Raw genomic sequence first — 288,358 nt, forward strand, 5'->3', positions numbered from 1 at the left:
TTGAGTCTCTGGGTTATATGTAATTTTATGTACCAATGAAATATTTAGGATAAATCAGTAAGATATGTTCATAGCAGTGGCGTAGCCAAGGGTGGGCTGGGGTACTGTATTACAATTTTAATTGGCTTGGTAAATAATAAAGACTATTTATAAAGTTACACACTGCTGTGGACCTAAAAGTTACATTTTAAATAATTGAAATCACTTTAAATTATTGGACTAGAGTCATTTCCTCATGTCCCCATTGCTGCACGTCAAACATCTTTTGACAAAAATAAGGGCTATGTATGTATATATATATATATATATATATATATATACAATTAAGAGTTTAGTATTACTTTCTTTCACTAACATGTATTCATTTGTGGTAAATGTTTCATTTTAACACTGATAGTGGAGGTATTTTCTGTGTCCCTTGACTTATTGTCCACCCTGTGACCTTTGAATTGAATATCTATGTTATGAAATGACATCACACACACTGGAGGTCACATCAGCCATTCAGCTAAATTATTTTTAGTTTACTTGTTATATTTATATTTTCCTTTATTTTGTGATGTTGGTCATATGTGGTCAAGTATAACATATGTGAAGAAATAGGGAAAATTAATGTCATTTTAATGATGAAACATGAAGATACTTATAAATGTTCCAAGCCGCAATGTCACCAAACTGTAGGAATGACCCATTTTTTCTTGCTTGTCACTCAATACGCTATGTGTCCACATCGTTAGACACACACAAAAAATGTGTACTGTCCTGTCAAATATTGACAAATCAAGTATTCATTAACTTTAATTAATAATGATTTTCAACCTACTTGTCAGCACTTGTCAGACAGAAAATCTCACGGTTGTTGACAAAATAGCCATATATTGTCTATCACGTATGTATTAAGATGTATGGCAAGGGAGGACATTTAAGAAGAAAGTATTGCCTGGTTTATAAACATTTTTGTAAATATCTGACGGTGTTGTAAAAAAGTATATATAGTATAGAAATATATAACACAGTAAATGGTACCAATGAGTTAAAAAGTAAAAGAACATTTGAAAGTTTATAGACATTATGTCAAAACTAGTAAATTATTGCCGCTGAACGTCCTGATGTCTAATTCTGCAGTAAATGGTCTTCAGGCGAGAACGTTTGGCATCTGGACTCTTCTGTCCTCCATCATCCGCTGCGCCTGTGCAATAGACATTCAGAACAGAACGTAAGATTTCACCTCTTACAGAATAATAAAGATGTCTATAGCAACATCATGCATCTGTCTGACTGACATTTTTTTTGTCTGATTTCAGGCTTTATCACATCACCTTGTGGACGTTTGTTCTGGCGCTCGGTCACTTCCTGTCAGAAGCGTTCATCTATAAAACGGCTCCTCTGACCATTGGAGTCATGGCCCCTCTGATTGTAGCAAGTAAGCGAAGAGCATTTTTAAAGGGCCTGATTACACAAAAATTAATATTTCTCATCCTCGTGTTGTTTTAACCCTTTATTATTTTTCTTTGATTTTATTGAAATGTCAGGCAGAATCTCTGAGCTGCTTATTTCCATACAATGAATGTCCAATTGCGCATGTGTGTTTTCTCTCGCAGAGCTTTGGTATGATGGTTTTAACCACTTTAACGCATTTTTTGTCTGCCGCCTGCAATTTTTCTCTCACAAATTTAAAAGCTCACCTTACACACATACAATGGACTAATAGCATAAAATTGGTCTAATTTTACAGATTCCAATCATTCATAAATAATATTGTATATGTTTGCAATCTTATGATGAACATAATTTTTATTAACATAAACATTAACATAAATTTTTAATTTTTGTTTTTTAAATATTGTTTTGAAATTCATAAGCATGTGATTCTGGTTCTTTTTGCTCTATCTCCCTGCAAAAAGTCTTATGTTATTCCACTAAATGGCAGCAAGTACTAGGAAAAAGAAATGTTCATCTATCACCTTCCATCACAATACACAGATCTGAATTGTAGGTGGCGCTCTTACGCAGTTGAGCACTCGCACCATAGACATTCAGTCAATTTTGGATTGCATGCATGCATGTTTCCCAGTGTTTCATCAAATATCTCAGCTTCTGAATGGACTAGAAGCTCAATCTAGGGGTCATTGTAAACCTGAGATCCTTAGCTCAGTGGAAAATATATAACATTTTATTATCAATAGTTGATAACATATTTTGCCAATGATTTGTTATATCATAACATTGATCATCTCCTAACAAGACCACATGTAAAGGTCTGGGAAGATTAGATATAAAGTGAACAATCAGTTCTCGTAGTCAACGTGTTGAATGAAGGAGAAATGGGCAGGAGTAAAGACCTGAACGACTTTGACAAGGGCCAAATTGTTATGGCCAGTTGACTGGGTCAGAGCATCTCTGAAATGGCAAGACTTGTGGGGTGCTCCCGGTCAGCGGTGGTGAGTACCTACTGACAGTGGTCCAAGGAGGGACAAACCACAAACCAGCGACAGCCCTGCTGCGTATGGGGCTGTGTATCCACAGACTGGTCAGAGTGCCCATGATGACCTCTGTTCACCGTCGAAAGCACCTACAATGGGCACACGAGCGTCGTACTGGACCTTGGAGCAGTGGAAGAAGATTGCCTGGCCTGATGAGTCCCATTTTCTTTTACATCACGTGGACAGCCGTGTACATGTGTGGCGTTTACCTGGGGAAGTGATGGCACCAGGATGCACTGTGGGAAGACAACAAGCCGGTTGAGGGAGTGTGATGCTTTGGGCAATGTTCTGCTGGGAAACCCTGGGTCCGGCCATTCATGTTGATGTCAGTTTGACACGTGCCACCTACCTAAACATTGTAGAATACCAGGTACACCCCTTCATGGCACTGGTGTTCCCGGATGGCAGTGGCCTCTTTCAGCAGGATAATGCGCCCCGCCACACTGCACACATTGTCCGGGAATGGTTTGAGGAACATGATAAAGAGTTCAAGGTGTTGCCCTGGCCTCCAAACTCCCCAGATCTCAATCCGATTGAACATCTGTGGGATGTGCTGGACCAACAAGTCAGATCCACGGCGGCTCCACCTCACAACTTACAGGACTTGAATGGATCTGCTGCTAATGTCTTGGTGCCAGATACCACAGGACACCTTCAGAGGTATTGTAGAGTCCATGCCTAGGTCGGTCGGCTCTGTTATGGCGGCACACGGAGGACCAACAGCATATTAGGCAGGTGGTCATAATAGTTTGGCTAATCAGTGTATGTGTGACTTATGTATCCGGGGACTTTTACAACTTAAGCGTAAATTTATTGTATGCGCTTGGCCCCGCCCACGGTCCACGGAGTTCAAGGGTACAGGTAGTTTGAAACCCTCTTAAATTAGAACTGTTTTTGTGAAAATGTTACCCTCCAAATAAATCTTCACTATCATAATATTTGTGTTATAACTCTTGGATAACCTTATAACATTAAGGTGAGGTTTAACTATATTATGAAGGCACATACTTACTGAAATGTTTAAATGAGTTCTGAGGACAGAATTAATTTTCATGAAAGTCAGGTCGGGGCATGTTGTCACGTGTTTAAAATATAACAATATTTGTTGGCCAAAACAATAATTTGATATTTTTTTACATTTGCCGTTAACATTTTTTATGTTTCATGAATCGTTTTGTGCTTAAAATGTTTAATGCTGGTGTAGATTTAAAGAGAGGTGTATATTTTATTTTGGTGGTTGTTATGGTAAGGACACATTCCCCCTTCACCCCACAATGTTCATAAAACCTTCATCACTGGTTTAATGGCAGGTTCCATTGTGACAACCCGCTATTGAGGGCAAGTTGTTGAAAAAGGTCAACATGTGTTTAATGAACTGTCTGCATTAATTGTTAATCTTTTTTTGCGGCCAAGACTTGTAGCCTACCCTGACAAATATTAATTGGAGTAAAATGTATGACAACTAGCCCCGGTCTTCCCTGCTTACCAGTGTATGTATTTTACACATCTGCAGTGTTTATAATCGACAGCACGGTGTCACAGTGTTTAAAGAGTAATGTTATCTCTCTACAGGCCTGTAACAGTCTCTTTGTGTCTATAGGTTTCTCTGTTGTGGGCATGTTAATTGGGTTCCAGTGTATCTCTGAGATGCAGGAAGTGAGTGGAGCTCGTCAGAAGAAGAGGAACTGACCGTCCAGTGACATTCACAGCATTGCTGGTGATGCTTCAGCGCTGAAGCTTTTGGGCACTGATAAGGGTACAGGCTATAATCGGTGTGTCCTGACAGCAGAACATGATTCTGATTGGTCCGTTGTTTGTTATGAGTCTCTGCTGCCATCAACTGCTTGCCAGTCCAAATATATGAGGCCCAAACTACAGACAGTTTTCAACGTAATGATATTTAAATACATTTTTACAACAAACAGTGAAATCGAATACGAATCATATTTTTATGTGAATATTTGGAGTTAATGGCACGCTCTGGGCATTCGCTCTGAGTTCCCATGTATGCTGGACACATGTCTGCTCCAATTCATCACTTTTTTATTTTTTTGTTATAAAATGTTTGGTTTATTAAATAAAAATGAACATTTTAGTATGGATTACTTGTCTACAAAATGTATTTGAAGCAGTTAATTCAAATGGTTGTGAAGAACATGAGAAACATAAATTCAGTTAAGTTTTCCAAACTTTTAGCTGGTATATATAAATAATATATAGCTTTTTTAATATAGAAAATCATAGATCTTAAGTGACTCATACTGTATAATATTATAATAAAATAAATATAGCATTAGCTATACCTTGAATGTATGGGTGTTTCTTCAACTTTGCAATTTCATGTCCCTGGTTTGATTTTTATAAAAACAAATAGATGTAATCTTTTTTTCTTTTAGTTTGTTTATGAAGGTCACATTTAAACTGACTTAAAATTTTACCAGGCCTACATCATTTATTTTTGCTACTTTTCGGATGTCTTTTATGTACAGATTTGACTGTTTTATCATTGTCTCAGACCCAGACTATCAATTATAAACAATGAAAATGTAATATATATTTTGCTGCTTGTTGAACATTTTGTCACAGCTAGAAGGTTCCTGTAGCTCAACAGGTAGAACATGTTGCTCGTAACACCAAGCTCATGGGTTCAATTCCCAGTAAACACACAAACATATCAGATGTATACACTGCACTCACTGTAAGTCACTTTGGATAAAACCACCTGCAAAACACATAAATATAACTTGATTTCATTCTATCCATTTAAATTTGTCTAATGGAAGTTTACTTAATCCATTTGATTTGGGACTACATGAATACTTTTTGTGGTGTTAATGTAGCATTGATGAAACTGGGGATTTCCATTTCCCACCATGCTTTGCATGGGACATGATACAGTAAATGCTACCATTAATTGTTATTTTATGTGCTTTTCTGCAAGATAAATATATAAAAGGGGATACTTGTTAGTGTTTAATATTTTGTTATGTTAGAGTTTCTGTTATGTTGGAGTTTTGGAGGTTACCATTACGGTGGAGCTTGAGCTAATGATGAGGACAGGTAGATGTCACACATGAAATTATGAGAAAGTGGCATAAATTTGAGGCAGATTGCTGCCATCTGGTGAACAAAATATAACTAACATGACTTGAAAACCATGTCATGCCAGTAATAGCCAGTAGATAGCTGTAGCCACTGTGTAATCTGATATCTTGTTGTAACCTTATTTTATATTTTATCAGAAGATATATATGATATATTATAAAACTATTATTTGTCCAAATTTGGCATTTTAAAGATGATTTGAGGTGTCAGTTTTTGCAGTTAATGTTATTATGGTTACAATCAAACCTGACCATGGTGTTACAAAGAGAAGACACAAAATAAGCATTTTTCTACCAATAATTTATTTCAAACATAAAAATGTAATAATTCAAAGTAAATACATAATAATATCAAGAAAATGAACATAAAGAAACAGAAATGAAATGTACAACTCTGATTCTTTTGTTTTATACTCTAATTGAATTTTCAGAGTAAATATTTTGCAATTTCAAACTTTCTATAGTAAAAAAAGAAAATATGTGTGTGTGTATATGTGAGAGTGTCTTAGATTGCTGTCATCAGCTGAACAACAGATGACTTGTAATGCCTACAATGACCAAAAGATGGCAGTAGAGCTCCACTTATTGATGTACTGGTAATGCGTGTGTGTGTTTTGCATTGTGACTAATATATATATATATATATATATATATATATATATTACACAAATGTAAAAAAAAACCTCTGTGGTATAATCTCACCAGTTAATTTGTGTGTTTGTGTGTGAGTTGGTGTATGTGTTTTGCACTGAGGATGTTTTAGAGTCTCACCGTGTAATTTCTGTCTGTTTTTTTTTTTTTTTTTTTTGCATTATGGCTGATTTATTGATTGTATTAAAAAATCTGTTTTTTGGTCAATTTTGACCAGGAACACCAAAGGTGTCCCTTTTTAAAAAAAAACATAACTTAGACTTATCTAATTAAGCCTAATTGTTTTATGGTCAGATGGCAAATGGAGGAAAAGTCACCAAGTCTTGTAATGCTCAGATAAAAAAAAAAAAAACAATTGAGGAAAATGTATTTCAAGCAAAAATGGCCGAATACTGTAGGAGGGTTAAACTAGGTTCTTTCCACACAAAGTGTTTGTTTTGAGATTACATAGTTATTTTAAGATAAGAAAACTCATTTCAAACATGTGGAACCACTGTCCACAATTTGAATCAAGTTCAGCCAAAGAGCTATTTTTTTGAGTGTATGATCATCTAAACAAACAAAACATTTCAATATTTCTGTGAAAATTATTTCTAACAATTTCTTTCAAAAAAAATAAAAATAAAAATTCAAAAATGTATGACTGTCCCACAGTTGCATCATTTCTTGAATATTTGTATTGGGGGTCATTTCCAATTAAGCTGAAATTTTGCCAAATTATACAAAAAGGTTGAAAATATAATTTAACTGTGTGTATTTAGGATTGCACTCTCAGTTCAAGCTTTTGCCCCTTGGGAGACGTCTACGTGGTGTAAGGTGCCTTACAAATCGAGATAAATTTACATTTGTGCCTGTGGCTATTCGACTATGTAATGGGTGATATCAAAGTTTCTTATCATTATTATTGTATTTTTATGTATTTATTTATTTATTTTTAATATTTATTCACAATGTGTGATCTTGTATGCTGTATTCTTGTTTAGTTATTGTGTTGTTGTGTGAAGCACAGCTGTAGCCTTATATTAATTGCCCCGCGGGGATTAATAAAGTTCTAATAATAATAAAATGTTAGACAGTAATTTTATTTGAGAAAAACTTTAAAATGTAATTTCCATCAGCATCATTTCCAGCACAGAATACTATTAACCTTGTGTGACCCCTTGTCCACATGTGTGGACATTGTATTTTGGCTTCGCTATACGCAACACAACATTTTATTTCATTTAAACTGACTGATCTCAGTTCAGGAGACTCTGTGCTGTCAGTAAAGGGGTAAACTTTCAATGCACGGAGTCATATGACAAAACAACATGGTGTTGATCACAGCAGAGTTTGTGTTTGGTGGAAATGGCAACAAATCTGGTAAGAAACCTCATTAAGTTTTTACATTGAAACCTGTTTGAGTCAAAAGATTAGAGTCTCTAGTTTCATTCGATATGCTATTTTTGAAATTTGAGCGATTTATCGCGAAATGGTACACAATGAACACTTTTGTGGACTGTATGCTCATTTTCATTTAAAATATCCTATATTTACTGTGCATTTTCACATTGACAATAAATGTATTCATGCAAAAGCTGAAAAATGTTGCTTTCAGAGGCTTTATATGGAATTAGGATGAAAATAAGGTGCATTTCAAACTGTTCTGAGACCAGTGCAGACAGACAGCACACTGGAGGTTAAGTCATTCACTAAATAGGGAGCAAGAGAGCATCCTATAGCTCTCTATGCAGTTAAGTGCATTCACTCCTAAAATCTGATCAAAAGTTCAGTTTCAGGCTGCAGATGATGTTTGGATCATTCAACATGTTTGACAGACATGTGACAATGATAATCAGTACATAGATTCAGAATTTATAATGTATCATTTTATTTTAACATGGTTGACAGTGATTGGATGATGCTGGACATTACTTTGAATCTGAATTAATTATGCTAATTTATGATGTAATGTCTGTAACATCTCAAAAACATGAATAATCAACACTCCTGGAAACATAATACACAATTTGATGAAAAAGAAAAATCAATTTCTATAGCATGGTATTATTTAAAATTTCACAAATTAGTCTCACTGTCCACATATGAGGACATACATTTTTAGGAAAACTATTTGTTTAAAAAAAAAAAAAAATAATAATAATAATATATATATATATATATATATATATATATATATATATATATATATATATATATATATATATATATATATATATATATATATATATATATATATATATATATATTTGTGCATGTTTCTTAGGTGCTACTAGTTACAAATCAAAGGGGGAATGAAAAATACACAGCAGTCACACTCAGATCTCAGGACATTGAGATGTGCTGGAAATGACACTGTGGTGGGAATTTTCATGACAAAAATTATACAAATCTCTTGTGATGCATGAACATACAGAACTGTGCAAAAGTTTTAGGCACTTGTGAAAAATGTTGCATAGTGAGGATGTCTTCAAAAATAATGCCATAAATAGTTTTCATTGATCAATTAATGTCATACAAAGTTAGTAAACAGAAAAAGAGCTAAATCAATATTTGGTGTGAACACTTTTGCCTTTAAAACAGCACCAATTCTCCTACTTACACCTGGACACAGTTTTTCTTGGTTGTTGGCAGATAGGATGTTCCAAACTTCTTGGAGAATTATCCACAGTTCTTTTATTTATTTAGGCTGTCTCAATTACTTCTCTCTTCGTGTAATCCCAGTCTGACCCGATGTTCAGTGGGGGGTGTAGCAGCCAATAATGTAATTACTACCATTAATGTAATAATAACTACCGTTAATGTAATAACTTACCAATAATGTAATAAAGTTATTACGTTATTGGTTCTGACATTTTGTTACATTAAGAATAGAAAATGTATTACGTTATTGGCAGTTATTACATGAACGGTAGTTATTACATTATTGGCTGCTACAGGGGGCAATGCCATCTGTTGCAGGGCTCCCTGTTCTTCTATTCTAATCTTTTCTATTTGCAAAAGTAACGTTTGTGAGTATAAAATGTATTTTTCCTATTGACACACTAAAGTAGCAGATATAAATAACCATCTTAAGACAAATGTTTTTGGGAAACATCTTATGTGCCTAAGACTTCTGCACAGTATTGTACACCGTTAGTAGACACATTTAAGAGTATTAAAAAAAAAGCTGTTTTAAGGAAAACGTAGTTTCTCGGAACCCACAGAGCTAAAAGTGCCTGAAATTTAAGAAATATATTACTGGAATAACCATTAATGCATGTTATTAATGATGTTTACATCACTCATTTGCAAGTTAAACGCCAACCTGACCTGCTAACAAACATGTTTCAGGGAAAATACAAGACATTCGTACAAATGACATGTTCACCAAGTAGCGTTTTTAAAAAACTAGTTATCACTCTTTATTACTGAATAAGTTATTCATTTTACAACACTATAGGCCTATAGATTTGAGATCATAAACAAAATGATTCTTCACAAATACTGTAAGATGTGAACTACAACACAGAGGAATTACACAGTGTAATACAAAGCATTTCTAACAACATGACACGCATCACATTGGAGAACACACCAGTTCTGAATATTTAAAGCCATAACAAACCAAAAAAGTGAATTATCTTTAATGTCACTGTGTATAAAGCGTCTTGTTGAAATGAGACAAAAGTGCCAGCGCAGTCCGATCTGTAACTACATAACACACTACAGCATACTGTATATAAACCCTTGTAGATATGCTTGTTTGTTTTCAAATGTATTTTTTATATCGCACTCACATTAACTTTTCCGAACTCAACCAGTTCAGTACATGAATTCATCAATAAACATCAGTGAGTTTCAGTTGTTTGAATGTAGTAAACACGTCAGTTTCTTCATGGTTTTGTTGAAGGACATTGATTGACCCTCCATGATAATATTGTGATGCACAGCATCAATAGTTGTCATTTCAAGTTCCTCAGGTAACTCAGACCTTCTCCTGAATGCAGCCCTATCAGATTTTAAAACACAATCAGTCACATCCCTCAATCCCTAAATATGTTTTGAAAGCAGACGCATAAATTAATACAGCAATAAAAAGATTTGGTGCTCTGTACATGAAGTTAAGGGGAGATCTAAGGAACAATAATGTGAACAATTTACACACAACATTGCACTGAAAATAGAAAACAGACACGTAAGACCTGTTCGGACAGGACTAGTTTTCCCTGCGGAGGCTACTTATATTCACGTCTGAAACAAAAACAGCTCTATTTTATGTTTTTTGGAGTTTCTGGCATCGTCTGAGAAATCTGTGATCGAAATAGGATAGGATTGTCTGTGATCATGTATATAGTAGCATATTTCAACAATGCTTCTCATTTATTTCAATTTGTAAAAAAATAGTATTTGTTTTATTAACTGCCTTTTTTATTAAATTTAGTAACTGCTGTAACTAAAGCTAATTTTCTCATTGTGCATGGAATTTAAGCTTGACATTAGCATATGACTGTAGCATTTTGCCCCAAGTGGCAGTAGTGATAAACTTTCAAATAGCTCGCAATGCAAGTAGTATAAAGCTGCAGGCAGAGCTCCAAAAAGGGGCAGTAGCTCCAAATCGCCATTACAGATAGACAATTGAAGTCAGAAGTGTACATACACCTTAGTCAAATACATTTAAACTCAGTTTTTCACAATTCCTGACATTTAATCGTAGAAAACATTCCCTGTCTTCGGTCAGTTAGGATCACTACTTTATTTTAAGAATGTGAAATGTCAGAATAATAGTAGAGAGAATGATTTATTTCAGCTTTTATTTCTTTCATCACATTCCCAGTGGATCAGAAGTTTATATACACTTTGTTAGTATTTGGCAGCATTGCTTTAACTTAGGTCAAACTTTTTGGGTAGCCTTCCACAAGCTTCTCACAATAAGTTGCTGGAATTTTGGCCCATTCCTCCAGACAGAACTGGTGTAACTGAGTCAGGTTTGTAGGCCTCCTTGCTCGCACACGCTTTATCAGTTCTGCACACAAATTTTCTATCATATTGAGGTCAGGGTTTTGTGATGGCCACTCCAATACCATAATATATTATAATATAAAATAATAATTTTCCTTCCTCATGATGCCATCTATTTTGTAAAGTGCACCAGTCCCTCCTGCAGCAAAGCACCCCCACAACATGATGCTGCCACCCCCATGCTTGATGGTGTTCTTCGGCTTGCAAGCCTCACCCTTTTTCCTCCAAACATAATGATGGTCATTATGGTCAAACAGTTCAATTTTTGTTTCATCAGACCAGAGGACATTTCTCCAAAAAGTAAGATCTTTGTCCCCATGTGCACTTGCAAACTGTAGTCTGGCTTTTTTATGGCAGTCTTGGAGCAGTGGCTTCTTCCTTGCTGAGCATCCTTTCAGGTTGTGTCGATATAGGACTCGTTTTACTGTGGATATAGATACTTGTCTACCTGTTTCCTCCAGCATCTTCACAAGGTCCTTTGCTGTTGTTCTGGGATTGATTTGCACTTTTTGCACCAAACTACATTCATCTCTAGGAGACAGGATGGCAGCATCATGTTGTGGGGGTGCTTTGCTGCAGGAGGGACTGGTGCACTTCACAAAATATATGACATCATGAGGAAGGACAATTATGTGGATATATTGAAGCAACAGCTCAAGACATCAGCCATGAAGTTAAAGCTCGGTTGCAAATGGGTCTTCCAAATGGACAATGACCCCAAGCATACCTCCAAAGTTGTGGCAAAATGGCTTAAGGACAACAAAGTCAAGGTATTGGAGTGGCCGTCACAAAGCCCTGACCTCAATCTGATAGAAAATTTGTGGGCAGAACTGAAAAAGCGTGTGCGAGGAAGGAGGCCTACAAACCTGACTTGGTTACACCAGTTCTGTCTGGAGGAATGGGCCAAAATTCCAGCAACTTATTGTGAGAAGCTTGTGGAAGGCTACCCAAAATGACTGACCCAATTTAAAGGCAATGCTACCAAATACTGTGTATGTAAACTTCTGACCCACTGGGAATGTGATGAAAGAAATAAAAGCTGAAATAAATCATTCTTTCAACTATTATTCTGACATTTCACATTCTTAAAATAAAATAGTGATCCTAACTGACCTAAAACAGGGAATGTTTTCTACAATTAAATGTCAGGAATTGTGAAAAACTGAGTTTAAATGTATTTGGCTAAGATGTATGTAAACTTCTGACTTCAACTGTATATATATATATATGTGTGTGTGTGTTCTTTCACTTGTGCCTATAGTCAGTTAACACTGATTTCCAGAAGTAATTTCTGGATATTAGCTGTGTAAAGAAATGCATCATCCTCACTGATGGTGGGCACAGAACTTCAAAACCACTTCACTTCTACAAAAATTCCAATTAATAAAGCTTTTGAAAATAAAGTCTTTAAGCAGCTCATATTTGTAATGTATTTTATGGAGTGTAGCACATGGGAGTCTGTGTGTTTAAAAACATATTGAAGAGTGTGTTATTCTAAAGGTTTTCCATCACATCTTGATCTCTTTCACTGGTGATGGTTTTGCATCTTCGGGATGCTCGGATGATTTCTGAACAGAAGAAGAAACAGAGTGAATTTAAACATCCATTCAAATTTGTTTCAAAAACTGTTGACAATGACAAATGTACAAATGAACAATGGACATTAAGACAGTTATGTACTTAATTGATTCATGCTGTGGTGCATTGATACAGATACCACACCTTGCTCAAAAATATATCCAACAAACACAGGAAAAAAAACTGAGGCTATTTGACATTTTGGAGTGCTTACTGTTTAATCTAGCTTACAGTTTGAAACTAACTTATCTGGAAATATTTGCTTTTTAAGAGATCAGTGTATATATTTACAGTGGCAAGAAAAAGTATGTGAACCCTTTGGAATTAGCTGGTTTTCTGCATTAATTGCACATAAAATGTGATCATCTTCATTAAAGTCACAAGTATAGACAAACACAATGTGATTAATATAACAATTATAATTACTACACTCGGTGACCCATATGAGAGTGGAGTGTTGAGATCTTTTGAAAATTTGTTTCAACATTATAGGATTCCTAGGTCTCAGTTCTTTAGATATTTACAGCTGTGTCACCTGCTCTGTACTATTTTTGGGAGTAGCATACACACCCTTAAATTGGCAGATACTCTGGGAGTGGTGATTACTGCTTTTGGAAAAGGTCGTGAGGCATCAGTGTATTACTCCCTGCTAATTCAGAGTCTGGGGGATGGAAATTTAACTTCTATCAAGAGATTATGGGAGAAAGATTTAAACTTGGTATTGGAGGAGGGAGTGTGGGCTAGGATTCTAAAAAATGTCAAGTCTGTATCTAGAGATGCAAGGGTTGAATTATGCAATTCAAGATTTTACACAGATTCTATTGGACCCCCTCTAGATTGTATAGGCTTGGTCTTAAAGACACATCAGAAGATGGAGACACAACCCATGTTTTTTGGGGGTGTGTTAAGATCCAAGAATTTTGGTTGAAGGTTCAGAGTTTTATGTGTGACGTTTTGGGCATTCAAATTATACTTTGCCCCAGACTTTGTATTTTGGGTGATGGGTTGGTCATAAATTTGGGGGATAAATACATAACAAATTGGGTTCTGACCAGTATCATTTTTGGCAGGCAAATAATTTTAAGGGGATGGAAGTCGGATGGAGCGCCCTCATTTCCGGAGTGGTGTGCGGAGATGGGGAGGGTGGCTGCTTTCGAGGAGGTGGCAAGTAGAAGTCTGGCTTTTTGGGACTTGTTTGATAGGAAATGGGGCATTTATTTAGCGTTTTTGGGGGACTCTCGGGAGGGGCTGTGGAGAGAGAAGTTTAGTTTAATTATGTATGTTTATTATATTTTCTTTTTGTGTGTGTGTGTGTGTGTGTTATATGTGACCACAGCGGTGTTTGTTGGGGATCAGGGTGGGGTTGGTGATTGGGGAGTGGTATTAGTGTGGGTTAAATGTTAAATGTTGATTCGATGTATATGTGTTGTGTTTTTCTTTATTGTGTATTTATGAATCAATAAAAAAATTTAATTGGAAGATAACAATTATAATCTTTCACATCTTTACTGAACACATCCCATTAAACATTAACAGTGTTGTGGAAAAAGTAAATTAATCCAGCAATAATAAAAAAAAAAAAAAGTAAGTGAATCCATGCTAAATATGACAAAAAAGCTAATTAGAGTCAGGAGTTGGCAAACCTGGCATCCAAGTAATGAAATGAGATTGGAGGTGTGGGTTAAATGTGGACCATGCCTCACAAAAAAGAGATTTCAGAAGACCTACGATTGAGAATTGTTGCTTTGCATAAAGCTGGAAAGGGTTACAAGTTATCTCGAAGAGCTTATTTATTCATCTGTCCACAGTTAGACAAACTGTCTATAAATGGAGATGATTTAGTACTGTGGCTACTCTCACTAGAAGTGGCTGCCCTGGCAAGATGACTCAAAGGGCACACTGCAGAATGCCAAATGAGTTAAAAAAGATCCCTAGATTGACAGCTAAAGACTTGAAGGAATCACTGGAACTGGTTAACATCTCTGTTCATGAGTCTACCATACAGAAAATATTAAACAGGCATGTGTTCATGGCAGGACACCACAAAGAAAGCCGCTGTTTTCCAACAAAACATTGCTGCACACCTGAAGTTTGACACTCCACAACTCTATTGGGAAAATGTTTTGTGGACTGATGAAACTATGATTTAATTGTATGGGAAGAACATACATATGTAGTATATGGGCAGCACTACATACCAACATGAAAACATCATCCCAACGGTGAAGTACGGTGAAGGGAGCATCATGATTTGGGGCTGCTTTGCTGCTTCGGGGCCTGGACAACTTGCCATCATCGAGGGAAAATTAATACCCAAGTTTATCAAGATATCCTACAGGATAATGTCAGGGTGGCTGTGCGCCAGCTGAAGCTCAGTAGAAGTTGGGTGATGCAGCAGGACAATGACCCTAAACATCGAAGTAAATCCACTACAGAATGGCTTAAAAACAAAAGATGCAGTAGAATGACCTGAAGAGAGCCGTTCACACCAGACATCCTAAGAATATGTCTGAGCTGAAGCAGTTCTGTAAGGAAGAATGGTCCAAAATTCCTTCTGAACGTTGTTCAGGTCTAATCCACAGCTACCGGAAACACTTGGTTGAGGTTATTGCTGCCGAAGGAGGATCGACCAATTATTAAATCAAAGGGTTCACTTACATTTTCCACAGCATTGTGAATGTTTAATGGGATGTGTTCAATAAAGACATGAACTATTTTAATAGTTTATGTGTTGTAATCTTAATCACATCGTGTTTGTCTACACTGTGACTTTGATGAGGATAAGATCACATTTTATGAGCAATTAATGAAGAAAACTAGCTAATTCCAAAGGGTTCACATACTTTTTCTTGCCACTGTATTACTGAATGTTGGCTTGAATTTGTATTTAGTTCTGCTGTAATTGTTGTTTTACTGTGAATCTGTTGCATTAAATGAACATTTATGGGTGTTTCTCCAATTTCAGATTCCAGGTTTTTTTTTTTGTTTTTTTTTGGCTATATGTCACATTAATACTAACTTGAAAACTGTTTACCAGGCCTTTAGGATTTATTTCTTGTACTTTTCAAATTACTTTTATGTTAGATTTGACTGTTCTAGCCTTGTCTCAGACCCAGGCTTTCAATAATAAACTATAACACATTATAAAAATACAAATTATTACATTATAACACTATGATCATCTAAACAAAGATTGAAATAAACATAAAATATTTGAATGTTTATTGTCTGAAAATTATTTCTATCAGTTGTGGTGTCATTTCCACCACACCAAACAATTTTGCCCCTAATAAAGTTTTTTCAAAAGTCAGTGTACATGTTAACCAAGTGGACAAAAGTGTCAGTGAAGAGCATACTTAATTTGAAATATGACACAAAACAAAGAAAATCAAGAGAAATATAATATTGGACATTGTAAGTAGAGAAGTTCACAATGCTAAAAGTGACCAAAGTTGAAGAAACACCCATATACACATAGTTGTCTCTTTAAAAAAAAAAAAAAAACCCTGTTTGTAATGGTTTTAAAGATGTCTTTATGTTATGCCAATTTTTACACCAATGGGGCCCCACATATTGCCGACCTTGGTTCCGAGCACCCTTTCAGAGTCTAAATGGACTACTGGAATCTAGACTACATGCAGGAGACAAGACTTGGACACAAACTTAACACAAATCTACCCAATGTTTCAGGTTCACCCTCTATGAAACAGCAGCAGAATAAAGATGTTGTCTCAGATGTGACCTGCAGCTCTTTCTGCTGAACTGTCAGATCTAATCACACATCATCAGGGTCAGACAGACCACTGTCTCCTCCACTTCCACTGGACTGAAAGACGTCTGCAATGACTGCAGGACTGAGACAGTCATGAAACAGAGGTATGACCATGGGCCCTGGCCTACTCCACAAGTTTAATTGGAATATCAGGAGCCATTTCCAGGAGCGGGAGCCAGTAGGTACAGTTGTTTTCTCTGTATTAGTCAGTCATTAGACATTTAGCAGACACTTATATCTGAAGGGACAATCCTGCTCAAGTAACCTGAGGTAAAGGGTCTTGATCAAGGTCACAATGATGATGGCTCATGGACATTGAACCAGCAACCTTCTTGTCACAATCTCTGAGCTTCAAGGAATATAGCACTTCACCGAAATATGAGAATTCTGTTATTATTTGCTTAACATAATGTTGTTCCAAACCTGTATGACTTATTGAGTCTGTTCCAAAACCTAATGAACTGCCTTCCGGACAAGTTCTTCTTCGTTCTTCGTGCATATATTATATATATATATATATATATATATGAGAAACTTCATGATATTCTTAACTAAAAAATGCATAATATTTGTAAAAAAAAAAATATTTTTTACCTTGAAAAATGTGTTTGAAAACTTTTTTGAAATTTATAATTAATATAACTTGTGTACACTCATGTATTCAAAGTGCAAGAAAAGTATTTTAGTATCTTTTACTTAATGGTTACACCACATGACATTTTTAAAGGGGTCATGAAATGGAGAATCACATTTTCCTTGATATTTAGACACATAACTGGTAACTGTACTACATAAACATACTGTAAATTTCAGAACTCAAAACTTAATCCCCAGTCTAAAAAGAGCATTTATAGTTACCCTGCTGAAACGTCTCATTTTGAAATCTGTCTGTTTGTGATGTCACGAGACATTGCTCATTTGTATTTGCACAGTTAGCCTTCCGTGGCTATCTATTCTTACATAACACCTCCCGTCTGGACTATTTTAAATTATTTTGTATATAAACATGAACTACACAGACTCTGACCGCTGCCATGTATCTTGCCGCTTTTATAGATGCCGTGTCAAGTTACAACTCTGAAAGGGAGTAGCAATTCTCTCATTCAGCAGCTGCCTCTTGTTGTTTTGAGCACAAACGCGTCATGGATGCGTTCTTTCGCCCATCTGCGCAAATTTTAACTGTTGGTGTATGTAAACACAGCACGTCTTTTGTGGTGGACGTCTTTGACCGTTCCGGTGTGTTTCCGGTGATGTGCACCTCAGTGCGTCTACAGTATATGTGTGCATCATTTCACCGTGCTTTGGACTATGATGTGTTTGTTTGTTTTTTTGGCTCATGTCAGCATGGATTGCTTGTGAACAGACAAAATACGTTTTAAGCTTTGCAAAGGAACTGTTATTGAAGGAGGGGGCAGTTAAAAACACTTCCAAAACACAAGTAAACCATTTCACTCATGAATATTTCCAATGGCATGACTGTTTGATAGTTTATGGTGCTAAGTGTTAACAGTTGTGCTTGAGATGAACAGTTGAATATATTCAGATGCAATGTGGTGGATGTGCGTTATGTGTAAACCCTGAAATTTTGTTTTATAATGTTGTGGAGCTTGTTCATTCTCTTCCGATTTAGTTTGCTGAATTTGAGGGGCTGCGCAATGTTAGCCAATCATAACAGTGGGCGTTTACATTGAAGTTTTAAGAAGGCGCTTATGCCAAAACCGAGAGTTTCAGACAGAGGGCCAAAAGCAGGGTGAAAAATTATCATAGATTACTAAATTGTGACTGTTTTGGTGCAAAAAATACTTTCCTAACATTAGTGAACCTCAGGGAAGATAATACAATTATTAAAAAAAATAGCACTTCATGACCCCTTTAAAGTCAGTAAATCCATTTTTTGTCGAAAATGCTAAATGTTTTTCAAAAGGTATGAAACCAAATTATTCACAAAGATTACATTTCTACGAACTTGACACGTTTTTTAAACTAGATTATTTTTATTTTTTTTAGATTTCTTATTTTTATCATCTAGGACAGGGGTCGGCAACCTACAGCACGCGTAGGTTGCCAAGTGGAAGGGTAATCACTGGCATGCCAGCAACAGCAAAAGAGAAGTAGACTATTTTATTTATATAAATTGCACATGCAGCGCGAGTCTCGTCACACTTTAAACATTTTTAGTCTCCCATTCAGCTGATGAAAACACGCTGTGTGATCATGCGGAACGATTACATCAAGATGTAGATTGGAATGCAGGTGCGAAAAATATTCATATAAATAAAATAGCCTGCTCCTCTCTCGCTGTTGCTTGTGTGCTAGTGATTATCCCTCTGTGTGATTTTGAAAAATGTATGACATTATATAAGAAATATATAAGATTCCACACAATTTTGTGATCAGTAATCAAATGAGCAAATTTGTGAAATTAACTTTGTTAAATCATTTTGTACAAAAGGACAGGTTTTCTTTCATTAAAGTGCTTTCACAAGATGCTCTGTGAAAGTTCACATGCAGGATCATGATTATATCATAATCATCAGGTTTAGCACAAATTTTTCACTCGAACTGTTATGCTGATAATATAATTTGTAATGAAAAATTAACGATCGGCACCAGGAAAATAAAAAAAATGGCACTTCATGTAAAAAAAGGTTGCCGACCCCTGACCTAGGACAACCTTACAGTTAAAGGTAATTGTATGCATATTTCTGTTTGATATGGCATATTGTTACCTGGCACGCTTTTTTTTTTCTCCCCAATTTGGAATGCCCAATTCCCAATGTGCTCTAAGTCCTCGTGATGTCGTAATGACTCGCCATCAGTCCGGGTGGCGGAGGATGAATCTCAGTTGCCTCCGCGTCTGAGACCGTCAATCCACGCATCTTATCACGTGGCTTTTTGAGTGCGTTACCACAGACACGTCGCGCATGTGGAGGCTTCACGCTTTTCTCCACGGTACCCACGCACAACTCACCACGCGGCCCACCGAGAGCGAACCACATTATAGCAACCACGAGGAGGTTACCCCATGTGACTCTACCCTCCCTAGCAACCGGGCCAATTTGGTTTACTTAGGAGACCTGGCTGGAGTCACTCAGCACGCCCTGGATTCAAACTCGTGACTCCAGGGGTGGTAGTCAGCGTCTTTACTTGCTGAGCTACCCAGGCCACTCGCTATTTTTGTTCTTAAACATTTTGCAACATAATATAGAGATTCATTAATGTAGTGTTTAATATTATGCTGTTTGTTATATTTGGCATTATGGGTGTTGTCATAGAAACTAATAACTTCCGAGGTCCAAGGATGTGAACGAGTAGAACCTCCGAGTTGCCATCTCATAATTACAGTAATTCAGACACGATGTGAACACAGCATTAATTATGCTGTCTACTGAGATAACTAGTTTGATCTCGTTGTATCCTTCCCCGGGTCAGTGATTCCAGAGTGCATCATGATGAGCTCGATGGAAAAAGAAAATCAAGATTATGGACAAAGCGAAAGAATTTGCATTATAAAAATACTTGTAATCCAAACAATACTATTTACTACTATTTTACCCAAAATGTGTGTGTGCATTGCGTATTTATGCTCATTGGAGTATCATGTCATTCCTGTCACCTGTATTGAAATCAGGTGAAAGTCTAGTCTGCCGTGTGCTGCGCGTGAGGAGCGCTATTTTAATGACGCATGGAGTTGTCGCCTATGCAGAGCATTCTTAATCAGTCTCTTACGAAGCTCCATTTCAGTTAGTATGTAGACAGGCACTAGATTTTGAAACAGACCACTGTCACATGATATGCAAGAACCAATGGAGTTTTAATGGCATCAGTCCAGCATTATGGTGTTAGTAAATACTGAAAATTGTTTTGTGTGAACAATCCCCTTTAAACAACCTCAACCCTTGATATAACCTCTTAGGTGTGTTGCACCTTTCCTTCTTCATATTACCAGGTGATATATGCATCCATTGTGGTACAGAGAGAGAATAACTGACTGTATTGCAGCCATACCTAGACCGCTGAGGCTCTGGTGGGTACTGATGGTGGGTTAATGTAGAAACTCCTCCTGTATGGGGCTGTAGGGTATTGTAGCCCCATAATGCTGCACTGAAGACCAACTGCTTGAACACTAGAACAATAACTAGCCATCAAACACATGGCCCAAAGTTCTCCAGAGTCCAGAAAAAAACATCTCACACTCCTGAACCACCACACCTTGACCCAACTGAGAACTGAGAGGATCACCACAACAAACCCACATCCATTCGTTTAAAGAACTGTCTTGCAACCATGAGAAACACACCAAAAGAGAAGAGGACAGCTGAAGAACGAATCGCAGAAGTGGCCTGAGATTGGAAGCATGAAGGGGTCACAGGGGACACAGCAATTGTCAATTTACCAGAAGTTAAAGGAATAAGTTACCTAAACATGAAAATTCTGTCGTCAATACTCTCTCTCAAAGTCATAATTCAATAAGCATGTTTACATGCAAGGTCTTACACCGATTATGATAAATAAGCCGGCAACGTGTGTGGTTATGTAAATGCATTATATATTTTTTCCTTTATCGGTGTAATGTAATAAACGGTGTAATAATAAACCGATCGACACGGGTAGATTTTTTCCCATTACGATGATTTCGCATTGCATGTAAACACCTTAACTGCCGTTCTTACCGGCTTATCCTATGTGCGCACATGTTGTGTGCACGCCTCTTCATGGTTTGATGTCAAAAGTAGAGAATTACACGATTATTTCAGATCTCATATAAACGCGATTTTCTTCCTTTGTCAGATTTTTTTAAATAAGATGATTTTGTGGGAGTTATCAGCGTATTGGTGTGCATTTAAACCCTCCACTGCAGCTCTCAAATCACTTTAGACATGTCTAGCCAGGTTTGATGTTTCTGATGCCAAAAGTGATTGGTTCTTGCATATCATATGACCAATCAAAACAAGTTTTAAAAAGTGCAACCACAAATAACATTTGAGAGCTAAAGTGGAAGGGAATATTATCAGAATATAGTGGATGAGCCATTTAGATTACTTTTATGAAACTTTTATGCAGTTTTTTGCTTATTTTTTTATTTAATTTTTTTTGAGTTTGACAACAGAAATCACCATTCACTTTCATTGTAGGAAAAAGAGGAATTCAGACATTCCGCAAAACATGTCATTTTGTGTTTTGCAGAAAATACCACAGGGTCTAAACGACATGACAGTGAGTAAGTGATGACATTTTTGGTTGAACTACCCCCTTTAAAGAACTCTTACACATTTAAGCAAAGCTGCTGAAAGAATATAGGACAGAAAACCGCCACCTTTAATTCATTCTGTATGTATCCAAACACTTGTTCGTGAATAAAGTCTGTATATGCTGATCCAAAAGGCAGCTGGATATAAATCTATACCTGGATTAAGAGCATTATTTTTTATCTCAAATGTAACAGAGCAATATTTAATCACATCATAACTGAAGCAAAAAGTTCTAAATGATAAACAAAGACTTGCTAAATCTTGAAACCAGCATACAACAGTGTTCAGAGCTGTGGGAAGAGCATTCCGGTTAAACCAAGAAAGTCCTAAAGGTCAAGGTTTAGTAGTGTTGAGACGACAGACTGTGACCCCAAGAGGTCAAACTAAAAGATACTTACAGTGCTGGTCTCTGAATGAGACTGCTGATTGGCCTTCTGCCGTCGCAGGTCAGATTTTATAAATGCTGTGAAGAGAGAGAGAGAAATTTGAAGGATGTAGTGCACATTGATGCGAAATTATTAGAGAACATCTGTTTCTTACTCCTCTTTCATTGTGAATAAATCATTATTCTGGACTGACCATGAAAGGAAACTTTCCTTGTTGTAATTATTTATATGTTTACTTAAAATTACCATATTTTGGGACATGCAAGGTTAATCAGAAAATTAGTCAAACAAGCAAGGTGGTCAGTGGGGGACAAATAACACTGTGTTACAACTGTACCCACTGTAAAAAAAAACAAAACATGGTGGCAAATGCACCTTCTGGAGTTTTGTTAGCTTGTATTCAGTCAGAAAGCTTAGATAAGTAGGAAAACAAATAAATGAATGAATTATTTGTATAAAGCCAGATAGACAGACATACAGGTACATTATACACAGGGCTACATATTTAGATAGATTTACTGGATTTAGATATTTAGGTAGATTTAGTCCAAAAATATGATTGTAAATGTGTATTATTGTTTGTTTGCATGTCACAGGATTCCTCGTATGAGGGTGAGGAAAACCAAGTGAGGAGTTCCAGCTGATGTGTGAGAACTGATACATATGCAAGCATTAGAAATATTTGAAAATAATCAGATAGTATAAAATCTATCAGTATATTTCACTTAAGTTAGGGCTAATTTCCATATATAGCACACTACAAATGAGTGTTACAACTGTCCCAAGGTAGTATTACAACAATACCAGGCATGAGGACAGATGTAACAACTGTGTTCCTTGTCTTCACACACTAATAGTGGAAAACAGGAACTCTGTACATGGAAAAGGCATGATTATTCTGTTTAGTAATTGCAAAGTATAGAAAAAGCAAAAAGTGTTACAACAGTACTCGGTCTACCCTACTATAAGTGTTTTTATGTAAGCATGCCACCATACATACTGCGGTTGTCTCATGGTACAATGATGGTATCAGATGGTATTACCAGGAAGTACTTTGATATATACAATGGCAGCAGATGAGTGCAGCCATACTCAAGTGGTCATGTTAGGAGTGTTGTTATTTACTTAGTGGTCACGTGATGGGTGTGGTGTTTTATCTAGCGGTGCTGTGACGAGTATGGTGTTTACTGGTCATGTAATGACAGTGTTGTGTTTTATCTAGCAATCATTTGATGACTGTGGTGTTTAGTGGTCATGTGATAAGTGTGGTGTTTAGTGGTCATGTGATAAGTGTGGTGTTTTATCTAGCGGTCACGTAATGTGTGTAGCTTTAACTGGTCATGTGATATGTGTGGTGTTTTATCAAGCGGTCATGTGACGAGTGTGGTGTTTAGTGGTTGTGTGATAAGTGTGGTGTTTAATCTAGCGGTCACGTAATGAGTGTGGCTTTAACTGGTCATGTGAGATGTGTGGTGTTTTATCTAGCGGTCATGTGACGAGTGTGGTGTTTAGTGGTTATGTGATAAGTGTGGTGTTTTATCTAGCAGTCATGTGACGAGTGTGGTGTTTAGTGGTTGTGTGATAAGTGTGGTGTTTTATCTAGCAGTCATGTGACGAGTGTGGTGTTTAGTGGTTATGTGATAAGTGCGGTGTTTTATCTAGCTGTCATGTAATGAGTGTGGTGTTTAGTGGTTGTGTGATAAGTGTGGTGTTTTATCTAGCTGTCATGTAATGAGTGTGGTGTTTAGTGGTTGTGTGATAAGTGTGGTGTTTTATCTAGCAGTCATGTGACGAGTGTGGTGTTTAGTGGTTATGTGATAAGTGCGGTGTTTTATCTAGCTGTCATGTAACGAGTGTGGTGTTTAGTGGTTGTGTGATAAGTGTGGTGTTTTATCTAGCGGTCATGTAAAGAGTGTGGTGTTTAGTGGTTGTGTGATAAGTGTGGTGTTTTATCTAGCAGTCATGTGACAAGTGTGGTGTTTAGTGGTTATGTGATAAGTGCGGTGTTTTATCTAGCTGTCATGTAATGAGTGTGGTGTTTAGTGGTTATGTGATAAGTGTGGTGTTTTATCTAGCTGTCATGTAATGAGTGTGGTGTTTAGTGGTTGTGTGATAAGTGTGGTGTTTTATCTAGCAGTCATGTGACGAGTGTGGTGTTTAGTGGTTATGTGATAAGTGCGGTGTTTTATCTAGCTGTCATGTAATGAGTGTGGTGTTTAGTGGTTGTGTGATAAGTGTGGTGTTTTATCTAGCTGTCATGTAATGAGTGTGGTGTTTAGTGGTTGTGTGATAAGTGTGGTGTTTTATCTAGCGGTCATGTGACGAGTGTGGTGTTTAGTGGTTATGTGATAAGTGTGAAGTTTAGTTGTCATGAGATGAGTGTGCTGTTTAGTGGTCATGTGATGAGTGTGGAATTTACTGGTCATGTAATGGCTGTGGTGTTAAGTGGTCACATGATGAGTGTAGTGTTTAGTTGTCATGAGATGAGTGTGATGTTTAGTGGCCATGTGAGTCTGGTGTTTTATCTAACAGCCATCTGATGAGTGTCTGGTGTTTAGTGGTCATATGATGACTGTGGTTTTTAGTTATCATGTGATTAGTCTGGTGTTTTAGCTAGCAGTCATGTGATGAGTGTGGTGTTTAGTGGTCATGTGATGAGTGTGGTGTTTTATCTAGTGGTCATGTGATGAGTGTGATGTTTATTTTAGCAGTCATGTGCTGAATGTGGTGGTTTATCAAGTTGTCGTGATGCATGTGGTGGTTTATCTAGTGGTCATGTGATGAGTGTGGTGTTTATTTTAGCAGTCATGTGCTGAGTGTGGTGGTTTATCAAGTTGTCGTGATGCATGTGGTGGTTTATCTAGTGGTCATGTGATGAGTGTGGTGTTTTATAAAGTGGTCATGTGGTGTGTCTGGGGTTTTATCTAGCGGCCATGTGATCAGTGTGGTGTTCAATGGTCATGTGTTGAGTGTGGTGTTTTATATCTAGGGGTCATGTAATGTGTGTGGTGTTTTATCTAGTGGTCAGGTGATGAGTGTGGTGTTTTATCTAGCATCATGTGATTGGTGTTCAGTCCAGTGGTCATGTGATGAGTATGGTGTTTTAAAGGATGGTCATGGGATGAGTGGTTTTTTTATCTAGCGGTCATGTAATGAGTGTGGTATTTTATCTAGCGGTCATGTAATGAGTGTGGTATTTTATCTAGTGGTCATGTGATGAGTGTCATGTTTTTCTAGTGGTCATGTGATGAGTGTGTTGTTTTATCTAGTAGTCATCTGATAAGTGGGGTATTTTAACTAGTGGTCACAGGTGAGGTGTTTTATCTCTAGCAGTCATGTGATGAGAGTGGTGTTTAGTATTCATGTGTTGTTAAGTGGTCATGTGATGAGAATGGTTTAGTATTCATGTGGTGTTAAGTGGTCATGTGTTGAGTTTGGTGTTTAGTGTGCATGTGGTGAGTGTTGTGTTTGTACCTGTCATGATGGAGCCGATGAGAAGGAAGACACAGAGGAACATGTTGCCAGCCAGTGTGCTAAAGTGATCAATGATTTTGCCTTGAATGATGGTGAATGCGATTCCAAACATCTGCACACAAAACAAGATCTAAACACAATCACTCTTTTGTTAATCTTGCACTTGTTGCTTGTGTAAACGTGCAGTTAACTTAATACACCTTCACATCTTCCTCAAAACTGTAAGCAGGTCCACATAAAGTTGGCTGAGGTTTTGGTCAGAATTAGTGATAGACCGATATATCTGGCAGGCTGATTAATTGGCTGATATTTGACCTTTTTTGATTATTAACACAGTTGATAATGGTTCCTGCTTGTAGAGATAATTGGTTTGAAGGATATTTGTTCAGATATTCACAATTTTCTTCTTAACAAGGGGGGCCCACACAATATTAAGCAGGTGGTTTTAATGTTCTGGCTGATCGGTGTATACTGTATAAAGGAACAGAACAAATGTTTGACCTGTGCTGAGCAATTGAGCAGTCCTGATGAAGTGCCCTCTGATTCTGGGTAAGTGAGCTCCACTGCAAACTCAAAACCCAGTGGCAGATAACCCGTCATGAAGAACCTTCAGACAGAAGACATCAGAAACACCAGAAATGTATATGTCTTTTAAGTACATTTTTTGAATATTTCTTCACTACATTTTGAAGAGAAAATTAATACTTTTGATTCGATTCTTTTCTCCAGACCCTTTTGGTAGTTTTTGGGACTGAACAAAGCAAAACATAACAGCTGTAAATGTAAACTGTATGCGACTCTGATACTGATGTTTGATTTACGAACGAGGCGAGGTGAGTTGCTTCTTCTGATCAATTGTATTCTTTTGAATCTGAAAATCAGTTTGAAAAACAGTCTAAATGAATCATTTAGCAAATCGATTTGAATCTAAATCAGCCGGAACCCTGGATAGCATGTGTTGTGTGAAATAATGTTCAACTTATGTACCTTGACATTTGTTCAAGTCTCCCGCCTTTCCTGGAGCACTGTTCATATGTGTAATATTTAGCAGTTCGTAAGTGAATAAAATGTGGCTACCATTTACATTTCACCAAGGTCCCATGTGTATGAATCTACAATGACCAGCTGTGCCATTATTTATACCATTTACTTATACTTTTGATACTTATGTACATTTAATATCAGTTACATTGATATTTATTTATTTTTTTACATTAACTATGTTTTATTGATTCCATACACATATTTAAACAAACAGCACAAGAATACACAGAATCAACTTTTATCAGTTATGTGCCAAAAAACATGGACTATGTCCCCATCCTCCAACTGGCATCGCCAGCAAGTAGGTATGTCTTTAAGGCCAAGCCTATACAATCTAGAGGGAGTCCAATAAAAACTATGCAGAATCTTAAATTAAATGAGGCGCACCCTTGCATCCCTAGACATAGACTTGACATGTTTTTAAATCCTACCCCATTGTCCATCTTCCAGGACTAAATTCAAGTCTCTCTCCATAACTTCTTAAGAGATGTTAAAACCCTGTCCTCTAGACTCTGAATTAGCCAGGTATAGTACGCTGAAGCTTCATGACCTTTTCTAAAACCAGCAAGTACCATCTCAAGAGTGTCTGCTGCTTTAGGGGGCTGCGTACTACACCCAAAGGTGGTACAGAGTAGATGGCGCAGCTGTAAGTACCTCAAGAATTGAGATCCCAAACCACTGTATTATATTTTCAAAGGATCTCAACGCTCCATTTTCATACAGGTCACCCAGCGTAGCAACACCCTTCTCAATCCATTCTGTCCAGCAGAAAGGGGACTTATTAATGCATAATTTAGGGTTCAACCAAATACTTGCGGCAACGTTCAGGTAAATGTCCAAATTGAACACACGGGAAACTTTTGTCCAAGCTAAATGCATGTGCGAGATAACGGGATGTGTCTTTACTTCTCCGGGCAGCAATGGCAAGATAGGGGCAAGGACCTCCTGTTCAATAAAGAGCCAGGGAGGGGCTCTCTCAGGTGGAAGCGACCAATGTGCCAAATGACTGAGACCAAAAGCATAATAGTAAAACAAAATCTTGGGGAGACCTAACCCACCTTTGTCAACTGACCTGTGTAACTTGTTCAAATGCATCCGAGGGCGTTTACCATTCCAAATAAAGCATTTAGCTATACTATCAAATTGTTTAAAATAAGAGGGGAACTTCAATGGGGAGAGACTGTAGTAGGTACTTGAATTTTGGAATACAATTCATTTTTATAACATTAACCTTCCCAGTCATAGATAAATGTAATGAAGCCCACCTGTCCACATCACTTGAAACCCTTTTTATTAAAGGGTCAAAATTAACTCTAACTAAATCACTCAAATTTGCTGGAAATAAAATGCCCAAATACTTAATACCCTGTTTTGAAAAGCCGTTACCAGGCAGTACACTGTTAGAGTCAAAGCTTCGGATTTAGACCAACTAACTCTGTTTCCTGAGAACTTAGAAAGGAATTAATAATCCTGTGGAGGTAAAGCATAGATCTAGTGGAGTCGGAGATGAATAATAAAATATAATCTGCATAAAGCAAAAGCTTATGTGCCACACCTCCTGCCATCACCCCTGGAAAATCATCTTCCTTTCTTATCACGGCTGCTAATAGTTCCAGGGCAAGACAGAACAATAATGGGGAAAGAGGGCAACCCTGCCGGGTGCCCCTATCCACAGTAAAATAATATGAAATTAATCCATTTGTTTGTACCACCGCTACCGGGTGTCTATAAAGTAACTTAATCCATCCAATAAAAGTATTCCCAAACCCGTATATTTCAAAATCTTAAAAAGATAATCCCATTCTACCATATCAAACGCTTTTTCAGCATCAAGTGAGATGGCAGCGACCGGAGTCTGATCGTTTGCCACTGCCCACATGATATTGATGAAATGCCTAATGTTATCAGAAGAGCTGCTAAACCCCACCTGATCTATATGTATAAGAGATGTCATAACTTTACTTAATCATTTAGCCAAAATTTTTGACAATATTTTAACGTCTAGTTGGATCAGGGAAATTGACGCTAACTCTTACACTCGCTTGGATCTTTGTCCTTTTTAAGAATCAGACTGATTTGGGCTTGTGTCATGGTTGGCGAAAGCTTTCTATTCTTTAATGATTCTGTATAAACTTCTAACAAAAGTGGAGCCAGTTCTGTAGCTTAAGACCTAAAAAATTAAATGGCAAAGCCGTCTGGCCCCAGAGCCTTGCATGTAGGCAAGGCCTTAATTACCTCCCCAAGCTCCTCCAAGATTATCTCAGAATCAAGAGAATTTTTTTTGCTCAGTCATCAATTTAGGGAGTTCTAATGGTTCCACAAAGTTTCTAATATCCTCATCAGTAGATGAAAACGTGGAACTATAGAGATCAAGATAGAATTCTTTAAAGGCATTATTAATATCAATGGCTGAGGTAAATATTTCACCACCCGCAGATTTCACTGAGGGAATGGTAGAAAAAGACTCTCTCTGCTTTATATATCTAGCCAAAAGCTTCCCTGCTTTGTCTCCTGACTCAAAATATGACTGTCTTGCCCTGAATAACTAAAACTCCACTTTCTGCAACAAAATAGTATTATATCTATATTTCAGTCGGGTCAATTCTCTGAGGCCATCAGACGACTTTGGCACTTCAGCTCTGCCTCGGCACTTTTAATATTCTCTTCCAACTCCATGAGTTCTTGTGCTTTGGATTTTTTGGTGAATGAGACATACTGTATGATCCGACCCCTAAGAATCGCCTTAAGTACCTCCTAAGCCCACAGAGGATACTGAGGACCAGTTGGTCTCTATATAAACACTGATTTCAGCCTTTAACATTTGTTTGGATTCAGGATTTTGCAAAAGGGATACATTAAAGCGGCAACTACATGATTTATTTTTCTCCGTATGTGGCAACACCTCTAAACTCACTAGGGCATGATCCGAGACTAAAATGTTTCCAACTGAACAATCAACAATAGATGAAAAGAGGGACTTAGATATATATATAAAAAAAAAACTATTCTAGAATAAATCTTATGGACTGATGAAAAAAATATATAGTCCTTACCAGATGGTTTCAAAAGTCTCCAAATATCCATAAAACCAAGATTTTTACACATCCTGTGAAGAGTCAATGTTGCTCTAGGGGTCTTACACACTTTTTCTTCACTATGATCAAAGACTGAGTCCATCAAAAGATTAAAGTCTCCTCCCAATATTATATCATGAGGGGTGCCAGCGGCTTGCAACATCCCTTCAAGATCTATAAAAAAGCCCTGATCATCAACATTAGGTGTGTAAATATTTGCCAAAATAAGACTTTGCCCCTGAATTTCTGGTAAAACAATAATGACTTCCTAATTTATCTTTAATCTGTTTGAGACATTTGAATTGTAGATGATTATTTATCAATGTAATGACTCCCCTGCTCTTACTTGAGCCGGCACTAAAGAAAACATGTCCACCCCATATCTTCCCAAAAGATATGTGGGGGAAGATGTGTTTCTTGAAGAAACACTATATCATATTTCTTACGCTTAAGAAGAGATATAACCTTCCTTCTTTTTATGGGGTGCCCCAACCCATTCACATTCCACATGGAGAGAGATAATCCGCTCATATTAACATTTGACATATTAGAAAAAATAGACTGTGTGTCAAAAACACAATTATAATAACCACATTCCAACATTAGTGCAACAATCAAACCCCGAACAAAAAAACACAGAAAAAAGAAAAACATGCGCATTAACCCCGTGCATGACAGTGCCAATCGGCGCCCATCCTTCTAAACTCAAATAGTCCATGTATGCCTACGAGAGCCCCCGTGACAATTTTGCTGTGGGATTGCTCAAGTCTGCTGCTTCTATACAAACTTTGTGAGACAGAATTACACAACAGAAAATAATCTATAAAACAAACTCCAGCCAATAGGAGGCATAAGCACAAAGAATGTGTAGATTCATCCACATAACTGTCCTGAAGGAGTGTTATTTCACAAAACAAACTCCAGCAGCTAGGCAGAACCAGCACAAAAAGAAACAAAAGAGGCGCCCAGTTTCCTCGGACAGACAAGTGAATGTTCAGTGAGTCATGCTCACTTGGCTGTTACATGAGTGGAAGAGATGCCCTAATCACTCCAATGTTTTGCAAGAAATATTCCACAGAACAAACTCCAACCAATAGGAGGCATAAGCACAAAGTCCGAATCACCACACTACCAACTCAGGGTGTGAATTAGTGAAAAAACAAAAAATAATAATAATCATTGGTCCGACCGTCATCGTTGTCTAAAGTTTATAACTCAAATGTTTTTGTGGTTAACACAACAGCAATGTTGGAATGGAAAAATCGTGTTTGTATTATATCAATACTTAAACTATTTTGTCGGAGCAAAGCAGTGGTGACAGCAGATGAGCAGAGAAAGTACGTGACAGGGATTTGTCCATGACACTTAACGTTGTTTCACAATGCGTGGCCGCCTGCAGTGACAAAACGATATGAATTTGTGTATTTGACTCCTATTCTGAGTCCCGATCGTTACCATGTTTTTGTGCATGTAACCTTGTTAGCAACACAGTCAAACAGTTCTAATATACTAAAATATTTGCCAGGACAAATAATTATTTTCTAGGACATTTAGGTAATTTTATAATTTTCCATGACTGGAAAACTGCATTGCAAAATACCAGGTTTTCCAGGACACATGGGAACCCTGTCTAGTCTAGTGAGTTTATTTGGTGGATTAGACGATTTGAATCCAGGTGCTATGTGTGTGAATTTGAGAAAACTAGAATTTAACCAAGATTTAATTAAACTATTCAGTATATATTCTATTAGTCCATCTGACCAGTGCACTATGTTCAATTGTATATACTTAATATTATTTTCAGTGTGTGTGAGATGTCAAATAAAGGTGGAGTTCACAGGAAATATCAGATGTACACTGTCACCTTGAATGACACATGCCATATCCTTATTCCAGAGAATTTATCAAACATATCTTTAACAGTTCTACACCATTTTGGGTGATTAGATCATGTTTTCAGCTACAGAAAAGAAACACATTTTACCATGTTTAAATGCATTCCAAAGACTTTCCTCCAAAATCAGCACAGAAAATGTGGAAAAATTCACAGATTCAATCTGGATCAGGTTATCCCCCTGAAATCTGGAATCAGGGTCTTATTAGATCCATTTATAAGAGTGGTGACAAACTGGACCCTAACAACGACCAAGGCATCTGTGCGAACAGTAACTTAGGTTACTAACCTCAGGTTTTCTACAGTATTTTAAACATCAGACTTTTAGACTTCCTAATGAAGCACAATGCCTTGAGTAAATGTCTAAGTGGATTCATCCCACATGTACAAATAGTAAATATTTCAATAAAAGTAAAAGCCCAGTTTTTGCCTGCCCTGTAGATTTGATTCAATCTTCATATTAACCATGAAGGATTGTACCTAAAAAAATAATGACAGCAGGGTAGGGGAAAATCTGTATTTGATCATTTAAATTGGAAACAAGTAAACAGCACTTTTCTTTCAGCAGCATTGAGAGAAAAAGTGTTGCATCCTATTCAACATATCCTGGATAGTATATGTAAATGTTATGGTCTTTAAAATAAATGTTGCTTACATTGATATTATGCTATCTGTTTCTCTGCAATGACATTCAGACAATTTTAAATGTCCAAATACTTCTTGTGGTCATTTTAGGTTACAGTATTACGGTTGTACTCTTACCCCATTGCTCCTGACGTGAGAAACACGACCCACAGATGACCCAAGTCCAAGGTGAATGTGTAGACCACCATCCCAACAAAAGACAGCAGATAAACTGAGAGTGTCGTCTGTCTGGGAAAAGACAAAGAGAAATAACACATATGACTGTTGACAAAGTATATGTGATAAAACGTCTGAAGATGTCAAAATACAATCATCAAACTAACTGTCAGTTACTCTGATTTATTAACACTATCAGATATAACAATAATGTGTTCAATCACATCAAATATTTATCAGACATTTTGGCAAATCTTGCATTCACATTGATAAATAAATGAATTGAGACTACAGGAGGGTTTCAAGAACATCTGCTGACAAAATAACCATCACACATCTATTCAATCCAGTAACAAATGTTTTTCTGATGTTGCAAGATGTTGTTCTACTCATAGAACCTACTTAAAATGAGAACAATTCTTTATAATTTGTGTGATGCTGTTGATTTATAATGGTTTCATGAAACACATGAAAATAAAAGCACAAGTCCCTAATTATATAGCACTATTTTATTTCTTTTAAAGATATACATTATATATTTCTGTTTTTCCTGTGTATAAATATGAATTATTGAGTAACGTTCTGAGGACAGGTGGTTTTAGGAGTAGTGAGTGATAATGAAACTGTCAAAATATTGATCAATAAAGAACACAACTACGAATAAACAAAATGCAATGGCACATCTGTGTTAAGAACATGCTAATGATCATCTATGAAGTGTAAATGTTGCTATTTTCAAAACTGACGGCAGGTAAAGTTGTGGGGAATGTTTTGTCGCATGAGTCACAGCTTATGTCAATCATAACCAGTCTCGTTAGAAAAACAGGGTTCCTGTACATGCAAGAAGGTATTTTTTGGCCGTAGCTCTCTTTAAACAAACAGTGTATTAAGAAGAAGCACCGTTCTGTACAACCACGCGTAAGATAATGCCCCACTTTACTGCTGCTGTTGGGACCCGCCTGGGGCAAATCTGACTGGCGCGAGAGGAAACTCTGGGCCGATTACAAGTGCCAGGATGATTTGTGCTCATTGAAAGGGCAGTTTTTAAACCAGAGCTTCACGATAGATAAGAGAGACCATTACAGTGAAGAGTCTTTATAACGGATATGGAAATATTTGATAGATTAGAGTGTAATGCAAAATAACTTTTCAAATAAATGCTATTTTTAAATGTTTGTTTTTCATTGGAATAGCAGCCAATTTTCATGCCCCAATTCAACACCATTACAATTTAATGAGTTATATAGAATGTATAAAGTATAATTTTACCTAAATTTTGCTTTTATTGAAATTAAATATCGTGCTTTCACTGTCTTTGTAATTTTTTCTAAAATGCTTAACCCTTGTGTTCTGTTCATGCTGGAGCAACACTCACAAAAATCTTTCTTTGTGTAACCCATCTTTGCCAAAATACACAATACTGTTTTCATAGTTATTAACACAATTTTTCAATTTTTGCATTTTTGGGGGGACTTTATGGATTTAGAACTCAATTAGCTCAAATTACACCATTACATTATATATATATATATATATATATATATATATATATATATATAAAATTGTTTAATTCAGTAAAAAGCAAAGTTGAATATTTATGAAAACACTGGAGTGCCATCTGCTGAAAAAGAAAATGTAAAAAAAATTTTGACAATACCATAACAATGTCAAGTATAGCCTATAGGTGGCCTCAGAGTTCCCCTTATTGTGGAATAATGTCTGTAACCTAATGCTGTAACTTAATTTATAGATATTATCACAAGTTATATATTTGGATATATACTGATATATATATATATATATATATATATATATATATATATATATATATATATATATATTAGAGCTATCAGAATTAAAGTGTTAACGCATGTGATTAATTAAAAAAACATTTAATGCGCTAATTTTTCTAAATTGCAATTAACGCGTTACAGTTAATACACCATAAGCCAGCAGAAACACTTGTTGGGAGAGCGGAAACTTTGCGATGTGTCCGCCCAGTGTCATTACACTGATGCATACACCACAAACACACACACAACAGCGCTTCCCTGTCAGTGATAACATGATGGAGAAAGGAGCTCTTAGCACTATTTGATGTACAAAACAAGCACAGATGGGACTTGAAAGAAATCAAGTATTTTAAGCCTACATAAGGTGCATTTTAATTACCACAGAAGCACACCAAATCTTAACTATCACCAAAACGCAGAATGGACGTTTTTGTTTGTAAGCGCTTTTCATGTGGAGTTTAAAGCGACTCTGACATTGACGCTCTGACGCGAATCATGAATGGATTAACAGATTAATATTGTGGATGATGAGAGTTTAAGAGATTTAATGCCCATTGCAATGAATATGCAACCTATGTGGAGACTAGTTCTTTCAATTAGTCAAACTTCCACTTAGACTTTGGGAAACATTTAATGTTACTTGAATTGGTGCAATTTAGTGCATTTCTATCTTTATACTGTGGAAAGCTTTGTTTGAAAATGTTAATAAAGCATTATATTGATACATTTTGTTTTCTTTTCTTTCCTAAGATGGAAATAAATGCATTTTGATAGGAAAAGTGGTAGTATATATCGTGTCAAATTTCAGCATTTTCAAAATCTGTGATTAATCACAATTAACTACAAATAATACATGAGTTTTAACAGAAGAATTAATGTAAGTGCTTTTATAAAATTATAAACTTCATATTTCTGTGTTTAAACCCTCAAAAAATGGACCCCATTGACTTCCATTGTGTGCCTGACTATAACCTTCATTTTTGCTTTTTTTTTTTTTTTAAGATTTTATTTTGTGTGGTAATAAACATTATGCCACAAACACTGTTGATTGAGCTGAATTTGTATTGAACCCGGAATATTCCTTTTATTACATACTGGCCAGGAAATATTTATAGTGGTGATATCATAAGAAATCAAATACTTTTGAGATAAGAGAGTTCACTATAATACGAAAAAATACTGTAACTTTCAGAACTCAAAACTCCTCAATGATTATTAAAACAAAGCTGATGAATGACAATGACTCGTTCTGAAATCACTGGATTTCTGATGTTACACTGATAAAAATTAACACACAACTGTCCACATTTACATGTCTAAGACATCCTTTTGATGAAATACTTGCCCTGTCCAATGATGGTGAGGTATTTAGGAGGAACTAGAATAGATATTATTATTCCTAAACACCAAAAGAACACATGTGGTAAATTGTGTGAAATCTGGTGTTGTTTGTGTGTGTGCGTGAAGCACCTGTTGCTCTGCAGCTCCTTCTGAAGAATCCTAATGTTTATTTTGAACAAGATCTCTTATCATTTCAGTCTGATCTGAACAGTTTAAGCGGCACGTTTCAGCAATGATTGTTTTATAAATCTAACACAGGCTCAATGTCACAGTATAATAAAGGCTTTGCAAAGGAGCTGTTATAAAATATATTGAACCTGACTGCAAACACGCAGCCTGTGTGTAAATGCAGCAAAGCACAAAACATTTCATTTCACATACAGGGGCAATTTTTCAAGACATAGCAGGAAACCTGTTCCTGTTCATTTCTTAGGCACATAGAGAGGGTGGAAAATGATCATGAAAAACTGTACGATATTTTTTTTATTATTATTATTTATTTATTTATTTATTTATTTTTTGCTGCAAGAAAGCTTTCCTAACATTATGAACTACAGTGGCAAGAAAAAGTATGTGAACCCTCTGGAATTAGCACAGCCACACTGACATTATCATGTAGGATATCTTGAAGGATTTGGGAATTCATTTTTCCCTCGATGATGGCAAGCGGTCCAGGCCCCGAAGCAGCAAAGCAGCCCCAAATCATGACGCTCCCTCCACCATACTTCACCACTGGCATGATGTTTTCATGTTGGTATGCAGTACCCTTTTTATGCCATACGTAGTGCTGCGTGTTCTTCCCAAACAATTCAACCTTACTTTCATCAGTCCACAAAACATTTTCCCAGTAGCGTTGTGGCGTGTCAAGGTGGTCTTTGGCAAACTTCAAGCATGCAGCAATGTTTTTGTTAGAAAGCAGTGGCTTACTTCGTGGTGTCCTGCCATGAACACATGCCTGTTTAATGTTTTCCGTATAGTAGACTCATGAACATAGATGTTAACCAGTTCCAGTGATTCCTTCAAGTCTTTATCTGTCACTCTAGTGTTATTTTTTACCTCATTGAGCATTCTGCAGTGTGCCCTTTGAGTCATCTTGCCAGGATGGCCACTTCTAGTGAGAGTAGTCACTGTACTAAATCATCTCCATTTATAGACAGTTTGTCTAACTGTGGACAGATGAATAAATAAGCTCTTCGAGATAACTTTGTAACCCTTTCCAGCTTTATGCAAAGCAACAATTCTTGATTGTAGGAAATCTCTTTTTTGTGAGGCATGGTTCACGTCAACAGATGCTTCTTGTGAATAGCAAACTCAAAATGTTTGAGTGCTTTTTATAAGTCAAAGTAGCTCTAACCCACACCTCCAATCTCGTTTCATTAATTGGATGCCAGGTTTGCCAACTCCTGACTTTAATTAAAAAAATTTCACTTTTTCCACGGCACTGTGAATGTTTAATGGGATGTGTTCAATAAAGACATGAAAGATTATAATTGTTTGTGTGTTTTTAGCACATCGTGTTTGTCTATGCATGTGACTTTGAAGAAGATGAGATCACATTTTATGACCAATTAATGCAGAAAACCAGCTAATTTACATTTACATTTATTATTTTGGCAGACGCTTTTATCCAAAGCAACTTACAAAAGAGGAATACACTGTAAGCAATTCATCTTAAGAAGACAGTGGTATGAAAAGTGCGGTATTACAAAGTTTCACTAGCATTAGAATAGTAGTATTCAAGACAGATTAATGTGCAACAATAATTTTTTAATTTTTTATTTAGTGACTGGTTAAGTGCTCATGGAAAAGATGTGTTTTTAGTTGTTTTTTGAAGACAGAGAGTGAGTCAGCTTCACGGATGGAGTTGGTAAGGTCATTCCACCAACGTGGTACGATGAAGCTGAAAGTCTGTGAAAGTGTTTTGGTGCCTCTTTGTGTTGGTACAACAAGGCGACGTACCTTAGCCGACTGCAGGCTTCTAGTGGGTGCGCAGCTCTGCATAAATGATTTTAGGTATGCTGGAGCAGACCCAGTGACTGTTCTCTATGGCAGCATCAGAGCCTTGAATTTGATACGTGCATCAACCGGCAGCCAGTGGAGAGAGATGAGGAGTGGTGTAACATGCGCTCTCATTAATCAGCTAATTCCAAAAGGATCACATACTTTTTCTTGCCACTGTATATTACTAACAGTGGAGCTCTGGAAAAAATATATACTGTATATATAAAAATTGTTGGAAATTACCCCTTAAAACTGTACATCTGTAATGTGTGTATATTGTAAAAATGTATAGCTCACTTGTAAGTCTTGGTTTTGTCCAGCCAGATACCACAGATGAGAGAGCCGAACATCCCAGCAACAACAATAGTCAAACCAATCCTCCCAGCATTCACCTCTTCACCCTGTGAGTGAGAAAATAAATATTATAAAATTCATGTATCATGGTACTCCAAGGCTCTTTAAATAATACTTATTTTTGTTAATGCAAGCACCATTCAGAAGTGTCATATAGCTAACAGTAGGGTGTTAAACCCTGAGATCACGTAATGTGACTTGTGGATGTTGACAGCGAGACTCACAGGGTAATGTTCCATGATCATTCTGTTCAACAGTGTGGAAACGCCATAGAAACAGCCCACATTCAGTCCTGTGAAGCACAAAGACACTGAGAAATGTGCTGTCATAGAAATATAAAGGACAAAATTCAGTTTGGGTGAAATTATAATTTGATGATTAAATGTAAAGTTGAAGTGTGTCATTTCTGCGCCACTAACAGAGTTGCAAAAATAGTCATGTTTTCAAACAGGTTTTCCGAGGGCGAAATATAGTCATTTCAATGGGAATCCGCGTGATCGTGAATGTTGCACAATGCATTTTCGGTGGCGAAGAATTTCTCCTCGCGGATTTCGTGTGGAGTTAGAGATTGCTGAACTTTGACAGATGAATTTGCCACGTTAACCAGCAGGAAATTGCTTGGTTTGGCAGTTACCTCAATTACACTGAATATGCACAATGGACAAGGATATCATTTTAGCATCATCACAGTGTATAAACTACAGCATTGAAAAGAGGCTGCTTAGAAATTCGTTTTTTGCTGGTTTTACATGCTCTCAATGTCCGTCCATGCCTTCATTGCTGAATTTTGCTATGCAAAGGTAAACGTGACCGTGCCTTAACCACTTCGTTTAACGTGTTTTACCATCTTTAAAATGCATTCTGCAGATTATCAACAAAAATCAGCGCAGTAAATGCGAGCGTAGTCTGCAGATTCCAACAGCACTACATAAACAGTGATGACAGCTGGATGTATTCTGGGGCAATGTTCAGAAAAGCAGAGTTAAAGCCAAGTTCTTTCAAAGTTATAACAATTGTTGCTCAGGCTTTATGTACTTTGCAAAGTAGGTGGTGCTATCACCAAAATAGCTCAGGTACCCCAAGTAGGTATAGCTGCAGACTACCAAATGGCAAAATTGTCTGTCTTACATGTGACATGCTCACTGACAGCCGATTAATAGCCCTTGCGATGATCTTTTGCCTCTGACGAAGTTTGACACTGTCAGAAATTTTGGGTCGAAGTCTTGCTGTGTGACTAGTCCTACGATGCTGATTAATAAAGAACTAATAGAAGAAACACAGCATCTGATGACTGATACTAGCTTGTCTATGTGATATGTCAACACAAATATAGCTTGTTAATTATGTGTTATCTTCACATTATGATCATACTATCTCTTTTATCAAGTAGGAATAGCTGCAGGCCAGAGAGCTTCAAATGGGGGCGGGATCTCTAAAAGAGGGCGGGTTAGCTCCAGAAGGGGGTGTGGCCAGCTTCACTTCCACACACAGTTAGGGAAAGGGTTAGGTTAGGGGCTCCCTACATCTTTTCTGGTGGTTTGGAGCTCACGTCCCTTTTTGGGGCTCTGCCTGCATTTATGTCCTTCTGTCTTTTATACCCAGCCATGACTTATTCCGGACACTCTGTGTTTTTCTTTTCTTTTTTTGTTTTCCAGGCAAAATATGGAAAAAAATGAGGGCTATAGATTGTTTTTGCTTGTGCGACACCATTTTAATTTCACGCTTTTATGCGGATGAGGCCATGTGATGTGGACTGATGACTTCAAATGCCCAGTCAACGCTGTCGATCGTCAGTAAAATCTGAAAAGATGTATATCGTGCAGTCTGACATAGAAGACAGTTGATGTTGCACAGTCTGTCTTGGCATCTCTACTGGGGTCATATCGTACAGACTGACATGCAGCAATCGTAAAGGACAGAAAAAAATCGTACAGTGTGAACCAGTTTAAAACATAACACAGGAGTCTCAGCATGCTTTTTTGAAACTTGGAAGTTCCTTTAACCTTGACACGGTGTCTAAAAAATGTGGCGGGCCTGTTGCTTTTTCATTGATTACAAACCCGAACCTGAAGTCATAATAAAATTGACCCAAACTCAACAGTTTCTCTGGGCCTTTTGGATCCAACTGCTATTCAGATTTTTATTTTTTTACACAAAATTTGATTAAAAATGCAAAACAAACGTTAACTAAGATGATAACTAGACATCGCTCGCAGCACTAAATTAAACATGCACTAAATAAAGTTGTATGACAGCAATGTAGCATACAACTGTTCAAATATATATCATTGCATAATGCATTCTGTTTCACATACTCTTTTTAAATATATACATTAAATAAAAATAAATGCACAGCATTCTATAAGTAGCAAGATAGTATTCCATTGTGAACATAGGGTGAATCTCAATTCAAAGAACGCGGAGAATGGACTTGCGTTCTTATTAAGACCGGTCTTGCCAAGCTACCTTGGAAGAACTAACTCGGAAGGGAAGGAGAACGTAGAACGCATCTATAAAAGTATAGGTCTCTGCAGAACAGTAATGGGTGTTTTCACATCTGTGGGCGTTTTCAAACCGGGATGGGCGTTTCTAAACTATCCAATAAAAGTAGGGAATCTCAATGGTTTGAAAACACCCACTGATTGGGAAAAGCCCATTTTTGTTCTGCAGAAATACAAGTCTCCATCTATTGGGAGCTTTGAGATGTGCTGCTATCTTTCTGTTGTGCAATTAACCATCACAGCACATTTTAATCCAGTGACAGAACTACTGGCATTATCACACCAGTGACAGCATTAATATCATCACACCAGTGAGGTTTTACAGGACTAGTGACACGTTAAAAGAATAAATTCTGTAAACACTCGTTCTCTCCATGTTTATTACTGTATTAAAATGATGCCCAAAACAACAACAACTGGTGATGGAGTAAAATGACTCTCATGAGCCATCAGACTTTCACGAGCTTATGCAGGAAACTCTTCAGGAAAAACAAAAAGATAAATGTCCTTTGTCTGCCACTGTAGTACCGAGTTCTTGCCTCCACGTCACCATCCAATGCATCCTCGATTTCAAGACACATCCAGGTAATTTCCTGCGCTCTTGGTACTTGCGTTCTTGAGGATTGTAATCGAACTTCGGCAGTAGATGATGACGTAGAACGAGTCCACAAGAATGTAAGAACACAAAAGAATGCACCTTGAGAAACAGTCATACAGCTGGGTTAATCAGAAGCTAAACTCTCATGACCTTTGACCCCAGTTATATGATCTGGCTAACACATTCACTAGCAGAACAGTTAGTCTGCAAATGTGTGCACCACTCAATGTCTTTGCAATTGTTGACCTTTTTTATTGGATTGAATTCTTTTAATATACAATACTTTTCCATTTTGAATTATTTATATTTATAATCAACATTTGATAACAGCAACAACTGATGATAGAATAAGAACATCATTCCACAGAGCTACCATCTAAACATGGCATTGACCTGATGTAGACACACTGTTTAGACCGATATTACATCACAGTGAATCGCTGATAACGGTCTGAATCATCTGATCTGCATGAGATTTCAATTATCTCCTTATCTTATCTGTCTTGTGTTATCAGTGCAGACCTATTAAGTAAAATATGTGTAGAATGTGTTTTAAGTTGATGTTTACCATAACTGATGATGAGTAGGATGAAGGGTTTGTTGCGGAGCAGTCTTCCGATCGATGCCGTGTACGAGTACTGTCCCGCGGGAGCGTTTCTGAGCCTAGCTTGAGCTGCAGACGGCGGGATTTCTGGTTTATCCTGAAACACTGAAGCACACAGTCAGTCTAATCAGCACTGTGAATAATTAACCACAGATGTAAATCAGACTTCAAAAAGCACTTTTCACTAGATCACAATCAAGTATATCACAATAACACTTATCAGCACTGAAAACAATAAAAAGCCCTTAGATCATACAGTGGAAAGTCATTTCAATTCATTTACATTTTATTTGTATATCGGCATTTCACAATATATGTTGTTCCAAAACAGCTTTAATGTATGCAGGCACACGCAAAAATCTGCAGATTTCATAGAACTGAAACACAAACATTTACAAAGTTCTACGCATCTGCCCTCTTGCGTGTTCGTTTATTAATTGTTATAGATAACTTGATTATGAATTCAGCTACCAATGAAAGTAGTATCACATCCCTGTTTAAATTCATTCTAATGAATTCATTCATATTTCCTCCCTAATGCTGATGTTTTTGGGGTTTGAATTATATAGATGAGTACTACAGAGCAGTGTGAGACAATTATACAGAAGACCTTAGCAGAAATGTAATTTCTTTATGTTTAATCCTCCTTTTGTCTAAGGGTCATTTTTGACCCGGGACAGGTAAAGAATACGTTATAAATACTGTATATTATTTAGTATTGGAACCAAACGTTGTGACTGTCAAGACCATCAAAACACACAAAACTGAAAAGAAAATGTATTTTTGTCTATAACTGTTTAAGAGAAATAACAATTTAAAACAAATTGTTCCTTCCTTTGTCTGAACGGGTCAATTTTGACCCGTATGGGAAGAACTAGTTATGACTTTCACCTTTGGACTTTCTGGATGTTACACAGCTTTAGATAGTTTTTTGTCTAGAATCAAATTTGACATAAAAATATTTCAAATATTCTCAGATTTATCTCCTAGCCACATATTGTTCTCTGGCTCCCCCACCTGCTCCACTGGGTTCTGCATCTTTTACACAAATTGCATACTTTCCCCTCAAGCGGGGTTTGTGCACATATGCACGTCCATACACATTCAGAGCCCCTTAGAGGACAGGGCGGGAATTAAAATAAATAAATAGTTTTGCGTGCCCTCGCATAAATTTACCATGGTTTTACTACAGTAACCATATTTTAACCATGATATTCGTAGTGAAAACATAGTTTTTATACAGGAAAATGAAAACAATGGTAATACAAATCATAATTTTGTTGGTATCATGGTTTTACTATGCAAATACCATAGATTAACAATGGTTTTACTATAGTAATATTGTGGTAACGCTTTAAAATAAGTTTCCATTTGTTAACATATACAACATTAGTTAACATGAACTAACAATGAATAATACTTTTACAGCATTTATTCATCTGTCATATGTTAATTTCAAAATATGATTTTTAAAATCAAACGTTGGATATGTTTACATTAGTTAATGTAGCTTACTATGAACTAACATTAAAAATGACAAATGTTATTTTTATTAACTATCATTAACAAAGATTAATAAATACTGTAAAAAAATATTTAGTTCATTGTTAATGATACCTAATGCATTTACTATTGTTAAGAAATGTAATCTTATAATAAAGTGCTACCAATAGACTGTAGTAACCATAGTTTTTGGCGGAAAACATGTTTTTTCTATAGTAATATTGTACCATGATTGTTTTAGGCTAACCATTTTTTATTATTATTATTTTATTGTAATTTATGTATTTATTTTATTTTTTAATGGAAACCATGGTTTTACTACAGTAATATTGTATCCATATAGTAACCATGTTCAGGGGTGCAACTACCCTTTTTCGAGCAAGTATGTGAAATTTTCACACCCCTTACTAGCATTGAGGGTTGGGGGAGTCCGATTTCTCCCCCTTTAGAGTCGCCAGTGCCCCCCTTTATATGGCACCCGTATGCGTTGCATACATTGCATATATGGTAGTTGCACCTCTGATCATGGTCTTACTACAGATTAATCATGGTTAATCTTGTGTTTACTATAGTTTTATTACAAATACCATGGCCATTGTAAACTAATAAAGAATTTATGCATTTTTTATGATTTTCAATACGGGTCAAAAATGGCCCAAAGGACAAAAGGAGTGTGCAGTTTCTTAAGACAATAGGAGGGTTAAGAGCAGAGTAGGTTTTATTCATGAGTTTTATATACCAAATAATAAAAAACATTCATTTAGATTTTAATTTAATTTTAATTTTTAATTTTAATTTAGCGTGAAGCGATCATCTTTGTTGTGCAAATGCTATCGTGTCCTTGAAAAAATATTTAACGTGCGAGAAAGGGCAGCTGGTAGAGTTTTTGATGCCCCCCTAGGGTATTGGTGCCCTACGCAGAATGCATAATAAACATATAGGAAGCAGCGGTACGGTGCGTAAACTCCAAGTTATGATTGGAAGGACAGTACAAATGTACTTCACTAAATTCTGAGCGTTTCTCCACATTATTCATGAGAAGGAACGCTTCCATCCAATCACAGCTCTGCCTCATGCATGAGCTCACATTACTTCAACTAATTCAAACTAATGGACGTAACCGCTGTTCCGCAAGCGTGAGACTTCAACAGTACTCGCGGAACAGAAATGAGAGCTGACTTTTACACTAAACCCCGTGATCTGATCGGAATCACTAGACAGAATGGACCACAGTCCATAACTGGAACAGAGTGAGCGTTTCTTGGCTGCAGTTCTGCTACTCACGCTCCAAACATGATGTTTAAGAGGGGAGGCTGTTAGAGGAAGCACTGATTTCATCCCTTATTCTCCGTGTGTCTAAAAATGTACTGGAAGTCATGTCGGCTCTCTTTTTTTGTATCCTTTACACTGTGTGAAAGTTTTCGTGATTTACGTCTACATGGTTTACCAGCATTACGTTGTCATGTCAATGGAGTTGAAATACTATTTTAACATGCATTATGCTTAAGCCAGGGTTCCCACTCTTTTCAAGGCACAATTTTCCAGGACATTTTATGTGCCCAACAAGTGTAATATTTAAGCAAAAACGCGTCTATATAAATCAAGCTTTTATTTTGGCGTATCTGTGTTTTTTTTATGTTAGTTTCTCACCTCCAGATAAGCAGTTTGCTCCATGGCCCAGTGCGATTATTAATCCTTCTTAAAACTGTGATTTAATTAAATAAATACATAGTCTGTATGTGCTGTGCACTTCAGAGTGCTCTCTGTCTCTGTCATCTCACACAGAGTGTACGTGATGATCATGATGAGGTGTTTTCAGTGTATGAGCGGCCGTCTCTACACATTCATGTTGAAGCGCACATCTCTTGCAGATTATATATTTACTTAATTAAATCACAGACTTTTGCATTTTAATTATCACACTAAGACATATCACAATTTTAATTTAATTCATTGTACATTCAAATGTTCATTTTCGTCCAGATATGTCATATTCCACGACATTCTGCATTTTATTGCTGATGCCATTTTTATGACTACATTCTACATGTGGTAACCGCAGAATAAACTGACTCCGATCACTGAATTATTGAACATTAATTCACATCCCGAGGTATTAAGGCAGAATCAACATGCTATCATTTTGAGATGTTCACCACCGAAATCTGCCAAGAGACTTTATAGTATGTTAGCATTATAAGAAGAAAGCAGTTTATCTATAGTTTCCATTAAGTTTGTGAACCGCTAAGACTTTTCATCCAAAAAGACAACAATAACAGTATAATAGTAATAATGAGTATCAATAATGTCCTTCCCTTCTCCTTTATTAAAATTTGCATGTCAAATCTACTGACTTCAGTAGAATGTTTAAGCATTATAAGAACAAAGCTGTATAATTTTCCTACAGTATTAAAACTGCTGAGCATGACTTTTATCAGAAAAGACAACAGTAATAGCCTAATAATAATTTAATGTCCTCACGTCATTGAAAAGCACATATCACATGAGTTGAGTCGAGGCTTCAATGCTCCACTCAAGAGGCACTTTGCCCGTCACATGACAAGCGTTGCAGAAAGCGTCACGGAAGGGCAAATTTACGAGCTTGCCACACAAGAAAGCGGGAGGTGTGCACAATATACAGTGAAAACGTGTATTTGGTAGAGAGAAAAAAAACCTGCCAATTGCTTTGATTGCAGAAAGTAAAAAGAGTTGGCTGTTGAGGTCTTAGCGCTGTTGTTGTTGTTGTTTTTTTTGTTTTTTTTGGTGAATGTAATTACTGTAGTTCAATAACTGGGGTCTCTGGATACTCAGAAACGATAAGGTAATAATGAATTTAAATAAATTATGAGACATTCAATATCTCTTCATAAATTTGGACAGTTTTAAAATATTTATTGTAGCTTTGTACTCTCAAAGACATCATTTGTGAGGCAAAAACATGTGTGAAAAACACTTTGGTGTGAAGTTGGAGCCGAGGTTGCACTGACACCTCACTTCATAGACTTCAATGTATTTGGCAGCGCTGACGCGAATCCTGTGAACACCCATCAACATGTATAAACATCAGTCACTTTTACACATTAATAGCTCTTCCGCCCTTTTCTCTCCGTGATGAACAAGATAGACTCACTTGCCGATGCTAAAGTAAATGAACAACATGCCCCTCTCATTCAGTCGGTCGGTAAATGTACCAGGTCATTCAGTTTGTTTATGAATGAGAAGTTTCATAAGTGCCGCTTCTCACCATGCACACGCTGCTGTAGCCAAGCACACGATTGGCTGTAGCTGTAACCAATCAAGCGATCTGCTTCAGTTGGACCACGACTGCCAAGCACATGATTGGCTGCAGCTGTAATCAATCATGAGGGTGTAAGCACCCTTAACCGCTGACATTGTTTCACAATGCACAGTCGGCGGCAGCGATAAAACGATACGAATTTGTGTATTTGACTCCTATTCCGAGTCCCGATCGTTATCATGTTTTTGTACATGTAACGAAAACCTTGTTAGTAAACTGTCAAACCGTATTATTATTCTAAAATATTTTCCAGGACATTTATGTATTTTTCTAATTTTCCATTACTTTTCCTTTACTGGAAAACTGCACTGCAAAATTCCAGGTTTTCCAGGATGTGTGGGAGCCCTGTTAAGCATTGAGGCTATACTTTTGAAAAACCGTGTGTTTTTAATCTTTTGTGATTGGACCCATTTATTTTCATTGTATGTGCATTACTGCATGTGATTTGTTTCTTTAGAAAAAGGGTAGAAACTATTTTCAGTGGTTATTAACATGCCACAAATGCTGTCAATAGAGTTTAACTTGTATTAAACCTGAAACACGCCTTGTAAGAATAAATATCTATGAAGTAATGTAAAGTCTCAAAGCAGTGCTGGTTTTGATGGTAATATCTGCTCTGAGTGCTGTTCTTCATTACTTTTGGAAAAACATCCAAATCTTTTTGCAGATTTGCAAACTGTTCTATCATATTCATATTTCACACTTTTGTCCCATGACTAATATACAGAAAATGCCCCAAAACTCTTTTGTTTTCATCTCCACTCATAATGTGTTGTTCAGTTGACCCCTCCTGTCCTCCCACTTCCCTCCCCCGTAATGCCTCCATTTCTACATATGTTCACAACTATTCCGTGAGACTTTTTTCAGTCTGAGGCGTGAACAATTGGTGCTGAACTAGGGGGGTTTTATTACACTTTAAAGGTGCACACCCTAATAATCTTTTAGGGAGTTTTGTTAGTAATTTTCCCTCATTAAAATGTTTTACACATAAATAAATGTTTAGAATCATGTACACTCACAAAACCAGCTAAATAATACTTATTTTACCTTGGTAACCCCACTGGTATTGGCATGGGGGAGCATTACCCCCCTAGATTTTCCTTGTGATGCATGCATGTCACTAAGTGTCAGTATAAGTTCAAGTTGCCTGTCTTATCAGCCAGCACAACATAAACAAAAATGACTGACTGCACCTTTAAACAAACCATCAAAAACGGAGTGGATGGTCTTACCAAACACGACCAGCAGAAAGATGACGGTCGCCACTCCAGCTGTGATGTAGAACATGATGCTGATGCGTTGAGCCATTTCATTGATGTCATCAACATTGGGCACAAGAACGGGTGGCACTAAGAAGCCGATAGCAATACCAAGCTGCAGGGGAAGAAAATAAAGAGTTCACTGCACAGTTTGTGTCCGCCTCAGATGTGCCACAGTCCGTTCACTGACCGCCTGATGCATATGGACTGCTTTCACTGCCTCTGAGCACATGTTTATGCCTTTTTTAGCAGTGAACACATTTCCTGCTATAATTAGAATTTTTGTTTTCACAGTAGTCTATTATTGTTGTATAATCTATTTCAGATAAAACCACCTCCACCTGACAGGTACCAACAAAACGAATTGTATGTTGGTTGCCTTACATGTCAATCAAATAGTCTCTTCCTGTCTAAGTTGGTGATTCTTTGCCAGAAAAAGCAGCAAAATGGAACAGCTTTATGCAGCTATGTGAGACAACAGCACTGCACAACTCTTCATGTCAGTTCAATACAGCTACAGGTCAAAAGGTGAATAGCACTCAGGGTGATGATGAGAAATATTGTTCCCTATCTGTCACTCACTCAACGTTGTGTCGATGCAGTGACACTAGGGGTCACTCTTGGGAGCTCGAGACACCTCTGGTCTTTGATAAAAGGCCAATGAAAATTGGCGAGTGGTATTTGCATGCCACTCCCCCGGACATATGGGTATAAAAGGAGCTGGTATGCAACCACTCATTCAGATTTTCTCTTCGGAGCCGAACGGTCATGCTCATTGAGCTGAATTCTACTGTTCATTCACCTCTGCTGGATCTGACGGCGCATTTCAGCGGCTTCTCCCTCCTCTGCACTGGTGCACTGCAGAGAACGCCCCTGCGACAAAGGTAATGGTTCTACAACCTCCGGGTGGAGCCGGTTTCGTCCCAAGTAGTGGCACGCAACACAAGCGGATAAGCCCGGGATAGCTGGCCGGGTGTATCGCTTGCACATAGCGCCTTCCACCTCCTTTTGAGCTGAAGACGTGCACCATTAATTCCCAGTAGTGTTCACAAACTTTGTTCCCTAGTTGACTTCCTCCAAGCCCTGTGGCAGTCGAGTTTTCGGAGAGACTCGCTGCCGGCCCTAACGTGCTAACTAAGAGTCCTGTTCTGGGGTAGGTGCTCCGCATGTGGTGGTTCCCTGTAAGGCTAACCCCATGCGATATATATCTTCCGCTAGTTTGTTTCCCTGTTGGCAAACTGCGTCTTCCTAGGGCAGAGCCCCTCTGCCCCAGTCTCCATGTTTGTAGTAACTCCTCCCCCGTTGGGTAGGATCTACCTTGAAGACTCTCCACATGGTCGGAAAGACCATGTGATGTATTTTTCCACTTAAATATCCCCCACTCTCTTTGGGCGAGGTGTGGTCTCCGCGGTGTCTTCCCCTTGGGACCTGGCAGCCCAGTCGGATAATCCAACTTCTTTTTCAGGGAGTGGAAAAACAGAAGGTGAAAAGAGGCCACGACTGGGTTAAGCCTGTCTCTATCTTTTGGGTAGTCGACTTGTCCCCAAGGGGCTGTTCGACACTCATAACTATGGTGGGGGAGGTTACGTGTCGACCTGGTGTGCTGGCTATGAGGCACACAGTAGTCTGCCCACCACACACCGCCAGTTCACGTAACACAGTTCAGCCAGTTGTGGCGTTTCGTATAGGGACCCCTAGTGTCACTATATCGACACAACGTCGAGTGAGTGACAGATAGGGAACGTCATGGTTACTTGTGTAACCTCCGTTCCCTGATGGAGGGAACGAGACGTTGTGTCCCTCCTGCCACAACGCTGAACTACCCGCTGAAATTGCCGGACCTTATATCGGCTCCTCAGCATAAAACCTGAATGAGTGGTTGCATACCAGCTCCTTTTATACCTGTATGTCCGGGGGAGTGGCATGCAAATACCACTCGCCAATTTTCATTGGCCTTTTATCAAAGACCAGAGGTGTCTCGGGCTCCCAAGAGTGACCCCTAGTGTCATTACATCAACACAACGTCTCACAAGTAACCATGACGTTTTTGTAATTTACTTGTGCGCTACACATCAGAGCCTTACCAAACAGTCCAGACATGAGGTCACCTGGGTCATATTTAATTTCAGAGCTGCTTGTCATATGTTATAACATCTCATGCCTGTAATACAACTTCAGTGAACCTTATATCCACCCATCTAAAAGATCAAATGGGCGCTGATGTATTTCAGCTGTTTGATTAATATGAAATCATCATCCGCCCCTTATCAAACTCCAAACACACACACCCTGTGTAATGTTATAGACTCAATCTCTTCATATCTCAATCTCTTATTGGTGAAAGAGTCATAAATGTCATATTGTGACCTAGCATGAAATGAAAGCTGTCTGAATAACAACAAGAACAGTTTAGCAGAAGATCTTATAAGACTGCATGACTTTGTAAGAAATGACTTGAACAAAATGCACTACTCAACAGATTGTCAAACTGTAAAGGCAAATTTATTAATGTCAGATTGAAAGTTGTTATTCACTGATTATCTTTCCCTCTGCTAAAGCTCGTAAATCTCATTTGCAATGTCACTGACACCAAAACGGCATCGGTTCTTGCATGTGCATCTTAAGCGAACGCATCACGCCAGTTTGAATATGCAAGATGGACAATAGAATTTTAAAGCTACAAGGGGAGGATTTTCATTTAATAATGACTTAAATTTCATTATGTTCTACCATAGCTATTGAATGACTTGAAACAACAAATGAGTATGGAACGACATGAGGGTGAGTAAATAATGACACAACTTTCAATTTTGGGTTAAATATCCATTCAGGATACGTTTACGGTTTCTATTTAGCAGTTGTAAGAAGTCAAATCTTTTTTACTTGCAAACTCACTATTCAATGAAGCAGGTAACTGGGAGTGAATATGCATATGGCATGAGGTACATTGAACACTACGGTTTTATGAAGCTATCCTTGTACTTCCTATTACTGTGTTGTAATTTGCTGTTCTAGTCACTCCATCCTTTGACCAGAACTAGAATTTTCTTTATAAATTCATCAGGCATTGCACATTATTTATGTATGTCTTCGGTTGACAAGCACAGAATGACACTCAGGAGGTATTCCCTAACACGTGGCATCACAAAAGAAATGTTGGATTAAATGTTGTCTCCAAGCACTCTTATTTATACCTCGTTCTACATTTGCTCTTGCTAAATATCCATTTTCAACAGGAAATAAATCACATTTAAGAAGTTAAATGGCTTGTGAAATGTGTCTCAAATGCAGAAAGTTTTCTATAATGACACATTGATCAGAGTTGTTAGGACAGCACTCTGACAAAACATGTTTTCTTTTTTTTGTGTGTGTTTTGAAGGAGAAGAAAGGAAGTGACATAACAGAGAATGATTGTATTCTAGAAGCAACCTTATTAAACAGCCTGCCAGCTGCAGACTGTACACTAAACTGTGCTAAAGCCAATAAATGATGGGAGCTTGACAATATATAAACCATAAATAGTAAAGATTACAATTAGGAATGCACCATGGTGGTCGTCCAACAACTCATACTGTATTTATTAGCCCATACACTGCAAAAATCATTTTCTTAATGAGGATTTTTGTCTTGTTCTCCAGTAAAAATATCTAACCATTCTTAAAAGAATGAATGAAAGAATAAAAAATACAAAATAAAAAAACTAAATTTAGTGAGAAAAACTATATGCCAATGGGGTAAGAAAAATAAACTTTTAGAGTTTAATAAAGTTTATTTTTCTTACCTCATTGGCAGATTGTTTTCTTATTATTATTATTTTAGGCATACTTTACAGATTTCTTAATATCTTATGTTTTTAATGGAAAACACGAAAAATACTTGAATTTTTGCAGAGTATGACTGTTTATTTTATAATGTTTCAGTTTCTATTGTAATACATTGTAGATAATTGTAAGAGTGCATGTTTTGTTTCCCTTTTGTGTTTGTGTGAGCTGGGCTGCGTTCCACTTCACTTTAAACATCCGCTCGCTAACTTCCCAAAGCATTTCCCCTCTGGGGAATTCCTGCCGCCATTTTGGAAGTCCATTCGACTTCGTTAACTGGGTGAGGGAAGTTTCTGCTGACAGACCCTCAACCCCTTGATTTTTACTGAGGGAGTGAGCCTACAAAGATGTACGCTTCAGGCAGCTCCATATCCCACAATGCAACTCAACTGTAACATCACAGCACAGATCGCGCTTAACCTACCCCACCACACAACTCTAATGTATGATGGAAGTAAAGTTAGGCCAATTAAGCAGTTTAGAAAAGTAACATTGAGATTACAGCATAATGCCTGAAGCCACCTTAAACTGACTGTTTGTTACACAGCCATAGCCTAAATGTTAATTGTTATATTACCATTTTTGTTTTTGTAAAACTTGATTAAACAATGAATTCTAATAAAAGCAATTTTTTTCTTAACAGACAAGATTTATACATAAGCCACTAAAATTATAACTAAACTTTACCTGAATCTGTAATTGCATCAATCTCCAAATATGTTGTCTTCTCAGGTGCAAAAATCACTAAATAATTCCATACATTTACATTAGCTGTCAACGAGCTCCAAGTGATTAAACCCATTGCACAGGTTCCACCAATAGTTGGCACTCGCGCAATGTAAGCAATGGCGTACATCCGAGTCCATGAGATGGAAGTTAGCAAGGAAAGAGCATAAAGCTTTTAAGTGGAACGCAGCCCTGGAAGCACAGACATCTCAGAATAAGAGTCCCAGTGTATTTCGGGCTTCTTTATAGGTAAAAGTCCTGCGTTATGCACCAAATATTCATTTTTTTATATTTTTGTTTGCACAATTTTACTCATGTTGGACTCTTGTAGCCCTTATGTCTGTGCCAGTCACAGTAAGGAAAGAGTAAATGTGTGTCCCAAACCGCAAACTTCTGCAATATTCTATGTCATTTTGTAGTGCAAGTAGTGCGAGTAGTAAGTTAACATTGAAAATGCAATAAAATGAAGAGTGCTACGAATACTCGGATCATGCACTACTTCAACCGTCAAAACGGATCAAAATGGATCCAAATCATTCTGTCTCAGCCCAGTTATTACAGAAGACTTCACCAAATACGATCCAGCGAAGCTTCAATGCTTTCACAAGGAACTTGCCTCGATAGCATCTGTGGTATCTGAACATCACAAGCAGACCTCACTCACAGAGGAACTCATGTAGTCTTCCAACTACTTCTAATACCACTTAAACCCCAACTCCTCCACCCACGGCCGTACCTGTTTTCACATTTCCCACTGGAAATCCATGACTAGCATTTCCAGAGAAATTTGATGGCAATCCAGATAAATGCAAGGGGTTTTTGATGCAATGTACCATCTTCCACTTCCTTCCTGATTGGCAGAGCACTGGATTGTGCCACCACCATATGGGGAGAGAGAGTGACCTTCATTACTCTATCGAACATTTTAAAGCACAATTCAAGAAGGTCTTCAAACATCCAACGGGCTGAAAGGAGACTGGAGAACATCTACTCTTAATAAAACAATTAAGGAGTACAGTCACAGATTGTGCACTAACTTTATGCACTTTGGCCGCTCAGAGTGGTTGGGCAGATGGTCCCTTAAAGACTCTTTATCACAATGTCACGCATGTTGGGATGAGAATCTTAACTTGGATCAGTATATTAATCTATCCATTAAGTTCGATAACCTTCTATGAGCTCATCAGCCCAGCCACGAACACTATCCATTCTCTGATTCCTCAACTGACAACACCCAAACAAGAGCCATGCAGATCGGTCGCACTCACTTGACCCCCGAGGAGAGATTACGGTGCAGGTGACAAGGATCATGTCTATATATTGTGGTCAAACTGGACATTTGCTATCTACCTGCCCCTCTCAGCCCAATACCTCTAACTCTGCTTCGTTGAGTGAATTTTCTCCCATTGATCTAGTAAACTGTCAACTTCTAGTACTCACCACTATTATATACAAATCCAATATGATCGAACTTAATGCTCTGAATGACTCTGATGCTGCTGATCATTTTATGGATTCTGATCTCAGCGTTAGATGGACGGCCTCTTGGCACCGGTACCACATGCCACACTACCGAAGCTGTTACCCTACAAACTGGGAAACTCTCTAGTTTTGGGTCTCCCTTGGCTAGACAAATGCAATCCAGAGATTTCGTGGAGTAGGGGGAAGATTCAGAGGTAGAGTCAACCATGTCATTTGCGATTTCTTCATGCCATTACCCCAATTTCTTGTCAAGTCACCTATGTGGAAAAATCCCCAATGGACCACAAAAAGGGGCATTCCCAAGGTCAAAGCTACTCAGTTACCCCCTCACCAACCTCAGGACTGTGCCAACGAGCTCCTATCAGGTACAGCTCCTGCCAAGAGTAGTGATGGACAACAGAAAGGTCAGAGCAGTCCTGAACTGACCACAGCCCAAATTTGTAAAGGAGCTGCAATGCTTTTTGGGCTTTTCAAACTTCTACAGATGTTTTATTCACAACTTCAGCACCATTGCTGCACCTCTCACCACTTTTTTAAGGGCCAACCCAAAAGACTGCAATGGAAGGGCAATGCAGTGCAATCATTTGAGGACCTAAAGGCCAGTTTCATGAGCGCTTCTATTCTCCATCACACTGATCCCACTTTACCATTCGTGGTTGAGTTCGATGCATCTGAGTGCATCAAAATCACGGAACACCGCTTAAACTGTACCCATGAGCTTTCATCGCACACAAGCTCACACCTGCTGAACATAATTACAACGTGGGCAATCGCAATTAAAGCAACTTTTGAAGAATGTCAGCATTGGCTAGAAGGAGCACAGCATCCATTTAAAGTTCTCACTGATCACAGGAATTTGAAATATATTCGGGCAGCGAAGCGACTGAACCCCTGACAAGCGGGCTGGTCTTTGTTCTTTACCCAATTCAACTTTACCATCACTTAAAGACATGATTCAAATAACACCAAAGCAGATGCGCTACCATTTTTACACGATGCCCCATGTACTAGGGAAAAACAAGACACTATTCTCCCACCAGCACAACTAATTACTCCAGTGAGGTGGGAAATTTAGGATGAATTCCAGTATGCCCAAAACACTGATTCTCTGCCCAATAACTGTCCGCCAGAAAGGGTAGATGTTCCTAAGTCTGTGTGAACACATGTTATTCAATGAGTGCACACCTCTACCAGCTCTGGGCACCCGGGAATACAAGGCACCATCTATTACTGTAGATACAGAACAATTTTTGGTGGCCAACACTTCTTGCTGATGTCTACACTTATGTTAAGAACTGTGATAACTGTGCCCAGTCCAAGTCTTTCAAACTACCGCCACTGGCTTATTACAACTGCTACCTATGCCTCAACACCCATGGTCCCATATTGCTCTAGACTTCATCATGGATTTACCCACTTCACAAGGTAAAACCACCATCCTTGTAGTGATTGAATGGTTTTCTAAAGCATGTCATCTTATCCATCTCAAGAAACTTCCAACAGCCTTAGAAACAACTGAAACTATTTTCTATTATTAAGAATTCTGCCAACAATTAAACATAAATATCAGTCTCACTTCTGGGTACCACCCTCAGTCTAATGGACAAATGGAGCAACTGAACCAAGAAATCAAACACTTCCTTTACTCATATTGTCATGACAATCAACATGAATGAAATCGCTTCTTTCCTTGGGCTGAATATGCACAAAATTCCTTGTTGAAGACTTCTACTTCTACTTTCCTGGGCTTCCAGCCTCCACTCTTCCCCTGGTCAGGCGAACCCTCCGATGTGCCAGCCATGGAAGACTGAATGAGGAGTAGTGAATGGACATGGAATGCAGCACATGTCCATCTGTAGCAAGCCATAAGATGGCAAAAGCATCAAGCCGATTGCCACCACTGATCAGATCCCCAACTGAGACCCAGTCAACCAGTATGGCTGTCCACCCAGGACCTACTGCTTACGATCCCCTCAAAGAAATTAAGTCTGAGGTATCATTATCAAGATCATTAAACAATTTACCCCACTGTCTTACAGACTTCAATTGCTGTCTCATTATCGTATCTCTTTCACCTTCCATGTATTCCTGCTCAAACTGGGAAGATCAGCAAACAACTCCATGGGTCACGAAACCCTGGGCACTTTTTGTGATTGATGGAGAGGAGGCTTATCGCATCAGAACCCTCCTGGATTCTCGGCACCGGGGTCGGCAATTACAATATCTGGTAGACTGATACCAGAGGTCACAATCACCTGAGTACTGACACAGACTCTGACTCACCCCACCTGATGGTCATTCTACGAATCAGTCACCTGTATACACTGTATAAATGATGGGTGTTCTCTGATCTTTGCGAAGTCTAGTTATTCTTTGGAGTGCATTACTGAGCATTATTATTCCTGTCTTTGCTACTCATCATTATTGGATTGACTGCCTGTTCTTGGATTACTGTCTCTGCCTGCTGTTTTGGACTTGTTTGCCTGTTCTGTTGTATGCCTTTGGATTATCAACCCTTTGCCTGCCCTCTGGTTTATGAGTTTGAGCCTGTCCTTTTGTATATGTCTAATAAAGCCTCCAAACTCATCAGCCTTAACCCAATCATTACTCTCAATACATGTTCTTGGTCTTACTGTGAACAATTCAACAGTGTAAATTCCACATGAAAAAAAGTTAATCTTTATAATATTTTACCTCTAAAACGACTTTCTCCTTTATCTGATGTAAAAATCCCTTAGACTTTTAAACACTTTGAGATTTTTTTTGCACCCACCCACTTGGCTCCATTCTGGTATGTAAATACTGTTCACCATCCAATGAATCCCTGATGGGTAAAGTCAAGTACCTAAAAAATTTTCTCATTGAATATCCTGTTTCAGTCAGAAATACATCAGATTTTGGGAGTAAAATGTTTTCCAAACACATGCGCACTAGGCATGTCATAAAATATCAATATACCGATTATTGATCAGCACATTATTTTATCGATATATTTTTGAGGCATCAATATATTAACATTAGCCGACTGTGACGAGGAGGAGGGCGTGGCCGGGCTGTGATGGTGCACGACCGGCGCTGAATCAGCGGGAGAGCAAGATAAAGGGGAGCCGGAGGCACCAGTTTGAGAGAGAGAGAGACGCAAGCAGCCACGTTGCACGTGTGTCTGTGTTTGTTTGTTTTAAGTTAAGTTTTGCATTAAAACTTTATGTTGACTGTTCTGCCGGTTCCCGCCTCCTCCTTGCCTGACCTTGAACTGTTACAGCGACATTTAAATTAGAAGACTATTTCGCGTGCTTCCAATTCACTCAGTTTCCCTTCTGGCATAATAGCATTGGGAGTCCACAAGAGGGTTATATAACATTTAGTGAAGCGGGTCACGGGTAGGACAAGGCACAGGATCACAACACAGGATGCATTAATGCGGTGCAGGTGGTAGTTGTGAATCTAGTCACGATACACACAAAAGTTACAAAAGGTTTTTGTACTTCTTCAGGAATGAACAAAGGGACATTGATGAGTTTCCAGGTCAGTCTATGAAACTAGTTCAACTGCGCAAACTGAATGATTACCTATTATTATGCAATTTCTCTGTGTGTAGCCTTGAAGAGGTTTCATTCAAGCTGTCAGACCACAAAAAGACATACTTGTAACTGAAAATACATTGTTTAGGCTATATGAAATATACATACACCCAATGTATCATCCAGTGATGGCTAGATTAAATAATCTTTGTCCTTAGATATTGATTTGGGTCGAATTGAAAACTATGTGAGTTGATCTCCGTTGCACTACAGAATTTTGAGCAACCTCAAGAGGCAGCGTGCGGTGGTGGGAGTGAGTGTACCTATGTAGAAACTAATTGTTTTTAATTTTAGAAGGCACCATGTCGTCCGCCAGATGCGTACAGTGTGCAGCCCACTTTAAATACCCTGCCACTCATACTTTGGTAAAGTTGTATTGAGAAAAATGTCTGAAGAGATGAAGACCATTGTGCAACGAGCAGCCCTATTTATATCTGAAAAAAACCCAGTATATAATGATAATTGTCAGGAACATTTTCTAATTATCCGTGCGTGAAACAGGCATCGACCCGGGCCTAATGTGCACAAATCACTTTTTTTTTGTATTCAATAAACTGGCAAGTACAAAACTCATTACTCATAAAGCATTTCCTAACAATATTGTTCTCACTGATGACATTTAGCTATTTTGTCAGTAAGCTTAATGTCTCTCATGATTTGAAAGCACAACAGTGGCAAACTCTACACACTCCGGCTAACCCAGTCTGTAGCTTGAGCTGAACTACGTGTATTTAGCGTTTGCATGACACTGAAGTTCTCAAGGAAGGGACAACATGTTTACTTATGGTGTGTCTATTCCTTTGAAACCACTTGAGCATGTGCAAATGTTTGCTATGGTTTCCTTCACTGTTGCCAGCAGTATTTTCTCTCTTCAATTAGCGGCATGCTTTGGTTCAAAATATGATTAATTTACAGATAATCTGCAATTGCCATGTAAATATGGAATAAGCAACTATTGGTCCTATTCAGAAGCTAAACAACAGAGCAACAATCACCAAGACACATCTTACATTCCTTTTACTCAATAAAACACTGAATGCATTTTAAGTTTAACCTAGAAAAGTGCTGAGTGCAAAGCTGATAGTTCATGGATAAACCATTGCAGGTTGTGAAGCTGCTATGTTTTGGTCAACAGTAAATCTTGTGTTAGCCACATTTTCCTAATTCTTTTCAATGTGATTTCCACAGATACTCCATTATGAAAGGTGTACATTACTGTAATGATGACATTTGTGAACTACATGCATGAGAAGAGAAAATTATTTACTTTTGCATGCTGCAGTATTTAAAAGTGCAATGAATGAAACCAGCTCAATTTAAATTGTAACTCTTTTCACTTATATGGCACAAATATGTTACATATAAAATGACTAATGTAAAATACAGGTGACTCAAAGTGCTGTGTGAGCATTTTTAACCAGAGATCAAATTAGACATTCATTTACCTGCACATTTAAACACAAATGTATGTTCAAAAGGGCCATATTAGCGGTCGACAGAGATGGGTTTTTCAATGGCCATTACCGATACCAGGATGCTGGATGAGCAGGATGGCCGATATAAATGCAGATACATAATACAAAGTGAAAAGAACACTTATTTTATGCAATATATCCTCAAATTCACTTAAAATTGTTTATCGTTGATTGACAAATTTTAATAGGTTCTGGAACTGACACAAGGGAAAGTTAACACTTCTGTTTATCTGCAAACAAACACAGTTATCAGTCAATGCCAATAATCACATAAGATATCAGCCAATTAACTGGCCTTGGCAGCATTTCCCAAAAGCATCGTAAGCTTAAGTTGATCATAGAGGCCATCGGGGCCAATGGTTTCTACGATCTACTTAGGCTTATGATGCTTTTGGAAACGCTGCCCTGGCCGATATATCGGTCTATTACTAGGCTATCCTCATCTAAACCCTAAAAATAATTATTGTGGTAATGATATTTTGTGACAAATAAGGTTGTCTGTGATAAAAAAATCTAGTTTAAAACACATGAAGAAAATTTATATTTGTGTGCATGTTGGTTTTACACATTTTTATACAAAAACGGTATTTTATCATGAATTGTTTAGTCGAGAATATCAAGAAGTTTTCTCAGGGTTACTCCGTAGCTATGACCAGGGTTGGGAGGGTTACTTTTAAAAAGTATTCTGCTACAAATGACAGAATACAAGTTGTAAAATGTAATTTGTAACATATTCCATTAGATTACTCAAGATCAGTGACGTAATCTAAATATGTTGGATTACTTATTCAGTGCTGGTTGATTTTTTCACTTTACATTTTTATTAAGAATACAATTTTTGCGGTACATCTTTGCTCTAATATCAAAGGTCTTGCCCTAATGTGAATTTTATTCATAGAATTCATCATAAAATATAATCGTGCCTGGTAAGAGATGCATGTAAAGGCAAGAAATAGCATTTTAGTTTAGCATTAAGCTAAATGTTCACATGACAATTTACACGTGGTTAACTATTTGTGCCACTCCAAACTTACTTCAGAACCCCACAGTTTGTACAACAACATCCTTTTCTGATTGTATGTGGATTCTGTTCAAGGAATGTGGCATAAAATATGGCATAAAATATAATATTTGTAGCTTTCTATACAATGTATTGGTTAGCTACATTGGTTAGCATTTCTTGTAAAAAATACCCTAACCACATAAAAAACATTGATATGGCATGTAATCGTGTATTTATTTCATTTATGTTTAATCTGTCAAAGCATTTCTAACTGTTTTTTGTTAAGCTGTAGAAACATTATGTAGCTCCTCTCTTAAGCTTCCTCAATGACACCATATCCACTTTTTCACTCACAACAGTGTGAAAGCGCTTGCATAAATAAAGCAAATCATAAGGAAGTGTTTCACCTCTGTTCAAATGCACTTTGGATCGCATCATTTATATGTATAAATGTTTTCCATCTGAAAGGATTAAATATTAAATGAAACAAATGACAATAAAATGCAAAGTAATCTCTTCAGTAATCAAAATACTTTTTGAATGTAACTGTATTGTAATTACCAATGATTTAAATTGTAACTGTAGTGGAATACAGTTACTTATATTTAGTATTTTAACAAAATGTCCCTTTGATATTAATATGTACATTTATGCATTTGGCAGATGCTTTTATCCAAAGTGACTTACAGTGCACTTATTATAGGGACAAATCCCCCTGGAGCAACCTGCCTTGCTCAAGGACACAATGGTGGTGGCTGTGGGGATTGAACCAGCAACCTTCTGCTTACCAGTTCAGTGCTTTAGCCCACTACGCCACCACCACTCCGTTGTTAATACTCCATATTAACTCTTTGAGGGTCTAAAGCATCCTCTCTGTATTATGTTTTTCTGTCACATGACAACAAAATGGCTACCTACATATTGGTTACACCACCTGACTTTGAATTGGTGGACAAATGTTTTCAAAATTAAACATATTTTTAAATAAAATTGTTTCAATTTGTTAGTTTTTTTTTTTTAAGAAATACTAATAAACATTATTCTGCACTACTCATGAATTTTTCAAGAATTTCAGCTTTTCTCGAGACTTTCTTTTTTTTTTTTTTTTTTTTTTCCTGTCTCTGAACCAGATGGTTCATGACATTTTTATTTTTTTAACCTTTTGTCATTTCTTCTTTTGATGACAAAGGTGGATAATACCAAGTTACCACAATTGTACAGTAGTAACAACTGTCATGTGGGATCTTTGAAAGAAACTATGGTACCGTGGTAGATTTCTGTAGGGGAACCCTTCTTTCAGGTGCTCGTTTATTGGCAGGAAATCGATATGAAGTTGTATAGAGCCTTGAAACACAGCTTTGATGTAAATAACTAAGTGTCTGTTGGTGCCGTGCGCTTTTACGCACCTGGTTTCCAAACACTCCGATGGCGCAAGCGGTGGACACCTCATCCGAACCGAACCACACGGACGCGACCTGAGACGGCATTCCCAGGATGAACACCTGCGCGAATGAACAGACGAACTGTCCGAGCATCGTGACCCAGAACAGGCTGGGCTGAACGCTGACCACTTTGATCCACGTCCCGACGCAGTTGATGGACGTGGCGACCAGCGCGATCACCCGCAGCCCCTTCCGATCCAACAGCCATGTCACTGGAAAGATGAAGGGGATGTAAGTCAACATATAGATCATTGAGAGCCAGTCGATGGCGAAGGAAGTCACGTTGTAAAACTTCATGAAGATGTTGTTGATGATTCCATACTGGATCCACTGGAACGCGTTGCACAGCGAGTACGAGCTGAAGAGGAACACTATGAGCCATCTCCTCCGGTATAAACGAGTGGGAACTGTGCCGGTGTCTTTGCATTCGGTGATTTCAGTGTGATCAGAGTTCAGATTAGAGCTTCTCGTCTGGTCTGTGTGAATCACTCCGTCCTTTCCAGCGTCATTGTCGCCTCTTTCGCACATGTTGTGCCTCTGAAATCTGGTTAAACCCGCAAGTCAGTGTTTATGAACTCAAAAGCGCGTCGGTCTATAGACTCCTGACGCGTTAATCCAGCTGTAAGTGAGCTGAAGAATCACATTCCGACTGACTCAATAACAGCGATCCAGTGCAAAGGTGGATTCAGAAGTCACGCTCTTCACTCCAGGAAACAATTGTGCGTCTGATATCACTGTGATTCACTCATACGTGGTTCAAACTTCACTTCGTTCATCATCATTTCTCCAAATGACATGAGAGTGAAACTCTAGCACGTGATCTGGGCTCAACCCAACACATCCTGTTAGTGCTATTGTGTATTGCATATTGGATGTATTAAATATATAGTGTATTGCATATAGTACTGTATTTAACACCGTGGCTGTGTAAAGCACCACGCAAATGTTTCGGGGGCCCCACAGTTTTGGGGGCCCCTGCTGGCCAGAAGTGATCTGAACATCTTTTTACACTATCAGCTAATCAGGACTGACAATAAATCATGTAAAAACCCCCTTGTCTATTTATAATCCATGTTGGGCCATATTAGGATGCAGCATTTGTTCTGTGAAAGAGAAATATTTAGTCTGACTGACTTTTTTTAAAACAGATATTCACACTTTTCTTAATCAGCCATTTGGTGAGATTCTAAAGAAAAGCACCCTATCATACCATTAGGAATCAACAGTTTCAGAGATAAAGTGAACACAAATTCAAACTTTGATTGGGGCCCCAGAAATGAGCAGTGTTGGGTAGCAAAGTTCAACCTAGTTTCATAGAATGAACGTTACAAAAATGTTTGCCAACCGAGTTCTACGAGCCGCTTTCTACGTTTTGCTGCAGTACCTGATGAAATTAATATTAGAGGCGCTACAACAACTGTATGTTTTATTCACTTTCACACAAATCAGGAGTACAACAGCTGATTATGACTTTATAAAAACGTATTTTTCACACTATTACTCGCACACTGCTGTTTTGATATCGAAACGCTGTTACTCTTAACGCATCATTTGAAAAACGATACATTTTAATACACTTGTGTTACAAACTCAGCTACATTTACACACTTAATCCAATGTGATTAGCTTGCATGGTAGCTTACCTGATAACGTCGTGGATTTTGGACTTGGAAGACCATTGTTCGAGATCAGTCAAGCACACAAGCTGACACGAGATGACGTGTTTGCTTCAGAAAATTTGCATTTTTATATCACATTTGCTTTTACAACACTATGGGTTGGGTTTTTGTGTTGCTTTAGGGTAAGGATATCTATTTTGTTCACCTCTCATTTAATTTTAGATCAGCATTGATTAGGTGTAGGCTAACGTTTTAGGTTTTGGAGGTGTGATTTACTGTCATTAAATGTAATTAAAACCTCCATCTAATATTCAACTCTGTGACCCGCCAACGTTTACGCTTAAAATGTTCAAGTCTCCAAATACATAACTCAGGCATATGTGGTATCGTTTGAAAGCTTAGAATCAGAACTTTTCATAGGTAACCATCACTTATGGATTTATGTTACATAAAATAACAAAATAAGGCCTGAAATAATTCGCGTCGCAAATCAACACCACCTAGAGGTCATGTGGTAGAAATATTTATATGAATATAAAAGTCTTTCAAATAGCACTTGTAACATGGTTCAAGGATGGGAAAGGAGGCGGGAACCAGCTGAGCAATCAACGTAAACTTTAATGATACAAAGGAACAGGGGCCTGGGTAGCTCAGCAAGTAAATACACTGACTGCCACCCCTGGAGTTCACAAGTTCGAATCCAGGGTGTGCTGAGTGACTCCAGCCAGGTCTCCTAAGCAACCAAATTGGCCCGGTTGCTAGGGAGGGTAGAGTCACATGGGGTAACCTCCTCGTGGCCACTATAATGTGGTTCTCGCTCTCTGTGGGGCGTGTGGTGAGTTGTGCGTGGATGCCGCAGAGAACAGCGTGAAGCCTCCACACGCGCTATTTCTCTGCAGTAACGTGCTCAACAAGCCACGTGATAAGATGCACAGATTGACAATCTCAGATGCAGAGGCAACTGAGATTGTAAATTGGGGAGAAAATAACTATAAAAAAAAAATAAATAAAAAAATAAAGGAACTTAAACATAACATAAAACACACAGACAGACACACACACACACACAGCAGCCATGTGCATCTCTCTCTCTTTCTATCCCTCCAGCATCCCCGGATCCTCTCTTATTTCTCTCCTGCTGATTGGGCAATTCAGTGCCGGGCGTGCATCCTCACGACCCGGCCACGGCCTCCTCCTCGTCACACTCCTTCACTGCCAGATTCAGGACAGGGCGGGCCCCCCCCCCCAGTCTCTGGAGGGGAGACGCTGCCCTTCCGGCCGTTCTGCCACACAATGGTCCTCCCCACCTCCTGAGAATTTGAGAGAGACGAGGGGAGGGAGAGGGGAGAGAGAAAGAGCAAGCGGGAGAGACAGAGAGAGAGAGAGAGAGAGAGAAAAGGGAAGAAAACACTCTTCTTCAGCTCCCGTGGGCATGCCGCCCACTCGGTCCTCAGCCGCTCCTCTGCCCCCTGGAAGATGGCAACGGCTCCTCCGCCTCCTGGCGGACGGCAGCAGCGAGTTCTCCCGGACAACGCGCCCCACCTCATTTCCCAGGTCTCGGCACCAATGTAATGTGATTCAAGAATGGGAAAGGAGGAGGTGGGAACTGGCTGAGCAGTCAATGTAAACTTTAATGATACAAAGGATGTTAAACATAACATAAAACACACAGACATGCACACACACAGCAGCCGCGTGCGTCTCTCTCTCTCCCTCCGGCGTCCCCAGCTCCTCCCTTATCTCTCTCCTGTTGGGCAACTCATTGCCGGGCGTGCATCCTCACGACCCAGCCACGGCCTCCTCCTCATCACAGCACTTTAATAGACAAATAATATATCCAATAAAAGCTCTGTCTGTGAAGTTTATTTTGTTGCTCTAACACCACAGTTCGAAAGATTTTCCAAAGTGAAATATGATTTCTGTGAGTCATCAAATACAAACATCTCTTTTATGCTCTGATAACTGCTGCTGTAAGCCCTAAATAGCCCAAAAAATATTATCTGCTTTTACCTTAAGCAATTTTCTAAAAAAAATGAGTAATTTTTTACTTCTCTGTGAGCTTGCTTAAGTGAATAATCCAATGTTATATCTTAGATGTCCAGAGCAAAATATGAGGTCCAGTAGGAAAAGTATGCAAAACAAATCATCAGAAAAATATGTTATCGACTATAGATGATAAAATGTCTGAAACAATTAGACCAATTTTTGGCAATTAGTCCCCAGTATGTGTAAATGGTGAGCTTTTAAATTTGACAGTGAAAAGTTGCAGAGAGCAGCCCAAAAATGCTCCAGAGTTGAAGAGGTAACCTCGTCTGATTACTGACACCTTTGCACTCGCTTTTGGTGCCCTGAACATTTCACTGGGAAACTGCAGCCAAATGTATAATAAGGCACGTAATTTCATGAGACAAGGCTGCTAAATTTCACAAAAAAGTAATCCACTACAAATGACTAATTATTTCTATAAAAAGTGTAATCAGATTACCCGATAATATTAATCACATTACTGATTACTTTTAAGTTACTTTTTTAAACACTTCACAAAAAAGCTTTTGTTTTTCCCCCTCAACCTTGTTCATTGTCGCACGCAAATCAAACACTCAATGACTTAAAATTACTATTACACTCTTTAAAAAATTTAGCCTATTTTTAAGAGTTACGCATTTAGTGGAGCAGAGCATGTGGGGCAGAGAATCTACGGCCCTCTCGAACTCCACAGCGCCCCTCATTTTTCCCAATGGAGATCTATGGTCAAATATGGTACTGCAACAAGCCCACATTGAGATACTTGGGTCAGAAATGAATCTGTCCATAACGTAGTGCCAAACCATGGTTTGAACCATGTGGTCAAAAAAGATCAAAACATTCTTTTTAAAGGGGTCTTATTTTTTTGTGACCAACACAGTTATAATTAAGTTTTTTTATTACCATTTTTTACCCATTCTCTGAAAATGAACTGTACGTTTTGCAACACTGAAAGAAAGGAAATTTTACATGTAAATGACAACAATATGTACCACTCAAAAAATAGCTATTGCAAAATAATATTATGAATCACTTGTTTAATAATTGTAAAACAAATTAAGTCACAGAAATAGAGGTTATGAAATTGTTGCATAAAATGTATCACATCTAGTGATAAGTCCATGTAACATACAAGGAAGTATAAAAATCATATACTGTATATAGTAGATAACTATAATAAATTGGCAAGATGTAAACAGTTCATACATATGTGCATACATGACGCCTGCGTCAGAAAAAGAAATTCAACTGAAGGCAGCAAATGGTGAAGAAACATTGTGGAGACAGTCCATGAAAACTAGTCCAGTTAACATGATGCCACAACATGGGTGTTTAACCTTTTTTTCATGAATTCCTAACTAGTGGTTGACCGATATGGGTTTTACAATGGCTGATATTGATATATCTAGAGAGCAGAATGGCCAATATAAATGCTGATAAACTTAATACAATTAAACAACAGCAAATCAGTTTTACACAATTTTTTTTGTGAAACTTTACGCAATATTTACTAAAATTTGCAAAAACCTTGGAAACAGAAAGTGTTGACTATCCATTGACAAATCTATTGATGGATTTTGGAACTGACTCAAGGGAAAATTAACACTTCTGTTTATTGGCCAAGTGAACACAGTTATTGGCTGATGCCGATAATGGCCAAATATCGGCTGATATATCGGTCTATCACTATTCTTAACAACCTGTTGACAATTCGTTTGGAACTAAATGGACTTAAACAAACAAATAAGGCACTTTATGACCACAAATGAAAAAAGGTTTTGTAAGTGCCAACGTGCGCCCAATCTAAAGAGGGCATCGGCGTGTTTTTCTTTGCTTTGATTAAGTCTCAATTCTCCAACATCACAGGCCAGAAAAGCCACTCTCTCTCTTTTCCCTAAAACGTCCAAGTGCTTCAAGCAAGTGCTTCAGTTAGCCGGAGAGGAGCAGCCTGTAAACAGTAACATGGAAATGTGTCGTTCTTCTCCGATTCTTCTCATTTGGACTTCAGCTGCTCCAGGAGGGGGTTGGGCTCTTTCTCTGGGGTCTTGATGGTGTCTGTACTCACGATGCAGGTGGGCCGATGGCGATTGAGCATCAGTATGAGCTGCTGTCGCTCGTGTTTGAGCTCCTCGATTTGTGCTTTGAGCTCAGAGTTCATCATCTCCAGACGTTCAGACTCCTTTAACATAAGAGAGTAACTTTAAAGATGACACATGCTCATGCTGTATGTTAACAAAGTACTGTAGCTTACACAGAGCAATGGTTCTCAACTGGTGGGTTGCAGGTCGGTTTCGATAGGGTCGCAGACAACAGTGTCATTAACAGCTAGTTGTTCAGTTTGATCCTGCACACACTACGTGGAATTTTCGGGAGTTAATTCTGTTGTGCAATGCAGTTGTCCCTCTCATAAATTACCGAACTGTGTGTGAACAGAACGGTATTAAGCACTCAAAGACCCCGTTTACACCTAGTATTAAGTTTTGGGTGATTCGATTACAATTGGTTATCGTTAAATACAGGTATAAAACGTTTTGTGATCAGATCATATCTATCATATCGCTTATGAAGACATGGATTAAACATCAGGAGTTAAATGATGAGAGAATGTTCATTTTGGGGTGAACTATCAAAATCAGTGACTGTAATATGATAACTAGAATTTAAATATGTGTAAATGTTTAAATGTGTTAAACTACTTTGTGACATTAAGTAATTACATTAAAGTAACTAATTACTTTGCAATCCGATTACACCCAACACTGGTTGAGAACCACTGATAGTATAAGTTAATATCATATCTACCCTTTGTAGATACTCAGTTCTTTCTTTCTTTTTGTTTCGACATCTTGCTGCTGCTACTTTGTTTTTCTCTCGCCTTCTTTTCCTGCGCTCTTCCTCTTCATCTCTCTGTGCAAGGGAAAAGAGCAAAAATAAGTATAAAAAAACTTTGCAATTCTGTTTGGTGACATAAATTGCCATAAATTACACACTTCACCTTTAAGGAAGTTAAATGCAGTGATTAAAAATAAATAAGGATGAAATAAAGAGTAAAAATGTCTTTCCAAACAGCCGTTACGGGCCGAGCACCTTGGGCGGTGAATTAAGGAGAAGGAGATTTTTATTGTTTACAGCTTAATAACTTTTGATCAGCTGGTGCTGCTGCAACCAGATTTCCACATTGAGCACAGAAGCATGAATTTTAGAAGTTATTCCAAAGTTTTCCCACAATGTTTGGCCAGGTTTAATGTACTTTGGGCAATAGGTGGTGATGTCACCACTTGTGATAGGAGAAACAGAGCTTTCCGAAGCCTTAAATCAAGTAAACCAATAGCTTTGCAAAATGAAACACTGCACACTGAGGACATCTGCTGGTCACAGGCGTGTAAATGCAACAGGAAGAGTCGAATCAGAAGCAGCTACAATGAACATAATGATGTGGAAATTAACTTCCATATATTATTAATTTAAGTAAAATATCCTTGAAAACATAGACCTGAATCTTCTCAGAATATATATAAATCTTCAGGGCCCTTTTTATAATTATAGTGTTTTAATTCATTTGAAATTATGTTTGTCTTCACACTAAACCAATACTTGTTTTTCTGTGTATCATCAAATCATTTTTTCAGTATAGAGTATAAACTGTATTCTGTTGGTAAGCTAGTATTTCATTCCAAATACAGTCCTTGTGTTCCCATAACAGAAGTTTTTCACTGGCAAATTAGCAACATTTTATTGTACATCTTACATTCTGTTCTAATTGTTCCCCACATTTATTTATATTTGACTCTATGTATTAAGTATAAAAATTCAGCTCTGCCTCAATTCTGTTATGATTTCAACCTTGTTTCTTGTGACAGAAATGTCCTGTGTCTACCCGTTATGGTGTGCTGTGTTTGTTGGGTCAGATAGCAATGCTTTTGCTTTACTGTTGGATTTCATGTTTTATTTATGCCAGTGATGTTCTAATTCAGAGCTTAATTGTGTAGGGAGTTTAAGAGATCATACCGCCAATGGAACAATTAAAATACAGCTGTTTATTGATAAAGTTCCTCTCTATCCACTAGATGGAGACACTGCAGTTTAGTAAGTACAGGTGCATCTCAATAAATTAGAATGTCGTGGAAAAGTTCATTTATTTCAGTAATTCAACTCAAATTGTGAAACTTGTGTATTAAATAAATTCAATGCACACAGACTGAAGTAGTTTAAGTCTTTGGTTCTTTTAATTGTGATGATTTTGGCTCACATTTAACAAAAACCCACCAATTCACTATCTCAAAAAATTAGAATACATCATAAGACCAATAAAAAAACATTTTTAGTGAAATGTTGGCCTTCTGGAAAGTATGTTCATTTACTGTATATGTACTCAATACTTGGTAGGGGCTCCTGTTGCTTTAATTACTGCCTCAATTCGGCGTGGCATGGAGGTGATCAGTTTGTGGCACTGCTGAGGTGGTATGGAAGCCCAGGTTTCTTTGACAGTGGCCTTCAGCTCATCTGCATTTTTTGGTCTCTTGTTTCTCATTTTCCTCTTGACAATACCCCATAGATTGTCTATGGGGTTCAGGTCTGGTGAGTTTGCTGGCCAGTCAAGCACACCAACACCATGGTCATTTAACCAACTTTTGGTGCTTTTGGCAGTGTGGGCAGGTGCCAAATCCTGCTGGAAAATGAAATCAGCATCTTTAAAAAGCTGGTCAGCAGAAGGAAGCATGAAGTGCTCCAAAATTTCTTGGTAAACGGGTGCAGTGACTTTGGTTTTCAAAAAACACAATGGACCAACACCAGCAGATGACATTGCACCCCAAATCATCACAGACTGTGGAAACTTAACACTGGACTTCAAGCAACTTGGGCTATGAGCTTCTCCACCCTTCCTCCAGACTCTAGGACCTTGGTTTCCAAATGAAATACAAAACTTGCTCTCATCTGAAAAGAGGACTTTGGACCACTGGGCAACAGTCCAGTTCTTCTTCTCCTTAGCCCAGGTAAGATGCCTCTGACGTTGTCTGTGGTTCAGGAGTGCCTTAACAAGAGGAATACGACAACTGTAGTCAAATTCCTTGACATGTCTGTGTGTGGTGGCTCTTGATGCCTTGACCCCAGCCTCAGTCCATTCCTTGTGAAGTTCACCCAAATTCTTGAATCGATTTTGCTTGACAATCATAAGGCTGCGGTTCTCTCGGTTGGTTGTGCATCTTTTTCTTCCACACTTTTTCCTTCCACTCAACTTTCTGTTAACATGCTTGGATACAGCACTCTGTGAACAGCCAGCTTCTTTGGCAATGAATGTTTGTGGCTTACCCTCCTTGTGAAGGGTGTCAATGATTGTCTTCTGGACAACTGTCAGATCAGCAGTCTTCCCCATGATTGTGTAGCCTAGTGAACCAAACTGAGAGACCATTTTGAAGGCTCAGGAAACCTTTGCAGGTGTTTTGAGTTGATTAGCTGATTGGCATGTCACCATATTCTAATTTTTTGAGATAGTGAATTGGTGGGTTTTTGTTAAATGTGAGCCAAAATCATCACAATTAAAAGAACCAAAGACTTAAACTACTTCAGTCTGTGTGCATTAAATTTATTTAATACACGAGTTTCACAATTTGAGTTGAATTACTGAAATAAATGAACTTTTCCACGACATTCTAATGTATTGAGATGCACCTGTATGTTACAGAGTCTAGTGCTGTCACAGAGACAGGTGTGTTTTCTCAAGCAAATAATACAAAAGTGCTTTTTGTATTACAGTTGCCCCAAAATTTCTTCCAAACATCCCCAAACTAAAGCCTAAAGACACTCACCTCAGTTTTAATCTGGACTGGGCGCTTGCCCAGCTTTCCTAGTAGATGTAAAGGGGACAGCATGACCCCGAGGTTGCAGAGGTCAGCGTATTTCAGCTGGTCAGTTAGTGTGGTGGCAGAGATGCCCGCCAGTGGGCCGAGACTGGGCAGGGAGCCTGCCGTCACCGAGGGGTCCGGGATCTGTCCGGGCATCATGTCACAAACGCCTGTGACCACAGCTACACAACACAGCAGAGGCAGCAGTGAGTTTCAAAACACATCTCAAGGTAAAACATATATATACAGCATATATATATACAGCATATATATATATACAGCATATATATATATATATATATATGATCAGGCATGATTATTAAAGAAAAAAATCTGACACCTAAAGCAGAATGTGTGTTAGTTTTTCATTGTTAAAACACTTTCTCCTATCCTAGCTTAATATGCATAGACAACTATAAGTAAGCCATTTATAGGTTAGTTTTGATGAAAACTGTAAACACTGTCTTTGTGGCACTATAAAAATTCCCATTTGTTTTTAGCAATGCCCACTAGCCAACAGGGTAGTGTAAAAGCATTGATATAACCTCTCCTTCGTATTGAAAAATAGGAAGGAATAGGGAGAACAAATAAACCATTCATGGTAATAGTATAAAAATGACACTAGCCATTCCAGGAAGTGAAACACTGTTCAGAAAATTCTTCTTCGCACGCTAAGAAGGGAAGTGACAGAACGGTAATAGACCTGGAACGTAATACAGAGACACTAGCCGACGGGGTAATGAAACATGCCTGCAGTCAGACTGATGTCCTCAAAGGACAAGTCCTTCACTCACGCCCAGGAGGAGGCCATGCTCCTAGTGTATTGAGCCTTAACACCAATGGAACACGGTATGTCTTGCAAATCGTAAGTGACTGCAATGGCATCCACAACTCAGTGAGAAAGTCTCTGTTTGCAGATGGACAAAACCCTTTGAACGCAAAGCAAACAAAGACCTGTTCAGACAGCCTGAATTTACTAGTTCGGTCAATGTACATGCATAGTGCCCTCACAGGATAGAGCATGCGCAGCCTCTTAGCCTCGTCCGACTCAAAGGGAGGAGGAGATAATGCTTGCATGGTGACAACCTGAACCCTAAAGGGGGTCGCCAAAACTTTGGGCACATAACCCTGTTCCTCAGATTGAGCTAAAAGCAACCGATCCTCGATGTACTTCAATACACGGACACTGATCAGCCTTAATGAAGCGAGAGTGGCACTGACTCATTTCAATAATGTGCGGGGAGCCAGGGACAAGCTGAAGGGCAGGACTTTGAACTGATTTACTCTCTCCTGGAAGGTGAATCTCAAGAACGGCCTGTGGCGAGGGTCTATTTGCACATGAAAAAATGCGTCTTTCAGATCGATTGACAAGAATCAGTCCCATGGACAGACATGAGACCAAATCTCTGATTAACTTCCTGAGTGACTGATTCAAGCGTCTTAAGTTCATTATAGGACACAGCCAACCACCCTTCTTGGTGACCAGAAAATAGCGGCTGTGGAAGCCTTTCTGTGCATTGAACACCGGTACGCTCTCTATCACATCTTTGGCGAAGAGACATTGCACCTTTGAGTGCAAAATCGGTATGTCACGCACCATGACAGTGGAAGAGAGTAAGTTGTTGAAGAAGACAGCCTCCAAGCTAACTGAAGCATATAGCCATCTACAAATGTTTAGTACCCAGCTGGAGATTGCCAGAAGACCGCTACACGTGACCGTGTAGTGGGCAAGAGGGCACAGGTGCTCGCCCTTGATCACGAGGGTCGATCAGTACAACCGTGTCAGTTAAAGCTGTAAATTCACTCATTTTTGTGTGTATTTTTGTGCCTCTTGCAACCCCAATGGGTTCGAAAACTTTATTGGAATGTGACAAACATCTGGCACAGAGCCAACAGCAACATAAACAGAACACACACTATAAATATGTTGTTGTTCCTGGAATGGCAAAATTTTGCCAGGGGTGTCACTCCACAGACACAGGCCTGCCCATAGACCTGCCAATTTCTTGGACAGGGTTGATTTCCTAAGTTGATTACGGTATTCGTTTCACCTGAGCGCATACATGTCTCACTTAATGAAAGCCTAGCGACACAATATCCCTGACATCATCACCACTACCACTTTGCGAGCCGCAAATCACCACAGGCGCACTAAACAGGTGAAGCCACTTGAGATGGAGAAGAGATGAATGAATGAATGAATGTGTCATTTATATAGCGCTTTTCTGACACTACACTCATATTCAAATCTGCAAGCTCTCGAGTTTTGCAACAGATTTCATAAGCGAGTGCTTTGTCAACGTGGACAGTGCTCATGCCTGACAGGGATAATCGGCAGCAATATCACATCCCTCTCATCATAACCTCCACCGAACGTGATCGTATCATGAGCACCAATAGTGGGGCACAGGCACAGCCGTTTGAGATGGAGAAGAGGAGAGATGCAAGGCTAAAACCGGTGACAAATCATCCTCTAGCCTAACTCACAATGCTCAGTATCCCGTCCTCACTGGATATAGGGAGGAGGGGGGACCATCCTCAGCTTTTCGAAAAAAGCAAGCAGAGAGTGAAGCACTTTGAGTTTCATGCGCTCATGGTAAACGCAATCCGTTTTAGCGAATGCTTTGTCAGCTTATGCTGAATAGGCGAAGCCGCAAGATATGAAGGAGAGGAGGCACGCAAGGCTGTGCCTGTGAAAAATCCTCCTAAAATCTCTGCACTCTATTTCCTGTCCTTGGGTGCCTCCCTTGTGTGGTCCCTCGGGAGCCGCAGATGGAGTATAGCGGGAGGAGAGTGGAGCGGCTTCAGCTGTCAGAACGAAAGCGAGCCGAGAGCAAACCGTCTTGAGTTTCATGCGCTCATGGTTAATGCAATCAGTTTTTTCATGTGCTTGTGGAAACATTTTGGAAACACTTAAGCAAAAGGCTCTTTTAGTTTCTTTACACTGAAAGAAAACACACAATGCAAAACAATTCAATCTATATAGAACACGGAAGTGTACAAGGGACACACTGTTCATCAGAGCGCAAAGCAATCTTCTCGCTGTTAAAGGGGTGCAATTTCAAACGACAAAACCATAAGTCAGGCTTCCAGATGACGAGAGATGTCAATCGGGCCCTGAAGAGAAAAAAATCAGATGAAATGGTGCTGTGCTTTATATGTCTGCGATGACACGAGCACTGGGGAAGAGAGCCAAGCACCATCTGGCAATGAGATTGATGTGTTTGTAAAGGGTTTCAGAGAGCGAAACTCCTGCAAGGAGTTCCCATAGCCATAACTTAGATTAATAAGTGCTGTAAAAGAATTGTTCAATGTTAGTTCATGTTAACCAGTGTTGGATAAGTTACTCTAAAAAAATAATTAATTACTAACTACTAATTACATCTTCTACAGTGTAATTAGATTACTGTACTAATTACTCTGTCTGAAAATTAATTGCATTACTAATTACTAATTACTTTCTAAAACCTCGACCAGATGAAAAATACAAGGATAAACATGAATTGTTTTTTAATTCTTTCAAATAAATCATATAAAATAAAATAAATTATTCATGAACTGGCCAAAGAATTTAAGGGGTAGCGTTAAATTATAAAACATATATTTTGGTGGCCTGGGTAGCTCAGCGAGCATTGACGCTGACTATCACCCCTGGAGTCGCGAGTTCGAATCCCAGGGTGTGCTGAGTGACTCCAGCCAGGTCTCTTCAGCAACCAAATTGGCCCGGTTGCTAGGGAGGGTAGAGTCACATGGGGTAACCTCCTTATGGTCATGATTAGTGGTTCTCGCTCTCAATGGGGCATGTGGTAAGTTGTGCGTGGATCGTGGAGAGTAGCATGAGCCTCCACATGCTGTGAGTCTCCGCGGGGTCATGCACAACAAGTCACATGATAAGATGCACGGATTGACGGTCTCAGAAGCAGAGGCAACTGAGACTCGTCCTCCGCCACCTGGATTGAGGTGAGTAACCGCGCCACCATGAGGACCTACTAAGTAGTGGGAATTGGGCATTCCAAATTGGGAGAAAAGGGGATAAAAACAAGAAAGAAGAAAAGAAAAAAGAAAACATAAATCTTAACATTAGACGTTAAATTTCGATTTTAAATTCACTATTGTTTTATATAGAATTGTTCTATAGTCTATACAGTATTTAACACAATTACATCAGAAGTAACTGTAATTAAAATTACGAAAAATTAAGAGTAATCACATACTTTTTTTCAATGAAAAAGTTATTTAATTACAGTAATTAATTACTTAATAATGCATTACACCCAACACTGATGTTAACTAATATTAACAAATACAACTTTACTGTTAAGTGTACCTTTTTTTCTAATCAGAGGAATGATCATTTCAACCAAACAGCCACTGTAGCCAAATTGATTCAAAATGTTCAATCAAAGAAGTAAGGTACAGAAAAATAAAATCTAGTTACAAATAATCATGGCATTTTGTCTTTGCCATTTTTTCTCTAAATAAACACAAAGAAGAATTATATTAAATCAGTGTCGTATCCAACCAATATTACAATACATAGTAATAACTGTGCCAGCATCAACTAACATCTTAAATAGTAGGCTATAGAGCATTACAAGCTACACACAGGTGAATGTCAAGAAGTATATTATATAAAGTATCATATAAATTTGAGCTTTTTTTTTTCCTGTTGTTGTAAATGTTACATGTACACTTTTTTGTCAGCAGTCCAAGAAAGATTTCCTCAAGGGAACAATAAAGTTAATAACTAATAAACTTAACCAAACCAAATAAACAGCAATATTATGTACATACTGTATATTTTTAGTAAAACATTTTAATGTATGAAAAATGTTATGTGGGGACATTTTTGAGTGATGACGCAAATAAACGTTTTAATCAGAGTTATGAATCGATTCATTGAAATGGGCAGTTCAAACTGATTCACAAAAATGAATCAAACTTTCCATAAATAAATTAAAACGCCATTATTACTGCTGAAGTTTTAATCCGAGACGCTGAAAAATAATCTCTAATAATCAGTATATAATCAATATTCTGACAGTTGCTGAACACGCAAATTTAATTAGCAAAACAAAGCCTATAACATGTAAATAGCTCAAATTGAAAGACTCTATGACAGTTCTGTATTACATACACAATTAAAAAGCAGATTTGTGCAAATAATTCCTTCCTATCAACAGGTACTAGTCTAAACAACAGAAACAACTTATTAAGCGCACACTTACAGACTACAGCAGACTCCTGGTGATTATTTAATGCATTTAATTGTGCACCCCTACCTTCTATCCATTCATGCAATGCATTTCACTGTCCAAGCTGCACACAAGAGATCTTTCTGATATCTTTCTCCACTTTCTATATCTGATGAATGCATAGTATATCAACATACAGTATAGACTCCTCGACAAGTAAAGACTCTCTTTTCCACTGAATTTAATGAAAGGCACAAAACTAGACGCAGACACATTTCCCTTAAAGCCGTGGAGACTCAAGTACGTCAGCCAAGATCCGCCCACTGCCCATGTTCCTCTCGTCCAAATCTGTGCACTGTTTTCTGTGTCAGCCCAGAGGAATGCAGCCGCAGAGGAACAGGACAATGTCATTGGCGACATAACTCCCTCAGTGTGCTTCATCAAAACACTGATTCAAGAACTATGACACAATATATCACTGCCATATGTGTACTGTTGTATGGAAGTGCACAACAGTTATGACTCTGAGGAAGTTTCATTATCTAATGCAAACCTCATTTTACTGTTGAATACTGATCTGAACAAATCTCTAATCCTAAAAATGTAACTTCTGCACATATGTGGGCATCTGTGTCTTCTGTCGATGCACGTATTCCAATCCAGTGCATTTCGTTAGGGTTAGGGGCGATACAATTGTAACGTATGCTTCACTTGTGCTTGGGGGAGCATATGTATAATTTGGGGAGGGCGGGAAAGCCCACACCACCAGCCCCCAAAATCCGGCCCTGGTACAGTATATGACTCTTATCTTAATCAGGTATGTTTTTAAATGTGATCAAACGTGTTTCGTGCCAGTATTGCATGTATGGGTTTTCAGAAAACATTGAGGCGTAATGCAAACATGCCCCATCTTACTAAAAGCCCCAATGAAAAATGATTTCCATAGTAAAAAATCACCATCTTTGAAACTTTTAGCACACTTCCAAATAAAACTTCATACAAACCAGTCGAAACAAGCATGTATTGAGGGAATGACAGCATGAAGAATTTGGAAAAATAAACAGAATACAACAGTGTTCTCTTTGTTTAGATTTTCCCTGGAAAGCTCTATAGAACACTGGAGTGTGCTGTCCTGACTAACGCTCTTTCCGCTGTGACCATTACCACATGTTATATTAATATTGTGCTTCATTATCACAGACTGTGTTACTCTAATCGATTGATAGCTCCATTATTGTGGACAGCAATTCTGTAAATGTCTAATGGGGAATAATGTCTAACACAAAGCTAAAGCCTGCAAAGAAAATGATGTAACATACCACAAATGTGATTACACTGTTCGTCCAAATGAAAAAAAAAAATAAAAAAAAATAAAAAAAGGCAATCAAGAACTGAAATTGGTCTAATTTGTTTTCCTCTATCACCTTCCATCACAAAATGCTGATCTGAAATATACAGGTGCATCTCAATAAATTAGAATGTCGTGGAAAAGTTCATTTATTTCAGTAATTCAACTCAAATTGTGAAACTCGTGTATTAAATAAATTCAGTGCACACAGACTGAAGTAATTTAAGTCTTTGGTTCTTTTAATTGTGATGATTTTGGCTCACATTTAACAAAAACCCACCAATTCACTATCTCAAAAAATTAGAATATGGTGACATGCCAATCAGCTAATCAACTCAAAACACCTGCAAAGGTTTCCTGAGCCTTCAAAATGGTCTCTCAGTTTGGTTCACTAGGCTACACAATCATGGGGAAGACTGCTGATCTGACAGTTGTCCAGAAGACAATCATTGAAACCCTTCACAAGGAGGGTAAGCCACAAACATTCATTGCCAAAGAAGCTGGCTGTTCACAGAGTGCTGTATCCAAGCATGTTAACAGAAAGTTGAGTGGAAGGAAAAAGTGTGGAAGAAAAAGATGCACAACCAACCGAGAGAACCGCAGCCTTATGATTGTCAAGCAAAATCGATTCAAGAATTTGGGTGAACTTCACAAGGAATGGACTGAGGCTGGGGTCAAGGCATCAAGAGCCACCACACACAGACATGTCAAGGAATTTGGCTACAGTTGTCGTATTCCTCTTGTTAAGCCACTCCTGAACCACAGACAACGTCAGAGGCGTCTTACCTGGGCTAAGGAGAAGAAGAACTGGACTGTTGCCCAGTGGTCCAAAGTCCTCTTTTCAGATGAGAGCAAGTTTTGTATTTCATTTGGAAACCAAGGTCCTAGAGTCTGGAGGAAGGGTGGAGAAGCTCATAGCCCAAGTTGCTTGAAGTCCAGTGTTAAGTTTCCACAGTCTGTGATGATTTGGGGTGCAATGTCATCTGCTGGTGTTGGTCCATTGTGTTTTTTGAAAACCAAAGTCACTGCACCCATTTACCAAGAAATTTTGGAGCACTTCATGCTTCCTTCTGCTGACCAGCTTTTTAAAGATGCTGATTTAATTTTCCAGCAGGATTTGGCACCTGCCCACTCTGCCAAAAGCACCACAAGTTGGTTAAATGACCATGGTGTTGGTGTGCTTGACTGGCCAGCAAACTCACCAGACCTGAACCCCATAGAGAATCTATGGGGTATTGTCAAGAGGAAAATGAGAAACAAGAGACCAAAAAATGCAGATGAGCTGAAGGCCACTGTCAAAGAAACCTGGGCTTCCATACCACCTCAGCAGTGCGACAAACTGATCACCTCCATGCCACACCAAATTGAGGCAGTAATTAAAGCAAAAGGAGCCCCTACCAAGTATTGAGTACATATACAGTAAATTAACATACTTTCCAGAAGGCCAACAATTCACTAAAAATGTTTTTTTTATTGGTCTTATGATGTATTCAAATTTTTTGAGATAGTGAATTGGTGGGTTTTTGTTAAATGTGAGCCAAAATCATCACAATTAAAAGAACCAAAGACTTAAACTACTTCAGTCTGTGTGCACTGAATTTATTTAATACACAAGTTTCACAATTTGAGTTGAATTACTGAAATAAATGAACTTTTCCACGACATTCTAATTTATTGAGATGCACCTGTATGTGGCGCTATAACACATTTTAGCCCCCTTCGCAGATATGCTTGTTCATAGACATTCAATCTAATTTTCAGTTCATGCACCATCCCAATATTTTTCATTGAATATCTCAGCAGCTGAGTGGACTAGAAACTCAATCTAGGTGTCATTAGAAAGCTGACATTCTCCCCTTTGCAATGATGTATATCATGTTATCAATAGCATATATTTCTGATGATTTGTTTAGCATGCTTTTCCTGCTGGATTGTATATTTTGTTCTGGACATCTAAGATAGTCTGTGCAAAAGCCTTAGGCACATAAGGTGTTTCACAAAAACATTTATCTTAAGATAGTTACATATCTTCAGCTTTAGTGTGTCAATAGGAAATATAATTTTTAGACTCCCAAACATTACTTTTGTAAATAGAAAAGATTAGAATAGGAGAACAGGGAGCCCTGCAACAGATGTCATGGTCCCCACAAAACCCCCCACTGAACATCGAGTCAGTCTGGGATTAATTGAAGAGATAGAAGCAATTGAGACAGCCCAAACAGATTCTCCATATTCCCCAAGAAGCTTGGAGCATCCTATCTGCCAACAACCAAGAAAAACTGTGTTCAGGTGTACCTAGGAGAATTGGGGCTGTTTTAAAGGTAAAGGTAGTCACACTGAATATTGATTTAGCTTTTTTATGATTACTGGACTTTGTATGATGTTAATTGATAAATGAAAACTATTTATGGCATTATTTTTGAAGACATCCTCACTATGCAACATTTTTCACAAGTGCCTAAAACTTTTGCACAGTTCTGTATAACATTGGATTATTCACACAAGCAAGCTCACAGACAAGTAAACAGCGGCTCATTTTTTAGAGAACTTCCTAAGGTAAAAGCAGATTGCGGCAGTTATCGGTGCGTAAAAGAGACGTTGTATTTGATGTCTTACAAATATCATATTTCACGTTGTGAACTGTGGTATTAGTGCAAAAAAATTAATAAATAAATACATAAATAAATGTACAGTCACATTCCTGAGAATGAGAGTATTCATTTGATATTTCACTTTTATATTCATATTAATATTTCTACCACATAAGGTGGCGCATATTTGCAACGCAGATGTTTTAAGGCCGCATTTTGTTATTTTAAGTAACATACATGCAGAAATTATTATCTATGAAAAGTTCCGATTCTAAGCTTTCAAATGATACTACATATGCCTTATGTAATGAAATTTGTTTACTGTTAAACCGGTTCCCGCCTCCTCCTTGCCCGTCCTTTATCTGTTACAGTAAATGTAAAGTTTAATAAGAAACTCAACATAAAACAATCATAAACAAACACAGACACACATGCAATGCGGCCGCGCGTGTCTCTCTCGAACTGGCGCCTCCGGCTCGTCTTTATCCCCCTCCCGGCTGATTAGCCCGATTCAGTCCTCCTCGTCACACATACCAATGTCTCAGAGGTCAATGCTTGCAGGTTTTAAAGAGTTTTAGATGGTTTTCCCTCAAAATGTAGCCTACTGTATGTGCTGCTTTTACAATTGCCACAATGGTTTTTCCACATTAATGTTAAAATGACAATTAATGAAAAATGTATATTACATGTTCTTAGGTGAGCCAACCCTTCTACATTACATGGCTTTTATTATTGCTGGATTGTGCATTTAAATTGAGAGTGGTCTCCTAAAAGCTCATGTCCATTTTTATCATATTTGTAACCCAAGTTCATTTCCAGATCTAAATGGGGGAAAAAATTGTCTAGACTGAACATTTTCTAATGTCTGGACTGTATCTGCAGGGTTTTATGATTATGTATACAAATGGTTAAAAATACTGGCAATGAGTACAAAACATTATGACCATTTACAGGTGAAGCAAATAACATTGATCATCTCCTAACAAGGCCACATGTCAAGGTCTGGGTAGATTAGATATAAAGTGAACAATCAGTTCTCATATTCAACATGTTGAATGCAGTAGAAATGGGCAGGAGTAAAGACCTGAGCGACTTTGACAAGGGCCAAATTGTTATGGCCAGACGACTGGATCAGAGCATCTCTGAAATGGCAAGACTTGTGGGGTGCTCCCGGTCAGCAGTGGTGAGTACCTACTGAGAGTGGTCAGAGGAGGGACAAACCGGCGACAGGGTGTTGGGTGCCCAAGGCTCATCGATGCACGAGGGCAATGAAGGCTATCCCGTCTGGTCCAAACCGACAGAAGGTGTACTGTGGCACAAGTCACAGAAAAGTTTAATGATGGTAACGAGAGGAATGTGTCACAACACACAGTGCATCGCACTCTGTTGCATATGGAGCTGCGTAACCGCAGACCGGTCAGAGTGCCCATGATGACCCCTGTCCACAGTTGAAACCACCTACAATGGGCATGCAAGGACCTTGGAGCAGTGGAAGAAGGTCGCCTGGTCCGATGAGTCCCGTTTTCTTTTACATCGTGTGGATGGCCGTGTATGTGTGTGCCGTTTACTTGAGGAAGTGATGGCACCAGGATGCACTGTGGGAAGACGACAAGCGGAGGGAGTGTGATGCTCTGGACAATGTTCTGTTGGGAAATCCTGGGTCTGGCCATTCATGTGGATGTCAATTTGACACGTGCCACCTACCTAAACATCGGTGCAGACCAGGTACGCCTCTTCATGGCAATGGTATACCCTGATGGAAGTGGCCTCTTTCAGCATGATAATGCGCCCCGCCACACTGCACACATTGTTCGGAAATGATTTGAGGAACACGATGAAGAGTTCAAGGTGTTGCCCTGGCCTCCAAACTCCCCAGATCTCAATCCGATTGAGCATATGTGGGATGTGCTGGACCAACAAGTCCGATCCACGGCAGCTCCACTTGCAACTTACAGGACTTGATGGATATGCTGCTAATGTCTTGGTGCCAGATACCACAGGACACCTTCTGGGATCTTGTGGAGTCCATGCCTCGGCAGGTCGGTGCTGTTTTGGCGGCACGCGGAGGACCAACAGCATATTAGGCAGGTGGTCATAATGTTTTGGCTCATCTGTGAAGTTAAATTTCACGATTTTACTGCCAATATCACATCAGTAACGTTGGAATTTCCACTTAACAATAGCTATTTTTAACCTGTCAGCAACTGTGGCAACAGTTCAAACCCATTTTATCTCCAACTACTTTATTTCTCTTGATGAATTAAAGTAAACCTGTCTTATGAATGGATTAAGTCCTAACAGTGAAAATCAGTAACCTCTGTCTAGTGTGTTCTCAACAAAGTATGTGCATGACGCAAAAGCAGCAGTGACGTTTGAGTAAGTGAAGTTGTTCCGAGAGAAGTTTGAAGTGGAAAATGCTTATCGAGAACGCACCGGACAGGACATGAGATATTAACCCTCAATGAAATATTAACCGCTGACACCAACCGATTTCGTGTTGCATGTAAACACCTTTACTGTCGTTCTTTCCGACTTATCCAATGTGCGCACGTGTTTTGTGTATGCCTCTTCCTGGTTTGAGGTCAAAAGCAGAGAATAACTCGGTTATTTTAAATCTCATTTAAATGTGGTTTTCTTGCTTTATCAGATTTTTTAAATAAACAAATTTTTGGGAGTTATCAGCGTATTGCTGTGAATGTAAATGGTCTAAATGTTGAGTACCATGGAGGAAAGAGAATCAATAAGAGCTGCCTCTGGCTAAAACAAGAGTTTTAAACTGTGCCAGAATATATGCAGCTTTAAAAGGAAATCATCCGATCAGAAAATTTGGACAAGCACGTACATATACAGCACAAGACTTCACGGAACGTCTTCAGTGTGTCTGATATCAACATACAGAGACACAGACTTCTCTTTAAATGTATTTGTTAATATGCCAGATAGATACAGATACCAGGTGTAAACAGGCCATACCAGTGGTTGATTATTTAAGTTCCGTATCTGAATTCGTCAGTGCATCTACTTACAGTGGGGGCCAAAAATGTAGACACTTGACATCTAGTGAAAATGCTTCTATTTTGCATTACATTCAGATTTTATATAATCTTTTATTATAAATTCTGTTATCAGCATAACAATTTTAGTGAATAAATGAATTGAAAATTGACATGAAATTGAGAATGTCTTAGTATTTGCTTTAATGACGGCATGCACTGGAGCTGACATAAACAAAACCTGATGATCATGTAATCCAGCATGATTTGAAAATGTTCCAAAGAGCATCTTGTGTGCTTCAATGGAAACAAGTAAATCTGACCGTATGTACAAAGAGGTCACATGATCAATGTCACAATTTTTGACATTTTATTATTGACCTAAAAACTGTACAGAATTTTAAATATTCGTTCTATATTATGGCTGTCAATTTAATGTGTTAATTCAGTGCAATTAATGATTTAAAAAAATAATACATCCAAAAAATGAACACAATTATTCATGTCCCTGGACTGTAAAGCCTTCTTCATACAGAACTTTCACCCGGCATCACAGCACGTCTTGCGTGCACAGCTCTCGATGGCAGGAGGCATTTATACTTGACGGGCACTCCAGTTGCACTGTTCTCCAAATGATAGACGGCAGTGCAGAGAAAATATCAGCTAATCCAGCAGGAAAAAGAAGAGCTTTGCTTAACTTTACATTTACTTAACCAGGTATGATAATAAATAGTTAATGTTCGCTGGTCATATGCAAGAGTTGAACAAAACAAAAACACTGATGACCAATGATACGCTTATGTTCAATGAAATGGAATCATACATGATTATTTATAATAATTTAATCATTATATATTGAATTATTTTTATTTAGGGACCTTTCTCTGCAAATATTTATATATGTGCTAAATTATGATTAATTGCGATTAATTAGTTGGTATATCATGTAATTAGTTTCATCAGAGGAGTGGTGATTGTGTAGTGGGCTAAAGCACATAACTGGTAATCAGCTGGTTCAATCCCCACAGCCACCACCATTGTGTCCTTGAGTAAGGCACTTAACTCCAGGTTGCTCCAGGGGAATTGTCCCTGTAATAAGTGCGATGTAAGTCGCTTTGGATAAAAGCGTCTGCCAAATGCATAAATGTAATGTAAATGTAAATTAATTTGATTAAAAGTTGTAATCGACTGACATAACCTCTCTTTGTTTTTTGTGTCTTTATTTTTTTAAATCCTAAGACTTTCTGTTTATGTCCAGCTTTAAATGAAAAAAGAAAAATCCCAGATTTTCAGTGTGGTCTTTTGGACCCCACTGTGTAACTATACATAAGACAGTTTCAAGCAATTTGAAGGGGCTAAGGTGATGATTTCCCACAAAGTCCTTGAGTGCACTCTTTGAGCAGTTTTACAGTATGTAGTTTGCATGTGGCAGCTGGATATCAAGCAGAATATGATGCGGGTATCTAACCAAGACTAAGTCTTTCTAAGACTTCAGTGCTGCAATCTTTCACAAGTTAATGAACCATATGCCCTTTGTAGATAAACAATGCCCAGCAAGCATTTCCACTTGTTCAGAACTGGGTTTCAGTTCCACTCAAATAGAAGTGGGTGATAAAATCTGGAAGCAATATGTGAAACTGGTTCTCATTGCATAACAGTGCTATTATAACTAAATGCATAATGCAACAAAATGAAAGTGACCTTTTCGGTGCTGACGCCTTTAGCAATGTTATTATGACACATCATCTATGCAGTGTTGTGATCACAAGTAATTCCACACAGTTAACTTCAGTGCACTATGACTCTCACAGCCATATTATAAACACATCTGTTTTACACAATATAATCCTAAATACGCTATAGTAAGTCATGAAACTAAAAGTGCTTGACCCTTGTAGGCTAGCTGACATGACATGATATCTAAACAGTTTTTAACAACATTTCACTTCATTAAACAAGAAAACTGTTTAAGAGCTTGTATAACTGAGAGACCCCATGAAATATTTGAACTTACACACCACGGGACTATTTAAGGGCGTACTCACACTAGGCCCGGTTGCCTTGTACCATGCCCAAGCACGATTGTCCCCCCTCCCCACTCCCCCGCTGGCCTGCACTCACATTGCACTTAACGTTCTGGGCCTGAGCACACTTACGTCATTATGATGTGACTTTTTGTTTTGAAGAAAACAGGAAGAAAAACGCTCTTGCACAGCACAATGGAGTCCATCATTGTAACGATACTTACTTTGTGGCTTATTTTGAGTCATTTGGGGCACGGTGACACACAGCCCTCTCACATGCCTAATTGTCGACTGCATCGTTACCACTGGAATTTATCCTTTTCGTCCAACGAGCTGACAGATTTACGGAGTGCATCCCATACCTTCAGCTACTGAACCTGCAGTTTTTTAGCATGTCATGTCATTGCTCAATGGTTCTTTGGTATCCACAAGCACGAAGATAGTCGGGAATTTTACCAAATATCTCGGAGTTCTTGTGTGTTGTATCCAGTTGTTCCTGTATACTCTCGTCTGCCCACATTTCCAGTAAACACTGCACCTATGCCATAGACCAAAGTGATCCCTTTGCCCAGTCGCATCATTGACATCATGTTTCGAGTTCCGTGCTCGGTCACGGTTAGTGATCACACTAGATGTGTGCCGTGCCTGAACCAACTGAACCATGCCCGAGCCCACCTCTTCAAGCGGGCTAAGGCACGGTTCAGCGTACCGTGCCCGGGCACGGTATAGAGTGATCACACTAGTCAAAAGAACTGGACTTTGGGGGTCAAACATGCTCGGGCACGGTACAGATTGCCTAGTGTGAGTACACCCTAAGTGAACTGCAGAAGGCTAAAAGTTCAATAACAATGGTAAAACCTTAAAAGTGACCAGTGCATTTTCTCTTATATTCCCCTTTGGTCAAGTTGGATCCTGTTAACACTATCTCAGCTCTCATTGTGCATGTGCAACTAAAGAACAGGCATATATGCATTTCTGTGGATAAATACGTTTATTTAATAATTGAACTAGAATAAGTTTTAATCTTTGTAATTTAAACTGTGTTCTTGTATGAGTCAATTCAAATTAAGTAAAAACAACAACTGTGAAATAGCAAATCTGAGTTAAGTCTACTTACATCTAGTTACCTTAACTTAGATAGTTAAGTTCATTCTATAAGTTAAGTCAACATTATTACAAACGTTTTGGAGACACCATTACTTTAATCAATTTAGAGAACAAGTTTACTCAATCAGTTGGGTAAAGTCAACTTGTTAGGGTTTTCAGTGCATCTAATCCACATTTTTTTAGTCTTTAAAGCATGATGTTTATAAGATCATGAGAAACTATTTTTAACCTAAAATCATTTATCCTTTCCCATGTTATTTCTCAACTATCCTTTAGAATCTAAGTAGCTGACTTCAAAGAAAGACATTCGGCTTCATTGATGCACAATGCCACAGAACAATACACAAACAATAAGAAAATAAAGATAATAATAAAGGAATGTTAATGTGGGAATGCACCACGCCCAATATAGTGACTCAATGATTTCAAAGCGGAAGTTCCTCTTATGTAACATGAACTTGAGCTTACAGCAGTGTAGAGCCTATCTGTCCCATCACTATCATCATCACTGGATATTAATCAATTACAAATACAAAACAAGACATGGACATGGCAGAGTGAAATGTGTTCAAATCTGTAAATATAGAGCTATTTAAATTTATATGCAACTGCAGCAATTGAAAAAAAAAAAAAAAAAAAAAAAAAACACAGGACATGGGGTGTGCTCCAATATCCAATGCTATTATTCAAATAAGATAATATTTTGTGCTTGCATACACTCGGGATGTGTCTCAAAACCTAGTGAGTTTCCTACAAAAGACGGCATTTTTGCGCATCATCAGCGCGTGGAAATGCTGCCGCGCGCTTCTAAGGCGCAAAATTTCGGTCTGCTTTGGCAGCTCACTCGCTTTTGTGGCACATCCTGAGAGAAATGCAGAGTCTGGACGCGAAACCCTGCAGAAGTTCGTCAAAGTTGCGCTCTTACCTGACTTTGGTCCCGCGGTGAGCGCGTGGAATCCCTTTCTGACGTCAGCTGTCGGTCGCGAGTAGATCTTGAAGAGCGGGAATCGTTGCATCAGCTCGTTTCTCGAGCGCTGATCCCTGATCGGGAAGAGCGAGGAATGCGGAAGTCAGACGTCAGCAGGGAGGACGAGAAACGAGCTGCACATGGAGAAGAAGTGGAGAATTGTGGAGAAGCCTCGCTCCACCCCTTAGAAACCAGAAAACAAACATTTCGTTGACCGTCGGCGGTTTGCGTGGTCCGAGCTGGAGACCAACACACAAGTGCAGCTGAGAAGGTCTCTTAAAAAGTCTTGTGATGGTATAACATTGGAATGCCATGGTACGGAATGATTACCGTAGTCTTACACCATAATGTTTACATATTACCTCAAGGTACATCAGATCATTCTGGATGGTACTACTACTACTATGGTGCATGCCTGAAAAACATGGCAGTAGGAGCCTACTTGAAAACGTTCAGATCTATCTCAGCAGAGCAGGTCACTCAGATAGTCATAATACATTGGTACTTTGATATATTCCATGGTTCTAAATTACAATATTTATAGTATTTGTATGTTACCAAAAAAGAACCAAAATACTTAAAAGAATACCATGGTACTACCACGATACGTGTCCAAACAACATGGATAGCACCATTACCTAATGATGCTTTCTCCACTTAGCAAGTCTCTTACAAAAAGTGCTGTGGTGGTACCATGTTAAAGTGATGGTTTTACTTGGCAATAACATACTTTTGGACTTTATACTGTGGGATTCACTTGGTACTCCACCAAATTATCCAAAAACACATGGTACATAATACCATCATAATGGATCTTGTTAGTGGTAATATTATACTGCTCTCAAATGCACATGCAAGATGCTTTATTGCCATTTTGAAAAGCACTGACTGTACCAAAGCATTCATAAACAATAGACAGACACCCTGCAAAAAATGGTAACCTGCAATTGTTACCATAAAGAAATATTTCGGGTTCAAAACAAGTTAAGCTCAATCGAAAGCATTTGTGGCATAATGTTGATTACCACAAAAACTGATTTCGACTCGTTCCTCCTTTAATAAAAGCACAAATGTGTGTTCCAGTGAGACACTTACAATAGAAGTCAATGGGACCAATCTGTAAACATTAAAATACTCACTGTGTTTCAAAAGTATAGACACAAGACATAAACAATATGTGTGTTAACATGATTTTACTGTCAAAAAATCACTTACTAACCTTCCTAACGATGTAACACAGTAAAACCTAAAATGACCGTATAAACGATGATTTAAACAACTCTGCAGCTCAAATAGTTTTAACAGAAGAATTAATGTTAGTGCTTTTATAAAAATTGTAAGCTTCACATTTCTGTCTTTAAAGGATTAGTTCACCCAAAAATCAGTATCAGAATGAGCTTTATTGCCAAGTATGCTTACACATACAAGGAATTTGTCTTGGTGACAGAAGCTTCCAGTACACAACAATACAAAACAGCAACAAGACTTTTAAAAAATAATTACAAATTGAATAATAAGATAAAATATTGAAAAGAAAATAAAGTATAAATAGAATACACAATAGACAATATATATATATATATATATATATATATATATATATATATAGATAGATAGATATACACACACACACACACACACACGCATATATACATACATACATATATATACACTACCGGTCAAAAGTTTTGAAACACTTGACTGAAATGTTTCTCATGATCTTAAAAATCTTTTGATCTGAAGGCGTATGCTTAAATGTTTGAAATTAGTTTTGTAGACAAAAATATAATTGTGCCACCATATTAATTTATTTCATTATAAAACTATAATTTAATAAAAATAAAAAAAAGTTTTTGAAATTGATGACTTAGACCAAATAATAAAGAAAAGCAGCCAATAAGTGCCCAACATAGATGGGAACTCCTTCAATACTGTTTAAAAAGCATCCCAGGGTGATACCTCAAGAAGTTGTTTGAGAAAATGTCAAGAGTACATGTCTGCAAATTCTAGACAAAGGGTGACTACTTTGATGATGCTAAAATATAACACAGTTTTGATTTATTTTGGATTTTGTTTAGTCACAACATAATTCCCATAGTTCCATTTATGTTATTCCATAATTTTAATGACTTTACTATTATTCTAAAATGTGAAGAAAAAAAAAATTATAATAAAGAATGAGTAAGTGTTTCAGAACTTTTGACAGGTAGTGTATATATACACATACATACATATACATATATATACATATACATACATACATACATACACACACACACACACACACAGACACACACATACACATATGTAGTGCAAACCTAAATACAAATCGGTTATATACAGTGCAAGGGAATGTAATGGCAGAAGAGGTTGGATGTGTTGGATAATATAAAAAGACTAAGCTGAGTATTGCACATTAATTATTGCTCAATGGGGCAGTTTTAACTGTTCATGAGATGGATAGCCTGAGGGAAAAAACTGTTCCTGTGCCTGACGGGTCTGGTGCTCAGTGCTCTGAAGCGTCGGCCAGAAGGCAAGTTAGTGGGCTAGATGAGTGGGGTCCAGAGTGATTTTTCCCACCTTTTTCCTCACTCTGGAAGTGTATAGTTCTGGAAGGGAGGGCAGGGGGCAACCAATAATCCTCTCAGCAGTCCGAACTGTCCTTTATAGTCTTCTGATATCCGATTTCATAGCTGAACCAAACCAGACAGTTATTGAAGTGCAGAGGACAGAGTCAATGACTGCTGAGTAGAACTGTATCAGCAGCGCCTGTGGCAGGTTGAATTTCCTCAGCTGGTGAAGGAAGTACAACCTCTGCTGGGCCTTTTTCACAATGAAGTCAATGTGGGTCTCCCACTTCAGGTCCTGTGAGATTGTAGTGCCCAGGAACCTGAATGACTCCACTGCTGCCACAGTGCTGTTTAGAATGGTGAGGGGGACAGTGTTGGGGGGTTCCTCCTAAAGTCCACAATCATCTCCACCGTTTTGAGCGTGTTCAGCTCAAGGTTGTTTTGACTGCACCAGACAGCCAGCTGTTCAACCTCCCTTCTGTATGCAGACTCATCGTCATCTCGGATGAGGCCGATGACAGTGGTGTCATCTGCAAACTTCAGGAGCTTGACAGAGGGGTTCTTGGCGATACAGTCAATGGTGTAGAGGGAGAAAAGTAGTGGGGAGAGCACACATCCCTGGGGGCACCAGTGCTGATTGTACAGGTGCTGGAAATTAATTTCCCCTGTCTCCCAAGCTGCTGCCTGTCTGTCAGAAAGCTGGTAATCCACTGACAGATAGACATGGGAACAGAGAGTTGGTGTAATTTAGTCCGGAGAATAGCTGGGATGATGGTGTTGAAAGTCAAACTGAAGTCCACAAAAAGGATCCTTGCATATGTCCCTGGTCTGTCCAGATGTTGCAGGATATGATGCAATCCCATGTTGACTGCATCATCCACAGACCTGTTTGCTCGATAAGCAAATTGAAGGGGATCTAGAAAGGGTCCAGTGATGTTCTTCAGGTGGGCCAACACCAGTCTCTCAAATGATTTCATGACCACAGACGTCAGGGCGACAGGTCTGTAGTCATTAAGTCCTGTGATTTTTGGTTTCTTTGGGACAGGAATAATGATTGAGTGTTTGAAGCAGCATTGGAATTCACACTGCTCCAGTGATCTATTGAAGATCTGTGTGAAGATGGGGGCCAGCTGGTTAGCACAGGATCTAAGACATGCAGGTGAAATGCCATCTGGGCCCTGTGCTTTCCTTATCTTTTGTTTTCGAAATACATGGCACACATCATCTTCACAGATCTTAAGTGCAGGTTGAGTAGCAGGAGGGGGGAGGAGGGGGGTTGCAGGAGGTGTTGGTGTTTGTGTGAAGTGAAGGTCAGAGTGGGTGTGGGGTGTGAGATTGGGCCTTTCAAATCTACAGTAGAACACATTCAGGTCATCAGCCAGTTATTGGTCCACCACAGGGGACACAAATAAAAATTCTCTCATGATTTACTCACCTTTAAGTCATCCCAGATGTGTGCCTTTCCTTCTTCAGCAGAACCGAAGTGAAGATTTTTATAAGCACATTTCAGCTCTGTTTGTCTATACAATGCAAGATAATGGGTGCCATTAGACTGTTGGCTGTTTGACGGTCCAAAAGTTATATTTAGGCAGCATAAAAGTAATCCACACGACTCCAGTCGATCAATGAATGTCTTCTGAAGCAAATCGATAGATTTGTGTAAAAAAATAAATTGATAATTAAAACTTTATTAACTTTAAAAAACGCTTCCTGCTACCAATCAACCCATCACGGAGCTGTCGCGTGACTTAAGTGCAGTGGTGCATTCAGCGCGCGCTTTGTATACAACACAGGAACGAATGTCATGTGAGAGTTAGGTCATTTCAAACAGAAATACAGCAAATATCTTTACATCAGCAAATAATTTATTTATTTTGAAACAAAGAACACAAGCACGCCAGTGCGTGTTTATCGTGAATATTTATTCAGCAATCAATGCTTATTTTGCTCTTTTCATTTGACAAAGAAGTCAAATTTAAAATGTAGAAAAATAAATTATCATAAAATACATCTCCATCAATATAGCACTGATGTTTTCATGGAAAACTCTAAACATTGAAGAACGATGTGAAAACACAGTAGAATGATAGCACTGAGGTATGCGATAACTGTGATATGACTTTATATAAAGCACAACAGAGTCGATTAACTATTGCCATAAAAAACAAACACAAAACTCGGTCAATTCCACAGGACACAACTTAGCACCAGATCAAACAAATATGGAACTGATACATATATACTCTTTCTATATATATATATATATATATATATATATATATATATATATATATATATATATATATATATATATACGTATTTTATATGTATTTAGATATACTCTTGATATCTCTGTGCATGCTTTTCAAACCAGAACATAGTTCATATCTGCTCAAAAGATAATTGTACATGCTCTTGTATTTGGGCTACATCAAATGTATCTGGAAGAAGGGAACACCCCACCTTACACATCACACTTTTCATGGATGCAGCCATTAAACAGCTGGCTTCACATTGACATAACACATCTGGACATCATAACATGGCGATATCCAATAGTTAAGAACAACATCATGACATTACATCATCTACGCTTGCTTTTATAAGGCAAGAAGGGTTGGAGAGTTGAGGATATCGACACTAGATTCTGCTTTGGTCACTCCACCTTTGCAACCGTCAAGTCCCTCGGCCAGTGAGTCCAGCTCTGGGCAAGTGAAGGTAAAGATGGACAGGTAGTTGCTGCAGGTTGGCGTGGAAGTGCTCACCACCGGGGTGCTTAGAGGTTCGAGATCATTGGCCACCGACTTGTACAGTGTCTCCCAGTCTGTGATGCCCAGCGAGCCGGTCAAGTCAATGTCAGGGACGGAGCGGGCCGTTTCCACACATACGTGGTCCTCGTCGACGGTTGCGAAGAGCTCGTCCCTGATGTCGAGAGAAGGCTCGAGATCGCACAAACTGACCTCCGCGCTTGAACACAACAGGAGGTTGGAGTTCCCAGAAATAGCGGTGGATGGAACCATTGGGATCTCCAATTCCTGAAGAGAAGTGGAATCTTGAGGACTGTTCTCCGGGAGTTTGGTGGCCGCTTCTGGCATTGGAAGAGGCTGAGGAGATTCTGGGAACATGCAGTCCAGCTCTTCAGGCAGTTGGCAAAGGGGTTTATGAGTGGCAAGAACATACTCAAGCCTCTCCTTTTCCTTCAGGAGATTCTCAATTTCAGCCTGTAGAGCTGCTTTGTCCTCTTCTAGCTTGTCGGTTTCCTGGAAAAATCGAAAATCTCATTATTCCACAGACAGACAGATTTGAAGGAATAGTTCGCCCAGAAAATTTACTCTAAACCCATGTGACTTTCTTCCGTGGAACACAAATAGTAAATTTTTGAAGAATATCCATTTGCTTTTTTCCAATAGACCTTTTTGTTAGACTGTGATGACACGTTTCCGCATTTTAGCAGCGTAAATTTTGAAACCTTTTATATTTAACATTTTTAGATGATTTAGTGTAAATGTATAACATTATGCTTTGTGTTATATTACCCAGGAAAAAACTAGTTACCACAGCTGTGATGGGGATTTTGCTGCTGAGGGAGTGACAGTAAATTGGGCATTTTCTCTCTTCTAATGGTCGTAATCCACCGCTTTTTTTTCCTCTTGTGGAATGTTGTGAAAACGTAATAGTGGAATTTATTTTTTGCTGTTGGAGCAAATATTTGTTGTGGGCCCCCCTTCACCGCTATAGAAGTTTTCCCTATTGTTTACTTCTGTGTTCCAAAAACTGGAAATGTGAAAAAGGTCTATTGTGCGGAATATTCCAAGTCTTCTTAAATCATACAATATGCTTTTTTTTTTCTAAATTACTAAAATTTGACAACAATTTAAGTCGTTATTCACTGCAAATGTCCTCTCAAATCAAATATGGCACATTCAATGACGTTTGTGTCAAGAGACACTAAAGAAACAATACCATTTGATTTGAATTGCATTTATTTGAAAATCGGACTATCGCAAAAACAATTTGCGAATAAAGCAGCGTTTCCATCCCATTTGTTTAAGAGAACAAAATTGTCACTTCCGGCCTGGGAAATTTGCATAATATACTGTATAAATGGAAATGGAGGTTGAAGCCATCGTGGCTCTTTTATTAAATGTAATGAGCGTACAGACAAAATGCTCAGAGATCTTTATGTTTGCTAGCATTCAGCGGCAGATGCCTAATGTTTTGGAGCAAAAGAGAATTTAACAATAACCAGAGCAACATTTCAGATGCTATGAGATAATATTTATGAGACTGTATATTTACATTGATTGCTGAGGCAAGGTCACATGGTTTTCAATGTGCATCCTGATCTATTCCTGATAAAAATTCTATAAATGTGTTTCCATCGTAGTTTATCTGCATATCTTCTTATCAAATAAAAAATGTATCCACATCAAGCAAGCATTTTTTATGTGCATTTTTAAGATTTCACTCGCATCTTGGTGTTTCCATCCAGCATTTATTACGAGATACCCCAAAATACACGTAAAAATATGTGAATGGATACTGGTATCCATTGGTGCCGACGTGCCTTTTTTGACAACCATTCAACTTTTGCCAATTTCAAAGCTTCGGTGGAGGAGAAGATTATCAGAGATAATCAGATATAGGTCTGTTCCCTTACACTAAAATATTACTTCGGAAGACTTGTAATATTGAATAATCATGTACTATGTAACATGCAAAAGTCTTCCAAAGGGAAGCTTAATGCATTCTATTTTACAAAATACAGAGCTGCACAAGCAGACCAAAACAATTTGCTCAAATCAAGAGATAATTTGTTTTGATGATGAATGGGTAATTTTGAGTAGAAAATGAACTTCAGACTTCACAAAACAATAAGTTACCAAACGTAACAAAACTTGCAAAGAGTGAACCCAAGAAAGCTCATTAATTATTCAAGCCTAGTGCATGCTGGGAACATCACTTTCGAAAAGTGAAGTAAAATGTACTTATTTTATTTACCAGTGAAATTTACTCAAATTAGCAAATAAATACAACAAGGTTTTTTACTCCAGGATAGATACATGATGCATTGTAAAGATAAAAAACAATTATAAATAATATTTACTTGTGAGGTAGACCATTCTTTTTTACATTCATGAATTAAGTGCAAATGTAGAATTTATTTAATATATTCAAGTTCACGCTTAAACAGACGTATTCAATGTAGAAAGTAGCTACTTGTGATCTTTTCTGCTATATTTACTTATCTTTTTTTTTTTTTTCAGTGGACTACTTTTAGGTTACATTTATGGTGTTTATCTGTAATTTTGGAGCATTTTGCAGACCCAGTCTACATTTACTTTGCATTATTTCAAAATTACCTCTTGTGTTCCACAGAAAAAAGAAAGTTATATGGATTTGGAACAACAGCAGGGTGAGTAAAATACAGAATTCTTATTTTTAGCTATTTATTTTTACATTTACTATTCAAATCCTCATGTTTTTAATGTATGTAACTCACTGCCTGGAGGGTGTCTGTGAGTTCTCGTCGTCTGTTGCGACACTTTGCTGCAGCCATCTTATTCCTCTCCCTCCTGATCTTCTTCTTCTCCTCTTCCTCTGGTGAGAGCTAGTCAAAGCCAACATTACACTTATTAACTTACACACTCAATGCACAAATCCTTGACTTCTGTTGCCAATTCAATCCAATGGCAAAAGCATCCCTCTCTGCAATGCGTCTAAAAATAGCCTATTGTTGCAGACTCGCTGTGACCTGAATATAAAGTGGATGCTGGTCTAGGCAACACGCCAGAACCAGAGCTGCATCCCCATCAATCTCATCCGGCACATGCTTCACAGATGAGCATGCATGCCTATTGCAAAACAAACATGTACCTGCTCGCTCTTGCCCTTTCTGGCAGCGCATTTCCCCTTGTTCCCAGCTGTCTTGGTCTTTGCCGGTTCGTTGCTTTCAGCTCTACCCAGCGACGGAGATACAGACGTGATGATGGTTGGCTGGACCATCCACTGCAGATCCGGGGTGCTGGTGATCGCCGTGACAGTCGGAACAAACGAGCCTGAAGACTCGGCATCCACGCACGAACCCTGGACAAATAAACTGCGCTGTCATAAATGCATCGTAACGCATTGTTTTTATCTCATACTTTTAATGCTTTATTGCTAAGGTACTTTACCTCTATGACTGGTTCTTAAAATACTCTCAAGCATCTAAAAATAGGCTGGCCCTGATCAATATTTAACTTTTGCATAGTCTCTGACGTCAATGCCTACGCAGAGCTGCTGTGGGCTCTCCTCAATGGATTTATTTTTCTCAATGAACAGCTGCATTTGTACAATGCTTTACCATGTTGCGATGTCTTGCAAAGGATGCGCAATTAAGCATCACATGCAACATCACAGACTGAAGGATGAGGCGTCACGAGGCTTTAATGATGACAACACCATGCAGGCTAATATTTTTAAGCAGAAACACGGTCTCCAAATGAACATTATACATGTTAAATGTTATATGAAGGGTCTAAATGAATATGCACCAAATAGATCTGGTTTAATGATCACATTGCAGCTTATGATGACATGAGCTGTACCTGCGTGCTGTCCATCAGCGCATCGGTGCGGGGTTTGAGGGTGTCCCCGCCGGGAGAGGATGAGGAGTCCGCTTCAGTCTTCGCTTTGCTCAGGAACATTTCTTCAGCGCACACGGGCAAAAATGTGTATTAGATCCCAGGTTATAAAATCCAAATCGCTCGAGTCGTTCTCTCCAGTTTTATTAACCTGGTCAATGATACACAGCGCGCCGAGCTCCTCCTATTTATAGTCCGCCTGAACTTTATGAATGAAACGGGATGTACCATTCCAGCTGTGGGGAGCGACTCGGACAAAAACACGATGCATGTTCCAGGGAAACAGCCTTTTTTATGAGCACATTGTTGTATTTGAATCCGTTTTAACTAATGTGTCGATCGGAATGCATGCTTCTGAGGTAAATTTGGGCGCAGGGAGTTGAGCACCCCTGTGAGGGGAGAAATGTGGTACGTGCTATAAACTCATTCATAAAATTCTGATGGACACACAGAAAGCACATAGTCTCCATGAACAATGTATGGCATGTGCATTACTTCATGCAAACTGCACACGTGTCATGTCATCATTAGGTGAATCGACACTATAAATGTATTTGAGCTGATATTGTCTTCTGTTGTCATTTCATATAATCCAACTCAGATAGGTTTTGTAAACAGAATCATTTCTGAAAGACAATGAGAAAATGGGACCGTCGACTAAAATGTAATGCATTTTTTTAGCGACCAAATGAATAATAATTAAAGATTTTGCTATGATTAAATGTATATTTAATGTGCTATCTCTTTCTTCTGACCCCTCCGGTCTCAGCATCAGCACCTGCTCCTACGTCACACAGTGACGTAACAGAGTCAAACAGGAAGATGTCCATATATGGATACCTACGTATTGGGATTCCAATGGGCTGAACCTAATGCTGCTTCTTTGTGTTTTGTGGAATGTGCAAAACGCTTATTTATATGCCGGCCGGCAATAGAATGAGCATATAACAATTTAAAAATGCACCCAGTGTCTATCATTGCTGATGTCATAATGTCAAGAGATTCACAGATCTGAAGATACTCGTGTGTGAGAGGGTGCAGTTGTGTGATGCTTACGAAAACTGAACGTGAGCTAACAGCACATTTTCTTTTCAAAACGAATTTTAAAAAAATAATTCAAAACGTTGTTGAGCACTGAAAAAATGCTTTGACATAATGGAATAAAGTTATTTTAAAATGACCCAATTAAGTAGGCTTAAAGTGATTTTAAATGTGTCCATACTATGATTCATTTCTTTAGTTTTACATAATATTTTGGATCACATTACAGATTTATATTATAAACTAAATTTTAGTTAGCAATAGCATTAACATGTTAAATACTAAGTAGTAATTGCTCCTTAAAGCAACATATAGCATGTTGTTTGTGTACCCATCCTCAAACTAAGCAAAAGCTCCACTCTTCGCCACAGTGGTAAACCAGCATAACAGAATCTGTTCTAAATCCTAAAATAAGAACATTAAACACTTTTAAGTCTCCCCCTTTTCTCATCTTGCTCAAAAATACTAAATATAACATTTAATTTCAACATTTGTACTCCCTGCATCAAGTACAAAAAGTATTCATGTAGTTCTAACACAAATGGTTTAAGGAAACTTCCAAAAGTGGATTAAATGCAATGAAATTAAGTTGTGAAATTTTTTTTTTTTTTTTTTTTAAGAATTGCTTTGCATGGGGGCCTGGGTAGCTCAGCAAGTAAAGACGCTGACCCTAACCCTGTTCGAAATCAGGGCGTGCTGAGTGACTCCAGTCAGGCTTCCAAAGCAACCAAATTGGCCCGGTTGCTAGGGAGGGTAGAGTCACGTTGGGTTAACCTCCTCGTGGTCGCTATAATGTGGTTCTCGCTCTCGGTGGGGTGCATGGTGAGCTCTGTGCATGGATGCCGTGGAGAATAGCGTGAAGCCTCCACAGGCGCTAGGTTTCTGTGGTAACGCGCTCAACAAGCCACGTGATAAAATGCGCGGATTGATGGTCTCAGACGCGGAGGCAACTGAGAATCGTCCTCCACCACCCGGATTGAGTCATTACGCCACCACGAGGTCTTAGAGCGCATTGGGAATTGGGCATTCCAAATTGGGGAGAAAGGGGGAGAAAATCCCAAAAATTGCATTAGCTCATTTTAATAAAGTAAATTTAACAAGCAAAAATTATTTTTGTGCTATTGTTGAACTGGTTCACATTTACTCTACATAATGTAATCTAGTAGAGTGCATGTTTTCAAGAATTACATTAATCGAAAGCAAAGAAAACAAGTTTTGAAAATAAACAATTTTGTTGTGTAGATCACAAATAATATGATTCAGTAAATCAGACAACTTGCGTTTTCACTTTTTTTCAGTGAGGAAACATAAAGAAAAGAAATTAGATCAAAGATAGGCTTTATTTATTTAAATATTTGTATTGAGTGACTACAAAACTGAGTGTAAATATAAACTGAGTGACTGTACAATTTGCTGATGTCAGAATCCTAAAATATTAAAAAATACCAAAGGACAATGCATTTAAACAACTGTATTAAACACTAGACTTAATACACTATTTCAAGGATGCAAACAATAAAGGAATTAGAAGAACGCTACTGTGCATTTCTGGTAGCGGCAACCTAGAACTGTCAAAATGAAATGACTAGTGCATACTTTTAGAGTCTAGCTAAACAGAACAAATTAGATATTTTCAAAAACTGAAAATAAACTATGAGGTGGTCCACATTTTAATAATGGTATTTTATGACAATCGTATTAACGTTAATCATGTTAAAGTCACTATGAATGAAGCGCCTCTCGCTGTTGTTTTGAATAAGGGTGCATTCCATTCAGAAGTGAGCATCCCTATGCCCTATTCCATTCGAAGACTTCATCATCCACTGTGAGAGCTTTGAAAGGCTAAAGGTGTGGGGCTGAAAAATAAGTGTCATTCAGAACAACACTGCCTGGCCAAAAAGAAGGTCACCGTTTGTATTTTAATAAGCAGATATTTAAGAGCCTATGATTGGATCATTATTGAAGTGATTAATATGTTTCAGCTGGCAACAATTCTTTTAACCCTAACTGATGCAGTGTGTAGCTTCTCATTTCAAAAAAAAAAAAACATGTTGAAAGACTTATCCCATGGTTGTGGAAAAGATGTCACTGTGTTTCAGAAGGGGCAAATTATTGGCCTGCATCAAGCAAATAAAACAACTAAGGAGATTGCTGAAATCACTGGAATTGGGTTAAGAACTGTCCAACGCTTTATTAAAACCTGTAAGGTAGTGTTGAACCGTCAGCTTCACTGAAGAAATGTGGTTGGAAAAAAAATCTTGAATGAGCTTGATCAGAGGTCACTAAAACGCTTGGTGAAGTCACATCATTAAAAATCAACAGTAGAACTCATGGCTATGTTTAATAGTGAAAGTAAGAGCATTTCCACACACACACAGTGTGACGAGAACTTACAGGATTGGGACTAAACAGCTGTGTGGCTACAAGAAAGCCACGTGTTAGTGAGGTTAATCTGAAAAAACAACTTCAGTTTGCTAGGGAGCATAAAGATTGGACTGTGGAGTAATGGAAAAAGGTCATGTGGTCTGATGAGTCCAGATTTACCCTATTCCAAAGCGATGGGCACGTCAGGGTAAGAAGGGAAGCGCATGAAGCGATGCACCCGTCATGCATAGTGCCCACTGTACAAGCCTCTGGATTCAGTGTTATGATCTGGGGTTGCTTCAGTTGGTCATGTCTAGGCTCAGCAACATTATGTGGCATTAAAATGAAGTCAGCTTATTACCTGAATGTACTGTATGACCAGGTTATCCCATCAATGGATTTTTTCTTCCCTGACGGCACGGGCATATTCCAGGACGACAATGCCAAGATTCATAGGGCTCAAATTGTGAAAGACTGGTTCAGGGAGCATGAGGAATCATTTTCACACATGAATTGGCCAACACAGAATCCTGACCTTAACCCCATTGAAAGTCTTTGGGATGTGCTGGAGAAGACTTTACAGAGTGGTTTGAAATAAGTGTTTAAAAGCGAGCATAAAACCAAGGTTACATAAAAAAAAAATAAAAAAAATAAAAAGTCTAAAAACTAGACTTGTTTTAGGTACTAAAAGCCTGTACCTACTCCCCTCCCTAAACATTAGAGGCCAGAGTTTTGTTGCACTCAAGCTGTGCTAGCAACCTTGTCCCATGTGCTCCAAATGCTTGTCATCCATCTTGTTTTCCCTCTGTAATGGCGGCTGGTTTAAATACATAATTTTCTCACCATTTCCAATTGGACCATACCATTATTTTAAATAAAATTAACCCTCAACTCCCCATTCTTAAACACAATATAATTGAATAAATACATAAGAACAAGAGATAAATGAGAATTAAAACACCAATAAATACATTCAACAGGATGAATAAACCATTTGCTCAATAAAACCCTGATAAATATTGAAAATGGAACAAGAAACAAGTCCTTTAGACACATACAAATCCTGTGAATGAGACTAACTCGCAGGCTCTCCATCACATTCTGATTTCCACAACTAGCAGCAAATGTTCAGGAAACAAAAATAAGTCACTTCCTTAAACCGTCTTGAAATGGTCTATTAATAGACTCACTGCTTCAAGACAGAATCTAATAGGATTTGATTTTAGCTGAACTTTTTAACCTTCATTTCACAATGTTCATAATAAAAAGGTTGATACTTTAATAATGGACATACAAAAACAAAATCTAAACAAAAATCATAATATACAGTATAATCTATGCAATATTTTCTATAGTGGCTGCATGTGTGACACCACTGCACAGGTGCTTAGACTTATTCCACTGTCACACAATCTTGCTGCTAGGCTACAAACACATTTAAGCAAATTCTCATAACAAACAAATAATATGACTGTAAATGTATAAAAATAACGTTTACTCACTAACAAATGAGAATAGTTTCTGATGGTGAAAACTGCTCGTCTGAGGGCAGTTCTGTGTCCTCCAAAGGTCCTATCCAACAGCATACTGAACTTAATCACATTATTTGATAGGAATTTTCTGTCATGATTTACTCACCCTCATGTCACTCCTAACCCATATAACTTCCTTTCTTACTATATTGGACTTGTGCTCTGTTTACATTAATTTGGTTTGATTTGATCTGAGAATAAAAAAAACTGAAATTTCAGCCTGTTTATCATACAAGGTGATTGTATGACTTCAAAAGACAGAGCTGGAAAATGGGCATGTAAGGGGAGCTCTGTAGCACCCCCATTTTCACCTACAGTCACCAAAATTGGTACATATATAGTTCTCACTAAGCCAGACAACTTTCATAATCATAGTCATTAGCTCTGCCCAACAGGAAGTCTGACATTTTGGATTTTCATAAAATCACAAGCTTTGAACATTTAAATACTCCTCCTAGGGGATTCATGTGACTGGCACCAAATTTGTGCAACTTCATGCCAAGACATTGTAAATGCTAAATTGGGAATGGATTTTTGATATTTTGAACTGTGTCGCCATAGTGAAGCAATACATTTATGGTGAAAAATGGTAAATAGGAATGGCCTTATATCTTCTGTGTGCATTGTGATTTTGATGAAAATAAAGCTGTGTGTTTGGTAATGGAGGCTGTTCACACTGATGTGGCTATTATGGGTCACGGTCATATTGCCACCAACTGGAAGCAGGAAGTATGTCACTTTTAACAGACTTTGAAATAGCCCTCTTATGTTTACATGAATTGCTTCAAAATTCTTTAGAATAATGTCAAGACACAGCTGATGTAAAATTGTAAAGGAATATTTGATATCTTAAATACTGTTGCCATGGCAATGCATTAATTGTTATTATTCTTTTCTTCCTATATTTGGGTGATTTTGAGGCACTTGGCATGCTTAAAATTTCATGAAATCTTTCACACACATCAGAGTCCTCGGCCATTAGGGCTGGGCGATTTTATTTTATTTTTATTTTTTTTGTGATTTTCTCCCCAATTTTCAATGCTCAATTCCCAATGCGCTCTAAGTCCTCATGGTGGCGTAGTGACTCGCCTCAGTCCGGGTGGCAGAGGATGAAACTCAGTTGCCTCCAGGTCTGAGACCGTCAATCCGCGCATCTTATCACATGGCTTGTTGAGCGCATTACTGCGGAGACGTAGCGCGTGTGGAGGCTTCATGCTATTCTCCACAGCATCCACGCACAACTCACCACGCACCCCACCAAAAAATGTATGTCTAAAGATATGAAACAGGAAGTTCCTTATATCTTCTGTGTGCAATGTGTGATTTAGATCAAAATTGAGATGTATGTTTAGTCTTGGAGGCTGATCACATAGATTTGACTATTTTGGGTCACGGTCATAGCGTCACCACCTGACACGTCCCCCGCACTCTTTAAAAAGGTGATTTTTGTCCCCCGCACTCTTCCAAACTAAACCCATACCAAGTCCAAATGGGGGATTTGTATACAGTATTCTTTGCTTTTTTTGTTTGTTTTTTTTTGTGTTTTTTTTTTTACTTTGGGCTGATTGAGCAATGCTCCAGCCAATCACAGGTGAGTTTCATGAGCTGAAACAACACTTACGTAACAGGCCGTCAGTCAGACAGTCTAATCAACACGGCTTTGTTCATTTCTACAAAGCTGCTTTCAGCAATGCTCATTTAGCCTTGTTTTTTATCGGCAGTGATGTTGATCTAAATGAATAATCTAGAGATGAGGAACACGCAAACGAGAGTTATTTATCGGTATATCGTTCTTGATTGGCAGCATTACGTGAAATGCACTGCAGAAAAAAAACAAAGGACAATCCTTCTTTTAAGCACACATTGTAAGTGGAGTTTATAACAGCGCATGAGTCTTCTTTAAGTTATGCTTTTTACATTATGTTTGTGAGGTAATAGTTTGATCAGTTGTTTTTGCCAATTTAAGTTGATCTGTGTTAAATATGTAAAGCTATTTTTAATATCAGCTCCTGTTTTTTACCTCTATGTTGGTGTGCAGTCGACAAACTGTAGGAATAAAGACAGATCTGCTGTGTTCTTAGAACACTTATGCATTTTACTGAAGTCAATAGATATGTAGACATGTTTTTTATACATGAAAACGTACGGACATTATTCAAACTTATTATAATTGTTATAACACTATTATTGTTGTCTTTTGATAAAAGTCATGCTCAGCAGCTCACAAACTGTAGGGAAATGATAGATTTCATTGTTCTTATAAAGCTTAAAACCTCTACTAAAGTCTCTTTGTAGATCTGTAGACATATACATTTTAAAGGATTCAAATTTTCTTTTGATCGTTGATTCAGTGACTAACTAATTTCACACAAGATACTAATTTGTCACCACCTTCTGGCATCACCAGAAACAGTCACTGAATCATTAAATGGATCTGAACGAATTTTGGTGAACGTAGTCAAAACACTCAGACACTTGGATACATTTAAATCCCACAATGAAAAAATAAATTGCTCATGCACAATTTTCATTATTGTAATTGATTAAATAATTTATTCAAGGACCAGCTTGTGCTCAGTCTTTTATTGTCAAGTGCTCCACAAGATGCCCTTTATTTTTGCAGCTAATTATGTGAAATTTTGCAATTATTTTGCAATACCTGAATCTTTAAAATACTACAAATATTAAAAGTAAATAATATGTATATATTAATATAATACTTATATATTAATATATAGTGTAGTATATTAATACTGCACTGTAAGTGTAAGGTCTGTGCGAGCCACCTACTGACAGCTGTGACCCCCCCCCCCCGCCCCCCATCCACCCAACACACACACACTTTTAAAATGATTGCTACATCCCTGTCTATAGAGTTTGACATTTGCATGCTTCCAAACTAATAGTAAGACACTTCAGTAAGCAATTAGAGTATACGTAGTATACACAAATATTTGCTATAACAGCCTATTTTAATAAGATAAAATTTCTTTATCAATATATTTGGGTATTGAATTGTACGTATATTCATAATTTTGACTCATCCGCCATCTTGAATAAATATTTTCACTGAGTATAATGCCTTCCTTTTGAAAAATGATTTTGCTGCTTGTTCAGTTTACTTAATTACAATAATCACAATTCTAGAACATTTTGTCACAACTTGCCACATCGTAAATTTCATTGTGTTACATCCATTTAAATTTGTGAAATGGAAGTTTATTTAATCCATTTGAGTTGGGACTACATGAATATTTTTTTTGTGGGGTTAATGTAGCATTGATAAAACTGGGGGATTTCCATTTTCCAGCATGCTTTGGGACTCGATAGGGAGAGAAAAGTGTTATTTTATGTGTTTTTGTGCAAGATGAATATAAAGGGGGGTTCTTGTTAGTGTTTAATGTTTTGTATGTTGTGATTTAGAAGTTTAGGGGGTTACCATTACGGTGAAGAGTGGAGCTTGAGCTAATGATGAGGATAGGTAGATGGCACACATGAGATTGATTGCTCGTTTCGTTGAGCAAATGCTGAGCTAACCATATCATAGTTACTAAACTACACTGTGTAGTGCTTCAAACCAGCAGGTATTTAGCATGTTAGCATTCACTTTCACTAGTTAGTTCATAAAGAAATCAAAGAGATTTATTTGAGTTACACTGACACGTCTAATTTTGTTGGGTTTACCCAAATTAACTAGGTTCTTTCTACACAAAGTGTTTATGTTGAGATTAAGAAAACTCTTTTCAAACACTTGGAACCACTGTCCACAACTGAACCAATTTCAGCCAAAGAGCTATTTTTTTAGTGTAGATTTTAGAAAAGAACTGGATTCTGCTCAAACCAGAAAGTTGTGTCCATAATATTGTGATCCATGCCTTCACAAAGGACATGTTTTTGTAATTTCATTCGTACTATTTTTTTATCACATGGTCTCACAGTTGGTGCATGGATCCATATGGATGGTTGGGCCTTAAAAAAGCTCCTGTCGAAGGTAAGCAGCTGAGCTAGGCATTTGGAATGAAGCAGGGGGTTGGATCTCAAATTTCTTGGAATGTTTGGCTCCCTCACAATACGTCCATTCATTCTGGAGTCTTGGTGTTGGGAGAACACCAGGCGAACTGGTCAATACAGACATGAAACATGGCATAAAATGGTGTAGCAAAGAATTATGGAGAAGTATGTTTTTTTGGACAGCATGCAACATCATCATGTTCCTCCAGCCAAAATGTGAATTACATTTCCTCTAGAGGGGAAACATACTAACCTCAAGTGACAGGCTTAGTTTTGTTGTCACAATAAAATAATATTTGAGGTTTAATACAAGTTAAGCTCAATCGACAGCATTTGTGGCGTTAAGTTGATTTCCACAAAAAGACTCATCCCTCCATTTATTTAAAATAAAAGTGTTTACAGTCGCACTGTGTAAAAATTGGGGCCAATTTTTGGAGGGTTTAAAGACAGAAATATGAAGTTTATAATTTATAAAAGCACATTAATTCTTCTGTTAAAACGTGTGTATTATTTGAGCTGAAATTTGTTTAAATTGTCATTTTTATGGTCAATTTAGGGTTTCAGGGTTTACCATTTTTACATCGCTATGGCAACAAAGTTGTAAAATTTGATATAACTTTACACAGAAAAGGTTAGTAAGTGATTTTATCAAACTAACATTATGTTAACACACATAACCTTTATGTCTTGTGTCTGTATTTTTGAAACAGTGAGTATTTTAACGTTTACGGATTGGCCCAATTCACTTCCATTGTGTATCTCACCGTAACCCAGATTTTTCCTTTTTTTTTTTTTTAAAGAAAAGGAGGGATAAGCGGATTTTAGTGGTATTCGATATTATGCCACAGATGCTGTCGATTGAGCTGAACTTGTATTGAACATGGAATGTTCCTTTAGAGAATTTTAGTTACATCTACTTATTCATGAGATTATCTAATCAGCCAATCGTGTGGCAGCAGTGTAATGTATAAAATAATGCAGATATGGGTCAGGAACTTCAGTTAATGTTCACATTAACTGAACATTAACATATCAGAATGGGGAAAATTTTTTATCACAGTGATTTTAACCGTGGCATTACATTTACATTTAGTCATTTAGCAGACGCTTTATCCAAAGCGACTTACAAATGAGTAACATAGCAAGCAATTTGTCATACAAAGTTCAACAACATCTACAGTGTTGTACTGCCAAGCCCTGAAGGTGGCTGTAGTATAGGTGCTAGCGCAGAAGAAAGAGACTGAAGTATTATTATTATTATTTTGTGTGTGTGTACAGTAAGTGCAGGTTAAGTTCAATAGTAAGTGTAATTAGTGTGGATTGGTTAAGTGCTCGCGGAACAGATGTGTTTTCAGATGGTTCTTGAATGTTGAGATGGTATCTGCAGATCGTGTGGATGTTGGAAGTTCATTCCACCACAGTGGAACAGAGAACATGAAAGATTGTGAAATAGACTTTGAGCCTCTTTGTGATGTGACCACCAGGCGCTGCTCGTTCATAGATCACAGAGAGCAAGTTGGAGCATAGACATAGAGAAGTGAATAGACGTAAGAGGGTGTGGTTCTATTGGCTGTCCTGAAGGCCAGATTCAAAGTCTTGAATTTGATACGGGCAGTTACAGGTAGCCAGTGAAGTGAAATCAAGAGTGGGGTGACATCAGCCCTTTTTGGCTGATTGAAACCAGATGCGCTGCTGCATTCTGTACCATCTGCAGTGGCTTAATTATGTTAACTGGGAGGCCAGCAAACAGAGCATTACAGTAGTCCAGTCTTGAAATGACCAGAGCTTGGACCAGAAGCTGTGAAGCATTTTCAGACAGAAAAGGTCTGATTTCCCTGATGTTGTAGAGCACGAATCTGCACAGCCATTGACCAGGAAAATAAAAAATTGCACTTCATGTCAAAAAGGTTGACGACCCATGCTCTAGAGTGTAAAGAGAATGGAGTAAAAAACATCCAGTGAGCGGCAGTTCCGTGGACCGAAATGCCTTGTTAATGAGAGAGGTCAACGGAGAATGGCCAGACTGGTTCGAGCTGACAGAAAGGCTACGGTAACTCAGATAACCGCTCTGTACAATTGTAGTGAGCAGAATAGCTAATAGTGGATGGGCTACAACAGCAGATGACCACGTTGGGTTCCACTTCTGTCGGTCAAGAACAGAAAACTGAGGCTGCAGTGGGCCTACCATTTGTGTACATCAGCAAAAATCCAGATTTGTCAGACCAGGTGATGTTTTTCCAATCGTCTACTGTCCAGTTTTGGTGAGCCCCACTGCAGCCTCAGTTTCCTGTTCTATGCTAACAGTAGTGGTACACGGAGGGGTCTTCTGCTGCTGTAGTCATCCACCTCAATGTTCGACGTGTTGTACGTTCAGAAATGCTTTTCTGCATAGCACTGTTGTAACGCATGTTTATCTGGTTTACGGTCACCTTCCTGTCAGCTTGGACCAGTCTGGCCATTCTCCTCTGACCTCTCTAATTAACAAGCCGTTTGCACACACAGAACTGCTCGCTGGATGTTTATTAATTTTCACACCATTCTGAGTAAACTCTAGAGCAGGGGTTGGCAACCTATGGCATGCGTGCCAGCATTGGCATGCAGAGGGGTAATCACAGGCACGCCAGTAATGGCGAGAGAGGAGCAGGCTATTTTATTTATGTAAATTCCACACCTGCATTCCAATCTACGTCTTGATGTAATTCTTCCTCATGATCACACAGCGTGTTTTCATGAGCTGAATGGGAGACTAAACAAATAGTAAAAATGTGACAAGACTGCAGTATACACAACAGACTCGTGCAGCGCGGGCAAGCCATTCGTGCATCACGAGCCGGCAGCGCTTCACTTTCAGTTAATCGCGCGAGTAAACACCCGCTTTGCATTCGGTCAGGCTGTGTGGATGACAGCCTACATTCCGTGTTTCATTTGTTTCTATTTGCTTTCAGAACAACATGTGATGTAATAAGTAAAACACCACTATTAACCCTTGAGATTTACAACCCAGCATACAGGTACACCCTCCTTAAACCACAATCACACTTAAAATTACATTAAACAATTAAAAGAGAAAACATGAACCCACACCATGGGGTTCAAAAATCTGAGTCTATTCAAAATATAAATTAAACCTGGAAATAAAGTTTTAGGATTTTGCAGGTGCGATTCACTGAAAAGGGCTAAATAGTTGATTGGGTTGCGATGCGCGTATGTCTTGCACGTGCAGCGCGAGTCTCGTCACACTTTAATAGTGTTTAGCCTCCCATTCAGCTGATGAAAACATGTTACGTGATCATGAGGAAGGATTACATCAATATAAGATTACATGTAGATTGGAATGTAGGTGCAATAATGATTATCCCTCTGTGTGATTTTGAAAAATGTATGACATTTTATAAGAAATATTTAAGATTACACACAATTTCGTGATCAGTAATCAAATGAGCAAATTAACTGTTAACTCTTTTTGTACAAAAGTACAAGCTTTTTTTCATTAAAGCACTTTCACAAGATGCTCTGTGAAAATTCACATGCAAGATTTTTCACATGCGGGGTTTGCAAAGAAATTTCACTAAAACTGTTATTTCACTAGAGATTGTTGTGTGAAAATCCCAGGAGATCAGCAGTTACAGAAATACTCAAACCAGCCCATCTGGCACCAACAAACATGCCACGGTCCAAATCACTGAGATCACATTTTTTCCCCCATTCTGATAGTTGATGTGAACATTAACTGAAGCTCCTGACCCATATCTGCATGATTTTATACATTACACTCCTGCCACACGATTGGCTGATTATATAATCGCATGAATAAGTAGATGTACAGGTGTAAAGTGGGCGGTGAGTGTACAGTATAATGTGTTGATTTATCACTGAATGTGAAGGCATCGTTTCTTACATTTTTCACACTTATTCTCATCTATGAAGTATTCTAATGAATACATGTAGCATTTATACTGTAAGTAGTGTTGACAATCTCAGTTCTTTTGTTATGTGTTGTGTTTGTTGTGTCTTTGCTTATGTTTGGTTTTTAAAAAAAAATTTTTTATTTTTTTTTAAATCATTTTCCACAATTCAATATCACAAAACTGGAAAAAATCAAAGCAGCTGAGCTGAAGAAACTACAGGACTTGTGTTGTCACTTATTACGTCCATTAATCATGCACATATATATATATTTAGGCCTTTTAAATTAAAAAAATTGGTTTTCATTTATGTATTAAAAATTGCTCAGTTCTTACAATTTAAATGTCACCATGGTAACGTTATCTAACTGGCTAACAGAGGAGTCATGCCCATTCAAACTGAGGGGGCACGTACCACCTCAAATTTTTAGCTGAGTGGATTTTTAATGGATTACTTTGAACTTCCAAACATATTTGTTCTCTCAATTATTAAACTGAATGTTGACTGCATGTAAAAAAATAAAAAGAAGCCTGTTTCAGAAATCTTTATTCACATATCTAAATTTGGTCAGTCCAATCGAGTCACAAGTTTCGATAATAATATCAGTAACAGATAAGTCGGAAAGAAGTATAATAATAAATATATCTATTGAAATAAATACTAATTGATTTGTTATTTTCATTAACGAACTACTTTGAAATCCTTAAAATCCAGTTTGTCAACAGTACGCTCGTTCTTGAATTCGGCTTTGGCAATTCGTGACTGCGGGCTGCCGGTGGTTTGAAGCCACTGCTGCATCTGTTGGACTTTAGAGACGGGACCCTGGAGCTGCCCCTGAACCGTCCCAGCATCAGTGTTCTGCACCCAGCCCACCAGACCCAGCTTCTTCCCCTCTGACTGCAAATACAACACACACACACACACACACACCTGGAGTAATGAACTAGACATAGTCCTGGTAAACTACTGATGCTCAAAAAGTGTTCCCATGTAGGTAGAGGAGACTGGGGCTAGTTGTCACATTGGTTGTATCTCAGTAACTGTTCAGTCAAACGTACAATTTCACAAATGCATGTTTTCTCTAGTAGTGGTTATGTTGGCACCACACATCTAGTTCAAAAACTCCAATTTAATCTTTTTATTAATAGTTGTTGGGGAATTAAGAGGCCCAATAAAACCACATTTTCAATCCGGCTCATGGCATCAATAAACTACATAACAAATGCAAATTTTAACCTTAAAGTTGAACTGTGTTCTTAGGAGGCAGGTATATGTCAGGTGTGTTTAATGTTGTAATTTTATTACATTTGTTCATTACCATTTCTGTTGGCCAAAACAATGGTTACCTTTTATATCTTGTTGTTTCATAAATTGCTTAGTGTTTCATCATCATTTTACCACTTTAATTTAGCTAGAAGCCATATGTTTTATACAGTATATAAATATGTTGTGGAAGATTGCTTTTATTTATTTTTTAACTCTGGGTAGTAATTCATATTTCACATAATAAATCTTCTCAAACCAGTGTCAATAAACAGCAGGTTCCCATTTATTGACAATATCTGTATTTTTGTTCTATAAAGAAATTCACTTTTGAAAATAAATCTACCCTAAGAATATTCAGTTGAGTAAAAAGTGTGACAACTAACCCCTACACATGATGTAGTGTACATTACCTGTGTGTATTTTCGAAAGAACACCCCCTGCACCCTCCCATACACCTCATAATCTACAGACAACAGTTCTTCAGCAGACATGATCACCTGAAACACAAAAATATCACACAGCAGTCATTATCATCCTTTTATTATTATTAATGATGACATATTACAATAATTACAATTATCGTTCAAAGACAGCATACAATAACATAAAAACAAATACAAAAAAAGAATATAAATGCAAGCAGCAATTAATGGGGTTCAAGCTATTAAGTTACTTTAAGAACATATGCAACCGATATTAAGTATTAATTAGACAGGCCTTTAGCACTTAAAACAATGATAAAGTGCATTAATTATCAGAACCATCAGACTAGGAAGCACAGAAATATGGCATTTTTTACATTCCTGGCTGTTATAATGCCACCAAAAGGCAGAGGTGCAAAATTATTTGTGAGTGTCGTCAGAATGATCCCATACATAAGTGTCCCAAATTTGGTGATGATATCTAATTCCGTTCAAGAGTTATAACCAATTTTGTTAAAGTGGCCATGCCCACTATGTATGTTTTGGCATACCTTTGAGATGATGAATTGAAAGTTCAAACTTTTCTTTATAATTATTTATATTGAGACGCCAGAGAATCTCTCTTCACTGGATTGGTTCCTATCTGGCAAACGGTATAGGACTAGTTTGAAAAAGTAGTTTTTTTTTAAATAATCTCAAATATTTAATGAATGATTTGATTCAAACCAATGGTACAAAGTTGTTCAGAATGAGGAGATCTACCATATGGTATGAATAACGTTTGTCTGAGTGAAACACAACAGTATATACATCGATTTAGATGCATGAAAAACACGATAGTGCCTACCGGTGACCAAATTTTTCACATTTTGCACACACCTCTTGGACCAAGAAAAAATAGGCCTACCAAGTTTCGTTCCGATCGGCCTTTTCTAACCCTATCAAATAGCTGCTAAAAGTTGATTGGTCAAAGGCGGCCATGTTTTTCAAGATATGAGACTGTCCTCATAGACCTTGATGGCACCTTGGACAAAGATACTGCATGCAAACTTTCAAGTTGATTGGATCAACGGTTCCATTGTCAGAGCCATTTTTAGATTTTTAATTATTATAGCACCACCAAGAGGCAGAGGCGTGCAATTTTCTGTGTCTTCAGAATGACCCCATACATATGTGTACCAAATTTGGTGTTAATATCTCATTCCATTCATGAGTTATATTAAAAAATACGTTTTAGTGAAAGTGGCCACGCCCACTATATATGTTTTGGCGTACCTTTGATGAATTGAAAGTTCACAATTCCTTTGATAACTTTTCATAAAGGACACTGGTGAATCTTTTTGCACTGGTTTGGTTCCAATTGGGTGAACAGCCTAGAACTAGTTCGTTTTTAATCTTTTCAAACAATCCAAAATAGTGGTAAAAATGAAAGGGCGGAGCGGACATTTGATGGTATTCCAAAAGATTCGCCATGACGCAAGGAATCTCAGGGAAAAAGAATTTTGTTTCTAGAGTCAAGGACCAAAATGTGTTTTTTTTTTTTTCAATACAGCGCCACCTATGGGCCGATCGGGGCGAGTCCATGCGTATGGAGTACTACCATTACCCAAAGTTTCAAGTCTCTAAGGCTTACAGTTTGGTCTGCACGATCAGTTTTAGGGCAGAATAATAATAATAATAATAATAATAATAATAATTTCAATAGGGTTTAAAAAACAGAAACAAACAAACAAACAAAAAAAAAACAAAACAAAACAGGGGCATATAAATCAAAAGATCAAGAATTAAGTACTTTTGCATGTTTCAACTTTTTGGATTTTAATAGGCCCCAGAGGTTAAATATAAGAGTACTGTTTTCACAGCTTTGGGGGTTTTAGAGCAGTGGATAACTGACGTGCTCATCAAGTTCACTCTTTTGAATAATCAAACACTCCACAAAACAAAACAAAACAAAACAAAAAAGTAATGAATAAAATATTGAATAAATAGCCTATACAATTTTCTGTGTGGGCACAAAGTCATTATCATCTTCATTGAGTCAACACATGAGCGCATGAAAACCGGAACATCATCGTTTTTTATCATAAGTTTTTCCGTGACCATAAGAACCATGATATCATTATAAAGCATACTGTATCACGTACCGACAGATAGGTGATAATAAATCTGTTCTCGTTTCTGAAATCCGATTAATTAAATGCGCTTTTTCGGCTTCGATTTTTCGCTCATCGACTGGCACATGCGCGCCGACCGGTGACATCATCGCAGCGCGTCATTCTCCCGGGTTACGGCATGACGTCAGACGGAAGCAGCCAATAGTAAACATGCAGTAAGTTTGCGTGGTCTAGTTTCTAGGCAACGAGTGTAAACACAACTGGAGAGATATTCATTTCACACTCACAGAAAACACTCATATCTGGTGAGTTTGATGCTCAATTCACATTACATATTTTATTCGAGCAGGGGTTGTCAAACTTTTCAGAGTCAGGAAATTGATTTGAAAGTGTTGCATAAATACTCTCACTGCTGCAAGGAGGACATCTCACCTCATGCTCTTTTATAATCCTGATTTTGAAATCGTTATACATTTATTTTGCACCTGTTATGACTGTAAAGACTTCTGGAATCAGCTCTCTTTTGTATATTTGATGCATTTCGTAAAATAATTGCCATGAATGACAATATGATCCTGTTTTTTAGACAGTAATTAATGACACGTTCACTTACACAAAGCTATCGTAATGTCTATTAAACCCTGTCTTGAGTTGTTTTGAATAGATTTTTAAATGTTTTAGAGATTACTTTGACCATTAATAAGAAATCCACTAAAACTATTCTATTAGAATAAAGTCAAATTAATTTTGATATTGTGCGACTCTAAGAATATACATATTTGCTTTGCTTATGAATAATTATTATCGTGTTTAGTTTATAATTTTATTTATGGACAATGTGAAGAATTGTTTTGAATCCCCCTGTATGCCTCTAATGTGTTCGTATGTTTTTTCCATAAAAAATAATAACAATAATAATAATAACAGCTGAGAAAGACACCTCCTAATGTAAAAATGATATTAACACTTTATAATCATTTTTATTATGACAACCATTACATTTTGTAAACTAGTGTTGACCTAGTTTATCAGTTAACCACCATGTCCTGGATTCATCGCAGAGATTTACGTTTTTTAATACTTTTACACTCAAACAGGTTGTTTCTTTTGGCTAAAAATGTATATAAAATTAATGCTATAGAAAAATAATCATCATATTTTGAAACAAAATTTAAAATATATCTTGATTAAATATTTGTACTATATTTTTAAAAGAGATTTTATAAAAAAATATTTTACACTTATCAAACAGGTTGTTTCTTTTGTCTATAAATAAATATAAAATAAATACTACAGAAAAATAATCATCACATTTAGAAACAAAATTTTACATTTATATTTACATTTTGTTTGTTTTGTTTTTTTTTAAAGAGATTTGATTACAAAAAATATTTTACACTTCTCAAACAAAAGTTGTTTCTTTTGGCTATGAATAAATATAAAATAAATTCTATAGATATAAAATATCACATTTTGAAACATTGTAAAATCTATATTGATATATATATTTAAGGAGATTTTATGAAAAATATATTTTACACACATAAAACAAATTGTTTCTTCTGGGCATAAATAAATATAAAATATATGCCATTGATAAAATAATCACATTTTGAAACTAAGTTTTAAAGGGGTCATGGCATACTCTTTTTTTTTTTTATACATTTTTTTTTTACTAATTTTATTAACTGATAATGTTAGTAATGTGTTTTTTTGTTTGTTTTTTTTTTTGCATTAAAACAGTAATAATTTAGTATTATATGATTATTTTCCACCCTTTCTCTTTCCCTCTCAAACTGTCTCTTTAAAACGTCAGCGTAAACGCCCACTGTTATGATTGGCTTATATCGTGCAACCTCTCGAATATAGCCATATTTGAAACTCAATTGGAAGAAAATGAACCAATTTTGCAATAAAACAAATCTTATTATCAGGATTCACACATAACGCACACCCAACACATTTCATCGAAATGTATTAAACTGTTCACTCAAGCACAGCAGCGCCTTGAACTATTGAACTGTAATGGTATTTGAAATATTCATGAATGAAACTGTTTACTTACATTTTTAATCTAGTCCAAGTGTTTTTAACTGCCCCATCCTTCAATAACAGTTCCTTTGCAAAGCTTGAATCGTATTATGACTGTTTCACAAGTAATCCATGCTAATTTGGGCCGAAAACACATACAATCCACACTGAAATGTTATGAACACACAAACATAATACAATGAACTGTGAAACTGCACTGACGCAGTCAGAAACTTTTAGCTGTCATTTACTCTTTTCCTGATGTTGGGGTGCTTCAGCAGGCCAAAGCAGAAATGCTGGTCTTCACAGGCAAGACATCTCACATCTCCCATGTCTGTTTACATACAGGAGGGCATACAGTTCTCTCAGCCAGCGGATGAGTAGTTGAATAGAGCAGAACAGATGTGTCTTTAAAATCTGTTCCGCTTTTAAAACTTGGCGCACTTTGCTGTAAACTCATAAAAACAATCAAAGATGTCCATCTAGTGCATTTTTACATAGATCAACATTTAGATGGGAGCAAAAACGCATGCCTGATGCGTTTATACTCAAAACAGCAAGACGCAGAATGGGGTCTCTTTTTAAGAGTTATTACTTGACATTGCATCTTTTAAAAGCCGTGCGAGATACATGATAATGGTCAAAGAAGTTTGTCTAGTGCACGTTTATATAGAAAAACATTTAGGAAGGTGTCACGTGTAAATCCCCTTTGGTATAGATGAATCTCCCATGACAGGCTCATCTCTCTCCTCTTCACCTGTGTGACAGTGGGCGGAGCCAAGGGTGCAACATTGTAAAAGTGGGTGTTGATGTCTTTCTGTAGAGGTTGTCTTTTGCTAATGTAATGGTCCTTGTGACGTCACAAAAAATTTTGCAGCTTAGTTTAAATAAATGCTCTTTTTTTTTTTTTATTGAGGAGGACATTTTGAGTTCTCAAACTTACAGTATGTTTTATAGTAGAATGGCCTCTTATATGTTAAAAGATCAAGGAAAACTTGATTCCTCACTTCTTGACCCCTTTAAATATATACTGATTAAATATTTTTTTAATCTATTTTTTTAAAATGTTATGTCTTACATATTGGTCCACAGACCCCCTAAACCCTCTAAACTTCTACGGACCTCCAGTTAAAAACACTTGCATTAGACTTTAAACTCTTGCTGGAGCTGAGATCTATTTACTGCATAAACACGCAAATGGTGCCACACCATCATCTCACACATCATTTTTGGGAAAAAGAGACTCTATCTTCAAAACTTCCATTCTAGCGCAGAGAGGACATGAGTCGACAGCGCAATCCCTCAGGAACTCACTGCAACTCCAAGCCGGATATGCCAGAAGACCAGGAGAAACAGATGAGCTCCATGAGAGAGAGGCAACATCCCTGGCAACATCCAGACAACATGTTCCCTGAGGAGCTGAATGAATATGTTCCTTCACGACGAGCTTCTGAAGTGGAGAAAGTGTTTCCTCTGAAGCCAGTCCTCCACAAGAGAGCATACAGCCTGAGCAATGTCACAAATTCAGAATATCAAGAGAGATTTTACACAGGTTTGCCCAGACTGAATGTTAGACAACAAGAGAAGTTTGTAAGGAAACCAGATGCTTTTAATTCAAGATATCATCAACCATCAATAAGGAGAACTGATTTCGACAATGAGCACCAGGAACCAAGATTTTCTGAGAAACACGTGTGGTTGTCCAAAGAAATCCACTCAAAGGAGATGATGCTGCAACAGAAGATTTTCAAAGCGGAAGAGACTGTGAGGAGACTCCAGAGAGAGCGGTCGAGCCGTCAGGACAGTGCGATGAGAGACGAAAGAAATACAAGATGTTTAGAGAAGGAAAAGCAGGCAAACAGATGTTATAGTGAAGGATATGGTGACTGGGAGGAGAAATCTGTGGAGCAGGACAGATATGGGAATGAAAAGAGGGAAATCAGAGATGATATGGAAAGATGGGCGAAATGGGAGCGAGAGAATGGTGGCCAGGTGGAGAGCAGAGGCAGGAGACGACCTCTGCCCTCCTCAGAGATGGCCAATCTGAAGACGGTCAGAGAGAGAGCGATGGGGTGGGATACACGGGACAAGAGGGAATGGGGGAATGTGGAAGGAGTAAAGGAGACATATGACAGAAGACGGGACATGCAGGACCTGTGGGACGTGAGGAAACCAGCTTCATCCAACTCAAGGAGACTGGACAGACCTCACCTCAAGCAAGAGCATTTCACAAACGAGCTTAAATCCGAGAGGAGGGATAATAAAGAGGGTTTATATCAAACTACATCAAAAGATGCCACTGGAAGCAGAAAAAAGAGCGCCATCCCGGAAAGAAAGCCGAGCCAAAGAGACAGAAACAGACTTCAGCAGGTGGAACTCAGTCTGGACGAGAGTCAAGATGCTCCTCACCATCTCGTCGCGTGCGGCGTGTGCCAGCGACACTTCTCACGGGACAGATTGGAGACACACATGAGGGTGTGTGAGAGAAAACGCCCTCAACGCAAGATCTTTGACATGTCACAGCACAGAGCAAAAGGAACAGAGCTGGAGGAGTTCATGAAGACCAACAGAAGGAGCAAGAGCCCAGAAGTAAGAACTTGTGAAGTATTATATTCATTTTTGGGGGGGGGGGCAAAACTCTTGAACGACGGTTGATCTTCTGTATGAATTCATGAGTCTGCACGTGAGCTTTAGAGCTCCTTGCACTGGAGCAACAGTAGTTATGCTACCGCTCGCGAGGTGGGGTGTTCATGCGAAAACTCATTTTGTTTCGCTTCAACAGGACCACCAGCGATATTAACAACAGATAACACAACATAGCTGCACACAAACCAGTAAACAGAACTTACAAAACATGTCTGATGAGTTTGTAGTCGAAAAATAGATGCATTTCAATGTCCAACCTTATTTGTTTGAAAAGGAGTCCTCAAACAAAGTGTGATGGAGGAGGCTGAAGGTAGCTACCAGTACCGCTGCTCCCTATACGCATATTACGCAGTCTGCGTAGGGCACCAACTCCCTATGATGGCACCATCTTACCCTAGGGGGGCACCAGAAACTCCACTGGTTGCCCTTACTCGCACCTTGTATGTTATTCAAGGACCTGAACGCAGTTGCAAAACACAGATGATTGCCTCATGCTCGCACCATGCATCGCATTTTGGACTGATGTCAGTTCATAGCGGACAGGGTTACCGGGCACAACGGCAAATATAGAAACCAAGCAATTGATAGAATGTCCCATTGCTCGTTGCAGCTGCTTAGGACAAAAAACTCGAACTCGCGACTTCAGGGGTGGTAGTCAGCGTCGATACTCACTGAGCTGCCCAGGCCGTGTTTTCTGTTGTTAATATCGCTGGTGGTCCTGTCGAAGCGAAACATAACGAGTTTTCGCTTTAACGCCCCATGTGCTGCGTAACTACTGTTGATCTCATGCAAGGAGCTCTAAAGCTCGCGTGCAGACTCATGAACGCACCAGAAGATCAACCGTCGGTCAAGAGTTTCGCTTAATAATACGTTACATTTCGGTTTGTTTCTCACCAAACCTTATCGTATTCCTTTAGAACAAGACATGAGTCGCATTCAATAAATTATTAGACTTTTTAATTATATTTTGTGTCCTTTTGAAGCTTGAAGAAGTGGTGCCATAAACTGCCACTGTATGACATCACTGAGCACAATTTTTTTTTCACAATTTCTCCCTTTGTGTTAAGAAAAAGAAAATCATATGTGGGTTATAACAACACAGGGGTGAGAAAACACTGACTGAAGTTTCTTTTTTGGGTGAACTGTCCCTTTAAATAATGCATGTTGTACCGAAGATCCAATGGTAAATAAAATTATTTATTTGACATTTCAAACATCACTATTTGTATAATAACCTGGTATCCATTAAGCCGTTTTTCTGTACTGCAGCACTTTTAGGCTGCCTTTTCGAAAAACAAAATGTATGTGATTTTTTTCTTTTTTTGCTAACTTTTTTGTAGTTGAGCCTGTATGACTTGCAACTCACTTTATCATTACAGTAATTATAAAATATCTGTTTCTCAGTATTTTAACGTACTGTATATTTGTCTGTTTAGTTCTAATATGAATGCATTATTAATTAATAATGTAATATATTGTTAACTAGGTTGAAAAAAGAGAGCTGCGTCTGGAATTATGCATAAACAAAATGTATGAAAAGGAATATGTATTAACATCCATGCACACTTTAAACTGAGTGTCATTTCGATTAAGTGAATGGTGTATCATGAGCTTTTTTATGCCTTTTACCAATATAATATAATATATGGTCATTTCAGTATGGCCAAATATCAACAGATTAGCAGACTTGGTAGATCGTTCTATCACTAAATTTAAGTATTTTAATATTATTGTGTGTGAGAGGTTGTTATATGAATTATATCTATCAGAGAAAGGTGTAGCTATAGTCTTTAATTGTTTTTGAGTTGGTTTTTACTATAAATTATAAATAATTCTCAATACCACAACTAGGTTTTCATTACTGAAACATGAACCAATATCTTATTTAGACATACTAGAACATTTTAACAATTATTACAGTAAATGCCAAATCTGATGATTTAACCTTAGATCAATGATAGACAAAATATTTATCTGAAACATATATAATAAAAATACAGGGTTGGTGTGTTTTGGTAATGAGATAAATTGTTTATTTTTAAACAAATTTGGTGATTAATGATTATTTTTTTAGTGCCTCTGCTAAATGTTGTCATGTAAAGTTCAAATAAATTTGAAATATTTTTTTTTTTTTTCTTTTTTTGTATTTATTTAAAACGTCCTAATTATACTGTTTACAATGATTTCAGACTTCCCTTTTCATGTTGCAAAAGAAAAGACACAAAATTATTAGCTTAAAAAAGATCTGAATAAAATTAGCATTTTGTGAGAATTACCAACTTATGCAACTACAGTATAATGTTTAGCCATTCTAACTCATGCTTTCAAAACTACCTCAAATCATTCTAAAAAAAAAAAAAAAAAAAAACTAAATTTATATTAGCCAGCTACATTATTTTACAAAGGTGACATCAGCAGAATTCACAACATTGTTCAAAATATCACAGGAAATGAAATCTTTTTGTTTGCAGGATATTAAAACACATGTATTTGATCAACAGACGTATGATGTGACAATGCATCACTGGCTCGATATGGCACGTTCTGTCAGTGAGCCATCAGGCAATAATTATTGCTGGACTATTTAAGTGAACTGCAGTAAATCAAAGAAAGGTGATTAAAGCTGGTGGAAAAGCCTAAAAGAACAGTGACAAGCTTAAGCATCTAAAAATATACACGTTTTTACATTCATAGAAATTGTAACCTAAAACCTTGATGGTGAAGAGAAGTTGGTGAAGTTCATATATATTTGTCAACTACCCATACTGAACAATGTTGAAGAGATAAATCATTTTGTTTAGCAATGGTACTATTCACTTCATTACATTGCACTTCTACTGTCTGTGTGTTTTTATCATGTTGTTAATATCCACAGCTGAAGAAGAATAACTGGCGTCAGAAACATGAGGCCTTCATTCAGACCATGCGGCAGGGTCGAGGTGAAGAGCCACAGTCCGTTTCAAACCTGAACTCTGAATATGTGACCTGCCCTCACTGCGGCCGGAGATTTGCCCCAGGACCGGCAGAGAGGCACATCCCAAAGTGCCAGAACATCAGGAGCAGACCGCCACCACCCAAACAACTGCCCAACACCACCAGGAGAAAAATGACTCACTGATATGATGGATATCATTCTGGAACTGTAATGTGTCTCTTTTGGAAGACAAGTGATATGTTATTGATGCTTTAAATTAGCATAACATTTTTAGTGTAAGATGTAATGCTTCAGCCTGCATTGACTGTGACACCTTAGAATAAAAGAATTAATACATTTTAAGTAAAAATATTTATGTATGTAATTTATGACACAAGTGATAATCTCACATTTATCGGCATATAGCATAATAAGGTCATGAAGGCACATTATCTTTGCATTACAACAATTCAATTATTTATGTATATGTACTGTATATAAATGTTATCTTTTTATAGTGTTAGATTTTAGAGTTCAGGGGCTGAATAATTAGTGTGAGTTTGATGTTATTTCACAGAACAAAATAACAAACCCATGTTGCTTCTCTTAGCATTCTCTTACCAGGTGATAACTGACAATTATTTATTGTAAACAGTCAAAATAGTGAAAAAAAAATGTACTTTAACGTTCTGTAACCAAGCAACTCATTTTTGTACTCTGTAGTGGAAATTAAAGTTTAGTCAATTCTCTGAGACCATACATGTCACTGATCTACAAGTCCTTGTCCTGGGCTTTAAAAGGACAGTTCACCCAAAAATGAAAATTCTCTCATCATTTACTCACCCTCATGCCATCCCAGATGTGTATGACTTTCTTTCTTCTGCAGAACACAAATGAAGATTTTTAGAAGAATATTTCAGCTCTGTAGGTCCAAGATGCATGTCAACAGGGTCTAAAACTTTGAAGCTCCAAAAAACACATAAAGGCAGCATAAAAGTAATCCATAAAACTCCAGGTGAGTAGATTTTTTGAGTGTTAAACCAGGACGGGGGAAGGGGTGCCATTATATTCATACACACACACACATATAAGTACATTTTATTTTATATTCCGTTTACAACTATTTTAATCACATTTAAGCCTCTTAAAAATGTGAGTTGAAAAAATATTTACACATAATTACAAATCATTTCCTTTATTGTCATGAACATGCATGTAAAATAATACAGGTTTCATTCATTTTTTTAAATACAGCTAATTGTTAATGCTTGCATTTTCAGTCATGTTCATTTGTGTATATCAGCAACCATTGTATTTGACCAAAATACCATTATCGTCAGCAAGCTAACTGAGTAATACGTACTATGCTGTCAAAATAAAAGTTCCTCAAAAAAATATGTTTGAATGAACCTGGTGTCTTCCATGTTTCCTGTTCTTTCCGACTACAAAGGACATAAACGCGACATACTCGTAATTACCACTTCAGAAGTGGGAAGTAGGATAATTACGATAGCACATGAAGGCAGCATTAATCTCAGTAACCATCCTGTTATTGGACACTTTCACTCACTGATTAAAAAAAAAAAAGACATCTGAAACTGAAAACTATTGATTTTAAATGATGCTGCATCCACACCGCTAGGTGTCAGTGTAAGTCCAAGATGACACAAAGACAAAAGTTACTGAGTGCACCTTTAACACAGATGCCATGTGATAACTGACAATTATTTATTGTAAACAGTCAAAATAGTGATGTAAGCGATTTTATCACACTAAAATCATGTTTACATCATGTGACGACACTTTTGAAAAAGTGAGTGTTTTAACCCTATTTTTAAAACTAGTTTATCAATATAGTATGCAGTGTACACTACAGAATGAGTATTCCATTGTGTATTCGTTACATGTTTCAGACGGTGTAACGTGAGCCCTCCAGTGACTGTGTGAGAAACCCCGTACAACCGGAAGCGGAAAAAAACTCCCGCGGCATGAGTTTCACCGCCATTTTGCATCAGCCCTGTGTGAGTGTGAGCGCAGACACGGCGGGATCTGGCCACTTTATTCTCTTTCGGCTCGTTTCCCTCTGGATTTATCACAACATAATCCGAGATATTATCTGACAGGTATGAGAACCCTCTCTTCAGATTTCATTAGCGGAGAGTCCGCTGTGTTTGACGGTGAACTGATGCTTCGGTTGTTTTCAAACAAAAGTCGCGCGTGATCGGACGCCTCACACCGGCTTTTCGCAAATGGACTCTGTGTCGGCACGCGGCTCCACTCGTCACACACAGACACGAGGGACATTTTCACACATTCACTTATACTAGTATTCTTTCTGTGCACTTACCCTGGTAAACTGCCATAGTGAAGCGTTGATGTGGGGTGCTGTTTGCTGGCTAGTCAAGCACGATGTTGCCCCTCCTTCCCTCAACTCAAATACACTGACACACGTTATCATGCAAACAAACTTAACACGTCCAACCGTGGTGGAAGTGTGCTATAAACGTGTAAATGTGTCATTTGAAGGTAGAGAATGTGTCCGGTGTTCTTAAATGACACATCAGTGGTAGTTAAAGGGGCATTGTTGGAGCGCAGAGTGTCCACGTAGCTCGTGTTGTGGCCTAGTGAATGTGCGCGGACACAACAAAGGGACACAGCCCGTTTGGAGAAGAGTTAGTTAGTAAAACAAGCCGAAAACATGCACAAATAATTATTTGTCAAGGAACGTGGTCAGTTAAGTTTCTACATTCTCTCTTATAAACCAGGCTGTAATAACCAGTTCTATTACGGTTTGCATTAGAATGTATTATCGTTTCGGAGTTTGTGTAATTACACTGTTGTAACACATGAATTGTTCTCAGACTGAAGCAGTTATATGTAGACAGCATCTTTCAGAGCACATGCTCTTGAGTCGTGCAGAAGCGGAAATGATGCAGACATAGTAACACGTGGAAGTCTCGGAGGTGTTGTGCACTTACAAAAGTACTGTTAGTCTTGATGTACCATGTAAATACCAAATCCAGAGTTGTATTGTACATTTGCTTTTTGCTGATGTCTGGAATGATACAATCTTGAGACATTTCGATATTTGTGATGGTAGTGTTGCTGTTTTCGTGGTAAATTAGAAGAGTACTTGACACATATTCCCAGCATCAGTATTTTAGGTTCATTTATATGAATGTATAATTGTATATTTTCTATTTAGACTTTGTTCAATGGCGTCACACTCAAGTAGCACTCTGTAATTTTTGGAATGTCATCTTGGACTTACACTGACACCTAGCGGTGTGGATGCAGCATCATTTAAAATCAATCGTTTTCAGTTTCAGATGACATTGTAGAAATGTAGTATTCACAGTCAGTCATGATTAATGTAATCCATGAGTGAAAGTGTCCAATAACAGGACGGTTACTGAGATTAAGCGAGTAGTATTCAGCTGGTCATGTGATTCTAACATGGCCGCCCCCATGTGTGGACCCTCTCCATGTAGAATAAAACAGCTTTTATAAGGTTACTGATATGACTGGAGTCTTTATTTTAATGTGAGTGCTCATGATTTTATACACGTTTTAAAATGACAATTTCTTTCTTTAGAAGAAAAACGTTTTAAATGAAGAAAAAATTGTAAAAAGAACAAATGCAATTCCCAAATCGGTTACTTGAATACACCCCTTTTAAGATTGAGTTCAAAGTCATTTGATTATTTGTTTTGAGGGGCTTAAGTAAAAAATGTCATGTGGTGTAACCGTCCGGAAACGGTTAAAAAAAAAACACAAAAAAGTCTCATTAAAAGATGTCATTCTTGAAAAAATAAATGTTGGCATGAGCAGTGTAGAATCTTTATATGTGTAAGTATATATATATATATATATATATATATATATATAATTTGATTAATATTATGAAAATGTATCCACTAAATCAAAGTCAGGTGGTGTTACCAAAATGCAGATAGCAATTCTGATATTATGTGATAAAAACCCCTTTAAACCCTCAAGACTGTTTAAAAATGGACAATTTTATCACATCTTTAAAAATCTATATTTTCACATTTTGAAGTCAAATGGAGTAACCCTGAGAAAACTCCTTGATATTCTCGACTCAAAAATGTATAATATTTGTAAAATATTTTTTTACTTGAAAAATCTTTTTTTAATGAATAATTTGTGTATTTATGTATTTAAGGTACAAGGACAGTATTTTAAAGGAATATTTCCGGTTCAATACAAGTTCAATCGACAGCATTTGTGGCATAATGTTGATTACCACAAAAATTTATTTCAACTCGTCCCTCCTATTCTTTAATAAAAGCACAAATGTGTGTTCCAGTGAGACACTTACAATGGAAGTCAATGGGGTCAATCCATAAACATTAAAATACTGTTTCAAAAGTATAGACACAAGACATAAACAATATGTGTGTTAACATGATTGTGGTGTGATAAAATCACTTACTAACCACATCTGTGTGAAGATATATTCAATTTAACAACTTCATTACCATGATGATGTGATTCAACAAACCCTAAAACCCTGAAATGACTGTAAAAATGACAATTGAAACAACTTTACAGCTCAAATAATACACAAGTTTTAACAGAAGAATTAATGGAAGTGCTTTTATAAAATTATAAACTTAATATTTCTGTTTAAACCCTCCAAAAATTCACATCCCCATTCACGTCCATTGTAGGTGTCTCACTGTGACCTCCATTTTTGCTTTTTAAAAAAATATATTTTTAAGAAAAGGAGGGACGAGTCTAAATTAATTTTTGTTGTAAACAACATTATGCCACAGATGCCGCAGATAAAGCTTAAAGAGCACCTATTATGGTTTTTAAACATGCCTAATTTTGTTTTAAAGTTCTCCTACAATAGAGTTACATGCATCTAAGGTCAAAAATCACTTTAATTTGCTCATAATTTAAATTGCAGCATTACCTTTTTTCCCCAGTGTCAAAAATGACTCGATTCATTCTAAACTCCTCCTTTCAGAGAGCCTACTCTACTCTGCTCTGATTGGTCAGATGTCCCAGTCTGTTGTGATTGGTCTACCGCTTAGTGTAGTGTTTGAGGGCGGGTCAAAGCTGTTCGCGAGCAGCCAATGAAGACCCGAGGCGGGTTTTTTGTTACCAAATTCTGTAGGTTAGTACAGGAAGTAAGTCTGGAATTACTACCGACTCGTTTCAGGTGTTTAGAATCGTTCTTTCTTTTGGGAGTCAATAACTCCATTTGTCTTGCACTTTGATTTTTGAAACTTTGCAGACTTTTTTACATTCACAAACAGCTATATAACACACTACATGAAAGGTAATATTTGAAAAACCATAACAGGTGCTCTTTAACTTGTACTGAACTAATATTCCTTTAATATGTTTTACTTGGTTACACCACGTGACATTTGTGTAGTCTTTCAGTCAGTTTTGTATGTAGTAAATGCTATAGCCTAAATATGTTTATAAAAAAAAAGGTGAAACCGACATGAACACAAAGATAACATTTCTGCTATCTTGACACGTGTTATATAGTAGATTTTAAAAAGGATTTCTCCATTTTTATCACCTCGAACAACCTTGTTTGTCAATGACCGACTCATTTAGTTTTTCACAGTTTTACATTTTTTGCAGTTCACTGGTGTATATAAATAGTCCTAAATAGTTCATTTGATATTTCATTAAGTCTGTCAATGAATAAGAAAACATGCATAATAACACAATTATGAAAAAAAAAATCGAAATGTTTTAAGTTTCACCTGAATATGGCATATTACACTGTTTGGCAACTACCCTCAATCAGAATCGGTGATTTTATTGTCTGTGACGTATTCTGTGCTGATGAAGACAAGAACTCAGGCTTCACATCACTCAACATTGATCCAGTTGTGGTGGATTCATTTGGCTCTTTCTTCATATCTGCACAGATCACAAAGACATGGCCACAGAGCATATAAATGGGAATGGTACGGATGAACCGGTTGATTCTTCGACTGCAGTTTCTCATTCAGAGCACTTCCAGACGCTACTAGACGCGGGCTTACTGAGAAAAGTTGCTGTCAAACTAGATGAAATTTACATAGCAGGTAAGACATTAATCATATTCTCACTACATGATTGCAGTGGTGAAATGGCATTGTTAGGTGCTATTCTGTACAGACCCACCAAATGGCACCATTTATTGGTAGATCTGTTATTAAGAAACCGATCACTGTATGAATACTGGTAAAAATGTTAGGCAAGTAATGTGTATAATAAAATACAGTTCTGATGCGTTCTCTGTGTCTGGTGTCAGAGGAAGTGTGCTGCCAAAAGTGAACATGCAGGACAATGACAGCAGCTGGTCGTGATTAGATGATGAGCGCTTATAAAGCGTTGTTTACATGAGATGCAGTGAATGGCTCCACTCGACTGTCAAATCACACACGACATGAGCTGAGAAAAGTGCTGCAAAGTAGACCTGATTATAAAACCATATTGATAACTATCAGTAAAGTGAACTCTACTAACAGATTGTTTGGATGTTTTTGTATCGTGCAGGTCTCGTTTCACACAGTGATCTTGATGATCGAGCGATTGAAGCACTTAAAGAGTTCAACGAAGAGGGCGCGCTGCAAGTTCTCCTGCAGTTTAAAGACAGTGACCTCTCACACGTTCAAGTATGTATGAGACCGACATATCAATGTAAATATAATGGCTAAGAACGACTTGAAGTATACATTCAAATGAGTTGGGGTTTACAGTAAGCAGACATCTTGATAAAACCAATTGGTGAACAATAAAATCAGTAGTAATCTTGGATATAACCAAAGGATTGATTGTTTTTAATCTCAGCCCACTGTGACATGCACATGTAGAGCACATAAACACACGTCACTTCTGTTTTGAACAGAATAAAAGTGCCTTTCTGTGTGGAGTAATGAAGACATACAGACAGAGGGAGAAGCAGGGGACCAAAGTGTCAGATTCCACTAAAGGACCAGATGAGGCCAAAATCAAAGTAAGTCTGGAGTTAGAGTTCCTTACCCTTTAACTTGGTCAGTGGTTTTAGCTAGGTGTATCAATTTACTGCTTGTTGATACCTAACGATGATGAACTTTTGCTTTGCCAGGCTTTGCTTGACAGAACTGGTTATACACTTGATGTCACGACCGGTCAAAGGAAGTATGGTGGCCCTCCTCCGGGGTCGACCCATGCAGGGGTACAGCCCACCGTTGGCACAGAGGTCAGTGCGACACACAAGCACACTGCTGCTTGTTTATCATATCACTGATTTACTGCTGTATTACTCTGTACTAGAGTCAGAAATCCCTTCTAGGCAAAATAATTTTCAGGGACATTTCTTTTTTACCTCGTACTGACAATAGTGTTAAAATGTTCATAGATTTTTGTGGGAAAGATCCCAAGAGATCTGTTTGAGGATGAGCTGGTGCCTCTGTTTGAGAAAGCTGGACCCATATGGGATCTCCGTCTGATGATGGACCCTCTCAGTGGACTCAACCGAGGATATGCCTTTGTCACCTTCTGCACTAAAGATGCTGCTCAGGAGGCAGTCAAACTCGTAAGTGACCATCAGTCTGTATTCTTGAAGTTTTTACCACACTTTATCCGAGTCAGTACAGTCATTTGATTTCTATTTGTGATGTTTTCTGCAGTGTAACAACAATGAAATTCGACCGGGTAAACACATTGGTGTGTGCATCTCTGTTGCCAATAATCGTCTTTTTGTGGGGTCAATCCCCAAGAGCAAAACTAAGGACCAGATAGTGGAGGAGTTTGCCAAAGTGACTGGTAAGTGTTGGCCTCATCAACTGTTAAGAGATGCATGTATTTCAGATCAACATGAAGTCAGTATTTACGGCAATTACTTCCTTAATACACTTCTCTGGACTACATAGGTGCGCAGGCTGTTGGTTAATGATTACCAATAGATAAATGGATATTTATGCATTATTTGAGGCTACTGTTGTAGGTAATGCAGCCTTAAGTTTTGCCTATAGTTTGTAATGATTACAGCAATAATAGCAAATAATGAAAGATTTGAAAGTTTTACTATTGAGATATAGTGTTGATGCTCTGGAGGGTGAACTTTACCTTCAGCCTTCATGTCCTCTGTGTGCCAGCAGTATTTCTTGAGGGGAGTAGTCCTCTGCAAACTCTCATTCAGCTCTCACTTCATTCAAGTGTGACATGCCCAGTTTTCACCATCCAATCGATTCCTGATGGATACAATTTTGTCCCATCTCTCACCCCCCCCATGTTGAATATCCCTTTTACTCCTGTAACATTATGTAATTAAAATGGACCACTTCATGTTGACTTGCCTCCTTGTAGTGAACTGAAGAATTAAATGTTGACTGTAATGTTCTATTGTAGATTTGAGTAAATAATCGTCCTTCCTCACTTCCAACAGAGGGCTTGAATGATGTCATCTTATACCATCAGCCCGATGACAAAAAGAAGAATCGAGGCTTCTGCTTCCTAGAGTACGAGGATCATAAAACAGCAGCTCAGGCGCGCCGCAGGTTAATGAGCGGTAAAGTGAAGGTTTGGGGGAATGTGGTTACTGTAGAATGGGCCGACCCCATAGAAGACCCCGACCCTGAGGTCATGGCAAAGGTAAGTTGTCGGCCCTGTAACTTAATGCAAGAGTAGCATGTTGTGTCTGAATGTCACAAAACCTGATAAGAACATGTGTGGGTCATATTTCACCCCCGAATCTAATATATTGCATAAATAGTCAATTTTTTTTGTACTGTGACTGCCTTCTTGGCCAAACGTTTTATGAAATTTTTGCATTGTGACATTTTCATTACAGTTAAGCAGATATCTCACTAAAATGTAATATTAAATAGTAATTTTAAAACTAAAATATCTGGACTGTCGATTTAACATGTTAATTTTGATTCAATATTGATACCCATATGGGTATGTTTCTTTTATAATGTCCATTTTCGCTTACATGTGAAAGAAATTTCCTCCCAGCTAATGCTGTTATAAAGGTGACCTTTTAACTAGGTACATTACTTAATTTAACATTATATTTTAAGTGTTTTTCATCATTTTGGTCACATTTTAGCTAAATGTATTATATTTTACATATGTATTGTGAAATGCATAATTTATACTACTAATTAGTATTTACATTGATTTGTAAAACGTGTGCAAAAAAAATCTGTAAAAAAAAAAAAAAACCCGGCAGTTCTGTAAAGAGCGTCTGTAAATTAATGCACATTAACGAGCGAGGACTCGATGGCTTTTGCGCATGATTAGAATTAAATGTTTATTTTTGTTGTTTTTGATCATCAACTGACTGTAAAGAACAAATGATATTAAAAGAGACATTATTCAATGACAAATGGATTGTGTTGATCTCGTCTTTGGACACACATTATACAGAATGAGTCAAACCAAACTTTTACTCTGAGATCTCTCTGCTGAACTTCACCACTACACTGCTCAATCACTGAGTGAAATCTCAACATTTACTAGCCAGTGTCTAATCACAGACATTGTAATTCATATAGCACAACATTTGGTCTCTCATGTGAGTGATTTTACTAGCATTGTAGAGAGTTGTGTATATAGTAAAAAATCATTCTTGTGATTTAAGATCGTAGAAATGAAAATCGCATCAGAAAATCGCTATTTTTACCCAGTCCTTATTGGAGCGATTGAAGTGTGAAATACTTGTAACATTTTTCATGAGGATCATGAGGAAGAATTACATCAAGATGTAGATTGGAATGCAGGTGCAAAAAATGTCATATAAATAAAATAATCTACTCCTATTTCGCCGTTACGGCCGTGCCTGTGATTGCCCCTCTTGTGTGCCAATGCTGGCACGTGTGCCATAGGTTGCCGACCCCTGATCTAATGAGAATCATCATTGAGAATAATTAGTAACAAAAACTGAAAAGTAAAACTTCACGTAAAAAAATGTAAAAGCATTACGGAAAAGATAATTTTGGGGGGCAAATGTAATTGTCATGAAATTGTCACAATGCAAAATACCTACAAAATTAAACTTTTTATTTAAACGTATTAAACTCTTTTCATGCTTTCATGAGATTCACTTGTCCAGGGCCTTGAATTATGCTGCAGTGATTCTCATATGTTGTTTTTGCGTGATATTTCTCAGGTCAAAGTCCTTTTTGTCAGAAATCTTGCAAGCACCGTAACGGAAGAACTTCTAGAGACGACGTTCTGTCAGTTTGGCAAACTGGAAAGAGTTAAGAAGTTGAAAGACTATGCTTTCATCCATTTTGAGGAGAGAGACGGGGCTGTAAAGGTCATTATCTCATCTTGCTTTATCATTATAGAGGATGTCAGGAATTTATGCACAATTTTTCAACCAAATGTTTTTCAATAGGCGTTGGCTGAAATGCACGGGAAAGATTTAGAAGGAGAACAAATTGAAATTGTCTTTGCAAAGCCACCTGATCAGAAGAGGAAAGAGCGAAAGGCCCAGAGACAAGCTGCTAAAACGCAATTGTAAGTTGATTTATATACATTCCCATGATTACTTTCAAATGATAAGAAGGTTTGAAAGCAACACAATGTTATAAGATTAATGTTACCATTTACATTTCTGGGTGCACGACTTTGCAAAAGATGGGGAAAGAAACAGTGATGGTTAACAGCAGTCAGAAGAGAGATGATGCCAACCCACAGCATTGCTGACTTAAAATAATAATACCAGGGTACAAAAAATGTATCTAAAAAGTTTGCTAGATCTACTCTATTAAGGTGGAAATGCGTCATCACAGTTTGTGAAAAAAATCCATTAGCCACTATTAACCTGACAAGTGTTCACTGTTCCTCATTACAGTGATGCTGTATATTTAATGTAAATGTCATTCTTTCAGGTATGATGAATATTATTACTACGGGCCACCACATATGCATCCTCCAACAAGAGCACGAGGCAGAGGCGCTCGAGGTTATTCATATCCACACGACTATTACAGCTATGAAGATTATTATGATTATTACGGCTATGACTATCACAACTACAGAGGAGGTTACGATGATCCGTACTACGGCTACGAAGACTTTCAAGCTCATGTGAGAGGAAGAGGCAACAGAGGGGCCCGGGGCCTTTCACTGACCAGAGGCCGCGGCTCCACCGCTACCCGAGGACGAGCCGCTTTCTCTCAGCGCGGAAGTGCGGGGTTCAGCCGAGGTGGCCGTGGCTCCAGAGGAGGCTTCCAGCAGAGATGTCGACTGGTACGTGATGCGTGGATGGAGCAGTCTTGGAACAATGACAGGAGGTTTTAAAACGCAGTAGGCTAGTTGTTGGTCTATTTGGGGTATTTTTTTGTCATGGAAATTTGTATTTGCCCTTTATCATTGTTTTCATGGCAAAAGACCTAGTGATCAAAATACATGTTTTGGCTTTTGTTTCCTCCCCTTTTCAAATTGCTTACACATGCAAGGCACCTTGTGGACGAAACGGACCAAAGGTTTGCACTTTTCCTTTATTTCTGGGAGATTATTGAAAATTGCAGCATATTCAAATAGAGTCTTCCGAACTAGCTGTCATGTGTCGTGGTCGACCAATATGGATTTTTCAATTGCTGATGCTGATACATGTTTTATATGTATTACAAAATATTTGTATTAAATGTTAAAAAAAATTATAACAATATTTAATTTTTTTATTGCATCTTGCTATATATATATATATATATATATATATATATATATATATATATATATATATATATATATATATATATAAACCTTTTTATTATCCATTAACAGGGCTGTTTGGCTGTTTGGATGTGACACAAGGGAGAGCTAACGCTTCTGTTTATTGGCCACAGTCTCAAAGACCATTATGTGGTCCAGCAAATACTTCCTCAAATGAAGTGTTTAAATGGGTGATTCTCACAAAACCTGTCAAGAAAATGTCCTGGTCCAATTTGACTCAAATCAAAAGAAACAAATAAGAAATTATATTTAGCATAAATAAAGAATTTTTTATTTTATTTAATTCATTGTTCTTTTACATTGTGATATTATTTTCATATGATTTCATGTTATTTTAACCCTCAATTCTTATTACTGCAATGCAAAAAAATATGGTTATGATGATATTCTCATTACCACAACATGAAAAAATATATTACTTAAATTATAAAGTATTTACACATCATAGCAGCACTGTCAGCCTTTCATTTTCTCAGATATTAATTGAGGAAAAAAAGGAGGCAAATTTTAAGGAATTTTCTTAACAAACATTAATGTTAATGAATAAAAATGGATGAATCATTAGTGATAATAAACCGTATGTGGTGAACAGCTTGACATACAAGACATAGTTTTCTTCAATCAAAGATTTATTTATACAAATTTTGATTTATGACTAACCGTTCTAATGCAAACTTATAAACATCAACATTGCATCAGAAAAATTCAAACATGAAACAGCCACCGGAGTATGTACATGTAATACACTTAAATGTGAGTTGATATTTTCCTTTCAATACATTTTCAGTTCAGTGTAATTTTTTTTTTTTTTTGTTCATTCAGACTTAGTGTGAATTTGTGAATTGTTTAATTTACTGTTGATGTATTGCTGTTAATAACTTGTATAGAAGATACAGATTTGAGTTCATTAAAACTTGTGAATACAGTTAATAACATACCTCTACACTGATGAATGAATGTGAATGTACCTCTCATGCTGTCCCAGCAGGAACTGATGTGATTGTCAGTGTGAATGATACTGGGAGACCAGTGAATCAGCACTGCTTGTCATGTTTAACACACTATCACGGTTTAGGGAGTAAACGAAATGTTGATCTGCTGAGGAAAGAAGCGAAAGATTACACGATAGTTGTTGTTTTTTTCTGTTGCTGACAGGACGTGACGTAGTGCGCAAGCAGCAGTGCTCCCTGGGATACAATGAGAATAGTAAATGTCTGGTTGTGCTACTGTAATGAGAATTGGGGGGTGTGTCCTGAAAGTAATGCCACAACACAAAAAATATTGATGGTCCTAAATATAGGCTTCATTAATTTACTAAGCATAATATATAAAAATAAAAAATGTAAATATGATTTTTCTTGACCGGTTTCGTGAGAATCACACAATGGACAACTTGCACAACTGCATCCGTGTTCTACTTAATGCGGTTCAGGCGTTTCCAGCAACAACGTTCAGTGCATGCATGCAGAAATGTTTTCTTGGGAAGGCAGATTATTTCCATTTTTTTAGGGCTGTCAATAAATATTTTTTTGGTGTTAACGTGACTGATCTCAAATTTATTATTTGCCTCTATATTTTTTCCTTTCCAAATGTAGCTACACTACACAGCGTCTGAATAAAAAAATCTAGTTAATTTGACTTCTCATTAACGGCCTGTTTCATTCATTGATATTTCATACCTTTTGAGCTTCAACCAATATTAAATTCCACAATGCACTGATTCCAAAAGACTTTACTTTTAATAAATGTCCCATATAAATTAGGGGTTTAAAAGAAATCAGCCATGCTCTTACTCTGCTCAACTGCAGTTTTAATGTCAAATTGAATAAACAGATTTAACAGCATTAAACACATTTAATCTCAAACAGTATAACTCGTAATCTTTGGCAGCTCTTCTGTTCTTTACATATAGCTATATGCAAAAACGTGCATTTTCATTTCAATTAAACACAAAATAGATTAAAACATATAAAGACGTATTGCATGTGTTGGTTACGTTTCCTCTCTCTGAAGCGTGTGGTTTCATTTAAATAGCACTAATACTGACACTCTTTAATAGTCTTCAACCTTCTGTCATTTGTGGTTCATCGGTTCGGCTTGTGCTGAATTAAAGCTATGAAAACTTTTATTTCAGTAATGTTCAGGATATTTCTTCTCTGTCGACAAATGTTCAGACATTAAAATGTTCTTCCTAACACTCATTTAAAAGGGAGTTTCAGCAACTACGGCACATTGTAAACACACATAACCAAAAACTAGCAAGTCGCATTATTTCAACATGGAAGTACAGTTGTGCTCAAAAGTGTGCATACCCTTGGAGAATTGGTAATATATGTACCATTTTTAAAGAAAACATGAGTGAGCAGGCAAAACACATTTCTTTGATTTCTTATGGGATTCATATTCAACTGTAGGTTATAACAGAATGGCACAATCATAAAACAAAACATGGCAACAAAGAAAAAAATGAAATGACCCCTGTTCAAAAGTCTGCATACCCTTAGTTCTTAATACTGTGTATTGCCCCCTTTAGCATCAATGACAGCGTGCAGTCTTTTGTAATAGTTGTCTATGAGGCCCCAAATTCTTGCAGGTGGTATAGCTGCCCATTCGTCTTGGCAAAATGCCTCCAGGTCATGCAAAATCTTTGGTCGTCTTGCATGAACCGCATGTTTGAGATCTCCCCAGAGTATCTCGATGATATTAAGGTCAGGAGACTGTGATGGCCACTCCAGAACCTTCACCTTTTTCTGCTGTAACCACTGGAGGGTCAACTTTGCCTTGTGCTTAGGGTCATTGTCATGCTGGAAAGTCCAAGAGCGTCCCGTGCGCAGCTTTCGTGCAGAAGAATGCAAATTGTCTGCCAGTATTTTCTGATAACATGCTGCATTCATCAATTTTCACAAGATTCCCCGTGCCTTTAGAGCTCACACACCCCCAAAACATCAGTGAGCCACCACCATGCTTCACAGTGGGGATGGTATTCTTTTCACTATAGGCCTTGTTGACCCCTCTCCAAACATAGCGCTTATGGTTGTGACCATAAAGCTCTATTTTGGTCTCGTCACTCCAAATTACAGTGTGCCAGAAGCTGTGAGACGTGTCAAGGTGTTGTCGGGCATATTGTAACTGGGCTTTTTTGTGGCATTGCCACAGTAAAGGCTTCTTTCTGGCAACTCGACCATGCAGCTCATTTTTGTTCAAGTATTGTCATATTGTGCTCCTTGAAACAACCACACTGTCTTTTTCCAGAGCAGCCTGTATTTCTCCTGAGGTTACCTGTGGGTGTTTCTTTGTATCCCGAACAATTCTTCTGGCAGTTGTGGCTGAAATCTTTCTTGGTCTACCTGACCTTGGCTTGGTGTCAAGAGATCCCCGAATTTTCCACTTCTTAATAAGTGATTGAACAGTACTGACTGGCATTTTCAAGGCTTTGGATATCTTTTTATATCCTTTTCCATCTTTATAAAGTTCCATTACCTTGTCACGCAGGTCTTTTGACAGTTCTTTTCTACTCCCCATGGCTCAGTATCTAGCCTGCTCAGTGCATCCACGTGAGAGCTAACAAACTCATTGACTATTTATACACAGACACTAATTGCAATTTAAAAAGCCACAGGTGTGGGAAATTAACCTTTAATTGCCATTTAAACCTGTGTGTGTCACCTTGTGTGTCTGTAACAAGGTCAAACATTCAAGGGTGTGTAAACTTTTGATCAGGGCCATGTGGGTGATTTCTGTTATCATTATAATTTAAAAAGGAGCCAAACAACTATGTGATGATAAATGGCTTCATGATCACTATCCTTAAATAAAAGACAGTGTTTTTTTTTTTTTTTTTTTTTTGCATGATCAGTCATATTTTCAAAATCAATGCCAAAATTTCACAATTTCTGCCAGGGTATGCAAACTTTTGAGCACAACTGTACGTCATGAAGGTCAGTGCAAGTAGTCTGAAAATAAGAGGCTTCTTGCAGCATGACAGTTCAGTAACCTCTAAAAATCAGTCCAAGTAGACATGCTTTTACATTTTGAAGGTGCTTTTGAATGGAACAGCCTAAACCTAATGATTCATTTGAATGTGATGATATTTCACACTGGTTAAGTGGCACAATGTCTTGAGACAAATGCTTTCCCCTTTAAGTCGTTTTACAATAATCTGGATAACTGGACATTTTCCAAGACTTAATATAAAACTGTCTCCTGTGGTTCAGTTTCGCTAGTCATGCATGAACTTGCCCAATTATTTACCATTGTTTGTATAAAAGTAAATAATATTGACATGTTTTTCTGTTCCTCCAGGGAAAGGGGGTCGAGGCTGGTCCTGACCAGGTAGTATGAAGACTGACTTGTATGGGGGGTTACACCAGATGCTACCAGTTTTCATAAGGTTATGGTAGACTCCAATGATATTCCAGCCTTGATTAAAGCATATCTCCTATACTGCCACTCCTGACAAACCATAAGAGTTTTATAGTCACAATCTTGGACTTGCAGGTTTTTTAGTTTTTTTTTTTTTTTTTTTAAATATGGAGTCCAGCTATTAAAAAAAACAAGCTACCCCCTGGTTATAATCTCCAAGCCTAAATATGCCACAATTGTTTTAATTTTATTTCACATTCTCAAGGATACCGCTATGTTAAATGTGTTTGCACTTCTATTTTTTTCTTTCCTACTCCTGGGTTTGAAGTGGCTCACAGGAGCTTGATGCTGATGTATATTTTTGTGCTAATTTGTTGTCGGAATATCCATGTTAACCCAAAATGTTTGGATTTGGATGGAGAACATCTGCAGGTTTTTGGTGTAACCGCCTCGCATGGATAAGTCAGGCATTCCAGGAACGTGGTTCTTTTGAGAACTAGTCTTTTAAGGGTCGGTTAACTACCTCAGTAGAGAGGATTCAACTACCCTGCCTGTACTGTACATAGAGACACTTAAACACATAGGAGCAGGGCTTGTTTCTAATGAAATATGCACGAGGGCAGCAGATAATGTAATATAGTCAAATGGCTGCTGCGCTCACATTGCAAACAGTGAAACTGGGCAAGCAAATGAGTCTCATATGATGAGCTGGAACAAGCCCTGCTTTTATCCCATTTTCAACTGAATTAGCTGCTTTGCTTCTTCAGATTATGTAGTTACTGGGTGTATGATTGTATAATAGTTTGGATTAAAATGTTACTTTTTGTATTGGCTTAAACATCACAAATGCATCAGCTGCATTTGCAAAGCCCTGCAGTATCCGTTTTTTTTTTTTTTTTCTATAAATACCAGTTCAGCTCTCTGAAGAACAATTATGTTCCGTTCCATCAACTTAAGGTTTTTAATCAATCATGAACTTTGTCGAGCGATCATTGCCATGGTCACATTTACAGACAAGATATGAAATGAGTTGTATATAAAAGTGGATACTGCAGTTTTGGTTTATATTCCATATATAGCAAGCAGGTGACCGAACCATTGAACCGGTTTTGTACACAGTTTACTCCCTCTCGATAAAGCTGTAACATTGCAACCTTTTGAAATGATGTAAGCAGTTTTAATCTATTGTTGGTGGCCAACAACGTTTTTGCATTCCAGCAAATAAATTGTTTTATACTGTAAAATGAGGTGAGTGTAACTTATTTTTGTAATAAAGGTTTTGAATTCTATCTTAAAACTGTTCACTGTCATCAATCCTGTCGTCTGAAAAGCAGAAGTCATTTCTGGTGCTGCTAGTTATTCTTTATTATTATTTTTTTATATCACATGATCAGGTTGTATAGGACATGCTTTAGTGCACAGCTCCTGCCTATATTGCTTCGCTAAATGTGGTGTAACGTACTAAAAAACAAAAGTGTTAGGTAACGTTTTACCTTGGTCGTTTGGATCTGAAACTGACAGTATAGAGAATTTTAAATGAAACAAATGTGCATCATCTGGTGTAGAATCCACACATTAACAGAAATATTCAGGAAAAAATATTTTGATTTCTTCATTAAGTAGCATTTCTGTCAATGGATATGGCAGACTTAAGAATAATAAACAAGGGAACGTATTTAATTCCAGGTGCATAGGAAACCCAGCCAATTCTATCTTTTATCTGCTGAGACGATCCTTCATGTTGAGCAAAAGAATTTCATTTGTTGCACTAACTGAAATGTAGATTTGCAATCATGGTGATGCATGTGAAATACTATCATCAAAATTATGAAATTATCTTGTTTAATTGGATACTTTAACATAAATGGCAAAAAAGCTTTTTATCTGCATGTCTACTTGACCCACAAAGATGGCATGAAATATTACCGTGTATTGGCATGCATTTGTCACAATTTTGAGAAACTGCATGTATTGTTCTTAGCTTATGTTTTATCTGTTTCTATAATTGTTTTTGAATGAATCTTTTAACTGTCCAGGGCTGTTCAGTCATTTTTTTCTGATTTCAAATTGTGTTTTAAATAAAAAAATCCTCAAACTGAGTGGTACAAGACTTTGTGACTTTTCTTGGACTTGCTATCAGCACATACAGGAACATTTGGACTTGATTCGATGAGTCGAAAACACCTTTGCTGTTTGCTGCAGCTTTTTTATTTCTTAGATTAGTTGAATAAAATCAATAAAACAACACAATGCCAAACATAACACACAGAAATGAAGAGGTTGGACTGTAAAACATCCTATGTGCAAAACATACACTCAAAATTGAATTGGTGAGACTATAACACAGCATTTTTTTGTTATTTTTATTTGTCAAATAAATGCCACAATGCAGAACACACAGCTATGATGGGGTGAGAGTACAATACACCCACAATGTAGAACATACACATACAACCGTGCACACACACACACAACTGAATGGGTGAGACTAAAGCTCTATTTGTATGGGATTAGTTTTCCTGACATATGTCTGTAATTATTACTGCAGACATCTGTAATATTTATTGTTGATATGCACGGGATATGCTGAAAAAAATCACTGAGATGGGTGTGTCTACAGCATTTACACACTGCTGTCACACAGAACTGATCTAATAGAAAGTGTATACTGCACTGAATAATTATGCAGGAAATGCTAAACATGAGCATATACTGTATCTATGATTATAAGAAGAAATTGATCTTAATACAACAGAACTGGTGACATTAACAAGCCTGTAATCGTAAATTACACTCTTGAATTAAACATATGGACAGTCCCTTCACATTATGTCATTTTAATTGTCCATCTGGAATATATGTTCCAAAACCAGTGCTGGGAAGTAACATATTGTATGTAATCTGGATTATGTAATCAGATTACAAAAATCAAGTACATGTAATTGGATTAAATTACATTTTAAAATATTTATAATCGGGACTGCAGTTACTTTTTATAAATTAAATTATTACATATTAACAAGGCAATGGCAGTAAACTGTTAATAATGTATTGATCATTTTCATATCAATATCATCATATTCTTACCCCAGAACTGCAATAGTCTCACAGATGAACATTTTGAGCATGTGCTCCTTTTACGTTACAACAGTAAAATATGCACCTCAGCTAAGGTATAGGTGATGGACTATTACTAAGTAGTAAGGGTTAAAAGTGTGTCAGAGTTTTGAACTGTTAGCTTTGACCTAGGCACCGTCATTGCTGTTGATTTTATGGTCATTAATTCATAATGCTGCTTTTGTTTTTTGCATTTGAAATGAACTTGATGTCTCAGTGATTTGAATTATAAACTTTGGCCATGCACTGTCATTGCTGTTAGATTTAATGTTTATTTCATTCATGTAATGTTTAATGCACCTTTTAAAAACGTCATGAGGAGCTCTTTTTGTTAGTAATAAAGAATGAAATACATTTTCTTTCTCTTTGTACTTTTATGTTAAAATGAGGATCCTACTCAAATACATATAACATAAAATAAAATAGAAATAGGTTGAAAGTAATCCAAAAGTAATTGGATTAGATTACCCCAAAGATTTAATTTATGAGATTACGTTACTGATTGCATTTTTTGTCATGTAATTTGTAATCAGTACCGGATTACAATTCACAAGTAATCCACACAGCACTGTCCGAAACGTGGGGTTTAACAATTTCCCGCTCTCACTCTGCTTAAATAAATATAATAAAAACATGTGTGCATGTGTTCTTTCTAATTTTCTTAAAAAATGTTTTAAAAAAATACTGCTCGTTTGTTGTTTCTCTTTTACATGGGTACATAAACACTGGACAGCATAAAAAGCTTAATAAAAACATGCATCAGTCCAAACGTAACAGTCAGTGTTATCTGTGAAGCACGTTTTATATTTTCTAGTGTCTTCTATTGACCAACATCCACTTCAGACACGGAGAACTTAAGAAACAGCAATATTTAAAGGGCTAAAGGCCTAGAAAGTGCAGATTTACGGCCATTTTATAGTAGGTAGAACATGGTGTAATTTTTACCAGTGTGGAATGCACATTTCGTAAGAAGTCAGGGAAAATGACTGACATGACAGATTCACATGGGATTAAAATTACTGAGAAGATCTGGTAATTACTGCATTACCCAACATCCCCATATAAAACTAATCCCGTCTGAATAGGGCTTAACACAGCCAGACAACAGAATGCAGAACACACACATACACATAGATCAAAGAACAAAAAACAAAGCCGGAGAGAGTCTGAGCCAATGTATATGCTGCACTTTCCAGACAAAACACTGCATATTTCTGTTATGGAAGCAAAGAAACAGTAAACTAATTTACTTTATTGAGTTAATGAATTTTTATATTTAAAATAAATAATTGGTAACAACATGCTTATTCTATGTCTTCTCTTTGTAACACCATGGTCAGGTTTGATAGTAAATATACAGTAATGTCACATTACTGCAAAAACTGACACTCGAAAACAATAAAAAATGCTTAACTTTGACAAACAATAGTTTATAAATGTTGTTATGACATGATTTTCAAATATGTTCTTTTTTTTCCAACAGATGTCAGCAATCTGCCCCCAATATATGACACATTCTCATATTTTATTTATGTTTCAACTTATAGAAGTGTAGGTTTTTACTTGAAGCGAAGTTAACATAAATTTGCTTATCATTAATGGATCTTTATAGTGAATAGATTTAAAATGCTTGAATCACTGGGATTAATCAAAATCCCCACCATTATGTGGAAACCGTTATTTTGTAGATAATTTGTATATAATATTTCCTAAAACTGGGAAAATGTATGAAAAGTTTAGCATTTTTCACTAGGTGTTAAAGGGAAATTCACCAGCTGTATTAGAAGACTACTTTAGCAACTGCTACAAAATATACAGTATAACAACATGTGATAATGACACTGTCAAGTAGACAAGTCGATTTCCAGTAATTATAGAGCAAGCCCCATCATTTTTATTTAAAACCTTTAAACACAGAGAAGAAAAGACACACACTGTGAATGGATTTATTGGGATACTTTATTGTTCTCATCATAAATTACAACATCTCTCTTGTGTTTTGTTATTGTTAAACACTAGATTGCTTTGGCAATTTTGTAACGAAACACAGTAATGCCAATACATTGTTTGAAAAAGGGGCTCGAAGGAAGCAAACTTGCTATAATAGAAGGCTATTGTGAGATATACTGTATGTCCACTTTAAACCTCGGTTTCTGCACTGAAAATAAAAGATAATTCTACACTAAAGTAAGCCAAGCCACACCAACTGAAAACAATAAACAAACAAACAATATATACCAGTGAAATGTGAAAGGCAGACATACAAATCATATTTGAATTCATCCATTTCAGACTTTACTGTAAAAATTGGTTGCATGCAGTCGTTACCTTAAGGTGCAATATTTACTTGATCCTTAACAAACCTTTGGTGTAACCTAATGTATTCAGGTTGATTTATGCATATTAAATAATATTTTTGACTTGAATAAAACCAGTTCATTTAGATGTTACCACAAGAAGCACATTTTTTAAGTTACCTGGCAAAACAGTTTTACAGAGTATTATAGGATGCAGGAAAGATACTACATCTGAATCTTATAAAGCTACTAGTTGAATGTACTATTTTCTCCTCAGACTCCCAGGAGTTTCTTTGCCATATAGCCTGGCATACTGTAGAGGAACAGGCCCAGAATGGCAAGAAGTAGCAGCGCCAACACAATTTTGATGACCAGCCACTTGTATTGCTTGCAGATGAGATAGCGGATTGCCTTTAGCGGGCTAATGAACCACAGGAATGTAGTGTCGGGACGGCTGGTGGGACAAAACCATTGAACAAGCGTTTAAAGAATTTGTTTTAAACACCTTTGAACATTCCCACTACAAATTCCCAAGCAATTTAAACGGCAAATGCACTCAGAATTAATCAACAATTGTATGAGTTTTCAGAGTATAAGAACACATAAGAACACATAAAGTGGTAATAAATGCATTGTTTAAAGAAATGTTAATGTCTAGTTTTTATTGATTTATTAGTAGCATCCAAAGCACACAATAACACATCACTCAGTTAAGAAATACAATGTCCATGCCAACAATTAGAATACCCCAGAAACATATGAAATGATATAAAAACATTATACACCAGTGTTTGGAAATGCAAATCAGACAAATGAGACAAAAAAACTACAAGATTTTAGGTTATGTGAGTTTTCTTAAACTTAAAGAGTTTACAATTATGCTCAGGAAAAAAAGTTTTCAACAGATTTTGCACAGCAAAAATGGTTTTAAAGTGTATTTCCAAAAATGTAAATGTGTCACAATCCAGCATCAGTAGTTTATATGGATGATCAGTTACGCATTGCCCTGTAATAGTACGTTTCAATTTGCATGTGTATTTTTTAAGGTGAAGTGGGTAATTTCTGCACCACTAGCAGCTAAAAACAAAACAGCAATCTGTTTGTGTAAGTGGCACCGACTGGGCCGGATTTAACAAAATTGGGATTTTTGCAATTATGTTTGACAATGCAAGTGGCACAGAAATGACTTACTTCACCTTTAACAAAGGTGGGAAACACTACTCTGCATACTACTTCTCCAACAAACAAATACAATGTTCCAAAAACATACATTTTCCTTGCATCCGCCATGTGAAATGCTGCAATATTGAATGTCGCAAGAGGATGGGAAAGCTTTTCAAGCACCCAGAAGTTTTTTCACCATGTAGCCTGGCATACTGTACAAAAACAAGCCCAGCATCGCTAATATCAACAGAACCACCACAATTTTGATGATAAGCCACTTGTAGTTGTTGCAGATTAGGTAGCGGATTGCTTTGAGTGGACTGATGAACCACAGGAAGGTTGTGTCAGGGCGGCTGGTGGGACAAAGAAAAACGTGTGGTAAAATCTGTGGCACAGCGCTGCAGATCTGTTCAAGTAGATCATAATCCTGTTGATTGTACTGAATATTTTACACCTCTGTTCTGCTTTCCAAGAATGGATGCACATGTGTATTAAACAAGACAAGATGGGAGGAAGTAGGCAGTATAGGAAGAACTCTTATAAGCATGAAAGTGCCATCAAGGCTTAATGCAGCATATATGAAGTTGAGGCAATAAGTTATAAATTGTTGTATATTGTTGAGTTTAGTGCTTCTGGAATAACAGTACACAGATCTGCTCAAGAGATGCTGAATTTTGCCAGGACCTGCTACTGTATGTAAGATAAAAAGGCATGCCGATATAATGCTGATATTTCACACAATTTACTATAGAAAATAATACATTCTTAAAATTGCATTTATTTAGCATTACAGTATATTTACTTACAGTTGTGCGCAAAAGTTTGCACACCCTTGGAGAATTGGTAATATATGTACCATTTTTAAAGAAAACATGAGTGAGCAGGCAAAACACATTTCTTTGATTTCTTATGGGATTCATATTTAACTGTAGGTTATAACAGAATGGCACAATCAATGCCATTCAAATGCACAATCAAATGCAAAGTCTTTGGTCGTCTTGCATGAACTGCACGTTTGAGATCTCCCCAGAGTACCTTGATGATATTAAGGTCAGGAGACTGTGATGGCCACTCCAGAACCTTCACCTTTTTCTGCTGTAACCACTGGAGGGTCAACTTGACATAGCGCTTATGGTTGTGACCATAAAGCTCTATTTTGGTCTCGTCACTCCAAATTACAGTGTGCCAGAAGCTGTGAGGCATGTCAACGTGTTGTCGGGCATATTGTAACTGGGCTTTTTTGTGGCATTGGCGCAGTAAAGGCTTCTTTCTGGCAACTCGACCATGCAGCTCATTTTTGTTCAAGTATCATCATATTGTGCTCCTTGAAACAACCACACCGTCTTTTTCCAGAGCAGCCTGTATTTCTCCTGAGGTTACCTGTGGGTTTTTCTTTGTATCCCGAACAATTCTTCTGGCAGTTGTGGCTGAAATCTTTCTTGGTCTACCTGACCTTGGCTTGGTATGAAGAGATCCCCGAATTTTCCACTTCTTAATAAGTGATTGAACAGTACTGACTGGCATTTTCAAGGCTTTGGATATCTTTTTATATCCTTTTCCATCTTTATAAAGTTCCATTACCTTGTTACGCAGGTCTTTTGACAGTAATTTTCCACTCCCCATGGCTCAGTATCTAGCCTGCTCAGTGCATCCACGTGAGAGCTAACAAACTCATTGACTATTTATACACAGACACTAATTGCAATTTAAAAAGCCACAGGTGTGGGAAATTAACCTTTAATTGCCATTTAAACCTGTGTGTGTCACCTTGTGTGTCTGTAACAAGGCCAAACATTCAAGGGTGTGTAAACTTTTGATCAGGGCCATTTGGGTGATTTCTGTTATCATTATGATTTAAAAAGGAGCCAAACAACTATGTGATGATAAATGGCTTCATATGATTACTATCCTTAAATAAATGACAGTTTTTTTGCATGATCAGCCATATTTTCAAAATCAATGCCAAAATTTCACAATTTCTGCCAGGGTGTGCAAACTTTTGAGCACAACTGTAAAATTCCACACAAAACTTTTTTGTTAAAAAATAAAAAAGTAAATATTGAAAAAATATATATATATTTTGTGTTTTAATCTTCAACTCTGAAAAATTTTTGGGCTGCTGCCAGCATTTTTTCACTCTCAAATTTAAAAGCTCACCATTTACACATACTGTGAACTAATTGCCAAAAATTGGTCTAATTTCTTTCAGAAAAATACTCCAATTATTCATAAATAATATTGTATATGTTTACAATCTTATGATGAATAAAAACAATTTTGTTGTCCTAAATATGTAAGCATGTAATTCTGGTTCTGTTCACCCCATCTCCCTTCAAAAAGTCTCATTATATTCCACTATGTGGCAGCAAGTACTAGAAAAAAATATTTTTTCTCTATCACATTCCATCACAATATACAGATCTGAAATGTAGGTGGCGCTTTAACGCATTTTAGCCCTCACAGATGTGCTTGTCCATAGACATTCAGTCTAATTTTCAGTTCAAACACCACCCTTATTGTTTCACAGAATATCTCAGCCTCTCAGTGGACTAGAAGCTCAAATGAGGAGTAATTAGAAAGCTGAGATCGTTTCCTTTATGGTGGTGTATAACACTTTATCACCTATAGTCAATAACTTATTTTTTCGATGATTTGTTTAGCATGCTTTTCCTGCTGGATTGCATACTTTGTTCTGGACATCTAAGATATAACATTGGATTATTCAGCCAAGCAAGCTCACAAACAAGTAAACATATTTCACTTTGTGATTCCTTTGACAATCTTTTGAACTGTGGTATTAGGGCAACAAAATAAACTATACAGTCACATTCCTGAGAATGAGAGTTTTCATTTGATACATGACTTGTAATTTTAAGTAATATAAATGCAGATGTGATGGTTATCCCTGAAAAGTTCAGATTCTAAGCTTTCAAACGATACACCATTTGCCTTATTCATGAACACAATAACTTGAGCATTTTAGGCATAAACATTTTTTGTGATATAGTGCCCCCTTTAGGACCTGCCAGTGGGTTGAAGAGGTTAAACAGTAAATAGCCCATTTCTCCTGGTTTCTGTTTAGTCATCTCATTTTCATAATTTTTTTTGCACAAAGAAATTGTCAAAGGAATAGTTTACCCAAAACATTTTTAATTCTCTAACCATTTACCTAACCCTAACCCTCATGTAATCCCAGACTTTTCTTTCTTCTGCTGAACACAAATATTTGAGAAGAATATCTCAGCTCTGTAGGTCCTCACAATGCAAGTCAACAGAATCCAAAACTTTGAGGCTCAACAAGCACATAAAGGCAGCATAAAAGTAAGCCATATGACTCCATCTATCATATCACTTCTGAAGATATAGATTAAACCACTGGAGTTTTATGGATTACTTTTATGCTGCTTTTATATGCTTTTTGGAGCTTCAAAGTTTTGGTCACCATTCACTTGCATAATATGGACCTACAGAGCTTAAATATTCTTATAAAAATCTTCTTTTGTGTTCTGCTGAAGAAAGAAAGTCAAACATCTGTGATTGAATGAGGGTGATTAAATAAGATAATTTTTTATTTTGGGGTTAACTATTCCTTTAATATATCTGGAAAAAGGAAATAACAACAGTGCACACAGTAGTCCAGCAACCACTGACAGCATGTGCGCATTAGCATTATTTCACAAAAGACAGTGAACAGTGAATATGACATTTACTTTTAGCGCACGTGAAGCACTTTTACTTTGAAATTGTTCTCACATGCTCATGCGGATCCAGTGTGAGCAGTAATCTACTGACCACTTTCAGTTTACACAGCACGGATCGCCTGTTTGAAGTGTCACAGGAAGATATATGAGTGCTCCACAGGAAGAAAGAAGAAGTTTTGTGAAATTCGAGAAGTACTGCATATTTGTGGACAGTATATGATAGGAGTTTTATTGATATTTGCCTTTATATCATTAGACAACACAGATAAAAGTTACAGGGAACTGTTGAGGAGAGAGAAGGAGAATGAGACGAGAACACTTTAAACATCATGATCTCCTGCGCATCTGTCACAGCTCTGAAACGCTGAACAGTTTAAATGAGACGTTGTTGTACAATGTCAGTTAACTACAAAACAATCTGTGATTGGCCGTTTACATGTCTCAGACGGCTGCTTTACATGCAAGCTGGAGATTCTCGGTGCACTCGCAGCTTCAGAAACGAATCGGCCAAATGGGAAAATTTATCAGCACATGTCTATAATTACATAATAATACTGAATACCAGCCGATTTATTAGCCTGTGCGATATATCTGTCCACCACTTGTCAAGAGTTTTGTCAAACACTACAAAAAGCTTCCTTTTTTTATCTTCATTTCTTCAAACAATGTATAATTTTTTTTTCAACTGTAATTAAAGTAAGGATGTCCCGATACCATTTCTTTGAGAACAAGTATGAGTTCTGATACTTCTTACAGTGAATATTACATAACTTTCCACTAGTGATATATTTCTGTCATACTTTTTGTCATTTAAATTGAGCTTTTATTTTGATGGAGCTTTTATTTTGAAGTGTTTCTGAGTTGATATGTAGTCAATCCAGAAAAGCCGGTCGCTTCTTGACTCAAAGTGATTAAAACACTGCTATTTAATTAAACAAGTATGTACTCTGTTTGTGCCTCACGCTACAACTTGAGCACTCTGTTCACTGTCATCTGTTACAAACAGAGCGCTTGACGCTCATGACGGTGTTTTCCATGTATGAGTCAAAGGAGGAGCTTTAAAAGGTACATGCAGTCGGTGTCGGCACAACACTTCACAAGCGCTCACATTTGTAGCACAGAGCTCATGCAAATTATATATTTATCTCATTAAATTGCAGATTTTGTGGCTAAATAATCTCACTAAGACATAATGTTATTTTAATTTGTGTGCTGAATGTTTATGGAATGACATTCGTACGTCAGATGATATCGGTTTTTGGTGTCTGAGCATTTTTACAAGCACGAGTACAAGTAGATGAGTGCAGAATTGGACCCGATTCCGATACCAGTAATAGTATCGGGACATCCCAAAATAGAAGTAAAAAACTGAAAGACAGACAAGAACACATAAAGGTTAGAATAGTTAATGTTGCTCTTACTTTGGTTTCTCGAGGGGTTCTGGTTCATTCCGTCCTTCACCAACAGGATTTTTCTCGGCCTCCTCCCCCGTCAGCAGCTGCAGCTCTGCTTCTACTTTCCCCTGAACAAACGAATAAACCCATGTGTTATAGTCAGGGGGTCAGGGTTTGGCTGGTCAGCCTCTGTTAGTAGATGCTGTAACCACACCATTCTGTCTGCAAAAATCATCTTTCTCCATTGACAGTCACTCAAAAGTAGTTGTATATTCGGACAAAATGATATTTTGCAACCAACATACAGTATACATAAAAAAAATATATATTATATTGTCATAAATGTTTCACCAGTACCATTTTTGAGGGCTCTTCATAGTGTGAAATAAACATTTGTTTTTCCCCTGTCTGCTACTAGTGGGTCTAATACAGAGCGATCAGTCAAATGAAATTCACGGTTCAGGTGATTGGCTCACAAATGTGCCTAGAACTGAGTGCCTATGAAGCTAAAGGGCAGCATGCAGTTTGCAGACTTTCAGGGCTGTATGTTCCAGCTGAGCAACTGCCTTTGAGATGAATGATAATGCTAATGGATAGATTTCTCCAGGTTTATTAAAACTCCTTGATAAATCTAAACACCAACATTGAGCAAGAATTGCTGCAAGTGCATCATTGATGGTTTAAGATCAGCATTACATCTTTGCAACATGTTCATTCTCCTAAGATTACATTTCGAGAATAATAATAAACTGCGAGATGCTGTGTGTTACAGTCAGTGCTGGGCGTGATCTGATTACAAAGCAATTCATTACTGTCATCAAATTACTTTTTGTACAAAAAGTTGTGTAACACTCCTAAATTTCTTGTAATCAGATTTGTTACTGACTTTCAATTAATTAAATGAATTTTAAATACATTACTTGTGTTACAAATATTTCTAAATGAATACTTTTGATGTAGAATACATGTATAACATAAATTATGTTCATATGTAGGTCTTTTATGTTTCTGTGACAGCTTTGACTGGATGTGTGCCACATTACAAGTCACTGGAAGAGAGAAATGCAAGGTTCTGAGTGTATGACAAAACAAAGTAACTGTAATGTGATTACTTTTTTGATTAAGTAATCAGAAGTCAATAATCTAATTAAGTAATTTGTGTGTTGTTAGGCATGATGTGAAGTGGAGTAAAATTATTGTAACACAGCCTCTTGTGGTTTAGTGTTTATGTAAAGCGGCCAATAAAGACACCAATAATTAGTTAAAGCTGATGAATAAACATCTCACAGGCACCCGCATTTCACCCGCGAATCAACTGGATTTTGAATGAAGCTTTCAAAAATGGTAACTTTGATTATTAAGTTGCATGATTATTTTAGTAAAAAAAAGCTGTTTGATTAGTATGCTGTCTAAATTTGGTGAGTCGAATCAAAGCCAGAGACTATTTAGCCCAAAACGGAGCACTTGAATTAAGATGAATGTGAGAAATTGGAACACCCAATATGGAGGATGTAGAAAAGGAAGTCCCGCCTTACAGGTAAAAGAGTCAATCACCTTTTAGATACAGACACGTTCAACTCGGGAACGTGCATGCACATTAGCTCGACCAGCCTGAAAATCAGTGTTTTTTTAGTGTGATCTGAGGTAAAGCAGCATCATTTATGATACCATTGTTGTCAGATTTAACTGCTGATCTGAAATATGTTCTTTGATCGTAGTCCTAACCATCTGTTTTGGACATTTATGCTGCTTGTATCCATTGAAAATAGCTGCCTGGGAGCATTCCCAAGATGCGTGCCAAGTGGACTGACTTGCCTCGAAAAGCACTTTGTCGAAGTGAACCTTCTGCAGATTATGTGCTTTAAGCTGACATTTCTCTACCCATCTACCCACTCTCACGTAGCTTAAACTTGCATTACTTTATCCCATGGAACATGGGCTGTTGGTTTAATGCGTCAGTTCAGTGCGATAAATTATATAAAAAATAATGTGTTAAAAAAAATTATGCGATCATTAAGTTCCTCGGACTATATTAAGGAATATTCCTACCATCGGAGCAAATCTAACTTGAGTTACCACCTGTTTACAGCAGGGGGCAGTAAGTGAAAAAGAGAACAGACCACATTCAGGCTTGCTTGACACTAGCAACAGATCAGAACCCGTTCTTGCATTCACTACGGAAGCCCTGAACCGCAAGGTGAAAATATATTTAATTTACATTTAGTCATTTAGTAGACGCTTTTATCCAAAGCAACTTACAAATGAGGAACATAGCAAGCAATTTGTCATACAAAGTTCAACAACATCTACAGTGTTGTACTGCCAAGCTCTCAAAGTGGCTGGAGTAGTATAGGTGCTAGTGCAGAAGAAAGAGACAGAGAAGTATATATATATATATATATATATATATATATATATATATATATATATATATATATATATATATATATATATATAGTGTGTGTGTAGAGTAAGCGCAATTAGTGTGGATTGATTAAGAGCACAGTACATAGCACTAGGTGATAACAGGTTTTTTTTAGGTGTCTTTGTGCCTTCCTGAGCCTATGGACTAAAATCTTTTTCCCTCTGACAAAAATGATTTTTTTTCTCTCTGAAAATGTTTTTCTCTCTTAAAAAAATTGTTTTTCTCTGAATTTTTTTTTTATCTACTCAAGAGGCAACACATTTTTTTTTCTTGCTAGCTAACAATTAGCATGTGGTACCAACCTCAGCCACCAGGTGCCACTATCAGTAAATATGAAATCTTATGCTTACAAGAACACAGAATTGTGGTACTTTATCTGTTGATTTATAGTTATAGTATAATACAATAACAAGAATGTTTTGCAAATATTAATAAAAAAAAACATACTGTATAATGTTAGACAGTCTTCTAATACATGAAAATGTTTCATGTGGCACTCGTTGTCAAATCAATCAAGAGTTCAACACAGCACTTAAAGGTGCTATAGGTGATTTTTTTCATGGAAAGGTATGCCAAAAATAATTATACTCCCTGAAAGATATCACTAAAAGAACTGCCTTGAGATATCACACTGATCACTGTGACAGTTATAATCTCTGGAAAAAGTTAAAAAGTAAAATAAAAAAAAGTGTCCACGGACCGCGGACATATTCGTTCTGTAGCCAATCAGTTTTGTGTCGGTTTCAATGGTACCGGTGCGGTGTTTTGGAAAGAGGGGGCGTGGCTAAATCAACGGCTCCTTTAACACTGAAAACACAGTGAGAGGCTTTGCAATGGTAAAAGACGTCCATCTAGCAAATGTTTACATAAGCCAACAATTTAAAAAAAGCACAATATCAATAGCAGCATCGATATTCCCATATCATTAAAAGGTCATTAAAACATCAGATACACAGTAACTCCCATTGTCACACTTGACAATGAATGCCATATAAAACATTTCAACAATTTTTTTTTCATCTTCTGGTTCAGGGCTTCCATAAAACACAGCTGGACGGAGCACAATTCTGAATGCAGGGATCTCATGAGTGTTTTTCTAAGTTTCAAACTATGCTTAGCTTGACAGAGCGATCTAAAAACACTGTGTTTATGACCCAATGCAACCAAAGTGAGACGCTCCAAAAGCGTCCATCTGATGCACGTGTACATTGATGCATATCCTTAGAAAAGCCCTTATAATAAATCTTTCTTGGACAGATTGATTAATTCAGTTGCAAAATGGATTGCTGTAGGCCAAGTATAGGCTTACGCTCAATAATATGGAAATAAATAATATATTACTTTTGTATTGTCTAATCAATGCTTTACACATCTGCAACAATAATGTAATGCACTTTAATTATCTGAATTATTGTATTTTTAATCATTTCATCATTATACAGCAAATATTTATATATGCGATCAATTGCGATTCATTAGATGAATTAATTGGCATATCATGTCATTAATTCAATAAAAAATTTGAAACGATTGACACCCCTACATGAAACACAAAAGTTATCAAAATGTCAAAGGTGCTTCTGTCAATACAACGAAAATACACGGTGCCCCTGGAACAATCTATTATATAACTGACATTTTACAATTTGCTGATTTATGTGATGGCCACTTACTGTAATTTCCATCTCGTCATTTTCATCTCGTGCCACAAATGGCCACCATCCTTTAATTCTCTTCTGTTTGAAGAGGTTCACCATCGGCATGTCCTGCTCATTGAGGACCATGTCAATGGAGCACTGCTTCGCTGTTTTTGCCCCACGAGGGAATCTATTCAGGTCGAGTTCAATTGCGCCTGAATCCAAACACAAACATACAGCGGCGTGTAAGAAGTCAGTTAGGCAAAATTAGGCTGAAAATATCAATATTTTTTGATTGAGTCTCTACATAGTAAAAATACAACAGCACACCCAGGAAGTCATCAGCAGAGAAATGATCCGCATCCCACACTTGTAAATTCAGTCGGGCAGGAATTTTATACTCTGTCTCGTCCCATGAAAACATGGACTCTTTCTTGGAGATGACGATTTTCTCTTCTGCTTGTAGATAGTCAAAGGGGTAAATGAAGCGCCAGTTAAAGTTGCCCTCTCCGGTCAGTGAGTGATAGTGGACGTCGGTGTCCTGCTTGTCCTCCTGTTGGCCTTTGAGCCATCTGTTGGTCACAAATTAAACACGGATGGAGTTGGTTACCCTTATGAGCATGAAAAATACTTATATAATATGGGAAAAGTTTGTAGATACTTTATGAAAAAAATAACGTACCCTCTAACAAATATGTCACTGGACTTTTCCCCCGTAAAGATATCATCATCCTCCAGAACGACTTCATCTGTATTCCACACGATCACCCTGAGCTCAAATCTGTCAATGAAGAGTATATATTTTGAAGAAAATAAATAAAAAATTCTTCCTTATATCATATTTGATTTAAAATCTCAAAATGATGATTCCTACTTCTTTGGCTTTCTTGGTGAAATATCCAGAGCCGGACCAGGTGCTGGCATATCCTTTGGAAACATGTCCACCCACATCTCAATTCTCCCCTACATCAGGAGAATCACACCATAAACACTCGGTTTAGTTCATTATTTTAATTTTCTAAGACACCAATCATTTATGAGATGATTCCTGACCTGCTCAATCCCGGGTTTATCAGGATTCAGAAGAGGTCTCGTCTCCACGTGCTCTGGAACGAGTTTGCAGCCTATCCGTGGGATATCTTTCCAGTGGTTTAGTACAGCAAGAGCTAGATGCTCATCTGTCTGTTTCTTCAATCCTGAAATTGTATATTAATAAAGTGACCCCAACATATTTTTTCACTTTTGGATGCTTAAGTCACACTTAGAAATATATGAATGTCATAAGAATCAAAAGTTTCTTCTGCGCGCCAGATCTGCTGGAGCTTTTCTCAGAATTATCTTCACTTTCCAGAGTCATTTTTGCTCAGTGACTTCAAAACAGCTGGTGTCCTGGTGATTTTCCTAGTTCACACATGTGTCATATCAGAGTACTTCTGAAATGTAATCTTAAACTGATTACGAATTATACAATTGTAATCAGTAAAGTAATCTTTTCTAATCCAATTACGTTTGGATTACCTGTGGATTACTAATTGCATGTTTTGATGAAAATATAATTTTAAGTGTATTAATATTAGGGATGTCCTGATAAAAATTTTTTGAGAACGAGTACGAGTACCAGTACTTCATTTTTGGTACTCGCCGATACTGAGTCCGATACCTGTTTGTTTTTGTTTTTTTGTTTAATTTTTTCTGAACTCCATATCAACAGTTTATTTTAACTTTATCATCAAAATGGTGTTTAAATTAATTAATTAATTAAAACTTTAATCAAATGAAAAATAACAGTTAATTTTCAACATAATATTGTATTATTTATTATCAAATGAAGTGCTTTTATACAGAACATCACAGCACAATCCAAACAACATTAGAAATATTTTGGTCAAATAAAGTGCTGCAGAACAGAGCATCACAGATGTGAGATATTGCTTAAATATAATACAATTACTGTTGATTTATTATTATTATTAGTAGTAGTAGTAATACAGTGAATATTACATAACTTTACAGTAGTGATATATTTCTGTCATACTTTTTTTCATTTAAATTAAGCTTTTATTTTGACGGAGCTTTTATTTTGACGGAGCTTTTATTTTGAAGTGTTTCTGTGTGATGATGGTAGCTTTTCAGTCTTGAAAAACCAGTCGCTTCGTGACTCAAAGTGATTAAAATGCTATTTAATTAAACAAGTATGTACTCTGTTTGTGCCTCACACTACAACTTGAGCGCTCTATTCACTGTCATCTGTTACAAACAGAGCGCTTGACGCTCATGACGATGTTTTCCATGTATGAGTCAAAGGAGGAGCTTTAAAAGGTACATGCAGTCAGTGTCGGCACAACACTGTCTTCACACACTCACAAGCGCTCACATTTGATGCGCGCCACACATGCCAACTATATATTTATCTCATTAAATCGCAGCTTTTGCTGTTAAATAATCTCACTAAGACATAATTGTATTTTTATTTGTGCACTGAATCTTTTACAGAATGACATTCACACATCAGATGGTATCATTTTTGGTATCTGAGCATTTTTTTACAAGCACGAGTACATGAGCGTGTATCAGTATCAATTTACACTCCTTTCATTAAACATTAGTAAACATGAAATCAAACAACAATCTGATATTCATCGGTACCCCCAGACTGACTAGTAATGTAATCAATATGTAATCATGTAACTGTAACTTTAATCTGATTATACAAATGTAAAAATGTAATGTAATCTAATAAAAATACTTTATTTTTTAAATCTGATTCCGTAATCCACATTAAATGTAATCCATTTCTACTCAACACTGAATAGGGATATGTTCCACTATCGTTCTAAGAAAGTGCCACATCAATACTATTGGCTCAATAATACCGTGCACTCTGTATTACCAATTTTTGTGAGAGCGCTTATTCAAAAAAAAAAAAATCCGTGCCAGTTGCGTCACTTTTGTGTGTCTTATTTCAGCGAAAAACCTGCATCTTACTCCACCTGCAATCTAGTTTAACCAACACAATCAGTGCTGTAATCGTGCTGGGTTTTGAGTATTTAAATGAGGGCATTGTCATTCTTTTCTGTGCAAACACACCTCCTCTCGAAGTAAATTAGAGTTATTATAGATTGCACTTCATTCACAAAAAAATGCCAGGCACATTTAAGAACGTGCTATTGCGTGCTGAGTGACTCCAGCCAGGTCTCCTAAGCAACCAAAGTGGCCCGGTTGCTAGAGAGGGTAGAGTCACATGGGGTAACCTCCTTGTGGTCGCTATAATATGGTTCTCGCTCTCGGTGGGGCGCGTGGTGAGTTGTGCGTGGATGCCGCGGAGAATAGTGTGAAGCCTCCATACGTGCTATGTCTCCGCGGTAACGTGCTCAACAATCCACGTGATAAGATGCGTGGATTGACGGTCTCAGACATGGAGGCAACTGAGATTCATCCTCCGCCACCCAGATTGAGGCGAGTCATTACGCCACCACGAGGACTTAGAGCGCATTTGGAATTGGGCATGCCAAATTGGGGAGGAAAAAAACAAAAACAAAAAAAGAACATGCTATTACCGCCAGATGAAAGCAGGAGGTAAAATGCATTTAATTTAAAAGAGATGTTTGTGTACATTTTCTATTGATCATATCAGCAGTACTTCAAATAAAGATCAAATGATGGAGAAGAACCTTATAACTGGCATATATCCAGATGTGCGGTGATGTCAAGCACACTTTTGGCATGTTAAAAAAATTATTCAGGTGTCTGGATCACAGTGATGCTGTTCAGTCTTGCCAAAGTGTGTCAGATATCTGTGGTCTGCAGTATCCTCTGCTTTACAGCGCTCAGAATTGGTCTGCAAGATCGAAACTGCGCATGTAAATTGCATTTAGAAGCGATTTCGTGCCATTGCCTGATCGGCATAATTTCTGTAGTGAATCGGGCGCTAAACCTGCATGTGCAAATGACAGGCACTTTTTCAGGCGCAGTTTACTCTTAGTAATTTCCCCGCCATAATGCTTACGTCTTGTGGCTATACTTTTGAAACAGTGTGTATTTTAACATTTACGGGGTGGCATTCACATCCATTGTTAGTAACTTACTGTTACTAACTGGGACGAGCTGAAATGACTTTTTGTGGTAATCAACATTATGCTACAAATGCTTACAAATAATTGTATTGAATCCGGAATATTATTTTCATGCATATTTGTCTTTGTGTTCCCATTCAACATGCTCTATGAAATGTAAATACCATTTTCATCCTCAATTTCAGTGGGTCCAGTGTAAACTCTGTTTGCAACTTTCACTCTTCCTCCTGGGCCGTACTGTGGCGCATCCATTTTGCAATCTTTGCAGAGTTTGCCAAGGATTTGCGTTGGCTTCATTGGGTCCCTCCACACATTATAGCCATGACTAGAATAACAGCAAGTAAAGTTACACATCCAACTGTCCCAGATCATCCATTCGTAGTAATTAAGGTTGTTGGAAATGATCAAACAGTTTACAGGTATTACAAATATTAACTGAACAAACACCCACTTAAAGCAGTATGTTTAAAAGATGTTTAAAAGGAGGACTACATACATGGCATAGCTGGCGCTGATACCACACGTCGCCCTGTGTTTGCTGTAGTACCGGTTTTCCAGGTCAATCTTGGTTTCCCCAATCAGGTCATCAGTTCCCACCAAATCCCAGTCATAGATGGATACAGTGAGAGTGGAATCCATCGGAAGTGTTGCTTCAATGTCAAAAGACCTGCAAGTTTGGAGTAATTTGGTCATATTGGTGTTCATATTCTTATTATCAAGTGAACAAGAAAATGTACATCAAACTGAATGTTTTACGGCACTAACTTTCCAAACAAGGGGTTGAGTTGCTTAGAGATGTAGTTCTCTTTGTCCTTGATGTCTGACTTTCCAAGTTTAATGGCGATGTATGGATCTGCCTTCCCATTGATGTCTGCAGGGTGCAGATCTGTTGCCTGAGATAAAATCATAACATTTGTTAAAATGACTCAATTTACCGCTCTGAGGTCTAATGTAAGTACTACATACCCTGATGACATAGACTCGGACAAGGACGTTTATTGGATCGTTGTGTGGAATATTCTGGAACATGCCCATGTTGGAATCGAAGCCCATTTCTCTGGACACTTCATCCGACACAGGAACTTTGTAGATACACAAGGAGCCCTGCACACGAGGAGCGGTTTACAACGGTTGATAAAAATATCTGTTGTTTATTGCATTCCTTAAATACGATTTATGCTGTTGATTTGTGTTATGTCCAAAAAACGCTTTCAGATATTGAAATGAAGTCAGCTTTGACCGTGAGAAACCCAAGCATTGATATTGATTATGTATTTTATTTTTTTCCTACTTGAAAGTGTTTTTAGGAAGCACAATTTTTAAATGTGGATGCAGATGCTGAATAGATGCGAGCTTCTGCGGAGGTGAAGATTATCAGTGAACCTAAATTTCAGTCTGTTCCTCAAACAATGCTATTGTATGGCCTCAGAAGATTTGGAAAATAGTGCTCGAGTCAAATCAGACTACTTTTACAGTGTTTTTTTGTCGTATTTGGAGCCTCACAGATATGGTCACTATAGACTGTCGTTGTATGGCAAGTACTGCTGGTAAGATTCTTTAGTAAAAAAAATCTAAATATACATTTTTAGGGATTTTAACAATATGAGTGTTAGTGAATTGGTTTGGGTGAACTATCCCAACAAACAACTTGGTCTCCTAGAATCAAGTTTTTGCTAAAATAATTTTAAGCAGCTTTTTTTTTTACACATCGCTGCATTTTTCTGGTGAAATGAACACTAGGGGCGCTACAACTAGGGTTGCCACCTGTCCCATAAAATATGGAACCGCCTCGTATTTAAAGATGAAATGATGTGTCCTGTATCGAATCAATAGCTGGTCCGATGGCACCACGGCGAAATTGTTCAACATTATTTAACCTTGTTATTCATCGTAAATTTTGCTTACAGTGGGTAAGGGAGTCAGGAACTGTCTGAAAACTCCACACATTGTGATAAAACATGCTAAAACTGTGGTAAGGACCGCCTGAAAATGCCCACCCCCAACTCCTCCTCAACAACTTTAGAGAAAGTGTCACATATTTTACAGCTTCGAAAGTGGCAGCCCTAGCTACAACAACAATATAAAAACTTTTATTCACTTTCAATTTAAATTCCATTTACAAGCTTTTCAAGTGTGATCAAATTGCACAGTAGCTCAACTGATAGAGTGTTGCACTTGTGAGGTAAAGGACCAGGGTACGAGTCCTGAAGAGCCCACGAGTCAACACGTGAGCTAAAAGTTTTATAGAAGCACCACATGACATTGTTGTATTTTTCCATCTCACATTTGTTTTTTTTGACACTATCGGTTAGGTTTAGTGTTTAGGGTAGGGAGGTCGGTTTTATTGATAGAGCATAATCTCAAAAACCTAATCTGTTTGGGAGAACATTTCTCTTACAAATAATCTAAAGTATCCACAAACTTGCAACAAATTTGCCGCTCGTTATTTTCACATGCAGATGAGCTTTTGATTTGCCACAAATGTTTGGCAACAATGGAGCATGTGAAAATGATCAGTGGGAAATTTATGGCAAATTTCCCATTAAATTTTCGTAAGGGTTAACTTCCTTTTAGCGCCACACATTGGACAGTTCATCAGGAACTAAGTTAAGTTCATATAGTTTTGCAAAAATGTCACCACAGTCACGTAATTTCCATTAGATCAGACTGCCTTTAAAAGTGTGCACATTTGTTGCACATTTAAAAATGACAATAAAAGCCTCAAGTCAATACAATTTTAAACATTCGATTTTCACTGGATTGTACTTTGAGTTTTTACATGTAATATGTCAATACTCAGAGACACAAAGTACACTGAGAAACAGCATTACAAATAGGAATTCACATCTATTATACAGTGAGAAAAAGATGTTTTTGCATTAAAAGCAATGACGACAAACCTTGAATTTGCCAATAAGTCTGTCGTCATCTGCTGCATTCTGCTCAACATCAGCATCGTCCGCACACTTTCCTCGATACAGGTTAAAGGTGTGAAGCCAGTCTTCAAAGTTGTCAAACTCACTTTCAATCTCTCTATTGTACACCTGTAGAGGAAACAAGCATTGAAAATCCACGCTGCGTTCCATATGCTCTCCGCACAGATGAACAGCAGCTGAAATCTGATCTAGGCATTTATTCACATTTATTTTGGTGTCAAAGACAATAACTTACCTTCAGCTCATCAATTTTATGCTTCTTCCTCTCTGGTGCGCCCTCTCCAGGCACACCTTTATTCTTGTTGCCCTTTCCTCTCTTCCTCTTGGTCCCTTGGTGTAAATTCAGTTATTATATTCTCATGTGGAATATACTTAAATATCTTAAGTCAAATTGCTTACTTAGTGTAGTAGAGTAAAACAGGGCTAAAGGCACACCTTTTTGGAAAAGGTGCTTTTCTTCTGGTCACAAAATGTATCAAGACTGAGAAAATACATGTATTTTTATTAAATATTGATGGAGCAACATACATTTTGTGTGAAAAGTAATAATAATAATAGATAATTGTTTTCATTAAAATAATTATTATTATTATATTTTTTTAAAGTGGGGGGCAAAAGTCCCCCAGGGGGTTCAAGTGATATCGTGTAAAAATAGGGGCAATAGTTATAGGGCAAAATTTGTCAACTTAGGCTTTTGAGACAGCAAGATGCTTTTTTGAGTAACAAATTAAGATAATACTTATTCAAAATGACCATTTAAGGAAAGGGTGCACCATTTCCTGTATATTTCAGTGACAACTGGCATTTCATAACATGGGGGAGTCTTTTTTTTTTTTTTTTTTTTTAACCCTTTAAGCTCCGAAGATGTTTTTAAAGATTTCCATTTTCAGTGGCATACCCAAAATTAAAGTCTTATAATTGACCAAAAAAAAAGAGGGTTGTAAAGAAAACTTTACGTTTTTTTTTTTTTTTTTATGATATAGATTTTGATAAATTCTGAGATCCTCAGCCTAAGAAACTAATATAAAAATAAAACAATTTAGCCAAAAATGTACTTTTTCCCTTATTTTTCTCATTTGACATTATATATCTCTGAGTGTAAATAATGTAGCTCAGAAAAACGTATTTTGTTTTGCTCCCAATCATGTCAACTGTATATGAGAAAATGTTTGTGTTGATACGACAAAGCAATCAAAAGTTATAGCGTCACAAAAATCATAGTGTTATCATAGTGTGCAAAAATGTCTCCAAGTGTCCAAAAGCCTCTCCAAACAAATAAAACCTAAAAATTGTACATAAGATCTAATTACACATGCAAACACAACAATGACTAAAGGTTTGTACAGCATGCAGACATGATTTTAGTAATGAGATTTCACAGAATGAGTTTCATTCTGTGTCATTTGAGTCATCATTGAGTCTGTGTCATGTATTTGGCGCCATCTCCTGGTGGACATATGTAACATTGTGCTTCATGTGGATAATCTAATGATCTATGCATCCGATTACCTTGTGTGTGGGCTCGTTTGAAAGATAATCACCTCCTCTAAATAATGGTATGTGATATTTTATGTTTAATTTTTGAAGCAAAAACGTGGCATATAAGCAACAACAACATAATCGTCCAACTTAGCTATTACTCGCTATATTTTTGTCTGTCAGTAAAACAGATAGGCTGGTTGTATTCTACTCTTTAAGAGCTTTCCAACAACATATGACACATGGCTATTTGATAAGTCTGATGTTTTTTACTGATTACAATAAAATGTACAGTGAATTTTTTTTTTTAATTATAAATGATAAAAACGGAACACTTCTGATTTATCTGTTAATTTCAAAGCACTTGTTCAGTTTTGGTCATAATGTCTACATATATTGTAAAGTAGAGCTTCTAAGCTTTCAAACGATACCTATTCTGTGTTGGTCAAGACTGTAGTTGTTAATATTTAAAAAAAATAAATAAAACAAAAATAATCTTGCGGGCCCGCCGGCAGGCTTAAAGGGTTAAATGATAAACATCTGTCAGATTCTGCAAGAGTATGTAAATTTACAAGCAGAACTGAAAACAGAACAGTGAATATAGTAAAGTAAGTGAATAATTAGTTATGACAGTTGTATCAGCATTTAAGATATATTGTCTTATGTATCATATAATTTATATTGTAGCTTCTAAAGATTTTCAAATAAGTAGATAGTAACATCAAACAAATATAAATAAATATAACATCATGACTTCAAATAAATTAAAATATATGCAAAGACTTTTATCAAATACATTGTTTACTTGCATTTTAATGGATGGAATAAACAATGTGTTTAATTAGTAGAATGTTCATTTTAGGTGGCCTTTGTAATAGTGCAAGTTGATCAACATTATTAGATTTATATACTACTATTGCAATGTAAATTTGAATAAATTAGAATTTTTATTACTACTGTGAATTAAGATGAATCCCATTACTGTAGCTGTGAAGTGTTTTTGTTTATGTATATAATAAGCAATTCTCATAAATTGAAATGTGCGCAACATTTAATTGGGTTTAACTCTTTCTATTCGGCAATATGTCTTGTGTTATAGACATGATCAAAGATATTTCTTTAATTACCTCCCTCTCCAGAGTCAAACTCTTCCTTCTCTTCGGCTTCTGCTTCTTGTGATTTAATGATCTAGATTGGCCATAAAATAGTATCATAAAATCTTCAGTGTTAATCCATATTTATAGTAGATTTCGAGGCCATTTTCAGGTCTTGTATATAGAACAGAAACAATAATTCTTTTTGTAGCTCTTACCTCTTTCAGTGTCTCAATGGAGGCGAAGTATTTCGACCACCAGTCCAGCATACTCTCATCCAGCTCCTCTTCCTCCACTTCCTCACCCTTCTTACGCTTCTTTTTCCCTTTACCACCTTTCTCATCATCTGACTGTCACAAAGTTTCAGAGGGAGTAAGACAAAATGCAAAATACCTTCATTTTTAACAAAGGAAAATAAGGAATTTATAATGACCCATGTCACATCCTTTGAATATTATACAGAGGGAAGATAACAGGTCTGCATTCTTACCATATCAACTTTAATCACAGCATCAGAGGCCTGAAACACATTCAGTGAACATATTCAAAACTTGTCTTGAAGCATAAACTCTTAATTTTTATTTTTAATAGAATATCATATTCACTACCAGTCAAAAGTTTGGACACACTTTCTCATTCTTTATTATTAGAATAAAAGTAAAGTCATTAAAACTATGAAATAACACTAATGGAGAATGTGAATCATGTAGTGATTATGTAGTGTTTTTATTTTTTTTTTTTTTTTTTGCAAAGACGTAGGCATATGAAGGCACAATTTATATTTATTTTCTCCAGAGTTACATACTGAGTCGAGTTTGACCACAGTCTCCATCTTCTTTACAGCTGGTTCTGGTTCCGTGTGGATCACAACCTCTTCTGTACAGGAAAAACAATGTTAGTCTTGCTTGGTATAGGAAATATGGTAAGTAAAAAAAATCTTTTTGTTAATAGACTGGATCATAAAAAGTGTCCGTTCTATACAAGATGAAGGCAAACCTGAATGCTGAAGGTCAAGCTAACCCTCCTGAGAATCTCTGTGTTTATCAATGGTAACATTTATTACTAAACAGATTCTTATCATTATTAGCAATTATTGCCGTAATCTTTACTACATTAGAAACACTGCATTACCTAAAACAGTAGCCTAAAACAATGGCAAAAATAACTGTTTGGCTATTGGTTAACATATAGTGCGTGTGGCCTACACTGAAAAAAATGATTTTGTGGTGAAGTAAATATAGCAGAAAAGATTAAGTACTTTCTACTTTGAATAAGTTAGTTTAAGCATGAACTTGAAAATATGAAGTACATTCTACATTTGTTCTCAATTCAAACATGTAAACAGTAATGTTCTAGCTCACAAGTAAATAATATTTGTATTTGTTTGCTATCTGTAAATTGCATCATCATTTATCGATCCAAAAGTAGAAAACCTTGTCATATATTTGCTCATTTGAGTAAATTTTACTTTACTTTTCAAAACTGGTGTTCCCAGCACTGGCTTGCACTATGTAACACAATTTTTGTCCATGGGTAATATGTGTTATTTCCTAATTGCTTATGTCTCAAAAGTATAGAAAATGGCTATTATTCCCCACAAACTTTGCTTTTGTGACCAGGACAATGATATTTAGAAATTTACCTATTTCCAATGAAAAAACGGGCGAATCTGTGTCTTTTCCTTCACATAAAGTCAGAAAAAACAACATATGAATCCAAATTAACATGTATTTATACTAAAGTAATACAAAAATGACGATTATACTGTAAATCACTTTCACGAATCAGCCCCCAAATGTAGTCTCCCATCATGTTCTCGTTATACTGTCCTTGGTAGCGCCGTTCAAAGTCCAGTATATCCTGATGGAAGCGCTCGCCTTGCTCCTCCGAGTACGCTCCCATGTTCTCCTTGAATTGAGGGACATCCTACAGCCCATTGTGCTGTAGTTCTTCACCAGAGTCTCAACCAGCTCCACATAATTTTCGGCCTTGTGATTTCCCAGGAAGCCCCGAACCATGGCGACAACGCTGTTCCAAGCTGATTTCTCCTTACTAGTGAGCTTCTTGGGGAATTCATTGCACTCCAGGATCTTCTTTATGTGTGGTCCAATGAAGACACCGGCTTTGTCCTTCGTCTCAGACAGCTTAGGGAAGAAGTCTTGAAGATACTTGAAGGCTGCCGACTCATCTAGAGCTCTGACAAATTGTTTCATAAGGCCCAATTTGATGTGCAGTGGTGGCATCAGCACCTTCCGGGGGTCCACCTGTGGCACCCACTTGACGTTGTTCCTCCCCACAAAGAACTCAGTCCGCTGTGGCCAGTCCCGCCTGTGGTAGTGCACATTGGTGTCCCTGCTGTCCCAAAGGCAAAGATAGCAGGGAAACTTGGTAAAACCGCCTTGGAGACCCATCAGAAATGCCACCATTTTGAAGTCTCATATGACCTCCCAGCCGTACTCATCATACTTCAAGATGTCCAGCAAGGTCTTGATATGTATCCACTTAGGCAGCTGGAACTAAACTGAACTGGTGGGCTTAAGGCCCCTGTATTTATACTACTATTTACATTACTGGAAAGTTCTAGAAAGTTCTAGAAGTTACTCCAAGTTTACTCAGCACTGAATCTATCTGGAATGTTCTGGAAAATAAGTACATTTCAAAATATCACTGTCCTGGTCACAAAAGCAAAGTTTGTGGGGAATAATAGCCATTTTCTATACTTTTGAGGCATAAGCAATTAGAACATAACACTTACTACCCAGAAACAACAAAATAAATAAATAAATAAAAAGTTGTTACGCGATGTAATTAATGAGTTTGCTTACGGTGTTTTTATTGTTGATTTTTTTTTTTTTTATTCTTTTTTTTACATTTGGTAACTTGTGTTGTGAAGTCTTTTGTGTTGTAACTTCAAAAAAGTTTTTACTCCATTAAAAAAAATAATAATGAAAATCTGTTGATTGTAACCGTCATCGTGTTTTGTGCACCAAGTGTGCATGCACAAATGTATGTCTTATTTCTTTAGCTAGTAGTTTAAGGTGAAATTGTCTAATACAGTGTTTCTCAACAGGGAAAGAACAAAAGTTTTGGCTGTCACCCAAGTGAAATTTAGGGCTGCTGATATAAATTTATCAACCAGCTCACGCTAATGATATGCTCTGCTCTCGCGTGCACAGCAACCAGGCTTCCCTTGATATTGCAGCACGAAGACCTCAAAACCATGGTAATGTGGAGCCACCCATGACCTTACCTGTGCGTATATGTCATTGTACTGTAAATATAAGGCCAAGTACATAACGGGTTTTAAAGTCTAGACCTCCAAGACTTCGGGACAAATTATTAAGTTTCCCTCCCTTAAAAATGTTGAAAAAAAGTGCTCAGCCAACTAAAGAGGAGGTGCAACCAAAAATCAAAATGCCATATTTTCAGGTGCAACACTCACTCTTTAAGCAAAAATAGATCTACAATTTTATTTGATTCAAAATTGGGGACTTTTTGTTCAAGTTCTTCTTGATGTCTGATGTTCGGCCCTGATTGTGGCCGAAACGTCATTCATTTTTAATCAAATATAATTGTAGATCTATTTTTGCACCTCCTTCTTTTGAAAATAAGTTTCCCTCCCTTGTACTAAAATGATGTTTAAAATGAGGAAATAAACGAGATAATAAATCAAATAGGCTCTTCAATTTTTAAAATAGGGAGAGAAAACTTCCTGTATCTTTTGTTGCTGACATCAACAACAAAAATAATTCACTTGATACATGCCCTTATATTTGAAAACCATAAACAAAACCTATGCAAATGAAAGAAAATCCAACCCAGAATAGATTAAAAATACAGGTTACATTTTTTACTATGGTGGGTCACCACTTGATGTCCAATGTAAAATCTGTGTCCTGAACCAAAACCAGTTACTGTATTAACTGAAATGTTTAAGTAACATTTACTCACTCACTTTAATCAATATTATGTCATGAAGCTAAGTTGATTTCACTTAATTGTATATTTTAAAAATAAAAATAACAGAAAAACTCATAAAATAAAAAATAAAACATTTACTTAAATAATTTACTTAAATAAAAGTTAAGTAAATCTTACTAGTCATTTTGTTCAGTGTAGGTGACATCATTCGAAAATTAGTTGGTAGTAACTAAATCTAAAGGCTCAAAAATACCTTTTCCATGACGTTCCAAGATGTTTAATTGTTTTTATTATTATTACATGTAAATGCTCTTAAATCATGGTCAGATCAAATCTGAGAAATAGTTAGGTAAAAGTAAAGCATGACTAGAATGGGTGCTATGGAATCAGACTTATCAGATTTAAATACATATTTATCAGCCGTCTTGCCCTACATACACACCTATAGCAGACCAGTTATTGACACTCTTGTCTGCTGGTCTGTAAATGAACTTGCGTAGAGATGTGACGGCATGAGAGCCAACCAGAGTATAACGACCGAATGCCCTGCAGTCCACCACACGAATGTTCAGAGGAGGGTGAAGAAGTTCATTTTCAGGCAAATCCTGGAGAACGATCATTATTAAGTGCAAGGCACTTTGAAATCACCAAATACTTCAGAAGATGATGAAGATCTCACCACTTCAAACCACTTGACCAGAGTGCTGAAATTGGGATTTTTCTTGTAGTTCTGAATGAGCGCTGATTGAACGCCCTTCCCTGCGCACTCGATGTCCACACGAGGGCGATCCACTTGAGCCAGATTCACTCGCTTCAAGTCTCTTAGACCCCAGAAGAGAACCTGCACAATTTGCATGTCAAAGTTCTCAGTCTAATTGCTTAATAGTTCATGTAGGACTTTCATTTAGCTAGTAAGAGTGACTCACCTCAATTCTGTATTTACTCAGGACAGGTCTAATGCCGATAGGAACAGGCAAGATGGGACCGCGGTCAATATCTGTAGGTCCATCTATGGGGGGCAGGTCAGCCTTTCCACCTGGTCCAATCTGAAAGATTTTCACAATATACATATACATGTAAATATGCACACACATATATGTAAATATTCACATTTTTAGTGCAATGTAACATAGATTCTGGTTTAATGGCTTATGGAACACCATTTCCCTTACACTATCATCAACCAATCAATACTATCATATTTTGGTATATTTACATTAACATATTATTTATTAAAACATATCCACATCAAAGTCTCATCCAGTGTATGTGGTTTTTAAATGTTTTTTACATTGCTTCAAATGTTAAATAGCCACTAATACTTTACATTAATGTTCCCTATGTTAAGGGATTATAAAGGGGTTCATTAATGACTAATAATTAATTTACAAATGCATTATAAATAATTTATATGTGTTTATAACAACATAGATAAAAGGGTGACTTTCATGCAATACCTGCCAAATAGTGTTCTGTTTGACCTCATATGTTACAAATGCTTAATAACACTTATTCAACATTAGTAACCTATCAAAATATATATCAGTGTATAGTGGACACCCGTGAAGCATTTATTAAGGAGTTGCAACAATCAGAAACAGAAAAGTTCAGTATGGTTTAATAGTCATCTGGCTTTATTTTTATTATGAGCATAAAAAGACCTTAAAAGTGTTTTTTCAAAGGACTTTATGCAACTAGGACTAGGTAAAACTCTTATTTTGACATCAGCGTGACAACACAAGTGAGTTAAGACATTACAGTAATGAATAAATCACAAAGCGGATTTTTAGCAAAATGACACAATCCCTCCTTTTAAAGTCGGCATGGAATCAAAATCGACCCTATTTGTTTTCTTAATGCATGTTAATGGTCTTATTGTGAATTAATCATCCATGCATATATATATATATTTTCAGTTTGAATAAGTGTATTTATTATGCATTTATGACATGCAATTTAAAATGCTCACTATTTGGCAAGTATTGGATGAAAGCCACCTTTTTATTTTGTTATAACCACATATTTATGATTTATAATGGATTTGTAAATGACTTATTAATTAACCCCTTTACAAACCCTTAACAAAGAGAACATTAATGTAAAGTGTTGGTGACTACATTACATAGCGGCAAGCATATTTCTTATATCTTTTATTTGTTACTACTAGCTCAATGAGAACGTGATGAGGTCAAGGGAAGCAAAAGAGACACCGACTCTGAAATCTTATCCACTGGCAACGCTGTTGGACAGTGTTATTTTAGAAAGAAATTTGGATTGTATACTTTTGAGCTCTTATTTTGAAATATTTTTTTCTGTATTGTCAATTACTTTCTCATGCATTTTTTGGAGGAGACACAGCCTCAGTTGCTTTCTCTGAGAAATTACCCCTGATACAAACACACACTTAAAGTTTCTTGCCGCTGTCAGACCCACCTGCAGCAGTTCAAAGGCAGCGAGCATTTCTCCTGCAGTGCAGTTACCGCGGTAGATCTGGTAATACTCTAACTGAGGAGGGAAGCGTGGTGGACCATAATGCTCATCGGACATCTTGGTTAAAGGTTTAGCGAATGTCCTGCCCATGAATTCAGCTTTACCCTTGATAGGAAGAGAGAGATCAGGATATCAGTATCACATCATGAAAAGCAGAAAGAATTGACATTTTGAGGATATCATCATCACTCACAACAGTGTCCTGATCGTAGATCTCGATGACGATTATCGGAGGATCGTCTCTCAGCTCACCGGCTTCACCGTACAGCTCCACATTATCAAACACCAGCAGTTGATCCCAGGTAGGACACAGAGTCTCATTCAGGATCTGAGAGAAAAAAAAAGCATAAATTAATGAATTATCATTAGATAAATTATAAAGGTCACTTTAAGATTTAAGCATCATATTATGTTTTATTTGGGCTCGTTTTAATCGGGAGCATCTGCTTTAAGTAATCGTTTAAGTAATAATTTTTCATATTTTGTTTTTGTTTCATAAAAACACATAATCTGTTTATAACATATGCAACTTTGTGTGCTTTCTAAATACATTTGATAGTTTGTGAGTGAAACATTATGCTTGTTTTTTTTCTTTTCATTAAATGATAATCCTGAATTCAAAACAAGTTAAATTCAATCAATAGCATTTGTGACAATGTTGGTTACCACAAAAAATCATTTCTACTCGTCTTTCCTTTTCTTTAACCCTCTTATGGTATTTTAAAAGGGGACCTCCCTTTGGTAATCACGGTCATTTTTGACCAGAAGGGTCAGATGTGTAACCCTTGATGATAATGATGCCATTTTCTCTTCCCTGAAGTAAGAACAATAAAACTAAGCATTTCTTTTGGGATTTTATGCTATTATAATCTTATTTACATGTACATTTCTACATTTTACCATTAATTTGCATATACAGATAAGCAAACATTTGTAAAAAAAAAACAAAAAACAAAAAAAAAACAAAAAACAAAAAACAAATCACATTTCAGAACCTACACTTCTATAAGTTGAAACATGAAGAGTAAATGTGACATAAATTGGAGGCAGATTGCTGCCATCTGGTGAACAAAATATAACTAACATGACTTGAAAACCATGTCATGCCAGTAACAGCCAGTAGATAGCTGTAGCCACTGTGTAATCTGATATCTTGTTGTAACCTAATTATATACAGTTGTGCTCAAAAGTTTGCATACCCTTGGAGAATTGGTAATATATGTACCATTTTTAAAGAAAACATGAGTGAGCAGGCAAAACACATTTCTTTGATTTCTTATGGGATTCATATTCAACTGTAGGTTATAACAGAATGGCTCAATCATAAAACAAAACTGAATGAAATGACCCCTGTTCAAAAGTCTGCATACCCTTAGTTCTTAATACTGTGTATTGCCCCCTTTAGCATCAATGACAGCGTGCAGTCTTTTGTAATAGTTGTCTATGAGGCCCCAAATTCTTGCAGGTGGTATAGCTGCCCATTCGTCTTGGCAAAATGCCTCCAGGTCATGCAAAGTCTTTGGTTGTCTTGCATGAACCACATGTTTGAGATCTCCCCAGAGTGTATTGATGATATTAAAGTCAGGATACTGTGATGGCCACTCCAGAACCTTCACCTTTTTCTGCTGTAACCACTGGAGGGTCAACTTGACCTTGTGCTTAGGGTCATTGTCGTGCTGGAAAGTCCAAGAGCGTCCCATAAGCAGCTTTCGTGCAGAAGAATGCAAATTGTCTGCCAGTATTTTCTGATAACATGCTGCATTCATCTTGCCATCAATTTTCTCAAGACATCAGTGAGCCACCACCATGCTTCACAGTGGGGATGGTATTCTTTTCACTATAGGCCTTGTTGACCCCTCTCCAAACATAGCGGTTTTTCTTTGTATCCTGAACAATTCTTCTGGCAGTTGTGGCTGAAATCTTTCTTGGTCTACCTGACCTTGGCTTGGTATCAAGAGATCCCTGAATTTTCACTTCTTAATAAGTGACTGAACAGTACTGACTGGCATTTTCAAGGCTTTGGATATCTTTTTATATCCTTTCCATCTTTATAAAGTTCCATTACCTTGTTACGCAGGTCTTTTGACAGTTCTTTTCTGCTCCTCATGGCTCAGTATCTAGCCTGCTCAGTGCATCCACATGAGAGCTAACAAACTCATTGGCTATTTATACACAGACACTAATTGCAATTTAAAAAGCCACAGGAGTGGGAAATTAACATTTAATTGCCATTTAAACCTGTGTGTGTCACCTTGTGTGTCTGTAACAAGGCCAAACATTCAAGGGTATGTAAACTTTTGATCAGAGCCATTTGGGTGATTTCTGTTATCATTATGATTTAAAAAGGAGCCAAACAACTTTGTGATAATAAATGGCTTCATATGATCACTATCCTCAAATAAAAGACGTTTTTTTTGCATGATCAGTCATATTTTCAAAATCAATGCCAAAATTTCACAATTTCTGCCAGGGTATGCAAACTTTTGAGCACAACTGTATTTTATCACAAGTTATGCATTTGGATATATATTTTTAGATATTACCAAACTATTATTTCTAAAAGTTTAGCATTTTAAAATGTATCAGTTTTTGCAGTTAATGCCATTATGCTTGCAGTCAAACCTGACCATGGTGTTACAAAGAGAAAACACAGAATGAGTATTTTTCTACCAATGATTTATTTAAAACAAAAAGTAAATTTATAATAATGTCAAGAAAATGAAAATCAAGAAACAGAAATGAAAATTTCTAAAAAATTCAGAAGAATAAAACAGAAGAATCAGAGTAAACATTTTGCAATTTCAAACTTTCTATAGTAAAAATGTATTTTGCAAACGCGCGCGCGCGCGCGTGTGTGTGTGTGTGTGTGTGTGTGAGTGTGCCAGATTGCTGTCATCAGCTGCAAAAAAACAAAACCAAAATGACCAAAAGATGGCTGTAGAGCTCCACTTATTGATGTCCTGGTTCTGTGTGTGTGTTCTGCATTGTGAGTCTGTTATGGTCTCACCAGTTAATTTTTGAGTGTGTAAGTGTGATTGTGTGTGAGTGGTTGTGTTTGTTTTGCACTGAGAATGTTTAAGAGTCTCACACTGTAATGTCTGTCTGGTATTCTGCATTGTGGCTGATTTATTGATTGTATTTGACAGATAAAAAAATTGGTCTTTTTTATTTATTTATTTATTTATTTTTGTCTTTCCCATTCATTTTCCGTGGTCGGTCAATTTTACCAAAGGTATCCCTTTTTTTTGTTTTATGACCACTTAGACTTATCGAATCAAGCCCAATTTAAAAAAAAAAAAATGTTTATGTTCAGATGGCAAATGGAGTTCAAGTCAACAAGTCTTGTACTGCTCAGATAAAGGAAACCATTTTTATGAAATGAGTAAAAAGAATTTCGGTCAAAAATGACCGAATACCACAAGAGGGTTAAAAAAGCAAAAATCTGAGTTACAGTGAGGCACTTTGTTTTCAAAAAGCTTTCCGAAAACTCCTCCGTCTGCTGTTGGTCAAACCCAACTCACGGCATTGGTTGAGTCAATGTTGTTGAGTCGGGCTGGATGGGCCCCTCAAAACAAACAGAGCAATTTTTATTGCGCCACAGAAATGCAGATTTTACATTTTTCAAGAAAATTAACGTACAAATGGCTTAATTATAGTTGTTTCTTCATATTAAGTTAAGATACGAGAATGCAGATTCAGATTTGCTCAAATGCTTAAATTTGCTCATTCTGCAGGAAGTTCATGCTAAATGACAATTTAAATAAAAATAAAAATCTCACCTCTGTGACTTGACTGTGAGTAGAAAAGAAAATTCTGGCGAAAGGGTCTGACAGGCCTGTGCTATCCGCCGCAAACAGACTACGAGCCTGATACATGTGCACCCTCAACTGGAAGATCTGCTTCACTGTTTAAAGATATTAAATCAAGTTATCACTGTTTTCAGTACTAAACTGAAAATCTGAAACCATTCTTATAAATGATCTGGTGCATCTTACTGGTGTAGATCAGGCTGATGGGGGGTGAGGAGTGAATTCCAGGCCCTTTGACCGCCTTATTCTCCTCAAACCCGTTCGGAAGTCCGCTCAAATAGTCCTTACGCTGCCTGTTCAGGCCGAGCCACAGATACAGCTCAGTTTTGGCTTGTACAGTCCAGCCGGCTGGCCCAAAACTCTTCTTACCAGGAAGCTAGAGAAAGAGGAGTCACATCAACACTCCAGATATTCTTGAGCAATGCATGAAGTTAATTAGCACTCGTTGATAAAGTACATGAAGTGTGCATCTTGCTAAGTGTAAAAAAGGAAAATGTATTTAAAAAAATTCATACATTTTTTGGTAACACTTTACAGTATTGTTTCATTTGTTTAGGGATAATAAAGGGGTTCATTAAGGACTAGACAACATGCATAAAAAGGGTGACATTCATGCAATACCTGCAAAGTTGTGAGCCATTTTACCTAACATGCTTAACACCTATTCAACATGACTAACTTATGAAAATATACCTTTATGTAAAATGGACACATGTGAAGCATTTATTAAGGAGTTTCAACAAAAGTGAGATGCACAAAAATTGGCTAAGTGACACGTCCTTAGAAAAGCCCTTATAATAAATCTATCGCGGACAGATTGACAAATTTAAGTGCAAAATGGATTGCTGTGGACTGTAGGCCAATGATAGAGATCAATGATATGGAAATAAACAATACATTTTTGTATACTTTTTGCAATAATTCTTGTATTGTCTTATCAATGCTTTTACTCGTCTTTCACAATAATGTAATGCATTTAATTGTCTGAATTACTATATGTATAATATATATTCATAATTATTTAATTTGAACATTTATTAAGTATTTAATCATTATATATAGAATTTTTGTTTGAAAATAATTATTGAAATGATTATCTGAGGGCGTTTTTCAGCAAATATATATATATTTATATTATATATATATATATATATATATATATATATATATATATATATATATATATATATATATATATATATATATAAGCAATATCACATGAGCAAGAGTGTGATACATCAGCACTGCTGTGATTCGGCTGCAGGCCGAGTGCCGTAGGTAATCACAGCAGTGCTGATTTAGGGCCATATAGCACGATTGCGAGTGTGATATTGCTTATATACAACAGTTCAATGAACAAGCACATTTTAAAAATTATTAAAATCTGAATATGCTCACAAAAAATGCATTTGTGCATGGAACTACTTTCTTACATGACGGATCAGAATGTGCTGTTGCTGGTTCAAACCAAATGATGCATCCAAGCCTCTCAAAAACATGACTTTAGAACTACTAGTATCACGGCTTGGGCTGTTTCTAACATGTTATTGGAGAAACAAGGATGTGTGCGTGTGTGTGCGTGTGTGTGTGTGTGTGTATGTGTGTGTGAGAGAGAGAAATGGAGCGTGTGCGATCGCCTGTTGATGATGCTGTATTCTGTTAATCAGCTTTCTGAAGATAATGTAATTTTGGTGAAATGCATCCTATATTCTCAGTGGAAAAATAGCCATTCAAGCGGGGGTATTCCTCTCTATTTAGCGGTAGCTGGCGCGCAATAGTCTTTCACTATAGAAACCGCAATCTCCTCCACCATTTTGTCCTCTCTGATGTGGAAACTCCGGTAAGAGGTAAGCGCCTTGAGTTTGTGTAATTAATCAGTCTGTTGTGTCTCTCAGCTGTGATGAGCCTTAATGCTGAAGTTGTTAGTTTAAAGCCGTTTAAAGCTATTTCCTAGCTTCAGTAGTGTAATAATAATCCGAGTGATCATGTAGTGCTGATGAATGAAAACACTGAGTGATGCTGACTCACTTCACGTCACCAACTGTCTCATAGTACACACAAAAATGGTCTTTTGCCTCCACCTGTTGGCTAAAATATGTAATGTTTTAGCCGGCAGGCTTTTCCCCATCTCTCTAGAGCTGGGGAGGGGGACAAGGGGAGGGAAAATCAAAACCAAAAAAAAGGAGGAGAGGGAAAGGGCAAGGCGGAGCGACAGTGAGAGAGAGAGAGGAGAGAGAGAAAAAAAATTGCTCGCCGGTTCCCAGACATGCCGTTGCCTGGTCCTCGATCACTCCTCCACCAACTGGCAGACGACAGCCGCTCCTCCACGGTATACTACAAAGTATACTACAAGCTTAGCATAAAACAGCATAACGAGGCGGTCCCATAGACATTCTATGGGCAGAGCTGTCTTAATATGCTAGTTGACCATTGATAGACTCTCTCCTATGATAGAGCCGTAGAGGTTGTTATCTCACTAAATAAAAGAATCTCTAACAGCGCTTCCCTGTCTGTGATAAAATGATGGTGAAAGGAGCTCTTAACACTATATGATGTACAAAACAAGCAAAGATGGGACTTGTGATAGAAATCAAGTATTTTTCAGCCTTTGTAAGGCATGTTTTAATTACCACAGAAACACACCAAATCTTAACTCTCACCAAAACGCAGAATGAGACGTTTTTGTTTGCAAGCACTTTTCATTGTGAGTTTAAAGCGGTGCACGACGCTGGTGTTGCAGCTCTGATGCGAATCATGGACGCAGCTTTATGATTGCTGTAACAAAGCGGATAGCCACAGACTACCGGCAGATTAATGTTGTGGAGGATAAGAGATTAAGGGATTTAATGCCTATTGCAATAACTATGCATACTATGTGGGGACTAGTTCTTTCAATTAGTCAACCTCACAATTAGACTTTGGGAAATGTTTTTATGTTACCTGAGTTGGTGCTATTTTAGTGCATTTCTATCTTTATATTGTGGAAGGCTTTGCTTGGAAAATGTTAATAAAGCATTATATTGTTACATATTGTTTTGTTTTTTTCCTAAGATGGAAATAAATGAATTTTGACATGAAAGTAATTATATACTGTATAGTGTCAAATTTCAGCACAAAAAATAAATAAAAATTATGCAATTAATCACAATAAAAAAAAATTAATCGACTGACAGCACTATTTATAATGCATTTATAAATGACTTAATGAATATAAATTGTTAACAATTTTTTATTATAATTTGTTTGTGCCTCACTCTGACCCTTAGAATTAAACAGGCCATTTTTGCTTTTGTACCTTCATAAAATGAGCAACAGCACTGCTGCGTTCACACATGGGCTGCGGGTTTGCTGTCAAGTTCAATATAGTATTAAACTGCCTCATACTTCAATACCAGCCTCTTTGCAAGTCTGCATTTCATTCTGACAGATGTGTTTATCTCACAAGATCTCTTATAATACGTCCACTTTAAAGAAAGTACTGTGATATAATAAATTGGCAATTGCTGTATTGAAGTCATTTTCTGAATGTGAGTGCATTTAACCCAACCTTGAAAAAGATTGTCTGGACCTTCCCACAGTCCTTCCCGGTCTCTTCCTCAACAGAAGAAAAGAGAATGTCTTTGGAGGGAACACGAGCATATGCGATGCGCTTGTTGTTGCTCATCATCCATATGTAAATATCTGGAATGCTATGTTGAGGCTATGATGAAAAAAGAACATCCCATTTTATAATAATATGAATTTATCGATACAATCACTTAATCAAGATCAGTAATGTTTCATTCAGCTTTTGTGCACTACCTCATCAGACAGGAATCTCAACTTTTGGAGGAAGTTTTGTGCCAGTTTTATTTTGTCTCTCACGTTGCTTTTTTTAACTTGTGATCGCATCGTTTTGGCTTGTTGGCCCATGTTTTCCTGAGGATATAATGACGAACTTCAGCAACAGACACAATAATAATAAATACAAATGCAGCATCAGATTTGAACAATCAATGCCAATTGCATGTAACAGAGCCTCGTGAATGTTTTACCAGTTCATGCATGCAAGACTTCAGCCTCTCACGGTCCAGTTTTGTCCTCCCAGCCGGGTTCTGGTCGTTGTTCGCCAGTGTTACAAAGGTACTGAAAAGTTAAGCAATTTTTGTACTTTAAAAAATATAAATTTTTTTAAAATTTTTACTTTTTTTTTATTTGGATTTTATCCCCTTTTCTCCCCAATTTGGAATGCCCAAGTCCTCGTGGTGGCGTAGTGACTTGCCTCAATCCGGGTGGCGGAGGATGAATCTCAGTTGCCTCCGCATCTAAGACTGTCAATCCGCGCATCTTATCACGTAGCTTGTTGAGCGCGTTACCGCGGAGACCTGGTGTGTGTGGAGGCTTCACGTTATTCTCCGCGGCATCCACGCACAACTCACCACGTGCCCCACCGAGAGCGAGAACCACACATTATATTGATCATGAGGAGATTACCCCATGTGACTCTACCCTCCCTAGCAACTGGGCCAATTTGGTTGCTTAGGAGACCTGGCTGGGGTCACTCAGCATGCCCTGGATTCGAACTTGCGACTCCAGGTGTGATAGTCAGCGTCAATACTCGCTGAGCTACCCAGGCCCCCTTACATTTTTACTTTTAAAAATATAAAAAATTCTGAAGTTTTGTGGTAATGGTTTCTGTGTCATTTGTGCTTGGAAATTTAATGTAATATCATTGCACCACACCACCTATATAACCATAATGAAATACTGATATTAACTGTAAAAGAAACTAAACTAATTTCAGTCTCCTGTTAATTATATCAGTAGTAATTCATGCAGACACAAATGGCATAGTTTCCTGAGGATGACCCAAAACTTGGTGAAAAACATGTACACAGACCTGCAGCCATTGCTCAGCTCCTCCAGGACGCCTCTGAGTCTGCGCTCTGGATAAGCTTTCTCTGTTTTAATGATCTCCTGCACATCATTTAATCCTTCTTCCTATAGGGAACATACAGTATAGTTTCAAATGTATTTTTCTACCTGATCTCCTGGGAAATGTGACTCTGTCTGGATATTTTTGCAAAACCTGAAATACATTGCATGTAAAATGACTACTAAAGGTGGTAAAAAGCGCTTTTTTACTTCCATTAAGATGTATGAGAAGTATGGAGCCTCTTTGAGGACAGGGAAGGAATTCATTTTCTGAAATGGTTTTGCGTTCCTTGCAGAACGTTTTGCATCCCCTTGCAATATTTTTGTGTTCCCTCACTATTATTTTCAGTTCCCTCGCAATAAATTAACCATGGTTTTACAACAGTAAAATATTTTATGAACTATGGTATTTGTAGAAAAACCGTTGTAGCCACAAAATTTACTATGGTTTTACTAGAGTAACCATATTTTATGCGAGACAGGCAGACCGCTGTGTGCCTCGTATCCAGCGCATCAGGCCATCACGTAAGCTCCCCCAATGCTGTTATGAGCGTCGAACGGTCCTTAAGGAACAAGCCAACTGCCCAACAAATAGGGACAGGCTAGCCCAGCTGTGGCCTCTTTTCCTCTTTTTTCTCCCCAAAAAGAGTGGAATTTGTTAACCGACTGGGGGCCATAAATGTCTATGTCGGGGTGGGGGGGGGGGTATTTTGAGTGGAAATACATCACATGGTCTTACCGAGTCTTGTCGGAAGTATGTCATAGTAGGTCCTACTCGAGGGGGGAGGAGTTTCTACAAGCATGGTGACCGGGGGCAGAGGGGCCTCTGCCCAAGGAAGATGCAGTTTACTGACAGGGAAACGATTTAGCGGAAGATATATCACATGGGGTCACCTATGGAGAACCAGCGCATGTGGAGCACCTACCCCAGTACAGGGCTTAGTTAGCACATATACTAGGCCGGCAGCGAGTTTCTCCGCAAACTCGTCTGCCACAGGGCTAAGGAGGAAAGTCATCCAGGGATGTGAACTTGTGAACACGTCTGGGAGTCAAAGGCGCACGTCTTCACCTCATGGGAGGGGAAAGGCACTATACGCAAGCGGTACACCCGGTCGGCTGTCCCAGAACTTAACTGTTCAGACCTGACAACACACAGGACGAAACCGACTCAACCCAGAGATTATAGAACCTCACAAAGGTGTTGGTTGTCTAAAGCTCTGCGTGCGATCCAAATAGATGCATAAAGCATGCACCGGACACAGCAACGCCAAAGCTGGGACTGCCTCCTCCTGGGGCAGCGCTTGCAGGCTCACCACCTGATTTCTAAATGGGGTCGTGGGAACCTTGGGCACATAGCCCGGTCGGGGTCTCAGGATCACATGAGAGTAGCCCGGACCGAACTCCAGGCACGTTTTGCTGACAGAGAACACCTGCAGGTCCCCTACCCTCTTGATGGAAGTGAGCACAGTCAGGAGGGCAGTCTTCAAAGAGAGTGCCTTAAGTTCAGCTGATTCCAAGGGCTCAAAGGGGGCTCCCCGTAGAGCCCGAAGGACTACAGAGAGGTCCCATGGGGGGATGAGACGTGGTCTGGAGGGATTCAAACTCCTAGCGCCTCTCAGGAACCTGATAATCAGGCCGTGCTTCCATAAGGACTTGCCGTCTACTGTGTTGTGGTGTGCCACTATAGTGGCTACATACACCTTCAAGGTGGAGGGGGACAGCCACCCCTGAGACGAGCCGGCGGTCTCATTTCAGCGGGGCAAATGAGTGTACTGGGGAATGGGAGGTCTGTGGGGAGTTACCCGGCAGAATGGTTCCCATTGGGGTCCCCAGATCGCCCCCAGTGCTACCCGACGTGGCCTTAAACCCGTAGGTAGAAGGACCGAGGCGGGGAGCCACTGGGGTGGTCTTTCCTTCTAATGAAGGAAAAACCGCAACCACAATGTTGCCATGGTCACGCTCTCGCAGTGAGAACATGACCCGTCCACAAATGCTGTCTCTGCGTGGGCAGCACCCAAGCATGTAAGACCGCGATCGTGGCCATCGGAAGCGGAGAGGTAACGACCGCAACCAGGAAATACACAAACGGAGAGGCATCTTTAAAAAGACATTCTCCATTAATGCCACTCTTTTAAGAAGGGAAAATATACTCTTTTAGTAGGAAGAATATACTCTGCTAATCTGCAGTTCACCAGTGCAAGAGGGGGAGAAGCTGCTGTAATGCGCCGTAAATCCAACAGCTTTTCGAGGTGAATGGATCGGCAGAATAATTCAGCTCACTGAACACAACCGCTCGGCTCCGAAGAGAAAATCTGAATGAGTGGTTGCATACCAGCTCCTTTTATACCCATATGTCCAGGGGAGTGGCATGCAAATTCCACTCGCCAATTCCCATTGGACTTTTTTCAAAAAGCAGAGGTGTTTGGGGCTCCCAAGAGTGACCCCTAGTGTCACTACATTGACACAACGTCGAGTGAGTGACAGATAGGGAAACCATAGTTCACCTATGGTTACTGTTATTGAAACCATGGTGTTAGCACAATATATTTATAGTAAAACCATAGTTAATTTAATTGTGAGGGAATGCAGAACTATTTCAGAAAATAAATTCATTCCCTGTCCTCTAAGGGGGTCTCTAGTAAAGATTATAAGTGAATTACTTTTCAGTATACATTTTGGTATCACCATTCGATATCATGTGGCCACATAAAGGTCAATTCACACTGCCCCAACAAACTCCAAAAAACTCTAACAAACACCAACATTCTAAAGATGGCTGTTGGATTTAGAATGTTGAGAAGCATAACTGTCATTTTCAAACTGCCCCAAACTTTTTCTACTGGGGACCAGTGCAAAAAGAATTAAGGTGTTGCGGGCCGTACTGTTGTAATAGTAATAACAAATTTTAAAAAGACTTTATGCCACTATTGCATCATCTTTATATGGTATGCTTAATATTATGCAAGTTTAATTAGATTTTGTGTCAATAAAGGATATTTCTCTCACCAAGAATGCTTGTAACAGAACAGTGATTCAGGGTTAGAAATTAAGCTCAGGCCAAAAATGGCAAAAAAAAAAAAATGCCCTAAAGTTCAAATGTGGGGGCAAAAAATGCCCTGGTTTCTGTTTAAAAAAAAAAAAAAAAATTATTATTTTTTTTTTTTTTATGTATACCATCTTTAAATTCTAATTTAAATTCAATTCTTTAAATTCTAATTTAAGAGTAGCATTACACACTATCACATAAAATATGTTTTGTATAAAAGAATGACACAGTACATTTTATGTTTAGAAAAAATGCCCTCATAAACATAAAAATTCCCCTGAAAATTGTATCCATAGGGCAGTAATTGGCTCCTTTATGGAAAAGTGACCATGCAGTAATGTAACAAATATTATACTGGGTAAGAGCTTGTTACTCTCAATGCCCTTGGATTTTACATTTTTATTTTTTGACGTCCATTCAGTGTCACTGCAAAGCACAATTAGTTTTGTGTGTGACGCATAACAATAATCAGAAAGTTACATTTTCCTGCTATGACGTGATTCAAGGAATTACTCTTTATTTATTAGCAATTCAATCATAGTTTCTGTTCTGTTGTTACTTGTGTTACAAATCCAATTTTAATTTGATCAAAATGATTGTGCTCACTTTATTTGGTTGAAACGTAATTGCGAGCTGGGTGTGCGCAGTACAAGCAGAGATGCGTGAGTATTTTGAGCGCTCTCTCTTATGTCCTTACTCTCAAATGGCGCTGAGAAGTTTGTGAATCATTTTTCTTGTTTCAATGAAACATAAAAATGAACCAATTCACAACAATTAATAAACTTCCCTGCACTACATAATACATTTGAGTGTGCTCGGCTCGTGCATTTCTGTGCGTGTTCAATAAACTCAGTGCGGCTGCTTGCGCTGCACAACGGCAGCTCTACTCAGTTGTACGGTGCATGATATCTGGACATTTTATCGAGAAAGAATACATGAGCAAAGTATCTAACCCGATACCAGTCCTATAACAAACGCATCATTCTTTTTGCATGGTGCTTCATCCATAGATATCTGGAGGAATCCAAACCTCTGAACTCTTCCAATGGATGAAGCTAGTGGCAATTAAAGAGAACACTCTAGCTGAGACAAATGCACTGTGAAATGTGGCTGTACGTGATCGCGATACACAGTGTTCAGAATATGAATTTCATATAATTTCTCAATAGCGGGCCAAATTATGTACTATTTCCAAAATCTTTTGCGGGCCGCATCAGAACAGTTGGCGGGCCGCAGATGGCCGCGGGCCTTATTTTGGACAGCCCTGGGTTAGAGCTTGGAGTTAGTGTTAATGCAAAAAGTGCATTCCAGGTTGTATGGGTTGATTAAAATGTTGATACAACATTATTTAGAGATTAGCATTTTTACCTTATTCAAGTCTCAGCTGTTGAAACTGAAAACTGATAAAAGTAAAAACAAAACTGGCTTTTCAATGCCCCCCAGTGGACATTACACCTGCAAACTGCAGCAACCAAGGGCAATGTATTTCAGGTTTTGCAAAAGCTTAGCTAAACCATCATCCTAAACTCAAAACAGCAACAATGTGCTCACAAATATTGCTAAAGGAGCATGGATGGATGTCCACATCAATTTCCCCATGTTAGCAAGCAAATACATGTGCTTTTGCTGTCAGTGTGTATTGGTTTTCTGGTGATGCCTAATAGATAATTGTGCTTTACTGGTGTTGGTGATGAAAACCTTTGTTGTGAATTCTGCACCACCAATTGCAGTAATATTATATTACTCATGGCTGATTTATTACCAATTTATCTGCGATGTTGTCCATGATGTTGGCATTATAAAGTCGCCTTCTCTGGTCTTGCCACCAGCTCTTGATAGAGATACAGGGTTTTCTCTCAAAATAAGGGAGATGGAAATAGTTTCTGCAAAATGAAAAGAATAGATATTGTGTGTACATTTTTGGAAAAATGCAAAAAATAGATTGGTTCTGTATCAGCGCAATCATTCGAGTAACTGAACCTGTCAGTGATGACAGGTTTCATTGGAGGCGTTGTGGACACTGACGTCACCTCTCCATCAACATCCTCCTCTTCATCACTAGAGCCGTGAATGAGCTCTGACTCCTCCTCATCTCCATCTCCTCCTTTCCTCTTCTTGGTTTTTGGTTTGGTTGGAGTATCAAGTTCACTGCCATAGTTTCCTTGTGTTGAGAGGACAGTGTGATCCTGTAGTATCTGATATTCCCTTTATAATTTAATTAATTGCTTCAATAATGGATTATTGGACTGGATCTGTTTCACTGAGATAATCAGGCTTGTCTTTAGTTCAGAATTACCCACCAGTGAATGTTTTGAATATTCCTCTACAATTTACAGAAGCTTGATTAGTGATTGTATACAAAGATTTTGGAGGATGTGCGGTGACAAATACATTTAAGTTTATTTGTTTGCCAGATTATTTTCTAACCACTGGCGTAGATTTAGGTAGAGATGGAAGGAACTCGTCCCTACCAAATTTCAGAAAATTGGAAATGTCCCGACCAACATTTGGGCAATTTTCCCTTAACAAATTAGGGTGCCTACACACTCCAGCATCACGTTTGATTGAGTGCATCAGCTCTGTTTTTAGGGCTTCAGTTTGAAATCAAGCGGGGATTACAATTGCTCCAATACCACAAATACAATGCGATAATGCACAATGATTCTCATTTTTTTAGTCAAATTTTTAGAAATGCACTTAAAAACGTGAAACATTTGGGTGGAAACCCAGCTAATGTTGGGATTTTCAAAACTGGACCTATCTCTCTGAAATTCTCATTAGTCAATGGATGCTTATGTCAGAGTGCGTTGCAACAAAAGTTTAAATGTTCCTTATATCAAACCTCATTCAAACAGAACATATAGACAAATTATGGTGAAATGTTTCCTTCTATGTAATAAAAGTCTTGGATGTACAGACTGAAAAGCCATTTATGTACTTGCCCTTATATTTACAGTGAAATACCAGATAAGCACAGGTAAGACCATGGATGTCTCTTTATTACTGTAGTTAGGTCAATGTACTGTAGCTAGTCTTTTTTTAAAAGCAAAATAAAGATTTTGTTATTAAATAAGAAGTAGCCTAAACACATTTAGTAACTTTAACTACAATTTCCACAGTTGTAATAAAAATAAAGTCTAACAGGTTCTACCTAATATATTATTTAATATGAAACTATTAACAATTTTGTCAAAATACCACAGTTACTGTTACTACTGTGGGTGGTGATGTGTAATTTGAAAAACGATTTACTTTGGCATATGACACATTGTTTTTTTCTCCTGCTGTTCAACATGTCGGGACTGTCTACTGTTTGAGAGGTTTGACTTTCTCAATAGCACTTTAAACAACAAAATTCTCACTAGAATTCACATGGTTCGCATCATTTTTGTGGTCTGTGACGTGATATTGAGGGAAGCCCAGTTCTTGCATGCGCTTCAGATTACAGTAGGTTAGCAGAGCAGATCATTCAACACTTGCTTCACTAGCTGGGTTTCCATCCAAATGTTTAGCATATTTAAGCGTATTTCTAAAAAACCGACTAAAGAAAATGTGAATCGTTGCACGTTTCCATCCACTAAGTCATATGCATTATCTTGAGGGAGCCCTCATGATGGAACAGCTGAATGGCCTCCTTGCTTCGAGGATAGTTGTATTTTCGGTATTGTAGCAATTGTAGATCATTTTTTAAATGCTGCCAAGAGATGGTGCAGAATTAGTGTAATATCTCATATAATGAGAGATGAAATTGCTGCTATGCCCATACACCACCAGCCCCCGTATACCTGGGAATGCCCATGTTCAAAACTGTTCTGGTGGGTTGTGAGGACCCACTTTAACAACCAGCTGTGGCCTCTACAGCTCAAAAACATCAACGCCTATTTTTACATCAACGCACCCTTGGCGCCACTCACTGGTGCTCAGTATGTACTCAGAGTGAGAGCATGACAAACAAGACCTACTGTGGTCTAACTATTCCTGAACACTAAAGGGGATCCATCTGGACTATTTTAAATTATTTTTGTATTTAAACATACAGACAGACATTTTTGACCACTTGATACATATCTCGAGCCGCTTTTAAAAGACGCGATGTCAAGTTACAACTCTGAAGAGGAGAATTCACTCTCTGTCATTCAGCTGCTGCCTCTTGCTGTTTTGAGCACAAACGTGTCATGGATGTGTTCTTTCACCCATCTGCGCTATTTTTAATTATTGGTGTATGAAATAATGTGCTGGATGGACGTCTTTGACCTTTTAGATACATTTCCAGCGATGTGCATTTCAGAACAGGATGATACTGTAAACTGGATGTGTCTTCAGAGTATTTCAGCGTGGATTGCATGTTTTTTCAGCTCATATCAATGTGGATTGCTTGTGAACCAGTCATAAAATGATTCAAGCTTTTCAAAGGAACTTTTATTAAAGGATGGGGCAGTTAAAAACACTTGGACCCGATGCAAAACAGTAAGTAAACAGTTCTATTCATTAATATTTAAAATTTCATGACTGATTGATAGTTTATGGTGCAGACATCCTGTTTACACCGTGCGCGTCCGTTGACGTGACGCAACAGCTTGAGGCTGTCTACACTGGGTGTGTTGACACCAGAGGTGGGTAGTAACGCACTACTTTTACTCCATTACATTTACTTGAATAACTTTTTGGAAAAAAATTTACTTTTAGAGTAGGTTTAAAAGTGGGTACTTTTTACTCACACTCAAGTAAATTTCTAATGACATTTTTTTACTTTTACTTCTTTACAATGGGTGGCATTCCTGTCATTAAATGACTGGGTTTAATTTTAATTAATGTGTAATTTATTGAGAGATTATTGAAAGGGACTTTTACGAGAGGGGAAGTTCACACAGAGGCGCGCGCTGAGCCGCTGTCACAGACTGTCACTCAATCACTGCTGCAGCATCAAGCTCTTCAAAGTGAAACACTTTCTTCGCTCTGCACAGTGAAAAAAGAATAGTTTTGTCATGCAGTGCCTTCATTTAACACCAAGACATGCTGATATTTCAAGATTAAAATCACAGCTCCAATTGAAGGCAGCACGCTGAGTTAAGCGGCTTTTCTGTTTGTGTACTATATCTCAGCAGTAAGTGAACGAAATGAGTGAATTCGGACGTGACTGTCGCAGAAACAACATCACATATGAAATTTTAAAATACTTGGGCCTTACTTGTTATTCTTATTAAATAATATATGAATACAATAAATCTTCATTCTGTTTGTCATTTTTAATATATACTGTGTGTTAATATAAAGAGTATAAAACATTGCAGGAGTGAAGGAGTAAACTCCCAGCTCGTACATCTTTCCATGGTGGATTGTGGGCAATTAACCGTCGTCGAGTGTACATCAAATGTACACTCGAAATTAGAGTGCATTGTGGGTAAGAATGAGTGAACAAAAGTAGGGAACGAGTGGCTCACTCAGAATTCAGACACTCCTACAAAATAGCGGACACTCGAAATAGTGCACTATATAGTGGATAGGGAGTGGTTTCAGACACAGCGAATGTTCTGCGACCGGAGTTGGTGCCCTACTTAGGCTGCGTATTCTGCATTTAGAGAGCGGCGGTACTGCTGTACAAAACTAATGATCTAAATACTTATGACACTGAAATCTGTAACTACACTGAAATAAGAATCCACACAGGACTTTAAAAGCTATGAAATAGAGAAAGTAGGCATTAATAAAACATGATCTTGCTTTGGTTTATATTTCAGCATTATATATAACGTCCTTGTGGGACATTTTCACGTTTTCACTGTAATAATTACTAGAAATGTTTCCAAACCTCTCTTATTGACAAATTCATCCAGATCTGAAAAGAGCCCTTAAAGGGATAGTTCACCCAAAAATTACAATTCTCATTATTTACTCACCCTCTTGCCACCCCAGATGTGTACGACTTTCTTTCATCTGCTGAACTCAAATGAATATTTTTAGAAGAATTTCTCAGCTCTGTGGGTCCATACAATGCAAGTGAATGGGTGGCAACATTTTACATTACATTTTAAAGCTAAACAAACAAACATAAGTCAGCATAAAAGTAATCCATAAGACTCTAGTGGTTAAATCAGTATCTTCAGAAGCGATGTGATAGGTGTGGATGAGAAACAAAGAAACAGATCACTTTCACATTATTCTCTGCATATCGCCCCCTGCTGTCTAGTAAAAAATTACAAATATTGTTTCTCGCCCACACCTATCATATCACTTCTGAATACATGGATTTAACCACTGGAGTCTTATGGATTACTTTTATGCTGCCTTTATGTGCTTTTTGGAGCATTAACATTTGGGCCTACAGAGCTAAAATATTCTTCTAAAAATCTTAATTTGTGTTCTTCAGAAGAAAGGAAGTCATACACATCTGGGATGGCATGAGGTTGAGTAAATGATGAGAGAATTTTCATTTTGGGGTAAACTATCTCTTTGAAGTGATAGCTCAGCCATAATTTAATATTCTGTCATCATTTCCCCACCCTCATGTTGTTCCAAACCAGTGTGAAGCTTTGTATTATGTGGAACACAAAATATGTTAGACAGAATATTAGGGACTGACAGTCTCAGTCACCATTCACTTTCAAAATATGGAGAAAAAAAAAACATTCACTAAAAGTAAATAGTGACTCAGGCAAACATTCTGTCTAATATCTCCTTATTGTGTTGCATGGAAGAAAGAAATTCATACGGGTTTGGAACAACATAAATGATCACATAATTTCCATGAATAATAATAATTCTGTAATGGAATATAGGGGAGTAAACGTCTATTATGTCATTTGTGAAAGTAACGAGTTACTATTATTAAGCACTCTTTTAATTGGATACTTTCTTACACAAGTAATTATTTATGTTAGTACTTTTACTTCTACTTGAGTAATTATTTATTTAAAGTAATTGTACTTTTACTTGAGTACAGTTTTTGCTACTCTACCCACCTCTGGTTGACACGAACTTTCTAAACCGCTTATTTGTGTTGTTGGCAGTACTAGCGCCAGCGCGTGTAGCGCAAAATGGAACGGGACATCTGTTTTCTGTTGCCGCAATGCACCGCAATTGCTTTTGATGCGACATGACTCTCACATCTGGTGTAGACAGGGTTTGAGTGTTAACAGTTCTGCTTGAGATGAACAGTTTAATATATTCAGATGCAATGTGTTGGATGTGTGTTATGTGCAGGGTTGGGGAGTAATGGAACACATGTAACGGGATTACGTATTTAAAATACAAAATATAAGTAACTGTATTCCACTACAGTTACAGTTTAAATCATTGGTAATTAGAATACAGTTACATTCAAAAAGTATTTTAATTACTGAAGAGATTACTTTGCATTTTATTGTCATTTGTTTCATTTAATATTTAGTCCTTTCAGATGGAAAACATTTATACATATAAATGATGCAATCCAAAGTGCATTTGAACAGCGGTGAAACACTTTCTTATGATGTGTTACATTCATACGAGCAGACAGAGAAGTAAGTTTGATGTAAGTTTGGAGCAGAAGAAATAGAAATAAAGCTTGTGTAAATTGTCAGCTTTACGCTAAGCTTAAATGCTATTTCTAGCCACTTTACATGCACGTTACCAGGCACGATCATATTTTTTTATCAAGAAAATTCATGTTGGATCATCATTTCTTTTTTTCTAGTAAGACCTTTGATATTAGGGCAAAAATCATATTCTTGATGATAATTTTTGTATTGTTTTCCTGTAAAAATATCTAAAAATCCTTAAAACAAGATCAATTTGATTGATCTTGTTTTAGAAACAACACTGCATAAGATATTTAGGTTTTTCAGAGAATGTATTTTTAACGTGTGTATTTTGTCTTACTGTACTGGCAGAGTTTTTATAGTCAAAACAAGTGAAAAAATCTACCAGTGCTGAAGAAGTAATCCAAAGTATTTAGAATACATTACTGACCTTGAGTAATCTAACAGAATATGTTACAAATGACATTTTACAGCATGTACTCTGTAATCTGTAGTGGAATACATTTAAAAAGTAACCCTCCCAACCCTGGTTATGTGTGACCCCTGAAATATAGTTTTATAATGTTGTGGAGCTTGTTCATTCTCTTCAGATTTAGTTTAAAAAATGGCTGAATTTGAGGGGCTGTATGATGTTAGCCAATCAAAACTGTGGGCGTTTACGTTGAAGTATTAAGGAAGTGCGTATGCCAAAACCAGCATTTCAGACAGCGGGCCAGAGACAGGGTGTAAAATGATCATATATTGCTCAATTATGAATGTTTTAATGCAAAAAATCGTTACTATCATTATCAGTGGACCTCAGGGAAGAAAATAAAACTATATAAAAAAGAGCATTTCATGACACTTTTAAAAAACTGGTGATCATTGATGTCCTGTAGCTTTTCCCCTAACTAAAATAATGTCTTTAAACATTTTTAAAATAACCAGCCACACCCTGACTCCTTAAGCCCGACATAGCAACATTGGCTCATGTAGTAAATTTTGCAAATTATTTTTTGCAGTTCTGTTTGGTGCCACAGGTAGTGCAGAAATTACACACTTCACCTTTATGGGTTAGATCAAAGAACAGGGTTAGATTTATAGGCTTTATACCTATTGTAACCTCAAAGTTGATGGGTTTGTCTCCAATCTTCCTGTCAATCATGGTGGCCTCAAGAAAACATCCAAATAGAAAGAATTCCTCAATCTTTCCAGTGGCATTCTAGATATAAAAAAGAAACAAACAAATGATTAAAAAAGTATGTTTTGCGCGCACAGGGGTTTTCTTTAGATCCTGATGAAATAAAAAAATGCTGATTTCATTGTTCTCATAAACAATTTACAACAGTTCTGGAACACTTGTGGAAGTTTTCTCAAACTCTGCTGTAGATGATTGTCTCGCACACAAAGAACTACTATGTGTATTACTGCTAAATGAATAATGTAGGACACTAAATAAAGACAATTAATAATTCACTGTAATTGCCCTGTCACAACCCCCTCTATTAATGGATCACTTACATCCGAGATGTTGGGTATCCCCTCCACCTGTACCTCTGTGGAGCTCATGATATCAGGAGAGGAGGTGTCAAGTATCTCCATGGTCAGACTGATCAACAGTCGAGCCCGGAACGACACCCCCTCCCCTAGTCCTTCATTCAGGTCCTGGTACTCGTCCATGAGAGTGTAGCTACGTGTGGAACCGTACATGTTGACCCAAGCTGGCCCCAGAGTGGGAAGAAAGCCTAATAATGAGAGAAAAAAAGACATTCTTTATCGATTCACTTGTTTCATAGTTTCCACACTTTTTGACCAATGAATTTCCAATTTAAGTTTTACAGTCATTTATGTTTGCTGGAAAATGACATTTTTAAAATAATGTAGTGCAATAGAGATTACACACACAAAAATGCTTACTTGTTGATGAAATATTTTAGAGCTGAACAACTAAGAACTGAAATTCACTATAGAATCTTCCATGACTTTTAGAGATTTTATTAATTTTGATGACTTTTCCAGACCCAGAAATCACAATTTATATTTTTGGTTTTATATTTCCGGATTTTCCATGACCAAGTTAACCCCGTTGTATTTTTATGATCTCTAGCGATGGCTATGGAGGGATATTTCCTTCAAAATTAAATAAACATGTCATAAAATAATTAAATGTGTTGTAAAATATTGCAATTAATAAATAACAATACAGTAAAATTTACATTTTGTGTCGTAATTATTTAAAATGAAAAATTACAAAATACACCTTGAAATTTAAATGGACAATTTTGACCAAAGTTGTGAGAAAATTACTTTGTTTCTGTGTCTTGCATTGACTTGAATAAATTGTTATGCCTTATTTATTTACTTACGCTCACATTTGATTGTATTTATTATTTTATTTTTTATCCCCTTTTCTCCCCAATTTGGAATGCCCAATTCCCACTAGTCCTCGTGGTGGCATGATTACTCACCTCATGACACTGCGAAGACTCACAGCATGTGGAGGCTCATGCTACTCTCTGCAATCCACACACAACTTACCATGCACCCCACTGAGAGCAAGAACCACTAGTCGTGACCACGAGGAGGTTACCCCATGTGACTCTACCCTCCCTAGCAACCAGGCTCAGCACATCCCCTGGATTTGAACTCGTGACTCCAGTGGTGGTAGTCAGCGTCAGTACTCGCTGAGCTACCCAGGCCCCCATTTGATTGTATTTTTATTTATTGATTGTTACATTTTATTATGTAATTGGTGTTTCTTCAACTTCGGGTAGTTTTACAGTAGCACTGTGGACTTCTAGAAAGTAAAGTATTGTTAAAACTGTTTTTAAATAAAATGGCTGACTCTAACATTTTATTGATCCTAAATACACACAATTAAGTAATTTAATTGCATTTTATCTAAAGTATGCTTTTTACTGACACTTTTGTCCACTTGGTTAACAAGTGCACTAACTTTTAATAAAAAACTTTATTAGGGGCAAAATTGTTTGGTGTGGTGGAAATGATGGCACAACTGTGGGACAGTCATAATATTTGAAACATTTATAGAAATACTTTTCACACAATAATTATTGAGATGGTTTATGTTTATGTCACTCTTTGTTTAGATGACCATCATTTTAAACGTAATAATTTGTACTCTTTTAATGGATTTTCATTGTTTAATATTGAAAGCCTGGGTCTGGGACAAGGCTAAAACAGAGAAATCTATACATAAAAGACATTTGAAAAGTACCAAATATAAATAATGAAGGAATTGTAAAAAGTGTATAGTTTAAAAAAAAACCAATTGAAATCTTTTAGATTTTATAAAAATCAATCCGTGGGACATGCAACTCTAACCCTTCCATACATTTGAAAGAAACACCTAATTATTTCACCCATTATTATAAATCGCATGAAGTCCTCTTTGCAGCCTGAACTTGTTCAGAACGTTTTTGTGACACCTGCGCTAAAAACAAGCTAGATGCAGTGCAACGAATGAAACAGAACACAGGTGTTTTAACATGCATTTCTGAAACTTGATGTTCTTTTTAACTTGACACAGTATCTAAAAATGTGCAAAATATGGGTTGCATTCAAATACATCCGTCCAGCATGTGTTAAAGGTGCACTCAGTAACTTTTGACTTTGTGTCATCTTGGACTTACACTGACACCTAGCGGTGTGGATGCAGCATCATTTAAAATCACTAGTTTTCTGTTTCAGATGACATTGTAGAAATGTAGTATTCACAGTCAGTCATGATTACTTTAATCAATGAGTGAAAGTGTCCAATAACAGGACGGTTACTGAGATTAAGCGAGTAGTATTTGACTGGTCATGTGATCTCAACATGGCAGCCCCCATGTGAGGACCCTCTCCATGTAGAATAAAATAGCTTTTATAAGGTTACTGATATGACTGGAGTCTTCATTTTAATGTGAGTGCTCATGATTTCCTACATATGTTTCAAAATTATAATTAATGTCTTTAGGAGTTAAACTTTTTTTATGAGGAAAAATTACTGAGTGCACCTTTAACATAGGATTTATTTTTTGGAAAACCAGAGCAGACCCGTGCAAAAACAAATTGGTGTGAATGCCCCTAACTTGTCCTTTGGCGTATGTCTATGAGTGCGTGCGCAAAATTTGGTTGGCCTGTTGCTTTTTCCATTAATTACAAACCCAAACCGAACCTTAAGTCATACTTGAAAAACTGACCCGAACACAGCGGTTTTTCTAGTGCCGTCGGGCCTGGGTCAGGTTGCATACCTCTATTGCAACATTTCATGATGTATTATTTAATTAAATTATTTAATTTATATCCCTCAATAGATGGTCTGTGTATGTAAGAATCTGAGACAAAATATAACGTATTAAAAGCAAGTGGAGAAACATATTTAAGACAGGCTACATATTTCTTTGCTGATATTTATATATATAAAAACTGTTACCTTTGTCTCCATCATTAGCAATCTTCTGCAGGTCAATGAAATGTGTTCCGATGGCCACATCATTTACTTTATCTGAGTCTCGGATCTGCAGCTTCATTCTCCGGCACAGAGGTGGAAACTGCTCAGTGAAAATGACCTGTTCATTCCAGATGGGCTCATAGCTGCTCTTCTGAATGGACGTTTTTCCCTATATTGTGAACAAATGAAAATTTCAGTTCTTGTAGTGAAAATGGAGGCTGGTGAATTTTTCCAGTTGTGAGAATTAGTGAATATAGCGATATATTATTGAATATATCGGCCAGGCAGATTAATCGGCTGATAATCAACCGTTTTGTGTCTTGAGTTTAGTGGCTTTTAGTTCATTAGCTTTCTAGCTAGTGTACTCCTCATAGTACAGTCCCTCTTTTTCTTCTAGGAAGACCGACCAAAATTAATCTTGCACTATACAGATTTTTGTCCAATCCAATGCTCTTTCAAATGAGAATGTCCCTCCCCCTAATACCACCTGTAACTTACTAGCAATTGAAAGTAGCAAATCATGGTTTATGGTAGGGATGTGCGGAACGACTAAAATCACTGACGTTTAAAGTAACATTTTGGAGTCGACTAGTTTAAAAAGTAAGAAACCCTAAGAAAGCAGTCAAAAAAACATTGTGTGTTTATGCGACTCATTTAAAATACTTAATTCAACACTAAATTCCGTTGAAAAGGGACATTTACACTGGTGGCCAAAAGTTTGGAATAATGTACAATTTTACTGTTTCGGAAGGAAATTGGTACTTTAATTCACCAAAGTGGCATTTAACTGATCACAAAGTATAGTCAGGACATCACTGATGTAAAAAAACAGCACCATCACTATTTGAAAAAAGTCATTTTTGATCAAATCTAGACAGGCCCCATTTCCAGCAGCAATCACTCCAACACCTTATCCTTGAGTAATCATGCTAAATTGCTAACTTGGTACTAGAAATTCACTTGCCATTATATCAAACACTGCTGAAAGCTATTTGGTTTGTTAAATGAAGCTTAATATTTTCTTTGTGTTTGTTTTTGAGTTGCCACAGTATGCAATAGACTGGCATGTCTTAAGGTCAATATTAGGTAAAAAAGAAAATGCCAAAAAAGAAACAGCTTTCTCTAGAAACTTGTCAGTCAATCATTGTTTTGAGGGATAAAGGCTATACAATTGTGTTTTGTTATTAAAAGTTTTTTTTGATTCCATATAACATATATATATATATATATATATATATATATATATATATATATATATATATATATAACAGAATATTTGGAATCACATTACATTATTTACAACCCTTCCTCCTGAACATTAACCACCCCACCCCACCACCCAACACAAACAGATACCCCAGTGGTCAAATACAATTGTTGACAAAGACACACAAACAAACAATAAAACAGAAGAAAATATTTAGAAATACATTTAAAAAAAGTATATGTTCAAAAACAAAAAGGCTACAACATACACATTTAAAACAGCACGTCTCCCTCCACTGCCCCTCCCCGAGAGCCCTCCAAAAAGCCCAAATAGCTGCCCCACCTCCTGATGAACATATCCATATTGCCTAGCCTTCTATATGACAACTCTTCCCAAGCTGCCACCCTGCCTATCTCCACGCACCACTCACGAAACGAGGGGGCTCCAGCTGACTTCCATCCTCTAAGGATAACCTGTCTGCCCACCAAAACACCGGCCAGGATCCAATTCTTCATGCACTTATCTCCTACATCAATGACTGCCCCGTCACCCAAAATACAGAGCCTGGGGCAAAAGGAGATCCAAGTACCCAATACGTCGGCCATAAAATTCTGGACCCTCAACCAGAACTCCTGTATCTTACGACACCCCCAAAAAACATGGGTGGTGTTTCCATTTTCTAAATGGCATCGCCAGCAGGTGGGTGTATCCTTAAGACCAAGCCTATACAATTTAGAAGGGGTCCAATAAAATCTATGTAGAATCTTAAATTGCATAAGGCGCACCCTTGCATCTCTAGATGCAGACTTGACATTTTTAAGAATCCTAGCCCACACTCCCTCCTCCAAAAACAAATTTAAATCTTCCTCCCATAATCTTTTGAGGGAATTTAAAGCTCCGTCCCCCAGACTCTGAATTAGCAGGGAGTAATACACTGATCCCTCATGACCTTTTCCAAAAGCAGTAATCACCACTCCCAGAGTATCTGCCGCACTGGGGGGTGCGTGCCACTCCCAAAAACAGTGCAGAGTAGGTGGCGCAGCTGTAAATACTTGAGATCTGGGAATCCCAAAATTTTGAACCAAATTTTCAAAAGGTCTCAATACTCCACTCTCATATAGGTCACCGAGTGTATTAACCCCCCCTCACAATCCAATCTGACCAACAGAAAGGGGACTTATTAATGAATAGTTTAGGGTTCTGCCATATGCTTGAGGACAGTTGACGCTGGATTCTTTCTCCTGCCACGCCATCCAAATCGAGTCCCCGGTCCACAGGCCTGTCTGGGCTTTCATCTTAAACCCGTAAGTGTCTTTTAATGTCTCCAGAGCCTGAGGATTTTGACTTCTTTGCCATGTTTACCTCAAACAGTAAATGTGTAACTGGGTGTAACGAATTTCACCGGATTATATCATGAAAATAATTAAAAAAATTAGCAAAGTGTGCAGAGCTGTCTCTCACACATCTGCCCTTTGCATGGCATCACCGTACTTGCCAAAAAACTGAAGATTTCCTACAAAGGTGTACACTACAGTCTTCAAAGACAAAGGACAACTGGCTCTAACAAGGACAGAAAGAGATGTGGAATGCCCAGATGTACAACTAAACAAGGGGATAAGTACATCAGAGTCTCTAGTGTGAGAAATAGAAACCTCACATATCCTCAGCTGACAGCTTCATTGAATTCTACCCGCTCAGCACCAGTTTCATGTACAACAGTAAAGAGAAGACTCAGGGGTGCAGGCCTTATGGGAAGAATTGCAAAGAAAAAGCCACTTTTGAAACAGAAAAACAAAAAGAAAAGGTTAGAGTGGACAAAGAAACACAGACATTGGACAACAGATAATTGGAAAAGAGTGTTATGGATCTTAACCCCATTGAGATTTTGTGGGATCAGCTAGACTGTAAGGTGTGTGAGAAGTGCCTGACAAGACAGCCACATCTATGGCAAGTGCTACAGGAAACATGGGGTGAAATGTCTCCTGAGTATCTGGATGTGGCAGCGGGGGCGTGGTCGAGTGTTTGTCCGGGGAGAGAGAAAGCGTTAAGGGTGCACACACCTGAGTGCTATAATGTCTAACACATGTTTCTGATTGCAGTAAGCACTGGGGAGAGCGATAAAAAGAGACCACGCCAGAGATGAGGGAGAGAGAGCTACCCATCTGAAAGAGACTGTCTTAAGTTTAAGTTAAAGAGTGTGACGCTAAAAAGCCCCTTTATATTTGGTTATTAAAGTGAGACCTTTGAGTTGAAGCCCAAGTTTCCTGTGTCCTCCTTTCCCTCCCTTCCTTGAACATTTACACTGGTGCCGAAACCCGGGAGAATTGAAGGAAATACGCCGGCATGGAGTCCTCGCACTTGGTGGAAGTCATCAAGTCCCTCGCCAGTATGCACCATGCACAACATCAGGCCCTTCTTGAGCTATGCCAGGACCAGGATCGCTGATTCCAGGAGGTTCTCCAAGCTCAAGCAGAGGACTGGCACGCGATCCGGTGCCTACTATTCGCGAAAGCCCCTGCCGTGACCCTGGACCCAGCAGCCCCCATACATGAACATGGGGGCAGAAGATGATCCCGAGGCCTTCCTGGATCTCTTCAAGAGGATGGCCGAGGTCTGGGGCTGGTCACATGCTCAGTGGGTGGCCAGACTCATCCCACTGTTGTCCGGGGAAGCTCAACTCGTGGTGCATCAACTACCAGCTCAAGTCTCCTGGTGTATGATGATCTAAGGAAGACCTTCCTGTAGCGAGTCGGTCGCAGCCCTGAGCAATACCGACAACTCTTCCAGTCGATGAAGATGGATGGGTGTGGCCACCCGTTTGCCTTCACTAAACAGCTCCGGGACACCTGCCGGAAGTGGCTGCTGGCTGAGGACAGTGATGCCGAGGGAGTCATCGATCTTGTGGTGCTGGATCAGCTTATCGGTCATCTACCGAAAGGAATGGCAGAGTGGGTCTAGTACCGCCACCCGGCGTAGCTGGAGGAGGCCGTTCAACTGGCGGAGGACCATATGTCGGCGTATCAGAGGGCAGAAGAGCCCTCCCACCCTCTCTCTCTCCCCCCTTCCCCTGTGTTTCCCCCATCTCTCTCTCCCTCGTCTCTGGCATGGTCTCTTTTTTATCACTCTCCCCAGCACTTACTACAATCAGAAACAAGTGTTAGACATTATAGCACTCAGGTGTGTGCACCCTTACCGCTTTCTCTCCGGACGAACGCTCGACCATGCCCCCGCCACCACACTGGACAAACTGACAGCTAGAATGCCAAGAATCTGCAAAGCTATCATTGCTGCATGTGAAGGATTATTTGTTCTACTCAAACTTCCTGTTTTAATAGGAAATATGTCAACACAGGAAAAATAAACTGCTCATTTCAAGCCATTTCTTGGGGTCTTTAACAGAAGTGCTAATTTCACCTAGTATCATAAATTTACATCCTTGTCAAAGTGCGCATTTTCGGTTTCCATTTTTTTCATTTAGGGGATTTTTCTTAAATATTGTTTAAACTATGTGGTCATTTAAATTCAGCAATTTTGTGTGTTTTTTTTTTTTATCAGTAAATTGTATTACTTTATAGCAGCATAATATTGGCCATCGGCCCCCCGCACTCTAGATAAAGACACTAATTGGTCAACCTCTGTTTTCTAAGAATTCAGCTCACCTTCTGTCCTGCAAATTGCACTTGGACATATGGATCAACCAAGTCCTTATTTTCTCCAATGAAGGCTTTTTTGACATTAGCCATAATGCTGGTGTTCATTTTGGGCAACCCCTCGGCTCTGTAAATTTTCACATAGAATCTTGCCCATTGACGTTCAGCTGGGACGTCTTCCGGCAACAAAAGATTTCTGAAACAAAAAAAGGAATAAAAAAGAAAAGAAAAAGAGATTTGTGTTGTAATGTATATAATTGCCTTCATAGGATCAGTGTACTGATGGATGCAATTTTCTGGGTGACTTTTGCTCTGTATTGTTGTGTTACAGCTAGAATTATATATTAAACGATATTTTTTTTGAAGAAAATGTGAGCAGTGCTTGTCTGGGTAAAAGTTGCCACTAGTAGTTGCCAGTGCATTAATATGCAGTTGTTAAGGTCTTCTGAATAGCCACTATCACCCGGGGTGGGGAAGACTTACCAATAGAAATATTTTCAGGGCCTAGAGAATTTAAAGGTGCACTCAGTAACTTTTGTCTTTGTGTCATCTTGGACTCACACTGACACCTAGTGGCTTGGATGCAGCATCATTTAAAATCAATAGTTTTCAGTTTTAGATGCCATTGTAGAAATGTAGTATTCACAGTCAGCCATGATTACTTTAATCAATGAGTAAAAGTGTCAAATAATATGATGTTACTGAGATTAAGCGAGTCATATTCTGCTGGTCAGGCGATTCTTGACAGACCAGGAGAGGGGGAGTTACGAGACACAAGCTGAAGAGTCTGTACTGATCTGTGTCCACTGAAAGGAGTGTTTTTGAGTGTGTCCGCTGAAAAGCGTGAATTTTGAGTTTAAAATAAACATACCGTTTGAGTTGAGTTCGCCGTCTCCCACTTCCTCCTTTCCCCTAACTGTGAACATTGCTACACTGGTGCCGAAACCCATGATCAAGGGAGGAAGAATGCCGCCATGGATCCCTCACCTCTGGAGGATGTTGTCAAGACCCTTGCCAGTATTCACCAGACACAACACCAGGCCCTCCTCGAGCTGCACACTGACCAGGAGCAGCGATTCATAGCGCTCCTCCAGGCCCAAGCGGAGGACTGGCAGATGTTCTGGAGCTTGCTACACCAGGAAGGTTCTGCCGCCATGACCCCGGACCCCGTGACCGCCCCGCCCCAGGTTCCGCTAGTCAAGATGTGCCCCCAAGATGATCCGGGCCGAGCACCCAGTGGGTGGGCCGGTTAATTCCACTGCTATCTGGGGAAGCCCAGCTCACGGTGCAGCAGTTACCAGTGGAGAACTACCTGGTGTATGTCGACTTGAGAAAAGCCATCCTGCAACAAGTCAGTCAGACACCCAAGCAGCAGTGCCAGTATTTCTGCTCCATGACCATTGGTGAGCACGGCCGCCCATTCACCTTCACCCAATAGCTCCGGGACGCCTGCCGGAGGTGGTTGCTGGCTGAGCAACATGACGTCAGAGCTGTCATCGATCTGGTGGTACTGGAGCGGTTTATCGTTCGACTTCCAAGAGAGACGGCAAAGTGGGTCCACCACCCGGAGTTGCTCCAAACGGCCATCCAGCTGGCAGAGGACCACATGGTGGTGTATTCGGGAGCCGGTGAGCCCCGAGATCCTTCTCTCTCTCTCCCTCTCATTCTCTTGTCTCCCCTCCTTCCCCTGCTTTCCGTCCTGTTCCTCCTCCCAAACCGGCTCCTTGGCTCTGGTGATTGCACTACCTGCTGGTTTTCCCTGCCCCACTCCGCACTCACTCCCAGGGTGGTGGACCTGCTGTCACAGGCACGGGCGTGGAGCCTGGGCTGGTCTGTTGGAGCTGCGGGGAGCCTGGGCATTTCTGGGACAATGCCCGGTGATGGAGGTGGGGACATTGGTTTGGGTCTCCGAAGTGCCACCCCCGATCGAGCTGGGATGTACCGCATACCCATGAGTATTAAGGGGGGTACATACCAGGCCTTGGTGGATTCAGGTTGCAGCCAAACCTCCATCCATCAATGCCTTGTTCAAGACAATGCTTTGGGTGCTAGTCACAAGGTGAAGGTAAGGTGTGTGCATGGGGATATCCACGATTATCCTGTAGTGACCATGACGATCCAATTTCGGGGACAAAAGCATAGTGTCGAGACTGCGGTTAGTTTGTGCCTCACCTATCCGCTAATTTTGGGCACAAATTGACCAGCGTTTTCCATGTTATTAAGGGAAATTTGTGCAGATGGGTCCTGTAACAGAGCATTTTGGTGTGGTATTTGTGATGCGCTGGCTAGGAAGGCGGAGCCAGTCCATCTACATCAAGTTCCGCGTCAGGATGACATAAGGGAGGGGGAAGTCTCAGCTTCCCCAGCCCTTAGAGGGTTTCCCACAGGGGATTTCCCTCTGGAGCAGATGCGAGATGAGACTCATAGGCACGCCATCGACCAAGTGAGAGTGATTGATGGTCAACGTCTTCAGTCAGATATTGCACTCGCCTATCTGTACTTTTCTATTATAATGACCGGTTGTATCAAGTGTCACAGGACGCTCAGACAAAGGAAGATACAACCCACTTATTGATACCAAAGAACCATCGGGAAATGTTATTCCAGATGGCTTATTATAATCCAACGGCGGGTCACTTAGGGCAGGAAAAGACACTGAAGCATCTAATGGCCCATTTCTATTGGCTAGGCATTCACGGGGATGTTCACAGATGGTGTACAGCATGCCGTGAATGTCAGCTGGTGAATCCACCGACCATCCCAAGAACACCTTTGTACCCTCTTCCTTTGATCGAGGTCCTCTTAAAAAGAATTGGTATGGACCTCGTCGGGCCATTATAGCAGACGGCACGCAGGCATCACTTTGCGTTGTTTCTGGTGGACTACACAATGCGATATCCGGAAGCAGTGCCTTTGCGCAACATCTCAGCACATAGTGTTGCAGAGGCACTTTCCAGAATTATCTCCTGAGTGGGTATTCCGAAAGAAATCCTCACTGATCAAGGCACTACTTTTATGTCATGTACACTATGTGAGCTGTACGAATTATTGGGCATTAAATTGATTCGGACAAGCACATTAAATCAATTTGGACAAACGTGTACCACCCGCAAATGGACGGCTTGGTCGAACGGTTTAATAAAACCCTGAAAAACATGATTCGTAAGTTTGTTCACGAAGATGCTTGGAATTTGGGATAAGTGGCCTGAACCACCATTATGAGGTTAAACTCACAGATAGGGGCAGAGCACGTCAGATTTACCACCGCAACCTCTTAAAACCATGGAGGGAGATGGTCCCCGTGGCTTTGGCGATGGTGGTAGTGGAGAGGGAGGAGCTCAGGCCGGAGGTGAACTTAAAAGCCAATTGCGGCACCCACTCTTGCGGAGACCACCTCTCACCGTTGCCAATCACAGACGTGGCCTGGTTGCAAGGAGAATTCTAGAATGTGACCTTCCTGGTCATACGAACCTCATAAAACACCATATCGAAACGACCCCAGGGGTAGTGGTATGCAATCGTCCCTACCGATTACCCGAGCACAAAAAAAAAGTGGTTCGAGAAGAATTAAAGGCCATGCTCGATAAAGGGGTAATAGAAGTATCCCACAGTGACTGGGCCAACCCAGTGGTGCTGGTTCTGAAGAGCGACGGCTCGGTCCGGTTCTGTATTGATTATAGAAAGATCAACGTGGTGTCTAAATTTGACACGTATCCAATGCCTCGTATTGATGAACTGCTTGATCGGTTGGGCACGGCTCGCTTTTATTCGACACTGGATTTAACGAAGGGTTACTGTCAGATCCCCTTAACACCAATGTCCCGTAAGAAAACGGCCTTCTTCGCAACGTTTGGCTTAAACCAATTCGTGACCCATCCTTTCAGTTTGTTTGGGGCCCGGCTACATTTCAGTGCCTTATGGACCAAGTCCTCAGACCGCACTCTGCGTACACCGCTGCCTATCTGGATGACATCATTGTATACAGTAATGAGTGGCAGCAGTATATGCAGCATCTGAGGGCGGTTCTGAGGTCGCTGTGATGGGCGGGACTCATGGCAAACCCTAAGAAATGCACTGGGTTCCACTTGGGGTTCCACTTGGGTCACGGGCAGGTGTGTCCCCAAATTGATAAGACCGCAGTGGTTGCGGCCTGCCTGAGACCCAATACCAAAAAAGAAGGTGAGATAGCTGGCTGGCTATTATAAGTGGTTTGTGCCTAATTATTCGGACATCACCAGCCCACTGACCGATCTCACCACAAAGGGAGACCCAGACCCGGTCCAGTGTTTGGAGCCGTGCCAAAAGGCTTTTATGCAGGTGAAAGCTTTGCTTTGTGGTAGTCCATTGTAACATGCTCCTGATTTTTCTCTCCCTTTTGTTGTACAGACCGACGCGTCAGACAAGCCGTGTTGTCCCAGGTGGTGGAGGGGGAGGAGTGCCCGGTGTTGTACATCAGCCGGAAGCTTTCGGCGAGAAAGGCGATGTACAGCACCGTTGAGAAGGAGTGGCTGGCCATCAAGTGGGCAGTCCTCACCATTCGGTACTACCTCCTGGGATGGGCTTTCACCCTCTGTTCTGACCACGCCCCGCTCCAGTGGCTCCATCGCATGAAGGATGCCAACGCGTGGACCACCCATTGGAATCTGGCCATTCAGTCTTTTAAGTTCGAGGTGGTCCACAGACCAAGGACACAGATGGCTGTTGCAGACTTTCTCTCCAGAAATGGGGGGTGTACTGGGCAGGCCAGATGGCTCCCTGGCCTGAGTCGGACGATGGGGGTATGTGGTGGTGGGGGCGTGGTTGAGCACCGGCTTGTGAATGGAGAGCGAGATCAAGAGATAAGAACGGTAAGGATCATCAGCTGGCAATGTTGTCTCTAACAGCTGTTTGTCATTGCAGTGAGAGTGGAGATGGGCTTTAAGAGCGAGCCGGACGCCAGTAAGGAGAGAGAGAATTACGAGACACAAGCCGTAGAGACTGTATTGATCTATGTCTGCTGAAAGCATGTTTTTGAGTGTGTCCGTTGAAAAGCATGAATTTAAAATAAACCTACAATTTGAGTTGGATTCGCTGCCTCCCACATCCTCCTTTCCCCTAACTGTGAACATTGTTACACTTACCTTGTCCAGCGACTGTGCTTCTTCTGGGATCCTGAAAATTCTAACATGACAGCCCCCATGTTCGGACCCTCTCCATGGACAATAAAACAGCTTTTAAAAGATTAATGATATGACTGGAGTCTACATTTTAATGTGAGTGGTCATGATTTCCTATGTATATTGCAAAATTACTATTCATGTCTTTAGAAGTTAAACTTTTTAATGATGAAAAAATTACTGAGTGCACCTTTAGGTGATGGACCTGGCATAAATGGTGCAGGATGAGTTATACTCAATACCTAGGGTTAGGGGTTTGTTCAGTACCCTATTGACAGTAAACAGTATATTAATATTTTATCATTATTTACCCCTCAATGTCATCCTCTTCTGTCTCGTTTGCTTTGTGTGGAGTTTTAATAGTGTCGCCCTTTGCGACAACTGCAATGTCACACTTGACGTAACCTTTACATCCTGCAGTGATGTCATCAGGGTCACACAAAATGGCCCATTTGTGGAAGAACTGGTGTTCTGTAAAGGTAAATAACATGCAAAGAATTCCTGAAAACCTCCAGCCTTTAGTGAAGTCGAGAGTTTTGTAATAAAGTAAGATAAGACCGCTTACCAGGTTGTGAATATACTGTTCCAATGTCAAGCTTGAAGCTCCCAACCAGAGTTCCACTTCGCAAAAGATTTTTAGAATGAATAACCTGCAGAAATACAAAATTAAAAGTTTGAAAGTTTAATGATTGATTAAAAAGAGGCCATCTGGTTTAAGCTAATCTGAATTCATATTAAATGACACTTACAGACACTTTGAGGATCTTGTCAAACATGACATCAGGAGGAACATGGAAGTCGAAAACGAAGTACTGCAAAAAAGAATTTTTGCCTTGAGTTAAAGGGTGTATTTCATCAAAACATTATTATCATGTCAATTCCTATTCAATTAATAAAAAAATAAAAAAAAATCATTTGAAATAATCAAAACATTAAAGATAAAGTGTATAATTCCTGCGCCACTCAACGCATAGTTTAGTCTCTGCAGATTAAGCTTGGATCCGAGAATGTATTTTGACACCTAAAAGATTACACACATCAGATTTAATTTGAGATACTGAGACAACTATTAGTTTGGTTATTCTGTCACTTAAGGAGTTCTGTAAACCAGTATGCTGATTACTGCCAATTCATTTGGCAAAGGAAAACGTCTCAAATTAAGAAGACACACACCTCATTGTAGTAGGGGCAGTTGGTGGACTCCTTCATTGAAGTGTACTTTTTATCCTCGCCGATTTCTACACATACCACTGGATCCATGTTCAAACCCACCAGCTGTTTCGCTTCTATAACAGTGACACTGACCTAGAAAGTGGGCAAAATTTATAGAATAATGAATGTATAGCAGGCCTATGCATTGTGTATAAATACACAGTGGCCCAACAAGACCTTGGATACTTAAAGGAATAGTTCACCCAAAAATTAAAATTCTCTTATCATTTACTCACCCTTATGCCATCCCGGATGTGTATAACTTTCTTTTTTTTTTTTTTTTTTAGCAGAACACAACATAGATTTTTAGAAGAATCTCTCAGCTCTTTTGGTCCATACAATGCAAATGAATGGGTGCCACAATTTTGAAGCTCCAAAAATCACACAGGTCAGTATAAAAGTAATCCTGTAGTTTGACTCCAGTGGTTAAATCAATGTCTTCAGAAGCAATTTGATAGGTGTGGGTGAGAAACAGATCAATATTTAAGTCAATTTTTATTATAATTCTCCTCCCTGCCCAGTCAATCTCCCCATTAACTTTCACTTTCACATTCTTTTTGTGTTTTAGGTTTCACATTATTCATGCATACACCCCCTACTGGGCAGGGAGAAGAATTTCTAGCAAAAATTGACTTAAATATTGAACTGTTTCTCATCCACACCTATTATATAAATTATGAAGACATGGATTAAACCTAAAGTCTTATGGATTACTTTTATGCTGCCTTTGTGCTTTTTGGAGTGTCAACATTTTGGCACCCATTCACTTGCATTGTATGGACCTACAGAACTGAAATATTCTTCTAAAAATCTTCATTTGTTTTCAGCAGAAGAAAGAAAGTCATACACATCTGGGATGGTATGAGGGTGAATAAATGATGAGAGAATTTTCATTTTTGGGTGAATTATTCCTTTAAATCACACTTAAAAATATAGATATAAAGATATAAAATCAACTGGCATCTACACAAATGAAACAAGACCTGTACACAGAACACTTTTATGGGCCATTGCTAATCCATGCTAATCTGCTAGCGACCAAGATAGACTTGCAATGTGTTTGGGAATAATTGGAAGACCTTGAGAATCGTAAACGGCGAAACAATGTCAGAATTGTTGGAATTCCTGAGAACAAAGAAGGCAGAGATATGGTGAAATTCCTAGACGAGCTCTTTCCGAGTCTGCTTGACATAACAGGCCATAAACTGGAAATTGAGCGAGCTCACAGGGTCCCAGCTCGGAGATTCACTGAGGGAGACAGGCCAGATCAATCTGGCCAAATTTCTGAGATCATCCGATAAAGATCTTGTGTTACGCGAGGCGAGGAGTAAAGGAAGGCTTTCTTGGAAGAACTACAACATTTTCTTGTTCCCAGACTTTGCGAATTCGACAAGAGAGAAACGTAATCGATTCAAGGAATGCAAGAAACTCTTACATCAGCGGAAGGTCGCTTTTACACTGATGTTCCCGGCCAAATTGAAAATAGATACTAAGGATGGCCACAAAACATTTACATGCCCACAACAAGCATTGTCCTTCATAAAGTCAATGGAGCAAGTTATTGTGTGATGCTCTTGATACAGCCGAGTGGACCTGACTCAATGAACATTCACTTGGCCGTCCGAGGAAGCTGGGCACCTTCTTTGTTTCTTTTTGTGTTGGTTCCACCTAGAGGCTGGATCTTGTTTTGAGAGGTAGTTTGTGGAGGTATCTGCACATTCTTTGTACTTATGCCTCCTATTGGATGGAGTTTGTTTTGTGGAATATTTCATGCAAATCATTAGAGTGATTAGGGCATCTGTTTCACTCATGTAACAGCCGAATGGGCCGACTCACTGAACATTTGTTTGACTGTCCGAGGAAAATGAACGGCCCTTTATGTATATATATATATATATATATATATATATATATATATATATATATATATATATATATATATACACATTTTTCTTTTTTTGTGTGTGTGCTGGTTACGCTAGAGGCTGGAGTTTTTTTTGTGGAGGAACACACCTTCGGGACAGTTATGTGGATGAATCTACACGTTCCTTGTGTTTATCCCACCTAATGGCTGCAGATTGTTTTATAGATTATCTTGTGTAATTATGTCTTACAATTTTTGTATAGAAACACCGGACTTGAACAATCCGACAGCAAAGTTGTCACAGGGACTCTCGTAGGCTACATGGGCTGTTTGAGTTTAGAGGGATGGACGCCGGTTGGCGTTGTCGTGCACGGGGTTAATGCGCACATTTTTCTTTTTTATGTTTTTATGTTCTGGGGAAAGTTCAGGGGTAGATTGTTGCACTAATGTGGAATGTGGTTTTATAATTGTATTTCTGACACACAATAAATGTTTTCTATTATGTCAAATGTTAATATGAGTGGATTGTCTCTCTCCACATGGAATGTGAATGGGTTGGGGCACCCCATAAAAAGTAGGAAGGTTATTTCTTTTCTTAAACATAAGAAATATGATATAGTGTTTCTTCAAGAAATGCATCTTTCCCTGCAGGAAGCTGAAAAATTTGGTAAGCTATGGGGTGGACATGTTTTCTTTAGTGCTGGCTCAAGTAAGAGCAGGCTTATCATTACATTGATAAGTAAACATCTACAATTCAAATGTCTCAAACAGATTAAAGATAAATTAGGAAGAGTCATAATTGTTTTAGCAGAAATTCAGGGGCAAAGGTTGATTTTGGCCAATATTTATGCACCTAACGCTGATGATCAGGGCTATTTTATAGATCTTGAAGGGATGTTGCAAGTTGCTGGCACCCCTCATGGTATAATATTGGGAGGAAACTTTAATTTATTGATGGACTCAGTCCTTGATCATAGTGAAGCAAAAGTGTGTAAGCCCCTTAGAGCAACATTAACGCTTCATAGGATCTTGGTCTTACAGATATCTGGAGACTTCTGAACCCATCTGGTAGGGACTATACATTTTTTTCTTCAGTCCATAAGATTTATTCTTTTTTTATCTAAGTCCCTCATTTCATCTGTTGTTGATTGCTCAATTGGAAACATTTTAGTCTCAGATCACACCCTGGTAAGTTTAGAGGTGTATGGAGAATACACATATGTAGAAAAAGAAATCACATAGTTGGCACTTTAATGTATCCCTCTTGCAAAATCCTGAATTCCAACAAATCCTAAAGGCTGAAATCAATGTCTATATGGAGACCAACTGGTCCTCAGTATCCTCTGTGGGCATGGCTTGGGAGGAACTTAAGGTGGTTCTTAGGGGTTGGATCATACAGTATGCCTCATTCATCAAAAAATCCAAAGCATGGGAAATCGTGGAGTCGGAAGGGAATATTAAAAGTGCCGAGGCAGTGCTGAAGCGCCGAATGTCTTCTGATGGCCTCAGAGAATTGACATACAGATATAATACTATTTTGTCACGGAAGGTGGAGTTTTGGCTATTCAGGGCAAGATAGTCATATTTTGAGTTGGGGAACAAATCAGGGAAGCTTTCGGCTAGATATATAAAGCACAGAGTTTCTTTTTCTACCATTACCTCAGTGAAAGCTGCTGGTGGTGAAATATTTACCTCAGCCATTGATATTAATAATGCTTTTAAAGAATTCAATCTTGATCTCTATAGTTCCACGTCTTCGTCTAATGATGAAGACATTAGAAACTTTGTGGAACCATTAGAACTCCCTAAATTGACGAATGAGCAAAAAAATTATCTTGATTCTGAGATAACCTTGGAAGAGCTTGACGAGGTAATGAAGGCCTTGCCTACAGGCAAGGCTCCGGGGCCAGATGGTTTTGCCACTAAATTTCTTAGATCTTATACAGAATTAGCTCCACTTTTTTTAGAAGTTTATACGGAATCATTAAAGATTGGAAAGTTTCGCCAACCATGACTCAAGCCCAGATCAGTCTGATTCTTAAAAAGGACAAAGATCCAAGCGAGTGTAAGAGTTACCGTCCACTTTCCCTGATCCAGCTAGACGTAAAAATGTTGTCAAAAATTCTAGCTAACCGATTAAGTAAAGTAATGACATCTCTTAAACATATAGATCAGGTGGGTTTTATTCGGGGCCGCAGATCTTCTTATAACATTAGGCATTTCATCAATATTATGTGGTCAGTGGCAAATGATCAGACTCCGGTTGCGGCCATCTAACTTGACACTGAAAAGGCATTTGATATGGTAGAATGGGATTATCTTTTTAAGATTTTGGAAATATACGGGTTCGGGAATACTTTAATTGGATGGATTAAGTTACTTTATAGACACCCAGTAGCAGCGGTACAAACAAATTGATTAATTTCAGATTATTTTACTCTGGATAGGGGCACCCAGCAGGATTGCTCTCTTTCCCCATTATTGTCTTTCTCTGGAAACATTAGCAGCCGCAATAAGAAGGGAAGATGATTTTCCAGATGTGGTGGCAGGAGGTATGGCACATAAGCTTTTGCTTTACACAGATGATATTTTATTATTCGTCTCTGACCCCATTAGATCTATGCCTTGCCTCCATAGAATTATTAATTCCTTTTCTGAGTTCTCGGGATACAGAGTCAATTGGTCTATATCCGAAGCGCTGGCTCTGACAGCGTACTGCCCAGTAACGGCTTTCCAGCTGGGCGTCTTCCAGTGGCCCAAACAGGGCATTAAATATTTGGGCATTTTATTCCCAGAAAATTTGTCTAATTTAGTTAGTTAATTCTGACCCCTTGATAAAAAGATTTTCGAGCGATGTGGGCAGGTGGGCTTCATTACATTTATCTATGATTGGGATGGTTAATGTTATTAAAATGAACTGTATTCCAAAATACCTGCTACAATCTCTCCCTGTAGATGTCCCCCTCTCTTATTTTAAGCAATTTGACAGCATAGAGAAGTCCTTCATTTGGAATGATAAGCATCATAGATTGCATTTTAATAAGTTACATAGGCCGATTGACAAAAGTGGGCTAGGCCTACCCAAGATTTTGTTTTATTATTATGCATTCAGTCTCAGACATTTGACTCATTGGTTGCTTCCACCTGAAAGAGCCCCGTCCTGGTTTTGTACTGAACAGGAAGTTCTTGCCCCTATTTTGCCATTGTAAAGCCTTTCTATTAAACTCAGACATTTATCTTTGGATAAAAGCATCTGCCAAATGCATAAATGTAAACTAATCGGAGAAGTTAAGTTACACCCCGTTATCACCCATTTGCACTCGGTATGGACAAAAGTGTCCAGAGAGTTTAATTCAGACATTTATTTAAATGTTGCCTCAAGCATATGGCTGAACCCAAAGTTATGTTTTAATAAGTCCCCTTTCTGCTGGTCAGAGTGGATTGTGAGGGGGGTTACTACACTCAATGACCTGTATGAGAGTGGAGTGTTGAGATGTTTTGAGAATTTGGTTCAACATTTTGGGATTCCCAGATCTTAGTTTTATAGGTATTTACAGCTGCACCACCTGTATTGTTTTTGGGGGTAGCACACACCCCCTAAAGCGGCAGATGCTCTGGGAGAGGTGATTACTGCTTTTGGAAAAGGTCATGAGGCATCAGCGTATTACTCCCTGCTAATTCAGAGTCTGGGGGATGGAGCTTCAACTTCTCTCAAGAGATTATGGGAGAAAGATTTAAATTTGGTATTGGAGGAGGGAGTGTGGGCTAGGATTCTAAAAAATGTCAAGTCTGCATCTAGAGATGCAAGGATTCACCTTATGCAATTCAAGATTTCACATAGATTCTACTGGATCCCCTCTAGATTGTATAGGCTTCAATCAATTAATCAATGTTTATTTATATAGCACATTTAAAAACAACCTAGGTTGACCAAAGTGCTGCACAATATATAAAAAGACAACAATCAAGATGTAATAACAATAAACAATAGACTTACAAAGAAAAAAAAAGAAAAAAGGTCAAGGAATGTTAAAGGCCAAGGAAAATAGATACGTTTTAAGTTTAGTTTTAAAAACCGAGATAGTTGAGGCAGTTCTAATATGTGCTGGAAGACTGTTCCATAGCTTAGGTCCAACAACAGCAAAGGCATGATCACCAATCTTCTTAAGTTTAGACCTGGGAACACAAAGCAATTCAGATTCACCAGATCTAAGAGATCTCGATGGAGTGTATGGATGCAACAAGTCGGATAAGTACTGTGGTGCCTGGTTATGGAGAGATTTAAATACAAACAATAATGTTTTTAAATCAATTCTAAATTCCACAGGAAGCCAATGCAATGAAATCAAGACCGGTGTGATGTGCTCAAATTTGTGTTTCCCCTTAAGGAGCCTAGCTGCAGCGTTTTGAACAAGGTGTGAAATAGACAATGAGGGGCACCAATGTAAAGTGAGTTACAGTAATCCAGGTGAGAAGTAATAAAAGCATGGATCACTGTTTCAAACTTGCTTAATGACAAGAATGGCTTAACCTTAGTTAACAAACGAAGATGATAAAAACATGATTTTACCACAGCGCTTATCTGCTTATCAAATTTAAGGTTGCTTGTCAAACAGAACACCCAAGTTCCTAGCGCACACGGTCCTATAAGGTGAGAGAGAGTCTAGGTCAAAATCACATGCACTGTTGTTAGTCGAACCAAATAGGATGATTTCAGTTTTACTGTCATTCAGCTTTAAAAAGTTAATCATAAGCCATAATTTGAGTTCATCTAAACAGTCTAATATGTAAGACATGTTTGTTGTCACGCTTAAAAGGGAGATAAATTTGGGTGTCGTCAGCGTAGAGATGAAAGGACACTCCGTATCTGTTAAAAATGGAGCACAGAAGAAGCATATACAGAGAAAATAATACAGGGCCAAGAATTGTGCCCTGTGGAACACTACAACTTAGATGAAAATCAGAGGAAGAATGATGTCCAGGACAGACAGCAAACCTCCTATTAGTTAGGTATGAACGAAACCACTGCAACACTGTGCCCTGAAGGCCCACACATCCAGTTGAGATAGAAGAATATTGTGATCAACTAAATCAAAGGCGGAGCTAAGATCTAACCGGACCAGAGCCATAGATTTCCCAGAATCAGTGGTTATTAAGATATCATTTGAAACTCGTAAGATATCAGATTCGGTACCGTGACAAGCTTTAAAACCAGATTGGAAAATTTCATGAATAGATTTATCAGACAAAAAAAGACTGTAGATGAATTAATACGACTTTCTCCAAGATTTTAGAAACAAAAGGCAAGTAGGAGATAGCGCAAAAGTTGGTCAGGGAAGTGGGGTCCAGATTAGATTTTTTAAGATAAGGTGACACCATAGCATGTTTAAGGCAATTGGGTAGAGTTCCAGTGTAGAGACATTTGTTGATGACACACAAAAGTCCAGGGCCACAGGATTGTAATTTTTTTAATTCCCCTCGGTTGTCTGGCTTCTAAATAAGCTGTAGATAACTCTTCACTTGAACGGGAAGAGAAGGTGCGGGTCTAACGAGCTGTGGTGGATTTCTGTAGGTATGTCCAGAGAGAGGTATAGAAAACAATATAAGCATATGATCTGAAAAACTTTTGTGGTTAATTTCAATGTCCGAGACGGATAGACCATGAGATAAAATCAGATCCAGAGTGTGGCCCTGAGAATGCGTTGGGCCAAACACCCACTGAACAAAGTCAAATGAGTCAATCAGGTTTAAAAACTCTTTTGATAGTGGCTTAGAGTCACAGCATATATGAATGTTAAAATCCCCCAAAATTAAAATCCTATCATGAATGATGAAAATTTCCCCAACAAACTCAACAAATTCATTAAGAAAATTCTTATTTTGTTGAGGAGGATGATACACCACAACAAACACAATAGGATTAACCAAGGCAATTTGAAACAGTTGCACTTCAAAGCTGCAGTAGGCACCTGTGGGTAAGGTGCGACAATGATAAAAAGTTTTAAAAAACTGTCACTAGTCCCCCACCACGGCCAGACAACCGAGGGGAATTAAAAAAATTACAATCCTGTGGCACCAGCTCAGTAAACGGACTTAACTCGCCAGGCTTAATCCTTGTTTCAGTGACACATAAAAAATCCAAAGCATGAGAAGTGAAGAAGTCATTTAAAATAACATTTTGTTTACCAATGAACGAGTGGTGATCAGAGCCACCTTAAGTAGCAATTAATCACTCTCAAGCTGTGTTGCTCGGCACAGCGGTCGAAGGTTCAGGGGATTCACTCCACCTCGGTGGATGCGAGGAGAAAGGCAACGGGGAGGCATAGAGAAGGAACAGGGAGTAACGGTCGCAGCCACTGATGTGGTACATCCAGTCAACGCCAAGATGAACAGCATCCATGGATCATCTTAGACCCAACACGGAAGGAGGAAGGCTGCATAGCAGACACCAGCGATGTGGCAGATTTCATCGGGGCGGTGGTGCCACCCCGCTTACAATGTTTCCTCCAGCATTTCCTCTGGGGAACATCAACTGGACGCCAAAACAGGTAAGCGGGGAGGTATGTTTGGAAGGGCGGGGGGCAGAGACGAAATCCACAATATCAAGCAGTGTTAGGTGGTCATTAACCAGTGTCGTATTGCAGCTTGTGATTAAAAAAGACATAAGAAAAAAACATAAAAAGTGCCAAATACAGAGAGGGCAGCAGATGGCATGCCACATACACCGGCACCATCTTGCCAGGGAAACATCAGGCTTGGTCTTAAAGACACATCCACCTGCTGGCGATGCCAGTCAGAAGTTGGAGACACAACCCATGTCTTTTGGGGACGTGCTAAGATACAAGAATTTTGGTTGAAGGTTCAGTTGTTTGTGTGATGATTTGGGTACTCAAATTTTACTTTGCCCCAGACTTTGTATTTTGGGCGATGGGGTGGTCATAAATTTGGGGGAAAAACATATAAAAAATTGGGTTCTGACCAGTATCGTGATTGGTAGACAAATTATTTTAAGAGGTTGGAAGTCAGACGGAGCGCCATAATTTCCAGAGTGGTGTGCGGCGACAGGGTGGGTGGCAGCTTTTGAGGAGGTGGTAAGTAGAAGGCTGGGGTTTGGGGACTTGTTTGTCAGGAAATGGAGTAATTATTTAGCAATTTTGGGGGACACTCGGGGAGGGGATGGGGAGAGAGAAGACTTGTTTAATTATATATGTTTATTATATATATTATTATTTTGTTTATTATTTTTTTTTTTTGTGAGTGTATTATTATATGTGACCACAGGGGTGTTCATTAGGGGTTAGGGTGGGGTTGGTGATTGGGGAGGGATATTAGTGGGGGTTTAATGTTAAATGTTGATTCGATGTGTATGTGTTGTGTTTTTCTCTGTTGTGTATTTCTGAATCAATAAAACATTTTAATAAAAAAAGGTCCCACGTCTTATGTAGGATTAAATCCAAAACTGAGTATCCTTTAAAGGTAGCTTACCCTCTGGAGTTTACTTGTAAATAAACAAGTTATGTTTAATTCATTCTTGAGGTCTAAGAAACATATGGAATTCAGTTCTGCCCCCATTAATTCTATGAAATGTATATCGTGATAAATATTGATATTGAATGATATGAAAAAAATTGCGTGATAATTTTTTTTTGCCCATATCACCCAGCCCTATTTTGAAGTATGACTTTGGTGTTCAAATACTTTTTTGATTTATTGATTTTTTTTAGTTCCATTTCTGTTACAAATGACCATTTGCTGGTATCACATACTTGGAAATCCATTGGTCTTCCAGCACTAGGCTCAATCTTAATGTCAGGCTTTGATCTAAAGTATATTAAAAAAAAAAGAAAGAAAACAAAACAAAACAAAATTTTAACATTGATCAATGATATATGTTAAGATATAACATGTATAATATATAACGTGTAAAAAATAGTGTAGAATATCATATCTGAGGTAAACTCATGACTGAACAGTAATAATAATTGTCACCTCTTATTGGAGACATTGGTTGTGACAGCAGTTACTGATGCCAGTGAGATTGTGTCAGGGTCAGGTATCCTTATACCTTCTGTCTCCAGAATGGCTGGTTCATCTTATAGAGTAAACAAATCAAATATAACAAGTTTTTATTATGAAAAGCACTGTGGTTTCCCATTTTATATTTGCTTTAACAACAGGTAGTTCACTATATATACTATACTATACTATACTATACAATACTAATATATATATATATATATATATATATATATATATATATATATATATATATATTCACTATTCACTACTACAATTGATAAACAATACAGAAATAATTATGTTGGTGTACGAACAATAATGATCTAAACAATGCCTTTCATTCAATAAACAAGATTTTAATTTTCACAAAGGTTTGTAAAAGGGTTCACCTTGGCCTTTGCCATCATCCTTAGAACGATGCTTGTTACGCTTCATTGTTGCGAATGATTTGCTTCAATCCTCTAGGTATGAACATGGATGTAAAAAAAAACAAATGCAAAAATCTCTCAATTTAAATGTAATGATAATGTCTTGTAAACTTTTTTGCTTTTCACATTTTTCATAAATAAATACACTGAACAAATGTTAACCTAAAAAGTGTACATTGATTTCAAATCAAAACTATTATTTAACATCATTTAATCAACCTGAATACATTCGGTTAAGCCAACAAAACTATTTTTAATGATTAGATCATGTAGATGCAGTTTATCACATTTTACAGTGTATATAATTTACAAGGTAATTTGGCTTTAAAATTCAATAAAGTTCATGACCTAACCCCTCAATAAATAGCAGCTGTAAAAACTAATTATTCAAATTAGTGAATTATCACTATACAAAATAGTAACGTATACTGTATATTATGTTTTCATGAAATTATAAAAAATGCTAATTACATTTTTTAAATTATCAATTAAAAAAGAAAGAAGCTGCATGTGAGAAAGTACAACATTTTATGCAATCAAAACAGAGCTAATGCATTTTGTGCTAAAAACTAATAGATTTTACTAAACAGCATTTAAAAACCTCTAACTACTGCCATTAGTCACTTACTAATGAACACTTACAGTGTAATTATCTTATAGAGCCATTGTAATTACATAGTTATTTTTCTTAGTATAATAGTTCATTATTCTAACATTACATATGTCTGTAAAATAAAGTGTTACCAATATTATTTTTTTAAGTTCTACTCTGGCTGTCAGAAATATCCTTAATCACACATAAAAGTTAATAAAATGTTTTGAACATTTTCAAGTATATCTGTTTTTATTAATACCCTTAACACTAAGATTAGTACATTATGAAAGTACTATCTACTGAAAGCCATTGCCAGTAAGTTACAAACAACCAGTATAACAATGTTAGGTTGGTCATGAGAGGCAAAACACCTGAATGCAACAAGTCTGACATGATCAAAGAGTTCATTCTTACCTTACTATGCACCTTCTTCTCGATTTTCTTAATCACATCTAGTAGTTTGTAGCAAGCACAAACGGATTCCAATACTTGAAGATGTTCTTAAAATGACTAGTCTACATACCCATTATTAACATTAGGATGGCAGAAAATGAGAGGCCACAAAAGTAACTCAAAAAGAGTTTGCTTTGCTCTAAGCCTGAAGTTGGTCAGGAGAGATGTGATATGCTAATGAATAGTGTATGAGTTTTGAACCCGAGACACTGGTAACTAGAACTAGATCCTGATGAGAGAGATCACATGAGATTTAGACAGACTACCACTCCAGATATTGCCATATACTCAGTGTAACTAAACAAGTAAACTGCCATTAGAAACATGTGGAAAACTACAACCTCTAAATTACCACCTGGTTTCAATACAGGATTCAAACCTGGGTCTACCACACTGTTCACACAACACGCTTCTGGTTGCACCACAAAGGAAGGTAAACATGTTGGAGCCAATGCAAAAATGATAGGAGATGGCACTTGTCAGTGAGTCAGAATAATGCCCTTTCCCACTGGCAGCACTAAAGCCCTTTTTAGGTACTTCCCCCTGGCTAGTACTTTTATGTGGCCGATCCTAGGGTTCCGGAACTCTCGGAAACATCACAGCGACTTCCCATGTGATCATGTTGTTTACATTGGACATCAAGCTGCGACCCAATACAGTACCAACATTGTTTATCATACAAGAGCAAAGAAATGTCCTTAAAGGTGCACTCAGTAATTATTTCCTCAATAAAAACGTTTTACTTCTATAGAAATTAATTGTAATTTTGAAACAAATATATAAAATCATGAGCACTCACATGAATAGAAGAATCCAGTCATATTAGTAACCTTACAAAAGCTGTTTTATTCTACATGGAGAGGGTCCACACATGGGGACTGCCATATTGAGATCACATGACCTGTCAAATACTACATGCTTAATCTCAGTAACCAGCCTCATGGCTGACTGTGAATAGTGAATTTCTACAGTGGCATCTGTGACTGAAAACTACTGATTGAAAACTACGTGTCCTGCTTCGTGTTGGACTCCACTGCTACGTGTCCCTGAGTGATGAGACTAAATGCAGCCGGTGCCAGCCAAACATCACTTCAGTCTATTACGATGGACTTCAGAGGATGAATTGATGCCAACTCCAACCATAAGACATGGGATACATCATATGCTATTGCCTGAACCTTGGATTTAGGATAGACCTCACCCAAATGACCGGCCAGTTGAACTGCAATGCACCTCACTGATCTCTGCCTGCATCACCTTGGTCTAATGATGGACTACACTTTTGTTTTTTTCAGTTTGGAATGCCCAATTTCCAATGTACTTTTAAGTCCCCGTGGACGCGTAGTAATTCACCTCAATCCAGGTGGCAGAGGACGAATCCCAGCTGCCTCCGCGTCTGAGACCGTCAACTTGCGCATCTTATCCACTGCGGCATCCACGCGCCCCATCGAGAACGAACCACATTATAGCGACCACGAGGAGGTTACCCCATGTGACTCTACCCTCCCTAGCAACCGGGCCAATTTGGTTGCTTAGAAGACCTGGCTGGTGTCACTCAGCATGCGCTGGGATTCAAACTAGCGAACTCCAGGGGTGGTAGCCAGCGTCTTTACCACTGAGCTACCAAGGCCCCCGATGGTCTACACTCTTGAAATGGAATACATAGACTATCAATTAATTGCCAACAAAACCCTTCATCAGCCAACTGACAAAGGATAATGCATCTATGTGAACTTCTGCAGTTAATCCAGGATGAACTTCAAAGACATTAGTCATTAATCTTACAGTTCATACAAAATCTTTGTTTAAACACTGACCCTTAACACTTACTTAGTTTAATAATTTTAAACCATGACTTGCACTATACATAAATAACTAATATTGGCATTATATTCATGCTGTTTATTCAGAGGGGAACTGGCTCCCCCAGCTGAGCCTGGTTTCTCCCAAGGTTATTTTTCTCCATTAATCAACATCTTATGGAGTTTTGTGTTCCTTGCCACAGTCACCTTCAGCTTGCTCACTGGGGGTCTAAATACAATTATTATTTTATTATTTATTTTTATACACAATTCACAATCGTATTTAATCAAACTACACAATGATGACTCTAAGACTTAATAGATATTACAGTTTCATTTTTGTTAATGCATGATTTTCAATAAAGCTGCTTTGAAACGATGTGTGTTGTGAAATACAAATAAATACAAATAAAATGACTTGACTTGAATTTGAATCATGCTGCATCCACACCTCTAGGTGTCACTGCAAGTGCTAGATGACACAAGCAAAAAGTTACTGTGTGCACCTTTAAAATATTTTTTAGGCTAATATTATTAATATTAATATAATATCACATTCAATTAATGATTAAATATTTAAATAAAAAATATTGATAGCACTTTATTTTACAGTACTGTTCTACATTTACATACTTAATAATTACAACAACTATAGTAATTACTAGGTACTAAACCTAACCCTAACCTTAACCTATATTTAGTACATTTAGTTACCTAATACTACTCAGAACTGTAAGTATACTGAAAGTACATGTACTATACAATAAAGTGCAACCAATATATTAATCTCAGCAGATAGTAATACATGACACATGACAGCATGTAGATAAAGTGCAAAAGTGTGCAAAAAAACAAGTTTAATGTTATTTGAACAAAACAGGTCATTTACATTCCTTAAATCAAATGGTTTTATCTATTGTCTCAACAAGACATCTTTAGTTAAAAATAATTATATTTTTATTTAAATGTAACTTGAGTCAAAGCAAAAATAACACAACTAATTTGAGTCAACCTTTACCACAGAAACTGTTTCCACTGTGGTATCTTTTTTTTACCACAAAAAATGATCTTTTTAAGGGCAACAAGTTTCCATAAAGTTTTTAAGTTCAATGAACTTGTCCGGGCTTACAGTGTGATAAATCTATATTTATTTAGCTATCATAACTATGCATTTTATTATTTGCATTTAGCATTGTTTTATCCTTGATGTAGTCAACCCTATCAGAACAGACCTGTGACCCATTTTTGGGTCATGACCCACCAGTTTAAAACCACTGGTTTAGATACAACTGGAAACAAACTCAAGCTGCCAATGTAAAATGATTTATTGGTGCGTGCTCAAACAAAAGCCACCACAGTGATCCAGGTGTAGTGGTGGGTTGCCAGGGTGTTGTTATATGGTTTCTAAGGCGTTACGAGTAGTTTACAGCACTTTGCTATTAGCTCGAGTGTTCTAGGTAAATGCACTGCATCAAATTATACTACATTAACATGCAAGATAGAACAACAAAAGTTATTTAAAAAAATAGTCCCTCTGTTTGTGATGTATTTTACTTAGAAGAAACATCAAACTGGCACAGTCTTTAATAATTGATGGCATCTTGTTCCAACAGCAACTTGCAGACAAGCTGACGACATGTAGCTTTGGTAACCCAGTAGTGTCAGGTGGTAATATACAATGCAAATTTATTGAAATTTGATACTTAAATGACTTCACTGCATATGCATAAAGTTTCTTTGAATTGCATGTTTACCGTTAAAAATCTTAAGATTCATTCAATTTAAATAAGAAATAAAAAATAAGATAAAAATGTGACTTTTAAATTTTTTTTTAATTGTCACATTTTTATAATTTCCAAGGACCATTCTGACAAGCGAAACTCTGAAGGGATGTGAGGTAAGATAGTGAGTCAAAGTCTCAACAGGTATTTTAGAGAACATCTCTATGTTTTTGCCTAGGTTTCACTGACACAAACATATACATTTTGCTTACATGTTGGAAACGATAAAATGTGCATGAAGCAGAACATGTGCATTATGTCTCTTCCATCAACAATGCTTTAGCAGACAGTATATAATACAAGTCCTTTTGAAAACTCAAACTAAAGTAATCAGCTCATGAATAAGACATGCTATTTGTAAGGTATACGTTTAAGTCTAAAGTTGCCTGTATCCAGTGAAATGTCCTAAATTATTAAATGATGCCAACCAGTGTTGCATGCGTCATCTACAATGAGGTAGTATCATTAGCATTGTCTTGATAGATACTTGTGCATCATTAGCCAATAAAGATATATACTGAGTAAACAATGTTCTATAAGCACTTTTTCTGTTGGTATAAGGATTTTACAAAATACCTAGTCTTTTAATGTGTCTTATTGTTGTAATCCATTTTAGCATAATGTAAACACCTTATATTATATTAAAAAAGGAATACAGTAGAAAAAACACTTTTGTGTCCGTGTGATCTTGTAATGTGCGTTGTACCGATTTTAAAGCACTTGGTAGTACTTTTTGTTGTTGTTGTTGTTGTTGTAATGCATGAAACTAAATGACCTCCTCATTGCTGTCATCAAAACTCTCTTTTCTTATGTGTTTAACTCCTTATAATGTGATGCATTTTGGGCCGCCACCTGCAATTTTTCACATTCAAATTTAGAAGCACACCATTCACACATCCTTTGGACTAACTGCAAAAAATTGGTCTCAAATAATAATATAAAAAAAGACTCCCAGTTATTCGAAAATAATATTGTGTGTTTATAATCTTCTGATAAAAAAACTTTTTTTGTTGTCTTAACTTTGCCATTCTGGTTCTGTTCACTCTACCTCACTTTAAAAAGTCTTAGTTCAATCCACTAGATGGCAGTAAGCATTAGAAAAAATATTTTTTTCTATATCACATTCCATCACAGATCTGAAATTTAGGTGGTGCTCTATCACATTTTAGCCCTCACAGATGTGCTCGTCCATAGACATTTAGTCTAATTTTCAGTTTATGTAACACCCCAATTGTTTCATTGAATATTTCAATGGACTAGAAGCTCAATCTAGGTGTCATTTAAAAGCAGAGATCCTCCCCTTTGCAATGATATATAACATTTAATCATCAATAGTCAAAAAGATATTTTTCTGATGATTTGTTAAGCAAGCTTTTCCTGCTGGACTGCATATAGTTTTATGTAACAACTGCAAAAGTGTTGTTCATCTCTGAAAAGTTCAGATTCTAAGCTTTCAAATGATACCTCACATGCTTGAATTATGTATACAGGGACTTTAACGTTTTAAGCGTAAACTTTTCACCATAGAGTCCATAGAGTTTAAGGTGCTTAGATGTAACTCAGGAGATATTCTTTTGTTCCTAATTTACATCAATAGAATACTCTTGACGTCTCATAAAACATGTGGAATTGTTGTATTTTTACATTTTAAACAACATTAGGACTTAAGGGTGTCTAAATTGTCTGTTTAAAGAATTTCTTAGATACTTCTCCAATAACATTTTAACATTTTTAAAGTATTCTGATTATTCTAATATTCTGATAATTGTATGTAATTGAAGTGGTTGTAAATTGTTAAAAGTTTGGTAAAAGTAGCAATACACACTGCAAAATAGAACACTGCAAAATCATGTTCTAAATTGTTTTCCAGTAGATACTATTTAGATTTTCAGAGATTCTTTTATTTATGGAGATAACTTTCGTGGCTCTACCATAGGAGAAATAAGTAATGGTCAGCTAGTGTGTTATGAGAGTAAGCCATTTAAATTTACATTTATGCATTTGGCAGATGCTTTTATCCAAAGCAACTTACAGTGCACTTATTACAGGGACAATCCCCCCAGAGCAACCTAGAGTTAAATGCCTGGCTCAAGGACATAATGGTGGTGAGTGGGGATTGTCAGTTATGTGCTTTAGCCCACTATGCCACCACCACTCTATTGGATACCATTGAATGATACCTTCCTGTTGCAAAATTTTCTGTCTTCTCTTATAAAACAGCAATTTAATCGTAGTAAACTCTACATTTAGTTCTATCAGAAAAGACATGGTATGATTGAAAAGAATACAAATGTGGAGATATTTAGATCATTTGGCATAAACTCTGTCCTACGGTTCAGCACTCCAATACTTGATTAATCTGTCAGCATCTGCCAGAAGAAATGATAGCAGGGGAGAGGAGCTTACCCCAAAAGGAATTAGAAATTAATTTAAAACCTATGCCCCCCAAAAGAAAATACAAAACTAATAAATTAGACTCAGGACAACAACCAGGTCTTCCGAAGGTGAGGGACAAATCTGAAAGAAGAGGAAATATAAATGAATGATGCAAGCATAAGCCTGTATATTACTGTACAAACATACTACTATTTAGCCATACCCTGCAGAAGGGTAGGCTAGCTTATGAGAATTATTGAGCCCCTGCAAATGGGTGAGCCTTGTTTATGCAATATCTTTGCAGAAGGGTAAACAATGCTTGTGATTGTGCCCTTGCTTTGTGATTGAGCCCTTGTGAAAAGGCCAGGCACTGTTAGTGCAATACCCCTGCAAAAGACAAACAATGTTTGTGAAGAGCCCTAAGATAAGGGTGAAGTCGTATTTGCAATACCCCTGCAGAAGGCAAATGTTATGCATTTGAGCCCTACGATAAGGGCGACATTGTTTGTGCAAAGATAAACACTGCGAAGGGAAAATAATTTCTTTTTTATCAACCAGGTTTGCAATGTCATGGGATGCTTAGAAGCATGCCCCAAAAGACATGTTTCTCTGGTAAGTGCATCCATGCTCGCCCTTTTTCGCTCAGGCCATATGCAACCCATAAAAGCCTTTGCTCCTGCTAGTGGCTGAATCCATTTCCTAAGCAGCACAAATGTGCTTGTGCAAAACCTTGCAAAAGGACAAACAAAGTTTGCATTTTAGCCCTATGATACAAAGGGAAAATGACACGTGAACTCTAATATCAAAGATAGGTGTTCCAGAAGAAGGGAAAAAAAATACATTCCAGGCAATAAAACAAGAATACATTATGAAAAGTAAACAATAAGGCCAAAGCATATAAATTATTAATGAAAGTTAAGGAATGGAAAATGCTTTTAAATTGTTATCTTACTATTTGAAATCTCTTTACTATTTGAAATCTTAGACAACTGAAAAGTCAAGGGACTGGAGAATGCCATAAGATTCAGATCAAAAGGCAAATGTGTAAATGCGAATAATGATGAGATGTTAGATACCGAGACTTCTGTTGAAATATGCGTCAAACCAACAACACATTTGCATAATCCATGACATGTGAAGCTTCAATTGACTGAATATTCAGTATCTGCTTCAAAAGAAGCATTAGTCCAGCACAGATTTCATCCCAGTAAAGTAATGCAAATCCTTACCTGCTACTAAATGTTACTGTCCCAACCCCAAGCACATACAGTATATAGTGAACAGAGCAAAATGACCAAATTGCATAGGTACTGTAACTTAAAATAAAATGTAATGTTGTTAAGCTAAAGTAGTAGAGCATTAATGAGAGTTTATGTTTTTACCAGCAGATGCAGAAAATTTCACTGTATGCGGAAACTTGTGTAATGAAAATTTGGAATTTCAAATGTTTGTGATAAAGCCCCATTGTTAGGAAGCTTCAAGTCCTATCACTAATAAAAATAATTAAAAGTTTACAGTAACCCATTATATTGCAAATTTCTGCACTGTAAGATGTCAGAATGATTCTAATAAAACAGAACATGTAACATAACTGTATATAGAAATTAGTATCTCCTTGTTTCGATTTGATTATTTCTTGTATTAGAGCAGCAAATTCATTGCGCTGTTAATAAGATAGGAATGTAATGAACAATGCTTACCACTATGTGTCAGAGGGCACACAGCAACAGATGATACTTCCCCTTTGAGAGAACAGATATGTAGACATTGAAGTCAAGAAAACACCCCGTGATTACTTGTGCGATATGAGCGCCAACAGAATCCAAGAAGCATCATCTTAACGGATGTTATCAGACTCCATACATTGAAGTACTTAAGTTTGATGACATGCATGAATTTGGAGCCTGATTCCACAATGGGAGAATGCTCAGGGCTCGGTTACCCGCATAATCCGGCCGCCACGCTAGCAGAATCCACTATCACCTAACAAGATATGTGATAACCGAGTACTCTAGTAAAATAAAATATTGCCGCTTGAAAAGCAATATTATGCACAGATAATTGAGAACATTGATAGCAGAAAGCCTAGAACCCCATCAACCACCAGCTATTTGCACTGACGATTGTTTCCCCAAAGAAGAATAGATAGAGTACTTAACATATTTTCCTGATGGAGACCAGCTGCGCTTAGGAGCGTGAACATCACGGTGAATAGACCACGATGTATAATTCAACATGAAGTGACTGTTGCTTGAAAAAGCGAGGCATAGTGTGTGACATGATTGTGTGTTTCACTCACATGCAATTAAGTGAAAACAACAAGGCATTACAAGTGATGAAAGGCAGCTGTGCGAGCTTATAAAGCAGAGGCTGGATTGTGATTGGATGAGATGCCTGTCCTGAATACAAATTACATGAAAAAATTGCAAGCAGTAATGTAATTGTAACGTTCTGTATCATTGGTGCTGACAATGACGATGATGAAGACGATGACGATGAAGTAAAGATGAACCCAAGTGCAGTTTATTTACATAAGTGAATTCAAACCATAACAAACATAACCAACTTGACATAGACTTGACTTGACTACACTACATAAACACAATACCTGACAAAGGACAATGGTAAACATGAGGACTCTGGAACTCTGACTCGTCGACCATGATGTGGAACGCTGGCTCATCGACCATGACGTGGGACGCTGGCTCATCAACCATGACATGGGACTCCAGCTCGGCATCCACCTCCCCTACAGTGAACGTAGAAGCAATAATCTGCAGGGCAAGGTTGATATTCTGAGCCAGGCCTTAAGTACTCCGACCGCCAGGCATCAGGGAGGAAACTGGCTCACTCAAACCTGCACGGAAAATGTCCTTGAGGTCTATTTCATTAAAGTCCACCCGGCAGGCCAGAGCACGTAAGTCCTCCATATAATCCCCTAAGGGGCGACTCCCCTGACGTAGGCACAGGAGTCGGACCGCTGGGTTCATATTGTGTTGGTCAGGTATTCTGTAAAGTGCAATTTTATTAACAAAAGTGAGATCCAATAAACCCTAACTACAAACGTGAATAAAACATAAACATGAACTTGAGTTAAACTTGACATAAACTTGACTTGACATGACATGACATGACATGACAAAACAAAGATGAGGGAACCAATGAACAGACAGAACTGATAACAAGATAATCAAACAATAAACCAATGAAAACAAGACAAATGAACCTGGAGGGAAACATGAAATCACATGACAAGGGACCCACATGACATGAAACAGGAACTAACCTTTTCAAAATAAAAGACATGAAAAACATGAATCAACAAAATACACATGACAGAAATCTTGTAGATTACATTTTCGGAGTAATATAATCTGATTGCTCTTGAATTACTTTTGGATTACTTCCAACCTGACTCTTTTATTTGATGTCACTTGCATTTGAGTAAAAATACAAAGAGAAAGGAAAATATAATAATAATAATTATAATAATAATTATATTTATTTATCACACATTATACATTTTGCGCATATACAGTGAAATTCTTTTTTTCACATATCCCAGCTAAGCTGGGGTCAGAGTGCAGGGTCATACCATTCTTTATTGCCATCAAAAATACCCTCACAAAAGTTCCTTATGACATTGTTTAAAAGTGCATTAAACATTACACTGAGACATCAAATTAATTTTAAGTGCAAAAAACAATTGCAACATTACAAACATTAAGGAACATAAAATCAACATGAAATGAACGAAAATTAATGATAATAAAATCAATAACTTGCATACTTAACAGTCATGATTTCTTTAGAATTTCAGGCAACAACAGGGCTAGTTGTCACCTTTTACTCCTATGACCAATGACTATTTATTACATGTATTATTTATTAAAATACTATTTATATTTTATATTATTCAATTGAATCCAGCACATTAAAAAAAGTACGACATTTATGAAGAAAAAAATAATGTAACAATTGTGTTGATCTAATATTGTAATTGATAAAGTGCATAGTTATTTATGACATTAATTATTATTGCATAATATTTATTACATTAAAAGGAATGTTCTGGGTTCAATCCAAGCAAAGCTAAATCGGCAGCATTTGTGGCATAATGTTTATTACAACAACAACAAAAAAACAAACAAAAAAAAAAGCAAAAATCGAGGTTACAGTGAATGTGGACAATGAAAATGAATGTGGCCAATTTCTGGAGGTTTTAAACACAGAAATGTAAAGTTAATAATTTAAAAAAAATCACTTGCATTAATTATTCTGTTAAAACTTGTGTATTATTTGAGCTGTAAAATTGTTTAAATGGTCATTTTTACAGTCATTTTAGGGTTTGTTTTTTGTTATTAACATTTTTTATTGATCCCAAGACAGACTAAAATAAATGTAACCACAAAATTATACATTAGGAATCAACATAAAACCTTTTATAACCCCCCCGCCCGCACAAATATAAAATAACTAAATACCCACATATAAACAGATATACAAATAGTACATAAAAATAAAGACAAAGTTCAACATATAGGGAAAAAAAAAATGAAATAATAATAAAAAAATAATAATAAATAAAATTGTCTCCCTCCACTGCCCCACACTAGGACCTCTCCAAATGAGACAAATAACTGCCCCATTTTCTGCCAGAACTCGACAGGTTCCCCAGCTGTCTGGAAGTCATCTCCTCGAAAGCTGCCACTTTACCCAACTCGGTGCACCACTCACGAAATGAGGGTGCATCAGCTGACTTCCATCCCCTAAGGATTAGCTGTCTGCCAATCATCATGTTGGTTAGGACCCAGTTTTTCATATATTTATCTCCTATATTCAGGACCCCTCCATCACCCAAAATACAAAGTCTGGGGCAAAATGAAAACTGAGTGTCCAGTACGTCACACACAAAATGCTGGATCCTCAACCAAAATTCCTGAATCTTAATACAACCTCAAAAAACATGGGTTGCGTCCCCGTCTTCTGACTGGCATCACCAGCAGGTGGGTGAGTCTTTAAGACCAAGCCTATACAATCTAGAACGGGTCCAGTAGAACCGATGCAAAATCTTAAATTGCATCAGACGGAGCCTTGCATCTCTAGATGCAGACCTAATGCTTTTTAGGATCCTAGCCCACTCTCCCTCCTCTAATAACAAATTTAAATCTTCCTCCCATAATCTTTTGAGAGAATTTAAAGCTCTGTCCCTCAGACTCTGAATTAACAGGGAGTAATACACTAATGCCTCATGACCCTTCCCAAAAGCAGCAATCACCACTTCCAGAGTATCTGCCACTCTAGGAGGGTGTATGCTACTCCCAAAAACAGAGCAGAGCAGGTGGCGCTGCTGTAAATACTTATAAAATCGAGATCTGGGAATCCCAAAATGTTGAATCAAATTTTCAAAAGATCTCAATACTCCACTCTCATATAGGTCAGCAAGTGTATTAACCCCCCTCACAATCCAGTCTGAGCAACAGAAAGGGGACTTATTAATACATATTTTAGGGTTCAGCCATACGCTCGAGGCTACGTTTAAATAAATATCAGAATTAAACACTCTGGACACTTTTGTCCATATCGAGTGCAAATGCAAAATAACGGGGTGCGACTTAACCTCTCCGGCTACTTTAATCGAAAGGCTTTGCAGTGGCGAGATAGGGTCAAGAACTTCCTTTTCAATACAAAACCAGGGAGGAGCTCTCTAAGGTGGAAGTGACCAATGAGCCAAATGTCTAAGACTGAATGCATAATAATAAAACAAAATCTTCGGTAGGCCTAACCCACCTTTGTCAATCAGCCTATGTAACTTATTGAAATTTAACCTGGGACACTTACCATTCCAAATGAAGGACTTCGCTATGCTATCAAATTGCTTGAAATAAGAGAGGGGGACATCTACAGGGAGAGACTGCACAAGTAATTGAATTTTGGAATACAATTCATTTTAATAACATTAACCTTCCCAATCATCGATAAGTGTAATGAAGCCCACCTGTCCACATCATTCAAAAACCTTTTTATTAAGGGATCAAAATTAACTCTGACTAAATCAGACAAATTTGCTGGGAATAAAATCCCCAAATACTTAATGCCCTGTTTGGGCCACTGGCACCCGGCTGGAAGGCCGTTACTGGACAGTAAGCTGTCAAAGCCAAAGCTTCGGATTTAGACCAATTGACTTTGAATCCTGAGAATTTGGAAAAGGAGTTAATAATTCTGTGGAGGCATAGATCTAGTAGGGTCGGAGACGAATAATAAAATATCATCTGCGTAAAGCAGAAGCTTATGCGCCACACTCATCCTCCTTTCTTATTGCGGCTGCTAATGGTTCCAGGGCAAGACAGAACAATAATGGGGAAAGAGGGCAACCCTGCCGGGTGCCAATTTCTAGAGTAAAATAATCTGAAATTAACCCATTTGTTTGCACCGCTGCTACAGGGTGTCTATAAAGTAACTTAATCCAACCAATAAATGTACTCCCGAACACATACCTTTCCAAAATCTTAAAAAGATAATCCCATTCTACCATATTAAACGCCTTTTCAGCATCAAGAGAGATGGCAGCGACCGGAGATTGATCATTCACTACTGACCACATGATATTGATGAGACGCCTAATATTATCAGAAGAGCTATGGCCTCGAATAAATCCCACCTGATCTATATGTATAAGTGATGTCATAACTTTACTTAATCGATTAGCCAGAATTTTGGACAACATTTTTACATCTAACTTGATCAGGGAAATTGGGTGGTAACTTTTACACTCGCTTGGATCTTTGTCCTTTTTTAGAATCAGACTGATCCGGGCTTGCGTCATGGTTGGAGGAAGCTTTCCATTCTTTAATGATTCTGTATAAACTTCAAACAAAAGTGGAGCCAGTTCTGTAGCATAAGATTTGAAAAACTCAGAGGAAAAGCCGTCAGGCCCCGGAGCCTTGCCTGTAGGCAAGGCCTTAATTACCTCATCAAGCTCCTCCAAGGTTATCTCAGAATCAAGAGAATTTTTTTGCACAGTCGTCAGTTTAGGGAGATCTAATGGTTCCACAAAGTTTCTAATATCTTCATCAGTGGATGAAGACCTGGAACTATAGAGATCAAAATAGAATTCTTTAAAAGCATTATTAATATCAATGGCCGAGATAAATATTTCACCACCACCAGATTTCACTGAGGGAATGGTAGAAAAAGACTCTCTCTGCTTTATATATCTAGCCAAAAGTTTTCCTGCTTTGTCCCCTGACTCAAAGTATGACTGTCTTGCCCTGAATAACCAAAACTCCACTTTCCGTGACAAAATAGTATTATATCTATATTTCAATCGGGTCAATTCTCTGAGGCCATCAGCTGACATACGACGCTTCAGCTCTGCCTCGGCACTTTTAATATTTCCTTCCAACTCCACAAGTGCTTGTGCTTTGGATTTTTTAATGAATGAGGCATACTGTATGATCCGACCCCTAAGAACCACCTTGAGTGCCTCCCAAGCCACGCCCACAGAGGATACTGAGGATCAGTTGGTCTCCATATAAACATTGATTTCAGTCTTTAACATTTGTTGGAAATCAGGATTTTGCAAAAGGGACACATTAAGGCACCAACTATATGATTTCTTTTTCTCTGTATATGGCAACACCTCTAAACTCACCAGAGCGTGATCTGAGACTAAGATATTTCCAATTGAGCAATCAACAACAGATGAAATGATGGACTTGGACACCAAAAAAAAAATCTATTCTAGAATAAATCTTATGGACTGAAGAAAAAAATTTATAGTCCCTACCGGATGGGTTCAAAAGTCTCCAAATATCTGTAAGACCAAGAGATTTACACATCCTGTGAAGCATCAGTGTTGCTCTAGGGGGTTTACACACTTTTGCTTCACTATGATCAAGGACTGAGTCCATCAAAAGATTAAAGTCTCCTCCCAATATTATATCATGAGGGGTGCCAGCAGCTTGCAACATCCCTTCAAGATCTATAAAAAACCCCTGATCATCAGCGTTAGGTGCGTAAATATTAGCCAAAATCAACCTTTGCCCTTGAATTTCATCTAAAACAATAATTACTCTTCCTAATTTATTTTTAATCTGTTTGAGAAATTTGAATTGTAGATGTTTATTTACCAATATAATGACTCCCTTGCTCTTACTTGAGCCAGCACTAAAAAAAAATGTCCACCCCATATCTTCCCAATTTTTTCAGCTCCTGCAGGGAAAGATGTGTTTCTTGAAGAAACACAATATCATATTTCTTACGTTTAAGAAAAGTAATAACCTTCCTTCTTTTATGAGGTGCCCCAACCCATTCACATTCCATGTTGAGAGAGACAATCCACTCATATTAACATTTGAAATTTTGATATAGTAGAAAAAATAAATTGTGTGTCAAAAGCAAACTTATATAGACCACATTCCCCATTAGTGAAACAATCAAACCCCGAACTTCCCCCCCGAACAAAACAAACAGAAAAAAGAAAAACGTGCGCATTAACCTCACGCACGAAAGCACCAACCGGCGACAATCCCTCTAAACTCAAAAGGTCCATGAACGCCCACGAGCCCCACGACAACTTTGCCATCGGATTGCTCAATTTTGTGAGGCAAAATTACATAACAGAAAATACTCTGTAAAATAAGCCCAGTCAATAGGAAGAATGAACACAAAGGACATGTTGATTAATTCACAGAACTGTCTCAAAAGTGTGATCTTCCACAAAACAAATTCCAGCTGATATAAACCGTTCAGATTCCTCGGACAGACAGACGAATGTTCAGTGAGCTGGCTGTTATGAGTTCAGTGGATGACATAATCATTCCAATGTCCCATAAAAATACTCAACAAAACAAACTACAGCCAGCAGGAGGAGTAAGCACGAAGAACGAACAGATTAATCCACAGCTGTTCCAAAGGAGTGTTATTAAACAGAACAAGCTTCAGTCGCTAGGCGGAGCCAACACAAAAAGAAACAAAACCGGCATCCCGGTTCCCCGGGTGGTCGCATAAATGTATATACCATGACTTACACAATCCATCAACTTTATAAAAGACATCCTTTGTGTGAGCATGTAGATATTTTGTGGTCATCCGTAGTGTCCACTCTCAAACTTGCTGGGAACTTCAATGCAAATGTAATCTTTCATCAATGCAAAAGTGTTATTCACATAACAAGCTCCAGCCGCTCGGCGGAGCCAACACAGTTTACTCAGCCATTGATTCAATAAAAGACATTGACTGATTGGGACATATAAATACTTTGTGACTGACCTTCGTTTCTATTCTCAGTTTGGCAGGGAACATCAGAGCAAAAGTGATCTTTTTCTGATGTAAGAGTTTTCTATGCACTTTCTTGCTTTCCTTGAACCGATCACGTTTCTCTCTTGTCGAGTTCGCAAAGTCTGGGAACAAGAAAATATTACGGTTCTTCCAAGAAAGCTTCCCTTTGCTCCTCGCCTGGCACAACACAAGATCTTTATCGGATGATAAGCTTGTGGCCTGTTATGTCGAGCAGACTCGGGAAAAGCTCGTCTAGAAATTTCACCATATCTCTGCCCTCCTCATGCTCAGGAATTCCAACAATTCGAACATTATTCCTGCGGCTTCTATTCTCAAGATCTTCAAGCTTTTCTAGGAGATGTTCCAAATCAGCTTTGGTCGTGGGTGGATTAGCGGTTAATTCCCTCTCCGAAGATTCCAGAAAATCGATTCGTCTCTCAACATCTGACACTCTTGTAACTATCTCAGAGAATTTTATTTCCATCACCATAATCGATCGACATATTACAACGAGATCCTCCAAGTCAGCAAGAACCTTCGTCAACATTACCGACATGTTGGACAATTGACGCTGGATCACCTCTCCCATCGCACCATCCAAATCGAGTCCCCAGTCTGTAGGCCTGTCGGGGCTTTCATCCTGAACAAGTAAATGTCTTTTAATGTCTCCAGAGCCCGAGGATTTTGACTTCTTTGCCATGTTTTGCCTCAAAGAGCAAATGTGTAACTGGGTGTATCAAATTTCACCAAATTATAACATGAAAATAATAAAAAATTTAGCAAAGTGCGCAGAGCTCGTCACTCACACGTCTGCTTCTTGCATGGCATCATGTGACCGTCCATTTTAGAGTTTGTTGACATTACATCGTCAATAGTTAAAAAGTACTTAAATATTGATCCTGAAATTTGCAGCAAATTTGCCACTCTTTATTTTTGCATGCAAATCAGTTTGCCAGAAGTTTTCAGCTCTTTGCCGGTAGTGGTGAATCTCCAGCAAACCTTTGGCAACAATGGACAATTTGCTGCAAAGCTAATTTGCACGTGAAAATTATCAGTGGTGAATTTGCGGCAAATTTACCATGAACTCTAAATTTTCTGCAGTGTCATATTGATGATGTTTATGCTGACTGTCTGTTCTTTTTGGAGCTTCAAAGGTCTAATCACCATCCACTTCTATTTTAAGGACCAACTGAGCCAACAAAAGATATTTTTCTATTTTTCTTCAAATGTGTTCTGCTGAAGAAAAAAAGTAATTCACATCTGGGATGGCATGATGGTGAGTAAATGATGAGAGAATATTCATTTTTGGGTGAACTATCCCTTTAAGCTCAATCGACAGCATTTGTCATATGTTGATTACCAAAGAAATTTCTTTAAAAATGTAAAAATCTGGGATACAGTGCGACACTTACAATGGAAGTGAATGGGACCAATCTGTAAATGTTAAATATGTGTGTTAACATTTTAGTGTGATAGAATCGCTTACTAACCTTTTCTGTGTAAAGTTATACCCAATTTTACAACTTCATTGCCATGACGAAAAAAAAAAAAAAACTAAAATCTTAAAACAACTGTAAAAATGTTGATTTTACAGCTTTACAGCTCCACAATACACACGTTTTAACAGAAGAATTAATGTAAGTGCTTATAATTTTATAAAAGCTTCATATTTCTGCCTTTAAATCCTCCAATAATTAGCCCCCTTCATTTCCATTGTAAGTGCCTCACTGTAACCTTGATTTTTGTTTGTTTTAAAGAAAAGGAGGGATTAATCAAAATTATTTTCTGTGGTAATCAAAATTATGCAACAAATGCTGTTGATTGAGTTTAACTTGTATTGAACCTGGAATATTCCTTTAAACAAGACTTGTTTTCAGAGAATATATCTTGAAATAAGTACATTTTTGTTACCCCGCTGGCAAACTGTGTTAACACAAGATATATTCTTTGTCCTACTTTCCCAAAAATTAATGTATCTTATTTTTACCGATGTTTAGGTATTTTTAATGGAAAACAGGACAAAAACTTTGTCCTGAAATTTATTTAATTATTTATTTATTTATTTTTTTTTTTTGCAGTGACAGATACAACAGTTTCTTAACCCTAAAAAGGGCAAGAATATAAAGGGACCTCTGAAAATGAATGTATTGCTATTTTCCAACATTTGGTCCAAATTTGACAGATTCACTCATTGCTTCTCTTCCCAGCCTCTTAAATGTTTGTATCCTCCAGGATACAAAAACCTTTTTAGGGTTAATATAAATCTATATTATTGGCAAATTGTTCTGTATTACTTACTTCTAAAGAATTGAGGTTACAGTAATATACTGTAAATGAGCTTGTAACTTGGTCTACAGACTGACACCTTTCACAATGTCATCCAGGGCGAACCAGAGCACACCTGATAGCAGGCTGCAATCTTATATGTTCTGTCTTGAAAGCCCTTTCTTGGCTTTGGACTTATTATTCTAATCTCTTTGTGCTCCAGTGCCTCTATGTGTGTACCATCTGACTGTGGTGTAGTATATCTGACTCATCTATTCCTCTGTGTTCTTTGCATCCTATTGGTCAGCTGGGTACTGTGGCAATACTGGGCCCAACATGCTAGCTAACCTGAATGAGAGATCCAAATTAGTGACAATTTTCCACATTTTACAAGGTCATTACTTTTAAGTAATTGTGATATTGTGTAAATATAGGGACAATAGTTATAGAGCAAAATTTTTCAAATAATTTTGAGACAGCAAGATGCTTTTTTTGAGGAACAAATTAAGATACAATATACTTATTCAAAATAAACACTGTTGGGCGCTTCATTCAGGAGTGGGTTTGGTTATTAGCAATAATTAATAATTATCAAAGGTAATTATTAATTATTAAAATCAATAGAACATTGATTAGAATCAGCATTAGCTTATTAATCTTTCAAATCAACAATCATCAAAGGCAACTATCAATTATCAGAATCAGTAGAATATTAATAAGGATTAATATTGCCAGGGCACCACCCTGGAATCAGGGACTAATAACCAGACAGTATAGCAGTCTCAATATATGATTGTTCTCTTAGGAAAGTCGACGTCTGGAGAACATTGACATTCAAAAGGAAAACAATGAAGGCTTGAATCCGAGCCCTGACATCCCCTGTCAGCCCTTGACACAGGTGCATGCAGAACAATACCAAAACACATCTCTTTAAAGTATAACAAAGTTTATTGATGCAGTAATATCAATTAATAATCAATACAATGCAGTCGATAAACTTCCTACTTCCAACTACAAACTAAACAGTAACATGATTAGATATGGTAACAAATAAGCCTATAATACATGAGAGGAGGGTATTTGTGTATGTGTGTGTGTGTAAGGAGAGAAGGAGGTCACAGTCATGGCTCGAGTGGAGAGTATGTCACGCAAAGTTTCCGGCCAGAGAATGTGGCCGCCAATGTAGGTGGACAGACTGGTTAATGGCACCTGCCGGTTTAACGCGTGTCTCCGCTGGTACGATAACTTAGGGACAAAGCTGGGCTCTTTCGCCAAGTTATCTGTTCGCCAAATGTATGTTTGTGCGGGTATGTTTGTGAGGGGTCATGTGTGTGCGGTTAGTATGAGAGAGGGAGAACAGAGTTACGGCACCGAAGCTGGTTTTAGCGATCATGGGAGAGAAGGCAACCGTTAGTTTTATCACTCGTAATCAGTCTGCCATGGTCGTTGGTTCTTTAATGGATCAACTCAGTGTGCCGGTCTCACCCGTGATGGCGGAAATGCACAAACAGGCCAACGTGGTTGGACGACAACACAGCAAATCTTATTAGTGGTAACAGTAAGTTACATTAATACCTTGACTATTATTAGCAGTAATGAGTGGACTCGGCAGTCTGTAAACTGTACAAGCAATAGCCTTGATACACAAGAATAACACACTATAATAATCTATCTCTGCCCAGACGTAAACCTCTTACTTGAGTCGCATGAGGACACGGGTAGAATGTGTGTTCGTCTGTCATTTGACTCCGACTCGGTTCCTCGAAGCTCGGGTGATGACGGGAGGCCGTTACCTCGCTCTGTTGGTGGGCGGTATGGCGGCTGATTCTCGGTGGGTTGGTGGAGATATATGTGAAGTCGACTCGGTTGAAGAAGGAAGAGAAATCTTCTTCACTTCTGCAGGCAAAAGGGTGAGACGCGGATTGCTCGGCAGTCTCCTTCGGATTCATTAGCGTGCTCGGTGGAACACGGAAAAATCTCGGCTCGTCCAGCGAGATGGAGATTGTATGGCCAAAGTTCAGGTATGTACCTTAATTCCTTGGGCAATGAGGCTACACCTGGGAGCAGCAGGACTGCAATGTTACTAGTACTAGACGCGGTACATACTGTCGGTGGAAGCAAAGCTTAGAAGGATCTCAGAGGTTTTATACTCTCGATGACATCATGGTTGAGGGACATGTTCTATCGTGCATTTCATCCAATAGGAGTTGAGAGTTCGATCCTTCAGAATTTGACACCTAGGTGTAAAGTGAGCAAGACTTGATGGGAACTCTAGTATGTTTTGGACTTCCTTTGTTTGACTTTGGCGCCGTTTGTGTTATCAGGCTTCTAGTGTTCCTACAGGCCTCAGTCAGGCTTTTTGACTGTGTGTAGGCCTGCCTTTGTCTCCTTTCTGAGCACCTGAGGCCCAACAACACTTCAGGAAAGGGTTAACCACTTTCTGTTAATTGTAATCACATGTGACATCTCAAAACATCTCAAGTATTCTGTAAACAAATTAATTTCCATTGTGATTGGATCAGTCAATATGAGCCCACTTTAAAAAAATTTCATAACAAATCTATTCGGCCCACTTCAGAAAAACAATGTGTTTTATAGGGGCCTTTAACCCCTGAAACAGGGGAGCTTTTTACCCCAAATACTATCCTTTTACTTATTGGACAGTTATTAAAAGATTTTGGATATAATCACCTTGAACAAAACTGAAAATGACAAATAAGTATTTTGTCTAAAAATAAATGTGATAATTTCAGGGTCACTCATTAGCTACATATATTTGCAACATTTAAAAAATGATTAATATTATGTTTCTCTTTTGAATATTCTGATGTGTTGTGAGAAACAACCCCCTTAGTCACAAATGCATTATGTTTGTTTGATCCATCAGAAAGTAAAGTTCAGTTAGGACCTATAATGATAGCGAATTATACAGTAGCAACATGGAGTGATATTTACACCAAACACTGGAGCCCTTCTTTTGCACAGAGATTTCTATCACCAGTGAAGACACCATGAGCCAGAGAAAGAGAACAAAGAGGGCAGTTTTTTACTATTCAGTGAAGAAAAGTTTAGGAGTTGTTGAGAAACTACATGATAATATTTACTTCTAGGGTAGTCTGTATGTGAGGAACACAGATCAGACCCAAACAGTAGTAGAAATTTATTGAACAGTTCAAATAAACTGCAGTGACTAAACTGGAGAAAAGTCCACACAGTGAAGATCCAGGCAGGAAGAGATGAACCCAGCACAAACTGGAGCAGTGGTGATAGACATGGCAAGACGCACTTTGGGCTACCCTGGGCACAGAAGAGACAATGGCAGGTGGCATAGGATGGCAGAGGATGATGAGGTGAGTGGAGAGAGTGTTGATTGCTTCCAAATGAATCCAACAGACCAAGAATTAAACTGGACAGAAAACAAAACAAACAAGACCAACAAGAGGACAGACTGCATGGCATATCACACAAAACAATCTGACACTGAACAGCACACATGAGAGAAACTATATAGATTTATATTTACAATTATTCATTTGGCAGACGCTTTCATCCAAAGCGACATACAAAAGAGTACCCTATAAATACCCTATAAGTGAATCATCTTAAGGAGACAGTTTCACTAGCATCAGAATAGTAGTATTCAAGACAGATTAAAGTGCAACAAGAATTATTATTATTATTATTATTTTTTTTTTTCAGTGACTGGTTAAGTGCTCATGGAAAAGATGTGTTTTTAGCTGTTTTTTTTAATACAAAAAGTGAGTCAGCTTCACGGATGGATTTGGGAAGGTCATTCCACCAACGTGGTACAATGAAACCAAAAGTCCGGGAAAGTGTATTAGTGCCTCTTTGTGTTGGCTGTTCCTTAGCTGACCGCACTACTTTCTGCCCAAACATGTAAAGTGAGGGCTCAGACCAATGATAGTCAGCTTGATTCTTGGTGCAGGAGTTGTAACATTACGCAAAGCCTGAAGGAGAGCCTGTCTGGACATCGGGTTCTTGAGACAGGAAAAGTGGAGGTTGATAGCCAAGGCTATACTGGGAGGGCGACAATCCCAAAGATGACACCAGCAGGGATATATGGGCCTACTCAAAACAAGCAATATGTTGGCTCCAGGAAGACGGATTCTTAAAAGCCACACAGTACAGAGCCCTTTCCAAATCCTGGTTAGCCCGCTCAGCTTGCCTGTAAGTCTGGGGATGGAACCCAGAAGAAAAACTAACAGTAGCCCCTAGCTGTCGACAAAATTCTGTCCAAAATCTAGACACAAACTGGGGCCCCCTGCCAAAAACCACATCAACCAGGAGACCATGAATGCTGAAGATGTGATGGGCAACAACAGTAACCACTGAAGGGGGATGAGCTGCCTTAGAGAACCGGTCCACTATGTCAAAACAACTGTACTGCCATGAGACTGAAGCAACCCCATGATGAATCCATGGCAATATGGGACCAGGGTCTCAAAGGGACTGACAGCGAGAAAGAGAAGCCCTGCCGGGTAGGAGCGAGCAGGTTGATATGAACCAGTGGACATCCTGCGCCATGGAAGGCCATCAGAACCTCTGCCTTACAAAGGCCAGAATACTAGCAAACCCAGGGTGGCAGGCAATGTTGGAACAATAGCCCCACTGATTGATATGAGGGCACAAACAACAAGCTCTCTGGACACACCACAGGAGTAGTAACATTACGCAAAGCAGAATGGATTTTAGACTCGACCTCCCAAGACACCACCACAACCACTCTGTCAAGCAGCACAATGGTGTCGAGAGTCCAAGGAGTCAGGCATCCCAAAAATATGAGAAAGAGCTTTGGGTTTGGTATTTTTAGAACCAGTATGGTAAGAAATTGTAAAACTGACTGGGTAAAGAAAAGTGCCCAGCAAGCTTGTGTGGAATTAAGACATTTGGTAGAATGGATGTGTTCCAGATTCTTGTGGTCAGTCCAGACTATAAATGGTACCTCAGCACCTTTCAACCAGTGACACAATTCCCCCAATGCCAACCTGACAGCCAGTAACTCCTATTGTAGTTCCGTTTGGCAGGTGAAAGTTGGTGGGAATAAAAGGTGCAGGGGTGCATCCTCCCATCCGAGGAAGATCGCTGTGAGAGTACAGCACCGACTCCCACCTCTGACACATTGACCTCCACCACAAACTGACAAGTCTGGGCTAACAAGGATGGGTGCTAAAATGAGGCGCTCCAGACTGAGTCTGTGAAGACAAATGGAAAAAGAGCCCTATTGGAAGTCAAAACCATCAGAAGAGCGGCCACAATGCTGAAGTTGCTTACAAAGCGATAATAGAAATGGACCAACTCCAGAAATCCAGCCTTGCGAGACTCTGTGGTAGCCAAACAGAAACTGCTCTCACCTTGGCTGGATCCATCTGGATCCCCTTTGAACAAGACAATGAATCCCAGGAACGGAACTGACTGCGCATGAAATGCACACTTCTCCACCTTGATGAAGAGTCGGTTCTCTAGCAGCTGCTAGAGTACTCGCCTGATGTGCTGAAGTTGTTCTTGGAGACTCTGAGAGAAGACCAGGATGTCATCTGAATAAACTAATGCAAACCGATTGATCAAGTCAAGCAACATGTCATTAACAGGTGCCTGGAAAATGGCTGGAGCATTGGAAAGGCCAAATGGTATGACTAAATACTTAAAGTGACCAGTGGGTGTGTTAAAAGTTGTCTTCCACTCATCGCCCTCCCTGAGCCGCTCAAGATGGTAAGCGTTGCGGGGACCCAACTTCGTAAAAATGGTTGAACTCTGCAAGACTTCGAAGGCCAAAGACATCAACTGCAAAGGGTAATGACTCTTAACCATCATGTCATTCAGCAGCCGATAATCTATGCAGGGATGAAGTGAACAATCTTCCTTCCCTATGAAGAAGAACCACGCACTGGCTGGAGATGAAGAAGGGCGAATGAGACCAGCTGCTAGAGACTCTTGGATGAACCTGTCCATGTCAGGACCTGAGAGTGAATAGAGTCTACCCTGAGGCGGAGAAGAACAGGATTTTAAGGTACAGCTAAACACCACCCTTAAATCATGATATGTCACAGGCACCCCAGACAAATGAACCGGCTTGTCCTGCAGCACAGAACAAGACAAAAAAACAGAAGAGACAGCAGAACCAAGACAAAGGGCAAGACAGAAAGGACTCCAAGAACTGGGTGATATTGCACGTAAAAAACGGCAGAAACTGAGAGGTGATCACTTAAAATGTGAGGTATTATTCTTTTTGCTCTGAAAGTCTGTGAATATCTAGATGCTTTACTTCTAGAGGATGAGTTTTTGTAGTGGTGAGCTTGTGACTGGGAAACACTGGATTCAGCATGTTTCTGAGATTAAGAGAAAAACTAGTGGGATGAGTTCCTCTAATACCCTATTCAGATTAGTGGTCAATTTATAAAGCACCACAATGAATATGTTAATAAAAACATTTATTTAAAATCAAAGTATTCTTTTTTTTTTTTTTTACAAATCAGGAATAAGAAACTAGGCCTACATATTCTGTGGTGTGTTAGAGTTTTGGAAATTGCAAACATTTATCTTAAAATGAATATTTATAGTTATAAAATATGTAATTATATCAAAATTTGTTATGGATAAGGGTTTAATTAAAATTGAATTCTTTTTTTATGCTCTCCCGTAAAAGTTGGCAGAAAATCCATTCTAATTGGCTGGCTGCTATAGGCAACTCTTGTGAGACAGAGACAGACTCATCTGATAGTTCGGATCATCTGGTAACAAAGTTTTGTTTAAAATTCACCAGGCTGCTACAATGAGCACCTCTGAGAAAGAACTAATCTAAAACTTTTTATTAGATTTGCCAAAGCTTGCAAAGTGTATGGCACTGAAAGAAATTAAAGATTGTCGTTGAAGCAACTTGTGTGATTGATTATTTGAATGAGCTACCACTTTTTATGTCATACCACAGTAAATAATAAAATAATAATAATAATACAGAAAATAATAACATTGAAGAGGGCCCCATTCCTGTACTTTGCCTAGGGCCCCCAAATCACTAAATCCGCCCCTGATCATGTGTGAACTGGACCCATAGTCGAAATCAGCTCTGGCTATTTTCGGCATTGCTTTAAAAGTTCTGTATTGATCCTATGTGTGAATAAAGCTGTAATAGTAACAGTTGAGCATGTACAGGACACTTTGATGTCAGAATTCTGCTGTCAAAAAGTTTGAGGCAATTAAAAATTCTGAAGGAGCTGAACTAATTCTTCCACGTGGTTAGTTTGTGATTATGTATGCTGTGAAAAGAAACTCTGTCAAATTGAAAAGACACTAAAATGACCGATTACTAGAACAGAAATTCTCTTATGACAAAATAACCGACATCACCGAGTTTTAAGTGGTAGCAGTGGAGATGAAAGACAGAAAGCCATTGCATGTGTGAATAACAGATGTTGTACATTTATAGGAAATGGTAAAGCAGTGATTTTACTGCATGTTTACGGGTTTCATGTGTGAAAGTGGCCTGTTACCTCTGACATATACACTGATGATCCAAAACATTATGACCACCTGCCTAATATGCTGTTGGTCCTCCGCGTGCCACCAAAACAGAACTGACCCGCCAAGGCATGGACTCTACAAGACCCCTGAAGTTGTCCTGTGGTATCTGGCACCAAGACATTAGCAGCAGATCCTTCAAGTCTTGTAAGTTGCGAGGTGGAGCCGCTGTGGATCAGACTTGAATGTCCAGCACATTCCACAGATACTCAATTGGATTGAGATCTGGGCAATTTGGAGGCAAGGGCAACACCTTGAACTCTTAATCATGTTCCTTAAACCATTCCCAAACAATGTGTGCAGTGTGGTAGGGCGAATTATCTTGCTGAAAGAGGCCACTGCCATTAGGGAATACCAGTGCCATGAAGGGGGGGTACCTGGTCTGCAATGATGTTTAGGTAGGTGGCACATGTCAATTTGACATCCACCATTTCAAATCAAATCAAATCAAATCAAATCAAATCACTTTTATTGTCACACAGCCATATACACAAGTGCAATGGTGTGTGAAATTCTTGGGTGCAGTTCCGATCAACATAGCAGTCGTGACAGTGACGAGACATATAACAATTTACAATAACATCAAATTAACACAACACAATTTAAAGCCTAATATACACATAATTACACACAACACAATATACAAATAATAACATACACTGTACAGTACAATACACACAATATAGATACACATTATTCAATAAAAATGTATATATAGTATATATAGAATGTACAGTAGGTTGTATTGTACTGTAGTGACATTCAGGCTGTCGGTTGATAGTAAGTTGTTAAGAGAGAATATAATATAATAATAATATAATTTATGACAGTCCGGTGTGAGATATAAGAGTAAGAGTAATAAAGTGCAGTGCTGATGTATTTTGATTGTGGGAGATCAAGAGTTCAAAAGTCTGATTGCTTGGGGGAAGAAGCTATCATGGAGTCGGCTGGTGCGGGTCCTGATGCTGCGATAACGCCTGCCTGATGGTAGCAGTGAGAACAGCCCATGGCTCGGGTGGCTGGAGTCTCTGATGATCCTCCGAGCTTTTTTCACACACCGCCTGGTATATATGTCCTGGAGGGAGGGAAGCTCACCTCCGATGATGTGTCTGGCAGTTCGCACCACCCTTTGCAGTGCTTTGCGGTAGTGGGCTGTGCTATTGCCATACCAGGTGGAGATGCAGCCAGTCAGGATGCTCTCTACAGTGCAGGTGTAGAACCGTGTGAGGATGTGGTGGTTCATTCCAAACTTCCTCAGCCATCTCAGGAAGAAGAGGCGCTGATGAGCCTTCTTCACAACGACTTCAGTGTGGATGGACCATGTGAGTTCCTCAGTGATGTACACACACAGGAACTTGAAGCTGTTGACTCTTGATGGTGATGGGACTGTGTTCTCTGTCTTTTCTTCTGAAGTCCACCACAAGCTCCTTTGTCTTACTGACGTTGAGGGAGAGGTTGTGCTCCTGACACCAGTGTGTCAGAGTGTGCACCTCCTCTCTGTAGGCTGTTTCATCATTGTCAGTGATCAGACCTACCACCGTCGTGTCATCAGCAAACTTAATGATGGCATTGGAGCTATGTGTTGCCACACAGTCATGTGTGTACAAGGAATACAAGAGTGGGCTGAGAACACAGCCCTGTGGGGCTCCAGTGTTGAGGGTCAGTGATGAGGAGATGTTGCTGCCTATTCTAACCACCTGGTGTCTGCTTGACAGGAAGTCCAGGATCCAGCTGCACAGCGAGCTGTTTAAGCCCAGGGCATCGCACTCCTATTTCCTGCCCTATTTCCCAGGGCATCGCACTCCTTCCACCGGCTTGTCTTCTTCCCACAGTGCATCCTAGTGCCATCACTTTCCCAGGTAAACGGCACACATGTACACTGCTGTCCATGTGATGTAAAAGAAAATGGGATTCATCAGACCAGGCGACCTTGTTCCACTGCTCCAAGGTGGACAGGGGTCATCATGGGCACTCTGCAACTACACAGCACCATACGCAGCAGGGTGCGATGCATTGTTTTTTGTGACAAAATCCTCCAGAAACCATCATTAACATTTTCTGTGACTAGTGCCACAGTAGACCTTCTTTTGGTTAAGACCAGATGGGATAGCCTTTGTTGCCCTTGCGCATAGATGAGACTTGGGCTCCCAACATCCTGTCGCTGGTTTGTGGTTTGTCCCTCCTCGGACCACTGTCTGTAGGTACTCTCCACTGCTGACCAGGAGCACCCCACAAGCCTTCTTCCCATTTCAGAGATGCTCTGACCTAGTCGTCTGGCCATAACAACTTGGCCCTTGTCACAAAGTTATTATAGTTTTGGGTTTTTAATTTAGTTTTAATTTTCAAATTATTGTTTAGTTTCAGTTATTTTACCAACTATGTTTGTTAGTTTTAGTTTAGTTTTAGTTTATCAATATATTTTAGTTTTTTAGTTTTATTTCTATTTCAGTTAACACATATGAGTAAATGACTTGGCAGGGGACAACTTTGTGTAATGTTCTTTAAATTAATCTATTCCCTATCTAGTCCAGATTACACATAGGTCTACATATTGTATAGCTAGGCTGATATACAACATGGTAAAAACAACCAAGAAGGACTTACAAATGTGGAGATACACTCACCAACCACTTTATTAGGTACACCTGTACACCTATTATTCATGCGATTATATAATCAGTCAGTCGTGTGGCAGCAGTGCAATGAATAAAATCAGTTCTTCAGTTAATGTTCAAAGCAATAAATTCAATCAAAGTGTGATCTCAGTGATTTCAACTGTGGCATTTGTTGGTGCCAGACTGGCTGGTTTGAGTATTTCTGTAGCAGGGATCTCCTGGGATTTCAACAGCTACAGCTCTTCGTAATGCACAACACGTCAAACCTTGAGGAGAATGGGCTACAACAGCAGAAGACCATGTTGGGTTCCACTTCTGTCAGCCAAGAACAGAAGCCTCAGCTTCTTTTGCTGTTGTAGCCCATCTGCCTCAATATTTGATGTGTTGTGCATTCTGAGATGCTATTCTACTCACTGGAATTATACAGAGTGGTTTATCTGAGTTACCGTAGCCTTTCTGTCAGTCTGGCCATTCTCTGTTGACCTCTCTCATTAACAAGGCATTTTCATCTGCAGAGCTGCTTGTTTTTGGCACCATTCTGAGTAAATTCTAGAGACTGTTGTGTGTGAAAATCTCAGGAGATCAGCAATTACAGAAATATTCAAACCAGCCTGTCTGGCACCAACAATCATGCCACAGTCGAAATCACTGAGATCACATTTTTTTCCTCATTCTGATGGTTGATGTGAACATTAACTGAAGCTCCTGACCCGTGTCTGCTTGATTTAATGCACTGCACTGCTGCTACAATATTGGTTGATTAGTCGTATAAATAAGTAGGTGTACAAGTGTTCCCAATAAAGTGCTCAGTGAGTGTATGTATCCCTTTATTTTTTGAACAGTCATGGATGATGTCATTAAACAAACTAATCCATTTATCTTGAAACATTGAGCACATAACCGAATGTGGGCACATGCACCTGAAACTCATGGCCAGTAGATGGCATGTTTGTGATGCAACAGATGGAGCCATTTAAAGAAACAAAATCGATTTTTTAACATGCACAAGTTAAAGAATTAAAAACAAAGACTAAATGTATTTTATGATCATTTCTATATATTTATGTAGTTAGTTTTGAAGCAATGCATGGTAGATTCAGTTTAATTTTAGTTTTTGGGAAAATTTTAGTTTTAGTTTTAATTTAGTTTTTCAAGGTTATTTTTTGGAATTTTGTTTCAGTTTCAGTTAACTATAATAACCTTGCCTTGACAAAGTAGCTCAGGTCTTTACTCCTGCCCATTTCTCCTGCATTCAACACATCGACTACGAGAACTGATTGTTCGCTTAACATCCAATCCACCCAGACCTTGACATGTGGCCTTGTTAGAAGATGATCTACGTTATTCGCTTCACCTGTAAGTAGTCATGATGTTTTGGCTCATTGGTGTGTGTATATATATATATATATACATACAGTAGTGGCCAAAAACATTGGCACCCATGGTAAATATAAGCAAGGAATGCTGTGAAAAAAAATCTGCATTGTTTATCCTTTTGATCTTTCATTCAAACAATTTACAAAAATCTAACCTTTAATTACCCAACACTTGTGTATGGATTTGGGGCAATAGTTAAAGAAAAATAATAAAAAAATATTATTATTATTATTATTATTATTGGAGTAACAAATTAACATATTTTTTCTTCAGATGAACCACTTGTGAAAATGATGCACCATTTCCTGTTAATTTCAATCACATTTGGCATTTCATAACAGCTAAAGTATTCTATAAACAAATGAATCTCCATTGTAATTTGACCAGTTAATGGGAGTCCACTTTCAACATTTTTCTTAACAAATCTATTCACCCTGTTTTTTTTTTTTTTTGTTGTTTTTTTTCCATATTTAAATTTTTATTGTTTTTCAGTACAGTTTGTTACTTATATATCATTTTCTATAATACATAACTAAATAATAATAATAATAATTACCAGTTCTAGTATCTGTATAAATTCATACCTACAACCATACATATACACTTAAACATGTGTCAATACACATATACATATATAATCATTTTACTCAAGGTTGGCCATACTTATTTTCATTCTACTTATATTCTTATCTACTTATATTTTTTTAATCTCTTTTATATAAAATTTAGCTATAATATAGGTAATTCAATATAGGCCTATACTTACTGTACACATATCATATATATATGCATATATACATACACACACACACACACACACACACACACACACACACACACACACACAATATATATATATATATATATATATATATATATATATATATATATATATATATGACAAGTAGCAGCAAATGACAAACAACATTTTTGTCTCAAAATAAATGTGATAGCCTACTTCTAGGGATTCTCATTAGCTATATAAATTAGCAACAAGTTAATAAATGTTAGATCAAATAACCTAAAAAATCAAGCCATTAGACATTGCACAAGATGACCTCTTGGATCAGGAAAATGTTGCAGTGTATATAGTGATAAAAAGGTGTTTAGGAAAGTACTGTGATAGTTTTTGTTGCCATTTAGTGATTTGGGAGCAAATTAAATTAAAAGTGCTTTTAACTCCGGGGGCCTTTAGCCCTGTTGTACCCTATGTCATATCCAGTGATGTATACTGGTTTTCAAACCCCTGTGCGTCTTGAACATCACCAGAAACAAAGGAGAAAGCTACTGTTATAAGATTATATTCAGCTGTACGGAAAACTAAAGCTGCTGTCTCACTGAAATTCACATTGGTCAGTGGATGCCTACATCAGAGTGCATTGTAGCAAAATTTCAACTTTTCAACTTTTGGATGCACGACAGAGTGTTACTTTCGCAAACCTGTGTTTTTCCTTTACATTTTTGCAATGCACATTTCCCATTAAAATAAATGGATTTGCAGCATTCTGACAAGATGAATGCTCAAAGGTGTTCTTGTTGTTTTTATTTTTAATTTACTAATTTCCTGCTGTTTTTATTTCTTTAGTGTTATTTTTCAGTTTGGAAGATAGAAATTTCAGTCCAACAAGTGTGTGTCAGCCTGCAGTAAACAGTACTGTCACTAGATGGGAGCAAACATCTTCAGGATTTTTATACTCATTATCTAGTATTCACTTCACTGTGATCCGTCAAGGTTACAAAATGTGTCTCATTCCTCACCTTAAAATGAATTGAAGGTTTTATTTAAATGTGTTTAAAATGATCAAGATGTAGTGCATATATATATATATATATATATATATATATATATATATATATATATATATATATATATATATATATAGAATATGTAAAAAATTATGATGTTGAGTGGGTGGGTGGTCACTGGTGTTAATGGCACGGCAGTGCATTGGGTAGACTGAGACAGAATGAATATACTGTATTAATATTGAAAATTATTAATTATAGGCTTAATCTTCCATATGACATGTACATTAGTCACTTTTGATTATTTCTGTACAATAGAATATATCTCATTTATTGGTAAAATTAATTTATTTCAGTCCCAAAAAACGCTCTTGCGTGCCTCCGTTACAAATTTGAAAGTGTCATTTTAGAACTAGTAATGATGGCTTGGGATTTTTCTAACATGTTTTTGGAGTAACAAGGATGTGTGTGTGTGTGTGTGTGTGTGTGTTTGTGTGTGTTTGTGTGTATGAGTGTGTGTGTGTGTGTGTGTGTGAGAGAGAGAGAGAGAGAGCGACTGAGCGTGTTATTGCCTGCGTCTGTCATGACTCCCATGCAGTGTTCAACAGCAATGATGAAGCTGTTAGTTTAACTCTATTTCTTAGTTATAGTGTATTACTAATCAGAGAGGTCATGAAGTGAAAGACAAAATGATGATGTCAATGAAATGCGCACACTGACTGACAGCGCAGCCTCTCGACATCAACTCAACACGCTCATAACACATAAAAGATGGTCTTGACGATCTCCAAAACGACTGGTCAAGATTATGATCAATTAACATATTTCAAACCAGCAGTAAAATCTGACAACAATGGTATCATAAATTTTGCTTCTTTAGATCAAATCATGCAAAAAATGCTATTTGTCAGGCTGGTTCAGCTAATGCGCATGCACATTCTTGAGTTGACATGTGATGTCTGTATGTAAAAAAGCGGTAAAGTGGGACTGTTCTACATCCGCCATATTGGGCATTCCAATTTCTTCCATTCATTTTAATACAAGTGCTCCGTCTTGGGCTAAATAGTCTCTGGTGGTATCCAGGGTTGGGGAGTAATGGAAAACATGTAATGGTGTTACATATTTAAAATACAAAATATCACTAACTGTATTCCATTTCAGTTACAATTTAAATCATTGGTCTAATCACTGGTTGAATCATCAGAATGCAGTTACATTTAAAAAGTATTTGGATTACTGAAGATATTACTTTGCATTTTATTGACATTTGTTTCATTTAATATCAGTCCATTCAGCTGGAAAACCATGAAATCCATGTAAATGATACAGTCCGGGGAGTGTTTGAACAGCAGTGAAACACTTTCTTGTGATGTGTTGCATTCATACAAGCAGACAGAGGGCGCTTTCACACTGTTATGAGTGAAAAGGTGGAACTGACGTTCCCTTACAAAAATCAAGAGATCTGTCAATCCCCTATGCAAATGTGCTTTAGGCAAAATCTTCATTGTTGCCACAGTTTTACCAGTAGCAGCAAACTGTCCATTTTTGCCAAAGGTTTGCTGCAGTTTCACTACCGGTGAAGAGCTGCAAACTTCTGCCAATAATTTATGGCAAATCGCAAGCTCATTTGCATCTGAAAATAAGTGAGTTGCACATTTTCGGTAAGGCTTAATTGTTTAGGAGGCTGTACTTTTATTTTGAAGTTGTGTCTTTGTTGTTATTGTCTCCCTTAATTGTTCCAGGTGTGTCTTGTTAAAGGAATAGTTCACCCAAAAATGAAATTTCTCTTATCATTTACTCACCCTCATGCCATCCCAGATGTGTATGGCTGTCTTTCTTCAGCAGAACGCAATCTTCCAATATTTTTGGAAGAATATTTCAGCTCTATAGTACGTGAATAGGTGCCAAATTTTTATAGCCATCATAAAATTAATCCATGCGACTCCAGTGGAATAATTAGTCTTCTGAAGCTAGGTGTGTGTAAGGAATAGATCAATATTTAAAAATGCTCTCTCCCTTGCTGCTGAGGAAATAATTGTGAGCATCTAAACTACGATACACTTTCATTGCCTCTCTGCGTAGACGCTAAGTATCAACAACACATCTTGATAAGTCACATCAGATAAACGTTTGGTGTACTTTGAGAAAATTTGTTGACTCAGAATCTTATTTAAAGCACCCGGTTATGACACCTCATTGTTTACTTTCAGTTTTTGCAAAAATATCGTTTGTTCTGTTTTAGCTAGACTCTAAACAAGGTAGTCATTTTATGTTGACAGTTTTGGGTTATAAAAATGCCGCTACTGGAAATGCTTCAAGGCCAGACATTTTAGTAGCATTCTAATTCCTTTGTTATTGTTTACGTCCTTGAAATGGTCTACAGCCTTCGTGTTCGCCCTGTCTCTGTCTACCATTAATTGGTGTTCGGGGTTCAATTTGCGGAGTCCTTTGTTTCGTTTGTGGTTCACATTTGTTGTTCTACTTTATTTTGATTATAATAAAGACATCTGCACTTGGGTTCTAAAACTTCTACTCGCCATACCCTCATCATTACAGACCTAATAGAGGAACTTCCCCTAGGAGCATCATAGAGGAACTACAGCATGTTTCTACAGCTGTAATTAGAAACACTTTGACTGATAAAACATTAATCATATTAATACACAATTACAAATATATATGGCTTGTCAATGTATCTTATGTGGTTTGTTATTTTTACAAGAATAAAGAATGTTTACAAGAGAAATTCTAAACAATGTAGCCTTTAACATTTAATAAAAAGCTACCAATAATATATTTTCTGCCTCATTCTAAAAGCAGAATCCACATCCAATCAAGAAAAAGGTGTCAGTGTGTAACACTGAGGGGTTTTGAAGTAAGTTTGGAGCAGCAAAAATAGTTAACCTTGTGTAAATTCTCATGAGAACATTTAGCTTTATGCTAAGCTAAAATGCTATTTCTATTCCTTACCAGGTGCGATAATATTTCATAATGAATTTTATCAAGAAAATTGTCAGATCATATTTTTTTAGTAAGATCTTGTAAAAATCCTATTCTTAATGAGAGTTTTTGTATTGTTTTTAATTGCTTATGTTCCTCATTTGTAAGTTGCTTTGCATAAAAGCGCCAGCTAAATGACTTTTAAACTTTTTTCAGAGAATGTACTTTTAATATAATTGTATTTTGTCTTACTGGCAGCCCTTACAAAAAATCTTGCCACAAATTTCCCACTCATTATTTTAAACATGCCAGTAAGCTTGCAATTCGCCGTAAATGTTTGCCAGAAGTTAGCTGCTCTTCAACAGTATTTGTGAACTTGCAGCAAACCTTTGGCGACAAAGAGGAGTTTGCTGCAAAGCTCAATTGTATGTGAAAATAATGAGCGGTGAATTTGCGGCAAGTTTGCCAGAGCTCTTGATTTTTGTAAAGGGAGATTTTGTTTCAAGACAGACGTAAAAAAAAGCTCTGCAGTGACCGCCTACTCCCATGATGCACTTTGGCTCTATTCCAAATGGCGCACCTGATGTGGACATGTGGTGTCATGGCCTACATTTGTGCATGCCCGCTAAGACTGCTCTTGATGTGGACACTCTGAAAGGAGCATGGCATTACTGTATGAATGTACCCTTCGCTAACAGTCTTGTGGAAGTTTCTTACTTTCGTTTGGAATGACCCATTGAAAGGCATCCTCTTCCCGTAGTGCCCTTCAAGGGTGCAAAAATGCCATTTGGAATACGCCCAAAGGCAAAAACCGAGGCACACTGTAGCTTTCAAAATTCATCATATTTATTTAAATAGTGACATTCGGTCTACCAGCGATATACAGTATATACCTGAAAAAGTGTGGCTGTGTAAAATATAATGATTTTTGTGAGCTAAGGTGGTAAGACATATGTTTTCTTTTCTATAAATTTGACCGTGTGGTAAGCACCTGCCTGCAACCATCCAGGTTACTTGGAATTATATATATATATATATATATATATATATATATATATATATATATATACATACAGGGTTGGGAGGGTTACTTTTGAAATGTATTCCACTACAGATTACAGAATACATGCTGTAAAATATAATTTGTAACATATTCCGTTAGATTACTCAAGGTCAGTAACGTATTCTAAATACTTTGGATTACTTCTTCAGCACTGGTAGATTTTTTCACTTGTTTTGACTATAAAAACTCTGCCAGAACAGTAAGACAAAATACACATGTTAAAAATTAATTCTCTGAAAAACCGAAATATCTTATGCAGTGTTGTTTCTAAAGCAAGATAAGTCAAATTGATCTTGTTTTAAGGATTTTTAGATATTTTTACAGGAAAACAATACAAAAATTATTATCAAGAATATGATTTTTGCCCTAATATCAAAGGTCTTACTAGATTAAAAATAAATTATGATCTAACGTGAATTTTCTTGATAAAAAAAAATATTATCAAAACATACGATTGATCATTGTTTTATCTATTGACAGCGTCGGGCAACATCCATTCATTGAAAACAATAGTAAAATATTAATATGGTAATCTTAATATGGTTATCTGTCACGCACCATTCCAATGCAGTCCGGTTAAACCCTTGAGTCTAAATTTGCACGGATCACTGAAGAAATATTTTTGAATTTGTTTTGTGAGGAGTTTAAATAGTTCCTTTTCAAGTTGGTCATTTCAATGCTGCGTCGCCAACGCTGTGGGCTATCTGCTACAGTGCCTAATTTCAACGGTGTTATTTCCTCAACCGTAACAGTGCGGGATGTGCTAGTTCTCCTTTCAGAGATAATAATTTATAATTTTATAATTTTCTTTATTTATCACATTATACATTTGCACATATACAGTGAAATGCTTCTTTTTCCACATATCCCAGCTGGGCTGGGGTCAGAGTGCAGGGTCAGCCATGATACAGCACCCCTGGAGCAGATAGGGTCAAGGGCCTTGCTCAAGGGCCCAACAGTGGCATCTTGGCGGTGCTGGGGCTTGAACCCCTGACCTTCTGAGCAGTAACCCAGAGGCTTAACCGCTGAGCTACCACTGCCCGATATCAAATCAGATATTAAATCTTCTTGTGAAAGATGCGATAGAAACGATATCAATGGACTATGCTCACAGTGGATTTTACAGCTGCTACTTTCTAGTTGCCAAGAGAACGGCGAATTACTTCCCAATTTGGATGTTGAAACTTGTGAAGTTTCTGTTCAAAATTATTACTCAGAAGCTAATTCTGTCTCATGTTCGCCCTATAGACTGGTTTGTGTCAATCAACCTGAAAGACGCCTACATTCGTTTGCACATAGCCCCTCATCACAAGCTATTCTTGAGATTCGCCTTAGTGGGGACTGCTTACCAGTTCAAATTCCTGCCCTTCATATTGTCCCTGGCTCCTTGCACATTCACGAAATGTGTCAATGTGGCGCTCGCTCTGCTAAAGCTGACCGGCGTTTGCATTATGAATTACTTCAATGCCTTGTTACTTTTAGCACAGTTAGAGGAACAAGCTTGCAAACACAGAGACCTGTTGCTTGCACATTTGGAACATTTGGGACTCAAAGTCAACTGGTCGAAGAGTGTGTTAACGCCCAGCCGCCAGATTTAATTCCTTGGCATGAATCTCGACTCTGTGTCTATGCTGGTGCACCTGACAGAAGAACACATTCATTCCATTCACCAGTGTTTATTCACATTCAAGCTATAAAAGAAAAAAAGTTTCTGTTGAAGCTTTTTCAACAGTGTCTGGGCCTCATGGCCTCTGCAGCAGGTGGTCACTCCGCTGGGACTACTGCGAATGAGACCCCTTCAGTGTAGTGATGGGAAGATCGGATTATTTTTACTGTCTTGAATCTTTGTGTCTCATTCAGCAAAATGAACTAATCTTTATTCAAGTCATTTCGTTCATTTGAGCAGAATTAAATTAAAATGTTACATTTTCAATAGACAAATCCCCCATACATGTCTACTTACGCAAACTTTGATTATAGTCCCAATAAGGAAAAATTTATAATGCAGCCAAAGACAAATTATGAGAAACAGAAATTATTAGTTCACCTCTGGAATCTTCTTGTCTGAGTCGTTCGTTCTTTTGTAACGTGACAGCCGTATGTGCATAGCGTATACGGCTGTCACGTGACAAAAGAACAATCGACTCGAGAGGTGAACTAATCATTTCTGTTTCCTGTGTGAGCAATGCATAGCGTATACGGCTTTCACATGACAAAAGAACGAACAACTCGGACCAGAAGACTCGAGAGGACCAAAAGAGTTGAAAGGTGAACTAATAATTTCTGTTTCCTGAACAGCGCCTATGCGGTTTTCATGTAACAAACGAATGGAGGTTGCGCAATGGACATGCGCGGCCAACACAAAATGAACGAATCACTCTCTGAGACTACTCATTATTCTGAGTCACATAAAAGGTTTGTTCAAAATTAATGAATTGTTCATGAACGACCCATCACTATTTCAGTGCTATGCTGGTGCACCTGGTAGAAGAATGCATTCATTCTATTCAACAGTGTTTAATCACATTCAGCCTATAAAAAAAAAGTGCCCCATCATTCATGGCATCACAATCACTTACATATTGTGGTATAACGCCACTGTCTAGCCGCGCTGACCATTTGGAAAATTCCCTCATTCTACTAGATATGCGTGGCACTCTGTAAAATATCTAGACACGAAGTGGTCACGATGGATGATTCAAACAAGGGCTATCACGCCCTTTGATGAACTTGGTGCATCAGCTTCTCCTCTGGTGTGTGAAACATCTCCAGAACCACAACCAGAATTGTGGAAACTTCACATCTGTCTCCTGAACGGTGCCCGTTTGATGCAGAAGGGCTCTCACAACCAATGCTCGACACCATATTATAGGCCAGAGCCCCTTCGATGAGATGTTTATATTCATTGAAATGGAGCAAGTGTTCGCTGATTGGTGTTCCTCTCGAGGTGAGGTACCTATACAATGTGCTGTTCAGCCTATACTTCACTTTCTGCAAGAACGCTTGGATTTGCACAGGTCTTACCCAGTCTATGCTTAAAGTGTATGTCGCTGTCATAGCAACCATACATATCCCACTAGGCAGTCTGTCAGTTGGCAGACATCCTTTGATTGTGAAATTATTACATTACTGATCAAGTTTGGGACTCATGGCACCGCCGTTCGAGCCATAGGAAACAGAAAAGGCTATGTGCCAAAAATTTTGAACACTCCCTTCAGAGCGCAAGTTATTAAACACTCCCTTCAGGCTTTCTCTCCTCCTCTGTTTGATTTGGATGAGGCGCAGAGGCTCCACACACTATGTCCTGTAAGGGCATTATGTGCATATGTTGATCGTACAAGGCAAATGAGGCTGTCAAATCAGCTTTTTGTGTGCATAACCAGTTGCTTTAAGGGTTTGGTCAGTTCCAAACAAAGGCTTTCACATTGGATCGAAGATATCATTGTGCTCGCATATGACTCGCAAGACATACAGTGCCCTATTGGAGCTCACTCCACTACTAGAGGCATAACCTCTTCATGGGCATTATCTAATGTTGTTTCCCTTGAAGATATCTGCCTAGCTGCAGTTTGGGCTTCCCCCAGCACTTTCGCTCAGTTTTACAAACTGGATGACACCTCTCTCTCTTCCCAAGTGCTTACTGTGAAGGAGAGCCAGACTGTGTATTCTGCTGGTTACTACCAGCTTATTTATACATGCTCATCCACCACACACCCAGCTGCCGTTCAATCCGGCAATGTTCTCGGACGACCTGATTCCTCTGCCACGCATTCTGTCCAATGAATCTAAGGGGTATTGGCAAAGGTTGTTGAAAAAGGTCTTCTGTGGCACAAGTCAGCTGTCACCTTAAATGAATTTTCACTACCCATTCAGTTAGTGCCTTCATAATACATATTCACACATGTCAGTGATTTAAATCATCCTGTGATGCTGCGCTACACGAATCGGCTAGCGTCATCGCCATGTATATCCAACTTTTCATCATTTTACTACTCCCATCTTATTATGATATGAAGAGGAGATTCTGTGGGTGTCTTTAACTACCCTATTGGTTATTAGGCATCTTTGTGCATGCAAATCAGTAGCACAGCGTGATGGTATACATTCCCCAGAGCATCAGCAATGCAGCATTGAAATGACCGACTTGAAAGGGAACGATAAGGTTACAACTGTAACCACAGTTCCCTGAAAGGAGGGAATGAAATTCTGTGTAAGCTGGCCACGCTACTGAATCTTTGCTACAAGGGCAGAGTATTGCTCTGTACCCTTCAGACGAATATTCTGAAGAGATAGCACGGTGCGTCTGCGTATATATGCCCGATGATATGCGTGAGGAGGTGGAGCACATAGCGCTATCTGCCAATTAAAATCAGTGAGATTTTAAAGAGTTTCAGAGATTGGTTACACCTGCGGAGATAACTCATAGCGTCAGTGACGCAGCATTTGATTCCCTTCCTTAAGGGAACCATGGTTACAATCGTAACCTTATCATTTTCATCAGCAACTTACTGTTGTCATCTCCATAGAAACAGAATAAGCAGCTCATCCTGTCTCTCCTCTGTGCGTCATTATTACTGGTGTACGGTAACCTGTCAGGTCAAACATGTTTGGAATTATGCGAAAAGGATAAACAAGTGAGCCCGGAGCACCTTATAGCATGAGTTTGGGGGCGTGGCTACTTGTTCAGCCGGGGGAATATGAAAAATTATGGCAGATGTCTTACAGAGGAAAATAAATTTAGCTTTGCCTACAGATGTTAAAGCCAAAATTCGAAGACCTGCTAAAAGACACAGAGACACAGAATGGAGTAAAACCAGAGTGAACATTGGAATCACAGTTACAAGGTGGAGGACTTTGAGGGAATTTTGGGGGTTCGAGATGCCAAACTTGCCGAGTTGCTTCTCAACAGGTAAGGTACACTCAAGGTATTGCCACACAAGTTATCCCCTGCACACCCAGCTGCCGTTCAATCCGCCGATGTTCCCAGATGAGATGTTCATCACCTTTTTGTTAATAGGGAATCAGAGAGTGTAAAAGGGCGTGATGAATCTAAGGGGTGTTTGAAAAGATTTTTGGGAAAAGGTCTACTGTGGCACAAGTCACAGAAAATTTTAATGATGGTATGGGAGGAATGTGTCACAACACACAGTGCATCGCACTCTGCTGTGTATGGGACAGCGTAGCTGCAGACAGAGTGCCCAAGCACCTGCAATGGGCACGCAAGTGTCGGAACTGGACCTTGGAGCGGTGGAAGAAGGTCACCTGGTCCGATGAGTCCCATTTTCTTTTACATCACTTGGATGGCCGTGTATGTGTGCACCATTTGGGGAAGTGATGGCACCAGGATGCACTGTGGGAAGACGACGAGCCAGTGAAGGGAGTGTAATGCTCTCTGGGCAATGTTCTGCTGGGAAACCCTGGGTCCGGCCATTCATGTGGATGTCAATTTGACAAGTGCCACCTACCTAAACATCGTTGCAGACCAGGTACACCCCTTCATGGCAATGGTATTCCCTGATGGCAGTGGCCTCTTTCAGCAGGATAATGTGCCCTGCCACACTGCACACACTGTTCGGGAATGGATTAAGGAACATAATGAAGAGTTCAAGGTGTTGCTCTGTCCTCCATATTCCCCAGATATTAATCAGATTGAGCATCTGTGGGATGTGCTGGAACAACAAGTCCGATCTATGGCAGCTCTATCTTGCAACTCACAGGACTTGAAAGATCTGCTGCTAATGTCTTGGTGCCAGATACCACAGGACACCTTAAGGGGTCTTGTAGAGTCCATGCCTCGGTGAGTAGGCGCTTTTCCCTATCTGTCACTCACTCGACGTTGTGTCGATGTAGTGACACTAGGGGTCACTCTTGGGAGCCCCAAACACCTCTGATTTTGAAAAAATGCCAGTGGGAATTTGCGAGTGGAATTTGCATGCCACTCCGGTATAAAAGGAGCTGGCTCGCAACCACTCATTCAGATTTTCTCTTCGGAGCCGAGCGGTTGTGTTCAGTGAGCTGAATTACTTGCACCTGTGCCTGCAAAATGCCGCCACCTGCCAGGGCCGCCAGAGACCCCCGTCCAGTGCCTGTAGGATTACGTCATCTCTGGCGACTAAGGCCTGCAGTGCCGCTGGACAGGCCGCCTCCGCCCTGTATGCCATGGCTCTCCCTGAAAGTGCACCAAGCCAAGGCGCTAACAGAACTGCATGAGGGTAGTTCTGACCCGGGATTGATGCAGGAGCTGCGCTCCGCGACCGACCTCGCTCTCTGGGCGATGAAGGTCATGGTGCGGACTCTCGGGCAGGTGATGTCCACCCTGGTGGTCCAGGAGCGCCACCTATGGCTCAACTTGGTCGAGATGTGGGAAGCTGGCAAGGTACGGTTCCTTGACGCCCCTCTTTCCCAGGTCAGCCTGTTCAGTGACACCATCGAGGACTTCGCCCAGCAGTTCTCAGCAGTGAAAAAGCAGACGGAGGCTATTCAGCACATCCTGCATCGGCGCGGTTCAAGACATCGCACCTCGTCTGCTCATCGCCAAAGGCATCCTCCTTCCGCAACAACACCGGCTCTGCCACAGCCCACCCCCATAGCCCAGCCTCGGTGGAGCCACCCGCTGGAAGCAGACACCACCCGTTTCACGGCCGGCCGCCAAGAACCCGAGGAAGGCTTTGAAGCGCCCCTGAGACGGGCGACCCAGGCATGTGGAGACCTGCTGCAGGCCTAGAGATGGTAAGCAAACCACTCCATCACCCGGTGGAGGGCCGGGAGGAGAATCCTTTGCCTTTTCGTTGATTCACCAACACATTCAGAAAAGGAGCAGTTTCCTCATTCCCTGGGTCACATATCCGGTGCTCACGGTCATCGTTATCACGACCACTGGCCACCGTTCCTTTATGGCAGGTATGGCGCTCTAGGGGCGGCCCCCCCACCCCTACGCGCCCAGCTGTGGCACAAACACGCCCACACCAGGTTGGTTCCGATGGACTGCGGGGATGATATTCCTCCTCCCCCCTCCCCGGCCAATCCTATGGTGGGTATCAGGAGCCAGGTAAGTGCTTCGATGTCCCTGAACTCAGCACGGCCACAGGGTTCAAGCCCTCTCAATGTGGCGCCTCAGGCTCCGCCCCGCCGCGAGGCCCCACCCGCCGGTACGTCCAACGAGATTGTCCCCTTGGTCCCCCTTGCCCGGAGCTTGGACGCATGGCTTGCGCTTCCCAACCCGTCACGATGGCTGACCCGGACCGTCTGACTCGGCAACGTGATTCAGTTCACCAGACGCCTGCCCAGGTTCAGCGGCGTCCGCTTCACCACGGTGAAGGGCGAGAATGCCGCTACCTTGCGTGCGGAGATCGCTACCCTTCTACGGAAGGGTGCGATAGAGCCTGTCCCTCTGGCCAAGCTGAAGAAGGGGTTTTACAGCCCCTACTTCATCTTACCGAAGAAAGGTGGTGGGTTGCGGCCAATCTTGGATCTGCGAGTACTGAACCGGGCTTTGCACAGACTCCCGTTCAAGATGCTGATTCAAAAACACATTCTAGCGAGCATTCGGCATCAAGATTGGTTCACAGTGGTAGACCTGAAGGATGCGTATTTCCACGTCTCAGTTTTACCTCGACACAGACCCTTCCTGCGGTTTGCTATCGAGGGCCGGGCATACCAGTACAAGGTCCTCCCCTTCGGCCTGTCCTTGTCCCCTTGCGTATTCACGATGGTCACAGAGGCATCCCTTGCCCAGCTAAGGGAAGTAGGCATACACATCCTCAACTATCTCGACAACTGACTAATCCTAGCTCACTCTCAGGATGTGTTGTGTGCGCACAGGGACCTGGTGCTCATGCACCTCAGCCAGCTGGGGCTTTGGGTCAACTGGGAAAAGAGCAAGCTCTCAGAGCATCTCTTTTCTCAGCTTGGAGTTGGACTCAGTCTCGATGTCGGCACGCCTCACGAATGAGCGCGCACAGTCAGTGCTGAACTGTCTGAAACTTTTTCAGAGGCTCCTGGGGCATATGGCATCCTCAGCGGTGGGCACACCGCTCGGGTTGATGCATATGAGACCGCTTCAGCACTGGCTTCAGACTCGAGTCCCAAGATGGGCATGGAGCCGCGGGACACATCGTGTGATCGTCACGCCGATCTGTCGCCACTTCTTCAGCCCTTGGACCGACCTAGCATTTCTACGGGCAGGGGTTCCCCTAGAGCAGGTCTCCAGGTGTGTAGTGGTTACGATGGACACCTCCAAGATGGGCTGGGGCACTGTATGCAATGGGTACGCAGCCGCCGGCTCTTGGACTGGCCCGCGGCTGCGTTGGCACATCAACTGCCTCGAGTTTGTTGGCAGAACTGCTCACTCTGTGGAGGCTCCGGCCGTTGATCCAGGGCAAGCATGTGTTGGTCCGGACGGACAACACGGCAACGGTAGCGTACATCAACCGCCAAGGTGGCCTATGCTCACAACTCGCCCGCCGTCTCCTCCTCTGGAGTCAGCAGCACCTCAAGTCTCTGCAAGCCACTCACATCCCAGGTGACCTCAACACCACAGTGGACGCGCTGTCACTACAGGTTAGGCTTAGGGGATAGTGGAGACTCCACACCCAGGTGGTCCAGCTGATTTGGAGTCGATTTGGTCGAGCACTGGTAGACCTGTTTGCTTCCCGGGAATCCTCCCACTGCCCGCTTTGGTACGTCCTGACCGAGGCACCCCTAGGTATAGATGCGCTGGCACACAGCTGGCCCCTGGGACTACACAAATATGCGTTTCCCCCAGTTAGCCTACTTGTACAGACCCTGTCTCTATTTGTTGGGCAAGTCAACTTGTTCCCAAAGGACCATTTGACACTCATAAGAGCATTGGGGGAGGTTACGTGATGGCCTGGTGTGCTGGCTTCGAGGCACACAGCGGTCTGCCCGTCTCGCACCACCAGTCCACGTAACACAGTTCAGCTTATTGTGGCGTTTCGTATAGGGACCCCTAGTGTCACTACATCGACACAACGTCGAGTGAGTGACAGATAGGGAACGTCCTGGTTACTTTCGTAACCTCCGTTCCCTGATGGAGGGAATGAGAAGTTGTGTCGATGTAATGACACTAGGGGTCACTCTTGGGAGCCCCAAACACCTCTGATTTTGAAAAAAGGCCAATGGGAATTGGCGAGTGGAATTTGTATGCCACTCCCCTGGACATACGGGTATAAACGGAGCTGGCTCGCAACCACTCATTCCGGTTTTGTGCTGAATAGCCAAGACAAGGTCCCGGCCATTTCAGCAGGTAGTTCAGTACTGTGGCAAGAGGGACACAACGTCTCCTTCCCTCCATCAGGGAACGGAGGTTACGAAAGTAACCAAGACGTTTTGGCGGTACGCGGAGGACCAACAGCATATTAGGCAGGTGGCCATAATGTTTTGGCTCATCAGTGTACATACTTCACCTTTAAGTACACATTCTTGTACCTTTGTCTTTTTATCTTATTTTCAAAGACTTTTTTGCTTCAAATCAAAGTTTGTAATGTTGTGATTCTCTTGGTTGGTTTGGTTCATGGCTTAGAACTGTTTTATGAAGGATTTTATGAAATCCCTATGGAATAAATGAATGGGAAAAATAATTCCGGAACCAAGACGGCTGTTGGAACCAAGTGGGCAGGCATTCTATTATATGAATATTTGATTCTGATTGGTCAGCCATGGTACAGAGTAGTTAAATATCTCTGTTTAATGAGTGCTAAACTACAAAATTGACTGTTGTCCTAGGCATGCAATTTTCTACATAGATGTAGTTTCATGTCTCTTGTATCACTCCGTCCTCTTTCTCTTTTCACATAATAATGTGATTTAAACTCAAACCAATATTTATTTTTTAAGTTGCCATGAAAGTGTGACAATGAACATTCACTCATTATTACAAAAAAAAACAAAAAAAACAAAAACAGAATTGTCGGCTTTAATGTGATGCAAGATGATTTTAGCTGTATGAATATAAAATTACAATCTGAAATCAGTGTTCTTCTATGTTATAAATTAGAATTAACCATTTATTGTAAGCTGCTTTGGATAAAAGTGTCTGCTAAATGAATAAATGTTGTTTTTGGAGTTCCTTTATCCTCCAATGAAAGGGTAAATGGTAAGCCAATACATGATCAATTATTAGCTGAGTAATAAGAAACACTGTGAGTTAAGAGTGTTCTTTTTCAGCTTGTTGGCAGGATTGTCCATTGGAAATGTCATTTTAAATGGACCATATTTAGTTAAGTTTATCCCCTCCCATTCACACACACCCTCTTGAAAACTGTTGCAATCGGTGTGTACCCCTCAGAGGCCAAATCTCTTGTGTTTAATGCATGACAGATGTGTATGAAATGAAGCTGTTGCGTGAGTGTTTCATGTTATCTCGCAGCATGATGAGCAGAGAAGCAGTTGGAGATGAACCAAAATGTTAAGGCGCTCACAATGCTGCCATTTATTATGGTTGGGCACATGTTCTGCCTGTAATGCACCCTTGTTTTGTTGAGTTATATATTGGTATTAATAAAGGCAAACAAAGGATATCATTCTGTAATGGGATGAGCTGCTTGTTCTTCTCACAGTAAATCTCTGGCAGATTTTTTATGGTCGGGCCCAATTGAAACTGTCCATGATTTAAAAGGAATTCTCTGTTTGCATTCATAGTATTACTCATGTGCATAGTAATGTTGAAGACTTAAATAGTACAATATCTAGATGACAGCTGTGACAACTGCCCTTTCTTGTTTTAGTCTTGTCCTTTGATGGTTTTTAATGACACTGGCCAATATATACAGTATATTCATGTGTATTCATGCGACATTGATGTAAATCACTATTAAATCATTATTATTTTATTACTATTTCAATCATGACAAGTCTTGGAAAGATTTAGCATGTTCTAACGACCTAAGATAGCGATGTGTGCCAACCTGATTTTGCTAAGTCTTTTATATGTCATAGCCAAAAGTAGACTTTAACATGCAAGCTGATAAAAGAAAAGCACAGCAACCACCAGGGCAAATAGCATTTTCGGAGAAAAAACTTTCGCAGCGTGTTGCAGTGAAACCGGCTTGTCTGCGAAACTGAGAAAGGTAAATAATAGACAAAGAGATAGACGCATGTTGATTGGCTACCCGATTACATGTCAAAGGACCAATCAGCTTACACCATGTGAGCTGATTGGCCAGAGCCTGTCTGAAGGTGAAGCCTACAAGATTAGCATAGAATAGCATAACGCAGCGGCCCCATAGACATTCTATGGGCGGTGCACTGGCAAGGAGACAAGAAGCCGTTCTTTTTGAATGTATGTCTATGGAGGAGATGCTTCCCGACACAGAATGAGCTGCTTTCATGAGGAAACAGTTCATCACTTAATGAATTGACTGCATTTCTGCCAATCTGCAACATGTTTTACACTAAACAATCCTTTTGGAGTGAACAATGTGTGGAGTTTACTGATAAAACTACTGTTTTATAAGAGAAGTAAAATTTTTAACCATAGTTTTAGATTTTGATGTTCTATAAGAATGTTTTGGTTACAAGGCAACAAACAAAAGTCATTCTGAAGGGTAATTTTTGAAGGTCAACATGGTACGCATATTTAGAAATATTTAATGGAGCCTTCACATCAGGGGTGGGTTTACGATTTCTGAGGCCCCAAGCAAACGACCAACCCAGGGCCCCATTTAAAAAATGACATAAAATTGATTTTAAATCATAATTTAAAATTCATGCTATCAGCCATTGTAGCAAAGTACATAAAAAAATATTAAATGAAATCAAAATTTAGTTAAAGATAATTATTGCATGTTTTCCAGCTTTTCCACAATACAGTGATAAAAAATCAATATTTACCTACATATATTTTTACAAAACACTTTTTTCATTTTTTTGTGAACAGGGTATGCAAAACCTACTACTTCACCCAGTAACATTTTGGAATTCAGTTGTGTAACAAGGTAAAAGGGAAAGGAGGAGGCGAGAACCGGCTTGACAACATAAAGTTTAATGATAAACTTAAACAAAAACACACAAACATAAACACATACAGGGCAGCTGCCTGTAATTCCCTCTCTTTCGAGCTGCCGCCTCCGGTTGCCTTTATCCCTCTCGGGCTTGAACAGCCTGATTAGGGGCCAGGTGTGCAGCATCACGGCCAGGACCCGCCCTCCGCCCTACCACAAGTTATTTATTAATATTTTAACCCAACAATTATTTATTGTTGTCCAGTTTGTCATTATAATATGATACAGTATTATTATTATTATTATGTTGAGGATTTGTTGTATACAACAGTAATATATTCCTGTCTTATTTACTTTCACCTGGAGCTTATATTCTGACGCTGCAGTATATTGTTCACCATGTTGCAAAAGGCTGTATTTTTTTGTAAGCACTGATCTTAAGGAACATTCATTACAGTATTGTAACAGTAAACATACAAGGTACAGCAGCCCCTCAGCACACTAGAGCAGGAGAAGAAAAAAAACATTGCTATTTATCAAGTGCTGAAGCTTTGCTTGGTGTAGAACAATCTGGAATAATGTTAAACATTGAAAGTCACTGTAAAGAGGAGGCGAGAAGCAGCTTTCCTGATTCAGGTAAGGGTTTATTTTCTCTCTGTAGTACAATTGCAGTCTAGGAGTCTTTACTTTATTCACTAAGTTAAGCTATAGTCTCACACCGCTCCATAAAAATAAACTCTCATCATGTGTACTATGAAAACTTCTTTGCTTCTTAATCGGGTCTGTGGTGCCCAGGCTCTCTCTCCCTTCTACTTGCGGTGTGGCTCTATTTATGCCGCTCTCCCCGTGCTCACTGAAATTAGAGACAGGTGTTAGACATAATTTAGCTCAGGTGTAAGCGCCCTTACCGCTTTCTCTCTCTCCGGAGAGATGCTTGACCACGCCCCTGCTGCCACAGTCACCTCTTTGCAGCCTGAACTTGTTCGGAACATTGAATCTATGTGACACTTGTGCTTAAAACAATCTTGATGCAGCGCAACGAATGAAACAGAACGCAGGTGTCTGAACATATGTTTTTAAAACATAAAGTACTTATAAACTTGACACAGTGTGTAAAAATGTGCCTGTCCTGCATGAGACCCTGAAAAAACAGCGAGAAGTGGTGCAGCTGTTAAGGACATTCTTCCAGCGCGTTTATATAGGAAAACAATGAAAAAACCCCAGTGCACATGCATGCAAAAACATGTTCGGTGTGAACAGCCCCTAACTCATCCAGTTGCACATATCTGTGAGTGAAGGCGTGACCAAAACAAGTTCAGAAGGCCTATATATTTTTTCATTAATTACAAATATGAACCCAAAGTCCTAATTCAAAAACTGACCCGAATCCGGCGGTTTCTAACGTGAACCGCTCTGAGAATGCTGACAACAGCGTATTTGTGAGTGTACCAGGAAAAACTCATCGCCCCCCCAAGCAGTTTTTGCAGAGCTTTACTACCGAATTACTACCGGGGCAGCACTCTTGCTCAATGCTCTTATGAGCGTCGAACGGTCCTTCGGGAACAAGTCGACTGCCCAACAATAGGGACAGGCTTGCCCAGCCGAGGCCTGTTTTCCTCTCTTTTCTCCCCAAAAAGAGTTAAATTTGTTAACCGACTCGGAGCCATAAGTGTCTATGTTGGGGGGTGTCCCTCCCAAGGGGAAGACACCGCGGAGACCACACCCGCCCAAAAAGGGGGGGTATTTTGAGTGGAATATGTCACATGGTCTTACCGCGTCTTGTCGGAAGTATGTCATCTGGATAGGTCCCATGGTAGGTCCTACCCGAAGGGGGAGGAGTTTCTACAAAGCATGGCGACTGGGGGCAGAGGGGCCTCTGCCCAAGGAAGATGCAGTTTACCAACAGGGAAACGATTTTGCGGAAGATATCACATGGGGTCGCCTTCGGGGAACCAGTACATGTGGAGCACCTACCTCAGTACAGGGTCTCATTAGCGCACGTACTGGGCCGGCATCGAGTTTCTCCGCAAACTCAACGTGGGGAAAATTCATCCAGGGATCACAGTCTGTGAAGACGACTGGGAGTCAAGAGCACATGTCTTCACCTCAATGTAGGGGAAAGGTGCTATGCGCAAGCGGTACACCCGGTCAGCTGTCCTGGAACTTACCTGCTCGTGCCTGCCAATACACGGGACGAGACCGGCATAACACGGAGATTGTAGAACCTCGCAAAGGTGTTGGGTGCTGCCCAGCCCGCTGCTCTGCAGATGTCTGCCAAAGAGGCACCACTGGCCAGGGCCCAGGAGGCCACCACACTCCTGGTAGAGTGGGCTCGTAACCCGCAGGGAATGGCACGTCCTGAGCCTGATATGCCATCGCAATGGCGTCAATTACCCAGTGGGCAATCCTCTGTTTGGAGACAGCGCTTCCTTTCCGCTGTCCACCAAAGCAGACAAAGAGCTGCTCGGAGCTTCTAAAGCTCTGCGTGCAATCCAAATAGATGCGTAAAGCTCGCATAGCATAGCAACGCCATGGCTGGGTCTGCCTCCTCCTGGGGCAGTGCTTGCAGGTTCACCACCTGATCCCTAAAAGGAGTCACGGGAACCTTGGGCAAATAGCCCGGTCGGGGTCTCAGGATCACGTGAGAGTAACCCGGACCGAACTCCAGGCACGATTTGCTAACAGAGAACGCCTGCAGATCCCCTACCCTTTTGATGGAACTGAGCACAGTCAGGAGGGCAGTCTTCAAAGAGAGTGCCTTAAGCTCAGCTGACTCCAAGGGCTCAAAGGGAGCTCCCTGTAGACCCCGAAGGACTACTGAGAGGTCCCATGAGGGGACGAGGCGCAGTCTGGAGGGATTCAACCTCCTAGCGCCTCTCAGGAACCTGATGATCAAGTCGTGCTTCCCCAAGTACTTACCATCTACTGCATCGTGATGAGCCGAAATAGCGGCTACATACACCTTCAGGGTGGAGGGAGACAGCCACTCCTCCAGCCTCACCTGCAGGAAGGAAAGCACCGATCTGACTGCGCATCTCTTGGCGAACAGATGCCACTTCAAGGCATACAGGCGCCTCGTAGAGGGCGCCCTAGTCTGAGTGATCATGTCTACCACTGCGGGTGGTAGGCCACTTAGGTCTTCCGCATCCTGTCCAAGGGCCAGACATGGAGATTCCAGAGGTCTGGTCATGGGTGCCAGATGGTGCCCCGTTCCTGAGAAAGAAGGTCCTTCCTCAGGGGAATTCGCTGGGGGGGCTGTCGCAAGGAGCATGAGATCCGAGAACCACTTCTGGGTGGGCCAGTAGGGTGCTACTAGGATGATCTGCTCCTCATCCTCCCTGACCTTGCACAGGGTCTGTGCAAGTAGGCTCACTGGGGGAAAGGCGTATTTGCGTAGTCCAGGGGGCCAGCTGTGTACCAGCGCATCTATACCGAGAGGTGCCTCGGTCAGGGCGTACCAAAGCGGGCAGTGGGAGGATTTCAGTGAGGTCTATCATTTCCATTTCCTCCAGACTCAAAACTCCATTGTCACGTGTAGGTGTAATGACGAAGGGGAAGTAGTGAGAGATGTTAGCTGTATCACCCAAGAGATAGTACTCTCCCATTGACTGGCCCCAGGTGTCAAAAACACAAAAGCCCTCAACATTCTGGCATCATGTACTCGGACTGGTGGCCCAGCAAATATATCCAAATAATGTCCACAGTCAATGCCTTGTAGAAGAATGTAGTAGAGCTGTGTTTCCCAACCATTTTCAGCCACGGCACACTTTTTCCGACTAGAAAATTCTACGGCACACCACTATCCCACATAAGCTAACCATCGTCAATATTTTTCCTTTTCAAGAACTTGTCCATGTTTTATGTTTGTCTTAGTAGCGTGTTTACTTATAATGTTTGAAATTCGGCTATGCAAAAAATAAATAAATAAATAAATAAACACAAGTCACATAGGTAGGCTACCCTGTGTGAGGTCACAGGTGGCAAGAGCGACAAATGGGTAATGAAAAAACAACAGATTTGCTTCTTTTATAATTTGTAGATTTGTTCTTGCAATGCCACAACAAATTACATGGATGCAAACTCATGAGGGGCGAAAAAGGTAAGACAATCACTGGTCCACGAAAATTTTTTCTGGGGATATTGTTTTTAAAGAATAAGCTATTCCAGCTATTTAAGTGATTCAAGTTTCTTCAAGTTTACAATTGTGCAGAATTAGCTGCAAAATAAAGAGTATTTTTGTGAGACTTGCTTCTGTTTCACAAATTTGTTCAATTTTATTAACTGATTAGTTCAGTGACCCCTTCTGGAAATGTCACTAAGTGGCGACAAATGAGCGTCTTATGTGCTATGAGTGAGTCAGTGAATCATTTTGAGTCATTCACGACTAAAATCTACCAAGAGACTTTATAGTGTTTAAGCATTAAAAGAACAAGGAAGATCTATAGTCTTCCTTCAGTCTGAGCATTATTTTTCATCCAAAAAGACCACAATAATAGACAAATAATAATTTTGATTTTCAATAATGTTCTTTCATCATTGTAAAGCGCATTTCACATGAGTTGAGTCGAGCCGTCAATGCTCCGTTCAACGCTAGCGTCAAGGGCCGCATTGCCCTCCACATGACAAGAGTTGCAGAAAGCATCACAGAGGGGCGATTTTACGAGTTTGCCACGTAAAAAAGCGGGAGGTGTACACAATAAACATTGAAAACATGTATTTGGAAGAGAGAGAAAAAGCTTGCAGTTGCTTTGATAGCAGAAAGTAATAAAAGTACTCGTTTATGTTTAGGTCTAAGTGTTTTCTTGGTGAATTTAAATTAGTTCAGTAACTGGGGTCTCTGATATTTGTAAACGATAAGGTAATATTTAATTAAAAGAAATTATAAGACATTCAATGTCTCTTCACAAATTTGGACAGTTTTTAAATATTTCTTGTTGCTTAGTACTCTCAAAGACATTTGGTGAAGCAAAAACGTGTGTGTGAGAAACAGTTTGGTGTAAAGTGACGTCACTTCATAGACTTCAATGTATTCTGCAGCGCTGATGCGAGTCATGTGAAAGACCCTTAACGCGTATAAATATCAGTCACTTTTGCACATTAATCATTGCTCTTCACAATCACAAAAGTGACCGATTATGGTTTCAAAACGGCGAATTTCCCCGAAAGGTAAGGAGTTTGGACCCCTGAAATTATGATTCTTTTTTTCATGCATTTATTTATTTTGTTAAATGTGATCATTTTCACACTAGTGTGCCGCGGCACAGTGTTTGGGAAACACCGTAGTAGAGTGACTTCCTGTTAAGGCAATCACCCCCAGTCCCCCCATAGTACCATCTGCAGAGGGCAGAAAAAGATCACACAACCTCTTTGGCTCATTCATGCATTAACATTACTGAAGAGTTGCTACGGAGCAAAGGTGTTCAGGGGTCTGTACCAGGATATAATGTCTTAAAGGAATAGTACACCCAAGTGACCATGACTGTCAAGCTCTAAACACACACACAAAAAAACATCTTCCCTTACATTGCAGCTTTCAAATCAAAGTTGTTATGCATTGCTAGGTTTGACGTCAATGATGTTTGGTCACGAGACACACAAGAACAAATTAATTTTTATGTCATTGACATCCAACCTGTGTATTGCTAGAGTCTATTTAGGAGGGCATAATTTTATCTCAACCCCTCTTAAAATCTGTGACTTTACAATTAGCTCTTTAAACCGCGGCAGCGCTGCACTAGTTTAATGCACGAGACTGCTTTGATGGCTTTTCTAATCTGTAAAGACTGACTGTGAAGGGCTGTGAAGGAGCATATCATTGCTTTGACACACTGAGCGAGAACCAGCAAAGATCAGTGTCTGTTGACTGACTGAAGGAGAGGAGGCATATTGTTTGTTTAGTTTGGTAAACTTGTTTAAAAAGGTGCTGGATGAATTATGATTTAAAGTTACTTATGATGAAACTGATCAGTATTTTAGGCTAATATTGTTGTCTTTTTTGTTAGCTTAATATAATAGGCACGCACAGCAGTTCACAAAATGATAGAGATTCTGATAATAATAATAAAAAAAACATTTCAATAAAAACTTTAAATCGTAAATATTTCTTTACATTGTAGTAGGTGTGAAAACCACCTTTTTTAATTCCTGTCCACTGCTATTGATGTCACAGTTTGTGCAAGAGCCTGAAGCGGCACTGAGCGGTTCTAAGCACAGCGGCACCAGGGAACTGCATGTGTTGTGAATTCCTCACATGTAGACAGTTTAGGATATTGTGTTACATGGAGCGTGTTTTTAAGGAAACGGCATATTCATAAAACAAGTTACGTTCCCATGTTCATTGGCTTCATTGTGTGTACAGATGCAAGTTGTAAAATGACATTTATGTTGTGGATATAGTGATTAATATGTTTGAGTGAGGTAAGTAACCTGTTATGAAATTTCATTGTACAGGTGCTCAGCAGGGAAATCCACAATATACTATCCCTGTGTCTCAATCAGCTCCTGATTTTGTGAATCAAGTCAAGTCATTTTATTTGTATAGCGCCTTTCACAACACACATCGTTTCAAAGAAGCTTTACAGAAAATCATGTATTAACAGAAAATGGTACAGTAATATATATAAAGTTTTAGAGTCATCATTGTGTGTATAAAAATAAGTAATTAAATTATAATTGTATTTAGAATCCCTGTGAGCAAGCCGAAGGCGACTGTGGCAAGGAACACAAAACTCCATAAGATGTTGGTTAATGGGGAAAAATAATTTTGGGTGAAACAAGGCATCACTGTGGGGGCCAGTTCCCCTCTGGCTAACAGCATGATTATAATGCCAATATTATTTATTTATGTGCAGTGCAAGTCATGGTTTAAAGTGATTAAACTAAGTAAGTGTTAAGGCCCAGTGACTGAACAAAGATTTTGTATGAACTGTAAGATTAATGACTAATGTCTTTGAAGTCCATCCTGGATTAACTGCAGAAGTTCATATAGATGCATTGTCCTTTGTTAGTTGGCTGATGAAGTCTTTTGTTGGCAATTTATTGATAGTCTATGTATTCCATTTTAAGAGTGTTGTCCATCAATAGACCAAGGTGATGCCAGCCGAGATCAGTGAGGTGCTTCACAGTTCAACCGGCCAGTAATTTCGGTGAGGTCTATCCTAAATCCAAGGTTCAGGCAATGGCATATGAACTTGTGGCAGCGGGGGCGTGGTCGAACGTTCATCCGGAGAGAAAGAAAGCGGTAAGGGTGCATACACCTGAGCCAGATAATGATTAACACCTGTTTCCAATTGTAGTGAGCTTAGGGAAAGTGGCATAAAAGGGACCACGCCAGCACTAAGAGGACTGACAGAGTCTGGGTCCAGAGACTGATTGTGAAGCTAATGTGTTATTGTAAAGTTGTAAAGCTGACGTGTATTTGTGAAACTGTAAGCGCTGAGGTTTATTAATAAAAACCCTTACCTGTGAGTGGAAGAAACCAGTTCCCTGTGTCCTTCCCTCTTGACCTTGAAGTTTGTTACAGAAGTATCCCATGTCTTATGGCTGGAGTTGGCAACAGTTCATCCTCTAAGGTCCATCGTAATAGACTGAAGTGATGTCTGGCTGGCACCCGCTGCATTTTGTCGTCATCACTCAGAGACACATAGCATTGGAGTCTGATACCAAGCAGGAATGGAGCTGGATCCGGCCGGTTCTGGTGACCTCAGGATAGGAGTCCCGAGGTTGAGACATGGAAACAAATAGAATAATATTAGCGTAGATGCCATTCAATTTTTTTGCAGTGTTATAGATCATGATCAATGTATCAGGTTCCGGCAGACCTAACTAAAGCAGTCTAATTTTGAGTTGAAGGATAAATTAGGTGTATGCCTGGCTAAATAGATTAGTCTTTAGTCTAGACTTAAACTCTGTGAGTGTGTCTGCATCCCGAACAGTGTTAGGGAGACTATTCCATAGTTTAGAAGCCAAATAGGAAAAGGATCTACCTCCTTTTGTGGATTTTAATATTCTAGGAACTATTAACAGGCCAGAGTTTTGAGATCGTAATGAACGTGATGGAATATAGCATGGCAGAAGTTCACTTAAGTACTGCAGAACTAGACCATTCAAAGCTTTGTATGTAGTTAGCAGAATTTTTTTAATTCATACGAAATTTAACAGGTAGCCAATGTAACGACGATAAAATGGGACCATTATGATCATATTTCTTGGTTCTAGTCAGCACTCTGGCTGCTGCATTTTGAACCAATTGAAATTTATTTATTGAACTTGCTGGACATCCTCCTAGTAATGCATTACATTTATTTAGTCTTGAGGTCATGAACGCATTAATTAGTTTTTCGGCATCAGCAACAGCGAGCATGTGTCGTAACTTAGCAATATTGCTTAGGTGGAAGAATGCTGTTCTACAAACATTGGAAATTTGATTTTCAAATGACATATTGGTATCAAATATAACACCTTCGCTGTTGAAGACGATGTAACAGTACATCCTTCGAGAGTCAAATTATATTTTAGCGGCTTATTTTTAGAGGTTTTTGGTCCAGTAACTAGTATCTCTGTTTTGTCGGAATTGAGTAAAAGGAAATTTCTGGCCATGCAATCTTTGATTTCATTGATACACTCTGCTAATTTGGAGAATTGTGAAATTTCATCGGGTTTCGAAGAAATATAAGTTGGGTATCATTGGCATAACAGTGGAAACTTTTTCAATGATTCCTGATAATATCTCCTAGGGCAAGCATATACAAGGAGAAAAGAAGAGGCCCTAAAACTGATCCCTGTGGCACTCCATACTTAACTTTTGTTTGATTTGATAATTCCTCGTTTACACAGGCAAAATGGTAGCGGTCTGCTAAATAGGACCTAAACCATTCTAATGCAAGTCCACAAATGCCATCATAATTCTCTAGCCTATTCAAGAGAATATCATGATCTATCATGTTGAAGGCAGCACTAAGATCTAAAAGCACTAGAAGTGAAATGCAGCCACGATCAGATGATAAGAGCAGGTCATCAGTAACTCTGAAGAGTGCAGTCTCTGTACTGTGGTGTGGCCTAAATACTGACTGAAATTGTTCATATATACTATTTCTCTGTAGAAATGAACATAATTGGGAGGACACAACCTTTTCTAGTATTTCTGACATAAACGGGAGATTTAAAATTGGTCTATAATTAGCCAATTCTCCAGGATCAAGCTGTGGCTTCTTAATAAGCGGTTTGATAACTGCCATTTTAAAGTTTCTTGGGTCATGTCTTAAGGATAGCGAGGAGTAAATATTAAGAAGAGGGAATATCTCTTTTAAGAGGTTAGTTGGTACTGGATCTAACATACATGTTGTGGCTTTTGATATTTCAATAAGTTTTGTTAGCTCTTCATGACCTATGACAGCGAAGGATTGAAGTTGCACGTGAGGAAAATTATGAGACACTGTTTTCTGAGGTACTGTGACAGATGATTGCATAATTCTATTTTTTTATTTCTGATTATTTAAATTTTATCAGTAGAGAAATTCATGAAGTCATTACTTTTGTGCCATGACGGAATATCTGGTTCAGTTGAAGTTTTATTCCTAACCAATTTTGCCACTGTACTGAATAAACACCTAGAATTGTTGTGGTTATTTTCTATGAGTTTGCTAAAATATGCTGACCTGGCAGCTTTTGCTACAGACACTATCCTTCCATGCACCAAGAAATACATCTACTTTTTTATTCTTCCACTTGCACTCCATTTTCTGAGCTGCTCTCTTGAGAGCATGAGTGAGATTATTGTACCATGGTGCAGGGCTTTTTTCTTTAATTGTCTTTAATCGAAGGGAGTCGACACTATCAAGAGTGCTAGAGAAGACTGTATTTATATTTTCTGTTATTTCATCAAGTTCTTCTAGACTTTGGGGCTTACTGAGTGTATGAGATAGATCTGGAAGATTATTAGTGAATCTATCTTTAGTGGTCGAAAGAATTGTTCTACCTGAATGATAGCGTGGTGTAGATTGAGTAACATTAGCTGATCGCAGCTTACAAGAGATGAGGTAATGATCTGAGATATCATCGCTCTGCGGTAGAATTTCTATAGTATCAACATCAACTCCATATGACAGAATTAAACCTAACGTATGATTATGGCGATGAGTTGGTCCTGTCACATTTTGTCCGACTCCAAGTGAGTTGAGAATATCGATAAATGCTAATCCCAATGTGTCATTTTCATTATCTATGTGAATGTTGAAGTCACCAACAATTAAAGCTCTATCTACAGTAACTACTAGATCTGACAGAAAATTTGCAAAATCACCAAGGAAATCAGAATAAGGCCCGGATGATCTATATACTGTAGCAAGGGCAAAAGACGAAAGAGATTTTTAATTTATATCTGACGGTTAAATTAAGCATTATTAGTTCAAAGGACTTAAACTTAAATCCTGTCACCTGAGTAACACCAAAAACGTCACTGTAAATTGTAGCAACACCTCCTCCTCGACCCTTCAGACGAGGCTCATTTTTATAACAATAACCTGGGGGAGTAGATTCATTTAAACTAATATATTCATCTGGTTTAAGCCAGGTTTCAGTCAAACAGAGCACATCCAAACTATGATCTTAATAATTTCATTTACAAATAATGCTTTGGTTGAAAGAGATTTAATGTTTTGTAGCCCTATCTGTAATGTTTAATGTGTGTGTTCATGTATTTCATGTCTTTTATTTTGAAAATTTTAGTTTCTGTTTCATGTCATGTGTCCCTAGTCATGTGATGTCCTGTTTTCCCTCTATGTTCATGTGTCTTGTTTTCATTGTTTCTTTGTTTGATTATCTTGTTTAGAGTTCTGTTTTGTTAATTGGTTTATGTTCTCCCATGTCCATGTATTTAAGCCCTTATGTTTTCCATTGTCCTTTGTCAAGTATTGTATTTGTGTTTGGTAACGTGTTATGCTATGTCAAGTTTGTCAAATCAAGATTATAGTCAAGTTCATGTCAAGTCAAGATTATAGTCAAGTTCATGTTTATGTTTCACGTTTATAGTCAGGGTTTTTGGTTTTCACATTTATTAATAAATTTGCACTTGGGTTCTTCATTTCATGCACCAGCAGCATCGTTACACTATCTTTATATGATGTTTATCCTCAAATTTCTTCTAAATGATTTAGTGAGGGGTTTGTGTTTGGTAGTTCGGGGGAACAGACACAGTCTCTATATGTTATCTAGATGATACAGTCTCTATGTGTTGTAGATAATGTGACCTGTGTGACGTCTCAAGGCAGCTAGCAGATGTTCGGATTAGCCAGTTTGTCTGCTTCCTGACCTTGGCCCCAGTTAGTCAAATTCTGTCACTATTAAGACTATGAGCCAAATTACTAGAGAGGAGAGTGGCACCTCAGTATATCATGAACATGAATTTGGGTACTGGCAAGGGTGCTAATCCATTGAACATTGGGAAACTTATGACTCAATTACCTGCGACACGATAACGAGCTTGCGCACTCAAGTACAGCTGTTATTAATGAGCACCATTGCTGTATAAATGATACTATCGTTCATTTCCATTGAAAATATTCAAACGTACAGTGTTATTATAACAGATAAATGGCATAAATAAATAACAATATATTGGAATGTATTTTAAAACTTATTTTAACAACTCAAATATTTAAAAGATTGTTTAACTTTCATGGTAATTATGAATGAAAGACATTATAAACAACATCTCTTTTAAGGAGAAAATAAGGCTTTGACTCTCTAGTTTTACACTTGTGCTCGTCATCTAAAGATTTGAGAGACTTCAGAAGACATGACGACATTTCCGGTAAGGGAACATAGTGAGCAAGGATGCTCCCTGATTTTTATGGTGCACTGTGGGATTTTTTTAGGGAGCGAATATTTCAGTGTACTGGAACGATTTTGCGATAGGAGACAGCCCTAAAAATGGCAGACTCACTGATCAGTGTCCTGACTACTGAACTAGGGAGCTGATTAAGATGCACCCTAAGACTAGATTATTTCAGTTCTTTCTAGATTTTTCTTTCTTAAAAATAAATAAATAAAATTATTTTAAAACAGTGTTAGTGCTTTGTTAATATCTTGCAGTATAAATTTTTTCATCATATTTTCATCAACGTGTCTTTTTGTCACTTCTTCGTTATCATTTAAAAAAATAAAAACATGTAAAAAACAAACTCTTTGCCTATGGAAATTTTCATCAATAATTTCGTTGATGACATTTACATTGTGCACAAGTATAGTTTTGAGGTGATAATGGGTGTTTTTTGTCATTATGAACTGTCGTTCTGTGGAAAAGAGCTGGATGAAGATTCTTCAAAATTAATAATTTTGTGTACCACTAAAAAATGACAGCATACGGGTTTGGAAAGACATAAAGGCGAGTAAATAGTGATTTAATTTTTATTTTTGGGTAAACTATTCCTTTAACTTGAAATGTGCCGAGAGGCCAATAAAAAAAGCCAGACTGGTCAAGGTGAAGTGGACAGGAACTCTCTGGGGTGTGATTGAAAGGGTGAGAAGTTAATTTGGCAGCTTTTCCTCCACGCTTTGCTAATGTTTTCCCAAAAGACCAAGTGGAACTATCGCCCACCCCCTCCCTTTCAAGATCCCAAAGGTCTACCAGCTTTTCCTTTTCGAGGCAGCTGCCTGACATTCCCGCTGCCTTCAGATTCCAAACCTGAATTCCGGAGCAGCACCTCCCCCAGTGTACCTCCTCTCCAGCTAATGCACAGTGACCTGAAACCAAACTTTCTCTCGGCAGGAAACTTCCTGCTCTGAAACACTCAGGCTCAAGTGTGTTTGTTCAGTGATGTTGTGAATGGAGGGTGACATGGTGCTTGAATGAAATGAGAAACTTCACGGCCAGTCGGTCAGAGGTCTGCTGAGGTTTAGGGAGTTGACTGGAATGGGACGGAGGGTTCTGGTGGTCTTGCTCTTGTCTGTCATCAAACAGAATTATTCAGAATGCAAACGCAAAATTTTCCACAGCAGTTATGAGGCTGGAGCATGCTCATGAGAAAGGTGATGTTTTTGTTTCAAAAATATGGGAAGACCTTTGACCTCTTGCTTTATGAGTCAGAGGATCTGCTACCAAAAAGTGAAAACTAGGATGAAAAATTGTTTGTAGATTGTACTAAGTGACTGAAGGGCATAGCAGTCATTTGTAAGATCATATAAGAACACTACGGTGATTATTACCATAAAAAACAGTTTTAAGCACATTATCACTGATAATGTTTGATCTTGTGTACCATATATGATGTCAAGGGTACTTGTTGCTGCTCTCACTGAAGATGTTTCATAGACAATTGATTATTGCACTGTGGTCCAACACTGTGTATTTGACATTAACACTTAATGAACTGGCAGGGCCGTCACTAATGTGGTGAAAGGTGGGAATTCCAGGGGCCCAATACAATTCAAGCAGGATTGCCATAGAATGCAGTATAATTAATGATTTTGTTTTTCACAATGCAAAAAAAAAAAAAAAAAAAAAGAAAAAAAGTGATGCAAGTATTTTTAATTATGGATGTCAATCAATTAATTTGTTTTAATCAAATAAATTGCAAGATATGCTGATTAATTCATTAAATTAGTTACAATTAACCATTAACCAATATTTGCTGAAAAAGACCGCCAAATATTTCAGAGACTTGCAGAGAGTCAGGACACAAATGCAGAGTAAAAACAAAAATGATTTATTAATACAAAAATAAACAAAGGCAAAACAAAATCTACCTCGAAGGGGAAAAACCAGGCTCTGGGCAAAATAACAAAAACGGGCTGGAAGAGGGCCTGGGTAGCTCAGCGAGTATTGACGCTGACTACCACCCCTGGAGTCGCGAGTTCGAATCCAGGGCGTGCTGAGTGACTCCAGCCATGTCTCCTAAGCAACCAAATTGGCCCAGTTGCTAGGGAGGGTAGAGTCACATGGGGTAACCTCCTTGTGGTCTCTATAATGTGTGGTATCGCTCTCGGTGGGGCGCATGGTGAGTTGTGCATGGATGCTCTGGAGAATAGCGTGAAGCCTCCACACGTGCTATGTCTCCGCGGTAACACGCTCTACAAGCTACATGATAAGATGTGCGGATTGACGTTCTCAGACGCGGAGGCAACTGAGATTCGTCCTCTGCCACCCGGATTGAGGCGAGTCACTACGCCACCACAAGGACTTAGATCGCATTGGGAATTGGGCATTCCAAATTGGGGAGAAAAAAAAAACGGGCTGGAAAAGGGGCAAACCCACAGGACTGACTGAACAGGAACCACACCAACGAAAGTGACAGAAGAACAAGACGAACTGGCACTGGACAGCACACGAGAGGAGACAAAAATAGGGAGAGAAATCAAACAGGTTAACAGGTGACAGGTGGGGCAAATGAACTAATAATAGGCAAACAAGGAGGCGGGGTATGACGCAAGACTGAGAGGCACGTGGCGATACAGAAACAAAGCAAAGCCACGTGCTCTCACAAAACACAAACACCCGAATGCCAAGACAATAAGGCAATATACTCTCATGCCAACCGACAGACAAGACGAGAGAATGTGTAGCAACGCCAAATAAAGCAATTCCACGCATTTCCACACTAGACAAAGCCTGAGCTTACATCATGGCAAACGCCACGCAATGCACGCAACAGGCGACAAAACAAGACAGGACATCTGTGCGAGAGTTCGGCCATACACAAACCCGACACCTCAGACCGAAGTGACCGAACCTCAGCACAACGTGAAGACAGCTTGCACCCCGGGCACGCAGCGCAATGCGAAGCGCACACAGAGTGACAGGGTCGTGACAAAATACAGATAACTCAATATTTTATAATCAAAATAATTACAAATATAAACAGTCCATTTTACAATTGAGTTCGTCTATCAGTTCAAGGTCTGTGTGGCACTAGGGCAGGGGTGTCCAAATTTTTCAGTATGGGGACAAATGCAGAAAAAAATATATTGTCGCTGGCCACAACGCTGTAATAATAAAAATGTGAAATGCTGATGCACAGCAGTGCAGGAGTCACCATAATTTGTGCTGTATACTGTATTTATGCATTTAAATGCAACTTATGCTATTAGGCTTTGGAAAAATACTGTGTGTTTCTGCACCCGTGCTAATTTTAAATGCTCTTCCCAGATGTGTTATGCATTTTATTTGTGTCTTTTTCTCTTGTGTTATCAAATTATTTCGATTTATATTTCTAAGAAGGAAAACCATATACAGTACATAATTCGACCCCACTTTATATTAATTGTCTTTAACTACAATGTACTAAAATTGAAATAAATACAATACAATGTATTTATTGTGGAACTACATGTTGTTCTCACAAGATTCACATTTACTGCTATTGAGGTTGAGGTACGGGTAGGTTTAGAAGTAGGATTAGGTTTTAGGGCAAGGGTTGGGGTAGGGTTAGGGCTAAGGTTAACAATGTAAATACAGATGTAATATTAATGCAGGTTCTTTAAATGAAAGTACAATGCAACACATATGTACAGTTGAAGTCAGAAGTTTACATACATCTTAGCCAAATACATTTAAACACAGTTTTTCACAATTCCTGACATTTAATTTTGGAAAACATTCCCTGTCTTAGGTCAGTTAGGATCACTACTTTATTTTAAGAATGTGAAATGCCAGAATAATAGTAGAGAGAATTATATATTTCAGCTTTTATTTCTTTCATCACATTCTCAGTGGTCAGAAGTTTACATACACTTTGTTAGTACTTGGTAGCATTGCCTTTAAATTGTTTAACTTGGGTCAAACTTTTTGGGTAGCCTTCCATAAGCTTCTCACAATAAGTTGCTGGAATTTTGGCCCATTCCTCCAGACAGAACTGGTGTAACTGAGTCAGGTTTGTAGGCCTCCTTGCTCACACACGCTTTTTCAATTCTGCCCACAAATTTTCTATCATATTGAGGTCAGAGCTTTGTGATGGCCACTCCAATACCTTGACTTTGTTGTCCTTAAGCCATTTTGGCACAACTTTGGAGGTATGCTTGGGGTCATTGTCCATTTGGAAGACCCAATTGCGGATGTCTTGAGATGTTGCTCAACATAATTTTCCTTCCTCATGATGCCATCTATTTTGTGAAGTGCACCAGTCCCTCCTGCAGCAAAGCACCCCCACAACATGATGCTGCCACTTCCATGCTTCACGGTTAGGATGGTGTTCTTCGGCTTGCAAGCCTCACCCTTTCTCTTCCAAACATAACGATGGTCATTATGGCCAAACAGTAAAATTTTTGTTTCATTAGACCAGAGGACATTTCTCCAAAAAGTAAGATCTTTGTCACCATGTGCACTTGCAAACTGTAGTCTGGCTTTTTTATGGCAGTCTTGGAGCAGTGGCTTCTTCCTTGCTGAGCATCCTTTCAGGTTATGTCGATATAGGACTCGTTTTACTGTGGATATAGATACTTGTCTACCTGTTTCCTCCAGCATCTTCACAAGGTCCTTTGCTGTTGTTCTGGGATTGATTTGCACTTTTCGCACCAAACTACGTTCATCTGTAGGAGACAAAATGCGTCTCCTTCCTGAGAAGAATGATTGCTGCATGGTCCCATAGTGTTTATACTTGCATACTATTGTTTGTACAGATACCAGATTTATGTAGGTCCACAATGTTTTTTCTGAGGTCTTGGCTGATTTCTTTTGATTTTCCCATGATGTCAAGCAAAGAGACACTGAGTTTGAAGGTTGGCCTTAAAATACATCCACAGGTACACCTCAAATTCAGTACACCTATCAGAAGCTAATTGGCTAATTGTCTAAAGGCTTGATATAATTTTCTGGAATTTTTCAAGCTGCTTAAAGGCACAGTTAACTTAGTGTATGTAAACTTCTGACCCACTGGAATTGTGATATAGTCCATTAAAAGTGAAACAATCTGTCTGTAAACAACTGTTGGAAAAATTACTCGTGTCATGCACAAAGTAGATGTCCTAAACGACTTGCCAAAATTATAGTTTGCTAATATGAAATCTGTGGAGCGGTTAAAAATGAGTTTTAATTACTTCAACCTAAGTGTATTTAAACTTCTGACTTCAACTGTAGATAACAAGTACATTTTATCAAATGCTTAAGAACATAGTAGTTTAAGACAACTAATATAAAGTGGGACCCAATTTACTATAGCAATTAGGGCTGTCAATAGGGCTGAGAAACTACGTTCACACCGCAGCTGAATGTGGCCCAAATCTGATTTTCTGCTGAAATTTGTTTTTGTTTTTTTTTGTTTTTTGTAAGGTTGTTCACAGGACATTTTAAATGTAGCCCAAATCAGACACTAGTCTGAACAGCTGACGCTCGTTAACTGGCCTGCAAGCATACAACACTCCCCGAGCATGCATATAACAAACCCTGACATGTTCATTATTTTAATATTTATAATTAATTAACTAAATTAAATTGTTCTTTTTTTTTTTTAACCAGAATAGGACACATAATGACTATCTTATAAAATATCCGCAAGTGATGGAAGACCAGATGGATAAAGTTATTTTAGATAAGTCCTTTGCAGTCGGTTGGTGGAATTTAATTACCACTGAAGCTCAAGAATGTAATATTATGAGCGAGACATCATAAACTGGAAGGACAGCAGGAAAACAGCATTATATATATTTACTTTTGTGAAATTCAAACGAACCACTGAACCCAGATGTTGAAGCCTATAAAAGTAAACAGGAGGTATTGAAACGTCTTAGCGCAACAATCAAATTCGTATGAAAATAGCAAATTGCGCAGTGTGAACGTAGCCATAGAGTTCATAAAATAAGCATTCCTATTCACTGTTACATCATTTACAACTAAAAACAACTCACTTTTAGCGCCCCTCCGTGACATTTCAAATTATTAAATAGAACACCTGTTTGCCATGCATTGTAATTTTTAATAACTGAAAATGTTGACTATTTTGAGAAAATATCAAATCTACTATCAGGGAAATGAAAACAAATATGACGGATAAAAATAGACCATAATGGATATATTTCAGTACTGTCAGATATTTGTAGCGCAACCTCTGTATGTGACCTGTAAAGTTGATTCTTACATGTAAGTGGCAAAAAAGTCAGAAAATACAATGAACGAGAACACAGATCCAGCCATTTGAGGAAAAAAACAAACCCTTCATCTCTATTCACATACTATCCATACTAAATATAATGTGACATGTACAAAACGTCAGCCAAAGGAGAGAGTTTGTCTTAAGGGAAGTACACCTGGACACAGCAAGAGGACTGAAAAGTATGGAAGACGGATCCCGCCACTCAATAAAAAAATAAAAGAGCTAATTCTATCTTTTTGTTTCAAAATTGTGACTTTTTTCTCGCAACTGTGAGATATAATGTCACAGTTACATGATATAAACTCGCAAATGCAAGAAATAAAGTTGCAATTGCGTGATAAGAACTCGGAATTGCGACTTTGTTTCTCGCAATTTCAACTTTATAGATATAAAGTTGCAATTGTGAGTTTTTATCATGTAATTGTGACTTTATTTTTGCATTTGTGACTATAAGTGTCATTTCTCGTCTTTCCCTGCAGGGTCTGAATACTTTCTGAATGCACTATATATATATATATATATATATATATATATATATATATATATATATATATATATAGGGATGTGCCAGAAGCCGAATACCTTATTCGGAAAAGCAGAAACAATGACCTCAAAACGAATATCGGATTCATTCGAATAATTGAAACAATATTCGTTTGACTGATTATCCAAGAAGCACAAGGATAAAGCAACATTTTAAATAAACATTTGTAAAATTAAAAAGAAATGATGAGTCTGTGAAGTCAATATTAGTAGCCTACTAAAGTGTAAAACTTAGTAATGAAAATGCGCACAGTGTGATTTCAGATTGGATGGGTGTGTGCATCTGGAGCTTGTCAAGTGTAACATACATTAACTAAGACACTGCATTATATAAGCTACATTTTCCACTCCTTAAAATGTCTATATTAATGTATCACACGATTCACGCGTAATGATTTCCATGTAGTAATTTATAAACCAACCTGAGCACAATGTTAAATTCCTGGCCTGAAGATATGATTTCACCGCGGAGCTCGACTATTCACATGTAAAAGTTGACCACATTTATTTTCATATCACCGATTAAGGTAAGTATTTGGTTAAGACTTTATTCCAAAGTTTAAATGCTCCATAAATTGTACATCTATTCAGAATATTCCTGCTCATGTGATACAAAGAAACTGAAACATGCGCGACCTCCCTTTAAACTGTACTAAATTTGAAAATGTTAACGTAACATTATTATTATTATTATTATTATTAGACTATTATTATTCTTTTCCCACTATTTCGCTAAATCTGTACATGTAATTTAAATAAATAATTATGTCCTCCTCATTATGATAAAATATGTGTCAAATCAGCATCGAGTGTAACATTCCTGATATATTTATGGGACTTTCAACTAGTTGTAGGCTTGTATGCTTGACATTTCACAATTGTTGACACCTCATGCCTCAGTTAACAACATATTCTACAGTTCATGAGCCTACATATTCAGCTTCATCTGGTAAGAAAAAAAAAATACATAAAATAATAATATAATGAAATAATAATAGCACAATAATAATAATAAAACTGATAATTAGTATTATTTTTATTAGGCTATTATTATGAATAGGCATATACAAGGTATATTTTATTTATAGAAACTATACATGCAATAGAGTTGCATTTTAAAAATGGGTGTTTCATTTAGTTTTGTTGCAACTCCGGGTTAAGCTCCGCCCACATTCAGTTCATTCCGAATATAGAGACAGATACAGATAATTTTGCGATAGTAACAGATACAGATACAAATACAGATAATGACTGCGCTGCACACTAGTATACTAGTATATACAGTGTGTGTGTGTGTGAATATATTATATATATATATATATATATATATACACACACACACACACACACACACACACACTGGTGGCCAAAAGTTTGGAATAATGTACAGATTTTGCTCTTATGGAAAGAAATTGGTACTTTTATTCACCAAAGTGGCATTCAACTGATCACAATGTATAGTCAGGACATTAATAACATGAAAAATTACTATTACAATTTGAAAAAAAATTTCAGAACTTCTTAAACTACTTCAAAGAGCTTCCTGTAGCACTTGCCATAGATGTGACTGTCTTGTCGAACACTTCTCACGCACCTTACAGTCTAGCTGATCCCACAAAAATCTCAATGGGGTTAAGATCCATAACACTCTTTTCCAATTATCTGTTGTCCAATGTCTGTTTCTTTGCCCACTCTAACCTTTTCTTTTTGTTTTTCTGTTTTAAAAGTGGCTTTTTCTTTGTAATTCTTCTCATAAGGCCTGCACCCCTGAGTCTTCTCTTTACTGTTATACATGAAATCCATGTTCGGCATCCATGGTTCCATGAACTCTTGATTTTCGATAGGGCTGAGATACACACATTTAACAAACAAATGTGGGGTGTACACGGCATCTGTTAATCTGGAGGAAAGCTTTCAGGAAGGTCCATTTTACACATGAATTACTCATAATATACTAATATAAACCGATGAGCCAAAACATAATGACCATTCACAGCTGTAGCAAATAAATGTTGATCATCTCCTAACAAGGCCACATGTCAAGGTCTGGGTAGATTAGATGTTAAGTGAACAATCAGTTCTTGTAGTCAATGTGTTGAATGAAGGAGAAATGGGCAGGAGTAAAGACCTGAGCGTCTTTGACAAGGCACCAAATTGTCATGGCCAGATGACTGGGTCATAGCATCTCTGAAACGGCAAGACTTGTGGGATGCTCCCGGTCAGCAGTGGTGAGTACCTACCAACAGTGGTCCAAGGAGGGACAAAACACAAACAGGCGACAGGGTGTTGGGGGCCCAAGGCTCATTGATGTGCGAGAGCAATGAAGGCTATCCCATCTGGTCCAAACCAATAGAAGGTCTACTGTGGCACAAGTCACAGAAATTTTAATGATGGAATGTGTCACAACACACAGTGCATCGCACCCTGCTGCATATGGGGCTGCATAGCCACAGACTGGTCAGAGTGCCCATGATGACCCCTGTCCACCATTGAAAGTGCCTACAATGGGCATGCAAGTGTCAGAACTGGACCTTGGAGTGTGGACTGCCGTGTACGTGTGCGCCGTTTACCTGGGGAAGTGATGGCACCAGGATGAACTGTGGGAGGACGACAAGCCAGTGGAGGGAGTGTGATGCTCTGGGCAATGTTCTGCTGGGCCAGAATCCGGCCATTCACGTGGACACGTTAACTTGACACGTGCCACCTACCTAAACATCGTTGCAGACCAGGTACACCCCTTCATGGCAATGGTATTCCCTTGGCAGTGGCCTCTTTCAGCAGGATAATGCACACTGCCACACTGCACACATTGTCGGAAATGGTTTGAGGAACATGATGAAGAGTTCAAGGTGTTGCCCTGGCCTCCAAATTCCCCAGATCTCAGTCCGATTGAGCATCTGTGGGATGTGCTGGACCAACAAGTCCGATCCACGGCGGCTCCACCTCGCAACTTACAGGACTTGAAGGATCTGCTGCTAATGTCTTGGTGCCAGATACCACAGGACATCTTCAGGGGTCTTGTAGAGTCCATGCCTCAGCGGGTCCGTGCTGCTTTGGTGGCATGCAGAGGACCAACATCATATTAGGCAGGTGGTCATAATGTTTTGGCTCATCAGTGTATTTATGAAAGTTTCATGACTGAGGCTCCATGCACCTTAAAACTATTGTGAATTGAGTTTTTTTAACATGATTTCAACTAGCAATTAAGTCAGTGCTGTGATAAGTACGATAGATAGCCTTGAGGTAAAGTGAAAAATATTTTTATTACTGCATCATGCAAACAGTGAAGCCTTTAAAAGGTGCAAACGACTGTGCAAACTTGGCAGAGCAAAAAGGTAAGTAAAACATAAAAAGAACTGAACAGTAGAACGAGCGAACTAATAAACACAATGTGCGAACTATATACACTATAATCATAACATATATGCAATGTTATGATCCTTTATTCTCTTGTAGTAATGTTTAATTTTCATTATTTCCAGTCGTGGTCATCAGAGTCTAACTTGATGAGAAGGTCAGATATTATTTGTGCACCTTTTCGTTTCTGATCGATGTTTCAGACTCACGCTGAATTTTTTCTTCTCCATAAATACTCAGAAGAGCCAGCACAACAGCATCTGTCAATCTATCCATTTTGATTAGAAAAAAACTACATACAAATTCAATAAAGGCTATAGCAAAGCTTATTAACCGGTCTTTTAAAAATTACCAGTATTGACTGTCTGACGGCTAATGCCACGTTTTTCTTGACCAGCGAGAAATGTTCCTTTTTCTGCGGTGGAGAAACACCGAAACATTGTAGTAGTATTCCAAGATAGTAGTGGTATTCAGTTGAATTTAGTTGTTGGGAAGCGGCGTTTTCAGGTCAGACTCACCTTTCTATGGTAACTGCCACAGGATGCTAGACGGAGCAACGGAAAAAAAATATTTGATTTTTGAATTTTAATATGACAGCCTTAATATACACAGATACCCATCGGTTTATGCAATTTAGCTAGAGTTAAAAGAAATGATAACCCATAGGAAATTAGATCAAATATAAGAGAACTGATATAAATAAAAGGATAATAAAAAAGGACAGAAATAAATGAACTAATTATGATTAAGAGATAAAGGAATAGAAATAACAAAAATGTTATATACTTTGAAATATAACATTTTGTAATTCAATTTTGAATATTTGGAAAATGACTCGAGCAAAAATTTTACTTGGATCGCCAGCATATATACACCACCGTATAACATGTTGTACTACATTAATAAAACCCCAGATTTGTTAGTACGAAAGTACAAAAGAGTATTGGTGGAATGTGTGCCGTGGCAGATAAAGCCACACGCAGCTAACACGATACAGACTGCAGTGTTACACAGGACTGACTGCTGACAGTGTGCAGCCCCTTTCTACATCATTTATCTGCTGTGGAAGCAGAATGCAATTTCCTGAGAGAAGGAAGCCAGGGGTGGGCACAACAAACATCAAAGGGTCCCAAAAGATATCAGAAATTTGAGCACTGCCAGTGTCGTGTACCAGGACATCAGCTCTGCCTCTCCTCAATAGCTGGCTGGATGGCTGGTAATGGAAATATGGAAATTCCCACCTTCAGACACAGACAGCAAGCAAGAGTGTTGATTAGACATTTGTAAGTTGCTTTGGAGAAAAGTGTCTGCTAAATGACTAAATGTAAATATAGACATGGGGCAACACTTGACAACGTGGTTATGGTTTATCACTGTCCATGCGGTCCTTGAATTGCAGCTCTCAGCTTCACCCATTGATGGCCAACTGGTACATAGCACTCGTAAAGAACAAACTGGCACATTTTAGTTCAATTGCAAATAGAAGTGAAATGTGAAATGTTTTTGATTGAGCTTATTGTTTCTTCATAGAAACAGGGATTTAAAGTCAACATGAAATCAATATTTGCTCTTAATACACATTCCTTGTCTTATTGTGCCCGATTCATCTGGGCACATTTTTACAAAAGAGAAAAATTTTTTGTCTTCACAATATTTTATCAACATGTCATACAGAAACACATTTCACAATCATATCAATCCTGATGGATAAACATTTTTCTCATTGAATATCCTGTTGCACTTTTAAAGCTTAAATGTGTTACTTTTTTATGTTAACATTTTTTTCTCCTATCCCAGCTTAATATGCAGACAACTATAAGTAAGCCATTTGTAGGTTGATTACCTCAAAAACAGAAAACAATGTGCTTCTTTGGCGCTATAAAAATGGCTCTGTTTGTTTAGAGCAGCCCATCCAGCCCGACAAAGTGAGATTGACTCAACCAATGGTGTGAGCTGGGGTTGGGACTATTTGGGTCAACAGCAGACAGGGGGAATGTTCAAAACAGCTATTTGAAAACAATGTTTATTTTTGCAGGACTGGTGGGCTCATACTTAAATTCTGTACATATTACACAGATTTAATGAAAATTGCAACCTGGTCTGTTAGAATCACGTTACTATACCTACATTTCTGCAAAATTATTCTTACATGGCTCGTTCTACATATCGCTGCTGTTCCCTGTCAAAAGCTACACTTAATGCTGCGATTGATTAAGCGCTTATGGGAACGTCTTTACAAGTGACCAGCTGTGAATATGTGTGCAACACGTCAATTAAATTGACTAGAGCCTCTGTTGGTGACATCATCAGAATGCACCAGTACCAGGGGCTATAAATAGATGTCCCACAGGTGCATCATCAGGTCTTTTGTCTTCAGACCACTCTGTGTTGTGTTTGTGCTTCTACAGCTTCTCAGCTCTCTATTTTTCTTCTGATAGGAGTTAGATTTGTCAGGCAGTGTGCAGAAAACTTTCTCTTTCTCTGTCATTCAAGTGTGGAAAAGACAAAAGAAAGAAAAAATGAGCGATCAACAAAGCAAACGGTGTGTGTTTCCATGCTTACGTCCTATGGCTGAATCAGACACACACCAGCTTTGTTTTGTTTGTTTGGGGGAAGAGCACGCTGCTCTTGCGTTGGAGCGAAGCGAGTGTGAGCATTGTGAGCTGTTCACAGTGAAGACGCTGCGTGCTCGTCTCGCTTACTTCCAAGAGCCAGCACCCACCATTCCATTGTGGGGCTTGCGTATGGATCTGGCTGAGGAGCGAGAGACGGGTCCGTCCCTCGCTCTCTCTCCAGATCTAGTTTGTCCCTCGCGTGATCTCGAAGCGTGCCCCGGCGCCTCTTCGGTTCATGAGGGGGACGATGAATCTCTTGGGACTGCGGACTTTGAGTTGCTTACCTCTGAACGTTCCTCACGTGATGACAAAGTGGTTGAGGAATTACTCGAGGTGGTTACTCGTGCGGTGGCCAGATTACAGCTAGACTGGCCATGCGAACGAGAGACCCCCAAATGATCGAAACTAGAAGACAGATTTCTGTCTGTTGGCCAGGGGAAGGGAACACAAAATCAGTCTCTCCCCTTCTTTGAAGATCTCCATGACGAGTTAACTCGTTCATGGGGGAAACCTTATACTTCCCGTATCTTTGTGCCTTCAACGTCGACATATTCGACTACCGTGGGTGCTAAGGCATGGGGGTATACGATGATGCCACAGGTAGAAGAGACGCTCGCGGGCTATCTCTCGCCTGGTTTGACATCATCATTAAAAAGACCAACTCTCCCCACAAAGCCGTGTAGAACCACCTTAACGCTTGTGGGGAAAGCTTATCAAGCAGCAGGTCAGGTTGGTGCTGCGCTACCATGGCGGTGTTACAGGCATACCAGGCTGATCTGTTGAAGGACCTGAGTGCGGGCAGTACAATCGACGTGGAACCATTCTCAGAGCTTCATCAAGCCACAGATTTATCTCTCCGTGCAACCAAGCAGACGGCTCGTGCTATCAGCCGTTCAATGGCTGCTTTGGTCAGCACGGAGAGGCATCTGTGGCTAAACCTCATGGGCATCAAGGATAAGGACAGAGTATTCCTACTTGATGCCCCGGTCTCACCTTCCGGCCTGTTTGGCGATTCGGTGAATTCAGTCGTCACCAGGATTCGGGAGGTGAAAAAACACAAGGAAGCCTTTGAGCAATTCATTCCTTGCCGCATTCAGGGGGAGGGCCTACCGGCCACCCAGCCTCGCCCCGGTCCTTCTAGAAGGGAGGCTCAAAAACAAAGTGTGGCGAGTCGCGCTCCCCCTTGTAAAGATTGGGGACCAGCTCGTCGCCCTCAGCAGCCTCCAAAGCAAGACCTCAGGACCATTATTTCCAAAAGAAGAAACATCTACCCGCTCCTTCCCGACACCCCCACGAAACCTCTCCATCCCCATCGTCTCTGGTGTTTCAGGGGGCAGCGGTTTCCAGCGAAATGTTGAGTGTTGTCGCCCAGGACACGGAACACCCAACATCCCCTCAATGGGAAGTATCAAAGTTGGTGTCCATTTCAGAGAACCTGGCAGCATGGAAGCAACTGCCAGGTATTTCTATGTGGGTCCTAAAGACAGTAGAAAAGGGCTACAGAATTCAATTCGTTTGCCATCCTCCATGTTTCAACGGCGTGGTCCCCACTACCGTGAAACCAGAACAAGCACATTTACTGTCACAAGGGCTGCAATCTCTTCTGGTCAAGGGGGCTATAGAACATGTTCCCCTTCCAGAGCGAGGGTCAGGTTACTACAGCATATACTTCGTGGTTCCCAAGAAGGATGGGGGATTGCGTCCAATTTTAGATCTTAGAGGCTCGAACCGCTCAGTCAAGGCGCTCAAGTTCAAGATGCTAACTGTCAAGACAATCGTGTCACAGATTCAACATTGTGATTGAGTCACGATCGATCTCATGGACGCATACTTTCATATAGAAATACTGCCACAACACAGGAAGTTTTGCTTTCAGGGGCAAAGCTTACCAATATCGGGTTCTTCCATTCAGCCTAGCCTTATCACCTCGCACATACACAAAGTGCATGGATGCAGCACTAGCTCCATTGCGACTTTAGAGCATCCGCATTTTGAATTACATAGACGACTGGCTGATACTAGCACAATCGCAAGAACTGGCATTATAGCACAGAAATGTCGTCTTAGCTCATCTAGTTTCTCTGGGGTTGAGACTCAACGACAAGAAAAGCGTTCTTTCTCCTGCCCAGAGAACGACATATTTAGGGATCGTATGGAATTCGATCACAGCTGTCTCCCACTCGAATCGAGACCATTCAGAATACCCTGAGCAAAGTCAGGCTAGGCCAAGATTGTACTGTTCTTCAGTATCAATGAATGTTAGGTCTCATGGCACCTATGGGCCTTTTGCATATGAAACCGTTTCAGTTGTGGCTCAAAGCCAGGGGATTTCATCCAAGGGCCAATCCCCGAAGGCAGATAAGGGTTACGAGCCGCGGGCTATGTACCCTCTCTATGTGGCTCAGACCCCGGTGCCTCGCCTTGGGTCCCGTCGCAGATTGCTAACGACAGACACCTCCCTGTCG

At 38.5% G+C, this 288,358-nt stretch overlaps 7 protein-coding genes across 13 annotated transcripts in view; 2 read left to right on the plus strand and 5 right to left on the minus strand.

Moving 5' to 3' along the window:
• Window positions 1-7,063, plus strand: part of erg28 (ergosterol biosynthesis 28 homolog) — a 7,872-nt gene extending 809 nt beyond the window's left edge. The window contains exons 3-5 of the mRNA XM_051723279.1: window positions 1,126-1,216; window positions 1,305-1,423; window positions 4,084-7,063. Coding sequence (XP_051579239.1) covers window positions 1,126-1,216; window positions 1,305-1,423; window positions 4,084-4,172 — 299 coding nt within the window. The 3' untranslated portion in view covers window positions 4,173-7,063. The remainder of the gene's footprint in view (window positions 1-1,125; window positions 1,217-1,304; window positions 1,424-4,083) is intronic.
• Window positions 7,064-12,487: 5,424 nt separating this feature from the next.
• Window positions 12,488-62,033, minus strand: LOC127455375 (feline leukemia virus subgroup C receptor-related protein 2-like). The gene is made up of 10 exons (XM_051723228.1): window positions 61,261-62,033; window positions 47,740-47,881; window positions 41,671-41,811; window positions 38,228-38,295; window positions 37,947-38,050; window positions 32,476-32,586; window positions 26,203-26,308; window positions 25,702-25,813; window positions 22,240-22,304; window positions 12,488-12,807 (listed from the first exon to the last, which is right to left on the minus strand). The coding sequence occupies exons 1-10, from the start codon at window positions 61,822-61,824 to the stop codon at window positions 12,748-12,750; spliced, it is 1,473 nt and encodes a 490-aa protein (XP_051579188.1). The 5' UTR covers window positions 61,825-62,033; the 3' UTR covers window positions 12,488-12,747.
• Window positions 62,034-65,957: 3,924 nt separating this feature from the next.
• Window positions 65,958-87,121, minus strand: LOC127455402 (jun dimerization protein 2-like). 2 transcript variants are annotated; one of them, XM_051723276.1, is made up of 4 exons: window positions 86,967-87,121; window positions 70,748-70,965; window positions 67,743-67,847; window positions 65,958-67,119 (listed from the first exon to the last, which is right to left on the minus strand). In XM_051723276.1, exons 1-4 carry the CDS (start codon window positions 87,055-87,057, stop codon window positions 66,934-66,936), a joined length of 600 nt encoding a protein of 199 aa, XP_051579236.1. In that variant the 5' UTR covers window positions 87,058-87,121; the 3' UTR covers window positions 65,958-66,933. The 2 variants fall into 2 exon arrangements, with proteins under 2 accessions (XP_051579236.1, XP_051579237.1); XM_051723277.1 differs by lacking the exon at window positions 86,967-87,121 and adding an exon at window positions 76,066-76,218.
• A 4,807-nt stretch (window positions 87,122-91,928) lies between these two features.
• On the minus strand, window positions 91,929-96,336 carry LOC127455394 (protein c-Fos-like). The gene is made up of 4 exons (XM_051723258.1): window positions 96,169-96,336; window positions 95,456-95,665; window positions 95,082-95,189; window positions 91,929-92,838 (listed from the first exon to the last, which is right to left on the minus strand). Exons 1-4 carry the CDS (start codon window positions 96,265-96,267, stop codon window positions 92,179-92,181), a joined length of 1,077 nt encoding a protein of 358 aa, XP_051579218.1. The 5' UTR covers window positions 96,268-96,336; the 3' UTR covers window positions 91,929-92,178.
• Window positions 96,337-109,514: 13,178 nt separating this feature from the next.
• Window positions 109,515-123,995, minus strand: LOC127455406 (acylphosphatase-1-like). 3 transcript variants are annotated; one of them, XM_051723280.1, is made up of 3 exons: window positions 122,799-123,995; window positions 110,735-110,821; window positions 109,515-109,955 (listed from the first exon to the last, which is right to left on the minus strand). In XM_051723280.1, the coding sequence occupies exons 1-3, from the start codon at window positions 122,907-122,909 to the stop codon at window positions 109,740-109,742; spliced, it is 414 nt and encodes a 137-aa protein (XP_051579240.1). In that variant the 5' UTR covers window positions 122,910-123,995; the 3' UTR covers window positions 109,515-109,739. The 3 variants fall into 3 exon arrangements, with proteins under 3 accessions (XP_051579240.1, XP_051579241.1, XP_051579242.1); XM_051723281.1 differs by lacking the exon at window positions 122,799-123,995 and adding an exon at window positions 112,891-113,010; XM_051723282.1 differs by lacking the exon at window positions 122,799-123,995 and adding an exon at window positions 112,022-112,137.
• Window positions 122,443-137,441, plus strand: LOC127455372 (heterogeneous nuclear ribonucleoprotein Q-like). Of its 4 annotated transcripts, none has more exons than XR_007899664.1 (12): window positions 122,443-122,574; window positions 126,373-126,531; window positions 126,986-127,104; window positions 127,338-127,445; window positions 127,557-127,670; window positions 127,830-128,006; window positions 128,101-128,236; window positions 128,859-129,064; window positions 130,587-130,736; window positions 130,818-130,939; window positions 131,314-131,910; window positions 136,463-137,441. XR_007899664.1 is itself a non-coding variant. In XM_051723224.1 (12 exons), the coding sequence occupies exons 2-12, from the start codon at window positions 126,384-126,386 to the stop codon at window positions 136,499-136,501; spliced, it is 1,680 nt and encodes a 559-aa protein (XP_051579184.1). In that variant the 5' UTR covers window positions 122,443-122,574; window positions 126,373-126,383; the 3' UTR covers window positions 136,502-137,441. The 4 variants fall into 4 exon arrangements, 2 of the variants coding, with proteins under 2 accessions (XP_051579184.1, XP_051579183.1); XR_007899663.1 differs by lacking the exon at window positions 136,463-137,441 and adding an exon at window positions 132,212-133,699; XM_051723224.1 differs by having other exon boundaries at window positions 131,314-131,674.
• Window positions 137,442-143,272: 5,831 nt separating this feature from the next.
• On the minus strand, window positions 143,273-203,247 carry LOC127455346 (otoferlin-like). The gene is made up of 39 exons (XM_051723160.1): window positions 203,158-203,247; window positions 202,734-202,796; window positions 202,550-202,634; window positions 202,296-202,455; window positions 196,838-197,024; window positions 191,954-192,140; window positions 189,037-189,260; window positions 188,629-188,737; window positions 182,000-182,180; window positions 181,782-181,902; window positions 176,939-177,039; window positions 176,094-176,184; window positions 175,861-175,977; window positions 175,607-175,759; window positions 172,246-172,435; window positions 172,030-172,154; window positions 168,444-168,578; window positions 168,194-168,355; window positions 166,687-166,806; window positions 166,440-166,601; window positions 166,203-166,365; window positions 162,645-162,715; window positions 162,330-162,359; window positions 162,058-162,189; window positions 161,869-161,933; window positions 160,080-160,147; window positions 159,502-159,557; window positions 159,231-159,374; window positions 157,297-157,434; window positions 157,096-157,223; window positions 156,827-156,997; window positions 156,495-156,655; window positions 153,311-153,453; window positions 153,132-153,220; window positions 152,940-153,038; window positions 152,588-152,829; window positions 152,294-152,472; window positions 148,223-148,323; window positions 143,273-143,453 (listed from the first exon to the last, which is right to left on the minus strand). Exons 1-39 carry the CDS (start codon window positions 203,242-203,244, stop codon window positions 143,273-143,275), a joined length of 5,121 nt encoding a protein of 1,706 aa, XP_051579120.1. The 5' UTR covers window positions 203,245-203,247.
• Between the last annotated feature and the right edge of the window lie 85,111 nt (window positions 203,248-288,358).

Source organism: Myxocyprinus asiaticus, chromosome 17, assembly GCF_019703515.2.
Source record: "Myxocyprinus asiaticus isolate MX2 ecotype Aquarium Trade chromosome 17, UBuf_Myxa_2, whole genome shotgun sequence".
NCBI lineage: Eukaryota > Metazoa > Chordata > Actinopteri > Cypriniformes > Catostomidae > Myxocyprinus > Myxocyprinus asiaticus.

Coding starts and splice junctions, on each gene's coding strand:
- LOC127455394 (XM_051723258.1), bottom strand. CDS start 96,267: ATGTTCCTGAGCAAAGCGAAGACTGAAGCGGACTCCTCATCCTCTCCC. Junction 95,190..95,455: donor GAAAGGGCAAGAGCGAGCAG/GTACATGTTTGT, acceptor GGCTTTGACTAG/CTCTCACCAGAGGAAGAGGA. Junction 92,839..95,081: donor TCACAGACACCCTCCAGGCA/GTGAGTTACATA, acceptor CGATTTTTCCAG/GAAACCGACAAGCTAGAAGA.
- LOC127455402 (XM_051723276.1), bottom strand. CDS start 87,057: ATGCAACGATTCCCGCTCTTCAAGATCTACTCGCGACCGACAGCTGAC. Junction 70,966..86,966: donor CACCGCGGGACCAAAGTCAG/GTAAGAGCGCAA, acceptor TGTGTTGTGTAG/CTGTGGTCACAGGCGTTTGT. Junction 67,120..67,742: donor GAACTGAGTATCTACAAAGG/GTAGATATGATA, acceptor CTTATGTTAAAG/GAGTCTGAACGTCTGGAGAT.
- LOC127455346 (XM_051723160.1), bottom strand. CDS start 203,244: ATGGATCCAGTGGTATGTGTAGAAATCGGCGAGGATAAAAAGTACACT. Junction 202,635..202,733: donor ACAAGATCCTCAAAGTGTCT/GTAAGTGTCATT, acceptor GTATTTCTGCAG/GTTATTCATTCTAAAAATCT. Junction 177,040..181,781: donor ACAACATCGCAGATAAATTG/GTAATAAATCAG, acceptor TGTTCCCTATAG/GAAGAAGGATTAAATGATGT.
- LOC127455406 (XM_051723280.1), bottom strand. CDS start 122,909: ATGATAACGTGTGTCAGTGTATTTGAGTTGAGGGAAGGAGGGGCAACA. Junction 110,822..122,798: donor CACTATGGCAGTTTACCAGG/GTAAGTGCACAG, acceptor TTTGTGTTTCAG/GTGATCATGTCTGCTGAAGA. Junction 109,956..110,734: donor TCTTTCGAAAATACACACAG/GTAATGTACACT, acceptor TTGTATTTGCAG/TCAGAGGGGAAGAAGCTGGG.
- LOC127455375 (XM_051723228.1), bottom strand. CDS start 61,824: ATGTGCGAAAGAGGCGACAATGACGCTGGAAAGGACGGAGTGATTCAC. Junction 38,296..41,670: donor CCTACTCATCATCAGTTATG/GTAAACATCAAC, acceptor TGTGCTTCACAG/GACTGAATGTGGGCTGTTTC. Junction 38,051..38,227: donor TGATCATGGAACATTACCCT/GTGAGTCTCGCT, acceptor TCTCACTCACAG/GGTGAAGAGGTGAATGCTGG.
- LOC127455372 (XM_051723223.1), top strand. CDS start 126,384: ATGGCCACAGAGCATATAAATGGGAATGGTACGGATGAACCGGTTGAT. Junction 127,446..127,556: donor CAGATGAGGCCAAAATCAAA/GTAAGTCTGGAG, acceptor TTGCTTTGCCAG/GCTTTGCTTGACAGAACTGG. Junction 130,737..130,817: donor AGAGAGACGGGGCTGTAAAG/GTCATTATCTCA, acceptor GTTTTTCAATAG/GCGTTGGCTGAAATGCACGG.